The following is a 288,358-nucleotide window of genomic DNA, read 5'->3' as shown; positions in this document are numbered from 1 at the left end:
AGATTGCAGAGAGACATTGATAGGATGCAGAAGTGGGCTGAGAAGTGGCAGATGGAGTTCAACCCGGAGAAGTGTGAGGTGGTACACTTTGGAAGGACAAACTCTAAGGCAGAGTACAAAGTAAATGTCAGGATACTTGGTAGTGTGGAGGAGCAGAGGGATCTGGGGGTACGTGTCCACAGATCCCTGAAAGTTGCCTCACAGGTGGATAGGGTAGTTAAGAAAGCTTATGGGGTGTTAGGATTCATAAGTCGAGGGATAGAGTTTAAGAGTCGAGATGTAATGATGCAGCTCTTTAAACTCTGGTTAGGCCACACTTGGAGTACTGTGTCCAGTTCTGGTCGCCTCACTACAGGAAGGATGTGGAAGCATTGGAAGGGGTACAGAGGAGATTTACCAGGTTTAGAGAGTATGCATTATGATCAGAGATTAAGGGAGCTAGGGCTTTACTCTTTGGAGAGAAGGAGGATGAGAGGAGACATGACAGAGGTGTACAAGATAATAAGAGGAATAGATAGAGTGGATAGCCAGCACCTCTTCCTCAGGGCACCACTGCTCAATACAAGAAGACATGGCTTTAAGGTAAGGGGTGGAAAGTTCAAGGGGGATATTAGAGGAAGGTTTTTTACTCAGAGAGTGGTTGGTACGTGGAATGCACTGCCTGAGTCAGTGGTGGAGGCAGACACACTAGTGAAGTTTAAGAGACTACTAGACAGGGATATGTAGGAATTTAAGGTGGAGGCTTATATGGGAGGCAGGGTTTGAGGATCGGCACAATGTTGTGGGCCGAAGGGCCTGTACTGTGCTGTACTATTCTATGTTCTATGTTCTATGATGTTTAATATTTGTTTAAAGGGGGCTGAGAAAAGTCCATATTTTTCAAGTACTGTCAGGCAGATTGCTACTTGTGAAACATCTTCCAGAGCAATGATTTGACATGAAGCTGCAACACTGTCTTAAATACATTGGTGGGGGGGGGGTGGCATTTACTGGGATATAGAACAGTGAGAAAGTTTGGACAAATTATTGAGTAATGGGCAATGTAGGAAATAACTTAAGGACTTCAGAACTTTGCCAATGTTCCTGCACAAAATCCTGAAGTTTCAAATATGCCAAATGTGTGGATAAATCTTTCTAGATACTGTACGTTCTCATCAATTCCTTCAATTTACATCAAATCCACTTTGTAGTAACAATTATAACTGCTTCTTTTTCACCGTCCGGTTGCGAGCAAGGCAAACAATTTTTCCCATCTCTAGTTACTATTGAGAATGTGATGCTGAGGGAAATTCTTAATCTACTGCATTCCCTTTAGTGAAGGTAGTCCAAATGTATTTTAATTATGTCACTCCAGGATTCTAACCCTGGGACTCTGAAGAAGCAATGATTTACCTGCAAGTCTGAATGATGGGAAGCATGGAGGGGTAATTGAAGATGGTGGTGTTTCCATGGCCTTGTCAACTTTGTCCTTCCACTCTTTAGAAGCCGTCGGTTTGGGAAGTATTGCTGAAGAGGACCTGGCAGGTTGCTCCTGTACACCTTGAGGATGGTACACACAGTGGCCTCTGTGTACCTGAGGCAAAATTCCAAATGGTCTTTAAGTCCCATGTGGTGTCAGTCAGAGAGGCCGTTTCATCCTGGAAAAGAGTCAAGGAGCGATACAACATGGATACAGGCCTTTTGGCCCAATGGATCTAGCCGACCATAGTGCCCATCTAGCTAGATCCAATTTCCTCCATTCGGCCCATATTTTACTAATCCCTGCGCTTCCATGTGTCTATCCAAGTGCTTCTTAAATGCTATGATTGTACCTGCCTCAATCATTTTCTCTGGCAGCTCAGTCCATATACTCTCCACCCTCTGCAAAGTTACCCCTCAGGTCCCTTTTAAATCTTTCTACATCTATACTCCCTAGTTTTGGTCTCCCCTCCCTGGGGAAAGACTGTTAACATCCACCTTGTCTATGCCCCTGGTTATTTTAAATCTCCCTATAATCAATAATAACCTACTTCACTGTCAGCAACAACTCCAAATCACGTGACATCCACAAGCTCACTAATCAACCTTTGTACACTCACATCCATATCACTTATATAAATAAAGAATAACAAGGGTCCTAGCACCGACTCCTGCAACACAACACTAGTCACGGGCCTTCATTCCAAGAAACAACCTTCAATCACCACTTTTTGCTTCCTACCTCTGAGCCAATTTTGGATCTGCTTAATTAGATTAGATTAGATTCAACTTTATTGTCATTGTGCTGAGTACTGATACAAAGCCTATGAAATGCAGTTAGCATCTAACCAGAAATGCAAAGATTAGTGTTATTTACAAAATAACTGCGAATAAAAAGTAAGTGCTACAGCACGCAAATATAAAAGTACTGAGACAGTACAATATGGGTGCAATACTGCTTAGCGCTGTGATGTGAGGTTCAGCAGGGTCACAGCCTCAGGGAAGAAGCTCTCCTTGTGCCTGCTCGTGCAGGAGCGGAGGCTCCTGTAGCGTCTACCGGATGGGAGGAGAGTAAAAAGTCCATGGTTAGGGTGAGATGCATCCTTGATAATGCTTTTCGCCCTGCCCAGGCAGCATTTATGGTAGACATTCTCAATGGTGGGCAATTGGGTGCTAATAATCCGCTGGGCAGTTTTCACCACATGCTGGAGTACTCCATTTAATGGTAGCGTGGATGAAAATGTTCATGCTGGCAGATATTAATATGACCCCAAGCACAATGTGCAAGATCAAGATTTGTATCAAATTTTTAAAAGGGACCTTTCTAGCATCTTGTCTAGGCATTTTTTGCATGGTTCAGAGTGATCCAAATATTAATGATCCTACATTTTTTGATAAAGTAGATGGCAATGTGTGGATAAAATAACATGAAAATATTCCTGATGCTTATTTAGAAGATTTCTTTCTGAAACTAGAACATTTTAAAAAGCTTTGTAATAATTGATGAGGCAAAGAAATCAAATAACTAAATATTAGAGCAAACAGCTTCATAAATGTGTACTGTACAGGCTATAATAGCAATTGTTATTTATTTTCTGCTCTACTGCATGTTATTTTATGACGACAATTTCTTGAAAGCTGATTAGTTTTGACTGGATCGTATGTTAACTGCCGAAGAAAGACAAATATGTTTTGGAAGTGCATAATGCTTCCATACATATTAGAAGAAAAATGTGCTGATTTTAAAAAGGAAAAGATTAGAGAATGCTTTCAGGACTTAGTTTACTTTCATCTGTTGTAATTACGTGCAGGATCTAACATTATTTTAATTAAAATATTGTTTGTGGTGTCAAAATCTTGTTTGCTTTTACAAGCAACCTGTAAACTTTGTTTCAATTAAATATTTTTCTATAAAGCCAGACTTAATCTGATTGCTAAACCTACTGTAAACGAAAAAAATTGAGTGTTTCTGATTTAAAAGACTTTTATATTCAAGTATCACAGCGTTTAGATTTCCCTTCATAAATTAAATCTATAATATTAATTTCATCTTTTTAGTTAATGCTACAGCCAGATTGCTCAGTTCTAGTGTAAACAGTTTTTAGTTTACAAGGAATGACGTAGGATATACAGTGCGTATTTGATGGGTGGATCAATATGAATGTAGACCTCAATCTGCATTCCTGATCTGATTTACTATTCAGATATTTGGAATTTTAAATCTCCCCTCCACCTAGAAACCATGAAAATCTACAGGGATTCTGCTTACACTCCACCAAAGCTTCACTAGGAGAAAGATGGACCTCTTGGAAACAATGAGGATGCTGATTCCACACCATCTGCTGTAATTTGATGTGGTCCCTTAAAAGGGGATTAGTCCTTGACCATGCTTCAAAGACAATTAAAATCTGTAGCATAGACAAGGATGAGGCTCACAAAGTGAGGACCTACAATTCTCTGGGCTTGATGTGATGATGGTTGGTTCATCTAATGAGTGGAAGCCATGAGTCAGTTTTAAATTTCTGACTGCCCACCCCTGGATTGATAGGATCAGCATTAGAAGGCTTGAGAGAGAACACTTCGTAGATATATTAATGCTGAGAACAGCATGGATTGTTGGTGCCCAACAACCCTAAGTGACACTTCTACTAATGGACATGTATTATCGAGGTGCCTCCCCACTGCCAGTTAAAAGAAGATAAAGTTTTGAACAGGGTTAGAAAGAAAATGTGAGCTGAGAAACTCAATCTGGTATGCACTTTCCCATGTATTGCACAATTAAATTAAGCAAGAATCTTTTTTTTTCTAATATGATCAACACTCTCTCATGCACAGAACATAAAATGATATTTAAGGAAACATAAAAACGGACTGTAAAAGCTTTTATAGATATGTAAAAAGGAAAAGACTGGTAAAGACAAATGTAGGTCCCCTGCAGACAGAAACAGGTGAATTGATTATGGGGAGCAAGGACATGGCAGACCAATTGAATAATTACTTTGGTTCTGTCTTCACTAAGGAGGACATAAATAATCTTCCAGAAATAGTAGGGGACAGAGGGTCCAGTGAGATGGAGGAACTGAGTGAAATACATGTTAGTAGGGAAGTGGTGTTAGGTAAATTGAAGGGATTGAAGGCAGATAAATCCCCAGGGCCAGATGGTCTGCATCCCAGGGTGCTTAAGGAAGTAGCCCAAGAAATAGTGGATGCATTAGTGATAATTTTTCAAAACTCGTTAGATTCTGGACTAGTTCCTGAGGATTGGAGGGTGGCTAATGTAACTCCACTTTTTAAAAAAGGAGGGAGAGAGAAACCGGGGAATTATAGACCGGTTAGCCTAACGTCGGTGGTGGGGAAACTGCTGGAGTCAGTTATCAAGGATGTGATAACAGCACATTTGGAAAGCGGTGAAATGATCGGACAAAGTCAGCATGGATTTGTGAAAGGAAAATCATGTCTGACGAATCTCATAGAATTTTTTGAGGATGTAACTAGTAGAGTGGATAGGGGAGAACCAGTGGATGTGGTATATTTGGATTTTCAGAAGGCTTTTGACAAGGTCCCACACAGGAGATTAGTGTGCAAACTTAAAGCACATGGTATTGGGGGTAAGGTATCGGTGTGGGTGGAGAGTTGGTTAGCAGACAGGAAGCAAAGAGTGGGAATAAACGGGACCTTTTCAGAATGGCAGGCGGTGACTAGTGGGGTACCGCAAGGCTCAGTGCTGGGACCCCAGTTGTTTACAATATATATTAATGACTTGGATGAGGGAATTAAATGCAGCATCTCCAAGTTTGCGGATGACACGAAGCTGGGTGGCAGTGTTAGCTGTGAGGAGGATGCTAAGAGGATGCAGGGTGACTTGGATAGGTTGGGTGAGTGGGCAAATTCATGGCAGATGCAATTTAATGTGGATAAATGTGAAGTTATCCACTTTGGTGGCAAAAATAGGAAAACAGATTATTATCTGAATGGTGGCCGATTAGGAAAAGGGGAGGTGCAACGAGACCTGGGTGTCATTATACACCAGTCATTGAAAGTGGGCATGCAGGTACAGCAGGCGGTGAAAAAGGCGAATGGTATGCTGGCATTTATAGCGAGAGGATTTGAGTACAGGAGCAGGGAGGTACTACTGCAGTTGTACAAGGCCTTGGTGAGACCACACCTGTAGTATTGTGTGCAGTTTTGGTCCCCTAATCTGAGGAAAGACATCCTTGCCATAGAGGGAGTACAGAGAAGGTTCACCAGATTGGTTCCTGGGATGGCAGGACTTTCATATGAAGAAAGACTGGATGAACTGGGCTTGTACTTGTTGGAATTTAGAAGATTGAGGGGGGATCTGATTGAAACGTATAAGATCCTAAAGGGATTGGACAGACTAGATGCAGGGAGATTGTTCCCGATGTTGGGGAAGTCCAGAACAAGGGGTCACAGTTTGAGGATAGAGGGGAAGCCTTTTAGGACTGAGATTAGGAAAAACTTCTTCACACAGAGAGTGGTGAATCTGTGGAATTCTCTGCCACAGGAAACAGTTGAGGCCAGTTCATTGGCTATATTTAAGAGGGAGTTAGATATGGCCCTTGTGGCTACGGGGGTCAGGGGGTATGGAGGGAAGGCTGGGGCGGTGTTCTGAGTTGGATGATCAGCCATGATCATAATAAATGGCGGTGCAGGCTCGAAGGGCCGAATGGCCTACTCCTGCACCTATTTTTCTATATTAGATCAGATTAGATTATAAGGACACGTAGTCCTCTTTTATTGTCATTTAGTAATGCATGCGTTAAGAAATGATACAATATTCCTCTGGTGTGATATCACAAAAACATAGGACAGACCCCAAGACTGAAAAACTAACAAAACCACATAATTATAACATATAGTTACAACAGTGCAACAATACCATAACTTGATGAAGAACAGTCCATGGCACAGTAAAAAAGTTCAAAGTTTCTCAAAAGTCCCACATCTCACGCAGACGGGAGAAGGAAGAAAACTCTCCCTGCCATGCCCGACCACAGTCTGACTCTGAGTCGTCCGAAAACTTTGAGCTCCGATCAGCCCTCCAACACCGAGTACCAAGCGCCATCTCTGCCGAACGGTTCGACCTCAGCCTCGGTCACCAGCAGCAGGCAAAGCCGGGGAGTTTGGGGCCTACCCTCTGGAGATTCTCGATTGCGCAGTAACAACAGCAGCGAACCAGGCATTTCAGAAATTTCTCCAGATGTTCCTCTGTGCTTTCACGTCTGTCTCCATCAAATCAGGATTGTCCACGGCCCCTATTTAACAGAAATGATATCATTTCACCGGAGAGCTGCGCGCGCTGCGTCACGCTGCCATCTTCTCCTCCCGCCTATAATCAGAATATTGCAGAATTCACCATGTAGTCTGAGAGGGAGAAGATGAAATTGGATGTATTGGTATTACAGTCGAGTAAAAGTAACTACAGAGGCATGAGAGAGGCCAAAGTTAATTGGAAGGGGATACAAGCGGGGATGACGGTAGAGCAGCAACAACTGGAATTTCTGGGAGTGATTTGGAAGATGAAGGATAGATACATCTCAAAGAAGCAGCAGCATTCTAAAGGGAGGATGTGGCCAACAAGGGAAATCAAGGACAGCATAAAATGAAAAAAAAAGGCATACAATATAGTAAAAGTTATTGGGAAGGTAGAGGATTGGGAAGCTTTGAAAAATGAACAGAAGGCAACCAGAAAAACAATAAGAAGAGAAAAGAAATATGGAGGGAAGCTAGCCAATAATCTGAAAAAGAAGATATCAAAAGTTTGTTGAGATATATGAAAAGTAAAGGAGAAGCAAGAGTGGACATTGGACCATTGTAAGATGATGCCAGAGAGGTAGTAATGGGGAACAAGGAAATCACAGATGAACTGAATAAGTATTTTGCTTTAGTCTTCACTGTGGAAGATACCAGCAGTATGCCTGAAATTCAAGAATCAGGAAACAGAAGTGAGTACAGTTGCTATTACTAAGGAGAAGGTGCTTGGAAAGCGAAAAGGTCTGAAGGTAGATAAATCACCTGGACAAGATGGACTACACCCACTCTTTAAAAAAGAAAGGAATTATAGGCTTGTTAGCATGACTTCAATGGCCAGTAAGAAGTTAGAATCTTTAAAAAGGATGAGATTTCAGGGTATTTGGAAACACATGATAAGATAAGCCGAAGTCCACATGGTTTCATTAAGTAAAAATCCTCCATAAAAACTCTATTCAAGTTCTTTGAGGAAGTAACAGGCAAGGGAGACAAAGGAGAATCAGTGGATGTTGTTTACTTGGATTTTCAGAAGTCCTTTGCCAAGGTGCTGCATATGAGGCGGCTGAACAAGATAACAGCCCATGGTATTACAGGGAAGATACTGGTATGGTTAGAAGATTGGTTGACTAACAGGAGGCCAGAGTGGGAATAATAGAAGCGTTTTATTGGTGGCTGCCAGTCACTATGGTGTTCTGCAGGGGTCGGTGTTGGGGCTATTACTTTTCAGTTTATATGTTAATGATCTGGACAACAAAATTTATGACTTTGTGTTCAAGTTTGTAAATGATACAAAGGAGGGGGCAAGCAGTGTTGAGAAAGCAGGGAGTCTACAAAGGGAATTGGACAGACTAGGAGATTGGGCAAATAAGAGGCTGCTGGAATACAGAGTAGGGAAGTGTATGGTCATCATGGAACAAAGGCATAGACTTTTTTCTAAACTGGGAGTGAATTCAGAAATTGGAAATGAAAAAGGGCTTGGGTGTCCTTATATAGGATTTACTAAAGGTTAACTTGTAGGTTCAGCTGGTCAGAAGGAAGGCAAATGCAATGTTAGCATCCATTTCGAGAGAGCTAGAAAATAAAAGCAAGGATGTGATGGTGAGGCTTTATAGGGCATTGGTCAGATCGCACTTGGAGTATTGTGAGCAGCTTTGAATCCCATATCTAAAGAAGGATGTGCTGCCATCTGAGAAGATCCAGAAAAGGTGTAAAAGAATGATCCTGGAAATGAAAGGGTTAATATATGAGGCCTATTTGGTGGTTCTAGTCCCGTACTCCCTGGAGTTATGAAAAATGATACAGAATTCTCATCAAAACCTTTTGAATACTGGAAGGACTGGATAGAGGGGACATGGAGAAGATGTTTTCAGAAGTATGAAAGTCTAGGACCGAGGGTACAGCCTTGGAATAGAAGGATATCTCTTTAGAACAGAGATGAGGGGGAATTTCTTTAGCTAGAGGGTGGTGAATCTATGGAATTCATTGTCAAAAACGGCTGTAGAGGTTCAGTTATTGGGTATATTTAAAGCATATGCTTCTTGATTAGTAAGGGTGCCAAAGATTATGGGGAGAAGGCGGGAGAATGAGTTGAGAGAGGAAATAAATCAGGCATGATTGAACAGTCGAGCAGACATGATGGGCTGAATGGCCTTGTTATGCTCCTGTATCTTATTGTCTTGGGGTCAAAAAGGGAATATTGTGCTCTTGACACACCTACACGGGAGGCACTTAATGGTGGCATCAATTGTCATGCAACATGCAGCATTGCTGCATTAAAGTGCCAATGCTGCCTGGAGAGCAAGCAATCAGGAAAGGAAAAAGACACTTTCAAGCAAGGAAACAACCTGAAATGTCAATAATTCTTCACTCCCACAGATGCTACTTAACCTGCTGAGTTCTTCCACCAGTTTGTTTGTTGCTCCTGACAGCATCTGCGGTCTCGTGTATCCCTATGCCCACTTTGAGACGTTGATGGCCAATTTACAATGGAAGGAAATACCAAATCCTTTTCTGATGGCCTCTATTGAAAGTAGAGGGCCTCAGCTAGAAAACAGTGAGACATTTCTCAGCTTTTGCAGGTGATGCTTACTACTTTCTTTAGAGTGCGGAGAGGCCCTGTCCTCTTGAATCTTTATTTTACGTGCCCATCTTTGGTGCCATCAAATTCGACTTTAGCTTCAGAGGACGTAGGTCAGTCCCAATAGTTCACGGTGAGAATGAGTGCTGTGTGCTCTCCTATTGCAGTGGGGCATATTAATAGACAATAGACAATAGGTGCAGGAGTAGGCCATTCAGTCCATCGAGCCAGCACCACCATTCACTGTGATCATGGCTGATCATCCACAATCAGTACCCTTTTCCTGCCTTCTCCCCATATCCCTTCACTCCGCTATCTTTAAGAGTTCTATCTAACTCTTTTTTGAAAGAATCCAGAGAATTGGCCTTCACTGCCTTCTGAGGCAGAGCATTCCACAGAACCACAACCCTCTGTGTGAAAAAGTTTTTCCTCAACTCCGTTCTAAATTGTCTACCCCTTATTCTTAAACTGTGGCCTCTGGTTCTGGACTCCCCCAACATTGGGAACATATTTCCTGCCTCTAGCGTGTCCAATCCCTTAATAATCCTAGATGTTTCAATCAGATCCCCTCTCATCCTTCTAAATTCCAGTGTATACAACCCCAGTTGCTCCAATCTTTCAACATATGGCAGACCTGCCATCCCGGGAATTAACCTTGTGAACCCCCGCTGCACTCCCTCCATAGCTAGAATGTCCTTCCTCAAATTTGGAGACCAAAACTGTACACAATATTCCAGGTGTGGTCTCACCAGGGCCCTGTGCAACTGTAGAAGGACCTCTTTGCTCCTATACTCAATTCCCCTTGTTATGATGGCCAGCATGCCATTAGCTTTCTTCACTACCTGCTGTACCTGCATGCTTACTTTCAGCGACTGATGAATAAGAACACCTAGATCTCGTTGTGCTTCCCCTTTTCCTAACTTGACACCAATTAGCATGTGTGATAGAATTTACAGCTCTCTCTTGTCCTTACGTTTCTGTTTTTCTTTCCTTTCGTTCCTCCCTCTGCAAAACTCTTACCTTCCCTCCTTTGGTGTAGGAGATAGTCATCACTGTGGTGAGGTTTGAGAAAAAGAACTAAAATCCTAAGCTACATTAAGAATGTGGGGAAAATATGTTTCAGAAATGCTCTCCTTCCATCCTTCCCATAGTCACTTCTATTTCTTCCACTCGTGGAATGCCAATTACTCCCCTTTCCTTCTGTTTCATTGTCAAGTAAAGCCAATCCTTTTCCCTCAGAACTACCCGCTTAGAACTTGTATCCTTCCTGTCCAGCAGCTATAATTAACCCCAACAATTTTTTGCTGAGTGCGTCAGAGGGAAGATTGAGAGAAGCGGAGACCACTGATATTTTTTCAGCCCTCTCTTAACCGTAAATGATGCTCGATAAGGGGTGTCACAGTGGCACCCTCCTCTCTCCTTTCAACGCTCTAACAGGTACATGGATAAAAAAGGGCTCAGGGGAGAATACTGGCCAAATGCAACAAGCAGGTCTAGCTCATATAAGCATACCGGATGGCATAAATGAGTTGGGTCTAAGGGTTTGTCTCCATGCTGTATCACTCTATGACTCTGATGGACGCTTCCTGCAGTTGTGCTTTCATTCTGTCTTCGGCCATCACCAATGCCTTCTCTTTTCCATATGCTACCTTTCCATGCATCTGCAGAAGGTGCAGCCTCCGAGCTTTTGCATGCCCCTTTCTCAACAATCAGTACTTCAACCATCCTCCAAGGTGACTTGTATCAGTAAGTGTCTCGTACTTTCAATACCGTTGGCTGCTGATGATCCTGCCTCCTCTGTACACAGAGGCTTAATACAGCTTTATGGATCTTCTCTATTCAGTCAACATGTGGGACCCAGAGGTCAGAGTCAGCTGCCAATTATAATCCTTCGCCATTTCTACCCTCAGCCTTCCATGCTCACGGATCAGCTTAGTATTTTTCATGTGTACCGCTGTGGTGGATTCAAAGGATTCACAATTGGAGGCCATAATATAAGTAACATCAGATATGCTGATGACATCGTACTAATAGCTGACTCAGAAACAAAACTTCAAGAACTACTCACTATAGTGGCAGCAGAAAATAATCACAGAGGCCTCTCAATCAACACCAAGAAGACAGAAAGCATGGTCATCTCCAGAAAGACAAACATCCCACAATATGTGATCAAGATCAGAAATACAAACATCAAACAAGTCAACAAGTTCAAATATCTTGGCAGCCTAATAACCAGTAATGGTAGATGCAACACAGATATCAAATACAGAATAGCAATGGCGAAAGAAGCTTTCCAAAAAATGAAGACCATATTAACAGACAGAAAAATGAGCACGTACACTAAAAACAGAATACGTACTGCAGTGCTACATTTATTCTGTCCTGACTTATGGAAGTGAATGTTGGACCATTTCTCCAGCAATGGAAAAGAGACTGGAAGCAGCTGAATTATGGTTCTACAGGAGAATGTTAAAAATATCATGGACCACTCACACATCAAATGAAGAAGTTCTCAGAAGAGCCCAAGCAGTTCAATCAATCATACCAACAATAAGAGAAAGACAACTCAGATTCCTAGGACACATCATGTGGAAAGATGAACTAGAAAAACTCATACTCTCTGGAAAGATTGAGGGGAGTAAACCTAGAGGAAGACCTCAGCTTATGTACATCAAAAGCATAGCCAGGTGGCTACACATCGAGGAAATGGAAGTCATCCAAAAAATGAAGGATAGATCTATATGGAAAACCATGGTCACCAAAGTCCATATCAGATATGGTACCTAGACAGACAGACAGACCACTGTGGTTGCAGGACTGGATTATAAAATTTCATGTGATAACTCTGCTATTCCCATGTATGCATCCATTAAGCCAATCTTTTGCCTCTTTGTTGAAATCGACAACTCCATTTGTCTTGTGCCATTATCTTCATTGCAATTTTTTCCCTATTTTCACCATGTTTTTGTTTGTTTGTAAACCCCCCCCCCCCCAAAAAAGACTTTTTATGAATTTTAGAATGAGTCTCAGTGTTTCAATTTCTGATGAGAGGTCTTCAAAGTAAAATGTTGACTCTGTTTCTTTCTACTTTGGTGCTGCAGTTTCGGCATCTTCTGTCCTCTTTTTCAGATTTCTAGCATCCACAGCATTTTGCTTTTGGAGTATTTAAGAGCAAAATGGTTCAGGAATAGTCCATTGAACCCACAATGTCAATAAAAAGATCACGGCTGGCCTTTGTCCACAGCACTGCTCTCCTGCCCAGTTACCCCACCTTGATCTCAGTTTGAAATGAATTCAAAGACTGGGCCTCCACAGTCTTCTTGGGTTGTGATACACCACCCTCTGAGTGAAAGCATACCCTTTATTTCTTTGAAACTGTGACTTTTCAGCAATCAGAAACATCATACCTACTTTAGAAAAGCATTTAATTGGAGTAAGGGGAACTATGAGGCTATCAGGCAGGAAATTGGAGGCTTAAATTGGAAACAGATGTTCTCAGGGAAAAGTATGGAAGTAATGTGGCAAATGTTCAGGGGATATTTGTGTGGAGTTCTGTATAGGTACGTTCCAATGAGACGGAGAAGTTATGGGAGGGTACAGGAACTGTGGTGTACAAAGGCTGTAATAAATCTAGTCAAGAAGAAAAGAAAAGCTCACAAAAGATTCAGAGAGCTAGGTAATGTTAGAGATCTAGAAGAGTATAGGGCTAATAGGAAGGAGCTTAAGAAGGAAATTAGGAGAGCCAGAAGGGGCCATGAGAAGGCCTTGGCGGGCAGGATTAAGGAAAACCCCAAGACATTCTACAAGTATGTGAAGAGCAAGAGGATAAGACGTGAAAGAATACGAGCTATCAAGTGTGACAGTGGGAGAGTATGGAATCTGAGGAAATAGCAGAGGTACTTAATGAATACTTTACATCAGTATTCACTATGGAAAAGGATCTTGGTGATTGTAGTGATGACTTTCAGCAGATTTAAAAGCTTGAGCATGTAGATATTAAGAAAGAGGATGTGCTGGAGCTTTTGGAAAGCATCAAGTTGGATAAGTCGCCAGGACCGGATGAGATGTACCCCAGGCTACTGTGGGAGGCGAGGGAAGAGATTGCTGAGCCTCTGGCGATGATCTTTGCATCATTAATGAGGAAGCAAGAGGTTCCGGAGGATTGGAGGGTTGCGAATGTTGTTCCTTTATTCAAGAAAGGGAGTAGAGATAGCCCAGGAAATTATAGACCAGTGAGTCTTACCTCAGTGGTTGGTAAGTTGATGGAGAGGATCCTGAGAGGCAGGATTTATGAACATTTGGAGAGGTATAATATAATCAGGAGTAGTCAGCATGGCTTTGTCAAGGGCATATTGTGCCTTACGAGCCTGAGTGAATTTTTTGAGGATGTGACTAAACACATTGATGAAGGTAGAGCAGTAGATGTAATGTATATGGATTTCAGCAAGGCATTTGATAAGGTACCCCATGCAAGGCTTATTGAGAAAGTAAAGAGGCATGGGATCCAAGGGGACATTGCTTTGTGGATCCAGAAGTGGCTTGCCCACAGAAGGCAAAGAGTGGTTGTAGACGGGTCATATTCTCCATGGAGGTTGGTGACCAGTGGTGTGCCTCAGGGATCTGTTCGGGAACCCCTTCTCTTCTTGATTTTTATAAATGACCTGGATGAGGAAGTGGAGGGATGGGTTAGTAAGTTTGCTGATGACACAAAGGTTGGAGGTGTCGTGGATAGTGTGAAGGGCTGTCAGAGGTTACAGTGGGACATTGATAGGATGCAAAACTGGGCTGAGAAGTGGCAGATGGAGTTCAACCCAGATAAGTGTAAAGTGGTTCATTTTGGTAGGTCAAATATGATGTCAGAATATAGTATTAATGTTAAGACTCTTGGCGGTGTGGAGGATCAGAGGGATCTTGGGGTCCGAGTCCATTGGACGCTCAAAACAGCTACGCAGTTTTTGACTCTGTGGTTAAGAAGGCGTTTGGTGTATTGGCCTTCATCAATCATGGAATTGAATTTAGGAGCTGAGAGGTAATGTTGCAGCTATATAGGACCCTGGTCAGACAACACCTGGAGTACTGTGCTCAGTTCTGGTCACCTCAGGAAGGACGTGGAAGCCATAGAACGGGTGCAGAAAAGATTTAGAAGGATGTAGCCTGGAATGGGGAGCATGCATTATGAGAATAGGTTGAGTGAACTCAGTCTTTTCTCCCTGGAGTGACGGAGGATGAGAGGTGACCTGATAGAGGTGTATAAGATGATGAGAGGCATTGATTGTGTAGATAGTCAGAGGCCTTTTCCCCAGGGCTGAAATGGTTGCCACAAGAGGACACAGGTTTAAGGTGCTGGGGAGTAGGTAGAGAGGAGATGTCAGGGGTAAATTTTTTACTCAGTGAGTGGTGAGTGCTTGGAATGGGCTTCTGGCAATGGTGGTGGAGGCAGATACGATAGGGTCTTTAAGAAATATTACATAGGTACATGGAGCTTAGTAAAATAGAGGGCTATAGGTAAGCCTAATAATTTCTAAGGTAAGGACATGTTCGGCACAACTTTGTGGGTCGAAGGGCCTGTATCGTGCTGTAGGTTTTCTATGTTTCTATCTACCCACTCAGCAATTTAAATCTTTCAATTATGTCACCTCTCATTATCTAAATTTTAAATCCTGGTCTACTCCATCATCATCATCATGATGTGCTGTGTGTTGTATGACATAGGAGATCATGGTCTCACGACCATGATTGTTCTTGGCCAATTTTTCTACAGAAGTAGATTGGCATTGTCTTCTTCTGGGCAGTGTCTTTACAAGATGGGTGACCCTATCCATTATCGATACTCTTCAGACGTCTGCCTGGCGTCAGTGGTCGCGTAATCCGGACTTGTGATATACACCAGCTGTTCATACGACCATTCACCACCTGGTCCCGTGGCCTCACATGACCCCAGTTGGGGGGCTAAGCAAGTATTACACCTTGTCCAAAGGTGAGCTGTGGGCTGGTGAATGGAAGGAGCACCTTACACCTCCTTTGGTAGAGACATATCTCCACCCCACCACCCTAAGCCTACTCCATTACCTCTCATATAATTGATCTACCATCTCAGGAACCAGAAATATGAATCTTTGCTGCAATCACACTTAGTGCTATCTAGCTGGGGTTCTTAGTGATTTTACTCTTATTCCCAAGGCCATAATACAACGCATCTTCCTGCTGCGACTGTACATTAGCTTTCAGTGATTCAATGATTTGAGCAGAGATGCTTGATCCCTTTAAATGTTAACAATTCCCATTTCTTACAATTTAAAACTAATTGGGATACTGATTTTTTTCCCACCTTGTACTCTATCGAGCATGATGTTGCCCCACTCCATATTAAGTCTCTTTGCTTCCTCATTCGCACTCATGCTTGCAGACAGCTTCATGCCATCAGCAAAGGAGAAAATGTTCCTTTTTCTCCCCTCAGTCATATCTTTGATGCAGTTTGTGAATAATCACTGTGAGTGACAGCCTGAGTAGGATCTACTTATTTCATAGAGTATTTTCTGTCTGTTGTTCAACTCCATTCCAGGCTCCAATTCCTGTGTGGTTTCTTATACAAAGCATCATGAAGATCTAGAAACACCAAATCCACCACACTCATCTACACCCTCAAGGTTCCAGCATTTTCTGCTTTTATTTCAAATTTATAATGGGATAAAAATAAACATTGCATCCATTTAATTGACCACCAGATGGCAGAGTATAAATTTTTCACCGCAACCTGTTGTAAATACATTCAACACAGTTTTCTTTCGAAATCTTATTACTCATTAATAATAAGTGATTCTGAAAATAATTAACTGCTGTCTTTGAACTTTATTCAGAATCTTCAATAAAGTACTTCTGTGAAAACATCAACTGTTTCAAGTAGTAATGGTAATTTTGATATAACACTGGAAAGGGCGGATGACCTGAATGAGTATGAGTGTTTACTGTGGAAGACACTAGCAGTACACTGGAAGCTTGAGGGTGACAGGGGTCAGAAGTGTGTGAAGTTGCCATTACTAGGGAGAAGATTCTCGGGAAACTGAAGCTAGGTAGGTCACCTGGGGCAGATGGTGTACACCCCAAGAATCTGAAAGAGGTAGTGGAAGAGATTGTGGAGGCATTGGTAAGGATTTTTCAGGAATCACTAGATTCTGCCATGGTTCCAGAAGACCAGAAAATTGCAAATGTCACTCTATTCTTTAAGAAGGGAGAGAGACAGAAGAAAGGAAATTATAAGCAGTTAGTTGGACGTCTGCATTTGGGAAGATGTTAGAGTTGATTGTTATGGGTGTGCTTTTGAGGTACTTGGAGGCACATGATAAAATAGGCTATTGTTAGCGTGGTTTCCTCAAGGGAAAATATTGCCTGACAAATCTGTTGGAATTCTTTGAAGAAATAATAAGTAGGATAGACAATGGAGAATCAGTGGATGTTGTGTACTTGGATTTTCAGAAGGCCTTTGACAAGGTGCCACACATGAGGCTGCTTGACAAGTTAAGAGCCGATGGTATTACAGGAAAGGTTCTAGCATGGATGAAGCAGTGGCTGATTGGCAGGAGGCAAAGGGTGGGATTAAAGGGAGCCTTGCAGATGATATGAAGAGAGGTGGAGGGGCAAGTAGTCTTGAGGAAGTAGCGAGGCTATCGAAGGACAGACAGATGAGGAGAATGGACAAGGAAGTGGCAGACAGAATACAGTATTGGGAAGTTTATGGGCATGAATTTTGATAGAAGAAATAAAAGGGTAGACTATGGTCTAAATGGAAAGAAAATTCAAAAATCTGAGGTGCAAAAGGATTTGGGAGGCCTTCTGCAGGATTCCCTGAAGGTTAATTTGCAGGTAAAGTCATTGGTGAGGAAGGCAAATGTGATGTTAGCATTCATTTCAAGAGGACTAGAATAGAAAAGCAAGGATGTAATGTTGAGGCTTTATAAAGAACTGGTAAGGCCTCGCTTGGAATATTGTGAGCAGGTTTGAGCTCCTTATCTTAGAAAGGATGTGCTGAAACTGGAGAGGGGTAAAAGGAGGTTCACGAAAATGATTCCAGGATTGAATGGCTTGTCGTATGAAGGGCATTTGATGGCTCTGGGCCTGTATTCACTGGAATTCAGAAGAATAAGGGGCGACCTAATTGAAACCTATTGAATGTTGGAAGGCCTCAACAGAGTGGATGTGGAGAGGATGTTTCCTATGGTGGGAGAGTCTAAGACCACAGGACACAGCCTCAGAATAGAGGGGCATCCCTTTAGAACAGAGATGAAGAGGAATTTCTTTAGTCAAAGAGTGGTTGGAGCTATGGAACCAAGATCTTTACACATATTTAAGACAGAGGTTAATAGATTCTTGATTGATCAGGGCATGAAGGGATACAGGGAGTAGGCAGGAGGCTGGGGCTGAGATGGAAAGTGGATCAGTTGTGATGAAATGGCAGAGCATATTGAATGCGCTCCTATATCTTATGGTCTTAAGGCAACAGCTATGCCCCCCATAGGCTTTTACACTTTGTAACACACTGCTGCCACCCAGCACACATGTACACTCTATCTGAAAGCCCTGCCACCACCCCACACCCTCCCCCCAATTCCCCAAATCACAGACACCCTCTCATCCTGCACAGGTCACATTTCAGCCTTTAGTACTGTTGTTTCACATACTTATATCACTGTTTGCTCTATGCAATAGTGTCAGTAACATTATACTGTCTTACATAAACATGCATCTCACACTGTATATCAACCTTTCAATCTCTCGGTCATGCCTCTGAGGCACCTGACTGACATGGTCTAAAGATCGAAAGGCTGATATAAAGCTGCCCATTTACCTCCATTCAGGGCCCCAGAAAGTCCTTCCATTTGATGCAGCACTTCACTTGCGAATCACTGGAGTTGTCTATTGTGTCCGGTGCTCCCGATGTGGCCTCCTCTACATTCGTGAGGCCCTTCCTACATTGGGGACCACTTCATTGCCAAATCTGGAACTTCCCAGTGGCCAAACATTTCAAATCCCCTTCCCATTCCCATTCCGACATGTCAGTCCATGGGCTCTTCTAGTTTCACGATGAGCCCACCCTCAGGATGGACAAGCAACACCCTAAATTCCGTTTGGGTAGCCTGTAACCTGATGGCAGGAATATCAATTTCTCCTTTCAGTGAAAAAGATTTCCCTCCCCTCCCCTCTTCCTCTATTTCCCACTCTGGCCTCTTACCTCTTCTCACCTACCTACCATCTCCTCCTGGTGTCCCTCCTCCTTCCCTTTCTCCTCTCCTCTCCTATCAGATTCCTTCCTCTCCAGCCCTTTACCTTTCACCTATCACCTTCTGGCTATCCTCCTTCTCCACATCCCACCTTTTTATTCTAGCATCTTCCCCCTTCTCTTCTAGTCCTGAAAAAGTGCTTCAGCCTGAAACATCAACTGTTTATTCATTTCCATAGGTGCTGCCTGGCCTGCTGAGTTCCTCAAGCATTTTGTGCTTGTGCTTTGGATTTCCATCATCTGCAGAATTTCTCGTGAATATTATTTTGTGACAGTATGTGGTGGATTGTAACTATATGTGCTGTGTGTGAGTATCTGTACTGTGTTTTGCATCTTGGCCCCAGAGGAACCCGAATCAGAATCAGAATCAGGTTTATTATCACCAGCATGTGATGTGAAATTTCTTAACTTAGCAGCAGCAGTTCAATGCAATACATAATCTAGCAGACAGAGAAAAAAAATAATAATAATAAATAAAGTAAAACATAATACTAAATAAACAAGTAAATCAATTACATATACTGAATAGATTATTAAAAAATTTGCAAAAACAGAAATACTGTATATTAAAAAAAGTGAGGTAGTGTCCATAGCTTCAAAGTCCATTCAGGAATCGGATGACAGAGAGGAAGAAGCTGTTCCTGAATCACTGAGTGTGTGCCTTCAGGCTTCTATATCTCCTAACTGATGGTAACAGTGAGAAAAGGGTGCTGGAGGCCTTCAGTTATGGATGATGCCTTTCTAAGATATCGCTCCCTAAAGAGGTCTTGGGTACTTTGTAGGCTAGTGCCCAAGATGGAGTTGATTAGCTTTACAACCTTCTGCAGCTTCTTTCTGTCCTGTGCAGTAGCCCCTCCATACCAGATAGTGATGCAGTCTGTCAGAATGCTCTCCAGGGTACAACTACAGAAGTTTTTGAGTGTATTTGTTGACATGTCAAATCACTTCAAACTCCTAATAAAGTATAGCTGCTGTCTTGCCTTCTTTATGACTACATTGATAAGTTGGGATCAGGTTAGGTCCTCAGAGATCTTGACACCCAGGAACTTGGAACTGCTCACTCTCTCCAGTTCTGATCCCTCTATGAGGATTGGTATGTGTTCCTTCATCTTACCCTTCCTGAAGTCCACAATCAGCTCTTTTGTCTTACTGATGTTGAGTGCCAGGTTGTTGCTGTGGCACCACTTCACTAGTTGGCATATCTCACTCCTGTATACCTTCTCGTCACCACCTGAGATTCTACCAACAATGGTTGTATTGTCAGCAAATTTGTAGATGGTATTTGAGCTATGCCCAGCCACACAGTTTCATTTAACTGTATACATGTGCATGGTTGACTGACGATAAACTTAACCTTGAGCCTGAGCACTGGGCACAATTTTCATCCCCCTACGAAAGGCTACTGCCTGAAAGACATTTGTTACATTAAATCTTGGGAAGAGAGCATTGTCACATGCAGCTAAAGAAATTACATCTGCTCTCTTTAGCACTTTGAGGAATGGTGGGTTATCTTACTGAAGACCCTCAGGAGGCACGTCAAAATGTTTCCACTAATGGGAGAATCTGGTATGAGGGAGATTGTTTTAATGTTAGGAGGCAGTCATTTAAAACTGAGGTACATGGGAATTTCTTCCTGCAAAGGATGGTAGCCTCTTGATTCTTTCCTCCAGAGGATGTGGAGGCTAGATCAGTAAGAATTGTTAAAGAGGGAGCAGATAAATATTTGAAGATCATAGACTGGTACAGATGCGGAGATGAGGCTTGGGGCAGGTTGATCATGATCATATTGAATAGTGAGGCAGGCTGCAGGAGCTGAGTGACTCATTTTGCTCTTATCTTCTTCCATTTTAATGTTCTCTCTGAACTATAAGGGTAAAGTCTCCACCCCAGGCAAAAACTAAAGATCAGATTGATAAGCAAGAAGAAAATTAAGAAGAAATAGAGAGGGAAAATAAGAGAGACATCAAAGCAAGTTCGACTTTTCGCACATACAAATAACTCCTGAAAGAAAGTTTATTTGTGAATGTCTTACCACTGGGTGGTGCTATTTTATCACTTCCCCACCAATGCTTCCGTAAGACTTTTTCCCCATCAGTCTGCTCATTAACCAAATTTCTAATGTTAAAATGAGATGAGTCTAAACATTTATAAAATTTAGTAACTGATAATGGTATGAGTAGACTTATCAAACAAGCAGTGGATTTAAAGGCAAATAAATATGAATCTGTTGCAGCCTCATAGAGATAATTATCTGCAAAAAATGTCCAAAACTTAAGCCCATTTTTCAATATTCCTCAGCTCATTCTATATATCTATCACCCTGTGTGTGAAAAACATGCCTCTCATGTTTACATTAAATCATTCCCCTTTCTCAAACCTATGCCAACTTGCTTTACTTCCCCTTACCATGTAAAAAAGATTTCTGCCTCCTTTGCTCCAGGAAAAACTGTCCAATCTCTCCTTATGACTCTCCTTATAACCAGCAACATCCTTGTGAATCTTCTCTATATCCTCTCTCGCTTAATCACATCCTTCTGTATGCTCTGGCGACAGAACTGCACACAATATTCTTGGTGCCGCTTGTACAGCTGTAAAATGATGGCCAGTTCTTGTCTCAAAGTCCCATCCAATGGGGCCAAGCTTGCATCAGCCTTCTTCACCATTTTATATCCCCTTTCCTACATTTTCTTGGTCACAAGTACAGGCAGGATAGTTCGATGAAAGTGGGTGCACAAGTAGCGAATGTGTCACCACTTTCAGGGGACTATGTACCTGTGAATGTAGGAAGGAAATATTTGGAATTTTCAGCAGATGAAGGAGAAATTGGAAGTGAAGAAGAGGTGGCGGAAGCCAGTGAATAGTTATCACCAGAATAAAAATAATTTTGGATTACTATGGGAAGAAACAGTCTGCATAATTTAACATCCCACAGAATCTTCATGTTAACTCCCAAGTTTCCACTATATAACACTACTCGCCACCTCCACCTATTCCCCACGGATATTACTTTCCAACCCTCAGAAGAGCCTGATAACAGTGAGCAAATATTCCTTGCTCCTTCTGTAGATGGAAAGAATTCACATCGTCCAGAGTTTGTTGAGAACAAACTTTCTCTAAATTACAAGCTCTCGTCAACAGTGGAGTCACTTATCCTGGAATGAATACTGTACTCCCGATCCAAGTCTTCATTACTTTCATACTATTGCTTATCCACTTTCTCCCACCAACTCTACCCAGCAGGAATTGTTTATACATGGAGTGAGGTAAGCCTTTTGCAGTGTCAAACTTCAATGCCTATGTGCTAGGTAAGCTGGAAACAGTTCTGCTTTTATCTTCTATGTACAATGGCCAGCTTCCATCCTGGTGTTTATGGAGCTAATGTTAAGTTAGTATCCCAGCATGAGTTTACTATAGTTTACTTTAGTTTGTGGTTTGCGGTTCAGGGTGGTTGAGCAAGTTGAGGACTTTCACTGCCTAGCACCAGCCCTGCAGGTTCCTCCTTTTTCACCCTATAAGTCTGCTGCGCCAGAGAGCCAAGAATTCATCATTCCCTACCACCTGCCTACCGTGCCCTTCTACACTCCCATTGATCTAATGCCTTACCAAGGATTGAAGAGTGCTGAGGGAGCCACTGTAATTGTCCAAATGAGGGAACAACAGAGCTCCTGGATGTGCATGGAATTTCCTCATGATGTCTCAATGATCAGTCACTTTATTTACATTGGGAGACAGAGAGAGAAATTTAGATCAAGTTTATGAATTTCATCAAAGAGAATCTTTTACACTTTTTAAATTCCATAATGATGCAACACAAAATTATGAGGGGTGTAGATAGGGTAAATGCAGGCAGGCTTTTCCTACTGAGGTTGGGTGGGACTACAACCAGAAGTCATAGCTTAAGTGTGGAAGGTGAGAAGTTCGAGGGGAAAATGAGGGGAAACTTCTTCACTCAGAGGGTCATGAGACTGTGGAATGAGCTGCCAGCACAAGTGGTCCATACGAGCTCGATTTCAACATCTAAGAGAAGTTTGGAGAGGTACATGGATAGTAGGGATATGGAGGACTACGGTCTCGATGCAAGTCGTTGGAAGTAGGCACTTTAACTGGTTTTCGGCATAGGCTAGATGGGCTGAAGGGCCTGTTTCTGTGCTGTACTTCTCTATGACTCTGTTGCAACTTCGTTTTCTTGTTTCGAATGGTGTGACGAAGCAGTTTGGGTGAATGGAATTAGACACCTCATTAAACTGGGAGTAAGTGCTGTCTGCTGTTCAGTTTGCACTAATATTTATTTTCAAGGTAAATTTAATTTATTATAACAACCTTATGAATAAAATAATCAATATTTTTCAATTTTAGTCATAGTTCATTCTGATAACATAATGATTAGTCTCCCTTGTCTTGTCCTTTTGGGAACTAATTCCTGGTTATAAAGGAGTTTAAATGGGGAGGGATAGATAGGAAGAATTTATGTATGTTCTTACATTTCTTAGATCCTAAAGACTGTTTTGTAAATAAATGTAGTGTTGTGATGTTTCCCATATGAAGTAAATCTGGAGGTCTTGTAATTTGCGACCATAGGTACATCTGGAAATGTTTTGCTGTTCACTCAGAATTGTGCTGCAAGCAATCTGGTCTCCGGAAAGCTGCTGTCTACAAGGTTAATTACAGGATCAACTTCATAGAAAAGGACTAACAGGGAATGGAAGCTAATAAATGTAGGGCAACATTTGTGACAATATTATATTACAAAATTATTCTCTTTTACAGAACCCATTTTTATTTAAGTAAGATTTTATGAACAAAGTACAATAATTTTACAAAAATATTCAAATTTTTTTCAAAGACATGGAAGACTTTTGTTCTTTCTCACAGCAAAAGCTGTGCAAGTATTTCATTTACTGCATTTCAGTGTAACAAATTCATAATACATGGTGCTAAAGGAAAAGTATATCATAAGTTAGTCAGATGGTCATTAAGAAACCCTTTTCACTGAAGTCTCTGATCCTCCAGGAATCCAAGAACCAGAGATCTGTGCCAAGTCGTGTGTGTGTGTTTTTTGTGTTTGTATGTGTGTGTGTGTTTGGGTGAGTTTGTGTGTATGTTTGTATGTGTGTGTGTGTTTGTGAATGTGTAAGTGTGTGTATTTGTGTGTGTGAGCGTATGTATGCTTGTGTGAGTGTGTTTGCATGTGTGTTTGTGTGAGTGTGTGTGTTTGTGAAATCAGAGCCTTTCATTCATTTACTAATTGAAGTATAAATTAAAGACCATTTCCAAAATTAAAATAAATACTTACTAACTTTGGATTTTTTTATGATAACAAGAAAGCAATTATAGCGAGCTCTGCTCTTTAATTGCACCTTTATTTGGCATCCAAGATTTCCCTTAGCGCATTACTCTGAACATTTAAAATATTTAACATTTGGTCATTCTTTTAAGCTAGCAAAACAAATTTCGGTAAGTCAAGTTAAACTAGAGTTAATATCAAGATTATTACACATTACTATAAATGGTTATGTCTGAACAAAATAACTCAGTTTCTTTCACAAATTTACATGCAGAACAGCAGCACTGTATCTGAAAAGTTTTCTTCCTATAATTTCTACCTTCTGATACAAGGTAGCTGGGGGTAATCAGCTGGTAGGTCTTTTGTGGAAATGTCATAATTGGGAATTGGGGGAGGGAAGGTGCGAGTATGTAGGCAGGGTGGCCTATATTCTCTCTGTGTGGCCCATAGAATTATTTCTCCTCCTTCCTCTTAGCCCCAAAGGAACTTTAAAAAAAAACTTTGCTTTGTGGGTCTCCTTTGGCCATGATCCTTTCCAATGCTACTTCCAATGGAGGGGAGCCACTGTAACTTCCAGCTCAAAAGTTTACTTCAACAGGATTCTTAAGGTCATTCCCAGGACAGGATCTTCTGATGTTCATTTATGGATAGCCATGGGGGAAAATGGGGCAGGGGCATGTAATGTTGCATCCTATGCACAAGAAGGGCCTTGCTTCGTTGTAAGTGATCATAGCAGCCACACACGCCTGAACATGAGGGCTGGCTGTGTTAAAATTGCAATGAATAGAATTTCAACTTCTTTTCCTCTTCGTGCAAACAGCAAAAATTTTAAAAATGTCCTTGTTATTAGGTATCAGACAGAAGTAATGTAATGGGTTACCGATATGAATCACTGTTCTGATAGACTGAACCTTGATAATGATCAAGATAATGATGAGGAATGTAATGAGACCAGGTTCATCAGCTATTAAAAGATACATTCACATGAATACAGTGCACGTTCTGGCTGCCTTTGAATCCAACTTGAAACAGGTATGATAGGGATATAGAGTGTTGGATGGTTGTGGGCCTGTACCTGCTGGAGTTTGGAAGAATGAGGTGGGGTCTCATTGAAACCGATTGAATATTGAAAGGTCTCGATGAGGGGTTCTCAACCTTTTTTATGCCATGGACCAATGCCATTAAGCAAGGGGTCTGTGGACTCCAGGTTGGGAACCCTTGGTCTAGACAGAGTGGACATGAAGAGGATGTTTCCGGTAGTGAGCGAGTCGAGGACCAGAGGGCACAGCCTCAGAATAGAAGAACGTCATTTTAGCACGGAGATGAGGAAATTCTTTAGCCAGAGGGTGGTGAATCTGTGGAATTGATTGCCACATCTTTCCACTTTGAGGAAATAACAGGCAGGATAGACAAAGGAGTCAGTGGATGTTGTTTACTTGGATTTTCAGAAGGTCTTTGACAAGGTGCCACACGTGAGACTAGTTAACAAGATAAGAACCCATGGTATTAACTGGAGAAAATGGTAGGAGGCAAAGAGTGGCAATAAAGAGGACCTATTCTGATTGGCTGCCGGTGACAAGTGGTGATCCACAGAGGTCTGTGTTGGGACCAATTCTTTTCATGTTATATGTCAATGATTTGGATGACAGAATTGATGGCTTTGTGGCCAAGTCTGTGGATAATACGAGGATTGGTAGAAGGGTGGGTAGTGTTGAGGATGCAGGGATTCTGCAGAAGGTCTTAAGCAGATTGGGAGAATGGGCAAAGAAGTGGCAGATGGAATATAATGTATGGTCATTCTCTTTGATAGAAAGAATAAAGGTATGGTCTATTTTCTAAACAGGGAGAAAACTCAAAAATCAGAAGTGCAGAGAGACTTGGAAGTTTTCGTGCAGGATTCCCTGAAGATTAAATTGCAGGTTGAGGCGGTGGTAAGGAAAGCAAATGTAATGCTTGCATTCAGTTCGAGAGGATGAGAATATAAGAGCAAGGATGTAATACTCAGGTTTTATAAGGCATTGGTCAGACCACACGGAGTATTGTGAGCAGTTTCTGGCCTCTTATCTAAGAAACTATGTGTGGCGAGGAAAAGAATATCCAGAGGAGATTGACGAGAATAATTCTGGGAATGAAATGGTTAACATATGAGGAGCATTTGATGGCTCTGGGCCTGTACTCTCGCCGGAGTTCAGAAGAATGAGTGGGGGGGGGGGGGAGGATTTCATTGAAACCTACTGAATATTGAAAGCCCAAATAGAGTGGATATGGAGAGGATGTTTCCTATAGTAGGTGAGTCTAGGACCAGAGGGTACAGCCTCAGAATAGGGGGATGTCCATTTATTTATTTGTTTACTTAGTGATACAGCCCTTCTGGCTCTTCAAGCCGTGCTACCTCAACAACCCCTGACAAACCTGATTAACCCTAACCTAATCACGTGACAATTTACAGTAACCAATTAACCTGCCCAACTGTCTTTGAACTGTGGGAGGAAATGCTTGGAAGGTATCAGTGGTAGATAAGTTGATGGAGAAGATCCTGAGGGGAAGGATTTATGAACATTTGGAGGGGTGTAATATGATTAGGAATAGTCAGCATGGCTTTGTCAAAGGCAGGTCATGCCTTGTGAGCCTGATTGAAATTTTTGAGGATGTGACTAAACACATTCATGAAGGAAGAGCAGTAGATGTAGTGTATATGGATTTCAGCAAGGCATTTGATTAGGTATTCCATGCAAGGCTAATTGAGAAAGTAAGGAGGCACGGGATCCAAGGGGAACTTACTTTGTGGATCTAGAATTGGCTTGCACACAAAAGGCAAAGAGTGGTTGTAGACGGGTCATATTCTGCACGAAGGTTGGTAACCAGTGGTGTGCCTCAGGGATCTGTTCTGGAACCCCTTCTCTTTGTGATTTTTATAAATGACCTGGATGAGGAAGTGGAGGAATGAGTTAGTAAATTTGCTGATGACACAAAAGTTAGGGGTGTTGTGGATAGTGTGAAGGACTGTGAGAGGTTACAGTGGGACATCAAAAGGATGCTAAACTGGGCTGAGAAGTGGCAGATGGAGTTCAACCCTGATAACTGTGAGGTAGTTCATTCTGGTAGATCAAAAATGATGGCAGAATATAGTATTAATGGTAAGACTCTTGGCAGTGTGGAGGATCAGAGGGATATTTCGGTCTGAGTCCATAGGACACTCAAAGCTACTGCACAGGTTGGCTCTGTGGTTAAGAAGGCATACAGTGCATTGGCATTCATCAACCACGGGATTGAGTTCAAGAGCCAAGAGATAATGTTACAGCTATATAGGACCCTGGTCAGACACAACTTGGAATACTATGCTCAGTTCTGGTCACCTCACTACAGGAAGGATGTGGAAACTATAGAAAGGGTGCAGATGAGATTTAAAAGGATGTTGCCTGGATTGGGGAGCATGCCTTATGGGAATAGGTTGAGTGTACTTGGTCTTTTCTCCTTGGAGCGACGGAGGATGAGAGGTGACCTGATAGAGGTGTATAAGATGATGAGAGGTATTGATCATGTGGATAGTCAGAGGCCTTTCCCTAGGGCTGAATTGGCTAGCACGAGAGGGCATAGTTTTAAGGTGCTTGGAAGTAGGTACAGAGATGTCGGGGTAAGTTTTTTACTCAGAGGGGTGAGTGCGTGGAATGGGCTGCCAGCAACGGTGGTGGAGGTGGATACAATAGAGTCTTTTAAGAGGCTCCGTTAAGGGGTGCATGGAGCTCAGAAAAACAGAGAGCTGTGGGTAACCCGAGGTAATTTCTAAAGTAAGTACATGCTCAGCACAACATCGTGCTGTAGGTTTTCTATGTTTCTATGGTTTCATGGTATCCTCCATTAGAGTCACAGAGTTGGACAGCAATTCATCCCACTAGATCCATTCTGATTATCAACTTCCCACCTACACAAATCCCCTTTCACTTCTTTAATTTCCCATGAATTCTTTGACATGTGCCTCCCAATTTTCCTGCTGCCCACCTACATTGGGGCAACCTAGAGCAGCCAATTCACCTACCAGCACCATGCCTCTAACAGATGGAAACCAGATCACCCAGCTATCATAGGGAGAACTTTCAAACACCACATAGACAGCTCTCCTGGTCAGAATTGAAATGATGACTGGACTGTGAGGTTGCACAACTAACTGCCGTGCCTCTGTGCTGCCCTTTATGACATTACAGAAAGGAAGAACTTCATCTGCAATTAAAAATATTCAGAATGAAATCTCCCTAAAATGACAATCTATTCTTTGACCTCCTGCTAGTTAACTTTTTTTTAAATGGCTGATACGCTAACTCTATTTCTGAATACCATTATGCAAAATATGACTCTGATATACAAGTGCCCTCAAATTCAGATTGCCCAGTTAATACCAAGTAATGAGCAGTGTTGTCCCAGGGAAATGGCAAACAAGAGAAAATCTGCAGGTGCTGGAAATCCGAGCAACACATACACAATGCTGGAGGAACTCATTAGGCCAGGCAGCATCTATGGAAAAAAGTACAGTCGGCGTTTCAGGCCAAAACTTTTTCCATAGATGCTGCCTGGCCTGCTGAGTTCCTCCAGCACTTTGTGTGTGTTCCTTGGATTTCCAGCATCAGCAGATTTTGGTTGTGTTTCCAGGGAAATGGTTTAAGTTACCACAATTAATTTTATTTGATTTATTTTTCTATTGGAGGTAGAGGAATTTTATTCTTTGCAGAAAACATTAACTGAGGGATGGCATTTCAGTATAAAGCAGACCGGTACCGGGCCGCAAAGCATGTGCTACCAGGCCGCGAGGAAACGATATGATTTGACGATATGAGTCAGCTGCACTTTTCCTCATTCCCTGTCATGCCCACTGTTGAGCTTGAACGCACGCGAGGTCACGACCCACACGTCATCCATGTCAGCGTGGGAAGGAGATCAACTCCTCGAGCTTGCAAATGACGACGGGCTGAAAAGTATGTTTGACAGAACATCTCTGCTGGCATTCTGGATCAAAGTCAAGGCTAAATATCCTGAGATAGCCACGAAAGCACTGAAAACATTGCTTCCATTTCCAACATATGTCTGCAAGGAATGCAATGAAAACTAAATTGCGGAATAGACTGGACATAAGGAACCCCCTTCGAGTATCGATCTCTCCCATAACCCCTCGATGGCACAGTCTCGTTGCAGGGAAACAAGCCCAGGGCTCCCACTGATTCAGCGATATTGGTCTGTTGCAATGATTTTATACATTCATACGGGGAAAATAGGTGCTGTGTGTTTAATATCCAAACGTTACTTAAAATGTTATGATGCTATTGACTTATAAGTGACTTATATAACCATATAACAATTACAGCACGGAAACAGGCCATTTCTGCCCTTCTAGTCCGTGCCGAACGTTACTCTCATCTAGTCCCACTGACCTGCACTCAGCCCATAACCCTCTATTTCTTTTCCTGTCCATATACCTATCCAATTTTTTTAAAATGATAATATCGAACCTGCCTCTACCACTTCTACTGGAAGTTCGTTCAACACTTCAAGCTCCCCTGTCCTCCCCTGATAATTGACTTATCACTATATTCATGCGAGGAAAATATGTGCTGTGTGTTTAATATTAAATTCGTTAGATAAACCCTTTTAGAAATGAAATTGAGCATATTAGCCACTTATCACCTATATTCTGGTCATGATTAACACTCCCCCCCCCCGAACAGAATCGACAAAAACGATTTATAGGAAAAAAATCGGCACGTACACTCATGCGCACTGGTGCCCGCGCAAGGCTTCATGGTCATTGTAGTCTTTCTCGGGGTAAACACAACGCATTTGACTGCTACTCTTGTCCGTTGGCAACCCTACCCCCCCCCCACCCTGGGTCGGCTGGTCCGCAAGAATATTGTCAATAATAAACCGGTTCGCATTGCAAAAAAGGTTGGGGACCCCTGGTATAAAGCAATGATACCTATCCTCATAGTATACTGATAGTGTCAAAATGGTTGTTGTGACATGTCTAGTATGGTAGTGTAGTGGGTAGTGCTTGTTGCTCTCACTTCCAGCTTCCACCACTGGCAAGAAGAAAAGACGAGCCGAGTGTGTAAGTCTCTCCCTACCAGCACATAGCCTCGGCAACAGCAAGCCTCATGTGGTGCCTCCTCACTGGTGACACATGGAAACTGAACTCCTTTTGGACTCAGGCTGAACTACAGAGGATGGGGCGGACGTCTGGCCCCTGCACACGTAGCATGCAGGCCCACCGGCGTGTGGACATGCCCTGGTGCTCATGAACCAGATCTCCAGCTACGGGTAAGTAGCCCCACTGCCTTGTGGACAGCCTTGGGAGAATAAGGCTACAGGAGTAAACCCAGACAGCAAATCTGGAGCGGAGCCCCTAAGGCGGTTGGACGTCATTGGACATCCTTCCAGCAGCTCCAGCAGCCAAGCTGGTGCCAAACATATTGCTTCATAAGTTTTCCTTTGGACCACACTGGTGAGGCTGAGAGGGGGTTCTTGACAACTGGACATCTCAGGATCTCCATACCTTCTGTCCAGGCTTGTGACAATGATCATCACCCGTTGTCCTTCGAGACAGATGGATGCCAACCAGTATACTGATGTCAGCAAGAGTGATTGTGTATGTAGAACATAAAACACAGAACAGTACAGCATAGTATAGGCCCTTTGCCTACGAGATTGTGCCAACCTCTTAACCTACTTCACAAACAATCTAACCCCTACCTCCTCCGTAGTCTATAACCCTCTATTTTTCTTTCACCAAGTGTGTATCTAAGACTCTCTTAAATGTTCCTATTTGGGGTTTAGGGTTTGATATTCTTGTTGCTGTTTGCATGACTTGGGTTTTTTTTGCACGTGGGGGTGTTTGATGTTCTTGTTACTGTTTGCGCAATTTGATTTTTGTGTGTCAGGATGTTTTTCATTGAATGGCTTCCATGGTTTTCTTTGTTGTGTGGTTGTCTGGAGAAGACGATTCTCAGAGTTGTATCCTGCATACATACTTCGATGATAAATGTACTTTGAACCTCTACCACTAGCCCCAGCAGTGTGTTCGAGGCACTTACCACGCTCCGTTTAAATTAAAAACTCCCTTTTGTCATCTCCCCTAAACTCTATTCCACTCACCTTAGACAGGTAAATTAGTTTAAGCGCACCCAGTCTGGAAAATGGAAAACTAATTCTGCGGCCTGTTTCTGCTCCAGTAACCTTTGTGGAAGCTCAGTGTATGTGTTGTTGCACCTGTACATGCATTTGTATACACTGTATAATGTTTCTGTGTGAACAATGAGTATTCCTGAATTATGTGTGATTCATAACTGTTTACTTCCTTAAAAAAGATTTTCTTTATTGTGGAATACAATGAACGTACACAATTTTTCTTCAAATATGTGAAAGCTGGAGAAGTAGCCAGTGAAGTAGCCTTACAGTTTTGGAAGGTAAGGAGTTGCAGGATTTAAGCCCAAATTAGTGTGTAATACAAAGACCAGCCATTAGGACTCATGTTCAGCTGGAGAAATGGAATGCCAGATGCCTAACTTCATTCACATCATCTGCAAGGAATTATCACTACAATTATGTTCTGTGGCTGTGCACTGGATTTGCACCAGCACCTCTCAAGAACTTGGGAGAAAAATCATGCGTCTTCACTGTATTCCACTATAAAGAAGAATGTACCTGTTTAAAGAGCAGCTACAAACCCTGCATTGTGCAACCATGTTCATAGTCAGGGTAGGAACATCGCCTGTGCTTCCCTGTTGACTGAAAAGGTAGGTGAAGAGAGCTATTGTGCTGAAAGCCATTGAAACTGTATAATTCAGAATTCAGTCAGCTCTGAAAGGGTTAAAGGAAAAATTGTCACTTCACGTTCAATTTGAATCAACATCAATTTCCAGAAATATCCTGCTGCTGACAACTCCCAGATGCTCACCAGCTCAGGGCTTCTTTCATTTCAGTCAATCTTCTCATCAGTTTCTTGGGCAGAATAATTGAATTAGTAATGTATTTTGCATCTGACTGGTATGTGATTTAATCAAAATAGGCTGTTCAGAGATTCTACGATCCTGATATTTTCCACTGGGTTAACTGATAAAGCAACAAACGATTCAAACATAAAAATAGATAAACAAACGAGCTGGGGTGCGGACAGAGCCCGACATAATGAGCAGTGGTTTTAATGCTGGGATTGCAACGTGCTAGTATTGTCTGTTATTCTGTAAATAATGAATTTAATATATTTTGAAAGAAAAATGATATTGAAGCCTTTCAGAATATACATTAATGTCCTACCAAAACAACTCAGCTGTTTGTCTATTTTTCAATTGCTGCAGAAGTTGGCATTTGATCAATTCACAATACTTTAATATGAGAATTGATACAACATGCAGCAAAAGTCATGAAGTAAATTATAATATATAGCTACAATTGCTCAATTTATGAATGCCATTAATTTATGAAAAATAATATAATTGCCTGGATGTATATTAAATGTCTGTGATCTTGAGGTTCTTGCATAAGTATATCACAAATACGATGGTTTTGGTGTTTGTTTAGCAGATGTTCCTTTCAAACCAAACACGGTATGTAAGGGTCTGGCAATTCATGGCAGAGCAGCTGCTCGAAAAGATCGTGGAGAAAGACATAGGATTGAAAGGATGGATTCCTGGCTTTTGAAGTTATGATGTGAGGATAATTATGATATTTTGGGCATATTTTTCATCATTTCATGTGCCTTCATCGTTTCAGCTGGGGGAGTGGTGGTGTGAGGGTGGCATTTATTTAATTAAGGTCCCTGCAGTTTTAGCAGCTTGTACAAGTGGACAGGTTTCAAAGTCCTGGTGCTACTGCTGACTGACTAGCAGATGTTAGGGAATTTGAGGTAGCATCAGAACTTTTAGATTCTTGGTTGAAACCAGCCAGATTAAAACTTATACATGAGGAAATCTGCAGATGCTGGAATTTCAAGCAACACACATCAAAGTTGCTGGTGAACGCAGCAGGCCAGGCAGCATCTCTAGGAAGAGGTGCTGCCTGGCCTGCTGCATTCACCAGCAACTTTTATGTGTGTAGATTAAAACTTAACCATAAAGCTGATCATCTTGAATACCTAAATAAATAAATGTTTTGTAAACATTAATTTTGACAGCCATGAATTGTATATCAGTATCTTGTACTCACTTCCAGGTATGGTTAAAGTGCTTCAAAAAAAGTCTTGTAACCAGCCAACCTTTTCCAAAGATCAACTTGATAAATATGAAGGAATCATCTTTTAACATTTTATCAAATGTTGACATTTTAGGTCCTTTGTGTAGTTGAGTACTTACAAATTGATGGCCATTAAATTCATGTAAGTTTTCTAAGACAACGTTATGGCACTCATGATTTTAGGGAACTGTTGTCTGCCCTTATTATTTTTGCTGTGTGCAGTGGCTTCTAGACTTTGTTGCCCCTCCCTTGGTTATCGGCAAACTCTATAACAGTTTGACTGAACCAGTGGCATGGAGTTCAGAGAATTCACATCCACAGGGGGAGAAGTTCTAATCATCTACTGTCCTACTTTCCTAATCTGCCACAACTTTCTCAAATAATTCTTTTGGTCCCAGATATTCTAATTCAGCAATCTTCAATTTGCAGATATCTCATGGGAATTTTTATTCTACTTGTATCTGCTCAAAGGGTGAATGATAAAAGCTAGACTATTATCATTTAGCATTTATTTAGTTGGTTAGATTTTAAACTGGCATACAGATAATTAGAAATGGTGATGTACTTCCTCTACTAATAATTATAGATATTACTTTTTTACAGCTTTGGAAACTAAATTTACTGACTTATAACCCTCAGACAACTAACAAAGATTCCTTCACAGCTAATGAATGATTCAGTGCTTAGACTAGTGTGGTTTCCAAATATTGTCAGAACTTACAAAAAGCTAGAAATGTACTACAACATTCTTTGAGGGCCGAAATAATGTAACCAACTGAAGGGACCAGACTGCTGCTGACTCCTGGTAGAGATGCAAAACCTGAGAGAATATCAAGGCTCATAAGAATAATGTCCACTTAAGTAAGGCATTGAAGAGCAGGACATGTGGTCATGCATTTTTCTCCAAAATGGTGTCAACATCTGCTGAATAGGAAGGTACAAAGCTGGCAATGAAATTAATGTGCCCATAATGTTATGGGATCAAACTTGACAAGAAAGAAACTTAAAAACGCAAACAACAGGAATTCTGCAGATGCTGGAAATTCAAGCAACACACATCAAAGTTGCTGGTGAACGCAACAGGCCAGGCAGCATCTCTAGGAAGAAGTACTAACTCTTCCTTCAGTTAGTCCTGATGAAGGGTCTCGGCCTGAAACGTCGACTGTACCTCTTCCTAGAGATGCTGCCTGGCCTGTTGCGTTCACCAGCAACTTTGATGTGTGTTGCAAGAAAGAAACTTGATCATATACTCTACTCATTGTAGAAAAATATATATAATGATAATATGGTTTTCCCAAATTGTAAATAAGTAAATATATACATAAATACAGTACAAACATGATTTACATTTGAATTGCTTTAATTCATCTAGCATATTTCCATTTCAAATTTTCATTATGAAATTTCTTCCTGTGTTGTAAGAAATATTTTAGTATAGGGTGTACTTTAATACTTATTGATAAATAATTTCTCTTACCAGGAATAAATTTCAAACCATATAATTAAACAGAAGTAGCATACCATTGTGGAAGAATGGGTGATAGTTATGAATTTGATATTAAACTTTATTGCAACATTCTGAAATTATATTTATGAATTGTGTATGATATTGCTTTGCTTAGCTTGCCATTTACTTTATGTAATGCATGCTCCACAATTAATAAGATGTGGAATAATCATCCATGCTGACAAAAGGAAAATTCAACAAAATAGATAGGACATTCTCAATTTTAGGACATTTTAAGATCAAATAAAATGTTTTTTGCTATTTTGATGCAATATTTTGTGTGTGTGTGTGTGTGTGAGAGAGAGAGAGCGAGAGAGAGACAAATGAATATCTCAGAGTTGAGATGCTCAGTAACATGATAAAGATTATGTTTTCGAGCAAAGAAAAAACCTTCAATTTCATTTACTATTGGAACAAAAATGAAAGGCCTCACAGAGAATTTCAATCAATGAGTGAGATGGCAGTCAATCAGCAAGAAGGCTGGGTCACAACCCAGCTTCCACAGCAAACTCCATCACCCCCTAATCACATATGTTCCAAAACAGTGAACAGAAACAAAGGAATTGCTCACTCCGGTCAACCAATGGCACATAAATGATCATTTTAGTAAAGGGTTTTGGTAACTGTGAAAGTGGTGTCTGATGGTTCAGTGTTTGATTTCTTGTTTCACAAGGAAACTTTTCTATAGCCAGGCTAGAGATAGCGTGCACATAGAGTGTACATCTTCCACTGTGCACGGTGGTCCAGAAGAATGTTTGGTTATATATATGTACAGTCGGATGTCAACAAGCTTGAATTTGAACTTATTGTAAGTTTAACTGTCTTGTTTCATCCAAATAGGACAAACACTTAGTTTCTACATCTCTATCTATGCAGGAGTATACATTGGCTGATTATATAATTTTCTGTCATTGCATTTCACAAACTCAATAAGGCAAATTCCCTCTTGCACTTTTTCTCTAAATCTTGTAGAAAAAAATGAGCAGTTGAAATAATTGGATCTCGACATTCAATTTAAGATAGGGTCATGGTATAGTGCGCCACTGACCAATTTGAGTAAGTCAAAGAGAACCTCTGCATTCACTTCTTTAAACAATGTTTTTCAATCATATCATCTCCTACATTTTTATCTTCACTGTTGCCTTGAAAATATGAAGGACAAACAAAAAAGGGCACATCTTGCATAGAGGAATGCGGACATGGGTAATGGACATATTTATCAAATCAATGGATTAACAATGTAACTTTTTTTAAGTAAAAGCTAACAGCACTGAAGGATTCTACTGATCTATGTGGAATTGCTGACATTTCTCAGAAAAATATGCACACTTCTAGTTGATAAAATTCAATTGCAAATCTGTCCCAAATGGCAACACCTTTGATTTGCCAATAGTAATTAATTATTCCTTTAGCCTGATAAATGGAGAAAAATGGAGAATGGAGAAAAATGAAGAAAGGTTTACTGATTGATGTGTCAGAAACAACCAAGTGATCACCAATACTTGGTATAAAAACCATCCACGTAAATTGTGTACTTGGATTAGCCCTGGAGATAGAACAAGGAATCAAATAGATTTCGTTAGCATCAATGAATGCTTTAGAAATAATATCACAAATTCTAAAGCCTATCCAGGAGCAGACTGTGGTTCAGATCACCATCCAGTAATAGCTACCATCAAAACAAAATTAAAGAAACTGAAACGTGGAAAAAAGAGAAAGAAGTATTTGTTGGGAGAATTTAAAAAAGATAACATACTTAAGCAACAATTTAAGACAGCTGTAGAAGAACACCTCAACGAAAACGAAACACCTAAACGAAAACGAAACACCTATTTGGGACAGATTTAGTAATGCTATACAGCAAACAGCAGAGGAGATAATCCCGGTACGAGAAATCCAACACACCAACAAGGGGTGGATAACCCAGGAAATTCTAGATCTGATGGAACAAAGAAGGTTAGTGAAGAATAATGAAGTGCAATACAGAGAGCTAGACAGACAGACCAGACAATTGTGGAATATTGCAAAGGAAGAATGGCTGAATCAAAAATGCAATGAAGTAGAAGGCCATATTAACAACAGCAAAGAAATGCACAAGAAAATTAAGGAAATTACTGGAATTAAGAAAACCTCCTCTACAGGATGCATAAGATCAGCAGACGAATCCATACTAACAGATCCAGATAAAGTATGTGAGAGGTGGATTCAGTATATAGAGCAGCTGTTTGAGAATAATAGAGGGGAACCCCCAGATATTAAACACCCTAATTCTGGCCCGCCTATTACCAAAGAAGAAATAACTAAATTAATGAAAAGCATGAAACATGGTAAAGCCACAGGACCTGATGAAATTTCAGTGGAAATCTTACAAGCCATAGAAGATCTGGGCATAGATATTCTTTTTGAACTGTTTAATGGCATATATGAGTCTGGTGAATTGTCTGACGATCTCTTGAAATCAATATTTATAACTCTGCCCAAAATTCCTGGAACTATTGACTGCGAAAATTATAGAACAATCTTATGACTCACATAATAAAGATTTTGTTGAGAGTTGTTCTGAGTTGAATTAAAAACAAGTTAAGGCCAGAAACTTCTAAACTGCAATATGGGATAATTCAGGATAGAGGAACTACGAACGCAATTTGCATACTACGAATGCTTTCAGAAAGGGCAATTGAATAGCAGAATGATGTCTTTTTATGTTTTATTGATTTCACTAAAGCATTCGACAAAGTTCAACATGAAAAATTATGTCAAATTCTCGCTAAACCAAACATTGACAGAAGGGACCAACAACTGCTTCAAAATTTAAACATGAGGAATTCTGCAGATGCTGGAAATTCAAGCAACACACAAAGTTGCTGGTGAACGCAGCAGTCCAGGCAGCATCTCTAGGAAGAGGAACAGTCGACGTTTTGGGCTGGGACTCTTTGTCAGGACTAACTGAAGGAAGAGTGAGTAAGGGATTTGAAAGTGGGAGGGGGAGGGGGAGATCCAAAATGATAGGAGAAGACAGGAGGGGGAGGGATGGAGCCAAGAGCTGGACAGGTGATTGGCAAAAGGGATATGACAACACCTTATATCTTTAACAACACCTTATATTCTGTCTGGGTAGCCTCCAACCTGATGTCATGAATATTGACTTCTCAAACTTCCGCTAATGCCCCACCTCCCCCTCGTACCCCATCTGTTATTTATTTATATACACACATTCTTTCTCTCTCTCTCCTTTTTCTCCCTCTGTCCCTCTCACTATACCCCTTGCCCATCCTCTGGGTTCCTCCCCCCCCCTTTTCTTTCTCCCTGGGCCTCCTGTCCCATGATCCTCTCATATCCAAGAACCTGACGCCCTACCCGCTGCACCAGCTTCTCAGCCTTGAATTTATCTGTCGTCATCTTGTTTCTACCTTCACTGGTGTGTGGCACAGGTAGCAATCCAGAAATTACTCTCCGGGAGGTCCTGCTTCTCAGCTTTCTGCCTAACTCTCTAAATTCCCTCTTCAAGACCTCTTTGCTTTTCCTTCCAATGTCATTGGTACCAATATGTCCCCCGACATCTGGCTGCTCGCTCTCCTTCCCTCTCCAAAATGCTGTGGATGTGATCTGAGACATCCCGGACCCTGGCACCTGGGAGGCAACATACCATCTGGGTGTCCATTCATGTCCACAGAATCTCCTGTCTGTTCCTCTGATTACTGAGTCTCCTTTCACTACCACTCCCCTCTTCTCCCTCTTTCCCTTCTGCACCGCGGACCAAGCTCGATGCCAGTAACCTGGTCTTCGTGGTATTCCCCTGGGACGTCATCCCCCACAATAGTATCCAAAACGGTATGTTTGTTATTATCGGGAATAGCCACAGGGGTGTTCTGCGCTAACTGCCTATTCACCATCCCACTCCTTTTCCTGAGAGTCACCTAGCCACCCACCTCCTGCAACCTAGTTCAGGAATCTGTACTCCAGATGTTGGAAATAGTTTCTAATAATGTATCCTATCTGAAATTTACATGATTTTAACACATTTATTGAATCTCCTCCTGCCTCAAAGGCTCCATCAATTTATTTCATCCTGTAACCACAATCCATCACTACTGGAACTATTCTAGTAAATCTCTTCAGTATCTTCTCCAAGAGTTCCCATCCTTTCTAATGGGTTACAAAAATAGTAAATACTGCAAACGATTAGCAGAACAAGCAGCAACTATGAAAATAGAAATAGTGTTACCATTTCAGGTTAAATCACCGAAGGGTGCTCCACAGTTGTGGCAGGGCTTGAATACTGTCAACTCTTATAAAGTTAAATCAAGTGACATAGGTGACAATATGACTTCGCTTCGAGATGAGGCGCTCACTTTTGTCCATCAAAACATGGAGAAATCATCATGAACTCCCACAGCCTCTGGCGATCCTGTGATTTCAATCTCTAGGGCCGACGTGCAAGTAACTTCAGGAGGGTGAACACACGGAAAGCATTCGTACCAGACAGGGTACCTGGTCAAGTACTAAAGACCTGTGCTGATCAACAGGCTGGATTGTTCACTGAGTTCTGTAACCTTTTACTTCGGCAGTCCGAGGTACCCACCTGCTTCAAGCAGGCTTCAGATATACCGGTGTCAAGAAGAGCTTGGTGATCTGCCTTAATGACTATCGCCCGGTAGCACTTACATCCACAGAGATGAAGTGTTTTGAGAGGTTGATTCCTGCCTGAGAGGTGACTTGGATCCACTCCAATTTGCCTGTCAGAGCAACAGGTCTACACAAGATGCCACCTCATTAGCTTTTCACTCAACCCTGGAACATCTGGACAGCAAAGATGCATATATCAGGAATCTGTTTATCGACTGCAGCTTGGCATTCAATACCGTCATCAATAAGCTTCGAGACATTGGCCTCAATACCTCCTTGTGTAATTAGATCCTTGATTTCCTCACTTGCAGACCCCAGGCAGTTCGGATTGGCAGCAACATCTCCTCCACGATCTCCATTACCTCAAGACTGTGTGCTTAAACCCTGCTCTTACGCTTACTTTACACTTATGACTGTGTGGCTAAACACAGCTCCAATGTCATATTCAAGTTTGCTGATGACACCATTGTCGTAGGCCGAATCAAAGGTGGTGACAAATCAGCATATAGGAGGGAAATTGAAAATATGCCATAACAACAACTTCTTATTCAATGTCAGCAAAACCAGGGAGTTGATTATAAACTTCAGGAGGAGAAAACCAGAGGTCCATGAGCCAGTCTTCATCAGAGGGTCTGAGGTGGAGCGGGTCAGCAACTTTAAAATCCTGGGTGTAATTATTTCAGAGGACTTGTCCTGGGCCCAGCACGTAAGTGCAATTATGAAGAAAGCACAGCAGCACCTTTACTTACTTAGGAGTTTGTGAAGATTTGGCATGACATCTAAAACTTTGACAAACTTCTATAGATATGTGATGGAAAGTATATTGACTGGCTGCATCACAGCCTGGTATGGAAACACCCATGCCCTTGAATGGAAAATCGTGCAACAAGTAGTGGATGCAGCTCAGCACATCACGGGTAAAGCTCTCCCCACCAATGAGCACATCTACAAGAAGTGCTGTCGCAAGAAAGCAGCATCCATCGTCAGGGGCCCCCATCACACAGGGCATGCTCTCTTCTCGCTGCTGCCATCAGGAAGAAGGTACAGGAGTGTCAGGACTCACAACACTAGATTCAGGAACAGTTATTACCCCTCAGCCATCAGGCTTTTGAACTAACAGGGATAACTTCACTCAACTTCACTTGGCTCCTTCATTGAAATGTTTCCACAAGCTATGGACTCACTTTGAAGGACTCTTCATCTCATCTTCTCAATATTTATTGTTTATTTATTTATTAATAATATTATTTCTTTCTTTTTGTACTTGCAGTGTGCTGTCTTTTGCACACTGGTTGAACACTCAATTTGGTTCAGTCTTTCACTGATCCTATAATGGGTATTATTCTATTATGGATTTATTGAGAAAATGAATCTCAGGATTGTATATGGTGACAGATATGTCCTTCGATAATAAATTTTCTTTGAACTTTGAACTTTAAAGTGATGCTTTTAATTGGATACAGTTTTCAAGCTTTGCTTGAGTTTGCACTATAATGTATTGTGCAAAATCTGCCAAAAATTTAGATTGCCCTTTCTAAATTTACTTGGTACTGCACCCCCACTTTTTATACTAGGTAATTTATCTTCAAATACTTATCGAACAAGATACAGGTAGAGAAAGAGTGAGAGCATCAGCAGAAGGCAAGTTGCTGGCACCTGGTTCCTTGTGTATCGGTGCACAGCCTGGTGTGCATCTTCAGTGGAGAACATCATTGTTGGAATCTTTCAAGCAAATCTCTTAAGCCCTCCCCAAGTATCTACGATTTATATAATAGTTATCATACAAGTACCTTTGATTTCGTGTCTAAGGACAGCTCTAATGCTGTACTTAAGTTTGCTAATGATGACACTGTTTTGGCTGAATCAAAGGTGGTGATGAGTCAGCATATTCGGAGGTTGAAAGGTGCCAGAATAACAGCCTCTCACTCAGTGCCATCAAAACCAAAGAGCTGATTATCGACTATAGGTGGAAGGTGCCAGAGGTCCAAAGCCAATTCTCATTTGGGTTCGGGGCTGGAGAGGGTCAGTAACTTTAAATTCCTGCGGTTATCTATCCGAGAATCTATCCTGGGATCGGCACATAAGTGCCGTGACAAAAAAGGTACACTGGCTCCTCTACTTTCTCAGAGGTTGGCGTAGATTTGGCATGTCACCAAAAACTGATGAACTCCTATAAATGCACAGTGGAGTGCATCCTAACTGATCGCATTCCAGCCTGGGATGGAAACACCAATGCCAGGAACAGAACTGTCTATAGAAAGTGATACATGCAACCATGTCTGTCACAGGGAAAGCCCTACACATTTTTGAGCACATTTACGTGGAGCACTGCCCAGAAGAAGGCAGCATCCATCATCAAGGACTTCCACCATCAAGACCATGCTCTTTTCTCGCTGCTACCATTTGGCAGGAGGGTACAGGTGCCTTAGTTCCCACACCAAAAGGTTTAGGAGCAGTTATATTACAACCATGAGGCTCCTGATCATTCACCACAATCCAATACAACTCGATATATAGACTCACTTTCAAGGACTTTTTATAAATCATGCTCTCAGTATTTTTTTGCACATTGATTGTTTGTCAGTCTTTGTGTATGTATAGCTTTTCATAAATTCTTTTGCATTTCAATATTTTCCTGTAAATTCCTGCAATAAAATAAATCTCAAGATGACTTTGAGCTTGACTTTGACATATCTGTGAATGTTTTGCCTGGTAGCTTGAGAGTGTTATAGCAAGCCTATTGTTTTTGAGGCTAAAATCATTCTGCATCACCAGACAATTTGGAATGAGGTGCAGTTATTTAACAATTTTTGGACTTTCTGTCTTCACCATGTGACCAATTACCTCTTTCAAATCCCATTTTAGCTAGCCCAAACAAGTGTGAGAATCTGGGTGCCCTGTAATTTCAAATTGCCCTCCTCCAAGTGTCATTTCTGATTGAGATAGTAATACTATTCTTCTTCCCGCTGTTCAGATGCTCCCTCTTAACTGCAGCCTTTCAAGTAAATTGAGTGGTAACGATGTCAAGGGGAATACAGCTGGAGCCAGTGATGGATTAGGCTTGAATACTATAAAACATTTATCAGCCTTCAAAGTATTCATACCAAAGCGATTCTTGAGGTTGGAAATCCAGAGTTCAGGGTTTGGTGTCTGAGGAAGACTGAAATTTAGTGACTCTGGAATGGCCATTTAGGAATGGATTTTAATGTGAGATTGAGAAGTGCGCAAGTTCAGGTATTTAATCTCTTCTTCAATTGTCACCAGTAAACCAGTCTTGCAGTCTTGAGGTTGTGTATTTGGAGCTGGAATAGAAAATGCCAACGGAATACAGCATGATTCGGAGGTAACCAGATTGCTACCTTAAAGGTTGAGAAAAAAAAACTGGTGACCACTGGTTGGACAAAGATGATAAGGTAGATAAGGCAGACCCATTGCACCATTTTTTCTTAGCTGTACAGGAATAATGATTATCTAGCCGCTAGATATCATTATCCCTGTACAGTCTAGAAACAAATGATGCAACGGGTCTGCCAATGAGTCTGGCACATTGTTTTGCTTCTAGCTAAAGTTGTAAATATAGCTCAGGAAATTACAACTGTGAAGAGACAAAGACTTACAAAGTGTGATAATAATAGCTATGCTGAAACATTGAATCTCTGACATGAAACTTTGAAACTTTTCTCTTTTCACTGATCCTTGATGTACTATGTCCAGCATTTTCTGCTTTTGATTTATATTTATGTTTTTTTGATTTTCATTTGAGTAAGCTGGGGCTATTTTCATTGGACCAGAGTAGGCTCAGAGTTGATGAAATTGAATTCTCAATAATCTTCGCTGAGTGGATAAGAAGGACCTATATCACTGAGCATTGTATTCGGTCATCAGGGACATAGATCTGAAGTGGATTAAGATGGATTAGACAAGAGATGAGGGAAAGCATTTTCAGTTTGTGAATAACCAGTATTAAATTTCCACTGTACATTACTTCGAGAGCAAAAGTCTGCAATAGCAGTCTAGGATGAGTTCTGGAGTTGGTTGCTTGACTCAATGAGGCCATCTAAGAGATGTCTGTGGCAGACTATTTAATGTTGCCTCCCAGCTGCCAGGATGGCATGTTGCTCCCAAGAGCGAGGGTCAGGGATGTCTCGAGTCGGGTCCACAGCACCCTAAAGGGGGAGGGTGAATAATCAGAAGTCCTGGTACATATGTTTTGGTACCAATGACATAGATAGGAAAAAGGATGAGGTCCTGAAGAGAGATTTTAGGGAGCTAAGTAGAAAGCAAAACCTGAAACAAGAGAAAATCTAAAGATGCAAGAAATCCAAGCAACACACTCAAACTGCTGGAGGAACTCAGCAGGCCAGGCAGCAGCAATGGAAAAGAGCAAACTGTCAATGTTTCAGGCCCAGACCCTTCATCAGGACCTCAAGCAAAACCTCAAGTGTAGTTATATCTGGATTGCTACTTGTGCTGTTCACCAGTGAGGGTAAGAATAGGATGATTTGACAGGTGAATGTGTGGCTGAGGTACTGGTGCAGAGGGCAGAGTTTCAGATTTCTGGATCATTGGAAACTTTATTGGGGAAGGTATGACCTGTAAAAAAAGAATGGTTTACACCCAAAATTGAAGGGTTCCCAATATTCTTCTGGGTAGGATTGTTAGAGCTGTTGGGGAGTGTTCAAGCTAATTTAGCCAGGGGATGGGACCGGAGGAGATAAGGCTGAGGATGAGGTAGTTGTCATAGAAGACAAAGGAGATTGAGTGGATGATGTTTTTTCTTAGATTTTCAGAAGGCCTTAGTCAAGGTGCCATACATGAGGCTGCAAAACAAGGTAAGAACCAATGGTATTTCAGGAAAGATAATAGCATGGATAGAAGATTGGTTGATGGGCAGAAAGCAAAGAATGAGAATAAGGGATTGGCTAGTGGTGACTGGTGGTGTTTAGCAGGGGTTGGTGTTGGGGCTGCTTCTTTTTACCTATACCATAATGATTTGGGTGACAGAATTGATGTTTTTGTTTGGCCATGTTTGTGGATGATATGAAGTTAGGTGGAGGGGCAGGTAGTCTGCAGAAGGATTTAGATAGATTAGGAGAATGGGCAAAGAAGTGGCAGATGGAATACTGTGTAGGAAAGTATATGGCCATGCATTTTGGTAGGAGAAATAAAGGTGTAGACTACTTTCTAAACAGAAAGAAAATTCAGAAATCAGAGGGATAAGGGACTTACAAAGTCATTGTGCACGATTCCCTTAAAGTTAACTTGCAGGTTGAGTTGGTGGTAAGGAAGGAAGATGCAATGTTAGAGTTCATTTCAAGGGTACAAGAATATGAAATCAAGGATGTAATGCTGAGGCTTTCTAAGGCATCTGGCAGATTACACTTGGAGCAATATGAGCAGTTTTGGGCCCCTTACCTAAGAAAGGATATGCTGACTTTGACGAGGGTCCAGAGGAGGTTCACAAGAATGATCCCAGGAATGGAAGGGTTAAGGTATGAGGAGTGTTTAATGGCTCTGGGCCTGTACTTGCTGGAGTTTAGAAGTATGAAAGGGGATGTCATTGAAACCTATCAAATATTGAAAGACCTAGATAGAGCGGACATAGAGAGGCAGTGACTGGGTCTCAGACACTGAGTCTGGTGCTGTGGCTCCGAAGGGAAGGGGGCAAAGAGGGCTACAGTAGTGATAAGGTGATTCCATAGTTAGAGGGGTAGACATGAGATTCTATGGACATGAAGGAGACAACTGTTGCCTCCTGTATGCTAGGGTCAGGGACTTCTCAGATCGGGTCCACAGCATTCTAAGTTGGGAGGGTGAGCAGCCAGAAGTCTTGTTACATATTGACACCATTGACACAGGTAGCAAAAGGGAGGAGATCCCTAACAGAGAATTGAGGGAGTTTTAGATAAAAAGCTGAAAAACAGGACCTTCAGAGTAGTAACCTCTGGATTGCTGCCTGTGCCACATGCCAGCGAGGTTAACAATAGGACAATTTGGCAGATGAATGTGTGGCTGAGGAACATGTGCAGGAAGCAGGGCTTCCAATTCTAGATCATTGGGATCTCTTCTGGGGAAGGTATGACCTCTACAAAAGGGACGGGTTACCCTGAATCTGAGGGGGACTAGCATCCATGCAGGCAGGTTTGCTAGAGCTGTTGGTGAGGGTCTAAAATATTTCCAAAGGAGGATGGGAACAGAAGGAATAGGGCTGAAGATCAGGCAGTTGGTATACAAGTAGATGCAGTGTGCAGTGAGACTGTAAGGAAGGACAGGCAGATGATAGGGCAAAACTGCAGTCAGTGGGATGAGTTGAAGTGTAACATGGGAGCAAAATCGAAAACTGTGATGAAAACAGGACTGAAGGCATCGACTGTACCTCTTCCTAGAGACGCTGCCTGGGCTGCTGCATTCACCAGCAACTTTTATGTGTGTTGCTTGAATTTCCAGCATCTGCAGATTTCCTCGTGTTTGCGTTTTTAAATTCACCACTGCGAAGCCTCTTCCAGTGATGCCTACACTGAAGAAGTCTAAATCTTCTCTTCGACGGGAGTTCAGTGAAACCATCTCTCACTGCTCCCCACCTGTAATTTCTTTGGCTCTTCAACTTTTTGCTTATCCTATCATTTTGGATCTCCCCCTCCCCCTCCCACTTTAAAATCTCTTACTAGCTCTTCTTTCAGTTAGTCCTGACGAAGGGTCTCAGCCCGAAACGTCGACTGTACCTCTTCCTAGAGATGCTGCCTGACCTGCTGCGTTCACCAGCAACTTTTATGTGTGTTGCCTGAAGGTGTTATATGTGAATGCATGCAGTATACGGAATAAGGTAGATGATCTTGTAACTCTGTTAGAGATCAGTAGGTATGATGTTGTGGGCATCACTGAATCGTGGCTGAAAGAAGATCATAGTTGGGAGCTTAACATCCAAGGATATACATTGTGTTGAAAGGACAGGGAGATAGGCAGAGGGGGTGGGGGGCTCTGCTGGTAAAAATGAAATCAAAGCCTTAGAAAGAGATGATATGGGATTGGAAGATGTAGAACCTCATGAATAGAGTTAAGAAACTGAAAGAGTAAAAAGACCCTGATGGGAGTGATTATATCGGCACCCAAACCATAGTCAGGATGTCGGATATAAATTTCAAAGGGAGTTAGAAAAAGCATGTAATAAGAGCAAAGTTACGATAGTCATGGAGGATTCCAATATGCAGGTAGATTGGGAAAATAAGGTTGGTGCTGGATCCCAAGAGAAGGGATTTGTAGAATGCCTACAAGATAGCTTTATAGAGCAGCTTGTGGATGATCCCACTAGGAAAAAGACAATCCTGGAATGGGTGTTGTGTAATGAACTAGATTTGATTGCAGGTCTTAAGCTAAAGGAACGCATAGAAGACAGTGATCATAATATGATAGAATTCACCCTGCAGTTTGAAAGGGAGAAGCTAAAGTCAGATGTATCAGGATTACTATGGAATAAAGGGAATTACAGAGGCTTGACAGGAGCTGGCCAAGGTTAATTGGAAGGTGACACTAGTAGGGATGATGGCAGAACAGCAATGGCTGGAGTTTCTGGGAGCAATTCAGAAGGTCCAGGATAGAATACATCCCAAAGATGAAGTATTCTAAAGGGAGGATGAGGCAACCATGGGTGACAAGAGAAACTAAGGACAGTATAAGAGCAATGGAGAGGGCATATTGCAAAATATTAGTGGGAAGTTAGAGTTTTGGGAAGCTTTTAAAATCAACAGAAAGCAATTAAAAAGCTGTAAGAAGAGAAGGGATGAAATATGAAGGTAAACAGCCAATAATATAAAAGAGGATACAAAACATTGTTTCAGATAATGTAAATCATAAAAAAGAGGCAAGAGTGGATATCTGACTGCTGGAAAGTGATGCTGCTGAGGTACTAATTGGGGACTAAAAATCGGCAGGCAAACTTAATAAGTAATTTGCATCAGTCTTCTCTGTGAAAGACGAGCAGTATACAAGAAATTCAAGAGCATAAGGGGCAGAAGTGAGTGTAGCTGCTATTACTAAGGAGAAGGTGCTTGGGAAACTGTAAGGTCTGAAGGTAGATGAGTCAGCTGGACCAGACAGATTACACCCAAGAGTTTCTGAAAGAGGTGGCTGAAGAGATTATGGGGGCATTAGAAGTGATCTTACAAGAATCACTAGATTCTTGAATGGTTCAGGAGGACTGGAAAATTGCAAATGTCACTCCACTCTTTAAGATGGGACAAGAGGGAAAAAAAAGCATATTAATAGGCCAGTTCACTTAACTTCAGTGGTTGGGAAGATGTTGGAGTCCATTTTTAAGGAAGAGGTTTCAGGGTACTTGGAGGCACATGATAAAATAGGCCAAAGTCAGTATGGTTTCCTCAAGAGTAAATCTTGCCTGACAAATCTGTTGGAATTCTTTGAGGAAATAACAAGCAGGATAGACAAGAAGAGTCAGTAAATGTTGTTTACTTAGATTTTCAGAAGGCTTTTGACAAGGTGCTGCACATGACGCTATTCAACAAGATAAGAGCCTATGTAATTACAGGAAAGAAACCAGGAAGGATAAGAGACTGGCTAACTGGCAGGAGACAAAGAGTTGGAGTAAAGGGGGCCACGTCTGCTTGGCTGTGGTGACTTGTGGAGTTCCACAGCAGCTGGTGTTGCAATTGCTTCTTTTCACAGTATAGTCAATTGTTTGGACGACGGGATTGATGATGCTGTGGCCAAGTTTGTGGACAGTACGAAGATAGGTGAAGGGGCAGGTAGCATTGTGGAAGCATGGAGCCTGTAGAATGGGCCAAGAAGTGGCAGATGGAATATAGTGTAGGGAAGGGTATGCTCATGCACTTTAGTAGAAGGAATAAAAGGATAGACTATTTTCTAAAAGAGAGAAAATTCAAAAATCTGAGATGCAAATGGCCCTGGGAGTCCTTGTGCAGAATTTCCTAAAGGTTAACTTGCAGGTTGAGTCGGTGGTAAGAAATGCAAATGCAATGTTCGCATTAATTTCAAGAGGACTAGAATATAAAAGTAAGGACGTAATGCTGAGGCTTTATAAGGCACTGGTCAGGCCACACTTGAAATATTGTGAGCAGTTTTGGGACCCTTGTCTAAGAAAAGATGTGCAGGCATTGGAGAGAGTCCAGAGGAAGTTCACAAGAATGATGCTAGGAATTAAAGGGTTAGCATACAGCATGAGAAGTGTTTGATATCTCCGGGCCTGCGCTCCCTTGAGCTTAGTAGAATGAGGGGGGAATCTCAGTGAAACCTATCAAATGTTGAAAGGGCTAAATAGAGTGGATGTGGAGAAGATGTCTTCTATGCTGAGTGGCTCTAGGACCAAAGGGTCCAACCTCAGAATAGAGGGACATCCATTTTGAACAGAGATGAGGAGGAACTTCTTTAGCCAGAGGATGGTGAATCTGTGGAACTCATTACACAGATGACTACGGAGACCAAGTTATAGGTATATTTAAAGCGGAGGTTGATAGGTTTTTGATTGTTCGGGGTGTCAAATATTATGGGAAGGTGGAGAATAGGGTTGAGAGAGATAATAAACCAGCCATGACGGAATAACGGAGTAGACACAATGCTCCTATGTCTCGGGGTCTTAAGGTTCAAAGTGTCTGAACGGTGGGTCTTGTGATGAAGACCAGCTAAAGTAAAGGTTCCTGGACCATATGCGACTAACAAAGGTGGCTGTGCCGTTATTTTTAGCAAATGATAAAACTTACAGATGGGAATTTTCCTCGATTACTATCACATTCCTGGCAAACTTACACAGATGAACTGGCATGGATCCAAGGCAACCTCATTCCTATGATTTACTAAAGAAAATTGTGAGGATAATTTGCTCGGGACTTCATATCCTGCCACACATTTCTCTGTTACATATTTCTTTGGCAGAAAGAAGAGCCCTGTATTACTTACTGCCTTACCCCCTTGCATCAGTTCAAGTACTTGGGACTGATGGAAGATGAAATTGAAAGCTGTACCATTCCTTAAGGCTGTTATAGCCAGGGGTGGTAATGGGGACAAGCTCCCACTAACTATTAAATGCTCCCAATGGCCTGCGCCTCAAATAGCCTCTGGCAACCAAGTCCAGCTCCTGGCCTTCACGTGTGGCTTAGCTATTAAGCCTGACGGATCCGTTTCTACTGACAGGAGAAGGGTCAAGGGGGGGTTACTGGCGCCTTAAAACCAGTCGCTTTGGGTAGATGGAGCTCATCAATCGTGGTTGGCAATTCATCCAGGGGAAGGAAAACTTGGATCTCAAACCTCCACTGCTTTGTGGCGCTACTAGGGAAGGCTTTGGGAGTAAACCCCGAGGGAAAATCCAGAGCTGGATTCCCTAAAGCAGTCCTACATTGAGTACAACACTGCTGGTACCAAACTTGCTGTTCCTTTGGGTTTATCAGATGCATGGAGAGGGAGAGCTTGCTGCGTGGGCAACAGCTTCCTCTCCATATCGTACTGCCCAGGGTAGCATATCTAGACAGGTAGGACGCAATATCCACGGTCGACTCTGACTGACGGAGGCCCTCACTCACATCCTCACCTGATAATAACGGAAGCTGCTGACTAAGGGTGGAGTGGAGTACAGTGCAGTGGAGTAAAGGACACCTTATTTACTGCATGCATCTGAGTTCTGGCTATTGACTGTTGTCTGTCAGGGCTTTCAGGGATGAACAGTTTCCAAATGACTAGAATCCTGGTGAGCATTGAGGGCACGTTACAAAGTGGGTTGAGCAGGTCTGAAACTGACTGGATGTTGGGCATCTGCTTATTTAATGAGAGGATTGTGCAAATGGCACATTGCTCATGAGACCATGTTAACAAGATACAAGTTCCAGCTAAATTTGTACTATCTCTCATCTGAGAGAAGGGCCTTGTCAATCATTTCTTTTTCATGCCATCATTATGTTATTCCTGTTTTTAATCATACAGATAAAGTGAATAGTATTATCCGCAGGCTTGATCAATAAACTCAGGCAACCATATTATCTCCTTGTTATATCATTGTTGTGAAAGTAATACCCATGAAGAACCACGGATCACTTACGAACACTTTTTCACTAATATTAACAATGGAAACATTATAAACAATGAGAAACCCCATATCATCATTAAAGTAGTTCAAGAGAGCAGTGTATCATCACCATTTAATTGAGTGGAGTTCCTTTAATTATAGGCTCAGTAACTGCATCCAAATACCATAGTAGCATTGTGTAATCAGTAGTTACTCTTGTTGAAAAATAAAACCCTTCTATTTTTTTAAATAGGCAGCAAAAAAAATACATTTCAAAAGCCATTACTGAGAACACACATGTTTGACTTAACATCTGATTATATCCTAAATTACTATTGGCGTACCCTGAGTATTATATTCATTGTAATATAATCATTTTGGCTCTTGAAAAAATGTCTTAAGATTTGGCAGGATGAATAGAACAGGTTTGCAGTGTAATTTCCTTCTCTTAAGGCATAGTTAAATTCTCCTTCATTCATTACAATTTGAGATGGAATTTCTTGTCAGAGAAGTGAAGAGCAATGGAATAATAAAATACCATATTGGAAATCACAAATGATAATGCAGTACAAGGTAATGTCTATTATTCTCAAATTTAGAGACACATTTTGGATGTACACCATAAAAAAAACAAAACATGCATGCAAGTAGTAACCGGTAAAATTCTTAGTTTAACTACAGGTCTTGGCAATCAGCAGTAATCTTATTGATAAGCAGAGGAGGATTGAGGAGTTGTGCTCCTCATATTTCTTATGTTCTGTTTTGTCTTTCCAGAAAATTACTGGGTCTTCAATGACATTATCAAAAGTTATGGGTCACCCGAACTTGGAACTGTATGTGCACACTGGAACGTTGGCCTTTTAACTAATATTCCCCAAATCTGTGCCTGCATACTTGCAATTGGGGCTGTACATCTGCCAATTATAGCGTTAATGTTCTTAGGATAATCTTAGCCAAAAGGTTTCTATGTGCGATAGTAACACTGATATGCATCCTAAAATAGAACACAGGCCTCATTGTAATTAATCTGGTGATGAATTGCTGCAGTGCTGGCTGCAGATTGGAAAATAATACTGATATGTCCAGCTCCAGTCTGGAAGGAGTCAAAAACAAAGAAACTAAGGACTACCACGAGTTTGACTATTACAGACATAGACCAGGCAAGAGGAGATTAATTGCTCCCACATTCCTTCCAAGAATTCACCAAACAAAACAGAACTTCATACAGATCTTCAAGGGGGTTCACAGCCTAAATCACTAACTTTACTGCAATCATGAGAACATTAGAACAAAGATGCTCAGAAGCTTGCACAATTTCTTGGTGGTTGGGCAGATAATTATGTCCATCAAGATCTAACCATCATGCCAGACAGCAAATGACTTTGGGGAGATGCCTTACTTACATCTGTTTACTAACTCTGTTCAGGGCTGCAAGAAGCAGAGCAAAGCAGTTTTACTTTGAGAGACATGTAGCCATGAGAATATATTGGAGAACACCATAGGCATGGTGAAACAACACATTAGTTGCCTGGGTGAGTCTAGAAGTACATAAGACCATAAGACATAGGAGCAGGATTAAACCACTCAGCCCATCTAATCTGTTCTGCCATCCCATCGTGGCTGATTGATTATCCCTCTCATAGAGTCATAGAAAAGTGCAGCACAGAAGCAGGCCCTTCAGCCCATCTAGAATATGCTGAAGCATTTAAACAGCTTACTCCTATCGACCTGCATCCAACCATAGCCCTCCATATCCCTCCCATCCATGTACCTATCCAAATTTATTTAAACATTGAAATCGAGCTTACATGCTCCACGTGCGCTGGCAGCTCATTCCGCACTCTCACGACCCTCTGAGTGAAGAAGTTTTCCCTCATGTTCCCCTTAATCTTTTCAACTTTCACCCTTAACCATAACCTCTGGCAGTAGTCCGAACCAGCAGTGGAAAAAGCCTACTTACATTTACCCTAACTATACCCTCATAATTTTGTATAGTTTGATAAAATCTGCCCTCAATCTTCTACGTTCCAAGGAATAAAGTCCTAACCTAGTCAAACTTTCCTTACGACTCATGTCCTCCAGACCCGGCAACATCCTTGTAAGTTTTCTCAGTGTTCTTTCAACCTTATTTTTATCTTTCCCATTTCCTGTACTCAATACTTTGATTTATGAAGGCCAATATGCCAAAAACTTTCTTTACGACCCCACCTACTTGTGCTGCAACTTTCAATGATTATGATTACGTGTATGCAAGAGAAAATTTGCAGATACTGGAAATCTGAGCAACACACAAAATGCTGGAGGAACTCAGCAGGTCAGGCAGCATCTATGGAAAAAAGTACAGTCGACTTTTCGGGCTGAGACACGCCGAAGGGTCTCAGCCCGTAACATCGTCTGTACCTTTTTTCATAGATGCTGCCTGGCCTACTGAGTTCCTCCAGCATCTTGTGTGTGTCCCTTTGTTCTTCTGTACTTCTCAGTGCCCTACCATTCACTGTGTAAGACCTACCCTAATTGGTTCTACCAAAATGCAACACCTCATACTTGTCCGCATTAAATTCCACCTGCCATTTTTCCAGCTGGTCTGGATTCCTCTACAAGCTCTGATAGTCCTCCTTGCTATCCACTACACCCCCTAATCTTGGTGCCAACTGTAAATTTGCTGATCCAGTTGATTACATTATCATCCAGATCATTGATATAGATGACAAACAACAATGAACCCAGAACCGATCCTTGCTGATCCCTGCTAAAGGCCTCCAGTGGAGAGGCAACCATCTACTACCACGCGTTAGATTCTCTCACAAAGCCAATGTTGAATCCAATTTGCTACTTCATCCTGAATGCCGAGCGACTGAACCTTCTTGACCAACCTCCCATGCAGGACCTTGTCAAATATCTTACTGAAGTCCACGTAGACAACATCTGCTGCCTTGTCTTTAACAACTTTCCTGGTAACTTCCTCGAGAAGCCCTATAGGATTGGTTAGACACGATCTACCATGCACAAAGCTATTCTGATTACCTCCAGTCGGTCCATGTCTATCCAAATACTTATATATCCAGTCCCTTACAATACCTTCCAATAACTTTCCCACTACTGGCGTCAGGCTCACCAGCCTATAATTTCCTGGTTTAATTTTAGAATCTTAGTTAAGGAGAGGAACAACATTGGCTATCCTCTTGCTAAGAATGATTTAAATTTCTCTGCTAGGGTCCCTGCAATTTCTGCACTTGCCTCCCATGTGGTCAAGGGATCACCTTGTCAGGCCCTGGGGATTTATCCACCCTAATTTTCCTCAAGGCAGCAAACACCTCCTCATCTGTAATCTATATAGGGTCTATGAAGTTGATATCACTTTGCCTCACTTCAATAGACTCTGTGTCTGTCACCTGAGTAAGAGATGCAAAAAATCCATTTAAAATCTCTCCCATCTCTTTCGGTTCATTGCATAGATTACTATACTGATCTCAACCCCATTCTCCTACCTTCTCCCCGTAGCCTTTGATGCCCCAACTAACCAAGGACCTATCAAACTGCTTTAAATATACTCAATGACTTGGCCTCCACAACCATCCATGGCAATGAGTTCCACAGATTCACCAGCCACCAGGAAGAAACTCCTCCTCATCTCTGTTCTAAATGGACGACCCTCTGTCATGAGACTGCACCCTCTGGTCCTATTGGAAACATCCTCTTCACATCCACCGTGTCTAGGCCTTTCAATATTTGATAGGTTTCAATGAGAATCTCCCCTCATTCTCCTAAACTCCAGCCAGTACAGACCCAGAGTCATCAAATGCTCCTAATACATGAACCCTTTCATTCCTGAACCACTCTCGTGAACCTCCTCTGGATCGTCTCCAATGGCAGCACCTCTTTTCTTAGAAAAGGGGCCCAAAACTGCTCACAATACACCAAGTGTGGCTTCACTAGTGCCTTATGAAACCTCAATGTTACATCCTTGATCTTATATTCTAGTCCTCTCAAAACGAATGCAAACATCACATTTGCCTTCCTTACCACTGACTCAACCTGCAAGTTAACATTTAGGAAATCCTGCACAAGGACTCCCAAGTCCCTTTGCACCTCTGATTTTTGAATTTTCTTCCTGTTTAGAAGACATTCTCCTATATTCCGTCTGCCACTTATTTGCCCATTCTTCTAATGTGGTAAACATTTGGAGTTTGCAAGTTCTCCCTGGGAATGTTTTTTTCTGTGTGCTACAACTTCCTCCTACATCCCAAAGATATGCAGGTCAACCTTCCATGCTTAGTTTCACAGTGTGCAGAATCTGGAAGAGTTAATGAGAACATGAAGAGAAGAAAATTGGACTAAGATAAGATTTGTGTAAATGGTTTATTATGATCAGCCTTGACATGGTGGAGCAAATGGTCTGTTTCTATGCTGTATATCTCTATAATTCTGCATACTGGTGGCCACAATATGTCGATAATATGGATATTGTCCATGCAATGACTGCACAGTAAGAAGACATGGGATTCAAGTTTTTGGATCATTGGGACCTCTTTTGGCGCAGGCGTGACCTGTACAAAAAGGAGGGGTTGCTCTTGAATCCTAGGGGGACCAATATCCTGGCAGGGAGATTAGCGGGGGCTGCTGAGGTGACTTTAAACTAGAATGGTTGGGGGGTGGGAATCAAATTAAAGAGGCTAGGCGTGAGGAGGTTAGTTCACTACAGGGGGATGGGAACCAGTGCAGAGAGGCAGAGGGGTGTAAAGTGAGGGTAGAAACAAAAAGTACTATGGAGAAAAGTAAAAGTGGCAGGCCGACAAATCCAGGGCAAGCATTAAAAAGGGCCACTTTTCAGCATAATTGTATAAGGGCTAAGAGAGTTGTAAAAGAGCGCCTGAAGGCTTTGTGTGTCAATGCAAGGAGCATTCGTAATAAGGTGGATGAATTGAAAGTGCAGATTGTTATTAATGATTATGATATAGTTGGGATCACAGAGACATGGCTCCAGGGTGACCAGGGATGGGAGCTCAACGTTCAGGGATATTCAATATTCAGGAGGGATAGACATGAAGGAAGGGGAGGTGGGGTGGCGTTGCTGGTCAAAGAAGAGATTAACACAATAGAAAGGAAGGACATAAGCCAGGAAGATGTGGAATCGATATGGGTAGAGCTGCGTAACACTAAGGGGCAGAAGACGCTGGTGGGAGTTGTGTACAGGCCACCTAACAGTAGTAGTGAGGTCGGAGATGGTATTAAACAGGAAATTAGAAATGTGTGCAATAAAGGAACAGCAGTTATAATGGGTGACTTCAATCTACATGTAGATTGGGTGAACCAAACTGGTAAAGGTGCTGAGGAAGAGGATTTCTTGGAATGTATGCGGGATGGTTTTTTGAACCAACATGTCGAGGAACCGACTGGAGAGCGGGCTATTCTGGACTGGGTTTTGAGCAATGAGGAAGGGTTAATTAGCGATCTTGTCATGAGAGGCCCCTTGGGTAAGAGTGACCATAATATGGTGGAATTCTTCATTAAGATGGAGAGTGACATAGTTAATTCAGAAACAAAGGTTCTGAACTTAAAGAGGGGTAACTTTGAAGGTATGAGACGTGAATTAGCTAAGATAGACTGGCAAATGACACTTAAAGGATTGACGGTGGATATGCAATGGCAAGCATTTAAAGGTTGCATGGATGAACTGCAACAAATGTTCATCCCAGTTTGGCAAAAGAATAAATCAAGGAAGGTAGTGCACCCGTGGCTGACGAGAAATTAGGGATAGTATCAATTCCAAAGAAGAAGCATACAAATTAGCCAGAGAAAGTGGCTCACCTGAGGACTGGGAGAAATTCAGAGTTCAGCAGAGGAGGACAAAGGGCTTAATTAGGAAGGGGAAAAAAGATTATGAGAGAAAACTGGCAGGCAACATAAAAACGGACTGTAAAAGCTTTTATAGATATGTAAAAAGGAAAAGACTGGTAAAAACAAATGTAGGTCCCCTGCAGACAGAAACAGGTGAATTGATTATGGAGAGCAAGGACATGGCAGACCAATTGAATAATTACTTTGGTTCTGTCTTCACTAAGGAGGACATAAATAATCTTCCAGAAATAGTAGGGGACAGAGGGTCCAGTGAGATGGAGGAACTGAGCGAAATACATGTTAGTAGGGAAGTGGTGTTAGGTAAATTGAAGGGATTGAAGGCAGATAAATCCCTAGGGCCAGATGGTCTGCATCCCAGGGTGCTTAAGGAAGTAGCCCAAGAAATAGTGGATGCATTAGTGATAATTTTTCAAAACTCGTTAGATTCTGGACTAGTTCCTGAGGATTGGAGGGTGGCTAATGTAACTCCACTTTTTAAAAAAGGAGGGAGAGAGAAACCGGGGAATTATAGACCGGTTAGCCTAATGTCGGTGGTGGGGAAACTGCTGGAGTCAGTTATCAAGGATGTGATAACAGCACATTTGGAAAGCGGTGAAATGATCGGACAAAGTCAGCATGGATTTGTGAAAGGAAAATCATGTCTGACGAATCTCATAGAATTTTTTGAGGATGTAACTAGTAGAATGGATAGGGGAGAACCAGTGGATGTGGTATATTTGGATTTTCAGAAGGCTTTTGACAAGGTCCCACACAGGAGATTAGTGTGCAAACTTAAAGCACACGGTATTGGGGGTAAGGTATTGGTGTGGGTGGAGAGTTGGTTAGCAGACAGGAAGCAAAGAGTGGGAATAAACGGGACCTTTTCAGAATGGCAGGTGGTGACTAGTGGGGTACCGCAAGGCTCAGTGCTGGGACCCCAGTTGTTTACAATATATATTAATGACTTGGATGAGGGAATTAAATGCAGCATCTCCAAGTTTGCGGATGACACGAAGCTGGGTGGCAGTGTTAGCTGTGAGGAGGATGCTAAGAGGATGCAGGGTGACTTGGATAGGTTGGGTGAGTGGGCAAATTCATGGCAGATGCAATTTAATGTGGATAAATGTGAAGTTATCTACTTTGGTGGCAAAAATAGGAAAACAGATTATTATCTGAATGGTGGCCGATTAGGAAAAGGGGAGGTGCAACAAGACCTGGGTGTCATTATACACCAGTCATTGAAAGTGGGCATGCAGGTACAGCAGGCGGTGAAAAAGGCGAATGGTATGCTGGCATTTATAGCGAGAGGATTTGAGTACAGGAGCAGGGAGGTACTACTGCAGTTGTACAAGGCCTTAGTGAGACCACACCTGGAGTATTGTGTGCAGTTTTGGTCCCCTAATCTGAGGAAAGACATCCTTGCCATAGAGGGAGTACAGAGAAGGTTCACCAGATTGATTCCTGGGATGGCAGGACTTTCATATGAAGAAAGACTGGATGAACTGGGCTTGTACTCGTTGGAATTTAGAAGATTGAGGGGGGATCTGATTGAAACGTATAAGATCCTAAAGGGATTGGACAGGCTAGATGCAGGAAGATTGTTCCTGATGTTGGGGAAGTCCAGAACGAGGGGTCACAGTTTGAGGATAGAGGGGAACCCTTTTAGGACCGAGATTAGGAAAAACTTCTTCACACAGAGAGTGGTGAATCTGTGGAATTCTCTGCCACAGGAAACAGTTGAGGCCAGTTCATTGGCTATATTTAAGAGGGAGTTAGATATGGCCCTTGTGGCTACGGGGGTCAGGGGGTATGGAGGGAAGGCTGGGGCGGTGTTCTGAGTTGGATGATCAGCCATGATCATAATAAATGGCGGTGCAGGCTCGAAGGGCCGAATGGCCTACTCCTGCACCTATTTTCTATGTTTCTATGTTTCTATGAAACAAGATCCCAAGAGACTAAATGGCATCTCCAAAGCTCAGATAATGAGCTTTGATGTAGGATCACAGTCCAAAACATCGACTGTTTGTTCCTTTCTATAGATATTGCCTGACCTGTTGAGTTCCTCCTACATTTTGTGTGTGTTTCTCAGGTAATGAGAAATCCATTGCTGGCTAACAATGTCTAGAAATATTTATTCTCAGCAATGACCTTCCTGAATAAGAGAGTCCAATCCCTTAACATCAAACTCAGTGGCTTTACTGTTACTGAATTCCAATTGTACATACCTTGATGGATTACCATGACAATAAATTTAATTGGACCAAATACAAAATCATGCAGCTAAGCAGGCAGATCTCGGAGTTAGTAACATACAGGAGAGGTCATCGGTATTCAACCCAGAGGATGGTATTCTGTGGGAATGGACTCAACACCGGACTCCACAAAGCCTTTCCACCATTTCATGTAAGGAGTTGAGACCCTCTATTTGCCTCAATGAGTGTAGTGCCGTCAATGCTCAAAAACCTGGACACATCTAAGACAAATCAGGCTCCAAATTCAAAGAGAAGGGACCATTCAGAAGAGAAGGGACAACAAAGGGATGGGAATTTTAAGAGGAGTGGATTTCACTCAGGTGCACTCCCAGAGTAAAAAAGCCAGCAGAGGGTCGCTACAGTGAAATGGAGCTTTGACCAGTGACTAATCAGGACACTGGAAGTTTTGAGAGGAAGAGATTTCAGTCAGGTCGACTGCCCGAGTAGAAAAGCCAGCAGTATGTTGCTACAGTGAAAAAGACCTTTGCCCGGTGACCAATCAGCATTTGGGATTGATTTGCAAGAGCAAATTAAAGGCAGGCAGGGCAAGTGCAGCAGCCATCATCGCAGCGGCAGTCGTCTGAGCGGACAGAGTCAGAGTGGTGATCTCAAGGCTTTAGCTCTTCAAGGTTTTAGTAAGAGGAAGCAAAGGAAAGAAAAGGTCAGGGTTAAGTTTTTTTTTTCTTCCCTTCTTTACATCTGCTCAGTAAGCGTAGTAAAGTTGCCAGGCAGGATAGTTGAATGCTCCTTTTGCTGGATATAGGAAGGCAAGGAGACCTCCAGTGTCCCTGACCACTACATCTGCGAGAAGTGCATCCAGCTGCAGCTACTAGCAGTGCTGGAGCTGGAACTGGATGAACTCTGGGTCATTCGGGAGACTGAGGGGGTGATAGATAGGACATATAGAGAGGTAGTTACACCCCAGCTAGAAGACACAGGAGACTGGGTGACAGTCAGTAAGGGTTAAGGAGCCAGTGCAGAGTAGCTCTGTGGCCATCCCCCTCAACACAGGTACATCACTTTGGTACTGTCGGGGGGATGACCTAACAAAGCAACGTCACAGTGGCCAGGTCACTGGCACTGGGTCTGACTCTGTGACTCGGAAGTAAAGTGGAGAAGAAGGTGCACACTGTGGTGATAGAGGATTCGTTAGTTAGGGGAATGGACAGGAGGTTCTGTGGGCGAGAATGAGATTCCCAGATGGTTTGTTGCCTCCTGGGTGCCAAGGTCCGGGATATCTCAGATCGAGTCCTCAGCATTCTTAAGTGGGAGGGTGAATAAGCCAGAAGTCATGGTCCATGTAGATACCAATGATATGGGTAGGATGAGGTTCTGCATAGGGAATTCATGGAACTTGGTGCCAAGTTAAAGGCCAGGACCTTCAAGATTGTGACCTCAGGATTACTACCCATGCCATGTGCTAGTGAGGCCAGAACTAAGAAGATTATACAGTTTAATTCATGGCTAAGGAGTTGGTGTAGAAGGGAGAGCATAATATTTTTGGATCATTGGGCTCTCCTCACAGAAGGTGCGACCTATACGGACAGAATAGTTTGCACCCTGAACTGGAGGGGGACCATTATCCTTGCAGAAAGATTCTTTAAAGCTGCACGGTGGGGTTTAAACTAGAATTGCAGGGGGATGGGAACCAGAGTGCCAGAACAGTTAGTGGAGAGGTTGTGGAGGCAGATGTTGGTGGTGACTCTGTGGAATTTTTTTACCACAGGCAGCTGTGGAGGCCAGGTCTTTATGTACAGTATATCTACGGCAGAGCTTGATAGAATCTTGATTGGACAGGCCATGAAGGGATATGGGGAGAAGGCAGGAGACTGGGGTTGAGAGGAAAATTGGGTCAGTCATGATGAAATGGTGGAGCAGACTCGATGCGCCAAATGGTCTATTTCTGCTCCTATGTCTAATGGTCTAACAAAGTAGTTTAAAACACATTTCATTTATCTTCAGTGATGCACGTTTAAATCCACACAACACTCTTAAAACATACAGTATTTAAAACTCACAGAGAATTTCTATCTCAAACATTTCCAAATTACAAACCATTTCTATCACACAAAAGACAAAGGACAAAGCACAAGGTATTTCCAAAACATAGGTACAATACCTATAAACTAAAGACATGCCAAAGATGCAGACAAACAAATCGTCCACCTCAGAAACCAAAGTCAGAGGAATGGCCTCTATTTCACCATGTCTTTCTTGATGTTCCTCCACCCCATTCCTAATTAGCCTGAACTGTTGTCTGCATTTATACCCTTTTCTCTTCAAGTTGAATGACTTAACATGTCTGTGATATTTCCTCAGGTAACCTTTTAACACAAACGGTCTAAATAAGTAAATACATCTTGGATACATAGTTCTCAGCCTAATTTTCGTAGTCCACAATTAATGCTGTGCAGTTGACTTCCCTGAGTACATAAACCTTCCCACACTAGTAGATGAGTTATTTGATATACTAAATTTTATAATCCATCTGATCTGCAAGCTTGCTTGAACTAAGCAACTTAGTCAGCTTGCCCTGAATCGAAACAAGCCAAATTAATAACCCATTCTCTTATAATGCAACATTGAGCAGCAGTAGGCCTGGTGCTGTGACTTCATACAGACAGAGCATCTTCTATTTACAGAGCTTGTTTGTAAATCTGTGTTTCTAACTTCGAGCTGATTACTGCTTTCTATTTACATTATAAGAACTGCTGACTCCCATTTATGACCAGAAGTTAAACAAAGCAATATTAGTTGGAAGTTTCTTTACATCTATTTGATCCCACAAGTGGCAGCTGCTGTGTTTAGAAAGCAAGCTTAGCAAACCACCAAGAAAGAAGCCTACTGGCCTGGAAGTGAATATCCATCATACCTTCCTCTTCCTAAGCAAAGATTTCTAACCCAGCTCCTCCCTACCGGACATCAGCTTCAAGACCAAGACTCCTGCCAAGACTCCACTTGAGAACAGACTATCAGTCCTCCAATTGTTTCAGTAGGTTCACTCACAACACACTGGAGATGTGAGTGTTGCTTTGACCCCAGCATCTGCAGATTATTTTGTGTTCCAGTAGGTTACTAGTGCTAGAAAGACCCTGTTTGATCTGATGCTCAAAGCATTCATTGAGTACTTGCCAATGTAGGGGTTTCTGTGTGATTTTTGTCATTAGAATTTTCACTTCTTTATTCTCAGCTGCATACATTTCCCTAATCTTAGAGGATTGTTACCATTATAATTTCCATAAACACATGACAATGATGCATCAATGTCCATATTATAAGTCCTCATCAGTCCATCTTTAATATCTTCTTCCCCACAAACTGTTCTTGCTATTACCTTGATGCAATGATTGACTCTATTGACAATAGTTCATCAGGTTAGATGGCAATGCCTCTCACTAAGCTGAAAATAAGTCATCTCTTTCACAGTGGCATTCATATTGCTTTCGATGTGGTGCACAACTTGACTCAAGTTTCCTGAAAACGATTCTTGTGAAAAAATTACTGATTGTGTATGGCTGTCTTTTTTGCCTAAAGATAAATAATCTCACATTTTAGTTATAGAAAATTAAATCCATCTGTTACATGAATTCACAGTATAATAACATACATAAAAATTACATAAGTAAGGAAGAGTACAGTTCGCCTGTTGAGGATTCTGTTTATACCTTTAATTCTAAGCTCCCAGAAAAAAGTGTCAAAACATAGGGGAGAGTTATGTCCCTCCCATGGGAGTGAACACCCATTGGTATGTTGTAACTTAACATTCTGATACTAATCTATGATGTGCATAAGCTTCTTCCATTTTATTAATTTTGGATTCTGTATTAATCATTCAAGTCTTCCCCCTTTGCTTTGTTGAGAATTGGGCTTAACTGAGAAGAATTGACACAACTTCCTAACTTTTGTGTTTTCCCTGAAAACTTTAACTAAGCAAGGACTACTCGGTCTGTTCTGACAGACCATGGACTTATCAATCAAATATACAAATAGTTCTGGTGACATTGTTAGGCATGGACTAGATGGATCGAAGGGCCTGTTTCTGTGCTGTACTTTTCTATGATTATATATATAATATTGTATAACACAAATAGCAGTATTAATAGGAATTGTAGGAATACCACATCCACAATAAATGCTTATACACAAGTAAGTAAAACACATTCAAATTGTTCTATCTTGTGACAATATAACTCAGAGTCCCTAGGATTACATCTCATTTTCTGAAGAAATCACAACAGAATAGGTAAAAAAGTTATCAGGAGTATAGTGTTCCTCAGGGAAGCTTCCTTTCTCCTCCTGGTAAATCTTTTACCATTGTATAACAGAACACACAAAATATAACAAGATAGATGGTTTGAATATAAAAACCGAAGATGTAAACCATTATAGTATAATGCCATCATTAGCAGTAAACAATACATTTACAAAGTACATTATATTAAATCTTAAGGACCATATATATAAAAAGATACCCATTTCGGAAAGTAAATATGCAATATCCAAATAGGTAAGTAAAAAATAATGTTTGTTCACTCATCTTTCTGTGGGTTTATGTTATTAGACCAATTATTCATGACAGACACATCCCAGACCCTCAAGATGAGGTGAGAAACATGAATACTCATATGCAACATTCGTGATCAGGACTAGGAAAAGAAGAGGAGCAAGGATAACATAACCAGGCCAGTACCTGCTCTTCACTCTTTCAGGATTAAGGACGAACCAGAGGAATAGGTAAAGAGGCGAGTACGATGCAGGGACAGCTAAGCAGTCATATGAGTGTTAACCCATAATAGTACAGATTATGTATGGGAGTTAACAGACTCCTAGGAGAGGAGCCATTATACAAAAAGCAAAAGTAACCAATCTTCCGTTCTTGCAGGCTTTAACATTTCAACAAAAAGTGAAATACAAAGGCAATAATTCCAATGGCTAGGGGAACGGTTCATTGGAAAACTTCAAAAAAACAACCTTAACCCAATTTAGAGTAGTGCCAAACCACCCATAAACTGTATTTACTGCTATGGAAGCAAAATGTACAAATGTGAAACAGCTTGAAAAGTCTTAGCTATAGTTTCAGCTGGAGCGTTAAGCCAGTCAGGGGCTTAGAGAACGAGTCTGCAGAGGAGACCTGTGAAAGGAGGTGCCTCGTCTGTCTGATTATGTCAGTTCAGTTACTCTTGTAGTGTGGAGAGAAATATTCTTTTAATTTGTCTGAGTTTCTTCTAGTCATTGTTGACAAATATCAAGTCTTTCTCGAACATTATTTGTTGTATTTATCATATATCATCCTTAAAACTGGACTTGTGTTTTTGTCTTGTGATGCGCAACATAGATTAAACTATCGAATTACTCCAAGAGTCATTTCCTCTAAAAACCTTAAAAAGTGAGTGATCCCCTGATAACAGTATGTTGGAAAAGCTTTTGTCATCAGAAATTTCTATTTCCTAGTGAAACAAAGGATTACATTAGTGCTATTATGAGAGTGAGCACCATCAAGGCATGGCTGTCAGGCAGTTATATTCTAATATATATATTTTTTTAAATCATGAAAATTGTTTCGAGCCAAATCGATTTTCTCACTGCGCGTTGCTAATAACAACATGCGACTGAATACACAGCAATAATTGAAGGCTTGTCTGTGTGTATAACATTATCTATTTGGGAAGTAATATTCTCTGAGTAAGCCCAAAATTCAGCATTATCAATTGGTCTCTAACTGTAAAATTTGTCATTGTCTTGATTCCCTGTTTTCAACTTGCAATCAAAGTCTATCTGAAATATAATTGAATTCACAAGGACACCAATAATTCTAAAATAATTTTCATTGTAAGGTGCCATTTGCACCACAGCACGACTAGTCACGACTATTTGATTAAAAGCAAATAGACAATCTGGATAGATACAATAATCTATGGGACTAAAATCTATAAAAAGCAATGGATTTATCAGTTTCAGTTGACCAGGGAGGAAACCATTGTTGTTTTATCTTAGCTTCTGCTTCAGTGCATCTTTCCATCTTATCTTCCCATGAAAATATCCAGATCAGGGTCTTTGCTGAACCATTTAGAATGCAACCCAAAATGCAAAAAAAGTTATCATGCTACCGTCATTTAATAACAGTGTGGAATCGTGGCCATAATTGGAGAAAGAGAAACATCTAACATCTTAGTTCTTATACTTGTTGGCCATGAAAGGAAAGTTCAACAAGGTATCTGTATAATGGAGAAATCTTCATTAAAAATTGTTTTTCACAGTGTTCTAGTCTAATGGCTTCAATGTCATATTTCCATGAGTGGGATCATTCAATGGCAGAACAGTGTCTATACTTTTCTTCAGGTATAGAGGGATCCATGTCAAAGGATTACTCTTTTGGTTTACCTTCAGTATTTGGCTGGAATCTTTCAGTTTTGTTAGCATGTTATTAACCATTTCTGCAAGTGATTCTTTGTCTTCCCATCTATCTATGTTCACTTCATCTGCAACGTGGTCAGAGTGAATGTTTAAGCAGACAGGAACAATCACTTCGCTAGAGGCAAGGATTAAGGGTTCCAGTGTATTAGTTCACATATGACCAAGAGGTAAGGGCCATTTAGTGATATTTAAATTAGTATCATAGATCCTCTTAATCTAATATGAGTTGTTAAATTTTAGGGGTGTCCAAGTCAGATGAGACAATTTCCAAAGTAAATGCAAATTCATGTGCGAAAAAGCAAAATGGTTAAGAAAGACAGCATTGAACAATATTATTACAAGGTCAAATATTAAAAGTTAAATACAGCAAAAATTAGCACATTAGTGGCGGACCAATTGATTCAAAGAGAGAGAGATCTTCACACAGATCAGGGAGAAGAGTTTAAAAAAGGAGCGTCTCGCGGGTCTCAGTGCGTTAGAATAGTGGGTATGACTGCGAGGCCATTTTCTGCTCTGCGTGTCTGATGTGGGATGTCCGGGAGACTTCCAGCCTCTCTGATGGCCATATATGTGCCAGGTGCATCGAGCTGCAGCTCCTTAGAGACCAAGTTAGGGAACTGGAGCTGCAGCTCGATGACCTTTATCTTGTTAGGGAGAGTGAGGAGGGGATAGACAGGAGCTACAGGCAGGTAGTCACCCCGGGGCCACAGGAGACAGATAAGTGGGTTATCGTCAGGAGAGGGAAGGGAGGGAGTCAGGTAGTGGAGAGCACCCCTGTGGCTGTCCCCCTTAACAATAACTACTCCATTTTGAGTACCACTGGGGGGGAACAACCTATCTAGGGGAAGCAACAGCAGCTGTGCCTCTGGCCCTGTGGCCCAGAAGGGTAGGGAATGGAAGAGGATGGCAGCATTACGCTAGAGTTAGGGGGACAGATAGGTGTTTAAGTGAACGCAAAAAAGTTTACCTCCCAGGTGCCAGGGTTAGTGATGTTTCTGAGCACATCCACAACATCCTGAAATGGGAGGGTGAGCAGCCAGAGGTTGTGGTACGTATTGGTACCAATGACATAGGTGGAAAAAGGGTGGAGGTCCTGAAAGCAGAATACAGGGAGTTAGGAAGGGAGCTGAGAAGCAGGACCTCAGAGGTGGTAATCCCGGGATTGCTGCCTGTGCCATGTGACAGTGAGTATAGGAATAGAATGAAGTGGAGGATAAATGCGTAGCTGAATGATTGGAGCAGGGGGCAGGGATTCAGATTTTTGGATCCTTGGGACCTCTTCTGAGGCAGGTGTGACCTGTACAAAAAGGACAGTTTGCACTTGAATCCGAGGAGGACCAATATCCTGGTGGGGAGGTTTGCTAATGCCTTTGGGGAGGGTTTAATCTAGATTTGCAGGGGTGTGGGAACTGAAGTGACGAGGCAGAGGATGGGGAGGTTGGAGCACAAGTAGAGACAGCTTGTAGGGAGTTTGTGAGGAAGGATAGACAGATGTTAGAGCAAAGATGCACTCAGCCAGATGGTTTGAGATGTGTCTATCTTATTGCAAGGAGTATCATAAACAAGGCAGGTGAACTTAGAGTGTGGATCAATACTCTGTGATGTTGTGGCCATTACAGAGACTTGCATGTCTCAAGAGCAGGAACGGCTGCTGAGTATGCCAGGTTTTAGATGCTTCAAAAAGAACAGAGAGGGAGGCAAAAGCGGTGAGGTGTGGCATTGCTAATCAGGGATAGTGTCACGGCTGCAGAAAAGGAGGAAGTCGTGGAGGGATGGTCTACTGAGTCAGTGTGGGTGGAAGTCAGAAACAGGAAAGAGGTAATAACTCTATTGGCTGTTTTTTATAGAACCTCCCCCCCCCTCAACAGTAACAGGGATATTAAGGAGCAGATAGGGAGGTAGATTCTGGAACGATGAATTAATAATAGGGTTGTTGTGATGGAAGATTTCAACTTTCCTAATATTGATTGGCATGTCCTTAGCGCAAGGGGTTTAGCTGGGGTGGTTTGTTAGGTGTGTTCAGGAAGGTTTCCTGACGCAATATGTAGATAAGCCAACTAGAGGAGAGGCTATATTTGATCTGGTATTGGGAAATGAACCTGGCTAGGTGTCAGATCTCTCGGTAGGAAGGTATTTTGGAGGTAGTGACCACAACTCTATCTCCTTCACCATAGCGCTGGAGAGGGATAGGAGCAGACAATTTGGGAAAACATTAAATTGGGGTGGAGGAAATATGATGTTATTAGGCAGGAACTTGGGAGCATAAATTGGGAGCAGATGTTTTCAGGGAAATACACGGCAAAAATGCGGCAAATGTTCAGGGAACATTTGCATGGAGTTCTACATAGATATGATACATTGAGGCAGGGAAAGGATAGTAGAGTTAAAGAACCATGGCATATAAAGGATGTAGAAAATCTAGTTAAGAAGAAAAGATACTGTTGACGTCCTGACAAAGGGTCTTGGCCTGAAACATTGACTGTATCTCTTCCTAGAGATGCTGCCTAGCCTGCTGCATTCACCAGAAACTTTTATGCGTGTTGCTTGAAATTCCAGCATCTGCAGATTTCCTCGTGTTTAAGAAGAAAAGAGAAGCTTATGAAAGTTTCAAGAAACTAGATACTGTTAGAGCTCTAGAAAATTACAAGGTTGCTAAGAAGGAGCTTAAAAATGGAATTAGGAGAGCCAGAAGGGGCCATGAGAAGCCCTTGGTGAGCAGGATTAAGGAAAACCCCAAGGCATTCAACAATTATGTGAAGAGCAAGAGAATGAGCTGTGTGAGAATAGGACCAGTCAGGTGCAATTGTGGAAACATGTGCATGGAGTCGGAGGAGGTAGCAGAGGTACTTAATGAATACTTTGCTTCAGTATTCACCAGGGATAAAGAGCTTACATGACTTACACACACTGAAATGCTTGAGCATATAAACATTAAAAAAGAGGATATACTGGAGCTTTTGAAAAGCATTAAGGTAGAAAAGTCACTGGGACCAGATGAGATATATCCCAGGCTACTGTGGGAAGCAAGGGAGGAGATGGCTGAGCCTCTTGCGATGATCTTTGCATCATCAATAGGAATGGGAGAAGTACCGGAGGATTAGAGGGTCGCAAATGTTCAAGAAAGGGAGTAGAGATAATCCAAGAAATTGTAGACCAGTGAGTCAGGCTTCAGTGCTGGGCAAGTTGTTAGAAAAGATCCTCAGAGGCAGGATTTACGAGCATTTGGAGAGGCAGAATCTGATTCGGGATAGTCAGCATGGCTTTGTCAAATGCCTGACGAAGGGTCTCGGCCCGAAACATCGACTGTACCTCTTCCTAGAGATGCTGCCTGGCCTGCTGCATTCACCAGCAACTTTGATGTGTGTTGCTTGAATTTCCAGCATCTGCAGAATTCCTCGTGTTTATGGCTTTGTCAAAGGCAGGTCATGCATTACAAGCCCAACTGAATTCTTTGAGGATGTAACAAAACACATTGATGAAGGTAGAGCAGTGGCTGTAGTGTATATAGATTTCAGTAAGGCATTTGATAGGGTTCCCCATGTAAGGCTCCTTCAGAAAGTAAGGAGGCATGGGATCCACGGAGACTTTGCTTTGTAGATCCAGAATTGGCTTGCCCACAGAAGGCAAAGGATGGTTGTAGGTGGTTTGTATTCTGCGTGGAGGTCGGTGACCAGTGGTGTACCTCAGGGATCTGTTCTGGGACCCCTCCTCTTTGTGATTTTTATAAATGACCTGGATGAGGAAGTAGAAGGGTGGATTAGTAAGTTTGTTGATGACACAAAGGTTGGGGGTGTTGTGAATAGTCTGGAGGGTTGTCAGAGGTTACTGCAGGACATCAATAGGGTGCAGAATTGGGCTGAGAAGTGGCAGATAGACTTCATCCTAGATTAAGTGTGAAGTGGTTCATTTTGGTAGGTGCAATTTGAAGACTGTCACAGAAGGGGGGTGCTGGGAGCAAGGGTGGACCCAAATGCAAGACACAAAAACACTATGCTCGTTACAAGGAGAGCAAAGTAGAAGCAGGAATAGCGTACTGGACAAGGACTCAGGCCTTGGATTAGACTGGGACTAAGGGTCTGGGCTAGGACTCGGAATCGTGGACCGCCGGAGCCAGGAACTCTTCTTATTCACTGGACAGACTCAGACACAGTACATAAAACACGGAGCCGAGAATCCTCCCTAGACACAGGATGGAGTTGGGACTCTTCTTATTCATTGGACAGACTCAGACACAGTACATAAAACACGGAGCCAGGAATCCTCCCTAGACACAGGACGGAGTTGGGACTCTTCTTATTCATTGGACGGACTCAGACACAGTACATAAAACACGGAGCCGGGAATCCTCCCTAGACACAGGACGGAGTCGGGACTCTTCTTATTCATTGGACAGACTTAGACACAGGACATAAAACACGGAGCCGGGAATCCTCCTTAGACACAGGATGGAGTCGGGACTCTTCTTAACACAGGGTCAGGACCCTTCCAGGGTACAGGGCCGGGACCCCTTTTAGACACACGGCATGGATACAGAGACCACAAAACGATGGACAGAACTATAACTGGGCTCAAGTACGCACCAAGCCGCAGCGAGCTCTTGACTCACCCCCAGCGGGTTGACTTTGACTGACCCGTACTGACAAGGGAAGGTGGCTTGCTGGCCCTTGCTTCAGGAGGAGACTAGGCTTGCTCCGGCCAAATGATATTGGCTTGCAGTAGCTACAGTAACTTTGTTAACACTCTCACGCCGAATAGCTGAAAGCCAGAGACTTTAAACTGCTGGTTCAGCCCCGAGTAAATTGCTTCCAATCACCAAGCCTGAGGGACACGAGAAAACAGGGAACCAAAGGGAAACAGGGAGTCAACGGTCCGGATCGTAACATAATCAAAGTAAATTTGAAGGGACCCCAATCCAGACCATGACAAAGACTTTTGGCAGTGTAGAGGATCTGAGAGATCTTGGGGTCCATGTCGATAGGACACTTGAAGCTGCTGCGCAGGTTGGTAGTGTTGTTAAGAAGGTATATAATGTGTTGGCACTCATCAACCGTGGGATTGAGTTGAAGTGCCGTGAGGTAATGATACAGCTATATAAGACCTTGGTCAGACCCCACTTGGAGTACTGTGTTCAGTTCTGGTCACCTCACTACAGGAAGAATGTGGATACTATAGAGAGAGTGCAGAGGAGATTTACAAGGATGTTGCCTGGATTGGAGGGCGTACCTTATGAGAATAGGTTGAGTGTACTTGGCCTTTCTCCTTGGAGCGATGGAGGATGAGAGGTGACCTGAGAGAGGTGTATAAGATGATGAGGGGCATTGATCGTGTGGATAGTCAGAGGCTTTTTCCCAGGGCTGAAATAGCTAACATGAGGGGGCATAGTTTTAAGGTGCGTGGAAATAGGTACCGTGGGGATGTCAGGGATAGGTTTTTCAGACAGGGAGTGGTGGGTGCATTGAAGTGGTGGAAGTGGGTACAATAGGGTCTTTTAAGAGACTCGTTTTCTTTGCTTTTCAGATGTAAACATGTATTTTATCTTTTCAATACATCTCACCCACTTCCCGTCAGGGTGTAGAGGTTCCATGCTGGACCCTTCTACCGGTCTAATATAACGGTTCCACTCAGACCAGGGCAATAAATCTTGCTGGGGCAGGTTTGATGTTCTCTATAGAGACAGCTTTACTTACAGTCTTGTTTCCCCTCCCGGTCTCGATTACCACAGTCCTATCGTTGATAACCTGGGTAATCAGACAAGCAGGTTTCTATGTAGGATGGAAACTAGGGTCAGAATTATTTTTATGGAATTTCTTTTCTTGGACCCAGTTCCCCATTTGTGGTCTCCAACCTGTCTTGTCAGGTTCTTTTACTTTCTCTTGAATTCCCATAAACTTTTAAATATTTCCCTGAGGAGAGTTGCATTGGGTGTGGGCAATGGTTGGCCTGAGTTAGCGATCAGAGGTGTTTTTAGGTAGACATTGTACATTAAGAAATAAGGTGTAGCATTCTTCTGTAACCATATTTTCACAATTAGCAAGTTGTTTACAGACAATTGCACTTCAAGGATTGGTGTGGCCTACTTTGCCTCTAGACTAACCAGTTTTGCCTCCTTGATTCCTTCGCTCCACCATGCCATTTGGTTGCAGCTGGAATAGGGTGCTATACTCAACTTGCAGCTCATCTAGGAGAAGGAACACTCTGATCTCAAACCTCTGCTCCCTTTGCAGCTATGCCCACTCATGGGGAAGGCTTCGGGTGTAAGCCATGAGGGAAAAATCCGGAGCTGGAGCCCCAAAAGCAGTCTAGTTCAACACTGACTGGCAACTCCTGTGACACTTTTGGTACCAAACTTTGTCGGTCTCTGCCATTCCTTTGGGTTCATCAGATGTGTGGAGACGGGGAGCTTGTTACATGGACAACAGCTTGCTCTCCATATTGTACTGTCCTGGCTTGCGTATCCAGATAGCTGGGATGCAACCTCCGCGGTCAACCCTGACCAACGGAGGCCTCCGATTCAACTTCTTTGCCTGTTTGTGCACACGTGGCTTGAAAGCCTTTACCACTGAAGGAAGACCCTTGGTTGGCATGTTACCAGCGTATGGGAATATGGAGTTTAGGAGTGCTGTGACAGTTGGGGTCTCATTACAAGATGTTATGGAGACTAACCTGATACATCCTGTACAGAGATCAATTATCACAAGAATATACCTAATAGGTTTACAATAAGGTGGGTTGCCTTGAGATGCCAGAAATGGGCCTATATAATCAATTTGCCACACCAGCATTGGTGCAACGAACTGCTTACAATCACTCAACATATAAGACCACCAATATAATATGGCTAATTTCACATGAGTGCCTTGTAAGCCACCACGGTTGTGTGCAAATCCTCGGTGGCCTTCTTGAATCAGTGGGCAGGAACTATTTGCTTCTTATATTTTTTGGAGTGGCAGATTTAAACTTTACCTTCATCATCAATTTCATATGTGTACTGTTATGGAAATTGTTTGAAATTAGGTTTTGTAGTATCTAGGAGAATTCTTAAAACATTATCCTGTTTTTTATATATATACACACAGTGTAGTGGCATGCAAACGTTTGGGCACCCCAGTCAAAATTTCTGTTACTGTGAATAGCTAAGTGAGTAAAAGACGACCTGATTTCCAAAAGGCATAAAGTTAAAGATGACACATTTCTTTAATATTTTAAGCAAGATTTCTTTTTTATTTCCGTCTTTTATAGTTTCAAAATAACAAAAAAGGAAAAGGGCCGGAAGCAAAAGTTTGGACACCCTGAATGGTCAGTACTTAGTAACACCCCCCTTGGCAAGCATCACAGTTTGTAACCGCGTTCTGTAGCCAGCTAAGAGTCTTTCAGTTCTTGTTTGGGGGATCTTCTCCCATTCTTCCTTGCAAAAGGCTTCTAGTTCTGTGAGATTCTTGGGCCATCTTGCATGCACTGCTCTTTTGAGGTCTACCCACAGATTCTCGATGATGTTTAGGTCAGGGGACTGTGAGGGCCATGGCAAAACCTTCAGCTTGCGCCTCTTGAGGTGGTCCACTGTGGATTTTGAGGTGTGATTAGGATCATTGTCCTGTTGTAGAAGCCATCCTCTTTTCATCTTCGGCTTTTTTACAGACGGTGTGATGTTTGCTTCCAGAATTTGCTGGTATTTAATTGAATTCATTCTTCCCTCTACTAGTGAAATGTTCCTCACACCACTGGCTGCAAGACAAGCCCAAAGCATGATCGATCCACTCCCATGCTTAACAGTTGGAGAGGTGTTCTTTTCATGAAATTCTGCACCCTTTTTTTCTCCAAACATAACTTTGGCTCATCGTGGCCAAAAAGTTCAATTTTAACTTCATCAGTCCACAGGACTTGCTTCCAAAAAGCATCAGGCTTGTTTAGATGTTCCTTTGCAAACTTCTGATGCTGAATTTTGAATCCCAACATGGGATTCATGGGCCCTTTGCATAATGGTATTGGTCCATGGCATAAAAAATGTTGGTAATCCCTGCTTTGGAGGTAAAGGGGAGGACCTGTGCCAGCATCTTATTGCCCTTGTATAGGATTGAGCAGTAATCCTGCTACCACTGTCACAACCACGGATTTGACAGCGCATCAGATTCAGCAGTTGTGCTCGTGAATATGCACGTCAGCCAATTATTATTTAGTTGTGATAGTATTTAATTCCATTCATTTCATTGCAGTATTTTGTCGAAACTTGGACATAGCCACACTTCATTCTCTGCATTCTGCCTTGCCTGAGAAACTGACTCTGAAGACTAGCGGTATTCGTTGTATTCTCAGTTGTTCCTTTCAGCCGCAGTGTACCGCAGTGTAGGCTTTGTTTTCCATTATGGCCCTGTTTAGCCTAGTGTTTATTGGTTTCTTTTTTTCCTTTAACATTGTTCGCATTAAAGTCTGAAATATTGACCCACTTCAGTGTTTCTGACTCAGCACTTGGACCATGTCCGCACCTGGTGACAGCAAGTCTCGACCCGCACAAAGATGGACCCAGCAGAGAGGGAGCAGCTGACCTTGGCCATGAGATTCATTGTTCCATTGGAGTTCCTATGTATAAACTCTTGTTTCTGTCTCCAGCGTGACACAAGGATCTTGCCAGGTAATGGACCCAGCAAAGTTTGAACAGTGACGTTTTGACATTGGTGGCTTGAGGAGATGGTGCCTTTTATTCTGAGTACATACCCTGACTCTACATTCCGAGAGTTCCGAGTCCACATTCTGAGCCTCTCTAGTCCACATTGAGTTTCTCCTGTATCCATTCTAAGCTTTTCACGTCACAAGAACACAGGTTCCCAGCTTTGTGGTCCCGTGACTCAGGTCTGCGTAGCAAATGAGCACTTCAAGCAAGCTTATCAATTGATTCAACAAATCATCATTCAAGTCAAAAGTGTAAATTCTGGAAGAGCCCTACTCCAAAAGCTGATTACTGGCTGGAGTGTGCAAATATACAAGTAAAGTAACCCTATCAGGAATATTTTTAACCCCTTGATGAAAGTCATGGTACAGACTGGGAAAATTGAACTTTCATGAGCAAATTAAACAGACCTACAAAGAACCACCTAGCTTGGTGATTAAAGAAATCCGTTTATGCTGTCTTGATCTGTAAAACTGAAAGTATATCCAGATTGTCTCTGGAAAAAATTGTGAAAGATGAAACAATATGAACAAGATTTGAAAAGGTTCCTTCTCTAGGTTTCAAGTTTCATGGTTTCAAGTTTTCCCAAGGACTTTCCTTTATGTTCCCAGGGTTTTCTTTTTCTGATCGTTTCCAAGGCTTAATGTGTTTAGGATTTTTCAATGTCCTCCCCATTTTGGACTCCCAAGCCTCCCTCAGTCCCGCCCGAGGTTTCTTGATCTATCTGTTGGGGATCCCAGGCCTCTCAGGGTTCCCTGGTTTCTCGGTCTGTTGGGGTTCCCAAGACCCTCTCTCAAGTTCCCCAGGCCTCTCGAGTTTTTGGGTCTTCCTGGGCCATCAAGTGCCAGCAATAGGGAGGGGGGTCCTGTAGTGACTTCAGGCCTGTGCAGGACATCAGAGACCTTTTGGGCTTTGAGGTTTTTTTAGAGCACCTGAATTGGTTAGTTGTTGCTTAACAGTTATTAACGGTTTTAGAGTTTGTTGTGTTTTTCTCGAGCGACTTGTTCTTCGTAATGTGGTTTCCTGGTGCTTTCGGTTTAAGTTTATTTTGATAAATTCAGATTCTGTGTCAGTCTTATTCTTGAAGCAGATGCTAGATTAGCTCCAATCAGAGGGTCCTCATTTTCAGAATGATTTGTCTCACGGGGTCACTTGGTCGAGCTACCTCTGTCTAAGCTCTTGTTTCTGTCTCAATGTGAAAGTCTTTGGTTCTGATATTGGCAGTGCACACCATGGCACTTATCTACCAGCGTCAGTGAAGGACATCTTGGACTAGTCCCTCCTCTGGGACTTTCAGCGGTACAGTCTCTGATTTGAAGAATAAAATATTCATCATGTTCAATTTGAGGAGCACTTGGGGTATTATCTCATATTTCTGATATATTATTAACACATTCATAATACCTTCCAGCATTTGCCTGCGCAACTGTTGCAAACCAGAATGCTGAGCATTTTATAGTACTAGGTGGGGTGTTGTAGCATTTATCGAGAGATCTCTGAGTTGCACTACTGCTAAATAATAATCCTTTCTAAAATAATACTTCTGGTTAAACATGACCACATCGGGTGCCAACTGTGATGGTACTGGGATTGCTGATATTAAGCCCAACAGAATATAAATAGCCACGAATACTCTCACTAAAGGGAGATTATGCTGTAACTGTCCATTTTTCAAAGACTAATTCACTTCCCTGTTCATTCTCCACAGTGAGTTTAGCTGCCAAAACCCCACTAATTGAGTGGTGGGGCCCCTCTCCAGACCAGGATGAAGATTCTTCCAGCTAACAAAGTAATTTAAAACACAGTTAATTTATTTTCAGTGATACATGTTTCATTCCAAACAACATTCTTAATACACATTTAAAATTACAGAAGATTTCTATTTTAAACATTTCCAAATTACAAACCATTTCTCAAACACAAAGGACAAAGCACAAGGGATTTCCAAAACTCAGGTACAATTCCTATAAACTAAGAAGACTTACCAAAGATGCATACAAACAAATCATCCATTACAAAAACTTAAGCCAGAGGAATGGTCTCTATTTCACTCTGTTTTTCCTATGCTTCTTGATGTTACTTTACCCTATTCCTAATAAGCCTGAACTGCTGTCTACCCTTTTCTCTCCCACTTGGATGACTTCATACGCATATATTTCCTCAGATGGCCTTTTTACACTAACGGCCTAAAGGCATAGTTCTCAGATTAATGTTCATAGTTCACAATTAATGGTGGGAAGCTAACTTCCTTGAGTACATAAAACTTCCAACGTTAATAGATCAGTTATTTGATCATCTAAATGATATTATACTTCTGGTCTGCAAGCTTCCTTGAATTATGTAACTTAGCCAGCTTGTCTGTTTTGAAGCAAGCCAAATTAAATAATCCATCGATATATAATGCACCCTTGAGAAGCGATAAATCAGGCGTTGTGACTTTCTACAGAGAGAGGACCCACTGCAGTAAATACAGAGCTTATTTGCAAAGCTGCATTTATAACTTCAAGCTGATTACTGCTTTTCATTTACATTTTAAGAACAGAAGACTGACTCATTTACAAACAGAAGTTAAACGAAGCAATATCTGTTAGCAGTTTACTTACATCTGGCAAGTGGCAACTGCTGTGTTTAGAAAGCAAGCCTAACAAACAACCAAGAAAGAAGACTATTGACTTAGAAGTGAATATCCATCACACTCTTCAATCCTAACATTATCTTTACTTGGAAGAATATTGCCATTATTTTATCATAAGCAGCTTAGTGAGGAGGAATCTGTCAAGGAATAATAGGAAGAGGGCCAAACAGCACTGAAAAGCTATCTAACCCAGGTGGAATATACATGATTCAACTTCATAGTTTTCTGGTTGGATCAAGAAAACGTAGGCAGCACGAGAAACAGGAACCAGGGTCCCAGGGCAGCTTCTGGAAAAGTAACGTTAATCCTACAACCAAAGACAGGAACCAAAATTTGAACATAGTGGGACTAATGTTCTGAGTTGCATCTATTTCAATGCAAAGTATATTGTAGGCAAGGAAGGTGATCTTGGAACATGAATTAGCATGTGGGATTACGATTATATTGTAGCCATTAGTGAGACTTGGCTACAGGAGGAGTAGTCTAGGCACACATGCTCCAGGATTCTGTTGTTTTTAACATGAGAGAGCAAGAGGGATTAAAGGGGGAGTGGTGGTATTACTAGTCAGTGAAAATGACACAGTAGTGCTGTGACAGGACAGATTGGAGAGCTCGTTTACTGAGGCAATATGGGTAGAAATGAGGAATAAAAAAGGGATCACGTTAATAAGATTATATTATCAACCTCCCTATAGTCAGTGGGATTTAGAGCAGCAAATTTGTTGAGAGATAGGAGACAGTGGCAGGAAAAGCAAGTTCAGGAGAGTAAGTGACTTTATCTTTCCATTTATTGACTGGGTCTCCTATATTGTAAAATGACTGTATGGGACAGAGTTTGACAAACGTGTTCAGGGAAGTCTTCTTAATCACAACTAGAGAAAGTGTGATTCTGGATCTCTTATTAGGGAATGAGACAGGCCAGGTGACAGGAGTGTGTGTAGGGGACACTTTGGCCAGGTGACAGGAGTGTGTGTAGGGGAACTCTTTGGCCAGGTGACAGGAGTGTGTGTAGGGGACATTTGGCCAGGTGACAGGAGTGTGTGTAGGGAACACTTTGGTCAGGTGACAGGAGTGTGTGTAGGGGACATTTGGCCAGGTGACAGGAGTGTGTGTAGGGGACACTTTGGCCAGGTGACAGGAGTGTGTGTAGGGGAACTCTTTGGCCAGGTGACAGGCGTGTGTGTAGGGGACATTTGGCCAGGTGACAGGAGTGTGTGTAGGGGACACTTTGGCCAGGTGACAGGAGTGTGTGTAGGAGACACTTTGGCCAGGTGACAGGAGTGTGTGTAGGGAACACTTTGGCCTGGTGACAGGAGTGTGTGTAGGGGACACTTTGGCCAGGTGATAGGAGTGTGTGTAGGGGACATTTGGCCAGGTGACAGGAGTGTGTGTAGGGGAACTCTTTGGCCAGGTGACAGGAGTGCGTGTAGGGGAACTCTTTGGCCAGGTGACAGGAGTGTGTGTAGGGGACACTTTGGCCAGGTGACAGAAGTGTGTGTAGGGGACACTTTGGCCAGGTGACAGGAGTGTGTGTAGGGAACACTTTGGCCTGGTGACAGGAGTGTGTGTAGGAGACACTTTGGCCGGGTGACAGGAGTGTGTGTAGGGGAACTCTTTGGCCAGGTGACAGGAGTGTGTGTAGGGGACACTTTGGCCAGGTGACAGAAGTGTGTGTAGGGGAACTCTTTGGCCAGGTGACAGGAGTGTGTGTAGGGGACACTTTGGCCAGGTGACAGGAGTGTGTGTAGGAGACACTTTGGCCGGGTGACAGGAGTGTGTGTAGGGGAACTCTTTGGCCAGGTGACAGGAGTGTGTGTAGGGGACACTTTGGCCAGGTGACAGGAGTGTGTGTAGGGGACACTTTGGCCGGGTGACAGGAGTGTGTGTAAGGGAACTCTTTGGCCAGGTGACAGGAGTGTGTGTAGGGGACACTTTGGCCAGGTGACAGGAGTGTGTGTAGGGAACTCTTTGGCCAGGTGACAGGAGTGTGTGTAGGGGACACTTTGGTCAGGTGACAGGAGTGTGTGTAAGGGAACTCTTTGGCCAGGTGACAGGAGTGTGTGTAGGGGACACTTTGGCCAGGTGACAGGAGTGTGTGTAGGGGACACTTTGGCCAGGTGACAGGAGTGTGTGTAGGGGAACTCTTTGGCCAGGTGACAGGAGTGTGTGTAGGGAACACTTTGGCCAGGTGACAGGAGTGTGTGTAGGGGAACTCTTTGGCCAGGTGACAGGAGTGCGTGTAGGGGAACTCTTTGGCCAGGTGACAGGAGTGTGTGTAGGGGAACTCTTTGGCCAGGTGACAGGAGTGCGTGTAGGGGACACTTTGGTCAGGTGACAGGAGTGTGTGTAGGGGACACTTTGGCCTGGTGACAGGAGTGTGTGTAGGGAACTCTTTGGCCAGGTGACAGGAGTGTGTGTAGGAGACACTTTGGCCAGGTGACAGGAGTGTGTGTAGGGGACACTTTGGCCTGGTGACAGGAGTGTGTGTAGGGGAACTCTTTGGCCAGGTGACAGGAGTGTGTGTAGGGGACACTTTGGCCAGGTGACAGGAGTGTGTGTAGGGAACACTTTGGCCAGGTGACAGGAGTGTGTGTAGGGGACACTTTGGCCAGGTGACAGGAGTGTGTGTAGGGAACACTTTGGCCAGGTGACAGGAGTGTGTTTAGGGAACTCTTTGGCCAGGTGACAGGAGTGTGTTTAGGGAACTCTTTGGATCTAGTGATCAGAAATCTATTAGTTTCAAGATAATTATGGAGGAGGATAGGGCGGGTCCTTGGGTTGAGATTCTAAATTAGAGAAAGGCCATTCTGGCAGTTTTGGATTGCAATAGGTTGTTCCTAGCAAAGTGATGCTTAGTAAGTGGGAGGCTTTCAAAAGTGGAACATTGAGAGAGCAGAGTTTGTGTGTTCTTGCTAGAATAAGAGGCAAAGGTGACAGGAGGAGGCAGCAAGGAAAAAATGAGGCACTTGAGGAGTATAAGAAATGCAAGAGAACAATTAAGAGGGAAATCAGAAGGGCTAAATGAAGGTATGAAGTTGCTCTGACAGACAAGAAGAAGGGGAATCGCTAAGGCTTTTACAGATACATTAAGAACAAATGGATAGCAAGGTACAAAATGGGTCCACCTGAAGAGAAGCATGATCATCTGAGCATGGAGCCAAAAAGATGGGGAAGATCTAAAATTGACTTTTTGCATCTGTATTCAAAGTTCACAGTAAATTTATTATCAAAGTACATGCAGTACTCTGTAAAAGTTTTAGGCACATTTTTATAGTTAGGGCACCTAACCATTGTGGGTAGAATTTCAGATGGGGATGAGGGGCTGTACAGGAACAAGATATACCAGCTAGTGTAGTGGTGTCGCAGCAACAATCTTGCACTCAACGTCAGTAAGATGAAAGATCTGACTGTGGACTTCAGGAAGGGTAAGATGAAGGAACACATACCAATCCTCATAGAGGGATCAGAAGTGGAGAGAGTGAGCAGTTTCAGAATTCCTGGGTGTCAAGATCTCTGAGGACCTAACCTGGTCCCAACATAACGATGTAGTTATAAAGAAGGCAAGACAGCGACTATACTTCATTAGGAGTTTGAAAAGATTTATTATGTCAACAAAAACACTCAAAAACCTCTATAGATGTACCCTGGAGAGCATTCTGACAGGCTGCATCACTGTCTGGTGTGGTGGGGGTGGGGCTACTGCACAGGACTGAAAGAAGCGGCAGAGGGTTGTAAATTTAGTCAGCTCCATCTTGGATACTAGCCTACAAAGTACCCAGGACATCTTCAGGGAGCGGTGTCTCAGAAAGGCAGTGTCCTTTATTAAGGACATCCAGCAGCCAGGGCATGCCCTTTTCTCACCGTTACCACAGGTAGGAGGTTCAGAAGCCTAAAGGCACACAATCAGTGATTGAGGAACAGCTTCTTCCCTTCTGCCACCCAATTCCTAAATGGACATCGAACCTGTGAACACTTTTAAAATATATATTATTTATGTTTTTGCACAATTTTTAATCTATTCAATATACATATGCTCTAATTTATTTATTTATTTACTTGTTTTTTTATTATTATTATTTTTTTCTACTTCTATATTATATATTACATTGAGCTGTTGCTGCTCAGTTAACAAATTTCACGACACATGCCAGTGATGATAAATCTGATTCTGATGCTGATGTACGCGAGTGATGATAAACCTGATTCTGATATGGATCGCTGTTGTGGATAGAGACTGGGAAGGAGGCAGGGAGATGGGAGGGAGCAGAAAGCACCAGAGAGCTGTTCTGTAATGATCAATAAACCAATTGTTTAGAATCAAATGACCTTACCTGATGTCTCAGAGCTGGGCGTGTCTGCACCAATGCCACCACCCCCCACTCAGTAAATCCAAGAAACACAATAGAGTCAATGAAAGACTGCACCCAACAGGACAGGCAAACACCCAATGTGCAAAAGACAACTGTGCAAATATAAAATAATAATAATAATAATAATAATTAAATAAGCCATAAGTATTGAGAACATGATATGAAGGATCCTTTAAAGTGATGGACACACCCATCTATAGAACTGAGGCAAAGCAGTAGTGAGATCATTGACTGTATTAGGATTACAGAAGAAAAGATGGCTGCAGCCTTGAGGAAAATGAGGATGTATTATTCCTCAGGACCAGACAAGGTATCAGTTCGGATCTTGTGGAAGGCTAGAGCGGAAATGACAAAGGTCTTGGTAGGGGGATTTAAAATGCCCTTAGCCATGGTTGAGGTGCCGTCGGACTGAAGGATAGTTCATGTTGTTCTGTTGTTCGAGAAAGCCTCTAAGAATAAGCCTAGTGTGGTAAACCATATATATATATATGTTGTAACTGGGTTACCTGTCTGGACACGCCCCTCTGCTGACTGCTCCTGTGGCTTCTCCCACAGACCCCTGAATAAAGGCGATTGTGCCACTGCTCCTTCTCTCAGTCCAGGGCAGATACTCAGCATGGACAAGGTCCCATTTTACTGCTAATAAAAGCCTTTCAGTAATTACTCTACTTCCAGTCTTTTGGAGTAACTGATAGTGCATCACCTGGAAATTATACACCGACCATTCGTAGTGGGTAAATTATTGCAAGTTATTCTAAGGGACAAGATTTTTAATATTTGAAGAGACAGGATTTGATTGAGTATAATCAGCATGACTTCATGCATGGTAGGTTATGTCTAACCAATAAGAGTTTTTCGAGGAGGTTACCAGAAAAGGTGATGAAGGAAAGACACTGGTTGTTGTCTCCATAAATGTTAGCAAGGCCTTTGACAATGTCTCGCTTGGGAGGTTGGCCAAGAAGGTTCATTTGTTCAGCATTCAGCATGAAGTAGTCAACTGGATTCAACATTGGCTAAGTGGGGGAGGCCAGTAGAGAGCTGCTTCACTGAATGGAAGCCTGTGACTAGTGGAGTGCCGCAAGGAGCGGTGCTGAGTCCATTGTTGTCATCGATATTATTGATTTGGATGATAATGTGGTAAACCAGATCAGAAAATTTATGGAAGATTGGGGGTGTGGTGGACAACAAGAAAGTTTATCAAAGCTTGCAGTAGGATCAGGACCAGCAGGAAAAAAGGGCTGAAAAATAGCAGATGGAATATAATGCAGATGCACGTGAAGCGTTGCGTTATAGGGAAACGCTGACTAGATTTGGACTATATTCGCTGGAGCACCGGCGAATGAGGGGAGGTTTGATGGAGGCATACAAAATTAAAAGGGGTATAGATAGGGTCAGACAGACTTTTTTCACTGAGGTTGAGTGAGACCAGAACTAGAGGTCAGAGGTTAGGTATGGTAGGTGAAATATTTAAGGAAACCTCTTCACTCAGAGGATGATGCTCGTGTGGAATGAACTGCCAGCGGAAGTGTTGGATGTGGGTTTGATTACAACATTTGAGGGAAGTTTGGAGAAGTACATGGATGGGGAAGATATTGATGGCTATGGCCCAGGTGCAGGTCAATAGGACTAGGCAGAATTACAGGTCAACCCAGACTAGACGGGCTGAAGGTCTGTTTCTGTGGTGTAGCGCTCTCTGACTCTGACGTATTTCCACTGGTGAGTATATCCAGGAAAAAACAGCAATGTCAGGAATTCCTTCCTCACAGAAAAGAGTACTGGATTTCAGAAACACTCTCCCCCAGAAATTTATTCTAGTTTGGTAGGTTTTTGTTAACTAGTGTATTGCAGGACATAGAACTGAAGTGGGTTAGTGCAGTTAGGGTTGTAATCAGTCACAGATGAGTGGAATTGCAAGAGCACGCTCATACTTACTGTATGTTCCATTCATTATTTGAACTTTCTTTGAAATGGTGAATCTTACAAGCATAAATTGCAAGCTTGTGGCAACCCACTTTCTGGCACACACGAACCAGCTCACAACAGGGCGCGCAGGCAGAGGGCCGGCCCCAAAAAGGGCGCCAGGCCATCTTCACCAGCAGGGGGAAAATCCCGCGCACAGAAAGGGTCTGGGAATATGCATTCCCCACAGCAATCCCGCCCAGGGAGGGCGGGAACAGGAAGGCTTTAAAGCGGGCCACGAAGTTTGAATAAATCTCTTTCATCACAACTCTAACTCACCGACTCCGTGTGGTTATTCTAGCGCTGTGTGTAGCACATCGCTACAAGCTTATTTAAAGAGCCTTCAATATGGAATTTGTTGATGGGATTATTCCTCTCCTCCACCCCCCCCCCCACCACACACACACACACACACACACACATGAACACAGTGTTTTGTGGCAGTTTTTTTTTTGCCTCTCAAAGAGAAAACATAAGAGAAACCCTTACAAATCTAATATATGTGCAGGCTGTCTAGGTAGATAAATGAGGATATAATTGGATCTACTTTTAATAGCAATGTACAGTAAATGGGAATTATGCTTTCATTGCTTCCTGACATTATTGCGTAGTTACCAAAGGCAGTGCTCCATGATGTGTGCATAATGAAATGCACACGCAGGATATTACTCACTAGCTTCCTGCTGCCAGTGAGGTTTTAATGATTAAAAACAGCTGACAAGATAATAACCGCTCTTCAGTCATGAAGATGTGAATTTTGGATTTGGTTCAGTGGTATAACTCTTATCAGGAGCATGAGCCCCATTAAAACCAGGGGACAAAATCCAGACTCTCACTTCAGTAGGGTAATGTAAACTGAAGTATTGCTGGAGGTCCTATCATCTGGATTTGGCATTCACATAAACAAATCATTACAAATGATAGGATACGTTGAAAAAATGACTTTTTAAAAAAAGCATTTGGGTTTCTGTTTTATAAATAGTTGCATTGGACTTAATTATAGTAGCCAAAAAATTACTCCAAGAATCATGTTAAAATTCTTCAAACATTGGAATGTAATTCTAAACCACCTACTTAAGTAATTAATGAAGACTGTTGGGGATTTAAATATTGTAATGAAGCCAGAAGTGAATAATTTAAACAGTTTTACTCATTTTATGGTGGGTTTTCAGTTTTGCCTGGACAGGAGTTAGGGAGCAAGAGTGCTTTGGGAGGGAGGCAAGCTTCCTTCTGGCACTACTTAATACGAAGGAAGAGCTGACTCTCCCCAACTTCGAACTGCTACCAGCAGAATTTCTTCCCATCCCTCTCTGTTGTCCAATTTAAGAAAGCCAAAGATTTAGCCATTGGGGATGGATGACCAGACACCGTGAGGATCAGATTTCACTGATGTTCACTATCTTGGCTGAATGAAAGCAGACTGACTGTTGAAAAGTGGAACTGGATCCTCAATTTCCTCACTGGCAGATCCCAATTAGTACGGATTGGAAACATCTCCTCCACATTTACCATCAGCATAGGTGCATCACAGGGCTATGTGTTTAGCCACTTGCTCGACTCACTTCATACCTACGATTTGGTGGCTAAGGACAACAGAACTGTTATGGACCAAATTGAAGGAGGTGACAAATTGGCATATTGGAGGGAAACTGAAAATCTGGCTGAGTATTGCTATAACAACCTCTCATTCAACATCAGCAAAGCCAAAGAGCTGATTGTTGATTACAGGAGGAAGAAGCTAGTGGTCCTTTCACCCTTAACTTCTGCCCTCTTGTTCTAGTCTCACCCAGCCTCAGTGGAAAAAGCCTACTTGCATTTACCCTACCTATACCTCTCATAATTGTGTATACCTCTATCAAATCTCCCCTCATTCTCCTACACTCCAGGGAATAAAGTCTTAGCCTATTCAATCTTTCCCAAGAGTTCAGGTCCTCAAGTCCCAGCAACATCCTTGTAAATTTTCTCTGTACTATTTCAATCTCTTTGATATCTTTCCTGTCGGTAGGTGGCCATAACTGCGCACAATAGTCCAGATTTGACCTCACCAATGTCTTATACAACTTTGGCGTAACATTCCAGCTCCTATACTCAAGACTTTAATTTATGTAGGTCAATGTGCCAAAAGCTCTCTTTATGACCTTGTCTACCTGTGACTCTACTTTCAAAGAATTATGAATCTGTACTCCCAGATACCTCTGTTCTACCACACTCTTCAGTGCTTTAACATTCACTGTGTAAGACCTACCCTGGTTGGTCCTCTCACACTGCAACACCTCACACTTCTCTGCATTAAATTCCATATGCCATTTTTCAGCCATTAAGGATGAGGTAGTAAATTGGATTTGATATTGGCTTCTCTGACTAGTGGTGCGCCACAGGAATGTTTATCATTCATGTCAACAATTTGGATTATGATGTGGTAAACTGCATCAGCAAGTAAGTGATGACACCAAAACTGGGGGTGTAGTGGACAGCGAGAAAGGCATTTAAGATGGTGCTGAAAAGTGGTAACACTTTGCATGCAGCTCCGATGGAAATGATTAAATATTCCCACCTAGGAGTATTACAGCTGAAATCCACAGTCACAGCCATGGGTACTCCCGTAAGCAGCATCGTTTTAAGATGTTTAAAAAATCTATAGATACTAAAATTCAGTGGACCACAAATGGCAGACTTGGGTTGTGAGTGCAGTCCCCTTTACGAAAACAGAAGTGGGGCTGATGTGCTGGTCTACGGGTACGATTGAAATGCCGCGGCTTCCGACCCCCACTCCGAAATTCTCCTGCTGGCAAATATTCAGTCTCTGGAAGTAAAATGGAAATCTGGCTGCAGTATGACTGCAGTACCAGGGGACATCAGAGACTGCTGTGTACTTTGCTTCCTGAAAACACGACTCAAAGGTGCCATTTCCTGCGCAGAACTGCAGCCCGATGACTTCACCATTCTGAGTCTTTTAAAGGTAGGGGAGGTGGAGTATGCTTTATGATTAACTCAACGTGAACATACTGGACTTACCCAAACCAAAAGCTGTGGATAAACCAGGAGATTCAAAGTCTGCTGAGGGCTGGAGGTCTTCTGAGGTTCCTCATGATTGTCTCAGCCATGGTAGACAGTGAGGATAAGATCCCACTACCAATTAAATGCTCCAATGGTGTGTGTCTCAAATAGACTCTGATAACCAAGTCTAGCTCTTGGCCTTCACGTGTGGTTTAACTAGTAAGGCAAGCAGAACCGTTTCTACTGACAACAGAAGGGTCAAAGGCGAGTTACTCGCACTTCAAAACCAGTTCCTTTGGGCTTCACCAGCTGAGGCTGACAGCTCATCTAGGAGAAGGACCACTCTGATCTCAAATCTTTGCTGCTTTGCAGCTATACTAACTCATGGGGAAGGCTTCAGGAATAAACCCCAATGAAAAATCCTAAGGCAGTCCTATGTTGAGTTTGACTCTGACTGGCAACTCCTGCGATGCCACTGGTGCCAAACTGTATGGGTCTCTGCCATTCCTTTGGATTCATCAGCTGCTTTAAAAGTACAATAATAATACCAGTGCCCAAGAAGTTCAGGGTGAGCTGCCTCAATGAATACCGCATTCACATCCATTGGGATGAAATGCTTTCAGAGGTTGGTCATGGCTGGAATCAACTCTTGCTTAAGCAATAACCTGGACTTACTGCCTCTTGCCACAATAAATCTGCAGCGAATGCAATCACGCTGGTTCTCCAATCAGCCTTGGATTATCTGGACAATTCTATTATCTACATTAGGCTGCGGACTAATGACTACAACTCATCATTCAACATCATCACATCCTCAGTTCTAATCAACAAGCACCAAAACCTGGGTTTATGTACCTCCCTCTGTAACTGGATCCTTGACTTCAGAGTGGATTGGAATTAACATCTCCTTCTGACTGACAATCAACACTGGCATGCCTCAAAGATGCATGCTTAGCTTACTGCTCTATTCTCTCTACACCCATGAATATGTGGCTAGGCAGAGCTCAAACGGCATCTACAAATTTGTCAGTGCCACAACTATTGATGGCAGAATTTCAGATGGTGACGAGGAGGCATACAGGAGCGTGATAGATCAGCTAGTTGAGTGATGTCACAGCAACAACTTTCTACCTAATGTTAGTAAGACCAAGGGATTACTTCAGCAAGGGAAAGTCAAGAGAACACATAAAAGTCCTAATGAAGGCATCAGCTGTGGAAAGGGTAGCAGTTTCAAGTTTCTAGGTTTCAACATCTCTGAAGATCTATCCTGGGCCAAAATATTGATGCAATTACCAAGAAGGCACAACAGCAGCTATATTTCATTAGGAGTTTGTGGAGACTTGTAATGCCATCAAAGACTCTAGCAAAGTTCTAAAGGTGTACCATGGACGTTATTTTAACTGATTGCGCCACTGCACAGGATTGACAAAAGCTGCAGAAAGTTGCAAACTCAGCCAGTTCCATCGTGGACACTAGTCTCTCTAGCATCGAAGATGCCTTCTAAAGGCAATTCCTCAAAAAGGCAACATCCATCATTAAGAACCCCCATCACCCAGGACATGCCCTCTTCGTATTGCTACCATCAAGGGGGTGGTACAGGAGCCTGATGACACACAGTCAATGTTTCAGGAACAGATTCTTCTCCTCCACCATCAGATTTCTGAATCCATTCGCACTGCCTCACTATTTTTCCTCTCTTTTTGCACTATTAATTTAATTTAATTTTTAATATATACTTGTTATTGTAATTTACAGCTTTTATTATTATGTATTGCAATATACTGCTGCTGCAAAACAAAAACTTCATAATATATGTCAGTGATACTAAACCCGATTGTGATTCTAACAAAGCTCGCTGCATTATCTAGACCAGCTGGAAAATTAGACCTTAAAATAGTGGAGCTGAGATTTGATTTGGGTGATTTGTCATCACAGTCATTTGGCTTAGTTGACTGAAAAACCCAGAAGAATAATATTATCCTGTTGTTGGGTTAAAAGACTCTGACGAGGACACTGTGAAAAATTCTGCATCTGCTGACAGCCATCTCATGTTTTCTTCTTTCTACAGATTTGACTGTCATTTAAAATGAATAAATCATCAACTGAAATCTCCCCATTCTTGGCACGCATTTTAAAAGGTTAGAAATAATAAATTCTAAATAACCACAATCGAGGTAATTGGGAAAGACTCAGAACAGAAGTGGGATTGATAATGGTTTATTAGTATCATATGTACCACGATATAATGAAAAGTCTGTCTTGCATACAGATCAAATCATTATATAGTGCATTGAGCTAGAGTAAGGTAAAACAATAACAATGCAGAATGAAATGTATACATTACCCAAAACACGCAGTGCAAGTTCATAATGAAATAGATTGTGAGGCCAAGAGTCAATCTTATTGTACAAGAGTTCAAAGCTCTGATAACAGTGGGTAGAAGCTGCCCTTTAGTCTAGCGGTAATTGCTTTCAGGCTTTTGTATGTTCTGGCTGATGGGAGAGGGAAGAAGAGAGAGGTCTTTGACTATGCTGGATGCTTTATTGAGGCAGTGAAAAGTATAGACAGAGTCCATAGAGAGTGGGCTGATTCCCATGATGTGCTGAACAGTGTCCATAACTCTGCAGTTTCTTGTGGTCACGTCCAGAGCAGTTGCTACACAAAGCCATTATACATCCAGACAAAGTGCTTTCTTTGGTGCATTTATAAAAATTGGTAAGGATCAATGGGTACATTAGTTCAATAGTTCCATTTATTATCAGAGAAATGGAATCAATATACATCCTGGAATTCTTTTTCTTTGCAGACATCCACAAAAACAGAAGAATGCTCCAAAGAATGAATGACAGTAAAAACATTGGAACCCCAAAGCTCCCCTACTCCCCCTCACACACACAAGCAGTAGCAAAGCAACAACCCTCCCCCAGGCACACCCACTTCCACAATAAAGCATCAGCAGCCTCCACCCACCAAGCATGCAATAGCAAAGCCTCCAGTAAAGACCATGATCTGCAGTACAACAAAAACTCATCGTTTAGCCGACAATTCAACATGCCACAGGCTTTCTTTCTTTCCCTCTCTCTCCCTAACAAAGGGAAAAAGAAGTGTCCCCTTTCATAGTGAGAGGAGGAGACAAAACAAAACAACTCCCTGATTTATGGTGTTAAAAGTCTGTACACCATTTTTTCCCCGAGTTCTGTGATCGGAAAATCGGCAACAATCTGCTCCCCACCACCGAGAGAGAGAAAGAGTACACAGCCTTCAACAGCTGATCCACTGTTCCCGATGTTCCGTTCTGGTTCTGTCCTGCGAAGCTTCTGTCGGTGGCACCGGCTTAGAATCAGCCCGTTCACAGGGCAGTGAAACCTCGAAACCCCGAAGCCACACTCAGCTTCTGCTGTGTCCCGAGGATATTGAAAAATGGCCAGTCATGAGCCCCTGAGAGCAGGCTCCAGCACTACAAAGAACCAAAGTCTGAATGTAACTCCAGCTGAGGATCTTTAACAGAACCCCATCCACCCTGAAAGCGAAAAGGAGGGACATCAACAGTAGAAATTCAGCTGTTTTCATAAATGAACACGAAAGAATCTTAATTTAGCGCCATCGCCTACATGCCAAATTTCTTTAACCTCCTGATGAAGTGGAGGCCTTGCTGAACGTTCTTGGCTGTGGCATCAACATGGTTGGACCAGGATAGGCTGTTGCTGATGTTCACACCGAGGAACTTGAAGCCCTTAACCCTCTCGACTGCAACACCATTGATGTGGACAGGAACATGTGCATGCTCCCCCACTCCAGTCCCTTTATGAAGTCAATAACTAGCTCTGTTGTTTTGTTAACATTGCGGGAAAGGTTGTCACCATAACACCATGTCACTATGCACTCCATCTCCTTCCTGTACTCTGACACATCGTTATTTGAGATGTGGCACACTATGGTGTTGACACCTGCAAACTGGCCATGCCATCAGGAGTACACAGGGAGTAGAGTCGGAGGGCTGATGATGCAACCTTTGGGAGCACCAGTGTTTAGAATAATTGTGGCAGAGGTGTTGCTGCCTGTCCTGACTGATTGCGGTCTGTTGGTCAGGAAGTCAAGAATCCAGTTGCAGGGGGAGGCATTGACTCCAAAAATCTGGAGTTTTCTGATGAGTTTGCTTGTAATAGCATTATTGAAGGCAGGACTGTGGTCAATAAACAATAGTCTGTCATGGGTGTCTTTACTGTCCAGATGCTCCAAGGATGAGTGTAGGGCCAAGGAGACTCAACAACAGGTCATCTCAAAACACGACATTCAGTAGCCTCTATGGATACACCATAATGGGTAATACCATGGCTTGATGTATCCCTTAAACTACATTACTATTGTGACAGAAGATCAATTTTAACTCAGTGCAAAAGAGCACACCAGGAGCCAGGCCAGGCACTTAAATGCTTCAGCTTTGTGAAGCTGCAACAGATGACCACGTGTGCTTAATATCAAAACAGCATGCAATAGTGAATGACCTCACAACTAGCAGATCAGATTGTGGCTCTGCAGTCCTACATCTGGTTATGAATGGTGGTAGCTAGTTAAACAACTAATAGAAGAAGGCCTCACAAATTCCCCCCCCCCCCCCAGGATAGAAAGGCCAGCGCTCCAGCACTAGAGACAAGGCTGTTTGATGAGATGTGCCAAGTAGATGACCAATCACAGACTTCTTCCTGAGATCCCCACCACAGAAGCCATTCTTCAATCAATCTGACACAATCCATTTATAAGACTAGCTGACCGGTGGTGTAGAGGCATGTGCACTAGACTTCGAGGTGAGTGGTCCCGGGTTCGAATCTAGCTGGTTCCTTTCACGCTTTCCATCTGTGCTGGGGTGAGCATCGAGTTGCTGCCCGATGCGCCACAGGGCATGGAGAGGAGCAACAAACATTAATAGAGAGCATTGGAGAGTAGTGGATACAAAAAAGTATATGGGTAAAATTCTAGTTGTCGTACTAGAGAATGTGGAAAATTCACAGAAAGCATAAGTCTAATCTGACTAACTATCATCCAATCAATCTAGTCCCAATTATCAGCAAAGTCAATACCAGTGCTAGATGGTGTTCGCTCAACAATAACTTTGATCAATAATCAGATGCCCTGTCTAGATTTCCTCATAAATAAGAGCTAAATCCAGAAGTGAGGTGAAACTGACATTAAAGGAGCACTGGATGTAGTGTGGCATTAAGGAGTGTTGGTAGAACTGAAATCAAAGAGCGTTAAGCAGAAAACACTATCATGGTTGGGTTCACACATTTCACAAAGGAGTGCTATGGTTATTGAAGGGGCATCATCGCACTCTGTAGGAGTTCCTTAGGACGGTATCCCAGGCTCAGCAATTGTTAATCCATTATATGGTCAGAAGCAGTGTTTATGCTGACAGTGGCTCCATGTTCAACTCTACTAAAACGTGAAGCGAATTAAGCAATCCACATATGTATACAAGAATGGGGTGATAAATTGTGTTACATTGGCATCATAATCTTGCCAGATGATTTCAATGAGATAGTCTAACCACATACCGTAGATATTCATTGACACCGATCGAGATCGTAACTGAACCAGCCACATAAATATTCTCAGAGACTGGGTGAATAATTCACGTCCTGACACCCCAAAATCCTTCCACCATCTGAGAGTCAGGACAGTGATGGGAAACACTTCTGTGAATGAATGCAGTTCCGATCATTCTCCAGAATCTTGATGTTATCTTGGACAAAGCATCTCACCCAAATGGCACCCCATCAACGTACAACTCCTTCCAGTCCTGCTACAAAATGTCTCCTGCATGTACGATCTACAAAGTGCGCTTCAATTATATGTCAAGACTATTCTGACTACGTCCATAAAATCCTGCAAATTCTACCATCAACATGGGCTGCAGGAATCCAGGAACATCGTTACTATTCTAATACAGAAATAGATTGCTACATCTTCATTGCATTGGAGTTGAAGTTCCAGATTGCTACATCTTCATTGCCATGGAGTCGAAGTTCTAGAACTTGTGCCCAAGTGTATTTTGTAGAAGTGCCTTCACCGGTAGGACAGTAACAGGTCAATTTAGCAGTTCGCCACAATCTTCCTAAGGCCCATTGAGGACAGCACCATCTATAACCTGGAAAGTGAATCAGTAAAAGCTAAAGTAAATATCAGATAAGTACACACAAAATGTTGGAGTAACTTAGCATGTCAAGCAGCATCTATGGAAATGAATAAACAGTTGACATTTCAGGCCAAGATCCTTCATTAGTACTGGAAAGGGAGGGGAAGATGACGGAATAAAGTAGGGGGAGGGAATGAGGACAAGCTAGAAGGTGATAGCTGAAGCCAAGTGAGATGAAGTAAGAAGCATGAAGTAAGAGATGATAGTGGAGAAGGCAAAGGGCGGGAGAAGAAGGAGAGTGGGCCTTGGAAGAAAAGGAAGAAGGAAGGACACCAGGGGGAGGTGACAGGCAGGTGAGGAGAAGAGGTAAGAGACCAGAGTGGAGAAATGAAGAAGGAAGAGGTAGTGGAAAAATACTGAAAATTGTAGAAATTGGTGTTCAAGCAATCAGGTTGGAGGCTACCAAGGCAGAATATTAAGTGCAACACACACACAATGCTGGAGGAACTCGGCAGACCACGTAGCATATTTGGAAAAAGAGTAAACAGTCGACGTTCCAAGCCAAGAGCCTTCACCAAGACTGAAAGGGAAGGGGGAAGGAGTCTGACTAAGCAGGTGGGAGGACAAGAGGGAGAAGTACAAAGTGACAGTTGCTAGGTGGAACTGGGAGAGGAGGAGAGCGTGAACAAAAGAGATGGGAAGCTGATAGGTGAAAGAGTTAAAGGGCTGGAGAAGGGGGAATCTGATAGGAGGAGACAGAAGACCATGGAGGAAAAAAAATGGGAATAACACCGGATGATGGGCAGGTAATGAGATAGAAGAGAGAGGGAAACAGTAATGGGGAATGGTGAAGGGGGTGGGGGGCATAATCAAAAGTTCGAGAAATTGATGTCTATGCCATCAATTGGAGGCTACCAGATGGAACATAAGATGTTACCCCTCCAAGCTGAGTGTGGCCTCATCGCGGCAGTAGAGGAGGCCGTGCTCTGACATGTCGGAATGGGAAGTGGAATTGAGAAATCCCGCTTTTCCTACTTCGTGAAGCGGTCTCCCAATCAAAGCCGACTCTCGCCGATGTACAGGAACCACACCAGAAGCACCAGACACAATATATGACCCCAACACACTTAGAAGTGTCGCCTCACCCGAAGGATTGTTTGGGACCCTGAATGGTAGTGAGGTGGAGGTGTAGAAGCAGGTATGGCAATTGTTCCGCTTGCCAGGAGGGAGGTCGGTGGGATGGGACAAGTGGACAAGGGAGTTGTGTAAGGAGCAACACGCACAACACGCTGGAGGAACTCAGCAGGTTGGGCAGCATCCGTGAAAACGATGAGTTGACGTTTCGGGCCGGAACCCTTCGTCAAGACTGTAGAGGGAAGGGGCAGAGGCCCTATAAAGAAGGTGGGGGGAGGATGGGAAGGAGAAGGCTGGTAGGTTCCAGGTGAAAAGCCAGTAAGGGGAAAGATAAAGGGGTGGGGGAGGGGAAGCAGGGAGGTGATAGGCAGGAAAGGTGAAGAAGGAATAGGGGAAAACACAATGGGTAGTAGAAGGAGGTGGAACCATGAGGGAAATGATAGGCAGCTGGGGGAGGGGGCAGAGTGAGATAGGGATAGAGGAAGGGAGGGGGAGGGAGTTACCGGAAGTTGACCTTCTTCACCTTTCCTGCTTATCACCTCCCTGCTTCCCCTCCCCCACCCCTTTATCTTTCCCCTTACTGGTTTTTCACCTGGAACCTACCAGCCTTCTCCTTCCCACCCTCCCCCCATCTTCTCTATAGGGTCTCTGCCCCTTCCCTCTACAGTCCTGATGAAGGGTTCCGACCCGAAACGTCGACTGATCGTTTCCACGGATGCTGCCTGACCTGCTGAGTTCCTCCAGCGTGTTGTGCGTGTTGCTTTGACCCCAGCACCTGCAGATTATTTTGTGTTTACATGTGAGGAGCAATCCCTGCAGAAAGCAGAAAGTGGAGAGCGAGAAATGTGTTTGGTGGCGGGATCCCATTGGAGATGGCAGAAATTACGGAGAATTATGTGCTGGACGTGAAGGTTGGTGGAGTGGTAAGTGAGGACAAGAGGAACTCTATTCCTGGTGTGGTGTCGGAAGGATGGGGTGACGGCCGATATGCGTGAAATGGAAGAGAGGCGGGCGAGGGCAGCGTTGATGGTGGAGGAAGGGACGCCCCTTTCTTTGTAGAAAGAGGATATCTCAGTTGCTCTGGAATGAAACAGCCCCATCCTGAGAGCAGATGTGGTGGAGACAGAGGAACTGAGACATTTTTGCAATTGACAGGGTGGGAAAGAAATGTTGTCCATATAGCTGTGATAGTCAGTGGGTTTATAAAAAGATATCAGTAGACAGAGAGTCTCCAAAGATGAAGACAGAGATCGAGAAAGGGGAGAGAAGTGTCGGAAATGGACCGAGTAAATCTGAAGGCAGGATGAAAGTTGGAGGCAAAGTTGAAATCGATGAACTCAGCATGGGTGCAGGAAGCAGCACCAATGCAGTCGTCGATGCAGCACAGGAAGAGTGGAGGAGCGATGCCGGCGTAGTCTTGGAACAGCAATTCCATGTAGCTGACGAAAAGGCAGGCTAGAGTCCGGTGGGAGTGCCCTTTGGTTTCAAGGAAGAGGGGTGAGGGAGGGAGGCGAAAGAGAAGTTGCTGAGGGTGAAAACCAGTTCTGCCAGACGGAGTGGTGGTGGAGGGGAACTAGTTGGGTCTGTAGTCCAGAAAGAAGAGGAGAGCTTTCAGGCCCTCCTGGTGGGGGATGAAAGTGTACAGGGACTGGGCATCCATAGTGAAAATGAGACAATCAGGACCAGGGAACACAAAATCATTGAAAAGAAGTGTCACGGGTGTAGATAGGAAAGGACTATTAGGTGTTGCTCCTTCAACTTGAGAATGGCCTCATCATATTTCATTACAGATGTGTTTCTGAAAATATTGGATAGTTTTGTTTATACTTTATTGTCGCCAAACAATTGGTACTAGAACGTACAATCATCACAGCGATATTTGATTTTGCGCTTCCCGCTCCCTGGATTACAAATTGATAGTAAATATTAAAAATTTAAATTATAAATCATAAATAGAAAATAGAAAAATAGAAAGTAAGGTAGTACAAAAAAACCGAGGGGCAGGTCCGTATACAGCCCAGATCCAGGTCAGGATCCGTTCAGCAGTCTTATCACAGTTGGAAAGAAGCCGTTCCCAAATCTGGCCACATGAGTCTTCAAGCTCCTGAGCCTTCTCCTGGATGGAAGAGGGCTGAAAGGTGTGTTGGCTGGGTGGGTTGTGTCCTTGATTATCCTGGCAGCACTGCTCCGACAGCGTGCGGTGTAAAGTGAGTCCAAGGACGGAAGATTGGTTTGTGTGATGTGCTGCGCCGTGTTCATGATCTTCTGCAGTTTCTTTCGGTCTTGGACAGGACAACTTCCATACCAGGTTGTGATGCACCCTAGAAGAATGCTTTCTACAGTGCATCTATAAAAATTAGTGAGGGTTTTAGGGGACAGGCCAAATTTCTTTAGCTTTCTCAGGAAGTAAAGGCGCTGGTGGGCCTTCTTGGCAGTGGACTCTGCTTGGTTGGACCAAGTCAGGTCATTTGTGATATTGACCCCGAGGAACTTAAAGCTTTTGACCTGTTCCACTAGCGCACCATCGGTGTAAATGGGGTCGTGCGGTCCGCTACTCCTTCTGAAGTCAACAACCAATTCCTTCATCTTGCTGACATTGAGGGATAGGTTATTGTCTTCGCACCATGCCACCAGGTTCTTAATTTCCTCTCTGCACTCAAACTCATCATATCCTGTGAGCATTCTATAATTTGTACCTTCAGATAGCTATCTATGTAAATCTTAATTTGTTTGGAATATCTTCCGTGATTTAGCTTTGAACGACCTCTCTCGGCTGAGCTGCCGGCCCTGCGCAGACGCAGACACGCGGTCAGCTGGGCGGAAGTTGCGCGCGGCTCCAGCTTACGTCAGTCAGAGCGGTGACTGGAGGGCGTCGGGGCTCACAGGTCAGTCAGGCACCGATGATCAGTTCAGGTTAAAGCCGCTGGTCGGTATCGCTTCCTCTCCCCAACCGGCCTTGAGCTATTCTGTGGGCCAGCGCGGGCCGTGTGCGCGGGAGCGCGCGCGACGCTGGACCGGGGCCGCCGCCGTGCCGCCGACAGGCCGGGGTGTGGCGAGCAGGGCGTCGGTTCCTGGCACAATAATCCTGGTTTCCTTGGGGAAACTAATGCTTACTGCAGGGTCTTGTGTATGTCATTGCAACCACCTTCCTTTGCCTGTTAGATACCCGATTTGTTTATTCCATTTCGCAGAACTGTTCGGTAGTTATTCTGATATAAGAACGCCTTCTGTTAATCCGCACCAGGCTGCGTTGGCCTTTACGCTGTTGCAGATCATCAGTCGGTTCCGTTCTATTCCCTAGAACCCTAGGGCTTGAAGGATTTCTTGTAGCAGTTTGAGGGGAATGGTGGGGGGGGGGGTCAAAACCTTGAGGACATAGGTAAAAGGAAAGAGGGGAAAGATTTAAAAGGGACACGAAAAACAACTTTTCAGGCAGAGTGCTGGAAAGATGGAGCTGCCAGAAGAAGTGGGTGCAATTGCAACATGCAAAAGATAATTGGGCAGATACTCGGATAGGAATGATTTAGAGAAGAATCAGGTAAATGGGACTAGTTCAGGTAGGCACCGTGGTTGCATGGATGAATTGAGCTGTAGGGTCGGTTTCCATGATCTGATGAAGGAAATTCAAAAGTCACTTCACAATGTACAAATAAAATGTCATTTTATCTAAAAACACCCCCATTTGGCATAAAGAATTCCCCATGATTAGGAAGTAGTTGTACTTTACACTTAATAAGAATGAATTTGCCCCTTTTGTTAGAGAATGAAAATTAATAAAAGAATATGGACGTTAATGGAATGCATCTATTTTAGAAAAGTTGTGTGGGGGGGAGAGAATGATAATGATGTGGATCACTCTGCTAATCATCTAAGGACAAAATACTGCTGTCTACATTTAAGCTGTTGGTTCTGTGGGATGCAGCTGTAGATGCATCACGAGGCTAATGAGTGGAGGAATGGTTTGCTTATCCATCAGATTCCATACAAAACCTCATTATTAGAATCAGGTTTATTAGAGTCAAAGAATGCTACTGTACAAAAACTGCCCTTCAGCCCATCTAGTCTGTGCTAAACTGCCTAGTCCCATTGACCTGGACCATAGCCCTCCATATTCCTCTCAGCCATGTACCTATCCAGATTTCTCTTAAACGTTGATATCAAAAACACATTTACCACTTTAAACTGATTGCTCGTTCCTCACTCTCTCCACCCTCTGAGTGGAAAAAAATGAATTCACTTTTCACCCTTAACTGATGATCTCTAGCTCTAGTTTCACCCAACTTCAGTAGAAAGGCTTGCTCACATTTAGCCTGTCTATTGCCCCCTGAATTTTGTACACCTCTATCAAATCTCTCCTCATTCTTCTACACGCCAGGGAATAAAGTCCAAACCTATTCAAACTTCCCTTTTAATTAGGTCTTCAATTCATGACAATATCTTTATAAATTTTCTCTGCACTCTTTCCATCATATTGGCATCTTAAAGCTGCACACAATACTCCCAAATTAGGCCTCACCAATGTCTTACACAATTTCAGCATGACATTCCAACTCTTGTACTCATTACTTAGAGTTATGAAGGCCAATGTGCCAGAAGCTACCTCTATTATCACAGACAGATGTTGCGAAACTTATTTTGTGTCAGCATACACTGGAAGCATAAAAATTACTGAAAATTGCAACATAAATAGTGCAAAAGATGAAAAATAAGGTACTGTTCAGAAATCTGATGGCAGAAAGGAAGACGTTCTTGAAATAATGAGTATGGGTTTTCATGCTCCTGTACCTTGTTCCAGATGGTAGTAATGCAAAGAGAGCAAGTCCTGGATGGTGAGGGTCTTTAATGATCAATGCTGCCTTCTTAAGAATGTCCTCAGTGGTGGGGAGGTTTGTGCTGTAATGGAACTGGCTAAGTCTGTGATCCTGTGCATTGAAGACTTTATACTAGGCTGTGATGCAACCAGTCAGAATGCTGTGCACTATACATCTGTGCAAATTCGCAGGTGTTGGTGACATACCAAATCTCCTCAACCTGAAGTAGAGCTGCCTGCATGCTCCTGGCATCCTCGGCAAGTTATCAGCTTATACTCCTACTATGTATAGTGAATAACCAAAACAAACGTTTCTTTTGCACTACCCAGAGCATAGTTATCTTGGTATATAAGACCACAGTATTTGCATGTAAATAATGAAATAGGATTTTTAAAAATTTTTATTTGTCTTTCAGGTGTTTGTTTCTTGTACTTTTTTAGGCATTGTTGTATTTATTAGTTTGCAAATCAGGATTTGAAGAAATCTTCATACATCCAGACACTTTTTCCTTCTGTTGTGCTGATTTTCCCTTGCTAAGCTTTCAGTTTGTGTCACTGCTGGGAATGATCAATCTTTAAGACTGTAAAGTATGCTGTCTGATCCCCAATTACTAACTTGCTTTCGAGGTGTTCACTTCTCAAGCTTATCCTCATTCTTCCCATCTCACTGTATCTCATCCCTGCTCTTCCAATTCTCAATGCTTTTGATTTATTTTCTCTTGCTCTCAACACTGTTTTACAGTGCTAGTAATCTTGACATTTCCATTCATGTTGTCAAGCTCCTAAACTTGATGTAATTCCATGGACTTGTTTATATAGCATTTATATTGCTTTCTTTCAACCTTTTACACTAATAACTGTGCTTTCCTGTGCTTTTATCTACCCCCATATTTGTTTATCTAGGTTCCCTTGAGTCCATCTGTACACCTTACACCAAATGCTCCCTGTTCTATATTGAGTTCTACTCTGGTTCTAAAGTAAATATTTTTTATTCAGTTCATTATTTATTAATGGTTAGCTTGTAATGATGATCTCTTGTTCTAATCTTAACTGCAAAAAATAGAAGCATGATTAGGGCAACCAGACCTTTTAACCTGCTCTGCCATTCATTAAGATCACCTCAATGCCAGTTTATAGAATTATCCCCATAACCTTTGATTCCCTTAACGTTCAGAAATCTATGTTTTGAATGAACGAATGACTTCACCTTTCACAGTCCAACTGGTTTACCACTGCCCTCTGAGTGGGATAAAATACTATCCTCAGTCTTAAATGGCCTACCCCAATCTTAAACTGTGCCTCCTCAGCCGCAAGAAACATCTTCCCTACCTCTAGCCAGTCAGGGTGTTGGAAGTATTTTGTATGTTTCAATGAGATTTCACTGCATTCCCTCTATGGGAAGTACATATCTTTTTACATAAGGACCAAAACTACTCAGTACCCTGGGCATATTCCCACCAAGGCCCAGTATGATTGCAGTTGGACTTCCTTATTCCTGTATGGAAATCTTTTCATAATAGAAGCTAACATACAATTTACCAAGTGTAACCATCAAATTCTTTCAGAATTTTAAGTTCTATAAAATAATTTCTCAGTCTTTTCTAGAGAAAGCTATCATTTTGTAGAACTTATTCCTGCTTGGTTGCATAAATAAACTTGGAAATTAGATCCATAAATAACATGAAAAATTCAGTACAGAAAAATAAGAAGTGTTTCATTTCAAGATTAAAGGAATTCAAGATTAGTTAACTGTTTTATGGAAATAAATTAATATACATGGAAAACGAGAAAACTGAAAGTCAAAAGTAGTACTAAACTGAAACAATTACACTTCCTTTTACAGTAAATGAAACAAAACAGGTGTTGGGGTGTGTTAAAGGAATCAGAATCAGGTTTATTATCACTGGCATATGACATGAAGTTTGTTTTTGGCAGCTGTACAGTGTAATACTTAATACAAAAACTATTAATGACAAGATATATACACACACAATCACAGCACTGCAAAATAATGAGGCACATTTATAGCTAGGGTTCCTAAGACTTTTGCACAGTATTGCATTTGTCAATGTGGAGCAGAGAGTGAGTTTATAAATCTGGCGGGAGCAGCGGATGTTGGGAATGGCAAGGGTGGAGCACCACGAGTGGGATGTGGAACAGGCAACAGAGAAGTAGTGCCAGTGTAGGGGCTGGCGTGGATGCAGACGGACCCAGCTGTGAGAAACCAGGCAAGGTAATTTGAAAGTTGCTGGTGAACGCAGCAGGCCAGGCAGCATCTCTAGGAAGAGGTACAGTCGACGTTTCAGGCCGGGACCCTTCATCAGGACTGACTGAAGGAAGAGCTAGTAAGAGATTTCAAAGTGGGAGGGGGAAATCTGAAATGATAGGAGAGGACAGGAGGGGGAGGGATGGAGCCAAGAGCTGGACAGTTGATTGGCAAAAGGGATATGAGAAGATCATGGTTCTCCTTTTTTTCCCTCTGTCCCTCTCACTATACCCTTTGCCCATCCTCTAGGCTTTCCCCCCCTCCCCCTTTTCTTTCTCCTTAGGCCTCCTGTCCCATGATCCTCTCATATCCCTTTTGCCAATCAACTGTCCAGCTCTTGGCTCCATCCCTCCCCCTCCTGTCCTCTCCTATCATTTCAGATCTCCCCCTCCCACTTTCAAATCTCTTACTAGCTCTTCTTTCAGTTAGTCCTGACGAAGGGTCCTAGCCCGAAACGTCGACTGTACCTCTTCCTAGAGATGCTGCCTGGCCTGCTGGATTCACCAGCAACTTTTATGTGTGTTGCTTGAAATTCCAGCATCTGCAGATTTCCTCGTGTTAAGGTAATTTGACTTCAAACAATTTGTTTGATCATTACAGAATGTCTCTCTGATGCAGCCTGCTCTCTCCCCTCTCCCTTCCCCTTTACCCAACCACAATTCCCTTCTCCCTGCCCCCTTCCCACTCTCAGCCCACAAAAGACCCATATCAGAATCAGGTTTATCAAAACGTCAAATGTGATGGAACTTGTGTTTTTTTGTATGGCAGCATGGGTTCATTGTCTATTCAGAAATCTGATCGTGGAGGGGGAAGAATCCTAAAACATTGAGGTTTAGGAACCTGTACCTTCAGGTTTCTGTATCTCCTCCTTAATTGTAGCAATGAGAAGATGGCATGTCCTGGGTGATGGGTGTCCTTAATGACGGATGCTGCCTTTTTGAGGCATCACCTTTGGAAGATGTCCTCGATGTTAGGAGGCTGGTGCCCATGATGGAGATGGCTGAGTTTGCAACTTTCTGCAGTCTTTTCCAATCCTGTGCAGTGGCCTTCCATACCAGACGGTGATGCAGCCAGATAGAATGCTCTCCATGGTACATCTGCAGAAATTTTGCACGAGCATTTGGAGCCATACCAAATCTCCACAAACTCCTATTGAAATATTACCACTGTTGTGTCTTCTTTGTAATTGCATCAATATGTTGGGCCTAGTATTGATGTCCACTGTTGACACATTGAAACTTGAAATTGCTCACCCTTTTCACTGTGGATCCCTAGATGAAGACTGCTGTTTGTTCCCTTGACTTCTCCTTTCTGAAGTCCACAATCAATTCCTTAGTCTTACTGAGGAAAATTGAGTGTAAGGTTGTTTTGACACCGCTCAAGCAGCTGATCCTTCTCACTACTGTATGCCTCCTCGTCACCTCCTGAAATTCTGCCAGTGATCGTTGTGTCATCACAAATTTGCAGTTGGCATTTGAGCTGTTCCTAGCCACACAGTTGTGTGTAGAGTGAGTAGAGCAGAGGGTGTTCATGAGGTCACCAGTGTTGACAGAGAGATGTTATTTCTGATCCGCGCTAACTGTTGTTCTGTTGACGAGGAAGTCAAGGATCCAGTTGCAGAGGGAGGTACAGATGCCCAGGATTTGGAGCTAGTTGATTAGTACTGAAGGTATGATGGTGTTGAACACTGAGCTGTTATCAATAACAGCAGCCTGATGTAAGTACACCCTATCCTCGTTATATGCGGGGGATATGTTCCTCGCAGTTGACGCATAATGTGAAATCGCATAATGTGAATAATTATTTAAATGGAGAAAATAGGGTGTGTTCCAGAAGGCTTCCTAAATACGTTTTATCTGTAATTTATTCACATTTTCATACCAATACGACACAAAAGCAGTACCACAAGACAACATTTGTATTATATTTCATCAATTTAAGGTAATATTCAATGTAATAAATCATAGAAAGTTAACATCCTAGAGTGTACAGTACTCACCAACAGTGGCAGGTGTGTTCGCTCCGGGAGATGAGTGGTTGTTGTGGTGTTGGGCAACTTTACACGGATAAGGTGGATGGTTGTGGTCATCAGGATCATATCAAGCACAGCAAGGGGTGAAGGAAGACTCACAGAACTCTTAGAACTGCCAGCAGCAGGAGATGACACCGATTTGAAGAAAGTGGTGAGGGTTGTTTGCTTGGCAGCATTTTGTTTTTCAGCATAAATTTGCTTGTAGGGAAGAAGGGTTGACTGCAGGGAACGACTGAAATGCTGACTCCGTTCTAAGTTTGGGTCCGTGTCCATCGCCATTTGTGCCAAGTGTTCTGACTGCCACCATTTTCTCACTGTTGGTAAACTCCCGGGATTTTCAAAATCGTCTGTTGCTTGCAGCATCTGAGAGATAGTTTGCCATAAAAAAAAATACGTACGTCTTGAATGTGGATCACACCTTGGTCAAGTGGTTGAATCAGCGATGTTGTGTTAGGCGGCAGGAAACACACTGTTATGTTAGGATGAATGCTGTCCAAATGTTTAGGATGGGCTGGCACATTGTCAAGCAACAAAAGAACTTTAAAGGCAAGATTCTGTTCCCGGCAGTAGCGCCCCAGAGCTGTGTTACCTTCAGCTGATGCCGCACTGTTTATAATTTCCAACTTTTCCAAGTGTTAAAGCAGTTCTCTGCTGCTCGGTGGCCCAGGACATGACATCGGACACTTAGGAGGCATAATTAAATATTTCAAGCACAAAATCACTGCACTGTAGGTAAAACCAACAAAAGTTTAAGAGCGCAAGCTCGCACATCCGCACCTTGCCAAAACCAATGCGAGAGTGGCGGGAGAGAGATTGTGAGGCGTGTGCACCTGACTTGTATTGGTGGGAAAGCAGTGCTCCTCGCATAACTCTGAGATTTGGACGCATATAAGGAGACGGTAGAAATAGGTTCCTCGCATAACTGTGAATCCACCTTGTCTGAAGACGCATATTACGAGGATAGGGTGTATTGCTATTGGCCATGGGGTCCAAAGCTGAGCTTAGAGCCAGTGAGCATAGGTACCAATGACCTAGATAGGAAAAGGGAAGAGGTCCTGAAAGGAGAACATAGGGAGTTAGGAAGAGTGTTGAGAAGAAGGACTGCAAAGGTAGTAATCTCGGGATTACTGCCTGTGCCACGCGACAATGAGAGTAGGAATGGAATGAGGTGGAGGATAAATGCGTGGTTGAGGGATTGGAGCAGGGGGCAGGGATTCAAGTTTCTGGATCATTGGGACCTCTTTTGGGGCAGGTGTGACCTGTACAAAAAGGACAGGTTGCACTTGAATCCCAGGGGCACCAATATCCTGGCGGGGAGATTTGCGAAGGCTACTGGGGAGACTTTAAACTAGAATGGTTGGGGGCGGGTGGGAATCAAATTGAAGAGATTAGGAGAGAAGAGGTTAGTTCACAAATGGAGAAAGCTAGTAGACAGTGTGTGAGGGAGGTTAGGCAAGTGACAGAGAAGGGGAGCGCTCAGACCAAAGATGTAGGGGAGAAGGAAGAAAAAGATAATAAAGTTGTTTGGACCATTAGGGATAAACAGAGAGTAAGAGGTGGAGAATTTCTTAAATGCGTCTATTTTAATGCTAGGAGCATTGTAAGAAAGGTGGATGATCTTAGAGCAATGGTCCCCAACCTTTTTTGCACCATGGACCGGTTTAATATTGACAATATTCTTGCCGACCGGGGGGTGGGGGTCTTGAAGTAGGGTTAAACTCACCTCAACATGTCTTCTACAGTTAGGGTTGCCAACTTTCTCACTCCCAAATAAGGGACAAAAGTAGCAGTCAAATCCTGACGAAGGGTCCCAGCCCGAAACGTTGACGATACCGCTTCCTATCGATGCTGCTGCGTTCACCAGCATTTTTTGTGTGTGTTGATGAGACACCTGTGTTTACCCTGCAAAAGACTACCATGACCATGAAGCCTTGTGCGGGTACCTGTGTGCGCATATGTGATGTGCGTATGTGTGTACGTGCCGATTTTTTCCCCCACAAATCGGTTTTGGCTTAATTTTCCGGACTACACTGTACATACATTATTTTATACTTTATATAGGCTGTGTATTTATCATATCATTCCTGCTTTTACTATATGTTAGAGTTATTTTAGGCTTTATGTGTTATTTGGTATGATTTGGTAGGTTATTTTTTGGGTCTGGGAACGCTCTAAAAATTTTCCCATATAAATTAATGGTAATTGTTTCTTCGCTTTACGCCATTTTGGCACATAAGGTTTCATAGGAACTCTGTACCTTAGCGGGGGAAATACGGGACAAGGGCAGTCCTGTATGGGACAAACCAGTTTAGCCCAATATATGGGATGTCCCGGCAAATATGGGACGGTTGGCAACCCTATCTTCAAATTCAACAGTGCGTGACAGGGAATGAGGAAATGTGCAGCTGACTCATATTGTTTCCTCGCGGCCCGGTAGCACATGCTTTGCAGCTTGGTACCGGTCCGAGGCCTGGTGTTTGGGGACCGCTGGCTTAGAGCATGGATTGATACCTGGAAATATGATGTTGTAGCTATTAGTGAAATATGGTTGCAGGAGTGGTGTGATTGGCAACTAAATATTCCTGGATTTCATTGCTTCAAGTGTGATAGAATCGGGGCGGGGGGGGCACGGGCAAGAGGGGGAGGTGTTGCATTGCTTGTCAGAGAAAATATTACAGCGGTGCTTTGGCAGGATAGATTAGAGGGCTCGTCTAGGGAGGCTATTTGGGTGAATTGAGGAATGGGAAAGGTGTAGTAACACTTATAGGGGTGTATTATAGACCACCTAATGGGGAGCAAGAACTGGAGGAGCAAGTTTGTAAGGAGATAACAGATATTTTAGTAAGCACAAGGTTGTGATTGTGGGAGATATTAATTTTCTACACATAGACTGGGAAGCCCATTTTGTAAAAGGGCTGGATGGTTTGGAGTTAGTAAAATGTGTGCAGGATATTTTTTTGCAGCAATACATAGAGGTACCAACTAGATAAGGGGCAGTGTTGGATCTTCTGTTAGGGAATGAGATAGGTCAGGTGACGGACGTATGTGTTGGGGAGCACTTCGGTTCCAGTGATCACAATGCCATTAGTTTCAATATAATTATGGAGAAGGATAGGACTGGACCCAGGGTTGAGAATTTTGATTGGAGAAAGGCTAACTTTGAGGAGATACGAAAGGATTTAGAAGGAGTGGATTGGGACAATTTGTTTTTGGGAACGATGTAATGGAGAAATGGAGGTTATTTAAAGGTGAAATTTTGATGGTACAGAATCTTAATGTTCCTGTTAGGTTGAAAGGAAAGGTTAAAAGTTTGAGAGAGCCATGGTTTTCAAGGGATATTGGAAACTTGGTTTGGAAAAAGCTAGAGATCTACAATAAATATAGGAAGCATGGAGTAAATGAGGTGCTCGAGGAATATAAAGAATGTAAAAAGAATCTTAAGAAAGCGATTAGAAAAGCTAAAAGAAGATATGAGGTTGCGTTGGCAAGTAAGGTGAAAATAAATCCAAAGGGATTCTACAGTTATATTAATAGCAAAAGGATAGTGAGGGATAAAATTGGTCCCTTAGAGAATCAGAGTGAACCGCTTTGTACGGAGCCAAAAGAGATGGGGGAGATTTTGAACAATTTCTTTTCTTCAGTATTCACTAAGGAGAAGGATATTGAATTGTGTAAGGTAAGGGAAACAAGTAGGGTAGTTATGGAAACTATGATAATTAAAGAAGTAGTACTGGCCCTTTTAAGGAATATAAAAGTGGCTAAGTCTCTGGGTCCTGACAGGATATTCCCTAGGTCCTTAAGGGAAGATAGTGTGGAAATAGCGGGGGCTCTGACAGAAATATTTCAAATGTCATTAGAAATGAGGATGGTGCCGGAGGATTGGCGTATTGCTCATGTGGTTCCATTGTTTAAAAAGGGGTTCTAAGAGTAAACCTAGCAGTTACCGGCCTGTAAGTTTGACGTCAGTGGTGGGTGCATTAATGGAAAGTATTCTTAGAGATGGTATATATAATTATCTGGATAGACAGGGTCCGATTAGGAACAGTCAACATAGATTTGTACGTGGAAGGTCATGTTTGACAGATCTTACTGAATTTTTTGAAGAGGTTACTAGGAAAATTGACGAGGGTAAAGCGGTGGATGTTGTCTATATGGACTTCAGTAAGGCCTTTGACAAGGTTCCACACGGAAGGTTGGTTAGGAAGGTTCAATCGTTAGGTATTAATATAGAAGTAGTAAAATGGATTCAACAGTGGCTGGATGGGAGATGCCAGAGAGTAGTGGTGGATAACTGTTTGTCTGGTTGGAGGCCGGTGAGTAGTGGTGTGCCTCAGGGATCTGTACTGGGTCCAGTGTTGTTTGTCATATACATTAATGATCTGGATGATGGGGTGGTAAATTGGATTAGTAAGTATGCAGATGATACTAAGATAGGTGGCATTGTGGATCATGAAGTAGGTTTTCAAAACTTGCAGAGAGATTTGGGCCAGTTAGAAGAGTGGGCTGAAAGATGGCAGATGGAGTTTAATGCTGATAAGTGTGAGGTGCTGCATTTTGGTAGGACTAGTCAAAATAGGACAGACATGATTAATGGTAGGGCATTGAGGAATGCAGTAGAACAGAGGGATCTAGGAATAATGGTGCATAGTTCCCTGAAGGTGAAATCTCATGTGGATAGGGTGGTGAAGAAAGCTTTTGGTATGCTGGCCTTTATAAATCAGAGCATTGAGTATAGGAGTTGGATGTAATGTTAAAATTGTACAAGGCATTGATGAGGCCAAATTTGGAGTATTGTGTACTGTTCTGGTCACCGAATTATAGGAAAGATGTCAACAAAATAGAGAGAGTACAGAGGAGATTTACTAGAATGTTACCTGGGTTTCAGCACCTAAGTTATAGAGGAAGGTTGAACAAGTTAGGTCTTTATTCTTTGGAGCGTAGAAGGTTGATAGAGCTATTTAAAATTATGAGGGGGATAGATAGAGTTGACGTGGATAGGCTTTTTCCATTGAGAGTAGGGGAGATTCAAACAAGAGGACATGAGTTGAGAGTTAAGGGGCAAAAGTTTAGGGGTAACATAAAGGGGAGCTTCTTTACTCAGAAAGTGGTAGCTGTGTGGAACGAGCTTCCAGGAGAAGTGGGAGAGGCAGGTTCGATTTTGGCATTAAAAAAAATTGGATAGGTATATGGACAGGAAAGGAAAGGAGGGTTATGGACTGAGTGCAGGTAGATGGGACTAGGTGTGAGTAAGCTTTCGGCACGGACTAGAAGGGCCGAGATGGCCTGTTTCCCTGCTGTAATTATTATATGGTTATATGAGATTGTATCGCTGTAGACCAATTGTGGCGGTAGGCAAATTGCAGTGGGTCCAGGTCCTTGCTCCGGGAGGAGTGGATTCTGGCCATGAGCAACCTCTGATTGCACTTTGTCACTATAGATGTGAGTGAAACTGGGTGATAGTTGTTGATCAATATGGACCAAAAATAATGTAGTAATTTTGATGTTTTATATATTATTGATGCAAACCACATTTAAACTAAATAAGTTAGTGCTGTATGAAAAGATAGCAACTTTGAAGAGGTGCAGATAGGGAGAATGATTGAATTTTAAGAACCAGTTTGTACATTATAGAAAGGTGAGAGGTGATGTGACAGCTGTTTTCTTTCAGATTGTAAAGGGACAAAATGAAATAAGTTGTATCACTGCTTCTATGATGGTGGAGTAGGAGAATGCTGCTTAGGATGATGGAGAAATTAATGACGTTAAAATAATATTTCAGCAGATGGTCAGCTTATGAACCAGTTCCCCAAGGATGATTGTGATGCAGTTAAAATGGATTAATTTAAATAGAAATTAGGTGGTTCTCTTGTTAAAAAAAAAGTAAAATGAGTGGCAGTATCATGTGGCATACTCATGAAAAATGGATAACTTAGACCTTAAGTCTCAAGATCCACAAGCAGATCTCAATATTTTTTTCACGCAGTATGTCTAGATTGTTAGAGATTTACGAAAGAGTTGATCATTGCAATTATTCAATAGTTCTGTTATTGTGTGACTGCCAGGATGGTTTTACATGAATAAGCTAGACTCTGATCAGTTTTTATCCAGTTCTTTTGTAACACTTTGATTGGCACTGGTGAAAAGTGCATAACTGCCATTGACAGATGAACTGCTTTCACATATTGAAAATAAATTGAATTTCATAAATATAAACTATATTAGAAATCCCTCCTGGAACTTTACACGAGGGGTTTTCTTCTGTATGGGCACAAATTTCTTCATACCAGCTTTTGAAATATTGACAATATACAGAACTAACCAACAATGTCAATCCTCAGATTAGAAGCAAAATTAATTTTGATATATCATTTGAATTCACGCATCTGAATACCTTGGTCACAGAACACCAAAAGTGAACTAACACTGCAAAAAAAAATGACATCTTGTTACTTTTGGTAGTAACTGGGTACTGAAGTAACAGTAAATGTGAACTATCCATTACTGTACACTTTGAGAGGGTTACTCCAACCAGTTGCCTGCCTTCCTTCACCTGCAGCCTTTGTGGAAGACTGCCCCTCCAGAGTGGGACTCCTCAACCACTCTAGGAAGTACACCACCACGAGCTGACTTTTCTTGTTTGCTACCCCACTGACTTTCGAGACAGAAGGATGCCAACAGCTTCCAACTACACTTTGAATGATAGAATGACAAGGAATCATTTGTAATTTTTCATAAAGAACGATTGTATTTTGTTAACCTTGTTGACATCACCCTTGTATTCCATTATTCTGGGCCAAACATTTTTCTTCTATACAGGTTTCCCCCACCATCCGAAGGTAGAGCGTTCCTATGACATGGTTCGTAAGCCGAGATGTCGTAAAGTGAAGAAGCAATTACATTTATTCATATGGGAAAAATTTGTGACTGTTCGCAGACCCAAAATAACCTACCAAATCATGCCAAATAACACATAAAGCCTAAAATAACGGTAACATATAGTAAAAGCAGGAATGATATGATGAATACACAGCCTATATAAAGTAGAAATACTTTTCCACAATCATTACTGCACTGTTCTCCGTAGCGAAAATCTCGCGCAAGCGCCGTCGGCAGAAAATCTCACTCAAGCGCTGTTGACAAAAACACGGCGCAAGCGGTCTCCAGTAACCTTTAAGCTATGAAGCTGCCAAATCATACCAAATAACACGTAAAAATACACAGCCTATATAAAGTAAAAATAACGTATGTACAGTGTAATGTCACTTAACGGAATTGGTTCAGCGCTGAGCACACTGATGATGGTGTGTTAGACTGAATCATCACAGGTTGGGTGGTGCAGTGGCCCCCACCCTCCAGGCCGCCGACAGATACCGAACCGCAAAGCATGCAGGGGTGCAGTGGTAGCCGGGAGGCATCCAGCACATCTTTAAGAAAAAAGCCGAAATAAACATGCTAATTAATTACGTGTCGGGTGGCACCTAATTAATTAGCATGTTTATTTCAGCTTTTTTCTTAAAGATGTGCTATGTGCCTCGCGGCTACCGCTGCATTCTCCGTGAATTGCGGGGTGGTGGGACACTGGGGTGTCATCTCGTTGTCTGTTTCCATTAGAGCAGGCAGCTCATCTTCTCCTATGACTGCCTGCCTCGATGTAGAAGGTTGAGGTTCGTCGTCTGCTGTGGCTGATGTGGAAGGCTTGCTTGACTGCTGAGCCTCGCGCATTTTTCTGTCATACAACTCTTTGTAAGGACTCAAACTATCCTGCAAATATCCCCTAAACCTACGTACCCTTTCAAAATTAAAGTGGTACTTTATCGTTGCAGCGAAAATCTCACGCAGTTGCTTCACGTTCAGTTCCTGGATGACTTCACTTTCGGTCCGTTCGCTACTGCATTCGGTTTCAATTGTTATCCTTTCCTCTTCCAATTGCATCAGCTCTTCATCTATCAGTTCTTGGTCATGGGATGCCAAAACCTCTTCAACATCATGTTCGTCAGCTTCTTCAAGCCAAACTCACTTTGTTCTTACTTCATTCACCACGATCGAAATGCTTAAATATGTCTAGTTTTACGCTAAGTGTAACACCCTTATGAGCTCTTTTAGGCGTTTCCGATACCATAGAACTCATCTTGCAATTCGACTGCTCACAGGCACGTGTTTAAGCAATGCCGGCGAGAATGCAGTTCCGAATCCGGGGGAGAGCGGCTGCTCGGGGCGCGCGCTGCTTTTTTTTCGTAACAGTGAGGTTTCGTAAAGCGAACATTCGAAAAGCGGGGGACACCTGTATACCGATTGCCTTTTCTGGTGATTTGCATGAAATGATACTTTTGTTCTTGAAAATGTTTGAAACATTGAAGGCAAAACATAGTGAAGCCAATGAAATGAGTAGGTGAATGAATGATATTTAACACAGGTAGGAATCAGTTGGTTTTGATAAGATGAATTAAAGGCAATCTAAATAGTGCTATTTTAAATGGTATGCAAGAATAGAAGCATCTAAAGTCTTGAGGATTAGTCATTTTGAGGAAACTATAACGGCGCCTGGGGTTTCTGAGTAGGAAGGTAAGAGGAGAGAAGCAAAGGACTTGTACTGAAGGCTCAGCTGGACTTTTGTGGTCAATTCTGGGCATCAAATTTTAGATGCACAAGGTCTTGGAATGCTGGGATTTTCTAGAATGCACACAATTCCACAATTCCTCAGATATGTGGGGCGACTAGACAAATGGTTTTCTTCTGTCTGGGATAGAGAGGCTAAGAAGAGATTTGATAGAGGTATTCAAAGGTTTTGCTAAAGTAAATAAAGATTTCATTCCTAGAAAAATCAACAACTGTAGACATAGATTTAAATTAGATAGCAAAAGAAAAGATGAAACACTCATGTTAACATAAGTCATCAATAGCTTGGAATGGCATTGGAAGTTGACTTAGTCATAACTGAAAGGAAATTTCATAGATACCTAAAAAGGAGAAATTGGAGTACTGCAGGGACAAAGTAGAGAAGTAAGTCCATTTAGAAGGCTCTTTCACATACTAGGCATGTGCACAGAGGGCAAGATGGCAGCTGCTTGTGCTCTGCCCTTTATATTTTATGTGTCTCTTTGATGACTATGTAAATATATACCAGACTTTTACCTGTTTTCTTCCCCTTAAAGCCATTTGTATTATAAATTGCTGAAATAAAACTGATTCATGTGTGCCAAGGGTAAGAGGATATCTGGAAATTTGTGAATTATGAACCAACAAAATGCCTTCTTTACCAAATGTGATTTAAGGATTAGGAGGTGAACATTAGAAGGACTAGAGAGGAAGAGTCAAAGTTAGTGAATTACTTGAGCCCGATCACCTGACCCAGTGATTGGCAGTTAGTCTTTCTAAGCACAGTAATTAATAAATTTACATTTAGTTTTTGTTTAATTAATAATCCTTTTTAAGCTTCTACAGTCCATTTTTGCCTTTATTATTGTGTGACCTCTTAAAATCCGGCAAAAATGTTAATATAGCAGGGCTCAGAAACCAAGGATGCCAGAAATTCAGTGGTCAACCTGTAGTTTATAACTATTGCAGCATTTTTCTTACTGTATAGTTAAATGTGCTTTGGTAGCAACTGGTTTTCTCTTGTAAACTACTAAATAATTAACAAGTACTGTATGCAGATCAGCATTTTAAAGTTTTTTCTTAATTTAGGCTATGAAGTATGAGGTATGTTAATAGAAATATATTGTATTTTTGGATATGAAATACAAATACAAAAGTGCTATTTATAATATTCTGCTGATCTCTTCTTCCGTTTATAAACAGAGCTGCAGTCATGTCAGACAAAGATAAAAGTGAGCTTAAAGCAGAATTAGAGCGTAAAAAACAGCGGTTGGCTCAAATCAGAGAGGAAAAGAAAAGGAAAGAAGAGGAGAGAAAGAAAAAGGAAGTAAGTCATAAATTTAACCTGTACATTTTTATTTCCTCTATTGATGTATTCTCTATGTACATCCATGATATGAATTATTTTTGTATTATCTATTTCCTGTGCTACAATCCAATTTATTTTTGTGTAACCTTATGGAGAATACCCATTTGCCTGTTTTTTAAGAATATCTTATGTATTCCAAAACAAAGGAGTTAAACAGAACATATAGCCCCAGAAAACAAGAACTGGAGAAGGCCATTCTTCTCTTTGAGACTGCACTGACATCCTGATCTGTCGTCTAATTTCAGAACCCTGTTCCAGCCTTTTCTGTGCAGTCAACAAACAATCTGTTAGAGCAGTGGTTTCCAAAGTCCGTGGTGGGAGTTTGTAAGGGGGATGATAAAGATAAAGGGGATGGTGGGGGGCACTCGGTGGCAAGGGGAGCAGCTGAGGAATTACAGCCTTAATTTAAGAAATGAATTACTTATTGTAAGTATTTGATCCTCAGTGTCTCATAATAATTACAATGATCATGTAATCACCTCATCTCTTGCGAACTCACTGTTCTCTTAGACTTTGCTCAAAATGTATTATAGTTGGAAATCAATGTTACACTTCTGAATATGGCATATCATGAGAAATCTAGACTGAAGAAATTGTGTAATATCCGCACCCAACCATTTGATACGGTAGTACAGTGTTAGTGCGAGTCACATAATCTAATCACCCAATGACGCAATTCCTGAGAATTAGGATACAGTGTTCAGTGGGGTAAAGTTCGGAATCTTCCCTTTCAAATGGACTTGACCACATTTAAGGTATAGGGAACAAAGAACATGGGAAGCTGTTAGGAATATAGGAAGTGTAGGAAGGTGCTTAAAAAGTAAATTAGAAAGGAATGGAGGGGTCATAAGTTGTTGACAGACAGGATTAAGATAAATCTGAAGACATTTTATGTATTTTAAGGGTATAAGAATAACCGAGGAAATGTAGGGCTCATTAGGGACAACAGAGGCAATCTGTGTGTAGAGCCAGGAGGTATAGATATAAAATGAATATTTTTCCACAATATTCCCAAAGGAGACTACGGTTGGAAAATTCATTGAAGGGGTAGTTGCAAGTATAAATCCCCAGGACCAAATGGAATTTAGCCTAGAGATTGCTTGTACTCTGGCTAAGATTTTTCGATCTTCAGTGGCCGCAAGTGAGGTACCAGGTGACTGGAAGCAGCAAACATGGTCCTCCTTTTCAAGAAAGGTTACAGGAAAAGCAAGATAACTATAGACATGTGAGCTTAACTTGTGGTAGGAAGAGGACCAATGATCACTTGGAAAGGCAAGGATGAATTAGAGATTGCCAACATGGCTTTGTTAGGAGCTGATCCTATCTGAGCAGTTTGTTTAAAATTCTATGAAGAGGTAGCACCAGTGATCATCAATCAAGGTTTGATTTCTGTTGCTGTCTGTAAGGAATTTGTAGATTCTCCGTGTGACCATGTGGGTTTCCTCCAGGTACTCCAGCTTCCTTCCACAGTCCAAGGACGTATAATTAAGGCTAGTGAGTTGTGGGCATGCTTCATTGGCACTGTAAGCACAGCAACGCTTGTGGGCTGCCCCCAGAACAATCTTTGGAGTGTGTTGGTTGTTGACATAAAGCAATACATTTTACTGTATGTTTCAACATACATGTGAAAAATAAAGCTACTCTTTTCACAAGTAGATGTAATTTACATGGACTTCAGTAATTCTTGTACCTGTCACACATGGGGAACTGGTTTAAAAGGTTAGGGCCCATTGAATCCGTGGACAAACTGGCAAACTTTACAGAAGTCAGAGCAATGTCAAGTATCCCATCATGCTTTGGAAGGATGCTGTCCTGGCCAGGAAGAGATGTCGGGAACCACAGAACAAAAAAGCACAGTGAAGGAAGGTCATGTAATTGACACGTGGTCGGTATCAATTGACAGCATAGCTGAGGTAGGTTTACTGCCCTGTGAACTATCTCATTGTGAACTATGCCGGTGCAAGCTATCAGGAGGACAGACCAAGCAAATGGGAATGTTTTAGGAAAAGACAATGTGATAAATTACAAGAAGCTCAAACAAACACTCTGATAATAATGTGCACCAGCAGAAACTTTAACAAGTTAAAGAAACACATACACATATGGATGAGGATTGGAATTGCAGCTATATCAGTGCTGGAAAGTATATAAAAAGGTTGATCAGCAGCAGTAACTTGAGAGACTATACACTGACAATAAAGACCCTAGGTCAGGGACTCGGAGAAAAGCTCACCAAAATCGAATCCCAACTGAGTCCACCAAGAGCAGGTGACACCAAAGTGTAAGTCATGAGTATTGGAAGTTGCAAGAGTTGTGAACAGTTAATGAGACTTGTTTGAAGCTAAATAGTGAATCTTTGAGCCATTTGAATTAATTGGATTAAGAAAGAAGTGTAGCTGTTAGGCAGAGTTATTACTTGATTTGTTTTTTTGTGTACTGCATTTAATTGGCAAAAAAGTAGATCCAAAATTGGCTTGGCAATAGGAGATTGGAGGTGATGGTAGCGTTTTTGCAACTGGATGTCTATGACTAATGGTATTCCATTTGGATTGGGGGAGGAATTCTTTTGTTTGATATATTTGTATATGACTTGAATGTTACTGTGGAAATCAAGATCTGTAAGTTTGTGATGGACATGAAGATTGGTAGAGTTGTTGATTGTATGGAAAGTTCCTTTTTAGACTGCAAAGAGATGTTGATGCTGATAAATTGGGAGTGAAACATGGTAGGTGGGGTTTAGTCCCACCAAATTAGTATTTTGGGAGCACGAATGAGGTTAGGACATGCATCATGAATGATTTGCTGGGTTCCTCCAGCACCTTGTTTGAATCTGGTGTCTGTTGTGTCTGTACATCTCCTCTCTTTTTCTCCGTGCTGACCATCAATCACCATTTTCAGTACTCCTACACTAATTACATTGTATTCTCTCTACATTCCCATCGATTCCTCTTAGACTCTACCACTCACCTTCACTCTGGGGGCAATTTGCAGCAGTCAGTTGGCCTGCCAACCTGCATGTTTTAGGATGTTGGAGAGACCTTGGGGAATGTTCACAGGGAGGATGTGCAAGCTCCACACAGACAATATCACTTTTGGGATCTGTGAGTCATCAGCAATTTCAGGTTCAAGTTCATGTTTGTTGTTGCCATAGGCATACATAACCAGTGTGTGGATGCAATGGGGGGTTGGCTTTTTGCAGCTTAAACTTAAACTTTAATATACATTGGCTATCTAATATATATGCTATCTTTTGAGAGGGTAGTGGAGTGTCACCTTTTGGAACTGTTCTAGTGCTGCTGGTGAAGAAGCTTTCACAGTGCTGTTGTTGAAGGAATTCCATTTTTTAAATCCAGCGAAAGTGAAAGACCTGTGTTTACATTTCCAAGTATGTGACTCAGGAGGATTTGAAGTTGGTGGTGTTCTGATGTGCTGGTTGTCATTGTTGTAGGTGTAGAGATGTTGTCCTGTTTGACTATGAATGTTGTACATGATATGCACTACAACTACTGCCTGCTAGTGGTGGAGGTGGTGCCTAAAGTAGGTGGTTTCCATTATAAAGGACATCTGGGACATGTCCTCTTCTTGTTACTACCATCAGAGATGATAGGAGCCTGAAGATCCACGCTCGGTAATTCAAAGCAGCTTATTCTTGTCCATCACAACCACCTCCTTATTCCCTTCTTTGCACTATTTATTGATTAGGTAATTTATAAGCTTATGTCTTTGCACTGCACTGTACTACTGGTGAAAAACGATGAATTTCATGTCCTATAAGAAAGTGACAATAAACCTGATTCTGAATCTGACTTTTGTGTACTGCATGAGGAGTTGCGAATAGAATTAATTATCTCCACTAATGATATTTGGAAGGAAGGTTATTGATGAAGCAGTTGAAAAATGGTTGGGACTAAGGCACCTCCCCAAGGAACTGCCCTGAGGAATAAGGAAAGATGTGATGGGCCAGAGGAGGTTCATAAAAATAGTCCTGGGAATGAAAGGTGTAATGAATGAATTGGAATCGGAATCAGGTTTAATATCACCACATATGTTATAAAATTATGGCAGTAGTACATTACAATGTTTAATAATTAAGGAAACATCTATAAATTACAGCAAGAAATGTATTAAAAATTAAGAAAGTAGTACAAAATAAGAGCAAAAATAAATACTGAGAAAGTGTTTGTGGTTCATTGTCCATTCAGAAGTCTGATGGCCGAGGGGAAGAAGCTGTTCCTGAAGCATTGAATGTATATCTTCAGGCTCCTGTATCTCCTCTTTGATGTTAGCAATGAGAGAAAGTGCAAGTACTGAGTGATGGAGTCCTTAATGATGGTGCTGCCATTTTGAGGGATTGCCTCTTGCAGGTGTCCTTGATGCTGGGGAGGCTAGTGTCCATGATGGAGCTGGCTGAGTTTGCAACTTCCTGCAGCTATTTCTAGTCCTGTGCCGTGGCCCCTCCAAACCAGAAGGTGATGCAATCAGTTAGAATGCTCTGCATGGTACACCTGCAGGTACTTGCGAGTCTTTGGTGACATACCAAGTGTCCTCAAACTCCTAATAAAAAATTGCCGCTGTCATGCCTTCTTTGTAATTGCATCAATATGTTCAACCCAGGATAGATCTTCATAGATGTTGACACCCAGGAACTTGAAACTGCTCACCTTTTCCAGTTCGGATCCCTCGATGAGGGCTGGTATGTGTTCCCTCAACATCCTCTTCCTGAAGTCTATAATCAATCCCTTGGTCTTACTGATGTTGAGTGCAAGATTGTGGTTGTAACAAGACTCAACCATCTTGCTCCTGTATGCCTCCTTGTCACCATCTGAAATTCTGCCAACAGTAGTTGTGTCACCGGCATATTTATGGATAGCGTTTGAGCTGTGCCTAGTCACACAGACATTAGTGTAGAGAGAGTACAGCTGTTGCCTAAGCACGCATTCTTGATGGGCACCAGTGTTGTCAGTGATGTTGGATCTCTGTTTATTTTGTTAACCTTGGGGTTCTTCCGGGAGTCACGAATGACGAGCAGTCTTAATTCCAAAATTTCACTTTATTTTAGAGTACAAACAAACATACAGATACTAACCAAACTAAATAAACAGCTGAGAAACAATGCTAAGACGTAGAATGAATGCAAAGACAAAAGATAGAAAAGAAGATGCCTCCTCTAAAAAATCCATCACTTTTATTAATAAGATAAGGAAAATTCCTTAGATAGAGAATAAACTAGTTCATAGGCTACATAATTAAAACAATTACATCTCATGAGTTATCTGCTAATACTTAGCCAATGAAAAAATGAAAGAAAATAAAATATTAGTTTAACTGCTATACTGTTTTCTGCCAATAGTGGGGATGAATCACCACATAGTCTGAAAATTATATGTGTTTATTGAAATGTACAAATCTAATAAAAAGTATTATTTAAAAAAATAGTGGTGTCCAACATTGAAGAGGATATTATATTTCTGATCTGCACTGACTGTAGTCTCCCATTGTGGAATTCAAGAATCCACTTGCAGAGGAAGGTACGGAGGCGCAGGTTTTGGAGCTTGATTAGAACTGAGAGTATGGTTGTGTTGAACGCTGAACTGTAATCAATGATTACTGCAATTATGCAGGGGAGCCAAGGTCAAGTGTTGAGCTAGTGAGATTGCATCTGCTGTAGACCTATTAGGGCGATAGGCAAATTGCAGTGGGTCCAGGTCCTTCCTTAGGCAGCATTTGATTCTGGTCATGATGAAAACTTGAATTGGTTAGACATAGAGGACTGTGGACCAAATGCTGGGCGCTGGGTTTAATACAAAAAGATGGTCACTGGTACAGGTTGATGAGTTGGACTGAGTGGCCTGTTTCCATGACGTACATTTTTATTATATTATGTCACTCTATCTTGTGATCTGAACCTGTTATCGCTCAGGGTTTTAATGCTGAACACTGAGACCATCCTGGGAAGTGACATTAGCCTTCCAAAAAATACAAAATATTGGAAATACTCAACAGGTTAGGCAGCATCTGTGGAAAGAATAACATTTCAGTAGTGAAATCCTTCGTAGCAATAGAACAGAAAAAGAAACCATTGAGGGTAAACAAGTCAAAAGAGACAGAAATACCACCAAAGAGCTCAGAACCTGAACCTTGGAGAACTTCAAGGTTGGTATTCCTGGAAAGGAAATAATAGTGAATGAGAATCAAAAGAACTACAGATGGTAAGAATCTGAAGTAAGTATACAGAATGCTGGAGACGCTCAGTAAGTCAGACAGCATCTGCAGGAAGGGAAAAGGGTCTTGAAACATCAACTCTTTGTACCTCTTGAGTAGAAAACAACATGAAGTGATGCATTTTGGTAGGAAGGATGAAGAGTATAAAATATACTGAATGAATATTGAATAAAGTTCTAAAGAACGGCTGGAAGAAGAAATAACTAGGGGCATGAGTGCATAAATCATTCAACGTGGCAGGGCAGGTTGAGGAAACAGTTAATAAGCCAACTGCTTCCTCAACCTGCCTTTTCTGGGTATTAATAATAAAGGCATGGAGATTATGCTGAGCCTTTTTTAAGAAAAAAAGCTTGTTCAGTTTTAGTAGTCACATTACAGGAAGGGTTGTGAAGGCATTTCTGAAGGTCCAGAAAAGATTTACAAGAATGGCTCGTGAAATCAAGGATTGATTAGAAAAGCCGGGACTGTTTTCTTTGAAGTAGAGAAGCTGAAGGAAAGATTTGATATTTGTGTATAAAATGATGTAGGGCCTAGACACTGGTAGTGGAACGCTCATAAACATGAGAAAGTCTGCAGATGCTGGAAATCCAAATCAACACACACCAAGTGCTGGAGGAACTCAGCAGGTCAGGCAGTATCTATGGAAATGAATAAACAGTCAACGTTTCAGGCTGAGACCCTTCCACAGGATAATGATAGGCTCTTCTCTTTGGTAGAAATATCAAGGACTGGAGGTCATAGATATAAAAGGGAAGAAAGTGAAGAGTAACATGAGGAAACAGTGTTATTTGCATAGTGTTATTGGAATCTGCAGTGCATTGCCTGCAAATCTGGAGACTTACCCAATGCCCCCTTGAATTTCACAATGGAAACAATTTGAAAGGGACAGTGGTGGAACTAGAGACTTGTGCTGGTAGGGAGAGGTCATTGACATGGTGGTCTATTACAATTCTGTGATTTCTGTGTGAGAGCTGTTCATGACAAATGCATGATGTTGGCTGAGTTTTAAATCCATCACTGTCTGATCTGCCAGGCAAATTCCATTGTCCTGCTACATTCTTATGAGCATTACAGCTCAGTACAGGCCCTTTGGCCCATGATGTCCGATCTTTAAGCCATCTCTTAAGATCAGTCTAACCCTTTCCTCCTACATAGAGTAGCTCGTCATTTTTCTATCATCCATTTACCTGTCTAAGAGTGTCTTAAATGTGCCACTATCACCCCTGGCAGGGTGTTCCATGCACACACAACTCCCCAGGTAAAAAAAAGTTTCCCTCTGACATCCCCCTATGCTTTTCTCCAATTATCTTAAAATTATGCCCCATTGCATTAGCCTTTTCCGCTCTGGGAAAAAGTCTCTGGCTATCCACGTAATGTATGCCTCTTATCATCATGTACATCTCAATAAGGTCATTTCTCATCCCCCTTTGCTCCAAAGAGAAACGCCTTGGTGCATTCAAGCTCTAAGACATACTCTCTAGTCCAGGAGCATCATGGTAAATTAGCTCTGCAGTCTCTTTAAAGCAGGGTTCTCCAATTAGTTTTCCACAAGGGCCAAATTATGTTAAGCATGCCAAGCCAAGGACAAAACATCCAGGGTTTTTTTTTCATTGCGCCAGTAAGTTGTTTTATGGGCAGATGTTGTTGTTGCTGCTTTTACCATTATTATTAGTAGTAGTAGTAGTAATAATTTAGGCCTGGGATTTTCAAAGCCTGTGTTGTGGGTCACACAAGAAAAAAATTGCACTCTTGAAACAAAATAAGTCCAAAACCAACCATTTAATTATGACTCTATCTATCACAACTGTCAGCTGTCACATTGAGAACTCATCTGGGACTTACACACACACACACACACACACACACACACACACACACACACACACACACACACACACACACACACACACACACACACACACACACACAAACATGGTAGTCTTCACCACTTCTCTTCCACACAAAGAGTTTTGGTAGTACTGCCTTTTCCACTGTTTCTGTTCTCTCATTTAATCTGTTTGTTCTTTTTACTTAAAGCTGTGTAACATTTGAAGTATGAAGTGTAGCTATAAATGAAATTATCAGTATTATTGTTATTGTAATATTATTATACCACAATAAGATTGACAAATGAACAAAAATAAATTGATTCACTCACCAATCAGTGAGAGAAGTGACAGCGACGGGATGAGGCAATCCTTCTGATGTCGGGCCTGTATTCTGTTGTGGCAATCCTGAGGCACTGGCCAAGATGTGCATTGGAGAGTCTGTTTCTGTCCTGGTTCTTGATAGAGTTCATTGAAGAAAACGATGACTACGTGGAGGGGAACAGTGTGAGTAGGAGCATTGCAATAGCTCTCGTGTTTTTGAATTGAGCTTGGGGAACCACGTTGATCCAAAAGTCATTCACCCCAACGTCCTTGTGTTGTGCTTTGAGCAAATCAGATGTTCCCATTTCCAAGACCTCCACCTGAAGAATTGCCTGGAGGTTAGTAGGCCTGTCCTCATTAGGGGAGAGGAGGTGGAGAGGGTCAGTGGCTTTAAATTTGTTGGTATTATCATATCAGAGGATCTGTCTTGGGACCGGTACATAAATGCCATCTCAAGGAAGGCACCACAGTGACTCTACTTTCTTAGAAGTTTGCACAGAATTGGCATATCATCCAAAATATTGATAAACTTTTGTAGATACACAATGGATAATATCCTGACTAGTTGCATCATGGCCTGGTATGGAAACACTAATGCCCAGGAACAGAAAAGCTTATAAAAAATAGTGAATGCAGCCTAGTCCATTGCAGGCAAAGCCTTCTTTAGCACTGAACATATCTATAAGGAGCACTGTCACAGAAAAGCAGCTTCCATCATCCATAGCCCTGACCATCCAAGCCATGCTCTCTTCTTGCTGCTGCCATCATGCAGGAAGTACAGGAGCCTTAGGTCCCACAGCATCAGGTTCAAGAACAGTTTGACCATCAAGCTCCTGAACCAGTGTGGGTAACTTCAAAGTTCAAAATAAATTTTGTTATCAAAGTACACAGCTAGATAGATAGTTTATTGATCCCAAAGGAAATTAGTGGCACAGTAGCATTACAAGTGCATAGATATTAATATTAGAAGAGAAATAGAAAAAATAAGTTACCTCAAACGGACTAACAGGAGGGGGTGGGTTATCACTTCCCTGGTTATCATTATAGAGCCTAATGACCGAGGGTAAGAATGACCTCATATAGCGCTCTTTGGAACAGTGCAGCTGTCTTAGTCTATTACTAAAAGTGTCCCTCTGTTTAGCCAAGGTAGCATGCAGAGCGTGAGAAATATTGTTCAGAATTACCAGGATTTTCCGTGGGGGCCTTCGTTCTGCCACAGCCTCCGGTGTGTCCGGTGTAACTCCTATAACAGAGCTGGTCTTTCTAATCAGATTGTTGAGTCTGCTGGCATTACCTGTGTTGATTGCAATGCCCCAGCACACCACCACATAGAAGGTTGTACTGACGACAGCAGACTGGAAGAACGTGTGAAGGAGAGGCCTGCATACTCCAAAGGACCTCTGTTCTCCTCAGGAAGTAGAGGCAACTCTAGCCCTTCTAGTATACACAGCCTCTGTGTTGCTGCTTCACTCAAGTCTGTCATGTAGGTGCCCCAGCAATGAGGGCTGTATGGTATTGAAGGCACTTGAGAAATCAAAACACATGATCCTCACAGTCCTGCCCTGCTTATTCAAGTAGGAGTAGGCTGTTTCACAGGTAGATGACAGCATCATCGACTCCAGTGTGCTTCTGGTAGGCAAGCTACAGGGGATTGAGAGCTGATCTGACCAGGGGTTGGAGGTGAGCCAGGACTGGCCTCGCTAGGGTCTTCATGATGTGTGAGTTCATGACCTCTGGACAGTAGTCATTTTAAGACTTTCAGCTGGCCCTTCTTGGGTACTGGGACCATACATGATGTTTTCCACACAGACGGGACCCTTTTTCAGGCTGAGACTCCGCTTGAAAATGCGCTGAAGAACATACAACTACTCAGCACACTCCTTGAGGACCTTGGGGTTCACACCATTTGGTCCCAATCCTTTGCCATGTCTGAGTTTCCCCAGAGCCTTCCTCACCTGCACAGTAGTGAAAGTCAATCCATGATGACTGGAGAGTTGGTGGAATGTGGGGGCTGATGGAGGTGAATATTGAGATGATAGCAGTTGGAATGTGGAGGTGCGGATGGTAGGTGCCAGGCAAATAAGGGATGTTGACAGTGGTAGCCTATGTTGTTCATCCACGTGTAGAATTGAGGAGGGAGGAGAGGAGGCGTTGGTGCTGAGGGAGCTTTGGCTGCTCTCATATTCAGTGTCACCATATCCAACCCTTGAGATTCATTTTTTGTGGGCATACTCAATAAACTATAGAATAATAACCATAGCAGAATCAATGAAAGACCACACAACTAGGGCATTCAACAAGAGTGCAGAAGACAATAAACTGCAAATACAAAAAGAAGAAATTATAATAGTAAATAACTAAGTAATAAATATCAAGAACATGAGACGAAGAGTCCTTCAAAGTGAGTCCATTGATTGTGGGGACATTTCAGTGATGGGGCAAGTGAAGTTGAATGACATGATCCTCTTTGGTTCAATGGTTGAGGGGTAATAACTTTTCCTGACCCTGGTGGTGTGCGTTCTAAGTCTCCTGTACCACCATCCTTTTAGTCATGCACTTCAACTGTGAATTGATTCTATAACTCACTTTCAAGGGCTGTACAACCCATGTGGTCAGTTTGGTTTGTTTATTTATTACACATTTCGGTTCTTTTTTTTCCACATTGGTTAGTTGTCAGTCTTTGTACATAGTGTTTTGTTGTTTTACTGTGAATGCCTACAAGAATATGAATCTCAGGTAATATATGGTGACACATACATACTTTGAAAATAAATTTACAATACTTTGAACTTTTATTACATTTGTACAGTCTTATGAGTCACATAATAAAGATTTTGTTGAGAATTGTTCTGAGTCGAATTAAAAACAAGTTAAGACCAGAAACTTCTAAACTGCAATGTGGGTTTATTGAGGATAGAGGAACTATGAACGCAATTTTCATACTACGAATGCTTTCTGAAAGGGCAATTGAATATCAAAGTGATGTCTTTTTATGTTATTGATTTCACTAAAGCATACGACAAAGAGCAACATGAAAAATTATTTCAAATACTCACTAAACTGAACATTGATGGAACGGACCAACAACTGCTTCAAAATTTATCTTGGAATCAAATGGCGGCGGTAAAAATTGATGATTATATAAACAGTTGGGCTAAAATTCAAAGAGGAGTTAGACAGGGATCTGTTGCCTCACCGGAATTATTTAATATCTATAGTGAAATGATTCTCAGAAAAATAGAAGACTCAGATGGGATAAAAATTGGAGATGTTAAGACCATAAGAGAAAGGAGCAGAAGAAGCAGGTGAGGGCAATGTAAACCTTAGTAATATAATTTTATGAAGTTCTTCTGACTTGGGTACTATTCTTCTATAAGATGATCTGTTCATGTCTGTACTCTAATTAAGAAAAGTAGTGGGATGTACGAAGTGGGTGATGTCCAGGGAATTGTAGAGGAGTCAGTTTAACATCTGTGAGGGAATTTACAACTCTAGAATCTACAGTTAAGGTGGAATGACATGAATTGTTTTCAGCTGGACTGAGAGCCAGGGTAAATTTGTGATGGTATGTTAAGACAGAATTTTCTTGAGGTGAGATAGCAAAATGCCAATTAAAGAACTTTCAGAAAGCTATAATGAAGTTTCTTATGCAGGACTGTTTGCTTAAGTTGAATCTCATTGAGCTGAGGTTGAATTATTGACTTATGTAGGGAAGGGAATAGGAATATTTGGGCAGAGGCACACTTAAATTGTCAGGATGCATTATGTTGTGCTTCAAGTATCTGTACTGTGTTTAAAAAAACACTTTTAAACCTACTGATGAAATGAAGTGGCATTGGTATAACAGTCAAGCAAAAAGACAAAAACAGGCAAATGGAAAGTTTTAGACCTAAACATGAATGAACAATGCACTTTTAAAATGATGAAAAGCTGAAGCTAATGAAGGTTGAAAGAAATTTGGGGATTTGAGTAACTATTATTAAAATAATAGTTACTGAAAATAGTTTTAAAAACTACAGGAAGCTAGCCTTTCTTTCTAAAAACTGACTATGAAGAGGTTATAAACAAAGCCAGCCAGACTGCTGTTTGACAGATCTATGTCCAACATTTGAATATTGGCTTCTGAGGGAGTTAGTGCAGATTTACCAATATAACACTGAGGCTCAAAGAATAAATTACAAAGAGAGGTTAAAGAAACTTGGGTCGTATTTCCTGAAATTTGATTTGATTGAAGCTGTTAAGATGAAAATTAGAATTGATAAAATAGATAAGCTATTTCCATTTATTGGCAAGTCTTGGAATTGGGGTGGATTGGAGCCAAGCTTCTCAGGGGTGGTTAGTCTGGTAGATATTTGGAACTCTCTTCCACAAATAACAAAGAAGATTAATCTGTTGTTGATTTCGTAGTTAAATTGTGAGCAACTACCATCCAAGAATGTATGGAGTCAACCGAATTATATTCGATCCTTCTTTAAGAAAGACACAAAAAAAATTAGTTAAAAGCAGTAATATTGATAACATGACTTCTAATACAGAATACAGTAATTATAGAACAAAAATAATGTAATCATGTAATCTTATTTTGTGTTTGTTTTTTTTTCTAATGTTATATTTTGTTTTAGGCTGATCAGAAGAAGGAATTGCCACAGAATGAAGAAACTGATATTGAGAAGAAACGAAGGGAAGCTGAAGCCTTGCTTCAGAGCATGGGCATTACATCTGAACCCTCTGTTGGTATGTATGTGGATTTATTTTGCAAGGTATGTTTCTGTTAAAAGTATAATTTCTGAGTCACTGCAGTTTTGTTTTATTTCATTGAGGCTATACTGAGAGACATGCTGTTTGCTGATGATGCAGCAGTTGCAACCCATTCTGCACAACACCTCCAGAGTTTGGTGGATTGCTTCTACCAGGCCTACAAGGAATTTGGTTGAACTGTCAGCCTGAAACACACAAATGTTTTGGGACAAGATGTGGAGGCACCACCAGTTGTTACCATTGATAACTACAAACTGGATGTTTTTCATCCGTTCACATATCTGGGGTCCATCACCAGTGAAACCTTTCCTTGAGCACAGAAGTCGACAAGCACATCAGGAAGGCTGCACCAGCTCTTCCCTGCCTCACCACACAAGCTCTCAGTCAAAACAAAAATGGCGGTGTACAATGCTTGTGTCATCAGCACACTGTTGTACAGCAGCAAGACCTGGACAACATGTGCTAAGCAGGAGAAAAGGCTCAACACTTCCCATTTAAGTGATTTTGTTGCATCTTGGGTATCTTCTGAAAAACCAGAGTACCCAGTGCTGAGGTTCTCTTTCGTGCCGATCTCCCTAGTGTGTACACCCTGCTCCAGCAGCGTAGCCATGTCGGGCCTTGTCTGCCACCTGCGGAATAGCCTCGTACCAAAATACATCCTCTACAGTGAGTTGGCTTCAGGCAAGAGAACCACTGGCTGCCTGCAACTGCACTACAAGGATGTCTGCAAGCAGGACATGAAACTGCAGGACATAAACATTGAGTTCTGGAAGGAACTTGCAGCCGACTGCACCAGGTGTAGAAGCACCCTGAAACAACACCTTAAGTCAGGCAAGGAAAAATTCCTGAAAGCAACAGAAGACAAATGGACCCACAGAAGGAAACGCTGCATCTTGCAACAGAGACTGCCACTCTCATATTGGTCTCATCAGCCACACCGACAACATAACTGCACCAACAAAATAGATAGCTGGATGCAACATCCATGGTTGATCTCGACCAACTGAGGGCCACATTGAGGCCAATTCAAAATGCAAGTTGAATTTGGATTGTAATGGGGAGGAAACTGTTATTTAAGATACACCAAGAGTATAGCAAGATTTGTTGCAATTCACTGATTCTACACTTAGGATATGCTTCTTTGCCTTGAATTGTTGAAAGAATAACAGAACAGAAGTTATGTTTTAGATCAGCACAGTGTTCCAAAGATGAATTTTCTCTGTCAGGTTTCTTTGATGTAACTAGCTAACCATGTGAAGTGTTTATTGAAGTGAACATTTTTCTTTTTCCTTATTTTCCCTTTTTATTTTATTCCTTTCTTAAAATTTGCAAATTTTTCAGGCTTTAAAATTTCAAAACCATTTATTTTCTAATAATTCTGGGGTATCAGTAGAGGGCAGTAAAGCATCATTATGTTTATCTGTTCTCAGTATAGAATTAGTTGTTGGGAAATAAGCGCTTTTGTGAAGTCCAGCTGGAGAACTTGTTGTAGCAACAATAGAAAACATTATCTTGTCATATTTCATTTAACTTTATCATGTAGCAATTTATTGTGAGTTAAACCACAAACTCAGCAATTGTTTGAATTGATTGTGTTAATTGGGTTTGATAGTGATATAGATTTATTTTTGTATTGGTTGCTACAAAGGCATGAAGTGATACACGCTTGTTGCTCATGGTGAGTCAGATTTCATGCTATTTTTAAAGAAAGGTTGTGAACAGTTTGACAGCAAAATATTATGTTTACAATATAGATTTCCAGTGGTCTTAAGGAAGTAGTAATATGTGTTTAAGTGGATCCCTTGTACTGTTTCATCTTTGGCAGATAGTGCACACCTTTTTCAGATTAGTTCTACTTCCATCACCTGCAGTCTGTTGTTGCCTCCATCAATCACCTTCCAGCATCTGTCACTATTTCTACTCTTCTCTCTTCCATCTACTTATCACCCCTCCTCGCCTGGATCTTGCTCACCCCCTTCCCCTCATTTATTTATACTGGCTATTTCCGCTCTATCTTTCAGTTCAATTGAAGAGTGCTCCTGAAACGTTGCTGTTCATTTAACCATCCACCCCCCCCACCCCTGATCTGAGTTACTGAGTTCCTTCAGCAGTTTGTTTTTTTTTTTTGCTCTTTTTCCACTTGCTTTTCAATTTCAGAAGAGTGATTGGACTCTTGATCATGGATAAGAAGGAAATCAGATTCAAACTGCAAAATTTGCAGGCTGTAGCCAACTGTGGTTTTCTTCTTGTTCTTATGTCACAACTTCCTTTAATACAATAATCCATTCATTCATTTCTTAGCAGTCTCTTTTCTTTATATTGATACCTTTATCAAATATTATTTTAATTTTTGAATCTTGCCCATATTGTCTACACTCCACTGTGTTTCTGTATCAACTCACCTTTCCAGTTATACTCTTCTGCTTCTCAATTACCCTTATTGGCAATTCTGTCCTAAAAATTGCCCCCAACCTCTTTCTCAACTTTTCCATCACTTGTTAACTCTCCATTCACTTATTATTCCATTCATTAGACTTCTCACTTAACTCACTGTTCTTTTCTCTGCTTCGCCCATGCTTTTAACAGGATATGTTATTGCTTGAACAAAGCCATCTCATCTGTGTCCTCTACATGTACAGTTCCCTGTTGTCATCCTCTGTGTTCTTTGCTCCTCACACTTGCATTCCTTATTATTTTTAAACTTGCCCCAGCACACTCCATATTCTCTGCAGCATACTTTACTCTGGTCATTCCAATTGATAACATGCTGCACCTTCATTGAAAAGTAATGTGTAGGTGAGATTAGTCAGTATGTTAGTCTTCATAACAAGAGTATTTGAGTGCAATAGTAAATACTTCTTTGTCCAATTATTTAGGTCACTAGTAATACCCAGAATTTGTTCAAGATTGGTCTTAAGGAGGAAGGGAGTATAACGAAAATTCAGTCGATTAATTCCTGGTAAGAGGAGAGATTAAACAGACTAAGTATATACTCTAGAAAAATGTCAATTATATTTGCAAGATTCTTATGGAATGATGACATTTTAGAAACATAGAAAGCCTACAGTGCAATACAGGCCCTTCAGCCCACAGTGCTGTGCTGAACATGTACTTACTTTAGAAATTACTTAGGGTTACCCATAGCCCTCCATTTTAGATAGAGGTATATTTTTTCCTTCCTTTAATATGCCTAGAATTTGGAGTTCATAACCTTAAGACAAGAGATCAGTCATTCACGATTGAGTTGTAAAGAAATTTCTTCACCAGAGGGTAGTGAGTCTTTGGTTTTCTCGATCCTGGAAGGCTTTGGAGGTTCAGTCACCAAATAAATTCAAGACAGTGATTTGATCATTTTTTTTACATATTAAGGGGTTATGGGGTTAACCATATTACAGTTCAGTAGTTGTGCAAACATGAGGGGCTGGACGACTTGCATTTGCTTCCATTTCTTATTTTCATATGACCTTGTGTTCTTTCTCAGCATGAGAGATTTTATGACTCCTATCAAAATACCCTTTCTCCTTGTCAAGCTCTGCTACAGTGCCATGAACAAAGCTAACTAACCAGGAGTAAGCTGGAAATCATTAAATGGTGCACATATTGCTAGAGTGGCATATAGCAGTTTAACAGGTTGCTTGTTCCTTGCTTTATCTTTGGGAAGATTTGAAGGAAATTAGCAGACACTTTTGAGGAAGTTAAACACAGTGACCTTAAGACTTAAAAGAAAGTAAAATTAGCAGGTCAAGGGAGCTAAAATGGAGCAGGAGCAGCACAATATGAGACGATTGATTGATGATAGTGGAACAAAAAGCTACTTTTATGAAGTAACTTTAATGTAAGAAAATGTCCTAGGGTATTTTACAAAATTGACACCGAGCCAGAGAAACATATTAGAGTGGATGGTCAAAATTATAATCAGAGACAAGGAGGTTAAAAGAAGGAAAAATTTGTAAAGGCACAGTGAGGTTACAAGAGGGAATTTTAGTGCATGGTGTCTATACTGCTGAAAGCACGATTGTGAGCTGAAGGGAATATTGAGGTTGCAGGACTGAAGGCAGGGGAAAAGTAAGCTGAGGCCTTGAGAAGGTTTGAATGAGTGAATGAAAATTAAAAATGTAAGATGTTGGTGAACTTGGAGCTAGTTTGGGCCAGTGGGCATGAATGTATTTATGAGATGGAAACAGTGCAGGTTAGAAGTGTGGACAGTAAAATTTTTATCTGAAACTTAGAGATTGGAAGATGGAAGTATAAATAGGAGAGCATTGGCATAACTGATACTGGAGATCACAAAATCATGGACAGGTTTCAGCAGTGGTTATGTACTCCTAATAGCAAAACTATATGGTTATAAGCTCTGCTGATGGTCATAGAGGACTTTGAAATTGCAAGTAGTTTTAAGAGAGTGACATAGAAAGAGAACAGAATATGCAAGTGAAGAGTGTGTGAGATTTAGGCTGAAGTATGTGTTTTAGCTCACCTTTCATTTAATTGGAGGAACGTGTGGTTTTATCCAAAAGTGAATGTGAAATAAATGTGTTAATAGCTCACGGTGGAAGGATTAAGAGCTGGTAATGAGATAGATCATGATACCTTCTTGTTAACATCTGTATTCTTATTATATGTGTATCTATGAGGTTGTTGAACAGCAGTGTGCAGATAAAAGGAGAAAGGTCAGTTTAAGGGTAACCAAAGATGATAATACATTCAAAAACTTTGAAAAGGAAAGGGAGGTAGGAGATGGAATGATGGGTGGAGCAGATAAAGGAGTCACGAGTATGTCTTTTGACAAATAAGTGAAAAAAAATGCCATTGAAGAGGTTTAAGATGGCGCTGGGTGAAACAGAGAAGTACCTTACTGGCAGCAAATAAAACTGCTAACTACTCTATTAATTACACTTTTCTGGACGAAGATCACTGCAATCAATAGCCTGTAACTTCCCTTTTGGAGTTGAGCTTTTGAACTGCCTGTACCACCTGACATTTTTGTGGTGTGAAGTGAAATCTTGAAGGTACAGGAAGGTTGCAGCATGTTGTGTACAGGCTTAACTTAGGCGACAGGGCCAGTGCCCAAGAGTGAGGAACAAGCTACTGTTTGGCCTTTGCCGGAGCAGACTGGGAGCCAATTTGAAGTGGTGGATCTGAATTGAGGCAGCGGGTCCCAGTCATGAGTGTGTGGAACGAGCTGACTTTTGGCCGAAATAACACAGGTCAGATTGAAAAGGTTAGGTTGTTGGTGCCAGAGGTGAGGGAGGGACCAACGTTAAGCTCACTGCTTGGTGACATTTATTCCCTGTACTGAACTGAGGCTGTAGGCTGCAACTAATAGGCTCCTGGACTGGCTGCAGTGATGACTAGCTTCGTGGCTGTGAATTCACTTATGCTAACTTTAGTTCTGAATGTTATTTGCTTACTTTTTATTGTTTGCACAATTTGTTTTTTTTTGCACACTAGGTGTTTGACAGTCCTTTTGGGTTCCTTTGTTTTGTGGCTGCCTGCAAGGAGATGAATCTCAAAGTTGTATATAGTATACATACTTTGATAATAAATGTACTTTGAACTTTGAATTAGCTGGAGAATGATATTGTTAATATGGTTAGTAAGATTGCAGCTAACATCAAAATTGGTAGTGTACTGGAAAGTGAAGAAGTTTATCTAAGATTACAGCAAGATCTTGATGAACTGGGGCAGTGCTAAGTAATAACAGTTGGAATTTAACTTTGGACAAGTTCGAGGGTTTGCATTTTGGTAAGTTAAACCGGACAGGATGTATGCAGCAGATGTTGTAGAACAGAAAGACTTAGGGTACAGGTACATAGTTCCCTGAAAGTGGTGATGCAGGATGGTGAAGGCATTTGGCACACTGCCTTCAGTGGTCACTTCAGCAGAAAGGGCACTGAGCACAGGAATTTGGCATATCATGTTATAATTATTTAAGTCACTGGTGATTCCACACTTGGAGGATTGCGCATGGTTCTGGACAGCCAGATAATGGAATGGTGTTGTTAGGCAAGGAAAGGGTGCAGAAAAGATTAATGAGGATGATATTATGACTGGTTGCTTGAATTATAAAAATGAGGCTCCTTACCTGGGGTATATGAGTCTGAGGGGTGATCTTATAGAGGCATATAAAAATCATGAGGAGAATAGATGTGGTAGGCAATCACAGTCCTTTTCCCAGCGTAGTTTCCTTTTTTGACTCGGGCTGTTGGCTTATATAGAATTGCTTCTCTCCTTTGGTGAACTTTCTCCTCCTTCAGCCTGCCACCATCACTTTTTTGTCAAAAGACATACTCTTGATTCCTTTATCTTACAAGCTATTGATTGCAGTGATCTTTGTCCAGAAAAGTGTAATTAATAGAGTAGTTAGCAGTTTTATTTGCTGCCAGTAAGGTACTGCTCTTTCAGCAGCGCCATCTTAAACCTCTTCATTGGCATTATTTTTCACTTATTTGTCAAAAGACATACTCATGACTCCTTTATCTGCTCCACCCATCATTCCATCTCCTACCTCCCTTTCCTCTTTTTTTGAATGTAGTATCATCTTTGGTTACCCTTAAACTGACCTTTCTCTTCTTATCTGCACACTGCTGTTCAACAACTTCATAGGTACATATGTAATAAGATCACAGATGTTAACAAAAAGGTATCATGATCCATCTCATTATCAGCCCTTAATCCTTCTACCGTGAGTTATTAACACATTTATTTCATATTCACTTTTTGATAAACGGGCACAATCTTGTCAGTGTCCAAGAAAAGCGAGGTGAGTTGCCTCAACGACTGTTGCCAGTGGCACTCACGTCTACTGTGACGAAGTGCTTTGTCATGTGGACCAACTGCAATTTGCCTATTGCCACAATAGGTCTGGAGCGGGTGCAATCTCACTGTCCTCCATTTGGCCTTGGTTCACCTGGACAACAGTAATACCTACGTCAGACAGCTGTTTATTGACTACAGCTCAGCATTCAACACCTTCATATCCTCAGTTCTAATCAACAAGCTCCAAAACTTGGGCCTGTATCTCCTTCTGCAACTGGATCCTTGACTTCCTCACTAGGAGATCAGTCTGTGCAGATCAGAAATAATATCTCCTCCTTACTGACAAGCAACACTGGCACACCTCAGCAATGTGTGCTTAGTCCACTGCTCTACTCTACACCCATGTTTGTGTAGCTAGGCACTGCTCAAATGCCATCTATAAATTTGTTGAGGACACACTATTTTTAGCAGAATTTCATTTGGTGATGAGGAGGCATACAGGAGCAAGCTAAATAGTTGTAAGCTCAGCCAGCTCCATCATGGGCACTAGCCTCCCCAGTATGGAGTGTACCTTCAAAACGCTATGCCTCAAAAAGATTAGTTTTTTTAAGGACCGTTACAAAATTGATATCTATTTGACCATGTGGAAACCTGCCGTTACACCCTATTAAGTAAACACAAGACAAATCCAATTTAGCCAACAACTGCCCAATCAGGTATCTATATCAGGAAAATGATGGAAAATGTCCATATAAATGTCCAAGTGCACAGTCTTGGTTAGCCTAATCACCATTTCTGAATTTGGGATTTATCTCCAGAATCTGAATTCCAAGGAGGGACAGTGATTGCCCTTGACATCAAAGTAGCATTTTACTGAGTATAGCTCAGTGAACCATGAAACCATTAGACACGGAAGCAAATTTAAGTCATTGGGACCATTGAGTCTGCACTGTCATTCAATCATGACTTTTTTTTTATCCTCATTCTTCAGCCTTCTCACTGTAACCCTTAACCCCCTTACCAATCAGGAACTCATCAATATCTGTCTTAAAAGCACTCAGTGCTACCTGGCCTCCAAAGCCCTCTGTACCTATGAATTCCACAGATTCACCATTCTCTAACTGAAGAAATTCAGCCTCATTTGAGTTTAAAAAGGACGTCCCTTTATTATGAGGCTGTGCCTTTGGATCTGTGACAACTGTACTATTGGAAACATCCTCCCAGCATCTATTCTATCCAGACCTTTCAATATATAGTAGATTTCAATGAAATCTTTCTGAACTCAATCCTGTATAAGCCAAAGCCACCTATTGCTCCTTGTGCGTTAAGCCCTGGTAAAACTAAAGTAAATGTATGTCAAAGGGAAATCACTCCAACAGTTGGAATTGAATCTTGCACAGAAGGAAGATGGATGTTTAAAAAAGAACAGAAAGTGCTAGAAACACTCATTAGGTCAGGCAACATCCGTGAGAGGATGGGAGAGCGAGCGAAAGGATTCAAATTGCTAAGAGTGTTGTGGCTCATGTGGAAGTCAGTTATTTCAGCCCTAGGACATTTAGTGCAGTGTTTGAATTTGAATTATTTCTTGTTGCTTCATTAATAACCTTCGTCATAACATTTGAATTGGAATGTCCACTAATGATTGCAGAATGTTCAGTTCTATTACCATCTCCTCAGCAAATGAAGTATTCCACACCTGCATGCAACAAGGTGTAGATGACATTCAGGCACAGGCTGATAAGTGGCAATTAACATTTGGTAAGCAGAAGTGACCGTTTCCAATTGAATTGTGTTTAGCCACTTTCCCACCTTTGACATTTCATGGCATTATCACTGATGAAACCGTCACTATTAACATGCTGGGTGTCATCTTGGCTAAAAATTCAACTAGATCAATCACAGAAACACTGTCACCAAAGATGCAGGTTGAAGACTATGCCAGTAACTCACCTGCTAATACTCTGGTGTCATTTCACCATTTACAAAGGATATCAGAACTGTTTTGGAATAGTTTAAACTTGTTGGGATGAGTGTAGATTCAGCAATACTCAGTGATAAACTTGATATTGTTTAGGATAAAGCAGCCTGTTTTGCACCCCTCCACCATCCTAAATATTTATTCCCATTGCTGGCATACCTTGCCTGTAATACATAACATCATTTCAGCTTCACTTTCCAAGTCCACAATTTCTATTACCAAGAAAGAATACCACTACCTGCAGGTTCCCTTCTAAATTACACATCCTACTAACTTGCAAGTACAGTATATCATGATTTTTTTAATATACTACTGTGCTGAAATTCTGCAATGCCTATAGGAATACCTTCAGCAGAAAAAACTGTTCAAGAAGATGGCTCACCACCAATTTGCCAAGTTCAAATAAGAATAGGTAACAAATTTGCCATCTGCCTTACCATTTGCATCCATGACACACAAGTTAAATGACTAAACAAAAAAAAAAGATCCCCATAACTTCCTTTACTGTTGGACTTGCTTCTCTTTTCATCCAGTTTGCCATGAGCAAAGACATGAGACCTAATTATATCAGAGTCATAGTAAAGTAATTTGTCTGGAGTGTATCAGTTTTTAGCTGGAAGTTCTGTGGAGAATTATCAGCTAACAGCCAGGGATACGTCAGCTTGTCTGTAATCTGCGCATGTGTCGTGGAAGTTGGGTGAATTGGAAATCAGACCATATTTCATCTGGTTTCCCATTCTGCTGGTAGACACACAAGTTCCTCACCTGAGGGACAGATGCATTTAGTTTTTTATTTTATAGTGTTTTAATGTATTTCAAAATAAATTTATTTTTAATATCTTTCTTATAAAACATTTCAATCTATAACAAGTGTTTTGAGTGTGACACACAATTCAAGCACATGAGTTCATTGGTGTAACCCTACCTAAAATATTCATTTGGCAAGAAAATATAATGAAAAAGTTAAATTCTTGTATGATCTGGAAGCCTACTAATTGCATGTAATTTGTATATAATATTTGTATATGTCATCACTTTCTATATGAATATGTTATTCATGATGATGAAGATAAGATTTTCTGTGAGTTGTTCTATTTTACACATTTTACATTTATTCACCAATCTGTAAGCAAAACCTTTTGTCACCTTTGTAATACCTGTTTTTGAATTCACCTGATTGGCAAAAGCATGTTAACAGAACAAGCTAAACTTTATCCCTTTTCTCTGACCTGCATTTGGTTTTTAAAAGGAAATATTGCATACTTCATAAAGATATTCATATGTAATGCACAATATTTAATTCCATGAATTGGCAAATTAATACGATATCTAGTCTGAACACTTTTTTCTTATAAAGTAAAATGTTTAAGAATATGGTAGTAATAGTTTTTAATCTGTGCACAGCTGTATGTCAGCAAAAGGGATACTGCTTTTATTAGGCCTTTCAAATGACCAGTGGCAATACACCTTTCCTATATTCAATAAAAGCATGACTAAAGTACAGAATTCAGGTTGCTCATCCACCAACTGAATGCTTACATTGTACTGTGCATGGAAGTTCAGCATGGAATTTAACTATGGCTTTTCCTTTCTCTCTTTTAAATTTCATTTCATTCATGTATTTTTCTTTAATGCCATCACTTTTTTGTTCAATACTTCATGTAAATTAATTTTGAAACATCATTACCAGTGCATCCACTACGGGTAGTAACAGCGGATACCTGTCTGTTTCACTATTTAGTCCCTCCTACGTCTCCTCCCTCAAAATCGGTGAGTACACCAAGTGAGGCTGGAAGCCAGGATTCTGCTGATTGCACTCTTGGACCAAGGTATGTCAGCATACTGTATACTTACCATTTGTATTCTTAAGTACTAGTAAAATGCCTGATTCATACTGTTTGCATTTTCCATTATTGTTCCATTCTCCTGATGTGAATGCTGCTGTTTGATATACAGCAAGCCTCCTGAAATTTGTATGTTCCCATAGTTTTACTCCAAGTGCAATTCTCAGAGGTCTCTTGTGATTTATAAGTGATTATGAATGCCTTTCTTCACACTGCTGCTAGATGATACGGAATGTGAGTCTGATGGTAACTTTCTTGTTTACATTTATTTTCCTTTTTGTTTGAGAGGTACCCTTCTGCAGTACTAGGAAGGTTGGAACTTAAAGCAACTAAGTTTGCGAATAATCCTTCATATTTATTTTAATTTAGGGTCCTTTGGTAACATATTTCCCATTAATATGTTTGCATTTTCGATAGCTATTCTTCACATATAAATGCAGGGGACCAAAATAAGATAATTTGTTGTTCTGTTATATGCATATTTTTTTTTGACTTCTTCCTTTCTTCTGATGGTTAGAAATGAAATCATGGGTAATTAGTGAACTAGATTTACCTCCTTTCATGTTAAATTAAAGCAGAAATAAACATTGAGATCAATTTTGGTTTGTAAAATCACATCATTGCTTTCAACTTGTGACATAACTATGATGGGGCTGTTACACTGAGGGTATAATCCAGATAGATGTCATGTCAACTGGTGCATTAGATATTTGGAACAGGGAATAGTAGATTTGTATTATCATAGCTTAGCACGATAATGAATGCTCCCTCTATCAGACTAGAGTCTAATTACTCCAGTAAGGTGACCATATTGTACAGATAGTGTCTATTCTATCAACATTTCCTGCAGTAGAAAATACAACAGACAGTTCAAGAAATATGAATTGGTGGATCCTAGAGGCAAAATGTTCACCTCTCTGAAAAACTTGATCCTTCTGCCTTTCATCAAGATTTTAAAAAGAGGCATGTATGTATTTAGTGTCACCATTTTTCATGATCTCTCAAGTCAACTAAGAGGTGCAAATAAAGAAAAGCTAAAACTATTAGCAGGATGCCTTGCTGATTTTGTAAGCTGTGGTTCTCTTAACATTCAATGAGCACAAGATCCTACTTCTATTTATGATAAAAGGAGGATCATGTGTTATAGCTGAATGTTCTGCTTGAACCAGAACATTTTAGTTGAGAGGCTGGTAATTGAAATGCAATGACTTAGGGTGAAATGTCACTTTGTAAAGTGCGTGTATTTCTGTAAAGTGCTTTGCATTAAGTGCAATGTAATTTTCGGAAGTCAGAACACATCTAGCAATTTATTTCTTGTGATACAAAGACACAAGACAATTGATGACAAAGCAGCTTCAACCTGGATGGTTAGATCCTTTCTGCAATGCTACTATATTGCAGGGAACCTGCGCCAAGTCTAGTTCTTGAGAATCTTGATCAACTTTTCAATTATAGTGTTAGAAAGCCTATTACCATGCTGTTTTGAAACAGAGGAAGACTGAAATTGGTGGACCACCCAGTATTGACCTTGTTAGCAAATTCAGATGAGCAAACTGTCTCCCAGATTATTTGACTTTGCAAAGCTCTCATCACAAAATATTTGGGCCTTTTGTCTAAATTGGAAGGAACATCCCATGTATTAGTCAGGCAGCAGCCTGACATAGTTATCCTCACACAAATTAAGAAATGGAGAAAAGCAATATAATTGAGAATTATGTCTGCATGGCACATTGCCCTAGGAAAGCAGGATCTATCATCAAGGATCCCCATCTTCCAGGCCATGCTCCCTTCTCACTGCTGCCATCAGGAAGAAGTGCAGGAGCCTCAGGACCCACACCACCAGTTAAAGAATAGTTATTACCCAACATTCATCAGGTCTTCAACCAGAGTGGATAATGTCAAGCAATTCACTCGCCTCATCACTGAACTGCTCGTTCAACCTATGGCATCACTTTCAAAGACTCTACAACTCATTTTCGTGATATTTATTTATTACTGTTATTTTGTTTTGTTTCCTCATTGTGTATTTGCAGTTTGTTATCTTTTGCATTTTGGTTGTTGTCTGTCGTATTGGAGGCAGTCTTTCATTGATTCTATTGTGTTTCTTATATTTACTGTGAATGCCCATAAGAAAATGAATGTCAGGGTTGTATGTGGTAACATGTATGTACTTTGATAATAAATTTACTTTGGTCGTTGAACTTTGAATCTAATTTATCATGTAAAGGAAATGGCTTCATTTTAGATAACTTATTTTTTGGTCCATCAGATTTTGAAATGTACACTGAAGGTTTGTATTAAAACACTTTCTTCAGACCTGAATATTTACATTACAGTACTTAACAAGAAGTTTTTTTTATAAATACTGGATAATTTTGTAGTAAGTATTAAAATATAGTGAATAACATTGCTTCATTTAAAAATAAACATAATTGAACTTCATTGGCATAATATGAATTTGATGTAAGTGTTAAGACTTTTAAGTACTAATTTGTGTCAGAAGTTCTTAAATATTTTTGAAAGTAACATTTTGGTTGATACTCTACCATCCGTATAAGTTCTATACCACTGATGGAAATTCAGTAATCATTATAAATTTCTCAGTTTTTGGTCTGCCAAGAAAATTAAAGAAGACATAATCGTAAAGGCAAAATATTTAAATTTGCCAATCAGGACTAAAACTATTGGAAGAGTATTATTGACTTGCATCCTGGATGCATATCTTTTAATTATTTAGATAACTTTCATTGAAAAACCTAGATTCTACTGAGTACTTCAACATTTAGAAGGGAACCTTGGCAAGAGTGCAAAAGCAGAGACATTTCTGCTAATGCCTGGGGCTATAGTTAACCTATAATTACACCGGTGTCACGACTTGGCAACTGTTAACATATTTTCAAAAGCCAGTAGAGTCTCAGAGATGCTCTTTACCTGTGGGGTTACTTGTTAACCCAGTTCCTGTACAAATGTTACAATTTCCTGTATGCATTTTTAAAAATGGAAACAATCTGTTAATTCAGAAGAAGATAGAATGCATTTTTCGCTGGGACTGAGAAGTTAGTTTAGATATAGGTCCATTTTAAATGCACACTTTTTAAAGCTTAAGTATAAAGTATTCAGAAAAGAGTTTTAATCAGTTTTAGCAACTTTAAATAAATACAGCAGTCAATTGTGGCTGACCATTTTAATGAAAACCATATGTTAATTCTATGAATATTTCAGCATACTTGGATGGAGAAATTCAGCATTGTGTTTTAAAATTTGAAACAAAGCAACATATCTACCAAATTATAAAATAGCGATAATGTCCAGAGAGTATATAGAAGTATTTTCTGGAGTTAGCAGACTGTGTATACATTTAAGATTCTTATAGGGGTTTATTTTTCTGAATCTTCATCTAAGTTCATGTGGTGGCACAGTGAATGTTGGAGAAAGTGCCTGCCTGATTTTTCTTTCAATTAAAATTGAAGGAAAATGTAGTGGGTTTATGCTGCAACCCATTTAATTTTCTGATATTCATTGTGCTACACGTGTCAAAGATGCTACTTGCTTAACCTCTTGTTCACTCATTGGCATGGCAAAATAACTGTTACAAATGTCACATATTCATTTGCAAATTATTGGCATTCAGTGTCATATTTACTGATTGATATTATAGTACAATGCTTATTTGTTGTTCCTTTCTGCGCCTTGTGGCGTATTGGGCAGCGACCTTGCTGTTTCGTTAGTACTATTGTCTGATTTTTACAAGGGCGAGTTGCTAGTTCGATTTTCACCCCAATACGGATGGAAATGTGCAAGCAACTGGCCTAATTCAAAGCTGGGACCACTTGCCTTGATGTCCAGTGCTGATGCCAATACAATACCAGCCGCACACAATGCTTCTAGATGTCTAACAGATGAGCTATGAAGTTTCCAAACAAGTTTGAACGGTCAATTCAGTTAGGATGCTGTAGTACTTTCATTCTAAGTCAACAACAGAGAAGCATGAATCACTAGACTGGACTAAAATACACTGTGAGATTCAAGATGATACAGCGATGAGCTCACCGAAAGCAGTTCCTACTATGGTGAAAATTAGAGACAGGGCAGTATAATTGTTGCACAGATTGCTGAACAAATTGTAACAGTAACTATCATACATTACTTCAGTATCAGCTTTTAATCTAGCCCAATGTATTGCTACCACAACTTGCAAGTTTAATGGTAATTTTCACCTAATGAAATAGCCAAAATGTCTTAGCAAAATATAATTAGAAATGAATAATAGTGGGTAAGAAGATAGCAGATATTTACTAAAGAATAGATTAGAGGAATTTTTGAGGATAATATTGAAGTTGAGAGAAGGCAGTTTTATAGCGAAAATGCAGCTCTGGTGCATGCTGATTGTATGAATAAGCCATCAATTGGAGATGAATACACAAGGGAGACTATGCTGGATAGATGAAAGGCAGATACTTGAATAAATGCCAGTGCTAGATTTCTGGATAGGTTTAAACTTGTGCAGAATTTATCTGAAATTTGTGTCAAATGTCTGTCAGTAAAGAACTAGGGCAGCAGTAAGTTGTCATCAAAACCTTACTGGCTCCACACCACACAAAATTATTTAATCTCCCAAAAGGCATTTTTGTTTAATGATTCAGCACTTGGTATGTTAGTGAGATTAGAATATTGTTACGACACTTTTGCTAACCTGAAATATAGTATGGGTGAATTGCTAAGAACTCTCTGGTTACATAAGTGCTTTATTTTAAAAAATAGCTGGTTTGGTAACACATACTTTTAGCTTATTTGGGTTTGATTCTGCTTTGGGTGGAGATTGCATGCACTCCCTGTGGCTGTGTGGATTTCTTCTGATTCTTTATTTCCTAATATATCTTAAAGATATACTTTTGGGCTAATTGGTTACTGTGAGTACCCTTAGTGTAAGTAGGAGTGAAATTGGGGGGGGGTCTTTGATGGGCACATTACAAAGAATAGATTACAGGGAGATATGTGGAGAGATAGGAACGCTCTGGTAACTGGCATGTATTTGGTAGGTGTCATGGCAGCCTCCTTTGCTATGAGGAAATAAGATATACAGGCAGTCCCCGGGTTATGAACGAGATCCGTTCCTAAGTCTGTCTTTAAGTCGAATTTGTAGGTAAGTTGGAACAGGTGCATATGGTTCTTATTTAGCGTCAGTCAAATGTTTGTCTTAGTATATAGTATATATTTTACCTTTCTATGCAGAGCTTTTCTTTTTTTTGTCATAAATGGCCTTGTAGCAGCTGAGGCCCTCAGTAACTATACGGTAAACTTAGATGAACCTCTCTGTATTAGGATTTTGCGTCTCTAACTTTACCATCCCGGCTTCAGTGAGACGAAAGGCTTCAGCTAACTCTTTTGTCAAAAACTTTTTCGGTTCTGGAGTTTTTAGGTCCCAGTCTTCTTCCTCAATCTTATTATTGGATTAATAGAGGGAGAGAGTCAATGAATTTCAAACCTAGTGCCCCAGTTGAAATGTCGCAGTGGGAAATTTTATTTGTATATGAGTATCTCTTTCCATATGTGCCAGAGCTGATCATTCACGATTAAAGGACACACAATCCAAAACCTTTTAAATTTTTCTTCAGTTCACTGCATGCCATATTGGATAGCCCTTTATTGAGGCGTATTTTAATCTATCATTGAATATTTCTATACCCACTTGACCTAATCATTTTCTTTTAGTCAATTTTATCTTAATTTTTGATAAATTCCTTAGATTATTATTTCTTCCTGTATAGCTTGAAAGTTTTAACATTATTGATTGCCGTAACATGTAATTGTGTGAATGTACTTTAGCAAATATAATACTCAATTTATAATAATTGTCTGTAATATGTTCATCAATACTAACATCATTAATTTAAACTCTTTTTGATAATGCTGCATGGTTGACTTGTCAATCAATTAGGACCTTTCATTGGGATACCGATCCTTCAGTTCTACAGCTTCAAGCTGAATCTGATCTTGGGTATTGCTTACTTATTCTATTTTTTTCTACTTTTTAAGAATTAATTAACAAATATTTCTGACCTCATTTGTGCTACTTTATGAAAAACTTGAATGTAACAGCTACAAATTGTACTTTTTAATTATTTACCAGCTTATATTTTTCATCTGCACTCTTACTGATTTTAAGTGAGAATACCACAATGTTTTGTTAAATCCTTAGAAGTGCTCACATGATTATTTTCTAACATAAATTTCATTTCCTATCCTGAACATTTGTTGACAGGCGTGGAACAATCAAATTGGAGATGGCAAAGATCACACAGGTAGATTTTCTTCCACGAGAGATTGTTACTTATACTAAGGGAACACAAACTCCAGTTATTACACAGAAAGCTGAAGGTATGTTGATATTTAAAATAAAAATACTAATTTTAGATGTTACTGAAAAACTATAAAATAAAAAATACTTCTCTATTAAAAAAATTGTTTTTCAGTAATGTGGCAGATAAGTATTTGTTGTAATATTTTTCAAAATCATATTCTTGCATTGCTTTTTACAAATGATATATGCTCATACAAAACAGGAGTGTGTGTGGGCCATGGCAGTCAAAGCTCAAACTGGGCATGGCACCTGATGATGATGATGATATGCTCATAAAAAGTAAAATATTCCAGACTATGTTATTACTGTACTGAAGTGCAATTTACAGCAAAATCCACAGAGGTTAGATTAGTTTAATATAATAAAACGTAGTGGCTGCACTGTGGAGCTGCAGGTATTGCAGCTGTCTCACAGCTTTGGTGATTTGAATATATTTCATTTATCTCAATAATAGTCCTCACATCACATTGCCACTAATGGTGAATTTGGTAATAGCCATGACTTTTTATACATATTCCTTTCTGTATTTTGTAGTTTGCCACACACAGTTGCACTTTATTTGAATAGGTGAACTATATTTCATATGTAATGTAAACTAGTTGATGCCTCATGTCCTGTTTGTTGAATTGTCTATAACTAGATGTGGCAAGACTATAGAGCTTCAGTTTAATATGATTCATTGGTTGTGTTTCTGTTTATTCCTTGTTACTTCTGCTGTTTAGTAAGTATTCTGTATTGCACTTTCACCAAGTTGGCAGACCTTTTTTGTTTAAGTATGTCAGATGCTGCTCCAGTAAACCCTTTTGCACTCTTCACTAAACCTTTCTACCGCAGATTATTCAAACTGCAGATGGATGCTTGCTTTTGAGCTGCTAGATCTACTTTGAATCTATTCCACTTAGCACAATTGTATCGCCTTACAACAGGTGTGACGAGCTCCACAATGTTTTTGCAGCGGACACTTCCATTAATGCTGTCATGGACGTGTGCACCTACAACAGGTAGATCTGTAAGGATGAAGCCAAGTTGATTTGTCCCTCATGTTGAACAAAGACTGTCTGTTTTGGAGGAAAAGGAATTGTCAGGTCACATCTTGCATCAGGGTTGAAAGTGACCGGGAGATGGCCAGTATAAAGAGGAGTGGGGGAATGGAGACACAAGAGCTCAAAGTAATTGATGAACTGGGAAGGGGCGAGGGATCAAAGGCAGGAAAGGCCAGCTAGAGGATGGGAAGGATGGAGTTGATGAGGGCAGAGGAAAAGAAAGGAGTGGCAGATGGAACAAGGTGGAGGGGAGAAGGGGATGGTGAAGTTGGAGATAACTGCTAGAGGGAGATAAACAGGAATGCAGAGGCTACTAATGTTGGAATCTGATAAGATTCCAACAGATCCAGATGGGAGCTTATGGTGGATCCTGTGGGTGAACTGTGTACTAAATAGATGGAGCCAGAAAGAGTTCGGAGGTTAACAATGGGTACATGGGCCGGGGGTGGCTTGAGGTGGGAAGGAATAAAAATGGGAGGATGGACAAGGATTGGAAGGAGAGGGATGTGGAGGAGCAAGAGGAAGAAAGGTGCTTAGTCAGCCAGCTACGGCAATGATAGTGCTACTAAACTATTCCTGGTGATGGGCATTTAAGTCCTCCATATATTAGTATCCAGGTTTTCCTTTCTGGATCTACAGTTTTCCTCTAAAGTTGCAAAAGATCTTCTTTGGGCATGCATACTTTTTCATGTTTATGATGTCCTCAGTAATGTCATTTGACAGCACTGTGTTCGACTTCTTACTACCTGTTTTGACTCTTCCATTGTCTGCAAATTATAAGACCACAAACTTGAATTCCCATCATCATCAATTCTAGATCATAGCATATATGTGCTAAAGGGAAGGCTGAGACAACATTGATTGTTCAACGAGAACGATGAACGTATGGTCCATCTTGACTTACTCCTGAACTCATTTGCTCTTTGTAAAAATGAAGAAATCTTATCTGATTTAGTTTTTCGATGTCCTAACAATCTCACCAAAATAAAATATCTTCTTTCTTTTGATATATTTATATCATCTACTAGCTCATTCACCATCTGTTGAATTTTTAAAATATTTTATCATGGAAATTCTTTGTAATTCTGAACACTCTATCAAATCTTGCATTGAATTTCTCTGCTATATAAAAGTATCCAGTGCCTCCAGTGTTGTCTTAAAACCAAAACCTTAACCAGATGATCATCTTGGTTAACATTGTTTGGGCTTCTATCATCTAATGAGAATAAGTTGCCCAAAACTGTATGAAGATTTTCCTAACCACCTAATAGTGAATTGGTCTATCATTGGCTTTATTTTTGTACATAGTACTCTTATTCAAAAGAATGTAGAACTCCCACACTTTTGGCAAACAACTTCATAAACTTGGCCTTCAAATTTTATGTGTTTTTGAATTATAAATTAATGCACTTTTGCTTGGGGCTACATTTTCTCTCGTTAGCATGTATTTGCATTGCTTATTCTTCCTCTCAGAATGTTTCTTCTTTTCTCTGTATTAAATGCTAATTGACATTAATCTTTTCAAGTTCCTAGATGATTTGTAACCATACATTCCTCATCTGAATATTTAATAGATTACAAAATCAAATCCTAAAATTGAGATGTATTTGTTAACTGTTGTAATTAGGGGGATTTATCTACAGAAGAAGAAACCAAATTAGCTCATAATGGAGACTCTTCAATGTTGCAGTGTTGATTAATGCTTTGAACCTCGTGTGCTCTCACTTTTTAATCCACCTACTGTACTTCAGCTCTGCCCAAAAGCAGTTGCTCTCCATGTTTGTGCTAACTAGATCTGTTGGCTTTGGAAACCTGCTTCAATTACTAAACTGTCATATAGTTCCCAAAAGTAAAGAACACCTCCAGTCATTGAACTCACCACAAATCTGAAAGACCAGGCCTAGCTTTGATATTTATAAAGCTCCATGACTGTGAGCTAAAGGCACGTTATGGTGATCACTCATCTTCATGACAGTATTCTGGATCAATGTTGATAAAAATGGAATTGTCAAAATAATTGTGGCTTACCTTCCTCCTCCGGCTTCCTACAACTGGAGTTCTTTGTAGATACTTGAGAAGACACCAGAATCAGGTTTAATATCTCTGACATATGTTGTGAAATTTGGTGTCTTGCAGCAGCATTACGGTGCAATACATTTAAAAAACTACAAATTACAATAAGGTATTATGAGGAATAGAATTTGTTCCTAAAATGTTGAGTATGTGTCTTCAGGCAGCAGGTCCTGATGAATTAGTACTAGAACAAATTATCGCCCTTGAAGATTATGGAATTGAAAAACTTACTGATTTAATCAGTGACATTTATGAGACTGGAATAATACCAGAAGAGATGAAAAAATCAGTATTTATCACTCTTCCTAAGAAACCTGGAGCAATAGAATGTGAATTACATAGGACTGTAAGTTTAATGAGTCATATCACCAAGATACTTATAAGAATTTTGATGACAAGATCTAAAAGTAAGATAGAAGCTGAAATAGGTGAAGAACAAAGTGGTTTTGTGAAAGACAAAGATACAAGAAACACAATATTGATGTTAAAGATACTACCAGAATGAGCTATTCAAGTGCAAAAAGATTTGTTTGTTTGTTTTATCGATGACACAAAAGCATTTGATAAAGTGAAGCACAATAAGTTATTTGAAATATTACAGAAAGCTCTAGATCTAGATTCAAAAGACCTCCACCTAATCAGAAATCTGTACTGTGAACAAACTGCCGCTGTAAGAATAGATGGAGAAGTGAGTCAGTTTACGAAAATCAAGAGAGGCGTTAGACAAGGATGTGTTTTCTCCCCTGATTTATTTAATGTGTACAGTGCAACAATATTACAAAAAATAAGAGACATCTTGGGAATCAAAGTTGGTGGTGAAAACATCAATAATTTCAGATATGCATATGACACTATGTTAATTGCAAGTACGGAGGAAGAACTACAAAACTTAATTGATATAGTTGTTGAAGAAAGTGCAAAAATGGGTCGGTCTATCAATTGCAAAAAGACAGAATGCGTGGTGATATCCAAAAAGAAGGAGAATCCTATCTGAAGACTGAGAATAAACGGGGAAGACATAAAACAAGTACAGAACTTTTGCTACTTAGGAAGCTGGGTGAGATCAGATGGCAGGTGCGACATGGACATCAACAGAAGAATAGGGATGGCAAAAGACACCTTTATGAGAATGAAGAGCATACTGACCAATTCTAAACTAGGCATGACAACCCGCCTCAGAGTACTGAAATGTTACATTTATCCAGTTATGTTATATGGCTCAGAATGTTGGACAATATCTAGTAACATGAGGAAACGAATTGAAGCAGCAGAGATGTGGTTTTTGAGGAGGATACAAAGAATATCATGGACGAAACAAATATCTAACGAGGATGTCATGAACAGAGCAAACATAAAAAGAGAAATAATGTAGGAGATCATGAAAAGGCAACGTAACTTCATTGGACATGTGATTAGGAAAGAGGAGTTAGAATGCACGGTAATTATGGGAAAGATTGAAGGGAAGAAAGCAAGAGGAAGACAAAGACAAATGATGATGGAGACAGCAGCCAGAGAACTGGAAATGAATACCAATGAATGAATTGATCCACTTGACATGAAACAGGAGTGTGTGGGCCATAGCAGTCAAAACTCAAACTGGGCATGGGACCTGATGATGATGATGACCTCTTCCCTTATGGTGGTAATAAGAAGAGAGCACATCATGTGTTGTGGGAATCCTTAATGATGAATGCTGCCTTTTTGAGACATTGCATTTTGAAGATGTCCTGATTGCTTGGGAGGCCAGTGTCCATGGTGGAGCTTGGAAATGTGAGGTGATTAAAGCTGCATTTTATCAGAACTGGTTTTTGTAGTTTAGGATGTGACTGTGAATCATGCTGTAAGATTTCCAATGATCACTTGAACTTGTAAGCAGACAAGTAGGCCCTCAATTTAAAGCTCACCTGAAATAATGAAGGTTAAATGTAAATTACATAAAGTCTTGGAACTATAACCCACAGTTTCCTAAGTGAAGCATTATAAACATTACAAGTTTACACACTTAAACTGAAAGATGCTCTTTCCAATAATAAGTCTTAATTTATGATTTTGAACTGCATTTATAATTAATTTCTCAGCTAAAATCATTCAGTGCTGCATGTATGTTTGATTGTGTTGTGATTATAGGAAATAAATTGAGTCAAATGCCTTATTCCTAGAAGGACACAAGGACTTCTGAGTTAACAAAGCACAACTATTTCACAGATGATTTAACTTTGATTAACCCACTCCATAGAAGCTCATCATCTAGACAGCTGTAACTTCAACTCCTGGTTATTGTTAGGTGCACCCTAATTTACAGCCATACTTTTCTTTCCACCTAAATGCAATACATCACAATTTTGATGTTAAGACAGAGTTAAAACTCAGTGGTTCATTAACCCTGTGTTCAGTGTTCATTGACGACAGTCGATCACTTTGGTAGTAACTGCTATTTCAGTGCAGAATCTTTATTGTAAAGTCTGCTGGAGATAAATCTGTTGATGAAAGCTGGACTGCAGTAAATCTAAAAGCAAGTGGCATTTTATTTTAGAATTGACAATATGGCACAAAACTGCTTTGATGGTAGCTGCCCTCTTGTACTCTAAATTTGTTAGGTATGTTATTATTTCAGAAAAGGAAATATTTTCTTTAACTCCTGCAATATGGTGTTTTCATGTACTTCTCTGTACAAAAGACTGAAATTGCAAATATTCAGCAGCAACCAATATTAATGTTGAACTGATTATCATAGCTAATTATTGAAAGCTCTCTAAACAGAATTTGAATATTTACAATTTTGTCATAAATATTTTAATTTGAAAGTTAGTGTACCAAATGGAAGTTTTAAAAATGGCTGTCTGCATGGTTCTGAAATTAAACACCTGTTCTGTGATTAGAAACTAGAAAATAGAATTTGTTAAGGGATTAAATAACAAAACCAAAAGAGTGGAATTAGATTTTTTAAAAAGTAAAATAAAATTATTTCAATACTTGGCACAGTATTTGCATATGAATAGTGACTATAGAAATACCGTCAAAAATATACCTAAATACATTTAATTTTCTTTTAACACCAGTAAAACTATTGACAATATATCTCATTATATTATCAATAGCTTTTGTTTTGCTTTTGCTTGGAATTATGGCTTCCCATTTGCTGTGGTTGATGGAGCCCGCTCTCGCATCATCTTTGTTTTTCATACTTCTCTCACCACGCCTCTTCCCAGACAGAATAGAGATATATCCCTCATCCTTACCTTTCACCCTATGAACCAGGATATCATCCTTCACTTCTATTAACTGCAAAGAGACCCACATCACCAGCTACGTCATCTTCTCCCAACCCCTTCCTGCCTTCTGCAGAAACCAATTTCCAGGACTCTGGTTCACTCACGCTCATCCCTCACTGAGCCATGTCATCTTCCCTTGCCATTGCTGTAAGTCTAACACTTGTCCTCCCTCTCCACCTTCCAGGTTACCCAAAGAGCCCTTCCAGGTGAGACAGAGGTTCATATGCACCTCCTCCAACCTCAACTACTCCATTCAGTGCTCCAATGGCCTCCTCCACATCTTTGAGATCAAGTGCAAACTGGGCATCAGTTTCGCAGAGCACTTACATTTGGAATCGCACTGCCCACCTTGAGCTCCATTGCATGCCATTTAAATTCCCTTTCCCAGTCCCTCATTGCTGTGACCATCCTTGGCCTTCTTTACTGCCAGGATGTGGTCCAAGCTGGAGGAACAGCACCTCATGTTCCACCTGAGTAGTCTACACCCCAACTGCATGAATATTGAAGTTTTTTTTCATTTCTAGGTAACTTTCTCCTCTGGTGTGTTTTTTTTTTACTTATCTCCCTCCACTGTCTCCCCACCCTTTGATCCTCCTGATGTCCTCCCGTCTTTTGTCTTTTCCTCATAACTCACCAACCCCACTTCATCCATCATTGTCCTTTCCCCTTCCTGTTTCCATCTATCCACTACATACGTACTGCTCACCTACAGTTAACCCACCCTTTCAACTGGTTCCATCTGCCATTCATATCTCTCAGAATGGTTTCCATTCTCAGCACCTTATCAGAGTTCAGCACTTGTAGCCCTTTGTGTCACTGTTTATTTCAGCTGCTTCCGGTCTCACATTCCATTCCCCCCATCTTGCTCTATCTGTTTTTCTTTTTCCACATTCCTCTGTTTATCTGCCTCAAAATTGTTATTCACCTGCAGCTATTTTCCAACTCCACCTCTGCTCCCCTCCCCTAACTGACACAACCTGCCTGTTATCAAACACCGCTTTTCAATCCACCACTCATCTCACATACCTTTTCCTCCTTATACTGTTTATATCGCCTCTCAGCTCTCTCTCGATGCTGGGTTTTGACTCAAAGTGTTAATGCTTCCTTTCTTCCTGCAGATAATCTTTGACCTGCTGAGTTCCTCCAGTAGATTTTTGACTGATGATAAAGCCTGAAAGTTTAAAATTTCTTGAGCCTCTTACCATTTTCACTATTATTTTGACCCCTTGCAATCTGCTTCCCTATTTGGATTAAAGTCATAGTGTCTATTGCACTACGGTCTACGGTCCACCTTTTCCATAACCCCCGAAAACTCTCTTCTCCAGGTACTTGTCTAGGTATCTTTTAACTGTTGCAGTTGTTCACCTCAACTACTATTTCATTCCAAATATGCACCACCTTTTGCTTGAAGAAACTGCTCCTGATTTTCCTTTTAAGTCTATCGCCTCTGATCTTAAAACCATGTCCTCTCGTTTATTGCACCCCATCCCTGGGGAAGACACTGTGGGCTTTCACCCTCAAAATCTTCTGTACCTCTGTCAGGTTACCCCTTCCCTCCAATCGCAAATTAAAGGGAATAAAGTCCTAGTCTACGCAACCTCTTCTTGTAACTCAGGCCCCCAAGGCACCATCCTGGTAAATCTTCTCAACACTCTTTCTAGTTTAATAACACCTTTCCTACGAGAAGGCAACTTAAACTGTACACAATACTCCAATACTTCACTAGCATCCCATTTAAATGCAACATAAGTTCCCAATTCCTGTACTCAAGTCCCTGATTGATGAAGGCCAGCATTCCAATTGCCTTCTTCACCACCCTATCTGCCTGCGATGCTACTTTCAGCCATCTATGCACTTGGACTCCTCGTTCCCTCTGTTCTAAAGCACTCCTGGGGCCCTACCATTCTGGTTTGTTTTCCCAAATTGCAAGTACCTCACATTTGTCTGGTTTGGAATCTATTTGCCAATCCTCAGTCCACATACTAGGCTGTTTAAGATCCCCCTGTAATTTTTTCATACATTGTACACTGTCTGCAACACCAGCTATTGTATTATCATTTGCAAACTTACTAACCACATCCAAATCATTTATATAAATACCAACAATGAAGGTCCCACCACTGATCACTGTGGCATAGGACTGGACACCAGTGTGAATAACCTTTGTCCATTGCCTGCTGCTGTTTCATATCTCTATTTCTTTAACCAAAACTCAGGATTACAAATGTCACCTTTTCCAATATTAGGATTTCAAAGTTTGTTCAGATAATTGGTCAGCAGGAAATCTGATCTTTCAACCCAGTGAACCACAGGAATTTCACAGCAAAACTGACCCATTTGACCTGATTTTTCTGTGCTGGTACTAAAAGAGGAAATTCCTTCCTACAGCTTGTGATCTATTGCACTGCAGATCACATCCAGTAGTATCAAAATGTGAGTGGTGTTTCTACCTCTACCACCACTTCAGATCATGACCTCCAAAGCTCTCCAATTTTTGGAGTCAAAAAATTCTTTTCCTCATTTCAGTCTACACAATCTATACCACCACCTATTTTAGTATTCATAGACTTAGTAACTATGTCTTGTATATTCACATCCAAATAGCAAAGTTCTCAGCACCAGCTTCATGGCACAGCACTATACACAGGCCTCTAATTCAAGAACAACCATCACCCCCTGGGCCAGTTATGAATCCAATTTGTTATGTCCCCCTAGATCCCATGCAATCTGACCTTCCAGACTAGTCTGCCATGACTGAGCTTGTCAAAGGCCTTGCTAAAGTGTTCTCTGAAAGTGGCCTAATGTGCTTTAGAATTCCCTGTGCTGTAGTCATTAGTGTTTCATGTGTCAAGTTAGCACAGAAAAGCAAACTTGCAATAAAAACGGAAAATGCTGGAAACCCCCAACAGGTGTCTCTGACCTGAAATGATATCTCTGTTCTTTCCACAGATGTTGTTCAGGCATGCTGAGTTTTTCCAACATTTTCTTTTTTTATTCTGGATTTACAGCATTTTTAGTTTTTTTAGATTTTTGTTCAGTAACTTTACTGTGTACAACGTGCACTACTGAAAATAATATTTTTGGTTGTTTGTTCAACAAATCATTCACAGTTATGTGTTCTTCCATTTTACGATTGTTGTCCTTTCAGATCTCTTATAATATTTAAATAACTTTCTCTTTCAGATTAACTTCAGTATTAAATTGGCTTTGTCTTATGTAATTTCAAATATGTAATCTATTACTAGAAACAGATACTTTATGGTGATGTGTACAGAAAGTTTGAAGTGTCACTGGTCAGTTTCAACAGAGATACCACTATTACAGGGTAATATTGACTTAAGGTAATCATTCTGTCTCTGTGTATATATTATTTTTCAATAAATGTATCTGTATTTCCACTTTAAGATGATTCCATGTGATGTAAAATACAGTTATTATAGTATAGAGTTTCTGGTCTTGAGAAAATGTTCATTTTAAAATTATGTAATGTTAAGGTTTTGGCTTTGATTTTATGTAAAGCTGTCAACAAAGTGACATGGGGTGGCAAGCACACCTGCAGAGATTATTTTAATCTTTGGTGTCACGTTTCTAGTTTTGTGCTTGAACAGCTTTGGACCCCTACTATGATAGACTGCTTTCAGATTAATAGATTGTTCAGTGTATAAGTAATTTCTGTGAAAGGATGTGCGTCTTCTGTGTCTCAGTGTGATTATTTTTGAAAAAAAAAGCTTTCATTTTTAAGTAGCACAAAAGCTATAATTGGTACACTTTGTACGGAAGTGTCAGTGTATGAGAGATCGGAATCACTATGAATTCTTTTTAAGCATTTCTTCCCCTCTGCACCACCGCCTCCTCAGTGGGGTCATGCAGATCACTAGCTTCTCCTGAAATGGCCATTTTCTCTGGCAGGTGTATTATACCCTGTGTTTTCAGATTGTTTTTTCTTTCTGAATGGATGGCAGGTTGATTGCTCTGGCTACATTCTCAGAGAAAGGGCTGACAAATGCAGCAGTGCTTGCTCAAAAGGCAGTGATTACTGTTTTCCTTTGCAGCTGATTGAAGCCCTTGAAAGGAAAAATTTTAACTTTCCAATTTGGTTGCAAGTATGAGCATATCTGCAGGATATTGAAATTGTTCATGTTATCAACCCATTTCTATAAACTTGTCAGAATGGTAGGCAAATTCAATTCATATTTACTGTTAAATTTACACATACGATTATCATTTTTATAAAGCAAAAGTTAATACCGTAGTGTGCATTTCACCACTATTTTTCTAAACTCTGGGGGTGGCTTAATTACATTTATTGTCTGCATAAATGTGTTTGTTGTAAGGACTCGAAAATCCTTATAACAAACACATTTGTGTTAGTGTGGCTTGGCAGCTGTTGTAGCCTTCATGATGTATTTTATTCAGTCTTCAGCCTGAATAGTTGCCTTTAACTCCCCTGGTGGGCCAGTAATTACAGTCTTGCTGTTGGAGAAAATGTGATTGGAGGCAGTCAGGCAGAAAATTTTGTGCCATCCCAGTGCCACTTTGTACTGGAGAACATAATCTCAGTAGTACCATCTGTTCTTTGTTGTCTAGTCATCTGGACTAGCTGCTGAGACCTGATTTGGGCAGCTGGTTCCCATTCTTTGACCAGCTCATTTCATGTAGCCCTCAGTAAATAAACTGACTTGTCAAACCAATAGCTTCCAAAGATCTTTGTATTCAGTTTCTCTAGGTATGGGAAACCTTCTCGGAGGTAGGAGCGGTGAGAAACACGTAATGAACTAGTGTGGAATTTGACATTTAAACCACATGAATCAAGGCAACAGGAGGATGGCAAAAGTAGAACTAAATTTTAATAATAATTAAATTTGGTCATGTAGATTTGGGCAACTTTTTCTCCTAATCAGTACAATATTATATGTTTTTCAAGATTGTCCAATAGAGACTCATCTTCTGCTTGCTTATTGCTTACTTAACAATGCAATCAATTCCATAATTCCTGCGATCAAGGAAAATAAAAGCAGCAAATGGAAAACTTTTGCTTCCAGATTGTATACCTTCCAAATTGTGCTTATGAAATTATAGCTTCATTTTGGCTTGTTGCAAATTCTAGAATTCTTTATCAGTGTTGTGAGAATATTATCAACACAAGAATTGCAGCACTTAATAAAAGGTTATATATTCCCAGTGTCACTAAGAATGTTTTGCATTACACACATTTGCAAGGAATTACTAAGGCAATATTAGTAGAGGGATTCATTCGTTTTGGTTCAGATTTAATTCATTCAAATAAACCAAGCGATCATAGTAAATTTGAGGAGTTGCATGCTTTAACAGGCCCTGAGGCATTTTGTAATCACATTGAAGGAAGTTCGACATGGATGCTGTGTTCTGTGGATTTCCAGTGAAGTGCCAGTATTCCTGGAACACCAAGGCAGGAACTGCACTAAAAGAGACTTTGGACTCGAGAATTAGAAGCAGGCTTTGACTGAAGGCCTATGATAAGACCAAGATCTCGAGAGAATTGAATAATGTGACAGGATACATCTGTGGCAGTGGTCAAAGAAATGGCAGCATTAGTACAAACTTTCACTCCTTTCCCCATTGGATGATTGGATACTTTTATTTTCATTTTTAAAATTTTTTTTATTGATTATTATTAAAGATCAACAAAAAATACATTAAGGTAATCAAGTCAGTATGTCAATATGTACAATGAAGAATTAAATTAGCAAATAACTGATTAACAAAGCCAAGCAATATGTCAATAATAATAAGAAAAAATAAAGCGTTAAGAATGTTTTTTTGAATGAAAAAGAAAGAACCCCTACTAAGAGAAAAAAAAAACCCTACTAACTTAAAAAAAAAAGGGAAAAAAACCCATTAGGAGCACAACCCTGGACCCATACGTTATATGTGTTTTTGGTTATATTGGGCTGATAAAAATGAACGACAACCTTGGGCTGATTTGGAATTGAAAGCTGTGAAACAGTTTCACTTAACCTCGTTATTAGGAGCTTCTCTACCTGTACAACTGGCCAAAGTTGCTAATTTAAATTTATATCCTGTGATTAAGCAGTCATTACGAATTTGGTTCTAGTTTTGTAATTTTTTTAATCTCAAAAAATTTAAACTTTTTAGTTTAATTTATCAAATTATTTATTTGAATCTTCATTAAGTGATCCTACCTTTCTTCTTTGGAGGAATAAAGGAGTTTATTCCTTCATGGATCTGTTCCAAGATGGCCGATGAATGTCTTTTGAGAAATTAGTAACTAAATACTCCCTCATATTCACATTTCCTGCAATATCTTCAGGTCAGACACTTCTTACAAGAATATTTAAGTAATTTTCCATATATACAGGATTCTGACCTGTTAGATATTATTTTAGAAATGAACCCTTTAGTGAAAGGTTTTATTGGGAGAATTTATAATTTATTGTTACAACAGCACAATTACCCTTCACTTAAGATTAAGCAAGATTGGGAGAGAGAGCTTAACGTGGCCTTGATAACAGAGGATTGGATGCGGATTTTGAAGTTGGTTAACTCTTCTTCGATCTGTGCCAGTCACTCTTTAATTCAATTTAAAATTGTACATCGCTACTATTTGACAAAGGAGAGACTATCTGAAATGTTTCCTAATGTTGATAGTCAGTGTGAGAGACAGCTACATTGACATATATGTTTTGGTCGTGTTCTGTATTGAAATGTTTTTGGAAATCTGTTTTCTCTACAATTTCCAAAGTTTTAAAAATTAATCTACAACCTAATAAATTGACAGTTTTGTTTTGTATAATCCCTCAACATATTCATGGTATTTCTCTATCAGACCAACATGTAATTGCATTCGTTACATTATTGGCCAGAAGGGCTATTTTGTTGAAATAGAAAGATGCTTCTGCTCCTACTTTAATACAATGGTTCTCTCAGGTGATGCTGTGCCTTAGTTTGGAGAAAATCAGAAGTCGAACTTTTGATCCTCGATTTGATTTCGAGAAAAGGTGGGGTTCTTTTGCCCACTACTATCATCTGATTTGAGTTAATTAATATGGTTTCCTTCCGATTTTTGTTTAAATGGATTTGAGTTGGCGGATTGATGTTTTTCTTTTATGGAAGCTTGTACTTTTATTTCATTCTATGGAGTTTGCTTGAGAAAACCGTGTGGAAATTTGAGATGGAAAGCAGATTGCTTTAATTATGGATAGCCGATGCAAATTTTTGCCTTGTATTGTTTGACAATGGTTTCTTCTTCAATTTTTGCAATTCTAAAATGACCTAGTTATTTCCTTTTCTAATAAACTAGAATTTGTTTTATCAACCAAATTTCTTTGCAGTCAATTAACTGAGTTCTTTTTAGAACATTAGCTCCAGAAAACAATTAAGTAGAATGTGCCGTTCAGAAGGAAAACCCTACTTGAAAGTCTCTTTATTAGTGATAAAATTAATTAAAATAAATTTGTAAGTTGAATCCTGGAACACCATTTTATAAAGAGTAAAAGCTACCCCTGATGTTCTACAACATTCAAGAGTCCATGATCTGCTTTCATTTGGTTAGTATAAATCAGAACTAGGTCACGAGGCTTATCACGAGGCTGTTGTTTAAAGCATTAAATATTATCATGTGCTTATACCTTATTTTATAATAAAATGTTTTGAGAGGTAATGTTTGACTGTCTTTAACTGAGAGCTGAAGCTTCTTCTGCTTGTTGATTTTGATATAAAAGGTTTTAAGATATCTAATAAAGCAGAATATAAGAACAGAGGAATATTGAGGTTCTGAAAGATACCGTACATCTGGAAATCTTTGCTCAGTCAGTCAACCCCAGTATTGAGTTGGCTGGGGGTGGGGCTGATGGCTAGGTGCTATATTCATAGGGAAAGGTACTTTTCATTACTTTCCTCAATATGAATCTGTGTCATTTGCACGTGTCGAGAAATGTAAATTGATAATACATAAAATTTGTGTTTAAAAATTCCTCAAAGCTGAATTTTACTCTGTCAAATTTTTGGGTAGGATTTGTAAATTCTATAAGGTAGAATTTCTGTTACCCAGACAGCCATATGCAAAACTTTTGAAGAGTTTTCTTTATTTGTTGGCTTGTTGAATATTGTTAAATAAAACATTACCGATGCAGCTCCATTACAAGTGCAACCCTCCACACCATCGAGCCCATCTTCAAGAGGCGATCCCTCAACAAGGTGGCATCCATGGCAAGGGTCACTTCTTGGCCTCTTCTGGTTATTAACATGGGGGAAGAGGTACAAGAGCCTGAAGCCCCATACTTAATGATTCAATAACAGCGGCTGCCATCATATTTCTGAATCATCCATGAACACTACCTTGTTAGTTTTATATATTTTTTAAATTTTAAGTTTTTGTTGCTACTGCAAAAAAAACCACGCTATTTATATCAGTAATAATAAAACTGATTCAGATCCTGGAAGGATAAAGATTGTCAATGTGCATGTTGTTTTCTCTTTCCGCTTATCTGTATTTCTTTCTTATTTTATTTGTTTATGATGCTGCAATGATAACTCATGTCTATAGAATGATAAAATGATAGAAGTTCAAAAGCCATATTTGAAATTCTGAAGTATTTAACTTACGGTACCATCAAAAAAATAGAACATATTCAGATAGGCTTCTTTGGTGTTTTTTACATATCTCAAATGGAGTCCAAGTGTATGGTGAAACATACTTTTTCCCAGTTTTCAAATCTATTTGATTTACAGCTAATAAGCTGTGAACAAGATAAAAAGCTGCTAAGTGTCAGTACATCTGACAATAGAAACGTCAAATGAAGTGATTGTCATGCCATTTTCAAGATAGAATGAAGCTATTAGATAGTTCATTGCCTTGACATTGATGGCCTGAAGATTATGAGTAATAATATAGCTCTTCAGACAGTTGCAATTTATCTTTCTCCATTTTTAATAATGATCTTAGAAATATTTCTTGAGATAATCAAAATTTACATGATATTAACTTCAGAAAAGGCACATTTAATATGAAAACTTCAGGACAATATCAAAACAATGTAATGGGAGATGAGGTGTTTCAGAATGTCTGAAGGACTACAGTATTGAATTTCATGATTGTTATGTTTCAGCAGAAGAGGAGGAGGAGGAAATTGTACCCAAGCAAGTAGTTGAACCAGAACCAGTACAAATACAGAAAGAAGAAGATAAAGAAGGTATTTTGGGGTGAAAATTGATTTGAAAAGTTCTTTAAAATTGAAATTTGTTTTAAATGCTTTGGGTGCTTAGTCCACAAATACAGATTTCTTTGTATTTGCTATTGTGTCCCAGAGCATTTTGTTTATTTATGTCAGCAGAAAATTCCTTTACAGATCAGGCAAACAAAAATTTTGCAAATAATGAGTATTTATTAGCTGAGTTTGAGGTTCTTAAATTCATCCTGGGGAAGACAGATTTTGAAATTTTGCAAAACAATGTCAGGAGTTAAGGAACAGCCATTTTTCTGATTGAACCTTATCCATGTAGTATTCTCCTATGAGAGTGGGTTTAAGTTACCCCAGTATATTTGCAAAGCATCTTATAATTTCCCAAGAGATCATATATTCCCTGATTTGTTGTTGAAAATTTATTTGATACTGATTTCCTTTTAGAGTTTGTATTTCCTTGGTCTACTTAATTTGACTTTTTTTAGTTGAGATCATATTTGTTGTTCTTATGACTTTTTAATGCAGATATATTTCAGTAAAACTATTTTAACTGTCTCAGCAAAAAATCCATAGATTTCCAGTTGAATGCAATATTGCATTAACAAGGCTGCATTAAACATTTTGTGCTCTTATTGAAATTAAGCAAGTTTATCTTTTGAGTTTTAACATTCCCTGTTCCTCCTTTTAATTTCCATCAATATTTTGTGATATGGTGTGCCTTCGTTGTTGCCAGTTGTTGCATTATGCAGTAGCGTAGTGGTTACCACAGTGCTTTACAATACAGGAGACCTGGGTTCAATTCCCACTGCTACCTGAGTCCTCTGGGTGCACTGGTTTCCTCCCACACTCCAAAGACGTACCAGTTGACAGACTCAATAACTAAATAAATTAGTCTAAGTAGCAATTCAAAGCTTGGAAAGGACATGAAGAATGACTTGGGAATATAGACTAGATTAGAGGTTGGATGAAAATTCTAATTGAATCTAATCTTATCTTTTCTTGATATTCACAAGATTAATTACTAAGGCTTTGTAAGGCTTTGGTCAGACTGCATTTAGAGTATTATGAACAATTTTGGGGCCCTTATCTGAGAAAGGATGTGCTGTCATTGGAGAGGGTCCAGAGTAGGTTCACAAGAATAACCCCGGGAATGAAAGAATTAATATATGAGGAGTGTTTGATGGCTGTGGGCCTGTACTCATTGGAGTTTAGAAGAATGACAGGAAATCTTGTTGATACCTATCAAATACTGAAAAACCTAGATTGAGTGGATGTGGAGAGAATGTTCTCAATAGTGGGGGAAGTCTAGAATCAGGGGCACAGCCTCAGAATATAAAGGATGTCCCTATAGAACAGAGATAAGAAGGAATTTCTTTAGCCAGAGGGTGGTAAATCTGTCGAAGTCATTGTCACAGATGGCTGCAACGGCCAAGTTATTGGGTATATTTAAATGGAGGTTGATAGATTCTTGATTAATTAAAGCATCAATGATTATGTGGAGAAGGCAGGAGAGTGGGGTTGAGAGGGAAAGTAAATCAGTCATGATGGAATAGTGGGCTGAATGGCCAAAATCTGCTGCTATGTCTTATGGTCTAATTTTTAGGGCTGTCAATAAATTTTAAAATAGCTTTAATTCTGTACTTCCTTGGTAACTACTTAAAGTTCCACAGCCTTGAGATGCACACACCATCCCACACCTTAAACACTTTTCTTTCCCTCCTGCCACTGGCTTGGGACCATGTCACCCATCATCAGATAGGTTTTTTCATTCACTACTGTTTTGTCATAAATCAATATTGCAAAAGGAGAGAAGCAAGGATGTTGCAGAGGGGTGTCAGGATTTGAAAAAGAGGCAAGCTTGTCCATGCTTGAGAGTTAATGAGATCATGTTGGATGAGGTGTAAAGAAAGAGAGAGAAAATGAGGAAGGCAGAGTGAGGGTGGGAGAGAGCCTACTTTCTTCCATCTCTTCACCCACTGTGTTTGTCTGCCCTCCTTTCCCTTCTTTCTCACTTCCCCTGCCCATCAGTATCGAACTATGTATTTCCACTATATTGCAGGTTCTAAAGATTCATCCTTGTTTTGCACCATCACACGGAGACACTTATGTAAGGACACTTTTGGCTAATTAGTATGGAATAGCACAACAATTAAGTTCCTGGGTCCATCTCTCAGTGACCCAGGTTAACAAACAAGACTTGAATTTAAAATCCGCGGTTGCGGCTATGGCTTTCAACCTGGCAATTAATCTGAATTTTTATTAAATGCAGTTTGCCTTATAGTTAATTAACACAAAGCTACTAGATCATCATAAAAAATCCATGTGGTTCAGTAATGTAATTCAGGTGGGGAGAACTGTCTTCTGGTTTTTAAGATTTATTCCTGACTATTAAAATGGAGACTTCTGTTAAAGAAAATACAGAAGTTAACACAAGATCTGTGGTCAGAATGCCTAACTGCCTCTGCAATTAATTTGATATATCTTAAAGATGAAATAGAATTTTAATTTTGGTAAGGTTAAGATGCTAAATAGATTTAATATTTATAGAATGAAAACAGTTATGAGATTCTGAAGGAGGAAAAAAGCTTTGTTTACCTCATTTTATAGGTGTACCTCATGAACTTACAGAAGAAGAAAAGCAACAGATAATTCATTCTGATGAATTCCTCACATTCTTTGATCACAGCACTAGAATAATTGAACGAGCTCTTGCAGAGCATAAAGACTTGTTTTTTGACTACAGTGGCAAGGATTTAGAAGAAAAAGAAGGGTAATATTTAAATCCTTTACTGCATTTCTAGTGATTGCACTATTTCTGGTAAACAAATCAATGGTTTTGACTGCATTTTTTTTTCCTAATAGAGAACTCCAAGGTGGAGCTAAACTTTCTTTAAATAGAGAGTTTTCTGATGAACGCTGGTCAAAACATCGTGTTGTTACATGCATGGACTGGTCACCTCAGGTAAATTGAAGACTTTTTCATGCATTTGAATTGTACAAAATATCTATTAAAAGTGGGCCATTTTGAAAAGTCTGATTTTTATTGTTGATCCAGAGAAGTTTTAATATTTATCATTCATACTTTATACTTTATTGTCACCAAACAATTGATACTATAGCATACAATCATCACAGCGATATTTGATTCTGCGCTTCACGCTGCCTGGAGTACAAATCGATAGTAAATATTAAAAGTTTAAATTATAAATCACAAATAGAAAATAGAAAAAGGAAAGTAAGAACATAGAATAGTACAGCACAGTATAGGCCCTTTGGCCCACAATGTTGTGCTGACCCTCAAACCCTGCCTCCCATATAACCCCCACCTTAAATTCCTCCATATACCTGTCTAGTAGTCTCTTAAACTTAACTAGTGTATCTGCCTCCACCACTGACTCAGGCAGTGCATTCCACATACCAACCACCCTCTGAGTAAAAAACCTTCCTCTAATATCCCCCTTGAAGCCATGTCCTCTTGTATTGAGCAGTGGTGCCCTGGGGAAGAGTCGCTGGCTATCCACTCTATCTATTCCTCTTATTATCTTGTACACCTCTATCATGTCTTCTCTCATCCTCCTTCTCTCCAAAGAGTAAAGCCCTAGCTCCCTTAATCTCTGATCATAATCTATACTCTCTAAACCAGGTAGCATCCTGGTAAATCTCCTCTGTACCCTTCCCAATGCTTCCACATCCTTCCTATAGTGAGGTGACCAGAACTGGACACAGTACTCCAAGTGTGGCCTAACCAGAGTTTTATAGAGCTGCATCATTACATTGCGACTCTTAAACTGTATCCCTCGATTTATGAAAGCTAACACCCCATAAGCTTTCTTAACTACCCTATCCACCTGTGAGACAACTTTCAGGGATCTGTGGACATGTACCCCGAGATCCCTCTGCTCCTCCACACTACCAAGTATCCTGCCATTTACTTTGTACTCTGCCTTGGAGTTTGTCCTTCCAAAGTGTACCACCTCACACTTCTCCGGGTTGAACTCCATCTGCCACTTCTCAGCCCACTTCTGCATCCTATCAATGTCTCTCTGCAATCTTTGACAATCCTCTACACTATCTACAACACCACCAACCTTTGTGTCGTCTGCAAACTTGCCAACCCACCCTTCTACCCCCACATCCAGGTCGTTAATAAAAATCACGAAAAGTAGAGGTCCCGGAACAGATCCTTGTGGGACACCGCTAGTCACAATCCTCCAATCTGAATGTACTCCCTCCACCACCACCCTCTGCCTTCTGCAGGCAAGCCAATTCTGAATTCACCTGGCCAAACTTCCCTGGATCCCATGCCTTCTAACTTTCTGAATAAGTCTACCGTGTGGAACCTTGTCAAATGCCTTACTAAAATCCATATAGATCACATCCACTGCACTACCCTCATCTATATGCCTGGTCACCTCCTCAAAGAACTCTATCAGGCTTGTTAGACATGATCTGCCCTTCACAAAGCCATGCTGACTGTCCCTGATCAGACCATGATTCTCTAAATGCCCATAGATCCTATCTCTAAGAACCTGTTCCAACAGCTTTCCCACCACTGACTGGTCTATAATTACCCGGACTATCCCTACTACCTTTTTTGAACAAGGGGACAACATTCGCCTCCCTCCAATCCTCTGGTACCATTCCCGTGGACAACGAGGACGTAAAGATCCTAGCCAGAGGCTCAGCAATCTCTTCTCTTGCCTCATGGAGCAGCCTGGGGAATATTCTGTCAGGTCCCGGGGACTTCTGTCCTAATGTATTTTAACAACTCCAACACCTCCTCTCCCTTAATATCAATATGCTCCAGAACATCAACCTCACTCATATTGTCCTCACCATCATCAAGTTCCCTCTCATTGGTGAATACCGAAGAGAAGTATTCATTGAGGACCTCGCTCACTTCCACAGCCTCCAGGCACATCTTCCCACCTTTATCTTTAATCGGTCCTACCTTCACTCCTGTCATCCTTTTTTTCTTCACATAATTGAAGAATGCCTTGGGGTTTTCCTTTACCCTACTGGCCAAGGCCTTCTCATGCCCCCTTCTTGCTCTTCTCAGCCCCTTCTTAAGCTCCTTTCTTGCTTCCTCAATAGACCCATCTGATCCTTACTTCCTAAACTTCATGTATGCTGCCTTCTTCCACCTGACTAGATTTTCCACCTCACTTGTCACCCATGATTCCTTCACCCTACCATTCTTTGTCTTCCTCACCAGGACAAATTTATCCCTAACATCCCTAAACATCGACCACATGTCCATAGTACATTTCCCTGTAAAAACATCATCCCAATTCACACCCGCAAGTTCTAGCCGTATAGCCTCATAATTTGCCCTTACCCAATTAAAAACTTCCCTGTCCTCTTTGATTCTGTCCTTTTCCATGATAATGCTAAAGGCCGGGGAGCGGTGGTCACTGTCCCCCAGATGCTCACCCACTGAGAGATCTGTGACCTGACCCGGTTCATTACCTAGTACTAGATCTAGTATGGCATTCCCCCGGTCGTGCAAAAAAAAAAAAAAACGAGAGGCAGGTCCAGATATTTGGAGGGTACGGCCCAGATCCGAGTCAGGATCCATTCAGCAGTCTTATCACAGTTGGAAAGAAGCTGTTCCCAAATCTGGCCGTACGAGTCTTCAAGCTCCTGAGCCTTCTCCCGGAGGGAAGAGGGACAAAAAGTGTGTTGGCTGGGTGGGTCGTGTCCTTGATTATCCCGGCAGCACTGCTCCAACAGCGTGCGGTGATTAAAATGTCAAGATAACTGGTGTCCAGTCCCCAGAAAACTTATAAATTGACACTACTTCACATTGCTTAAGTAATCCAACATGATCCTAAATTTAAAAAATGTATGAAACCAACTTTTTGTATTACACCTGTCCAGGATCCTGTTTTATGTTTTTCTTATTGTTAAAAATTAACCATTGTTGGGAACTCTGATTGTTTAACTGAAGTTAAACAAGAACCAGCAATTAATCAATCTAGAGACCCTTTTTTGCAGGTACTAGTTCAAGTCTAATTGATCAATTATCATCAAAAGTAATATTCCGTCTGGTTTTGATTCTGTTGTTAATTTGCCATAAAGCACAGAATTAAATAAAATAACACAATTATTTCTGTTTTAATATAGCTTAAATCCATGTTCAATGGAAGAATTTTAGAGCTTGTATGTCAAAGTGGGATTTCCACTTTCTGGTATAGAAATTAGTGATTATAGAAACTCAGTTTTGCACATTTGTTGCCATCATATCAATTAAGAGCTCTACAGGTTTCCCCCGCCATCCGACGGTAGAGCGTTTCCATGAAACAGTTCGTAAGTCGGAATGTCGTAAAGTGAAGAAGCAATTATCATTTATTTATATGGGAAGAATTTGTGAGTGTTCTCAGACCCACAAGATAACCTACCAAATCATGCCAAATAACATATAAAACCTAAAATAACAGTTACATATAGTAAAAGCAGGAACGATATGATAAATACACAGCCTATATAAAGTAGAAGTTCTTTTCTACAATCATTGCTGCACTGTTCTCAGCCGTGAAAATTTCACGCAAGCGCTCTCGGCAGAAACACTCTCTCCAGTAACCCTCAAGCTATGAAGCTGCCAAATCATACCAAATAACACATAAAAATACACTATATAAAGTAGAAATAATGTATGTACAGTGTAGTATCACTTACCGGAATTGGTTCAGCGCCGAGCACACTGATGATGATGTGTTAGGCTGAGTCGTCGGAGTTTGGGGTGGTGCAGTGGTCCCTAACCTCCAGGCAGCGAACCGATACCGATCTGCGGAGAATGCAGCGGTAGCCGGGACGCACCCAGCACATCTTTAAGAAAAAGCCGAAATAAACAAGCTAATTAATTACGTGCTGGGCAGCACCTAATTAATTAGTTTGTTTATTTCGGCTTTTTCTTAAAGATGTGTTGGGTGCGCCCTGGCTACTGCTGCATTCTTCGCGGCAATGTATCGGTCCGCGGCCCCGGGGGTTAGGGTGGTGGGACACTGGGGTGTCATCTCATCGTCGTCTGTTTCCATCAGGGCAGGCAGGTCATCTTCTATCTCTGCCTGCCTCGATGTCGAAGGTCGAGGTTCGTCATCTGCAGTGGCTGATGTGGAAGGCTTGAAAAACGACAGTATGCTTGACTGCTTAGCCTCGCACATTTTTCTATCATACAGTTCTTTGTAAGCACTCAAACCATCTTGCAAATATACCCTAAACCGACATACCCTTTCAAAATTAAAGTCGTACTTTTCTGCAATCACCGCAGCGAAAATCTCACGCAGTTGCTTCATGTTCAGTTCCTGGACGACTTCATTTTCGGTCTGTTCACTACTGCATTCAGTTTTGATTGTTATCCTTTCCTCTTCCAATTGCATCAGCTCTTCATCTATCAGTTCTTGGTCATGGGATGCCAAAACCTCTTCAACATCATCTTCGTCATCTTCCACAAGCCAAGCTCACTTTGTCCTTACTTCGTTCACCATGATTGAAATGCTTAATTATGTCTAGTTTTACGCTAAGTGTAACACCCTTACGAGCTCTTTTAGGCTTTTCCAATACCTTAGAACTCATCTTGCTAATGGCTGCTCACAGGCACATGTTTAAGCAGTACGGGCTAGAATGCAGTTCCGGGGGAGGAGCTTGGCTGCTCGGGGTGCGCGCTGCATTTTATCGCGTGCTGCCTTTTTTCGTAACAGTGAAAACACCTTCTGTTAGCGAAAACAGGTAACTAATGTAGGTCTTTCGTAATAGCGAGGTTTCGTAAAGCGAACGTTTGAAAAGCAGGGCATACCTGTATAATCTAGATAAAATTAAGTTTAACCTTTCATAGACTGTGGGATTGACTTGTCTGAACAAAAAGAATAAACATTAATGAACTGTGTAGACTTTGTGCAACTGAAAAATAATTTTTGTGTTTTAGATCGGTTTCATAGACAGAGAACATTACAGTATAGAAACAGGCCCTTCAGCTCACGAGGCTGTGCTGAACTAATTAAACTAATGATACCTAATTTCACTAATCCCTTCTGCCTGCACGTGGTCGGTATCCCTCCATTCTCTGCATATTTATATATCCATCTAAGTGCCTCTTAAATACCTCTATCATATCCGCTTCTACCACCACCCCTGGCAGCGTATTCCAGACTCCTACGTGGATTCTGTTTCAATATTACTCATTTGTTCAAGAAAAAAATGAAGAATTTCGAAGTCCTGGTTGGTTAGGGGTTGACAGTGCTCATTTGTAGGGGCAAAAAAATGCATCAAATACAAATATCTGAGAAAATAACAGAAATATGAAATAAATTTATTGTACTAATGTCATTTATATGGATTTTCCAATAACATTTTTAAACCACAATGATACTTGTGCATTAGTGGTGAATTTGTAAAAGGTGAAACACAGTTTGATGATTAACAATACCATTTGAATGAGAGGCTTGCAAGCAGTTTTGTTTCAAGGGTTAGTGTTAACCATCTTGAATACAGAACAGTGCAGCACAGGAAAAGGCCCTTCAGTCCACAATGTCTGTACAGAATGATGCCACATTGAGCCAACTCTCTTCTGGCTGTATGTGATCCTTCATTTCCTCTATATTCATGTGTCTTATCTACAAACCCCATTTCCAGAAAAGTTGGGATATTTTCCAAAATGCAATAAAAACAAAAATCTGTGATATGTTAATTCACGTGAACCGTTATTTAACTGACAAAAGTACAAAGAAAAGATATTCAATAGTTTTACTGACCAACTTAATTGTATTTTGTAAACATACACAAATTTAGAATTTGATGGCTGCAACACACTCAACAAAAGTTGGGACAGAGTTAAAATAAGATTGAAAAGTGCACAGAATATTCAAGTAACACCGGTTTGGAAGACTCCACGTTAGGCAGGCTAATTGGTAGCAGGTGAGGTATCATGACTGGGTATAAAAGTAGCGTCCATCAAAGGCTCAGTCTTTGCAAGCAAGGATGGGTCGTGGCTCACCCCTTTGTGCCAAAATTCGTGAGAGAATTGTTAGTCAGTTCAAAAGGAACATTTCTCAACGCAAGATTGCAGAGAATTTAGGTCTTTCAACATCTACAGTACATAATATTGTGAAAAGATTCAGAGAATTCAGAGACATCTCAGTGCGTAAAGGGCAAGGTCGGAAACCACTGTTGAATACGCGTGATCTTCAAGCCCTCAGGCGGCACTGCCTAAGAAACCGTCATGCTACTGTGACAATTATAGCCACCTGGGCTTGGAAAACCATTGTCACTCAACACAGTCTGTCGCCGCATCCAGAAATGCAACTTGAAACTGTATTACGCAAGGAGGAAGCCATACATCAACTCTATGCAGAAACGCCGGTGAGTTCTCTGGGCCCGAGCTCATCTCAGATGGACTGAAAGACTGTGGAACCGTGTGCTGTGGTCAGATGAGTCCACATTTCAGCTAGTTTTCAGAAAAAACGGGCGTCAAGTTCTCCGTGCCAAAGATGAAAACGACCATCCAGATTGTTATCAGTGAAAGGTGCAAAGGCCAGCATCTGTGATGGTATGGGGGTGCATCAATGCCCACGGCTTGGGTGAGTTGCATGTATGTGAAAGTACCATTGACTCTGAGGCGTATATTAGGATTTTAGAGAGACATATGTTGCCATCACGGCGACGTCTCTTCCCAGGACGTCCATACTTATTTCAGCAGGACAATGCCAGACCACATTCTGCACGGGCTACAACAGTGTGGCTTTGTAGACACAGAGTGCGTGTGCTTGACTAGCCTGCTGCCAGTCCAGGTCTATCTCCTATTGAAAATGTATGACGCATCATGAAGAGGAGAATCAGACAACAGAGATCACGGACTGTTGAGCAGCTGAAGTCTTATATCAAGCAAGAATGGACAAAATTTCCAATTGCAAATCTACTACAATTAGTATCCTCAGTTCCAAAATAATTAAAAAGTGTTATTAAAAGGAAAGGTGATGTTACACAATGGTAAACATGCCCATGTCCCAACTTTTGTTGAGTGTGTTGCAGTCATCAAATTCTAAATTTGTGTATGTTTACAAAATACAATTAAGTTGGTCAGTAAAACTATTGAAAATCTTTTCTTTGTACTTTTGTCAGTTAAGTAAAGGTTCACGTGAATTAACATATCACAGATTTTTGTTTTTATTGCATTTTGGAAAATATCCCAACTTTTCTGGAAATGGGGTTTGTAACAGTCTCTTAAATATGACTATTCTATCTGTTTCCATTACCACTCCAGCAGCCTGTCCAGACACCTACATCATCTTGGCAAAATGAGAGCTTGCTCCATGAATCTCCTTTAGCATTTCTCCCCTCACCTTAAATACATATCCTTTAGTACATGATATTTCTACCTTGGGAAGCAGATTCTGATTCTCTGCCTCTGCCTCTCATGAATTTATAAACTTCTGTCAGTTCTGTCCTCAGCCTTTGCCACTCCAGCAAAAACAACTGAAGTTTGCCCAAACTCCCCTTATAGCTCATACCCTGAAATCCAGGTAGCATCCTGGTAAATCTCTTCCCCTTTCTGAAGCATCCTCGTCCTCCCTGTAACAGGGCTACTGAGAATTACATGCAATACTCCAAGCATGGTCCAACTAAAGCTTTATATAGCTACCACACAAGTTCCTGGCTTTTAAACTCAGTGCTTCAATTAATGAAGGTAAGTATACCATATACTTTCTTTACCACCGTATCTGTTTACATGACCACTTTCAGTGAGCTATTGACCTGAATCCAAAGACCCATCTGTACATTAGTGCAGCTAAGTGACTACTTTCCCCTTACATTAGATCTCCTAAAGTGCACACCTCCCACACTTGTTCAGATTAAACTCCAACAACCACTTGTCTGCCTATACATTCTGCTGTAACCTTGCTGCTTTGAATGTTTATAGAAACATAGAAAGCCTACAGCACAATACAGGCCCTTTGGCCCACAAAGCTGTGCCGAACATGTCCTTACCGTAGAAATTACCGAGGGTTACCCATAGCCCTCTATTGATGAAGGCCAATGCACCGTATGCCTTATTAAGCACACAGTCAACCTGCGCAATAGTTTTGAGTGTCCTATGGACTCAGACCCCAAGATCCCTCTGATCCTCCACACTGCCAAGAGTCTTACCATTAAAACTATATTCTGCCATCATATTTGACCTACCAAAATGAACCACTTCACACTTATCTGTATTGAACTCCATCTGCCACTTCTCAGCCCAGTTTAGCATCCAATCAATGTCCTGCTGTAACCTCTGACAGCCTTCCACACTATCCACAACACCCCCAACCTTTGTGTCATCAAACAGTTTACTAACCCATTCCTCCACTTCCTCATCCAGGTCATTTATAAAAATCACGAAGAGTAGGGGTTACGGAACGGATTCCTGCGGCTCACCACTGGTCACTGACCTCCATGCAGAATATTTAATATGTGAAGCAAATTATATTATAAATGATATTTTTTTAAAAAGATAAATGAGATTGAGATTAGGTAAGAGGATGTAAAGACACTTCAAGGAGATACACACAAGATGAGCAAGAACACGGCAGATACAATTTGCTGTGTCATTTCCAATTGTAATTCCTATTGGGAATCCAGATGGCTTGGCATCAGAAATATCGGGCAATATTTGCTGCACTCCCTTGACACTATAGGATCAGCTTCCTGTGCTCCCCTTAAATTTGCCAGGACCCTATTTCCTTGTTCTCTTTCAACAGTGGATTCATTTGAAAATGTATTATAATGCTGCACAAATTAAAGATGTGTTGGGTTAGGGTTAATCCAGGCTATTGGATATTATTCCTGTCGGAGGGCTTCATCTGATGGAGTTGCTTTCATGGTCTAGCAGACATCAGACAGCATATTCTGAGGCGCCATCCCTGGAACACTGATTACTCTAGTGGCTTATTAGCAGACAAAAGATTCTGATAGAGGCATTTTGAAACTATTCTCATATATTTAATCATGAAAAATTTGATTTCATAAACATCCAACATCCTCTGGCATTATCTTTGCAAAAAGGATAGGCTATATACAGTAAATGGTGGCCTTGTACTGATAGCCACATCATGGATGACTTTAAAAAAAATGTCCCTGTTATGATGAACACTCAATATAGGCCTAGATTCAGATTTTAATAACTTCTAAAGGGCTTTGTTCTTTATTGGTGAAAGCAATAACAAAACCTAAACCATAGTGTAAACTGCAGTTGTAATTCTAGCAACTAAAGATCACATGCTAAATTTTCAGCTTTAATGTTTATGAATTTTATAATTATCTTTAGTTAATAAACAATTATTTTATATTTCTTATGACTCAACAGGAATTCTTTGAATTCCTCAAATGTTTTCTTGTGCTCATTTTAATATTTGCAGCAGACTTCAGCTACGTCTGTTTGAAAGTGATGCACATCAAAGTTTTAACTACCATTCAGAGTACTCTCTCTGACTGAAGCAGTTTAGCTTTCTGGACATCCATGCTTACCCCATCTTCCCATTGCCTTAACAGGGAAAGAGTGCCTTTTGGCCTCACCGACCACTCCATGAACCTCTGCATCCAACACATCATTCTCTGCAACCTCCACTATCTTTAATGGGACCCTACCCTACCACTAGAGACATCTTTGCCTCACCACCACTCTCTGCGTTCTACAGGGATCACTTCCTCCATGATTCCCTTGTCCGCTTGTCCCGCCTCACTAATCTCCCTCTTGTAACAGAAATGCTACACCTGCCCATTCACCTCCTCTCTCACTTTCATTCAGGGCCCCAAACATCCCATCCAGATGAGGCAACAGTTCACCTGCGAATCTGTTGGAGTTGTCTATTGTATCCGCTCCTGATGTAGCCTCCTCTGCATAAGACAGAAGAGCAGAATTAAGCCATTCAGTTCAGAGTGTGCTCTGCTATTCCATTTTAACTGATTTATCACCCTCAACTCCATTCTCTTGACTTCTTCCTGTAACCTTTGACACCCTGACTAATCGAGAACCTATCAATCTCTGCTTTAAATATACTGAATCACTTGGCCTCCACAGCCACTTGTGGCAATGAATTTTCCAGACTAACTGCCCTCTGGCTGAAGAAATTCCTTTTCATCTCTGTTCTAAATGGATGTCCCTCTATAGTCTGAAGCTGTGCCTTTTGATGCTAGACTCACCCACAAGAGGAAACATCCTCCCTACATCTACTGTATACAGACCTTTCAATATTTAAAAGGTTTCAAGGAGATTCCTCCCCCCTGCCCATTGTTCTAAATTCCAGTGGATACAGGCTCACATTCATCAAAGGCTTATCGTACATTAACCCTTTCGTTCCTGGAATCATGCTCGTGAATCTCCTTTGAACCCTCTTCAGTGCCAGCACATCTTAACTGCTCACAATAGCCAAGTGCAGACTGACCAGTGCCATATAAAGCCTCAGCATTACATCCCTGCTCTTATATTCTAGTCCTTTCAAAATGGATGCTAACATTGTATTTGCCTTCCTTACCACTGATTCAACCTGCAAATTAATCTTTACGGAATCCTGCACAAGGACTCCCAAGTCCTTTTGCACTTCTGATCTTTGAATTTTCTTCCCATTTAGAAAACAAGTCTACACCTTTATTCGTTTACCAAAGTGCATGACCATACACTTACCTACACCATATTCTATCTCCCATTTCTTTGCCATTCTCCCGATCTGTCTAAGTCCTTCTGCAGCCTCCCTGCCTTCTCCCCTTCCACATATCTTTGTATCGTCTGCAAACTTGCCCACAAAGGTATCAATTACATCATACAAATCATTCACATACAGGTGTCCCCCGCTTTTCGAACGTTCGCTTTACGAAACCTCACTGTTACGAAAGACCTACATTAGTTACCTGTTTTCGCTAACTGAAGGTGTTTTCACTGTTATGAAAAAAAGCAGCGCGCGAGGAACAGCAGTGCGTGCCCCAAGCAGCCATTCCTCCCCCGGATTCGGAACTGTATTCTAGCCGGCATTGCTTAAACACGTGCCTGTGAGCAGCCATTAGTGAGATGAGTTCTAAGGTACAGTATCGGAAAAGCCTAAAAGAGCTCGTAAAGGTGTTACACTTGCGTAAAACTAGACATAATTAAGTGTTTCGATCATGGTGAACGAAGCAAGGACAAAGTGAGTTTGGCTTGTGGAAGTTGACAAAGATGATGTTGAGGTTTTGGCATCCCATGACCAAGAACTGATAGATGAAGAGCTGATGCAATTGGAAGAGGAAAGGATAACAATCGAAACTGAATGCAGTAGCGAACGGACCGAAAGTGAAGTCGTCCAGGAACTGAATGTGAAGCAACTGTGTGAGATTTTCGCTGCAACGATAAAGTACGACTTTAATTTTGAAAAGGTACATAGGTTTAGGGCATATTTGCAAGATGGTTTGAGTGCTTACAAAGAACTGTATGATAGAAAAATGTGCGAGGCTACGCAGTCAAGCATACTGTTGTTTTTCAAGCCTTCCATATCAGCCACAGCAGACGACAAACCTCCACCTTTGACATCGAGGCAGGCAGGCATAGAGGAAGATGACCTGCCTGCCCTGATGGAAACCAATGATGATGAGAAGACACCCCGGTGTCACACCACCCCAACCTCCAGGCCGCGGACCGATACATTGCTGCGAAGAATGCAGCAGTAGCCAGGACGCACCCAGCACATCTTTAAGAAAAAGCTGAAATAAACAAGCTAATTAATTAGGTGCCGCCCAGCATGTAAATGTCGGGCTGCACCTAATTAATTAGCTTGTTTATTTCGGCTTCTTTCTTAAAGATGTGTTGGGTGCATCCCGGCCACCGCTGCATTTTCTGTGGATTAGTATCGGTCTGCGGCCCGGAGGTTGGGGACCACTGCATCGCCCCAAACTCCGACAACTCAGCCTAATACACCATCATCAGTGTGCTCGGCGCTGTCTTCCCAATTCCGGTAAGTGATACTACACTGTACATACATTATTCCCACTTTATATCGGCTGTGTATTTTTATGTGTTATTTGGTATGATTTGGCAGCTTCATAGCTTAAAGGTTACTGGAGAGAGTGTTTCTACCGAGAGGGCTTGCATGAGATTTTCTGCCGAGAGCGCTTGCATGAGATCTTCGCTACCGAGAACAGTGCGGCAATGATTGTAGAGAAGTATTTCTATTTTATATAGGCTGTGTATTTATCATATCATTCCTGCTTTTACTATATGTTACTGTTATTTTAGGTTTTATGTGTTATTTGGCATGATTTGGTAGGTTATTTTTGGGTCTGCAAACGCTCACAAATTTTTCCCTTATAAATAAATGGTAATTGCTTCTTCGCTTTACAACATTCTGGCTTACGAACCATTTCATAGGAACGCTCTACCTTCAGATGGTGGGGGGAAACCTGTATAAAGTGAAAAGAAGCAGTCGCAACATTAACCCCTGCGGAAAACCTCGAGATACCAGCAGCCAACCAGATAAGGCCTAATTTATTCTCACCCTTTGCCTCCTATCAGTCAGCCAATCTTCTACCCATGCTAGTATCTTTCCTATAATACCATAGGCTCTTGTTAAGTAGACTCGCAAGCAATACCTTGTCAAAGGCATTCTGAAAACCCAAGTAAACAAGATCCACTGATTCTCTTGTATCTATCATGCCTGTTATGTCCTGAAAGAGGAAATATGAATTCCACAGATTCACCTCCCTCTGGCTAAAGAAATTCCACCTCATCTAAAATGATGTTCTTCTATTCTGAGGTTGTGTCCTCTAATCCTATTTTGCTTATTATTTCCTCAAAGAATTCCAACAGATTTGTCAGACAAGATTTCCCCTTAAGGAAACCATGCTGACTTTGGCCTATCTTATCATGCACCTCCAAGTACCCTGAAACCTCCTCCTTAATAATACTCCAACATCTTCTCAACCAGTTAGGCTAACTGGCCTGTAATTTCCTTCTTCTGCCTCCCTCTCTTTGTCAAGAGTGGAGAACTATTCCAGAATCTTGTGGTTCTTGAAGATGATTACTCATGTCTCCACAATCTCTTTAGCTACCTCTTTCAGAACCCTGGGGTGAAGTCCATCTCTATCTGGCAATTCAGAACTTTCATCTTCCCAAGCACTTTCTCCTTAAGAGCATCAGCATATATGGGGACGCCCCCCCCCCCCCCCCCGCCCCGGCACTCTCGAATTCCTGGTGCGCTGCATATTATAATCTCTGCTTCCTAAGGGTTGCTCTACCTTAAGCTCCCTAATCAATTTGATTCATTACACAACACCCAGTCCAAAATAATTTTTTCCCTAGTGGGCTCAACCAGATATTGCTCTAAAAAGCCATCTCGTAGGCATTCTACAAATTCCCTCTTTTGTAATCCAGCACCAACCTGATTTTCCCAACCTACCTTCATATTGAAATCCACCATGACTATCATTCATTGCTCTTTTTACATTTCTTTTCTGTCTCCCATTGTAATTTATATCCCACATCCTGCTTAGTATTTGGAGACTTATATACAACTCCCACCAGGATCTTTTTACCCTTGCAGTTTCCTACATTGGTGAGACCCAGCGTGAATTGGGGGATCTCCGTGCTTTGTTGAGCACCTCTGCTTCATCTTTAAAGAATAGAATTTCCTGGTGGCCAATTTTTAAATTCCTATTCACATTCCCGTTCCAAAATGTAGGTTCGTGATCTCCTCTTTTGCCACGATGAGGCCACTTCAGGGTGGAGGAGTAACACTGCATATTCCATCTAGGTAGCTTCCAACCTGATGGCATGAACATCGATTTCTCCTTCTGGTATTTCTTCTTTTCCCTTCCCCCTTCCCTCTTCTTCCATTCCCCACTCTTACCTCTTCTCCGCACCTGTCTATCAACTCAGCCTCATACCCTCCTTCTTCCCTTTCTCCCATAGTCCACCTTCCTCTCCTGTCAGATTCCTTCCACTCCAGTCCTTTACCTTTCCCACCCAGATGGCTTCACCTGTTAACTTCTAGCTTGTCCTCCTTCCCCTCCTCCACCTGTTTATTCTGGCACAGAGCTTCCCCCTTTCTCTCCGGTCTTGATGAAGGGTCTGGGTTTGGGTCTCAGTCAACTGTTTATTCATTTCCATAGATGCTGCCTAACCTGCTGAGTTTTGCCAGCATTTTGTGTGGATTTCCAACAGCTGCAGGATCTCGTGTTTAGCATTTATGTTAATTTTCCTTTCCTTTCTTGGTTTCACTATCAACAGTACCCAGAACTCCTTGTTGCTTCGTACAACAATAATGAGGATGCTCCCCATGAACCAGATGGTGTAGCTCTTGTATGGAACATGAAATTTAAGAAAACAACTCCAGAGTATGTCTTCCACTGCCAGGTATAGTATGTCTTGTTTGGATATGGTGTCCTTTGAAGAAAAGCTGGAATTTTGCCAAATAGCTTTTAAAGAAGATTGGACTGTTGCAAGAGATTCTTGAGTGATTGTCAATGTCATTTCATCAGTCTAGCATGGTAATTTTTAACACTTACACATCTTAGTATATCTGTGAGGAATGTTTATCAACATGTAAGATATTATATTAGACTTTAATAGCAATGAAAATAGATCAGATTGATGGACATACAGATAATATTAGACATTCTAATGTTAATGACATTATCAGAACGAAGCATGCAGATTATAGTGTCACTTTTCCATTGTTGCTTCGTGGTGAATGTAGAAAGACTACTCAATGACAGCAGTTTAGATCTTAGGCTTGCATTATAAATTTACTGGTCTTAGTCGAGAACTGCTCAATGTTGTTACCTGTTTCCAACCACCAACAGAGTATAATTGTAGCCTTAAAGATCCATTAGCTGACTAAAAATCTAAAGACTAAATGGTAATTTGATGATATTCATAAAAAGATAAAGCAAATAATGTTTTATGCATAGTATGTATTAGTATTTTCTACGGATGAATAGGTAGAAACAAAATTAAATACTTTGTTGTTCATAAAAAGACATTTTTTAAATGATTTGATTTAAAAATAGGAAGTCCAAGCGAGATGATGTTTGGCCAAAGGGCAATTACTTCAATTTTCGGTGTCAGTGTTTTAAACTTGGTAAGATTTTTAAACTGTAGAAATCTGAATTTTCCCTTGTGTTATTTTACTCACATCCCTAATTTTCTTTCTGAGGAATAGGTAAATGTTGCCTTTAAGGTATTGGGACTCTATCAATTTGGCATGATTGCTTTTTAATAGAATTCACAGGTTACACAGATAAGTTTTGCAATGTAGCCAGTAGAGTTTCCAGAATATGAATATCTATTTTACTAAAATTAGAAATATCTAATTGCAATCGAAGAATACTTTCAATTCCCAGCTGGCAAGGAATGAATATGAAAAATGAACGTTTCTTTTTTTTCCTTCCATTCTGCTATTCTCATTAAATGGCTCCTGAAAGTTGTTTATACCACAAAAAATGGATCACATTGACCAAAACATCACCTTTATGGCCTTCAGAAAAACTATAAGTTTGAAGTATATTCAGTTCTTAAAAATGGTAATATTTTTACAATCTTACATAGAAGACCCAAATGCAGGAGGTGGAATGTGGAAGATTAGTGTGGACAAGTTGAGCTGAATGGCTGATTCTATGATTCAAAGAGCAAGTTACTGGAATATGTTTTATAAAGGGAATGAATGTTGGTGGAACAAAATGTAACCTAATAAATTTTAACAAACTGTTTTTGATTATGCATTAGATGGGACATTGAATGAGTTGTAAGGAAAACAACAGGTTCTGATTATTGTATCTACCAATCACATGATGTTGAAAAATACTGTTGTTGATATCAAAACTAATTTTGCTTTTCAACAGTCATCTGTAATGTCAGCTTGTTTTGCACGATTTCATCCAAATCTGGTCGTTGGAGGAACATACTCTGGTCAGATTGTGCTATGGGATAATCGCAGTAACAAAAGGACACCAGTCCAGAGAACACCACTCTCTGCTGCTGCTCATACGGTACTGTTTAGAACATTCAAGCATTGAAACTGCTCTTTACATTCTGAAGTATTTTAAAAGTCACAGATTAAAATGTATTTTGGAAAAACTGATGAAGAAAATCTTCTGATGCTTTACTTTGTAAAATAAATCAATAATGAAATAAAGTGGTGGAACTTGGAAGTCAGGCAGCATCTGTTCAGGAAGAAATGGAGTTAACATTTCAGGTGATAATGTTTTGTTGGAAAATGAACGTAACTTAAAATGCAGCGAAGGGAATTGAAGAACAAAGTGAATGTCTCAGTGTGAAGAACAAGAGTATTCAAATGTGTTGTTGGTGTTATCTGAAAGGTGAAAGTGAAAGTTGATAAATCTTATCCAATCTACCTGGGAATGTTGTAAATAGAAGGAAATAATGAGAAAGTAAGAGAAGAAAATATTTGCTGGAATTCTCAGCTGTAGCATATGTCCGTTGTTGGAAATCTAAAATAAAACAGAACATAGGAAACACTCAGTTGGACAGGTAAAAAACTGAGAAACACATGCAAAAATGCTAAAGGAACTCGGCAAGTTAGGCAGCACCTGTGGTAGGGAATAAACAGTTGATGCTTCAGACTAAATTCATTAGGCTTTTGGAAATCTTTTTCAAAGTGGGATGGAAGCAGAGGCTTGGAATACTTATAAAGGCAGAGTTAGCTAGATTCTTGATGTGCAATAGAGTAAAAGGGTTACTATGAGTAGCCTGAAATGTGGAGTTAAGGTCACAGTCTTATCAGTCATGATCTTAATAAGTGAAGGAGCAGCTTGAGAGACTGAGTGGCTTACTGCTGCTCCTAATGCATATATACATAACTTTTGGGAACTGCAATGGATGCAGTTAAGGACCCTGTCTGCTGTGGTAGAGAGGAAACCACTTATAAAGAAAAAGATAGTCCAGAAGTAGTGGAGTGGAAAATGTCATCAGCTGATGAGACTTGATGGAACAGGGGGTATTGGGCAAACAGAACAGAAATCTTTGTAGGTAGCAAGTTAGTTGAGATAGCTCCAAGATTTTGTTGGCTTGTAATGGTTATTAATATCTAGTCCACCCTTTGAAATGAAGGTCAGTGAGTTAAAAGGAATGGAAAGTCAAATGAGTACCATGTAAAAGTGAGATTAGAGCAGAAAGCAAGCTATCATCTTGTTAAACACACGACAGCTCTTGAGGACTCAACATTGAATTCAGCAGTTTCAGATAACCTGTTTTTGTTAGAACTGGCCAGTTCAGATACCAGGCCATCAATGTGTAAATTCACTTAATTTGCCTTTCTCTGCAGAGTTATCTGAGCTGCTGAGCTTCTCCAGAATTTTATCTCTCAATATCCTTGTTCATCACCACCTAAGTACACTTGCTCCAGAATGATCAGCTATAATTAAACATCTTTCATATCTTCTTTCAGATAACCAACAATGTCTATATCACTAAGATTCTTGTGACCATTCAGAGATAAATTTCTTTGTTCTCTCCATCCCTCTTCTCTTCAGCTTAAGCATGCCTATTTTCTCACTTTTCTCAGCTCTGAAAGGTAATCAATCTGAAATGTTTTCTCCACAAATGTTGCGTGCCTTCTGTTATACTTAAGGATTTTCAGCATCAGCTTTTTTTTGAATCATTGAAAGATTTTGCACTAATCATATTTTAAAACTTATTAAACTTAATAATAATCTTCTGCAGCATCCTGTCTACTGTGTGAATGTGGTTGGTTCTCAAAATGCCCATAACCTGATTAGTGTTTCCACTGATGGGAAGATTTGTTCTTGGAGTCTGGATATGCTTTCACAACCACAGGTAATGTAAATAAATGAATCAAAAGCAGATGGTGTTAACTTTTAGTCGGTTTATTTATTTCTGTATATAATCCTTTATTACACACACTCCTAAGCATTTTTAGGATTAAGAAAAATATCTGGAAAACCACTAAAGCTAAGAAGGCTGAAATGGTTCACCAAAGTTAATTTTGTATATAGTAATTAATATTAAAACAGTAATGTGTGTATTTTTCTGCCAATTTGTTTTGGTTATAAAAAAAAGAGACAGGTCTCTTCCTGAGGCACACATCTGTTATTTGACAGCTTTTGCTGATGGAAGGGTTGCGATCATAAATTCTCAGGGTGAGATCTATAGATGTGATGCTGTGTTCTGTTTGCTTCTGATAAAATGCACTGGAACACTAATTTATTGTGCCTTTATGCTGAGAAAATATTTCCCTTTGTGCTAATTTGTAGAACTAGGGGGCACTGTTGTTTCAGAATAACAAATTACCCATTTGAAATGGAGATTAAGAGACGAATTCATACTTCTGGTCATGATACTTTGGAATTGTGTACTAGACAACTGTGGAGGTAGTTATTAAAAATATTTAAGGAGGAGAGTGATTTTTGAACTACAAGGGAATCAAGGAATATGGGAAGAGAGTGGGAAAATAATATTAAGGCAAAGATTGGATCAGCCATGATCTTATTAAATGGTGTGGCAAGCTGAAAGGATTTGTGTTACTTTTGCTTTTTTTTTCTTGTTTATGCTGCTTTCAGTTATTCAATACTAAATGAAAATTGTTCCTTTTTAGCAGATGACTGAAATTTAAATTCAAGATCAATTTTCCAATGTCCTAAGTGGCTTCAGAGAACTGCAATTTTCATTAGTATTTAGGTGATAGTTTATTGTGGAAATTGTAGACCATTGGACTCAGTGTACATTATGCTGATTACAAGGCAAACCACTTAACCCACTTTTCAGCTTCTAAATCTGTAGACATTCTATCGGCAAGTCACCCTACTTTTTCCTCTGGAATTTTGCAATCTACATTCCTGCGTCATCACATCTATTGCTGAAACTGTCTTGGCATTATATCAATAATTTCAGTTCTGTTAGATGACTTCCATAAATTCAAGCTTACTTAAAACTGCAGTTCATACCCTAATCAGAATCAGGTTTATTATCACCGGCACGTGACATGAAATTTGTTAACTTAGCAGCAGCAGTTCAATGCAATACATAATCTAGCAGAAAAAAATAATAATAATTTTTTTAAAATAATAAATAAATCAATTACAGTATACGTATATTGAATAGACTTTTTAAAACGTGCAAAAACAGAAATACCGTATATTCAAAAAAAGTGAGGTAGTGTCCAAAGCTTCAATGCCCATTTAGGAATTGGATGGCAGAGGGGAAGAAGCTGTTCCTGAATCACTGAGTGTGTGCCTTCAGGCTTCTGTACCTCCTACCTGATGGCAACAGTGAGAAAAGGGCATGCAATGGGTGTTGGAGATCATTAATAATGGACACTGTCTTTCTGAGACACCGCTTCCTGAAGGTGTCCTCTGTACTTTGTAGGCTAGTGCCCAAGATGGAGCTGACTAGATTTACAAACTTCTGCAGCTTCTTTCAGTCCTGTGCAGTACACCCTCCATACCAGATAGTGATGCAGCCTGTCAGAATGCTGTCCATAGTGCAACTATATAAGTTTTTGAGTGTATTTGTTGACATGCCAATTCTCTTCAAACTCCTAATAAAGTATAGCCACTGTCTTGCCTTTTTTTATTACTACATCTATAACTTGCATTAGATTCTAGTCATTCATCAACCATATATGTACTTGCTGATTGGTGTTGGATCCTGAACTGATCTTACCATCATTTCTAAATTTTCATCTTTCAAACTCTTCCTAACCATCAACCAATACCTCCGTCACCCTATGATATCCTAATCTCTGAATTTCCATACATAACTGGTATTACTATTGGGCAGTATTGCAGGCTTTGCCAGCAAACAACTTATTCTATAAATGAAAACATTTTCTAACCCTTTCTGATTGATTGACGTGAGGAATGAAATGTTTCCCTCTATGTTTGAGTTTAACTAGCTTACAAGAACCTTCTGTTTTGTTTGACACTTTTCAAAGAGACAGATATCAACATTTGTATGTATTGCTCACTCTATATAGTCCAGTAAAATCAAGAATGATCAAATGGGGTTGGACCCTTTTTGCTTTCCGAAGGCTACGGGAGGGTGAGGATGGGCATATCAGAAGACCAGTGATGTGGGCCTGGGAGGTGGACTGATGGAGATCATGCAATCCTGGATGCTGGTTCCTCCTGGAGTTGGTTAATTACTCAAAATGTGATCCTGGCACAATCAGTCATGATGGAATGGCAGAGTAGATTCAATGGACAGAATGACTTAATTCTGCTCCTATGTCTTGCGGTCTGATAGAATGCATTGAAATAGCTAGTATGGTCACGTATTCTAATAATGAAACAACTTGGTATTGGCTCCAAAGAAAGTTATGATCCAGTTTACCTAACTTATATAAATATAAATTCTCTTTTGTGATTAATCAACTCCATATTGTCCCTTGTAACAAAATTCATGAGAAGTACAAAGACGACATTTGAAAACGTTGGACAGAAATGTGAATGAAATAGTTGAGAATCAGGAATCGCATAATTGAATCAGATTATGTCTGTAAGGGAACACTAAGCTTTGGTACCTCTGGATTTTATATATACTTAAGTTGTGCTTCTTTCCTCTCACTTTTCTGATTCCTCACCACCTCCCCCACCTCCCCCACACATTTTGTCTCAACAGCTTGGAATTCAGTAAAAAAAAAACTTTTATTTCATTTGAATTCATGATTCTGGAACAATATATGAATCAAAATGTTGAATCTACAAACTCTTGTGTTTTTGCAGGATAGCATGGAATTGATGCATAAGCAGTCAAAGGCGGTAGCTGCTACTTGTATGTCCTTCCCATTGGGTGACGTCAACAATTTTGTAGTTGGTAGTGAGGAAGGCTCTATATACACTGCATGCCGTCATGGAAGGTAAGGTGCAAAATGGTATTTAAAAAAAACTTTAAATATTTCTCATATTTCCTCACAATGGCTATTTGGCTGACTCCCAGAGCATCCCCATCAGTCTCACATCCACAGCCCTTTCCTGTAGTCTGTTCTCTCTGATGTCTGTCATCTCTGTTTCTCCTGCCATCTGTCTTTACTAGGAGCAATCAGCAATAGCTGTTTAATCTGTCTGTGTTTGGAATGTGGGAGGATGCCAGAGCAAAGGGGTAAACCCAAGGCACACAAAATGTGTATATTCCACACAGACGGTACTTCAGTTCAGAATTGAGCTGGGTCACTGGTGTCGTGACAGCAATACTAATGCCTGTGCCAATATGTTGCCTTTATTTTTCCATACTATTTCATAATAAAATGGTGTGCAGATTAGGGTTGACCTCATTATGATGTAAAATAAGTTTCAGACAGACATACTACAAATACCAGATATTGTACCAAAATTTTGATTTTTAAAATTTGAATCATAAAATTATATGAACAAAAACTGTCATTAAATAATTGTTTAATTTTTAATTTCCTCAATGCTTCCCCACCCTCCTCTTTCCAAATAATTTTCTACAAATCTCTGCGTTGATTGTATTGCCTAAATTTGCTGGTATGTTCATTCAATACAGGAATAACAGCACTTCACAAAGGGCACCATTTGTGGTTACACACTTTGGAACATTACAGGGTCAAGAAAATTTCTATATAAATGCTGTTATGATTTGATAGTCATTACAAAAGCACAACTGCAGAATGAGGAGGTTTGGGACCTGAATATTCAAGGATGCATGACAGTGAGGAAGCATAGGAAGCTAGGAAAAGGTGGAGGCGTGTCTTTGTTAATTAATGATCTTAGTGCAAAAGAAAGATGAAACTTAGTTCAGGAAACCAACATAGTGTATATACGTAGTTGAGTTGAAATGAGAAATACAGACAAGAGGTCACTTGTGCAAGTAGTTTGGGGTTCCCAGACTCTGGAACAGGCAAGAAGTGATGGGAGCTTGTGGAAAGAATACAGTGATAATCGTGGGAGATCATAATCAACACGAGGTTCGGAAAAGTTAGATATGCAAAAATAGCATAGATGACAAATTAATTGAATATTCTCAGGTTAGTTGAGACCAAAGAGCATGTTATATGAGACTCGGTATTGTCAATGAGATCCAATTAAAAGGCGATCTTGTATAGGTTGCAATGGCTATAAAGCGTTGAAGTTTACTTTGCGGGATTAGCCAAAAATTATTAAATGAAAGCAGAGCTAGCTAAAATGTGATGATAGCTTCTTTAATGAACCTTTCCTTCCTAACCCACAATCTGATTTGCTATTGAAATTGATGAAGTCTTGGATCCTGCATATGTAGTCTGAGCTGAAAGATGTACTAAATCTGTCAGTGAGTCTGGCAGATTTACAAATATACAAAAATTCTCAATTTCTTTCTTTTGCATCTTTGAGTAAGGATTGCAAAATCTTTGCTTTCCATGACAAGACTAACAAGTACATTATTTAGTTGATAATCTTTTTAAATACAAGAGCAACACAAGTTGTTTACCATTACACTGGCTATATTATTACATTAATTTAATAGTACTGTATTTACTTTTTACAACTTTTATGGATCAGAGACCTTAAGTCCACAAATGTGATCAATTCATTAATTATCTCCCTCCTTTTATCTTGATTCTTTTCTTAATCACTGCTGTCATACCCATGTTAATTTCCCTGGTAAATAATTATAATTATGCATATTTTATCATATCACTGCTATAGCGAAGTCACCTTGTCTCTTTAGTAGCCATGTCATTTGTTTTCAGAATACATTTTTTTATATTCAATAATATAATTTTGTTCTATCAGCTTTTCTGTTATTTTTACTTGTTTCTAACCTCGCTGCACTTCCTAATGCTACTGTGTCCATAGCTATGTACTTGGGTCTATTGCTCTTCCTTTAAAATTATTCTGCCTGTACCTGGATAAGGAAGGATGTTATTTGTAATTTTAATAATAGTGATTTCAGACAGATATGACTTGACAGGTCCTCTAGGAGAAAGATCCCTCTGGACTCAAATGTCCGCTGCCTTGCACTCTACCCACTCATAGGGAAGGCTTTGGAGTAAACCCGAATGAAAACTCCTGAGCTGGAGTCCCTCAGGCAGTCCTACATTGAGCTCAATGCTGGCTGGCAACTCCTGTGACGCTGCTGGTATCAAACTGTATTGGTCTCTGCTGTTCTTTTGGATTCATCAGCTGCATGGAGAGGGAGATCTTGCTGCATGGTCAGCAGCTTGATTCCATATCATAGTGGCTTGTGTATTGACTGATCGCAGACGGCTAGTGCACAACATCCATAGTTGACCAGACCAACGGAGGTTTCTCTATACAGTGATCTTTTAAACAACAAAATTAATTAGTTGGATTACACATCATTGCAAGAGCCTGCTCAGTACAATCATAGCACTTTACAGTGCAGAAAGAGGCCAGCTATTCACCCTTTACAACAGCTATCCAATTCATTTCCAGTCCTAGAATTTTTCCACCCTTGTCTTGCAGATTTCAAGTCTTTCAGGTTTATATCCAGTTTTTCTTATAATTCATTTGGAATCATTTTCAATCATTTTTTTCTAGTTTAATTTCTTAATGGCTCCCAGGATAACCATATTCACAAACTGTAAATTTATATTCTCTGGTTGACTAAGGAATGTTTTACTCTACTTAATACAGAAAGCCATTTATAATTTTGTATATGTAGATGTATCTATACATGCCTTCTGATGTAATGAGAAAGATGCAATTGTTTTCCGACTTCCCTGCGTGAGGGAGCTTCCATTTCAGTGGATCATCGCAGTAATGACCTCTGTATCTGCACATATTGACATTTTTCTTCAAAGTGGGTGTCAATTATACCAACTATTTCAACCGAGGTCTTGCCAGATTTGTAAAAGCACGTTTTCTGTTTTTCATATTAATCTGTCGTATTTACACGAAGTATCATATCCTATTTTATTGACTTGTTCCTCTGCTGCTTGAGATTCGTAAAAATACATCCTGAGTCAGTTCCTGTAGCAACCTTGAAATAGTTCCATTTTTCACATGTTCCCTCACACTTCTCCCATATTCAAAACCTCATGTCCTTGTGAAGTGTGCTCATATGATTTGGTGTCAGTTTGATTTACATAATTGACTTTCTACTTTTTGCAGCAAAGCTGGAATTAGTGAGATTTTTGATGGTCATCAAGGACCAATCACAGGTATTCATTATCACACTGCTGCTGGTCCAGCTGACTTCTCTCATCTTTTTGTAACCTCTTCCTTTGATTGGACAGTCAAATTATGGACAACCAAGGTAGGTGTCTATTGCTGTTCATATTACTAAATTGAATGAGAACCTGGCTAATGAGAATCTTGGGCTCAGTTCATTAAAAATATTTGCCTTTGGTTTGGGCTAGTACTTTATCCAGGTTGGTTTAACACATGGTGCAATCATGGATTAGAGTGTAGAATTGTTATTTTTCTTGTAATCTAACTTTCCTATGTTTGCTTATAGTTTTTAATATAATCATCTGTATGTGTATAGTTGTGCAGTGAATTTTCATTAATTGTAGCATAGCTGACTATGTACTTTTTTAGAAGTTTCTCTGCACCCTGTGTCACACCACTGAATCTATTTCATTGGTTATTTATCACTGGAGTTTCTTGTTATCTCCCTAGTCTGGACTAGTTTTCAGCATAAGGTGACCACAACCATTTTGTATTTTCTCTTTCACTTCTTTCTCCCTTACAGTAGAGTAAATTGATTACCATAGAGCACCAACAAAGCTTTTGGCCCATATAATCTTCACCAGCCTGGTCTTTATCTACCTGCACCCAGACCATAAACCATCATATGCTTGTCATCCAATACTTCTGTTAGCAGCTCTTTCCACACTTGCGCTACCCTCTGAGTGAAAATGTTCTTCCTCAAATTCCCCTTAAATATTTTTCCATTGAGCCTAAGCCTAATTTCTGGGTCTAGGCTCACCCAACCCAAGGGGGTGGGGTCCCTGCAAGCATTCGCCCTATCTATAACCCCTATTGATTTTGTATACCTCTATAAGATCTCCCCACATTCTCTTGCACTCCAGTGAATAAAGTCCTTACCTATTCAATGTTTCCCTATAACTTAGGTCCTCAAGTACCAGGAACATCCCTGTAAACTTTCACTGCATTCTTTCAAGCTTATTGATATCTTTCCTGCAAGTAGGTGATCAGAACTGCACACAGCACTCCAAATTTGGGCTCACCAACATCTTATGCAACTTCAACATAACATCCCAACTTCCCTACCCAATGTCCTGATTTATGAAGACAATGTGCCAAACAACTATCTGTGATGCCACTTTCAAGGAGCTATGGATTTGTATTGCCATATCCCTACAATCCATTTTGTAAGTCTAACAGTGGTTTGTCCTCCCAAAGTGCAACACCTCACACTTGTTTGCATTAAAATCCATCTGCCATTTACCAACTGGTCCAAGATTAGATTAAATGTGACCTATTTTGACCTCACAAAACCCTTTGACTCCATCAGTCAAGAGGGGGTGTGGAATATGATTTTAAATGTGATTGTTCTCTGATATAATTGCCACAAAACTTGGTTCCATTTTACAGCTGCAGCAGAATGACAATATGGGCCATAATCTTAATCACTGTGAAGCAGTGTCAAGCACGCCCTATAGTTTTCTTAATCGTTCCCCTTATATTGATGCAGTTAGTCTACAAATTTCTGCTGGTATCAACCTTGAAGATGTTTTCCATGTAGGCTTGAAGTGCCTTTTTCATCTCAAGAAGGGAATAATGTGACTCTAGCATGGGCTGAAGTTAGATTTTAATTTTGTGTCCAGGAAGGCTTTGGTTGTACAATAATATTCTATGGTTATATTTTATATGCACTATTTCACATTAACATCAGGTGGTGCGAGGAACACAAGCTAAAACAGTATAAATTGCATGTAGGTAGACAAAAGTTTGCAGTGTACCTTTATTTTGAACTTTTTTTTTTGTTTTTAAGATAACAATATAATTTTGTTTCTAAAACTGATGCCAAAACTTTTTCAGAATAACAAACCTCTGTACTCCTTTGAAGACAATGCCGATTATGTTTATGATGTTATGTGGTCTCCCACCCATCCTGCCATGTTTGCATGTGTTGATGGAATGGGAAGACTTGATTTATGGAATCTAAATAATGATACAGAGGTGAGTAAAATCTATTAGTTCATACCACCAAAACTGTTTTTAGACTTGTATGAATGTAATTTTAGATATAGTACTGCAAAGACTAAACAAAATCAGCGTGAAAATTTCAACATACTTTTCCTGGTACGTTTTGTGAAACCTTATTATATTTCCAGCATACATTTCTAATCTACTTCTCCAGGTACCAACAGCAAGTATAACAGTGGACAAAAATCCTGCACTGAACCGAGTGAAATGGACTCAAACTGGAAGGGAAATTGCTGTGGGTAACTCAGAAGGGCAAATACTAATTTATGATGTAGGAGAGGTGAGTAGCTCATTCTTGCTATTAGATTGTATATATAACACATCAATGCAGAATAGGTTGGATTTGGTCGGTAAAGGTAGACACATTACATACGTGAGATTCTGCAAAAAGAGTAGGTGGGAAATTGTTATTAATGATATTATCAACTGCTTTTGCACCTTGAACTCTCTTCATTCTGGGGTGAGAAACTAAATCATCTGTTTATAAAAGGCAGTCCTTTATTTTGAGAGACTGTGACCATTGATTTTTCAGTTAAATGAAAAATTATCTTTAATGCTTCTTAAGAATTTTGCACAATTCAACAAAGTTACATCTCATTCTTTTAAATTTGAGAATATTAGTGCTAACTAATAGAACAAACCTATCATAGCAGAAATCAAGCAAATCTTTACTGCACTATCTCTTACAAGTATGTCCTTCCTCAGGTAGGGTATCAAGACTTGTACATTATATTTTGGATGCAGCCTCACTAGGTTCCTTGATAACTGGAGTAAAATTTGTCTACTATTGTACTCAATCCTCATGCAGTAAAAGCTGTTATAGTTGGGCTGCCTTCCTAACTGTTGCTCTCCATGTTAACTTGTGATTTCTATACAGTTACTCTTAGGTTATTCTTACTCTTTCAAATTCTCTTCATTTAAAGAAGTTCTTTTCCTCCTGGTATTGCAGCTGCCCATTCATTTATTCTGTTTATATCTTCCTGAAGCCTCTTTCTACCCTTCTGTCTGCCTCACTGCAACATGCTTCCAATACAAAGAAGATCCTTTAGTTCCTACTCATTTTTTCTGTCCATTAATAAAACCCTCATTCAATGTCAGGACATCACTCATCATACCAAGGCTGTACATCTGTTCAGTAATCTCAAAAACTTCTTTTGCAAGTCCAAATACATCACATCATCTGTATTGCTTCATTTTCTAGTTACTTCAATTAAAAAAAATTGAACAATTTGTAAGACATTTTCTTTTAATAAATCCATGGTGATTCTGCCCAGTACTATTATTTGTTTATATAATTCCCTGTGTTCTCTCACCCTTCTTTATTTAACAATGAGTTTACATTTGCTACCTTACAATCTGTGCAAAAAACTTGGTCATCGATGGAATTTTGAAAAAATGACAACCTTATGCATCCATTGTTTCCTTACCTGCCACCTTCTTCAAAGTCCACAATGCAGGTTATCATGACATGGGGATTTATTATTACTCAATCTCATTGATTTCTTTGATTTCCATTCCCACAAAACTGATAGATCTATTATTTCTGAGAGGCTTTTTGTGAAGATATACATGTTTGGCTAATTTCTCTACTGATTACTCCAATATAATTTCTTTAGTCTACATGAAATATTAATGTTAGCAAATCTTTTCATTTTTACATATTCACAGACTTTTTTGTTTCTCACTAGACTACCCTTGTTTTCTGCTTGGTCTTTTGGTGAATTCTGAAATGCTCCTAGTCCTCACACTTCCTTCTTTTTTTGGCAGCAGAGTAAGCTGTCCTTTTTAATTCAATACCACCTTTGAATTTAGGTAGTTACAGTTGGAGCATGATCCATGTTGCAATCTGGCAGTATGACCTCCTTCATTCTCTTAAAATTACTAATTTTTATCTCTTCAGAACCATTTCTTCCCCTCCCCCAACTTTCTCATTCCCCACTAATCAATTTAAAGTTTTATTGAAAACTTGGAGCTATTTAATTCAAATGCAGTCCTTCCTGATGGAACAGACTGCTCATCAGTGGAATTGCCAATATCTTATGAATTGAAATCCATTTCTTTTACACATATTAAATTCTCACATCATCATTAATCTGTATCAATTTCAACCCCTTACTGCTCATGTCCTTTCAGTAAAAGTCCTTTGCTATTCATGCTATTGGTTCCCCACAATCATTACAGCTGGATTATACTTCAATTGTCCAGCCTAAAGACACTCCTAACCCTGACACAAGACATTTGCACTTACCACTGGAGAGAACAGTATCTGTTCTCTCAGAAGTGCAGCATTATCATTATTCCTTTTTAGTCTTTCAACTTGAATTACGCCCTGTACAAATGATTTGTTTAAATTGGCTCATAAGTTTACTAAGACAGGCTATATTTGGGATCCCTTTACCTGCCTCATTTTTAATTACACTTTCTGTCTCTCTTGGAAGACCAGTTCCATTGTACTTAATCTAACAAGAATGACTGCCTCCTGAGCAAAGAACTGATACACATTACCCTTGGCTGTCTTAAAATACTTACTGTATTTATTTAAGTCTGTCTCTTCCACCTGACTTCATTTATCCAGTTCCAGCTGATTTGCCATTTGCTTAGGAGATGTAAGGCTACATTTTTACCACTATATATCAGTGGACTTTAAAATTACATGGTTTAAATCACTTGACTGTAAACTTAAAAGGACCGGTGAACCTTCATTGGCTCCTTGTTCATTCACCAGGAGTGCATTATTTTCACAATTAAACAGGTCAATGAGTTCAGAACTTTGCTACCATACATCTCTTTTGAGTAGGAATGCTAATGGGCAATTAATCTGATATGTAGTAAAGGATGACGTATCTATGGTGGGCTAACTGTTCACTTGAGTTCAGAAAGCCCATCATAATGAGATTTCATTTGAACGACAGAGTATGGGAAATCATTCAGCCAATTGTGCCTCAAGCTTTATTACCAAAGGCATCATAAAATTGTAATTCACTCAAGTAACTGGATATATTTCAAATTATACCATGAGAATTTAACATTTCTAGACACTTCCTTTGTTGGAAGATGACTGTCGGTTCTGTCATTTTAAATTGTCCACATACCCATCTAACTGAAGGATGTGAGAATTTAAAACTTTTCTTTCTTTCTGAACAGCAAATAGCAGTTCCTCGAAGTGATGAGTGGACACGCTTTGCTCGAACTTTGGCAGAAATAAATGCCAACAGAGCTGATGCAGAGGAAGAAATTGCAGCATGAATAGCAGATCAGAATTCAAGCCAAGACCTGTATTTAGAGTAGGAAACAGCAATTCAATTAAGTGTCCAATTAAATTTAGTATCTTGGTTGGTAACAATGAAATGGCACAGGAACTCATGTGCAACAAATTTCTTAATTTCATTCTCCCCATATTTCAGTGAAATAACTAGTCCCATCACAAATTAGTCAATTAAATATTTAAAGTGTCACCAATATGTGCAATGGCAGGTGATAGGAGCAGTTTTATAAACATTCATACTTCGGGAACTAATTATAGCTGTTGTATTTTTGACAGCTAGAATTATAAAAAATTGTACTTTCCTGTATTAGATTTGTAATTTTTAAGACCATAGGAGCAGAATTAGGCCATTTAGGCCCATCAAGTCTGCTTCACTTCATCATAGCTGATCCATTTTCCATCTCAACCGCGTTCTCCTCATAATCTTTCAAGCTCTGACTAATCAAGAACTTATCAACCTCTGCCTTAAATGCATCCAATGACCTGGCCTCCACGGCCACCTGTGGCAATGAATTCCACAGATTTATTATCCTCTGGTTAAAGAAATTTCTCCTTGTCTCCATGTGAAGTGGAGATCCCTCTATTTTGAGACTGCTGTTTGGTCTGAAAATCCCCCACTATAGGGATCATTCTCTCCACATCCACTCTAACTATTCTTTCGAAAGTCAGTTTCCATTGTATAGTGTTGCTGATACCACAGTCTCCATCTGTACACCAAATTTATCCCTTATCCCATTGCAGGTATACTGCAGGAGTCGACCACAAAAGCAAGTGTCAGTGTGGGAAGTTTGTTCTCCTGTAGTTCTGATATAGTTGGAATATGAATAGTTCCATATTAGTCTTGAAATTAATGTCATTTTAAAAATTATTTTGATTTAATGTGAAGTTTTAACAACAGTTACAACTGGTTGGTTGTTAGCAGATGCAGAATATCTAAAATAATACAAAATATTGGAATTCACAGATAGGCTGTCTCTACTATGAAACAGAAACATTCTCTCCCCCCCCCCCCCCCCCCAGTGATGCTGTGGGACCTGTTAAGTATGTCTCACGTTTAACAGCTAAGGCATAAAATAAGAAAAGCAAACACACATTTCTTTTAACATTAATTTAGTGGAACTACTTTAAGTATATTTGAAGTTCTCAATTTACAGAAACAGTAATAAAAGTTCGTAAAATAGTTGTCAAATATTAACTGCTGTGACTATTTCACAAAATAAAACCCAAATTATTACACAGTTTAAATTCTGTTAGCCAGCTTCACTATTCATATTCTACCTCTGTCTCTGGGAAAAGTCTGAACCTACAACATTATTAAGTTCTTGTATGTATTACTTCCAGGGCATAAATCTTAAAACAGGGACACAGCTGACATGATTGTTCTTCTGCAAAAACTTGTAAAACACATGATTATTATTTAATCCCAAAAGAAGAATGTTTGAAGTAATCAATTTGTTCTTAAGTTTTTACAAAAGTTATGTAAAATTGTTACAAATAATAAATATACAGGAAAGTAAATATCTGATGTGATGTTTTATATTGAATTGCACACGTATTTACACACACATACTGTCCTTTTCATGGTGTAACTTGATCAGTTACCCCTCCGGGTTTGTTATCAGATGAGAGTATAAGTGCTCATTTTTGTAAAATAGTTTATGGCTCTCCTTGTTGGCATGAGTTTTTTATACTATTACATGGTACCTTTAAATGGAATTTAGAGTACAATGAACAATATTTTTCAACAGGCAATATCAAATTTACTGTTAATATATTTGAGTTTACTACAGAAACATCAAAAATGCGACTGGTTTTATCCGCCATATATACAGTTTAATTGTAGAAATGTCACATTAGGTGTATTCCTTCTCACACAGGTAAACTGCTGGTGGTTAATGTACATACTTGAATAGTGCCCAAGGAAACAATCTGTACATAGTTCAAATGTAACTTCGTATCATCGAGAAACTCCCAATTACAAAATTAAAGAATTTTTTCAGCAAATATGCTGAAGTATACATAATAATAAAAAGCAAATTTTCGGGCTTTGCTGATGTCCTAAAATTAGCTTAGTCAGATCGAGTTTTCCTTGCAATTCAGACACCAAATATAGCACATTTTCATAAAACAAATCAATGCAGTAAAAATAATTCTTTAAAACAGTGATATGGTAACAGTTTATAGTTTAAATGCCATGATTTAACAAAACAAATCTGTACAATATTTTTCAGCAACCCTTTAACTCAAGCATATTGCCCCAGCGTCAGGTAATCTATTCTGTCTTCTATGATGTGTCTGTACAGATGTACAATATGTACAGGTTTATTAAGTGCAAGCTGTGCAAAGCAAAGTCTAAAGTAACACCGCAGATATTTTAAATTAAAGATCATACATAGATAATAATTTTATTTAAAATCAGCTATAAAGATAAACACAATTAAAGAATAATAGACTTGAAATGACCAACTTTTCTACTATGCATGGGTATGCTTTTCCACCAAAGACAATACCCTTGATGAATGCCAGAAGTCACAATATCTTGAACCTAGATCATTCTGCCTTCCTCTTAGAGTAACAAATCAATATTATTACTATTACCTCTGCCTCAATTGGAACCCTCCTTAAACCTAGCATGAAGATCATGCTTTCACCGTATGTCAAACGTGCAGATTTTGTGCAAAATCTTGGAAGTAGGCAACTCTATTACACAGGATAAGGTGAAGAGCGTAAAAAAGTTAATGGAAAAATATTTTGCTGCAATTATTCTTTGCGAAATGCTATAACTCATTGCCAATAATTAGAGAGTGTTCTTTAATTATGATCCATAACTGAGCTGGAATCTTGATATCTAAAACAACATAACCAACCTGCCACATTCACAGTTTACTGTTCTTAGGCACAGTTTCAAGAAAGCAGGTTGATTTCAATTTTGTAGGTACAGTATTTTTCTTAGATCCAGTCATATTACTGTGAAACTATTTTTATAACCTTGTATACCATAATTTTAATAAACAAAATAAGCCATTGAGACAACAAAATAAGATGTGCATTAGACTTTGTAACATTAGATATTTTTTCATGAATAGCAAGTTTAATATAGTACTGTTCTCAACAAGTACTGTTTTGAACTATTTCTGATGCATCAATAAGCAACAGAGGAAAATGACTGACCAAGGAAAAGCACATCAATAAACTTTTGTTTAAAGTGATCATGAGTTAGCATAACAGAAATATTAACTCTTCAAACCAGAATCACCAACTGAATACACTGCTTTCTGAAACAATCATTACTTAATTGGTTTTAAGTATTTCTAGCTGCATTAACTTCCCTTGTTTTTGTCTTTTATGATTTCTAAAATTATACAAATAATGTCTGATGACAATTTTCTGCAATGCAAACAATTCAGACATATTAATACAAAAATTTAATTAGGAAATACATGATTTCAATCAAATTTGAACTGACCTCCACCAATATGCAGCTATTATTTTCAACACTGCTCCATGTTACTTGATGCACCTCATAAAAGAGATCTCCTAAGACTTCGGAGGGACAGCCAATACCTGTGGATGGTCTGAAGATCTAAATTTAGGCAGGTAAAGCCCAAACTTGTTTTCAATACCAGCAAAAGTAGCAGCAGCTAGTTTGTATCCTCCAATATGATTAGGAGAGACTGGAGGAAGGTCAGAAATCCTAGATTTTGGTGTAGGCTCAGAACCAACTGGTTTGCTGTTAAGTAAATATGTAACAGATTTTAGTAAGTAGCCTTTAGCAAAACAAGTCCATTCAAAAGATTGATCTAATTAACAATTTTTTTTTGCAAAGAGAATGGCATCAGACTCATCTATTCAAATTAACATTTGCAGGGAAAATGCTACAGTGAAACAGAATACTGAACCTCTTCCCCATACTACCCTCCAAGATCAACAGCACTCCATTCTTCTCCATAATGAAACAAAGTAGAGTACATTGGTACATTATCTCTTCATAGAAACATAGAAAATAGGTGCAGGAGCATCAAAGCATTAAACAGTAAATATTTTAGTCATACCTTTCATAATTGCATTTCTTCCACTGCTGGTCATATACAAAATTGCAGTTATATTGTTCAGCTGATCAGTTTCCCCAGAGAGGGGAACTACCAGCTGAGATAATAGTTAAAATGTATTGATTAACGCAAACTACAATACTTCTTGAGAAAAACCAATGTATTCATTAGCAATGATGTACTTTCAGGTTTGGGATTTGAGCTTTGGAGACAATGGAATTCTTATAAAACTGTCAACTGATGGTCCTTAACATTAAAATAAGTGATATGACATAGGCCAAACTATACATGAAAATACATCAATTTAACCTGTTTTTCATAATTTTCGCCTCTAGTGAATTTGTACTACACCTTTTTCCTTAGTTTTTTATATAATTCAAGATTAAACCAAAATAACAAATAAGATTTTATTTCGAATTAATTGAAAACCTGCGGAAAACAATTTCTAGCTTTAATAAAAATTCAGTTTCACCATTTGTGGCCTTAGTTACTTGTGTGCTCCTGTATAAATGTATTGCAAAGTATGATGTTTTGTTTATAGATGGTGCTGAGTTAGGATCAAACACAGCTATTTTAATGAACTTTCATGTCTATGTACCTTCTGGTTTAAACTTCCAAAACATTATTGTCAGAGAGCACTGAACTGGAATTGTAATTTTATTGTCACATGTTCTGATACAGTGAAAAGCTTGTTTTAAATACTATTCATAGAAATCAAATCAATACACACTGCAAAGAGATATCACAAGGTAAAAATATTAATGTGGAATAAAGTGTAACAGCTGCAGAGGAATTGCAGTACAGAGCATTTCAACTCCTCGGACCCCCAGCGCATGTGGCATGGCATACAGGTCATCACAGACTTCAAACCACCTAGTACTGTGCCCCCTTCCAGCTCTGCTTCCCTCCCTGATGAGCTCAATCACTTCTACGCTGGCTTTGACCGAGAGAACAAGGAGGTCACCCTCAAAGCGGATCTCCCACCTGGTGAACTGCCTCTCTCACTTTCCACCTCCGATGTTTGCGCCACCCTGAGCAGGGTGAATGTACGGAAGTCAGCCGGTCCGGATGGAATACCTGGCCGTGTGCTCAGAGTCTCTGCAGGGCAGTTGGCCGGGGTCTTCACGGACATTTTTAATCTGTCCCTGGCCCAGGCGGTTGTCCCCTCAAGCTTCAAGATCGCCACCATCGTGCCAGTGCCAAAGCATTCCACTGCCACGAGCCTGAATGACTGCCCAGTTGCACTCGCACCCATCATTGCAATCTGCTTTCAGAGACTGGTTCTATCACATCTGAAATCCTGTCTGCCCACTACCCTCGACCCCCATCAATTTGCCTATCGCACTAACAGGTCAATAGAGGACGCCATCTCCACAGCATTTCACTCTGCCCTGATCCACCTGGACAGCCCCAACTCTTACATCAGAATGCTGTTCATTGACTTTAGTTCGGCATTCAATACTGTGATCCCCTCCAAGCTGATTACCAAACTTCGCTAGCTTGGTATCAGCTCATCCCTCTGCAATTGGACCTTGCACTTTCTGACTAACAGATCCCAATCAGTTAAGTTAGACAACCTCTCCTCCTCCACTCTCAAGGCTATGTGCTGAGCCCTCTTCTGTACTCCCTTTTCACCTATGACTGCGTTCCTGTGCATGGTTCTAACTCCATAATCAAGTTCTCAGATGACACCACAGTCGGCCTGATCAGAGGGGTTGACAAGATGGCCTACAGGGCCGAGGTTCAGCACCTGGCCACATGGTGTGCCAACAACAACCTGGCCTTTAACACCCAGAAGACCAAGGAGATCATTGTGGACTTCAGGCATGGTAGGAGCCACACTCACGTCCCCATCTACATCAACAGAGCTGTAGTGGAGTGTGTATCAAGCTTCAAATTCCTTAGTGTCCATATTTCTGAGGATCTCACCTGGTCCCTGAACTCCTCCATCCTGATCAAGAAGGCACAACAGCGCCTTTATTTCCTGTGGAGCATAAAGAAAGCTCACCTCTGTCCCAGGATACCGACAGATCTTTACCACTGTACCACTGAGAGCATACTCACCAACTGCATCTCAGTGTGGTACGGCAATTGTCCCGTATCAGACTGCGAAGCACTCCAGCGTGTGGTGAAAACTGCCCAGCAGATTATCGGCACCCAATTGCCCACCATTGAGAATATCTACCATAAACGCTGCCTGGGCAGGGCGAAAAGCATTATCAGGGATGCATCTCACCCTAACCATGGACTTTTTACTCTCCTCCCATCCGATAGGTGCTACAGGAGTCTCCGCTCCCGCACTAGCAGGCACAGGAACGGCTTCTTCCTTGAGGCTGTGACCCTGCTGAACCTCACATCACACCGCTGTGCAGTACTGCATCTGTATTGTACTGTCTCAGTACTTTTTATATTTGTGTGCTGTAGCACTTTTTATTCGCAGTTACTTGGTAAATAACACTATTCTTTGCATTTCTGGTTAGATGCTAACTGCATTTCATTGGCTTTGTATCTCTACTCAGCACAACGACAATAAAGTTGAATCTAATCTAATCTAATCTACAGGCAAACAATAAGGTACAATGTCAACAAGGTAGATTGTGAAGTCGAGAGTCTATTTTATTGTACTAGGGAACTAGTTAATAGTCTCAACAGTGGGATAAATGGTATTCTTGAGCCTGGTGGTATATGTTTCAAGGCTTTCCTATCTTCTGCCTGATGGATCAGGGAAGGGCAGAGAATGCCTGGGGTGGGTGGGAACTTTGATGCTGGCTGCTTTACTGATGCAGCGAGAAGTATAGACCACGGAGGGGAGGCTGATTTCCATGAAGTGCTGAGCTGTGTTCACAACTCTGCAGTTTCTTGTGGCCACATATTGAAGAGGGAAGTGGTTAAAAATGTCTGCCAATACTGCTATGCCAGGTGATCTGTGAAGGATCTCTAAGGACACGTTCAGAGACATCTGAACTAGATGCTTTTCATATGTTCACTCTATGGAATGACTAGTTAAACTCAAAGCCCCTACACAGTAATTTACTCATTTAGTAAATCAGTTACATCTCACAGGCCCTCAGGATCAAGGCTGTCTTGCTGTCATTCACATTCTGGGTTGTTTGAGTATTGAGGTTTAGACATATCAGAAATCAGAATCAGATTTAATATCACCAGCATATGTCGTGAAATTTGTTAACCTTATGGCAGCAGTATGAAGAAATACATGACAAATAGAGAGGAAAAAATAGAGTTACGTTAAGTATAGATGTCTATTAAATAGTAAAGTTAAAGTAAGTCGTGCAAACTAACAGAAGTAAAAAGTAGTGAGGTGGTATTCATGGGTTCAATGCCCATTTCGAAATCAGACGGCAGTGGGGAAGCTGTTCCTGAATTGCTGAGTGTGCGCCTTCAGGCTTCTCTACCTCCTTCCTGATTGGAACAGTGTTGAAAACGGCAAGTTCTGGCTGGTGGGGATCCTTAATGATGGACGCCGCCTGCTTAAGATACCACCCCTTGAAGATGTCTTTGATACTACAGAGGCTAGTACACAAGATAGAGCTATTACAAGTTTCTGCAACTTATTTCGATTTTGTGCAATAGCCCTCCCCATACCAGACAGTGATGCAGGCAGTCAGAATGCTCTCCATGGTACATTTGTCGAAGTTTTAAAGTGTTTTAGTTGACAAACAAAATCTCCTCAAACTTCTAATGAAACATAGCCACTGTCCTGCCTTCTTTATAGCTGCATCAATATGTTATGTCCAGGTTAGGTTCTCAGAGATATTCTGGGTTGAGTGGCCCAGTTGGCATTTTGGAGCTGGTCCATTCCATCTGCCATTTATGTTAAATTTCTAGGTGTTCTCCCCCCTCAAAAAAATCAAGGTTCTAAATGCCATCCTGAGCCCTACATTTTTCAGTAAACACAGCCTAGAATTCTCATAAATAATGTAGTAATTACATTTTCACAAAAGAGCCTTTGAGGATACCCCTGAATCATTTTGTACAGCTGGAGATCTCTTGCTGGTGCTGGACATGTAAACAATATGCCTTGTCCACTGGAGTCGACTCAATTAAGACTTCAGTGCTGAAGTGTTGTTGCAGTTTAAGGACATTGTGGAGACAGTATTGGTGGTAGCCAGTGCTTAGATGCACCTGTTCTAGGTAGACAATAACTCTGTAACATATAAGATTTAGAAGAGATCACCTCTGCTCAATAGACCTAAATAAAGGTGACAATAGAAATGTTGCTGTATGGAATGCAAAGTTAATGGTCTCAACATTCCAGAATAGCTCTTCTCAGATGGCAGCTAACAGACAACATTATGACCTCAACCAACTGGACACATCCTATCTCCATGAGGTCTGGGCTGTCCCAACGTTTGCCATCTTGCTTCGCTACCAGAAAACACAAATTATCTGATGAGATGAAGTGAGCCAAGTGCCCATGGAAGAATATTTTAAGGGTGAAAAACAATTCCAGTTGAAGTTAGAGACAGAGCTGGGTGCACTTAAGCTCAGACAGGGTTTGCAGGCCATTATCCCTACAAGCAATACCCGACTTCATGAATAGCTGTGATGTTTCACTCCCAGGTGAGCTTAATGTCTTTTACGCGCATTTTGAAAGGGAGAATAAAACTACACCTGTGTGAATCCTAGCAGCATCTGATGACTCTGTGAGCTTTGTCCTGGAGGCTGGCATCAGAACATCTTTCAAGTTGATGAACCCTTGCAAGGAGTCAGGCCCTGATGGTGTTCCTGGTATGATTCTGAAAACCTGAGCCAATCAACTGGCAGGAGTGTTCAAAGACATCTTCAATCTCTCACTGTTGCAGTCGGAGGTTCCCACCTGCTTCAAAAGCGGGACGATCATACCAGTGTTTAAGAGCAGGGTGAGCTGCCTCAATGACTATTGCCCAGTAGCATTCACATCTTCTGTGATAAGTGCTTTGAGAGGTTAGAATCAACTCCTGCCTAGACAAGGACCCGGACCGCTGCAATTTGACTATCGCCACAATAGGTCTACAGCAGATGCGATCTCACTTGGCCTTGGATCACCTGAATAAGAGTAATACCCAGACTTATTCAGAAAGTCAGAAGGCATGGGATCCAGGGAAGTTTGGCCAGGTGGATTCAGAATTGGCTTGCCTGCAGAAGGCAGACAGTCGTGGTGGAGGTACATTCAGATTGGAGGATTGTGACTAGTGGTGTCCCACAAGGATCTGTTCTGGGACCTCTACTTTTCGTGATTTTTATTAATGACCTGGATGTGGGGGTAGAAGGGTGGGTTGGCAAGTTTGCAGACAACACAAAGGTTGGTGGTGTTGTAGATAGTGTAGTGGATTGTCAAAGATTGCAGAGAGACATTGATAGGATGCAGAAGTGGGCTGAGAAGTGGCAGATGGAGTTCAACCCGGAGAAGTGTGAGGTGGTACACTTTGGAAGGACAAACTCCAAGGCAGAGTACAAAGTTAATGGCAGGATACTTGGTAGTGTGGAGGAGCAGAGGGATCTGGGGGTACATGTCCACAGATCTCTGAAAGTTGCCTCACAGATGGATAGGGTAGTTAAGAAAGCTTATGGGGTGTTAACATTCATAAGTCGAGGGATAGAGTTTAAGTGTCGAAATGTAATGATGCAGCTCTTTAAACTCTGGTTAGGCCACACTTGGAGTACTGTGTCCAGTTCTGGTCGCCTCACTATAGGAAGGATGTGGAAGCATTGGAAGGGGTACAGAGGAGATTTACCAGGTTTAGAGAGTATGCATTATGATCAGAGATTAAGGGAGCTAGGGCTTTACTCTTTGGAGAGAAGGAGGATGAGAGAAGACATGATAGAGGTGTACAAGATAATAAGAGGAATAGATCGAGTGGATAGCCAGCGGCTTTTCTCCAGGGCACCACTGCTCAATACAAGAGAATATGGCTTTAAGGTAAGGGGTGGGAAGTTCAAGGGGGATATTAGAGGAAGGTTTTTTACTCAGAGAGTGGTTGGTGCATGGAATGCACTGCCTGAGTCAGTGGTGGAGGCAGATACACTAGTGAAGTTTAAGAGACTACTAGACGGGAATTTAAGGTGGGGGCTTATATGGGAGGCAGGGTTTGAGGGTCGGCACAACATTGTGGGCCGAAGGGCCTGTACTATTCTATGTTCTATGTTAGGGTGCGATTAATTGACCATCGCTTAGCATTCAACACAATCATACTCTCAGTTCTAATCAACAAGCTCCAAAATACCTCCCTCTGCAACTGGGTACTTGACTTCCTCACCAGGAGATCACAGTGTGCAGATTGGAAATATCATCTCCTCGCTGACATTCAACACTGGTGGACCTCAAGGATGCGTGCTTAGCCCACTGCCCTACTCTCTCTACACCCATGATTTTGTGAATATGCACAGCTCAAACGCATTCTATATAATTGCTGATGACACAACTATTGTTAGCAGAATTTCAGCTGGTGACAAAGAGGTGTAAAGGAGCAAGACTGGCTGATTGGTGTCACAACACCATTAACAGTTTGCGGAAAATTGGTATGTCACCAAAGACATATACATTTCTAAAGATGTACCATAGAGAGCATTCTAACTGGTTGCATTACTGACTGGTATGGAGAGGCCACAGCAAAGGATTGGAAAAAGCTGCAAAATGTTGTAAACTCAGCCAGCTTCATCGTGGGCACTAGCCTTTCCTGTGTCCAGGACATCTTCTCATTCCTACCGTCATATTCTAAATTTGCTTCCTCCATTTCCAAGCCTTTTTTTAAGATTGGAAAATGCACAATGCTTCAAGATGGACAAACAAGCTTCAAAGGGACCTAAAGGCACAGGTATAACAGATTACCTGTGACTAAAATAATAGATTGTGTTCATTCTCTGTCCTGGAGGTCCAGCAACTTGTTAATAGCCATGACCCCATACATCTTAAGGTTATTGCTCCCAACAGATCATTATCCTGAGGGAGAGAGACACCTTCTTCAAAGAATTCCTCAACCTTGAATTCATTTATAACAGCTCAGTAAACTATTTTGACAAAGTGCAACCAATCCTAACTACCACCAAATATAAATCCTCAGGAGCAATTGTTACCCCTGCTGAAGTTACAACTTCTTGGCAGAGAAGAACTTCAAACATTAAGAAACATTGAAAACATTTTACAATTCTATTTTATGTACGGCAAGTACATTTTATCCAGAAATTTTTTATTTTAAAGATTAGAACTTAAGAAGTGGCAAGAAATACTGTATTTTGTGAAGACGTTTCAAAGCATACTTACATTCCCCCAAAGTCAATATTAAGCCACCTTTGCAAAAGTTCATACGTCACCAGAGTTACACCAAACTGAGGAGAAGACCGACAGACTCGGGCTATAGAAAAAATGAAAAAGCAATTATAGTTGGCCGTTTGACTAATATATAGTTAAATGTTTACTATTTCAAGACTTGCTTAATTATTTTGATAGTGTATGTATACCTCCTGCTCCCTTCCAAAATGCTCTAGGACCTTCCTCTCTAAAGATCTTTCTGAAACAGTCAATAACACCACTGTAGGTAGTTTGCCCAGCACGAGCTGCTACTTGAAGTCTTGTTTTGATGACATCTGCAGGAGTTACTAATGAAGCAGCTGGAATACCTAAAATATAATGGAATAACCATGTTATACATACATAGAAACATAGAAAACCTAGAGCACAATATAGGCCCTTCGGCCCACAATGCTGTGCTGAACATGTACTTTAGAAATTACCTTGGGTTACTCGTAGCCCTCTATTTTTCTAAGCTCCATGTACCTATCCAAGAGTCTCTCAGAAGACCCTATTGTATCCATTTAAAGACCCTGTTGTATTCTATTGTTGTAGTGTGTATATAAACTATGCTCAGTCTCCTATTCTCTTTTCTGATACTAAAACATAATTATAAAATGAAGACAAAACAAATCCTTAAGCTGACATTATTCAGGTTGACCAAGTAAGAGGTGAATGCCTTGTGGGACTAACGCCACTGATAACTATATAAATGAAAATGTTTTGAATGTTTCCCCATTTACAAATGAAAGAACCAGCATTTCCAAAGGACATCATTTGGTATGAAAAGCACCAAAGTACTTCAATAATGTGCTGACACTACTGGAATTTTTTACATGGCAGGGGTACCATCAGATAAATGACCTGGCAACATATTTTAATGATGTTGACAAGAAAAACTGTTGGCTAGGCTAAGGAGGACTAATAAGGGACAGACTCAAGTAGCCTGGAATCAAAAATTGTTAAGCAAATACTGACAAATTTTCATTTATTAGCAATACTAATCTTGAGTTATCATATTCACTATAAAAAGTCTGAAACACATAGTACATTCTCAAGTTACTAAACTAAAATTAAAGCTTAAGTACCTGATACTAACAAGTACAACGCAATTCTGATACAGAATACAGAAATGTAATATTAACTCCCAACCTAATTTGAGGTTTGTAGTAGTCTGACATTCTTACCTGCAATAGCACCAGCTGCAAGGAGTTGCAATGGGCCCAACCTACCCTGCTCATCTGCAAAGGATAGCTTAGTGTGAGCATAAACAGGAAAGTAGATTGCAGAGAATGGGATATCACGAAGGAAACACGCTTTAGCACCCTATCATAAGCAAACAAAAAAAAAATCAAGATTTAGGCACAAGCTGCAACTTCTTAGCAAACAAATAATTGTCAACTAACCATGTTCAAATGAAAATGTTAACCCAATATTAAATGTCAACTTAAATTTCTGGTCTTTAAACCCATGATGACCCGAATTCACAATTAAACAACATATTTGCGTGGTTACAACAGACCATTTAGCCTGCCACGCCCAAACTGACTATCAACCAGGGAAACCCTAGTTACAGTGGCATGCAAAGGTTTAAGCATCCCTGGTCAAAATTTCTGTTACTGTGAATAGTTAAGTGAGTAGAAGATGAACTGATCTCCAAAAGTCATAAAGATAAAGATGACACATTTCTTTAATATTTTAAGCAAGATTACTTTTTTATTTCCATCTTTTATAATTTCAAAATAACAAAAAAGGAAAAGGGCCCGAAACAAAAATTTGGGCACCCTGCATGGGAATTTTACCCAATCTTCCTTGCAAAAGGCTTCTAGTTCTGTGAGATTCTTGGGCCATCTTGCATGCAATGCTCTTTTGAGGTCTATCCACAGATTTCTGATGATGTTTAGGTTGAGGGACTGTGAGGGTCAAGGCAAAACCTTCAACTCGCGCTTCTTGAGGTAGTCCATTGTGGATTTTGAGGTGTGTTTAGGATCATTATCCTGTTGTAAAATCCATCTTCTTTTCATTTTCAGTTTTTTTTACAGATGGTGTGATGTTTGCTTCCAGAATTTGCTGGTATTTAATTGAATTCATTCTTCCCTCTACCAGCGAAATGTTCCCCGTGCCACTGGCTGCAACACAAGCCCAAAGCATGATCGATCCACCCCCGTGCTTAACAGTTGGAGAGGTGTTCTTTTCATGAAATTCTGCACCCTTTTTTCTCCAAGCATACCTTTGCTCATTGTGGCCAAAAAGTTCCATTTTAACTTCATCAGTCCACAGGACTTGTTTCCAAAATGCATCAGGCTTGTTTAGATGTTCCTTTGCAAACTTCTGACGCTGAATTTTGTGGTGAGGACACGGGAAAGGTTTTCTTCTGATGACTCTTCCATGAAGGTCATATTTGTGCAGGTGTCACTGCACAGTAGAACAGTTCACCACCACTCCAGAGCCTGCTAAATCTTCCTGAAGGTACTTTGCACTCAAACAGGAGTTTTGATTTGCCTTTCTAGCAATCCTACTAGCAGCTCTCTCGGAAAGTTTTCTTGGTCTTCCAGACCTCAACTTGACCCCCACCATTCCTATTAACTGCCATTTCTTAATTACATAACGAACTGAGGAAACGGCTACCTAAAAACGCTTTGCTATCTTCTTATAGCCTTCTCCTGCTTTGTGGGCATCATTTATTTTAATTTTCAGAGTGCTAGGCAGCTGCTTAGAGGAGCCCATGGCTGCTGATTGTTGGGACAAGGTTTCAGGAGTCAGGGTACTTATAAAGCTTTGAAATTTGCATCACCTGGCCTTTCCTAACAATGACTGTGAACAAGCCATAGCCCTAACAAGCTAATTAAAGTCTGAGACACTGGTAAAAGTTATCTGAGAGCTCAAAATCTCTTGGGGTACCCAAACTTTTGCATGGTGCTCCTTTCCTTTTTTCCACTCTAAAATTGTACAAAACAAAAATAATACACTAATCTTGCTTAAAATGTTGAAAAGAATGTTTCATCTTTAACTTAATGCCTTTTGGAGATCAGTTCATCTTCTACTCACTTAACTATTCACAGTAACAGAAATTCTGACCAGGGATGCCCAAACTTTTGCATGCCACTGTACACTCACTGGCCCCTTGCATTCATAGGCTTGAATTTTTTTTTCACCATTATTTATCCAATTACCTCTTAAAATAGTGGTCGCCAACCTTTTTAAGCCCAAGATCCCCTCCCTCGGCTTTAGTGAAAGGCAAGATCGACCTACAAAATCGTTTAGTCACACACATGCGCACTAGGCAGAAAAGACCGGAAGTAAAACCCCGCAACCCAGAAACAACCTCTCTTTACAAACGGCTTTCTGTAGCGGGAGTATTGCTAATTACCATTATCCTAATTAGTATTACTTATTTTTACAATGCTCACATTACAACGGTATTTGCGTATTTATTTATTTTTCATTTTTTTCGGGATCTACTGGGAGTCTCAAAGATCGACCGGTTGGCGACCACTATCTGAAAACTACAATGGAACATCTGCAGGCAGTGCATTCCTGATTCTAACCTTATACTGTGCCTTAGATTTTCCTCATGTCACTCTTAATTCTCCATTCCATAAACTTAAACAGAACTTAATTTTATCAGAACACTTAAAGAGGTTCTTACTTCCATATAGGATCACAGTTCCAGAATGGGTGAAGATTGCATCAACAGCACAAATTTTAAATATTGGAGAATAAAATGACAAACTTAGGAGGACATGATTAAGAAGTAATTTAAACATTAATAAATGAGAGCTTAATACTTTTGGAATGAACAAACAAAAAATGAGAGCATGGAAAAGTAGCAAGTAGAGAAATGTGTGTATCCAAATATTGCAGGTAGATGAAGCTGGTATATGCTTATTAAAAGGCTAACATGGGTTTTATATTTCTTCACTCAAGGAGACCTAATGAACATTGGTAAGGACAATGCCCTTTGGGAAACTTTGAATTAAAAAAAAGCCACTGAAAACAACAATAATGTACGAATTGACTGATTAAGCTGAAAAACTTGAAATCGAGAGATTAATTCCACCAGACCAGAAATCCTAGTGGAGAATTAATGAAAACTTTATTTGCCAGAAAGTCTGTGTCACCAACTGAAACATATCAAAAAATGATTTTTAAAAATCCATTACTTAAAAGACATACGAGTGATACTGATGTGGTTTAGTGCACTGACCTATACCTTGCAAAGACTAGATGGCAGCTCTCGACATTTCCTCACACCTTGTCCTGGAGCATGACGGACACCAGGCCATCTCCTGGACCATTACAGATCTTATCAAATCAAGAGATCTACCCTAACCAGCTTCCAATCTGACAGTGCCCCAATCCTGCACTGTACATTTCCATGTCTTATTCAAGATCCACAATGATATTGCCCTGGTAGACCCATTGTTCCTGCCTGCCCCTCTCAACTCTTCATAGCTAGTCCCTCTCCTGTCTCCCCTTGTCCAATCCCATCCGACCCATATCTAGGACACCTTTTAGGCTCTCCACCATTTTGAGAACTTGCAAAATATTGAATTTGTCAATTTCAGGTAACCCACTCCCCATTGTTCCTTTAGCACCCCCACCAATCCTCCAAGGTCTCTGTCATCTTTTCCATCCCCCCACCTTGTTGCTGAGACAGATCACTACCCAATATACCTACTTACCTGGTTTTCTTCATCCTCATTCACCTTTCCATCCCCTCATCTATCTAGTTTCATCTGTTCATCATCACTCCCTTATGGATTCCACTCACGCACCAGCTGTTGACTCAACACACTCTTCCCACAGCAGGCTCCATCTACCCATCATCACCATCACGTCCCTCTCATCTGGTTCTACCTATCACCTACCAGTCTCTATCTCACACCTTCCTCTCACCCACCTCTTTATGCTAGTTACCTTCCCTTTAACCCTTTACATTGATGTGGCATATTGACACAAAGTTGGCCACCCCTTTACCTTCAGAGATGCTACTTGACCCAGAGTTCTTACGGCAATATACAAAAAATGTGGCAGAAACTCAGCGAGTCAGGCTGCATCTATGGAGACAAATAAACAGCCAACATTTTGGACTGAGAAGGAGCTGTGCCAGCAGATGATAGACAAATCCAGGTAAGAGGGTGAAGGTAGGTAGATGGGGAGGGAGGGGAAGAGAGTGGAAATGGTATGAGAAGCTAGGAAGAGGTAAAGGGTTGAAATAGAAAGGATCTGATATGAGAGGACAGTAAATCCCAGAATAAAGGGAAAGAAGAAGTGAGGGAGGATCTCCCCCTCCCCCTCCCACTTTCAAATCTCTTACTAGCTCTTCCTTCAGTTAGTCCTGACGAAGGATCTCGGCCTGAAACGTCGACTGTACCTCTTCCTAGAGATGCTGCCTGGCCTGCTGCGTTCACCAGCAACTTTGATGTGTGTTGAGGGAGGAAGGTATAGTTGATGGGCAGGTTTTGAGGTTAGGGAGGGGAAAAAGAAGAGATGAAGAGGCCAGAGGGATTAAGGAAAATCCTTGCAGACTACCAAGGCAGAATACGGTGGTGTTCCTCCAATTTGTATCTAGCTTCAACTCAGAAGATGAGGCTGCGGACAGACATGCAAATGTAAGAATGGGAAGTGGAATTAAAATACCAGGAGACCTTGGCTGTTATGGCAGTAGAGAGAAGGTGCTCAATAAAGTAATCCCTCAATTTGCATCAGATATCACCAATGTGAAGGAGGCCATACGGGGAATAGCAGATACCATAAATGAAAGATGGATTCACCTGTGAGCGCTGCCTCACCTGGAAGGACTGTTTGGGGCCCTGAATGGGGTGAGGGAGGTGGTGTAGGGACAGGTGTTAACACTCAGTGGAGTTGCAGGGATAAGTGTCAAGACAGGTACTGTTTGGGATGGACAAGCAGATACGGGAGTAGTAGAGATCGTGACTTCTACGGAATGGGTAAGGGGGGGTGGGGGGAAGATGTACCTGAAGATGACAAAAGTTGCAAAGAGTAATTACATAGGTTTAAAACCAACAAAAATGTATTCCTGCCACCACCGCACTCTAAACCAGCACCAGATCCATCTATGGGACTTATTTTCTGTACACACAATGCCTTGGGGTCTAGCCCCTTCCACTATTTTGATGTTGAAACTCTATGGTTTTTACCTAGCATATTGCTAGCCACGTAGAGGCTGGCAAGTTTCTAGCTTTGCAAGCCTTTCCATCTGGATTGCAGTTTCCCCACACTGGTACCATGTGTAAAATCAGCAGCTCACTATTCTGTGGACTTTAATTATTCAAAATTTAAGTTACCAAAAATCTGAGAAGGGCACAGCGAACATACATATGCAATTTATCCTCTGGATTTCACAGAAACATTAAATGAAGCTCACAATGAAAGGAATGCAACATTAATTACCAAAAATATCTCCGTTGGAAAATAAAAGAAATACTTTGGTGACCAAAGATAGAAAGAACCAGAAATTTTAAAATGAAATAAAAGCAAACTGAAGAGTAATTCAAATATGAGCAGATGAATTCCAAAATAATCTAATACTTCAGAGCAGATAGTTTTCTGGTTTACTGACAATAGCAGGAAAATGGCTGGAAGTATCAAAGAAGGCAACAGTTTGAACATCTTGGGGGTGAGGGGAGACTGGATGTAAAGATGCAAAAAAAGTGTATAGCAATCAATTAGAAATGCAAATGGTGTACTGTATTTTACAAAGGTCTTGGAATTCAAAAGGTAAGAAAATCTGGATGCAATTATGCAATTACCATGAATAGTGCATATAGTTTTGATCACACAAATTAGGCTGCAGCATCAATTCATTAGAATTATGGGATGAAGAGTTTATGCTATTGGAAAAACATACTGTACATCTGCAGTCTCTTCCAGACAGACTTCAGTAGGATAGGACTATAATCAGTGAACTTCATAAGATTCAGAAACCCTTAAGATTCTGAGAGGGACTGGCAGGACGGATGTTAAAAGAGTATTTCCAATGGCTTCTGAGCCTAGAATAAGATCAGAGACTCCAAATAAGGAAAAATGTGGATCTTTGAAATTCTCTTTTCAGAGAAATGTGAATGCTTAGTTTATTCAAGCTGAACTTCAGCACACTTAGAGCTATTTAGAGAATTAAGAGAGATGGGAATTGGCTAAAAAGCCAACAAGATAGAAGATCAGCACTGATGAAACTAAGCAGCAGAACCTATCTGAAGAGCAATTTAAAAGGATTTTAAATGTGTGTTGATTGAATGCTGTGTGCTGGTGAGATATCATCCAATAAATATATGATAATGAATAAATTCACAAGTGATAAAAACTTCAGCTATTTTTCTCCAAGTAACTAATAAATTTCAATGTTCATCTACTTGCATGAGGATAGCTATGTTATCATGAAGAACCACCAACCTTGTATAAACCCAGAAATCCAAGGTCACGCATTACAGTAAGCGCACTGACTCTGGGACCAGTGGTAATCTCCCCTGCAACTTGCAATCGAATTTTCACTATTTCCAATGGATTTGTAAAGATTACTTGAGAACCTCCAGCCTGAGAGAATTAGAAAAAGAATTAGATGTTAAAGCTTGCATTTTAATTTGATTCATTCCAGTCTCCCCATGTTTTATCTTATCAATATACAATTTTACTTAATATTAGATTAGATTCAACTTTATTGTCATTGTGCCGAGTACAGATACAAAGCCAATGAAATGCAGTTAGCATCTAACCAGAAATGCAAAGAATAGTGTTATTTACAAAGTAACTGTGAATAAAAAGTAAGTGCTACAGCACACAAATATAAAAGTACTGAGACAGTACAATATGGGTGCAATACTGCATAACGCTGTGATGTGAGGTTCAGCAGTGTCACAGCCTCAGGGAAGAAGCTCTTCCTGTGCCTGCTGGTGCGGGAGCGGAGGCTCCTGTAGCACCAACCAGATGGGAGGAGAGCAAAAAGCCCATGGTTAGGGTGAGATGCATCCTTGATACTGCTTTTCGCCCTGCCCAGGCAGCATTTATGGTAGATGTTCTCAATGGTGGGCAATTGGGTGCTGATAATCCGCTGGGCAGTTTTCACCACATGCTGGAGTGCTTTGCAGTCCAATACGGGACAATTGCCATACCACACTGAGATGCAGTTGGGGAGATGCTGTCGATGGTACAGCGGTAAAAGTCCGTCAGTATCCTGGGACAGAGGTGAGCTTTCTTGATGCTCCACAGGAAATAAACGCGCTGTTGTGCCTTTTTGATCAGGATGGAGGAGTTCAGGGACCAGGTGAGATCCTCGGAAATGTGGACACCAAGGAATTTGATGCTTGATACACGCTTCAATACAGCTCCGTTGATGTAGATGGGGACATGAGTGTGGCTCCTAGCATGCCTGAAGTCCACAATGATCTCCTTGATCTTCTGGGTGTTAAGGGCCAGGTTGTTGTCGGCACACCACGTGGCCAGGTGCTGGACCTCGTCCCTGTAGGCCTTCTCGTCATCCCCTCTGATCAGGCCAACCACCGTGGTGTCATCTGCAAACTTGATTATGGAGTTAGAACCATGTATAGGAATGCAGTCATAGGTGAAAAGGGAGTACAGAAGAGGGCTCAGCACACAGCCTTGAGGCACGCCAGTGTTCAGGGTGAGAGTGGAGGAGGAGAAGTTGTCTAACTTAACTGATTGGGGTCTGTTAGTCAGAAAGTTCCAAGGTCCAATTGCAGAGGGATGAGCTGACACCAAGCTGGCGAAGTTTGGCGATCAGCTTGGAGGGAATCACAGTATTGAATGCCGAACTAAAGTCAATGAACAGCATTCTGACGTAAGAGTTGGGGCTGTCCAGGTGGGTCAGGGCAGAGTGAAGTGCCGTGGAGATGGCATCCTCTGTTGACCTGTTGGTACGATAGGCAAATTGGTGAGGGTCTAGGGTAGTAGGCAGACAGGATTTCAAATGTGATAGAACCAGTCTCTCAAAGCACTTTGCAATGATGGGAAAAAAATCTTCAAACACATCCATTTGAAATGAATCATACCAAAAACAATGAGGACAGTAAGGTAAACATATTCCAACCAAAGAAGACACTAGGAGTTGCTGACATCCATTGTTACATCTGAAACAAGTCTTTCAACAGTAATTCAAAGCAAATCTGCGACAATGAAATAACACAATCTTAACAGGAAGAATCTAATAGATCAGGCAACAGTAGCTGAGCAGAAATTTTCATAACGCAGCTAATAAATATTATGATAAGGACAGCAGAGGACAACAAAGATTAGTAAGTTGCTTTGCAATCATCACCAACAGTAGCTCTAATACTGGACCAAGCATAATCCAAGAAATCAAAGAGATACTATATAACATAATCAAGGGAGATTAGAGGTACACTAGACTAGTAAAAAAGAGGCGTATTAATTCACAGTATATATACATGATGAATTTCTACATCAACACATTGAGCAACCAAATGGGAAACGGCTATTTCAGATTTCAAATTGTGTAATAAGAAAGTTTCATAAAATCAGCACAAAACTAAGGTCATAATCTAAACACAAACAGAATTATGAAAGTATGACTAGAGAATTGAGTGTGGTTGAATAAGTAAAATGTTTGACAGTTGACCAAAAATGGCCAACATTTAAATAAATATTTTGTAAAATAAAACATATTCCTCAAAAGAACAGAATTCAAAGCAGAAAAGTGGCTCATGGCAACAGAACTTAAAGATAGTATTCAAAGTTAGAGCCATATAGAATTGCCAGAAAAATCAGTAATCTAGAGGATTGACAGTGTTTTAGAACTCAGCTAAAGGCAACTAAGTAATTAACTTAAAAACAAATGGCAAAAAAAAAGTGAAAATAAACTGGCAATTTAAAAAAAAGACTAAGAGCTTCCCTAGGTACGTAAAAGGAAGTCTGTTGAGGGTAAATGCGGCTCCCTTACACAGGCAAATTTAGCATGATAAATAAGGAAACTACACAGGAATTAGCAAACACTTTGTTTCTGTTTTTGTGGAAAGCACAAACCTGCCAGAAATATAGTAGAAACAAGAGTCTATCAAGGTTCAAGATCTGAAGGAATACATAGTTAAAAAGACTAAACCATGTAACAATTACAGCACGGAAACAAGTCATCTCGGCCCTTTTAGAAGAATGTGATAAACTGCAGCCTAGAGCTTTGGAAGGGGTACTAAACATTCTGGTTATAATCCTCCAAAGTTTGATAAATTCTGGAAATATTCCAGCAGACTGGAGAGTAGATACTTATCCCATTTCAGAGAGAGAAACCTTAATGTCAGTGGTGGGAAAGTGCTGGAATAGAAAATAAAGGATGTAATAACAGAACACCTTGCGAAGAATAATAATAATAGAACACAGAATCATACAGCACAGTACAAGCCCTTCGGCCCACGATGTTGTGCCACCCTTTTAACCTCCTCCAAGATCAACCTAACACTCCCCTCCCACATTGCTCACCATTTTTCATCCGTATGCCGAAGAGTCTCTTAAATGTCCCTAATGTATCTGCCCCTGAGGAGCTTTCCATACATTCACCACTTTATGTAAACAAAAAGCAACCTCTGAAATTCCCCCTATACTTTCCTCTAATCACCATAAAATTATACCCTCTTGTATTATTCGCCTTTTCTGCCCTAGGGAAAAGGTGTTGGTCAGCCATTTTATCAAAGCCTCTTATCATATACACCTCTATCAAGTCCCCTTTCCTCCAAAGAGAAAAAAACTCTAGCTTGCTCAAGCTTTTCTCATATTACATCTGCTCTAATCCAGGCAGTATCCTGGTAAAATTACTTTGCATCCTCTCTGAAGATTCCAGCTTTTCTATAATGAGGTAACCAGAACTAAACACGATACTCACGAAGTGTGGTATATCCAGAGTTTTATAGAGCTGCATCATTACCTCATGGCATTTGAACTCAATCCCCTGACTAATGAAGGTCAACACACCATATACCTTTTCAACCACTCTATCAACTTGTGCGGCAACTTTAAGGGACATGGACCCAAAGATCCCTCTGTTCCTCCACACTGCTAAGAATCCTGCCATTAACTCTGTACTCTGTCTTCCAAAGTGTAGCTCTTCTGTTTTCCATAAGACACAGGAGCAGAACTAGATCATTCACCCATCAAGCTAATTGCACCATACTATCATGGATGACCTATCCCTCTCGACCCCCTTCTCCTGCATTCTCCCTGTAACCTTTGACACCCTGACTAATCAAGAACCTATCAACCTCTACTTTAACTATAACCAATGACTTGGCCTACACAATGGGTAGTGGAATGGAGTCCACAGATTCACTCACTTCTGGCTAAAGAAATTCATCCTCATGTCTGTTCTAAGTGGACAGCCCTCTATTCTGAGCTCAACCCTTAGGTCCTAGACTCCCCCACCATTGGAAACATCTGCTCAACATCCACCTTATCTAGGCCATTCAATATTCGACAGGTTTATCTTCGTGTCATCCGCAAACTTGGCCACAAAGCCATCAATTGCAGATTGAACGCCATCTGTCAATTTTCTGCCCAGTTCTGAATCCCAATGTCCCACTGTAACCTACAATGATCTCTAAACTATCCATAACATCAAAAACCTTGTGTCATTTATAATCTTACCTTTCCACTTCCTCATTCAAGTCATTTATAAAACTCACAAAGAGCAGAGGTCTCTGAACAGATTCAGCAGAGTCAACATGGATTTATTAAGCAAAAATTATTGGACTTATCTACTGCAATTCTTTTTTGGGGGGAAGGGGGGCGAGGGGGGGTCAAAGGGGGGGTACATAAAGAATATGTAGGCATGCTGGAAGGTTGGCCTTACGTATGTCATGTGAAATTTGAGTAAATGCAGTGTTATATTTGGTGTAGGAAAATAATAACTGGATATATCAAACAACTAGTAATTTATATGACTACTGCACATCAAGCCTGGAGGTAACAATTGCTGCTGAAGACATTTTTTCCATCAAATTGTTTTTTCAAGTCTATTCAGGAAGTAATATTTTGAACACTCAGGTGTATCTTCTCGGCACAGATGATATAGTTCTCAAACTATCTACCCTTTTATTATTTAGAGCAGCAATTCTCTCAATCAGTAAGAGTTTAAATTCATCTCTAATGAAAGTGTTTGACTTTTCTTCACAGCTGCCTTTTATATGTGTGAGGAAATGTTTTCCTGAGTACTTCCTTTAAGATCAAGCAAAATAGAAGATTGGATGGCAGAATTTATTTGTGTAGCCCTGGGACAGTGAAATTCACCAGTAAAAAGGTCACAGTTTGCGCACTGACCACTCTGTGGATTTGTGCTCAAGGAAGATCTTGATTATTAAGCATTACTGATAATTTCATTGAGATAATGGAGATAAATGAAGCAAAATACACTCAGTGGCCACTTTATTAGGTACCTCCTAAAAGTAGCAACAAAACTAGACAGGCTGATGAAGAAAGGCATATGGTGTGTTTGCCTCCATCAGCCGAGGCTTTAAATACAAGAACTGGAACATCATGTTATACAAAATATCATATGACTGTGAACAGTTTGGTTGCCACACTACAGGAATGATGAGATTTAGTTAGAGAGAATGCAGAAGATATTCATATAGACGTTGCTTGGAATAGAGGGCTTTAAGTTACAAGAAGAGATTGGATAAGATGCGAGAAGACATAATAGGTACATCAAATTATGAGAGGCAATGATTGGGTTAATAGAGTGTGTTCCTGATGGTAGCATTGCCAAAAACTAGAAGGTTTAAGGTGAGAGGGAGAAGGTTTAAAGGGAATCTAAGCTGCTGGAGGCAACAATATTGGTATCTGGACACATATTTGAATGAGCGAAGATATGACATTAATGTAGGTAAGTGACATTGGTGCAGATAGATATGATGGTGAGCAAAGATACAGTGAACTGTGAAATGCAAAAGTAAATTACAGGATTATGCAGGCTGTCACCAGGTAAAACAAATTGTTCCACTTTTACATGTTTATAAGTTGATTTTGTGTGTTAGTCAGAAAACAATTAAAAATTACTCGATGTGGTAACCACACCTCCACCGTATTGTCATGAATGCCATCAAAAGCACATAAAAGCTCATAAGAACAATTACGATAAGTGTAGAGAGGACACTATATCTTCCATTTGTAGGTAAGAATATATGTATGAACAACACTTCTGAACTTAATTTTTTTTTACTTGTAGGGTTTCAAACATTGGCCTTCATAACCTGTGACACTTTCTGCTGCTTGATAGCATGTTATCTATAGCAAATTTGACTGACCCAAGAGGAAAATATTTTACTCTGAATCAATTTTGAAAAGATAGATGCACTCAGAAAGAGCAAAACTGAATAACTGAAGAGTCATATGCAATTAAACAGTCTGGAAAACACTGAAAAATAATTTTGCGACAATGGGGCAGGAGAAAGTAAATTTATTTTCTAGCATGAAAATTGCTTGGTATTTAGTTTCCCACAGGTGGCTTGTTGGAAGAAAGCAAGATGTGCAGCTGGGATGACGAGAATGTATTCCTTTCAGCTGGTTATTTTCAGCTGTGGAGCTACGGAAATTGCTGCTGAGTGTCAGGGTGGAGCCATTCATGTACACCACTTTCACATGAGGAAGCTTATTACTAATCCTAAGGTTTGTTGTTTAAAGCAGCATCAGGGATGGGAGACTTGACTAGAAATAGAGCCCAGATAACTGCCTTGTAAATCACATATGAGGACTCTAAATGAGAGGCAGACCAGCCGCGGGATTGGAACCAACTTCAGGGTGTATCATGTTGGCATGGATGCACACACAACATCAATAAAGCCCTTAAATATCAAGAACAGGGATAACACACATTGGCAGTACGCTCAGAATAAAATCACCAGGAAGCATAATCTGATTCTGCTCTGATCAGGGGAAACTTACTGGAGGAAAAAGATAAATAAAAAGAAAAGTAAAAAGAGAGGGAAATTTGCTGTACATATAGATGTAGGTGTGTCAGATAAAGCAATGTGAATTGGTTTGTTGAATTATTTACATCCAAATTAAAACTCCAGTTTATGTTGACTCATGTATTTAAAAATGTTTCTATCCTCAATTTTAATAATTTAAGAGCTAATATGCTTATTATAAGCCCATTGTAATTTTTTTGCTAGCCTTTCTATAGCAGTTTATAAGCAGAAACATTCAACTTTAGTCAACATTATTAAAAAGATACATCACTAATTTCCCAATTCATCAGAATAACTTCTGTTCCAAAATTATAATATTCTAAATACACATTACAGAAATGTAAAATAGTCATATACAATACTTACACAGCCACCAGCCAAGATTTCTGCAAGTACAGGAATTGAGCCATCTCTTTGCGTGAACTTGTCTCTCACAAAATCATTTACCTGTTTAAGGGGAAAATGGGCAATAAGAAAAATTGTTTATTGGACAATGCATTCATGCAAGGTGGCAAACTTTTAATTAAAGAATAAGTTCCCTGTCTGTCTCCTCCTTTACCAAGCCTCCCAGCACCACAACCTGCACTGAACCCACTTATAAAATATGAGAATGCACTAAAATTTCCCTCATATTACCTTCTTCCAAAAAACAGTGAGACGAAAGGTTGCTACTCATGGGCTGTGTTTCTATTAACACAAAGGCCCATTGCTTTGCATGGATTAAATTCCAAACTGGTGCAATGAAATAATTTTTCTTTTCAAGTTGTTTATTTCACAAATTGAAAAGTGGATAAATAGCCATATCAAAAAGATAAATAACTAAACTGAGCATTTTTATAACCTTTCAGGAAACTTGCAACTTGCAAACCGGAACACCCAAAGCAACTGACATTACAGGCACAAAATCAAGGAATTGCATGGTACAGAAGCCATTTAGCCCAAAGGGGCCAAAAAAAACTCAAGCAAGAAGGATTTCTCTCTGTTTTGTATGTGGCTTTTAAAACGAATTGGATTGTGCAAGTGATGAAAATACAGGTTACACTATTCTCTGGGTTATATGCTAGTCTTTTTTTAAAAAACCATTTAAGTATTTACATTGATACAATGGAATTTGCCTCTTTCTGGATGAAGGAGCTTACAGAATAAATGCATCATAATTTAAAGTTTTAAATTCAATTCCCCAACTATAATAATAATGAATTTAAGATGAACTTTAGTATCAGAAAACCAGGTTCAATCGTAACCTTGGGTGTGCCGCCTTTGTGAAAATTGCACATTCTTACCGTGACCCTGTGTTTCCCCGAGTAGTTAATCGGAGTGTGGTGAGAATAAACTTAAGAGTATAAATGTGGAATTAGTGTAAGTGATAGCTGGCACGGACCTGGTGACCTGAAGGGCCTGTTTCTGTGCTTTATCTCCCACGATAACTTTAAAACACCAAGCTCTCCAACAGTTCCACAACCATCTGAACAGTATACATCCAAACATTCAATTTACGATGGAGAAGAATGGTTGCCTCCCTTTGCTGGACATTCTAATAGGTCAGAAACTAGACGGTAGCCTTGGACATGGCACCTATTGGAAACTCTCTCTCACGGCTTTTACCTCAACAATAACAGCCCCCATCATGCCTCCTAGTGCGAAGTCTATTTCAGACCCAGAGAGTCTCCCCAAGGACGATTTCATACGACGTTTCTACAGAATGGCTACAAGGTGTGGGAAATCAATTGGGCCCTTAAAAGGGCTGACCAAGGAAACCAGGAAACTTAATCACTACTACCTGTCTTCCCTGTATTTCCACGGCTTCTGGAAGGATCTCCAGGATCCTGAAGAAATATCTGATTAACACCATCCACAAACCTGTAAGGAAGTTTAAGTCACAGCTTATGCAGGTCAAAGGTGACCTGGGACTTAAGTCAGCTGGTGTTTACAGGATTCCCTGTGAAGGCAGAGTAGCATATATTGGCCAGATGGGGCACACGGAGGAAACGCACATCAAGGAGCACAGGAGGTGTATCTGTCTGTGTTACCTGGAGAAATCAGTGGTAGCAGAACATTGCATTCACAATGGTCATAAGATTGACTTCAATGGCACAAAACTAATGTGCTGCGCCAATGGCTTTTCAGACTGCCTGGTAAAAGAAGCCATTGAAATAAAACTAGAGGAAAAGAACTTCGTCATTGAAAAGTCAATTATAATCGATATTTGTACTTGGCTGGAAGCCAGAGAAGATTTTATTCAGCATATATGCTGGGAAAGCACTGGATCCTTTATTTCTAAAGTTGTTCAAAAATTAACATTGTGCAAGCAATTATAAGCAGCCAAAGACATTTAAGAGTCCCATTCTTTAAAATGAGGTTCTGTGCAGCTGTCCTATATTAGGCTAAAGGTTGGGTAGGATTTCAACAATCTGAAGTGAGAGGTGAGGTTGCTGAAGGGAAGGTGACATGAGGAGAGGGCAAAGTTGTAACTTGTAAAACATGAGCAAACCACAGAAGTCACAAAAAGGGAACACTTGGAGACATCCTGCCAGGAACTGATAACTCTATTATGATTTTTGAGGAAAGAGCTCTTTATTTTGAAACATTTCTTATAATCTAATTCAAACATTACAATCTGGAACACATGTTCATAAAATCCTAGCTGAGGTTTCAAAATTTCTGCAGCTACAAAGATACCTAATTAGTGATTTAAAAACAAATGCACAATATAAAATTGGATAGTAAAATTGGATAGCTACATGGACAGGAAAGGAATGGAGGGTTATGGGCTGAGTGCAAGTCGCTGGGACTGGGTGAGAGTAAGCATTCGGCATGGACTAGAAGGACCGAGATGGCCTGTTTCTGTGCTGTAATTGTTATATGGTAATACTTGAATAAGTCCCATAAGTTAAGAAGTGTTACAAAAAAATTATCATATCATCTCTTTACAGATTCAATGGGAATAAAGTGGATATGGGCAATGGAAGAAAGAAGTTTAGCATGCACTTGGTGATAATCAACAATCATGCTCTTTGGCTGTTTTCACTAGGAACATTTTATGAGCTATCTTCATAAGGATAATACAGAAAACATAATTAGTTTTGCTTTTGAAAAGTCAAATGCAAGCAGCACTATATGTTCCTATGTACAAGCAAGACCTACATAACAATGAAGAAAAACTCAATTACCTCACAGGATCTAATAAAGTTGTAGAATTCCTAGTTATTGTATTATAATGCAAGCAACAAATAAAAATACAACAAAACAAGGAATTAAATACAAAATAAACACTTACAGTAAGTTTAATGGCTTTTTCCGGAGCAACACCCAACAACTGTGGTAAAAGACCTAAAGGTAGAGACATTCATCATAAAACCAATTGATAATAATGGAGAATGAACAGTATTTGTAAAAGTCTTAATTTTAAGATTGGAGTTGCCTCAGACTATTGTTGTAATTGCACAAGTTATACAAATCAAATCATTTTTTTATTTTCCTTACTGCAAGGCTTTATACAAATCTGATGATTCTATTATTGAAAACTCAGATCAAAAAGCAAATTTGAGTTAATTTAACTGTGCTATGGATAAACAATTATCAAGTCTCGTATTATCCCTGATGTCTACCACAATTCAGTTGACTACAGAAAACATCAATAAATTTAGTTAACAAGTATAGCTATATGACAAGTGAAAGGATAGCAAGGGAAAAAATTTGTTCTCTTAAATATCAGTGTGGTCATCTATGCTTGGAGCCAAAAGAGATGGGGAGTTCAAATGATTTTTTTTACCTTTTGTATTTACTCAGGCAATACACACAGACTACTGAACTGTGTCATGGAGGTCATGGATTGTTTCTAATTATGGAAGAGGAGGTGCATCCCATCTTGAGGTAAATATACGCAAGGTGCATAAATCCCCAGGGCCTGATGAGGTGTCCATAAGACATAAGAGCAGAATTAGGCCATTCAGCTCACTGAGTCTGCTCTGCCATTCTATCATGGCTGATTTATTATCCCTCTCAACATCCTTGTCCTGCCTTCTTCCTGTAACTTTTGACACCCTGACTTAATCAAGAATCTATCAGTCTCCACTTGACTATACCAAATGACTTGGTCTCCAGTCTGTGGCAATGAATTCCACAGATTCACTACCCTCTGGCGAAAGAAACTCCTCCTGTGAAAGACTAGTGCAGGAATTGCAAGGGTTCTGGCAGAAATATTTAAAACATCCTTAGCCACAGAGGAAGTGCTAGATTAAATAAAATTAGCTTTATTTGTCATACATATATTGAAACATACAGTGAAGTGTGTAGTTTGCATCAAGTCAAATCAAATCAGGACTGTGCTAGGGACAGCCCACAATTGTCACCACACTCCCAGCACCAATATAGCAAGCCCACAACTCACTTAGCCTAACTGTACATCTATGGAATGTGTGGGGAAATCAGAGCACCCAAGAGGAAACCCACTCAGTCACACACAGAACGTACAGACTCTTTAGAGATAGCAGCAGGAGTCGAACCCTGATCAATGATCGCAGGTGCTGTAATGTGAATGTGATAATTGCTACACTATCGTGCCGCCCTATTGAAAACTTCTAGATGTCAGTTAGCAAATTTCTTTCATAAACAATGTCAACAACTGCTCTTAGCTGAGAATCAAATGCAAGATATACATGGAACCTTGCTCCAACAAGTTACGGCTCTTCCATCAAGCTCAATGGCAAATCCAAAAGGTAATGCAGCTTTGATTAATTTCTGCTATCAAGGGTTGGCTGGTGGCGCAATGACATCAGCGCCGGACTCTGGAACGGAGGTTCCCGAGTTCGAACCCAGCCGGGTCCACTCCCGAGTACGCTTTCCATCCGTGCCAGGTTGAATGTCAAGATCGTAACTCAACCTCGTAAAATAAAGGGAAAAATGCTGCGAAATGTCTGTGTGACGAGTGGCGCGCCACACAGTTTCTCTCTCTCTCGCTCCGCGCCTTGTAAAAGGCCTGAAAGACACCGTCCCGCCAACATCGCACACGTACGCACGTGGCAAAAAAAAAATTTCTGCTATCAAAGGGATGTGCTATGAAAAGAGGTTGAACAAAATGGCCTGTATTTCTTGAAGTTTAAAAAAAAAAGAGGCAAAATTATGGAAACATGAATTTCTTAATAGGCTTTGAACTGCTAGTTGAAGAGGTGATGATGGAAGTTGGCCACTTAGGACTGTGATTGGTGGTTGTTTGGAAATCTCTGCTTCAAAGGGCTATGTAAATTTAGATGAGGACAGTCAGTGAAATCACTTTAGAATTCTGGAGACAGGATAGTAGAAAACTGTAGAATTTTAATCGCCATCTTGTTATAATCAGGCACTATTCGGCCCATCTCTATCATCACAAAATTAGAGCACGTGGTATTGGGGGTAGGGTACTGACATGGATAGAAAATTGGTTGGCAGACAGGAAACAAAGAGTAGGGATTAACGGGTCCTTTTCAGGATGGCAGGCAGTGACTAGTGGGGTACCGCAAGGCTCGGTGCTGGGACCGCAGCTATTTACAATATACATTAATGATTTAGATGAAGGGATTAAAAGTAACATTAGCAAATTTGCAGATGTCACAATGCTGGGTGGCAGTGTGAAATGTGCGGAGGATGTTGAGATAGTGCAGGATGACTTGGACAGGTTGGGTGAGTGGGCAGATGCAGTTCAATGTGGATAAATGTGAGGTTATCCACTTTGGTGGCAAGAACAGGAAAGCAGATTACTATTTGAATGGTGTCAAGTTAGGAAAAGGGGAAGCACAACGAGATCCTGGTGTCCTTGTTCATCAGTCACTGAAAGTAAGCATGCAGGTACAGTAGGCAGTGAAAAAACCTAATGGCATGTTGGCCTTCATAACAAGGGGAATTGAGCAAAGAGGTCCTTCTGCAGCTGTACAGGGCCCTGGTGAGACCACACCTGGAGTATTATGTACAGTTTTGGTCTCCAAATTTGAGGAAGGACATTCTTGCTATTGAGGGAGTGCAGCGGAGGTTCACGAGGTTAATTCCTGGGATGGCGGGACTGTCATATGTTGAAAGATTGGAGTGACTGGGCTTGTATACACTGGAATTTAGAAGGATGAGAGGGGATCTGATTGAAACTTATAAGATTATTAAGGGATTGGACACACTAGAGGCAGGAAACATGTTCCTGATGTTGGGGGAGTCCAAAACCAGAGGCCACAGTTTGAGAATAAGGGGTAGGCCATTTAGAACGGAGTTGACGAAAAACTTTTTCACCCAGAGAGTTGTGGATCTGTGGAGTGCTCTGCCTCAGGCGGTGGAGGCCAATTCTGGGATGCTTTCAAGAAAGAGTTAGATAGAGCTCTTAATGATAGCAGAGTCAAGGGATATGGGGAGAAGGCAGGAATGGGGTACTGATTGTGGATGGTCAGCCATGATCACAGTGAATGGCGGTGCTGGCTCGAAGGGCCGAATGGCCTACTCCTGCACCTATTGTCTATTGTCTATTATCACTCCTTACTGCTATCCAAGGAAGGTTCCTGGGGTATTTAAGGCTGAAGAGTGGGTTTATCTGTAGCAGACTCGGGCACTCAAAAAGTTCAAGCATTTATGTAGACCTGCCACAAATCCAGTGATAACTCTTTTTTTTCCTGAACAACTTATACACAAAGAACAAATGACAGCAATCCAATTTGGTGGCTTTTGGATGAAACTTACTGCAATCAAACCAATTGTCCTTGGAATAGCATAAATAAAATTGTTGCACTGCTACTGCTAAATAAGCAAGCAGCTTGCCAATAGAGATGTTGGCAAGTCACTTTTTGTTTAGCAGTAGCAATGCAACAGTTTTATTTTGAATTGAGGGCCTGAACTCCATTAGATCCTGCTGAACAGACCCGTGCTTTGCCTATTATAGTGAAAATAAAAACTACCTCCTATGTCCTTTGTTCTTCATGAAGACACAATTATACACATTAATCATATTCAAGAAAATGTTTTTCAATTCAGTCAGCATAGAGACAGAGAGAAGATAAAAATGCTTAGAACAGCAAGTCTCAAAATACAGCATAGGACGCTGGCCTCGGGCCTACATTGTCTGTGCTGACCCTGATGCCAATTTAAACTAACCACATTTGCTCACATATGCTCTGTACCCCTCCATCCCCTACCTGTTCATGTGACTATTTAAATGCCTCAAACATGCCTCTCATAAATGCCTCCATCATAACCCCTGCAGTATTTTCCAGGCACTTACCGCTGTGTGAAAAAAAATTTGCCTCGCAAACCTTTAAACTTTCCCTCTCTCACATCAAATCTATGCTCTTTGGCATTTGAAGTTGCCAAAGTTCTGATATTAGCTGCCTCAGTAAGTGAACATGAAATTATTTTTAAAGTTACGAAGTCATGAAGAAACAAATTCATCACCTTAAAACAAAAAAAATTACACCAATATTTTACAACAGCGAGCTCTGACACAACATCTCCTGGTGACGAATATGATGGTTTTCTACCTTTATGAAGCACCAATTCTGTTTAGCATTTGTATTTTTACACTTATGTGATAAGATTAAGAAAGGAACAAGGAGGACTCAAGTAAAGTCACATTAACCAAATTAACATTTTTTGGGACAGCTGATCTTAACGTGGTCAAGAACAAATAAAATACCGAAATTCAACTTTACAGTAAAATTTAATGAATTGCTGCTGTATTTCTCCATGCAGCAAGCCTGCTTATTTATATGTAAATAGACACTTTGGCTACTGTATCTGTCCCTTTTGCTCATTTACTCTAACCCTATAAAACTGTATTCTTCTGCGCCGCCTTCTTCTATTTACACGTCTGTCTAAGCACCTCTGCAATATGGTATATGTAATCAATTCCGCTAAGACGTTCTAGGTATTAACCATTCTCAGTATAAGAAAAACTTATCCCTCAGATCCCCTTTAAAACTCCTTCTTTGCATCTTAAACTTATGATCTCTTGATTTTGACACCTCTCCCATGGGAAAATGCTTTTGACTTTCTACCCTATCTATGCCTCTCATACACCTATCAGGTCACCCCTCAATCTACTTCACTCCCAGGAAAACAAGACAAGCCCATCTAATCCCTTCCCATAACTAAAGTCCTCCAATCCAGGAAACACCTTGGTGAATCTCTGCCTTCTTTCAAATGCAATCATATCCTTCCCTATAGTGTGAAAACCAGAAATGAACATAATACTTCAAGTGTGACCTAACCAGTGTTTTGGTCTTTACTTGTTTAATGACGTCTGCCAGTGAACCTGATCTGCTTTTGAAAACAAAACGGTCAAGTGATTTTTGCTGCTACTCCGCCAATGCAGAATACCTGTGGCCGCCAGTCAAAGGTTCTCAGTTATAGCTTTTCTTTTCTTTTTCAATCTTTTTATTAGTTTCATAAAATAAAAACATAACATAGCAATAATACAAATAGTAGGAGATACATTGTTGTACTTAAAATGAGTAATTATAAGACCAAATAGTATAAATTGACAAAACTCCCAATCGTGTAGGATAACAATGAATAATACAGGACAAAAAAAAACTGAAGAAAAATCATGAAAAAGGAAAAAAAAATAGAAAAAAAAAACCCCCATCCCAAAAAAAACTAAACAGAATTAGTCAACTAAACTAAAAGACTTGGGCAATTCTAACAACTTAAAAATGGAAAAGAAGAAAACCTTAGTGTCGACAACTCCATTCCTCTCAACCAACAGTACAGAGAAATAAGTTTGGAAATGGTCAAGTTACATCATATGAAAATGCTGAATGAACGGCCTCCAAGTTTCTTCAAATATAATGGAAGGGTCATAAACCGCACTTCTAATTTTTTCCAAATTCAAACACACTGTAGTTTATGAAAACCAATGAAATACAGTAGGAGGGTTAATCTCTTTCCAATTCAGCAAAATGGATCTTCTGGCCATTAAAGTAAGAAATGCAATCATCCAGCATGCTGAAGAGGTTAAATAATTTGAGTCTATCATTGGTAATCCAAAGATAGCAGTAATTGGATGAGGTTGTAAGTCTATATTCAAAACCGTTGAAATAATATCAAAAATATCTTTCCAATATTTTTCCAATAAAGGACATGACCAAAACATGTGAGTTAAAGAAACTATCTCGAAATGACATCTATCACATATAGGATTAATATAAGAATAATAACGAGATAGTTTATCTTTGGACATATGAGCCCTGTGCACTATAAACTGTATCAACACATGTTTAGCACATATAGAGGATAAATTAACCAATTGAAGAATTTTTTCCCATTTTTCAATCAGTATAATAATCTTAAGTTCTCTTTCCCAATCAGCTTTAATTTTATTGGAAACATCAGGACATAAATTCATAATTATATTATATATAATTGCTACAATACTTTTCTGAGAGAGATTTAGATCTAAAATTTTTTCCAAAGTGTCCACTGGATATGAGTGTGGAAAATTAGGAGAAACTGTAATTAAAAAGTTTCTAATCTGTAGATATCTAAAAATGTGAGATCTGGGTAAGTTATATTTATTAGAAAGTTGATCAAAAGACATGAAACAATTATCCAAAAATAAATCATGGAAACGTTCAGTTATAGCTGAACATGCTCAGATAACTATCAGTGCAACACTTAATTAAATAACCCATCAGAGGCTGGCAGTCTTTCCTTCATTTGAGCATAGAACTAAGGCCATGCATCCCAATTTATCATGTTGCTGATTTATTTTTCTCCAGATGAAACAACTATGGTCTTGGCAAATTACCTGCTGGTCTACTCAAATGAAGGGACACTTTGACTACAGTATCCTGATTACCTTAATAGTGGCAAATGTCTTTTTAAAAATTTTAACCTCATTAGCACAACTAAGTTATTTTCATGGCCTGATTTGCCAAAAACAAAAGTTATCTGCATTGCTTGGAAGCATCTTGTTAAGGGGCTGACTTGGGACAGAACAGAACCACGCATATTAGACTCAAGTTCCATAAATCTACTTTATAAAGTGAAGATAACTCTGAATCATAATGAAACTGAAAATGCAACTTTTAATATGTGGTAACAATTTGAGTTATATTCTTGCTTATTATGTTACCACTTTTTAAAAGTTGCTTTTTCAGTCTCATTATGATTCAAAGTTATCTTCACTGAATAAAGTAGATTTATGGAACTTGAGTCTAATATGTATGATCTTGTTCTGTCCCATGTCAGTCCCTCACAAGATACTTCTAAGCAATACAGATAACTTTTGTTTTTGGTGAATCAAGCTCTTCCCTGAATTCTAAATTTTAGAATATACCCAACTCTGTTACTGTAGCTAATAAGTAGCTTTTAGAGAGCTACATAAACGTGCAGAGAATAGAGGGATATGGATCAAGTACAGACAGAAGTGATTAGTTTATATCATTGGTTTCTATATGCCCCTTTTTTATTTGCCTGCATTTTCATCAATTGCCTCCTCCAGTCTGCTCCACTGGCTGATTCTCCAACTGTAATATTACACTAGGCATCACTTACAGTGGTCAATTAACTTCCCAACGAGTAAATGTTTCTGAGATATGGAAGGAGGCTGCAGCACCTGGAGGAATCCTAATTAGTAAAAGGGAAAAATGGGCAAACTCCACATAGACAGCACTGGGGGAAAGCATCAAGTGCAGGTTTGCAGAGCTGTGAAGCACAAGCCCTACGTGTTGTACTACTATGCTGCCTGCCTACATAGCATCTGATAGGCACTTATTAGCAATCTCATGCAAGACAGAATAAATGCCAACTTTACTGCATGAAGGTTAAGACACTAAGTCCAAAAAGCATCTAGCACTCGAAGAGAAGCAGGAGTATGAACTTAGGATCAAACATTTCAAATACCTTCCCATTCTGGCAAAGAAATAGTAAAGCTTCATACTCAATAAACCAGATAGTTGCATAATTCTACTACAGACCTACCTCTATAAAGGCCAAAAAACCCCTCATAACGCACAACTTTCTGGAAACAGTCAAAACTATTTTTGTACATCAGTTCTCCAATGAAAGATCCTGTAGAGCGCTGGTTCTGCATTCGTGTCTTCACTAAATCAATAGGATAAACTGCAGTTGCTCCCACCGCTGCAAAAGAGGTAAAGGCCAGGGTAAGTTTAATAATAGTACTAATTGTCAATATTTAAATATTATCCCTACTTACAATGGCCATGTTTACAGCAAGTAACTTTCTACAATAGTTTTCCAGTATTATAGAAACTAATTACAAAGTAACAACCTGGGTATCACTAGCAAGGCTGCCATTTAACACCCATCTCTATCTTCCCTTGAATTGAGTAGCTCAACAGGCGATTTCAAAGGGCCCTTGTGTGAACAAGACTGGTGGCACTGAAGGCACACATAGATGAGTCCATGCAAGAACAGCAGATTTCCTTCCCCAAAAGCCATTAAGGAAACAGAAGGGCATTTACAACAATCTAGTAATTTTATTTTAATTTCAATATCACCAACTAAATTTACATTCAGCAGTTTAGATATGAACCCAGTTTTCTAGATTATTTGTTCAGCCCCCGGATTACTGATCAGCTCATTTAACTGTTGGGCCATGCCCATAACTTTGCAAGATATTAAGTGCAGCAGCTATTTTGAGCAACTCAATAAATTTACTGCACTTTTTAAAGGGATATTTCCTTAGTTACTTACTTTTTACACTCAAATTTATATACACGTCAATTGAAATTGCTGTAAGGCAAACTTTAGCGTTAGTTCTTCATATCCACTGTGAACTAGTTAATTTCAAACCTTCTAAACTACAACAAACAGCTTTGAAACAAGAAATTTTTAGGTACTATGTAATACGACAGCAAGGCACATACTTAATTGCTAGCATTATTTTGTGTAGTTTTCGTAAATGAGTTACATGCTGTTAGCTTTAACCCAACTGGATTTACTTAATAGTTTTCAATTACACACTAAATTCCTTGCAGTGTGTCTTGGGCAATGATGATTTTGTCCAATAGTGGCAATGTGTCCGTTTTAAACTATGCAGGCTGTACAGGCATAAACAAATATACACTGTCTTGAAAAGTTATTCAGCAACCCCCCCCCCAAACCCTTTGATCACATAAATGAGTATTACAACTAGGGATTTTGATCAACTTAACTGAGAATTCTTAGTTGTGAATCCAATGCTCCTATTTTCACAGTGAAGCCAAAAAAAACAGGCAAAGGTGTAAAACTAAAAATTCAAAAACTTAAATGTCAGCCCTTCAAAAGCATTCATCCCCCTTTGCTCAGTACTTAGTTGAACTACCTCTCGCCTCCACCATACTTTACATTAGGGACGGTGTTACTTGACCGATGCACAGTATTAGATTTATAACACGTGCTGCTTTTAAAAAAAGCATATCCTTGCCCATAAAGATATTGATATTACAGTATTAGAAGATACTGTAAAGATGTGGAAGAAGATTTTGTGGTCAGATGAGTCTAAAGTGGAACTCTTTGGCCTCAATACTAAGCAGTACTTGTAGGGTAAATCTAATACTGCTCATCAGCTAGGTAACACCATCTCTATTGTAACACATCATGCTCTGGGGATGCTTTTCAGCAGCTGGGACTGGAAATCTGGTCAAGATTGATGTGAAGATGAACGCTGCTAAATAAAGGGAGATCTTGGATAAAAAACTGATTGCCTCTGCCAGAAAGCTTAATCTGGAGAGGAAGTTCATCTTTTCGCAGGGCAATGACCCAAATCACACTGTAGAAGAGGAAGAAAAATAATAACAGCTATTGCTGCATTCTTTACAAGAATTAACAAAATTGCACAACTAAATCTTGGTAAAGACCAACAGCAGTGCTGCTAAGATCAAAATATGGTCTCCAAACAGGTACTCTTTAGTTCAGTTACTGGAATCAAATTTATCTGTGAATAGCAGTACTGCAACCTGGGCATCAACAAAGAAGCAAACACCAGCTACTTGTACTGTAGCCACCTTTGACCATCCTGTAACTGCTACCGTTTCTTGGCTGTGACACTGACCCTTGCAGGTCTCCTGCCAAAGTTAAAATGCTACACTAATGTCAGTTAAATACCAGACAAACACCTTAATATGCAAATTCTATCTTGCAGGAATGATGACCAGCTTCAATCCAGTAAACATAAAATGCAATCTTGCAGTGACTGGGTGGTAGATAGAACGATGATTTTAAGATCCCACCAGCTAAGCTGTCTGGAGAATTCATGCAATTATGTGAAACACTAAAATACCAACAAAAACCAATATTCTATAAGTGGAAAATTATACATGCAACAAATCAAAATGAGTGGAGAAGTTCTACTAAGTTTCAAAATTTCTTGTTCAAGTTGCAATATGATAAATCTCAATGAAACTCTTTCCTGAATCCAATTAGATTAAACAGCACCTTTAATGAAACAGGCTTATAAAAATTGGTACCAATTCCAGAAGTTTTTCTCAATATAATGTAGACAAGGCACATGCAAAATGCAAGGGAAACATGAAGCCAGAGAGGAATATCTGTGTTCTTTAAAAAAAGACTTCACTTGCATATCATAATACAGATTTTTTTTAAACAGCACACGAATCTAGATTTTATCTTAATCCTTGGATTTTTTTTTAAATTCATCTTGAAACACTTGAGATAATTTTTCCCATTAAGTATAATTAATATGCTTCATAACTTGATCCGGAAGTCTGCTGCAATTATTGAGCTTTTGCCCCAAAGACAGTCTGGAGCCAGAAGTGGAATTGCAGTATTATATCAATCCTCTGATCACAAATACATATAAAAGGAACTTTACAAAGCCTTCCAGATATGTCCCTTTATTTCAATGGCTTGCACCTTAGCTGATTTGGACAGGACTGGATTGATGAAATCCTATTTTATTAGCCAAAGTTTTTGAACAACATTGAGACATATCACTCACCTCCAGCAATTGAGCCCAAAGTGAACCTGTAAACAGATTCAGCAGCCTGGAGCCATATAGGCCTGCGGGTATCACTGAATGATTGCTGGAACAGAAAAGACAAAGGAGTGGAATGTGAGAAAGTTAGCTGTACGAAAAGTTTCTTTTTAAAAATTATTACTGCAAATCTTGTTTGGAATTACACAAGTTACTATAATAGTAAACCAGGCAACTTCAAATTTGGATTAACTTCAATTTATATAAAAACTACTTCTTTAGTAGTTTTTTAGTAGATGAAGACCATCATCCTCGACCTCGACGGATAGCCACGACGACTTTTTTAGAAGGAGAATATATTGCAAAAAGTAGCAATGATCATCATAACAAGTTAGGTTCATTTCACTTTCATAACCAAGTTTTATTTAGACAAATGAAAAGCACAAAGCAACATACAATACTTTTGCCTTGCTGAACACAGCTGTCCTAAGGATAAACCCTATTCTTTTGGAATCTTCTTTCTTTGTGGATTAATTCAAGCAATATGAAAAATATAGTAGTTCATATCTAAAGCATTTAAGTATGCTGAATTTTAGTCTTTTATATTTCTTCAATATAATTTTCAACAGACTTACAAAGCTATCATTACTGTGATCAGTAAAACTGAGTGCAGCAAGTTGGTTGAAGGGATACTGGCTGTATCCAAATTTTCCATAAATAAGGCATATCTTATGTGGAAGTAACTCAAGCTGCAGAAACAATAGTTTTGACTTACAAACCCCATTTCTAGAAAAGTTGGGATATTTTCCAAAATGCAATAAAAACAAAAATCTGTGATATATTAATTCACATGAACCTTTATTTAACTGACAAAAGTACAAAGAAAATATTTTCAATAGTTTTACTGACCAACTTAATTGTATTTTGTAAACATACACAAATTTAGAATTTGATGGCTGTAACACACTCAACAAAAGTTGGGACAGAGGCATGTTTACTATTGTGTTACATCACCTTTCCTTTTAATAACACTTTTTAATCGTTTTGGAACTGAGGATACTAATTGTATTAGATTTGCAATTGGAAATTTTGTTCATTCTTGCTTGATATAAGACTTCAGCTGCTCAACAGTCCGTGGTCTCCGTTGTCTGATTCTCCTCTTCATGATGCGCCATACATTTTCAATAGGAGATAGATCTGGACTGGCAGCAGGCCAGTCAAGCACACGCACTCTGTGTCTACAAAGCCACGCTGTTGTAGCCCGTGCAGAATGTGGTCTGGCATTGTCCTGCTGAAATAAGCATGGATGTCCCGGGAAGAGATGTCGCCTTGATGGCAACAGATGTCTCTCTAAAATCCTAATATACGCCTCAGAGTCAATGGTCCCTTCACATACATGCAACTCACCCATGCCATGGGCACTGATGCACCCCCATACCATCATAGATGCTGGCTTTTGCGCCTTTCACTGATAACAAACTGGATGGTCGTTTTCATCTTTGGCACGGAGAACTCGACGCCCGTTTCTTCCGAAAACTAGCTGAAATGTGGACTCATCTGACCACAGCACACGGTTCCACAGTCTTTCGGTCCATCTGAAATGAGCTCGGGCCCACAGAACTCACCGGCGTTTGATGTGTGGCTTCCTCCTTGCATTTCTGGATGCAGTGACGGACTGTGTTGAGTGACAATGGTTTTCCGAAGTACTCCCAAGCCCAGCTGGCTATAATTGTCACAGTAGCATGATGGTTCCTTAGGCAGTGCCGCCTGAGGGCTCGAAGATCACGCGCATTCAACAGTGGTTTCCGACCTTGCCCTTTACGCACTGAGATGTCTCTGAATTCTCTGGATCTTTTTACAATATTATGTACTGTAGATGTTGAAAGACCTAAATTCTCTGCAATCTTGCGTTAAGAAATGTTCCTTTTGAACTGACTAACAATTCTCTCAGAAATTTTGGCACAAAGGGGTGAGCCACGACCCATCCTTGCTTGCAAAGACTGAGCCTTTGATGGACACTACTTTTATACCCAGTCATGATACCTCACCTGCTACCAATTAGCCTGCTTAATGTGGAGTCTTCCAAACTGGTGTTACTTGAATATCCTGTGCACTTTTCAATCTTATTTTAACTCTGTCCCAACTTTCGTTGAGTGTGTTGCAGCCATCAAATTCTAAATTTGTGTATATTTACGAAATACAATTAAGTTGGTCAGTAAAACTATTGAATATCTTTTCTTTGTACTTTTGTCAGTTAAATAAAGGTTCACGTGAATTAACATATCACAGATTTTTGTTTTTATTGCATTTTGGAAAATATCCCAACTTTTCTGGAAATGGGGTTTGTATTTACACCCCAGCCCCACACTAACACTTGTAGAAATTCTGCGACAGTGATTTGGTATCTCAAATTTTTGGATAGCAATTTGTCAGCTCTGTAAGGGTGAAATCCATAACCTGAACAGCTGTAACACAGGGATGGGGGGAATATCTATATGCAGCTTGAGTGAATTTGTGGCATTACAGATTCTCAGGGCTGCCCACTTGTTTGTCCATGTCAAACCTTTCTAATCTCTCATCTCTGAATGATGGAAGTAAGCAAAGTGAGTTAAGTTTTCACCTTTTTCATCAAATTGATGTTCCATAAAACAGGCACAATATCAGTAATCCACAGTGAAAAATTTTTTTAAAAAGCAGGATAAAATAAACTTGAGCAGGATGAATAAAATGAATATAAAGCAGGGTAAAACAGTCCTAAATGATATCCTTATACCCATCATACCCTTAGTTCTAATCAACAAGCTCCAAAAGCTGGACCTCCATACCTCACCTCTGCAACCAGATCCCTGACTTCCTCACCCGAAGACCACAGAATGTGCAGGTCAAAAATAACATCTCCTCCTTGCTGACAGTCAATACTGGGACAGCTCACCCACTGCTCTACTCACTCTACACCCACGATTATGAAGCTAGGCACAGTTCAAACGCCATCTATAAATTTGCCAGTGTTACAACAATTGTTAGCAGAATTTCAGATGGTGATGAGGTGGTGTATAGGAGTGAGGCAGATCAGATGGTTGAGTGGTGTTGCAGAAACAACCTTGCATTCATGCCAGCAGAACCAAGGAATTGATTGTGCACTTCAGGAAGGGGAAGTCAGTGGGATCAGAAGTGGAAAGGGTGTGCATTCAGGTTTCTGGGTGTCAACTTCTCTGAGGATCTATAGTGGGCCAAACAAATTGATGCAATTACAAAGAAGGCACAACAGCTGCTATATTTCATGAGGAGTTTGAGGTGAATTGATATGTCACCAAAGACGGTCACAAATTTCCAAAAATGTACTGTGGAGAGCATTCTTAACTGACTGCATTACTGTCTGGTATGGAGGGGCCATTGCACAGGATTAGAAAAAGCTACAGAAAGTTGTAAAACCTGCCAGCTCTATTATAAGACCATAAGATGCAGGAGCAGAAGTAGGTCATTCAGCCCATCGAGTCTGCTCCACCATTCAATCATGGCTGATCCAATTCTTCCAGTCATCCTAACTTCCCTGCCTTCTCCCCATACCCTTTGATGCCCTGGCTAATCAAGAACCTATCTATCTCTGCCTTAAATGCACCCAATGATTTGGCCTCCACAGCTGCTCGAGGCAACAAATTCCACGGATTTACCACCCTCTGATTAAAGTAATTTCTCCGCATCTCTGTTCTAAATGGACGTCCTTCAATCCTGAAGTTGTGCCCTCTTGTCCCAGAATCCCCTACCATGGGAAATAACTTTACCATATCTAATCTGTTCAGGCCTTTTAACATTCAGAATGTTTCTATGAGCTCCCCTCTCATTCTCCTGAACTCCAGGGAATACAGCTGCCAGACGTTCCTCATACGGTAACCCTTTCATTCCTGGAAACATTCTTGTGAATCTTCTCTGAACCCTCTCCAATGTCAGTATATCCCTTCTAAAATAAGGAGCCCAAAATTGCACACACAATACTCCATGTGGTCTCACAGGTGCCTTATAAAGCCTCAACGTCACATCTCTGTTCTTATATTCTACACCTCTAGAAATGAATGCCAACATTGCAATCGCCTTCTTCACCACCAACTCAACCTGGAGGTTAACCTTTAGGGTATCCTGCACAAGGACTCCCAAGTCCCTTTGCATCTCTGCACTTGGAATTCTCTCCCCATCTAAATAATAGTCTGCCCGTTTATTTCTTCCACCAAAGTGCATGACCGTACACTTTCCAACATTGTATTTCATTTGCCACTTCTAACTTCCCGAGCATCAAGGACACCTTCAAAAGGTGATGCCTCAAAAAGACAGCAACCGCCATTAAGGAACCCCATCACCCAGCACATGTCCACTTCTCATTACTACCCCAAGGTGGAGGTGAAGGAGCCTGAAGACACACACTCAATGCTTCAGGGACAGCTTCAGAATTCTGAATGGACAACGAATCCATTAACATTACCTCAGTATTTTTACCCTCTCTTTTTGCCCTAATATTTAATTTAATTTTCTTTTTTTATACATACTCATCATTGTAATTTATAGTTTTTATGTATTACAATGTACTTCTGCCACAGAACAACAAATTTCACAACATACGCCAGTGATATTAAACTTGATTCTGATTCTAAAGGGTCTGCATGAGTGCAACCAAATAAAAGTTGACACAGAATGATACAGAATGATAGAATAACCATAGATGATCAAATGTTGGTTTTAAGTAGCATCCTAGAGAAGTAGATAAACTTTTGGAAGGGGATTATCAAGCTTAAGGATTTGACAACTCTCAGTATAGGTGCAAGAGCTGCAGCAGTTAATACAGGGCCTGCTTTAGAGGATGGATTTGAAGAGAGACGAAAATCTAAAAGGGATGGGAGATTTGCAATGAAGATGAAAATACACACACACAACACAAAAAAATCACAGCTTAACCAGAAGTTACATTGCTCTGCAGCATGGAAATGGTTAAAATAGGCAGCAAACGGCAGCTGTACAGGACAGTTGCCAGGACAATAAACTTCCATGTGAACAGCTATGAAGTAGCAAGGACACACTCCGCAGACCAACATGAGATACGGATGCAAATGAAGAATTGCAAGACACACACTAACTAATGGACATTAACGTATAGTTTCTTTTGGTTATTAACACTTGAAGAATGTATTGTGATTGTTACATTTTTTTTTTGTGTGCCATACTCTGCCAGAGCCTCGGCGACCACTTTTCAAGTGGTTGTCTTGGGGGAAAGATTCTGTGGGTGGTCCCCCACGTCCTTCTCACAGCACAGTTTTTTTTTTTACGAGGCCGAGTTGCGAGCTCAACACTCAAGCCGGCACGGATGGAAAGCGTGCCCGGGAGTGGCCCAACTGGATTTGAACTTGGGAACCTTCGCTCCAAAGTCTGGCGCTGATGTCACTGTGCCACCAGCCGGCCTGCTACATATTAACAAATAAATAATTAGAAAGTGCACAAAGTTTTCAATTAGGTCAAACATTGACCATTCTGAGCAGTTTCAGAACAGTTTGATGACAAGGGCTGGACTGTTCTCCCTGTGCACAAATAAAGCATGATTGAGAAATGAGAGCGAGTTGTCAAAGTCCAGTTAATCGCTAACAACAGCAGCTCTAAATACATGTGCAAAATGTGCAGCAATTAACATGGGGGCTCTTTCTGAGGTTGGAATTGGAGAGTGGCAAACACGTAGAGGTATGGAGGAATTACAATGATGAAACTACACACAAAAATGACAGCAGTGCTCTGAATTAGGACCTCAGCAACAGAATCTGAGAGGACCTTAAGTTTATGAAGCATTGAACTGGGAAGCTGGCTAATCAGGCATTGGCAGTGCCAGTTTTAGAAGAAAGGAGGGCACGATGGTGCTTAGCAGCTGTGCGAAAATAGACACAAAGTCCAGTGATGCTATGGAGATGGAAATAACCAGTCTTAGTGCTGGAGCACATCCATAAAAAAAAAAGCTCATCTTGGATGCAATGCTGTGTCATATTTGAGCAGGTAAGTTCAGCTTCAGGCAGATACCATGGAGAAGGATAGAGGAATAAGAATAATGGCCAATAACAGCGAGGTAGAAATGGGTATTCTCATATACAAATGGAAAATTATGCATTTTCAGATGTGGTCACCAAGAGTAGCATGCAGATGATAAACAGAATGAAGCAAGGTAGATCCGAGGGAGATAGCAAAGGTAGCTGTAGGAATTTAGAAACAGAATCCATTATAGCTGATCCTCTTGCTGCAAGCAAACAGGTAAGGATGCCTTCAAGTGTAAGCAGACTCAACTGACTGACAAATGAAAGGCTATGGAGTGGGATGATAAGATAATCTGGATCAAAATATATTTTTAAGATCAATAAAGTCAAGGAACAATAATTTACATAGGATGCAAGCTATGAATCTGAATTGATGGATTTCTGGAGTGGCTCAGTGAGGGACAATGATAGCAAATCTAATTTCAAAGCCAGCAGGTTCATCTTAAAAGATGTAACAGGCTATAAGGAGTTTTATTGGACTAAAGTAGTTTGTAATATCTTGACTATTAAGGTCACTACTATTAACACTATATAATCAAATAAAGAGATCTCCTGACTGACTAATAATAATATTACTCTTAACTAATACTTCTATCAGATTAAAGTAGTAAAATAATATCCCAGGACACAAGTCTAAATACACAAAAAAATTCTCTGTTGAGTTATTTGCTTACATCTCAACCTGTTAATATAGTGAGAACAATAAACTTTAAACTGTTTTCACTCTATTTCTCTCTCTTTTTGATCCTTTTCTCTCTCTTTTTGATCCTTTTCTCTCTCCTTTTGATCACTGGAAGATCAGAATGGAAATCTATGCACGGAGCCGAAAGAAATGGGATAGATCTTCAATGGATTTTTGCAACTTTATTTACTCGGGGGATGGACACACAGTTCATAGAAGTGCAGCAAAGCAGCAGCAAAGTCATAGACCCTATACAGATTACAGAGGAGGAGGAGGTGTTGGCAAATCAGGGTGGATAAATCCCCAGGACCTGACAAGGTGTTCCTCTGACCACATGGAAGGCAAGTGCAGAAATTGCAGGGGCCCTAGCTGAGATATTTAAATTATTCTTAGCAACAAGTGAGGTGCCGGAGGATTGGAAAATAGCTAATGTCGTTCTGCTGTTTAAGAAAGGCTCTAAAAATAAAACAGGAAATTATAGGTTGGTGAGCCTGACATCAATAGTGGGAAGGTTATTGGAAGGCATTCTAAGGGAGCACATATATGAATATTTGGATAGACAGGGACTGATTAGGGATAGTCAGCATTGCTTTGCGCATGGTAGGTCAGGTCTAGCCAATCTTAGAGTTTTTCAAGGAAGTTACTAGGAAAGTTGATGAAGGCAAGGCAGTGTGTTGTCTGCATGGATTTTAGCGAGGCATTTGACAAGGTCCTGCGTGGAAAGTTGGTCAAACCAAGATAAGGTAGTAAATTGGATTAGACATTGGCTTTGTGGAAGAAGCCAGAGAGGTAGTAGATGGATGCCTCTCTGACTGGAGGCCTGTGACTACTGGTGTGCCACAGGCATTGGTGCTGAGTCCGTTGTCGTTTGTCATCTGTATCAATCATCTGGATGATAATGTGGTTAACTGAATCAGTAAATTTGTGGATGACACCAAGACTGGGGGTGTAGTAGTCAGCAGAGAAGACTATTAGAGCTTGCAGCGGTAACTGGAGCAGCTGGAAAAAAGGGTTGATAAATGGCAGATGGAATTTAATGCAGACAAGTGCGAATTGTTGAACTTTAGTAGGACCGTCCACGATAAGTCTCGCACAGCAAACGTAGAGCACTGAGGAGTGTGGTAGAACAAAGGGATCAGGGAGTACAGGTCCACAATTTCTTTGAAAGTGGCAGCACAGGTGAGTAGGAATAGGGTCCTAAAGAATGCTTCTGACACACTGGACTTCATAAATCAAAGTAGTGAGTACAGGAGATGGGATGTTATGTCAAAGTTGTATAAGATGTTGGTGAGGCCTAATTTGGAGTACTGCGTGCAGTTTTGGTCATCTACCTCCAATAAGGTTGAAAGAGTACAGAGAAAATTTACAAAGATGTCGCAAGAACTGGAAGCCTGAGTTATACGGAAAGATTGAATAGGTTAGGACTTTATTCCTTGGAATGCAGAAAATTGAGGGGAGATTTGAAAGAGGTATAGAAAATTGTGAAGGGTATGGCAAGCAGGCTTTTTCCACTGAGGTTGGGTGGGACTACAATTAGAGGTCACGGGTCAAGGATGAAATGTGAAAAGTTTCAGGGGAACATGAAGGGAAACTTCTCCACTCAAGAGTGTGGAACAAGCTGCCAGCGCAAGTGGTGCATGGATAGCAGGGGTATGAAGGACTTTGGTCTGGGTGCAGGTCGATGGGACTAGGCAGTTTAAATGGATCAGCATGGACTAAGTGGGCCAAAGGGCCTGTTTCTGTCCTGTACTTTTCTATGACTCTATAACTTTCCTCAGTTACCTTGTTCTAAAAGTGCACTTCCCTGCAGCTGAAAATTGTAAAGAAACTGCAGAAACATAGATCCAAAAGAAAAAAAAACGAGAGTATCTGCATTTCTCCATAAATGCTTACAGCATCCACTGAATTTAAACCAATAAGGCACTGAAAACTGCAAAATTGAAAAGAACATGCAAAATAACGTGCTAACACCAGGGCCTATGGGAATACATACAAGCTAGTTAATATCTAATGTTTCCAAACTTCATTCCAAAAGTAACACATAATTATCTTTCATTGCCAGAGGAAGTTATGTCAAAATGTGGAGATGCAACAATGAAATTCTCAATTTGCTGCAAGTCTGAATGGTTAAATTGACTGAACATGTTAGAACACTTACTTTGAATCATAACTCATTTTGCTGTTATTACAGCAATTCTGCTCATTTGCTCATGTGGACTCAGTTACTGTTTTTATTTCATCTGATAACTGGGACTAACAACCAGACTTAAACCTTTTATGGTTGGCTCATTACTCTCCTCAAAAGAGGCTGCATTCTTCTCTAATGTTTATCCGGGTTTCAGAATAACCTTAATTCCTTGATAAATACACAACCGATACAGGACTATGTTCAGCTAAACCCTCTACTGACAACATACAATTTTATGAAGGAAAAATTCCATGGCTAGTACAAACTTGTTACACTCACAGACACTCAACCCAAAGTTTCTCCCTCACTTTGCTTTCTCCCAGCCAGGTTTTGCCTGCATTTCCTGCCTGCCACCAGTCATCTGCTTTCCCCGCTCTCTAATCTTCACTCTTCTCCAGCAAACTTAGACTCCCTTGATTCAACGCCATTTCTTGCTCTCCTTTCTCATCCATCTACTCTTCTGTCCAATCTTCCCTTTCCCAACATCCAAAAACGTTTTGTTTAAATTCTTATTCTAAATCATCCTGTTATTTTCCCTAATAAGTCTTTGCATGGATTGCATATTAGCTTTTAATGCATGCCATTATTTGAATGAAACCATTCAAATGCTGATGCAAGCTTCAAAACAAAATGACCAAGGATTTCAGAATATTCACAGTCATTTACTCAGAGCAAATTAAGAAATGCAATTCCAAGGCTTTATAAAATACCAGCAGTATAAATTCATAATTTTGCTGTCCTTTTAATATTCTCCATCAATATTGTTAAGCAACTGTATTCATCTCAATTTGCCTCTTACCTGCCTCTGGATTTCAGCCAGGTTATAGGGTAGGGCTCCTTCCTCCAATGGTGCTATTCTTTCAATATCTGCCAGAGAGACTCGTCTGAAGACAAAACCCAGGTATTAAAAGTGTAACACACACTGAGCTCAATATGTCTTATCTTTGTTTTGCTGCAATAATTATAACACAGAACAAATTTGATCAGAGAAAGATTTTTTTTGCTACTTAAGAGTTAAGATTTTAATTGTAATTGATATCTAAATACAACTTATTTTGTTATCATCCACCAAGGTTACCATACATTCAAGTGAAACAAATGAATATCAAACTAAAAAATTAAAAAATATCCTTCCATTTAAAAAATACATTACCCGGTTGGACTGTACAGAGCCACAAGCTGGAAAAGGATATCAACTTCCAGGGGTGTAATCTGCCCAAATTTATTAGCAGCATGAGAAAACTCCTCTAAATTTCAAAAGAAAATAAAGATTATATAGGTCATTTCCAATGACAAACATAGCACATAGTACAGATAAAAGTAATTAGCATTTGGGATAAAACTCTTCCTGAAACCAAGAAAGCACAGCCCTCCGTGGTATGAAATGAAATTAAAGAAGCAATGGTACATTTTCAAGTTTGCAAGAAGTTGGGAAACCTGCAATTGGGTACAGAGCCATGAACCTACTCCTTTTCAGAAGGTGCTATCAAAGTAACTTGGATGAGTAATTGCAATACATTTTGTGGATAATATACAGTGGATAATCAAAGCTTAGGGTGATTTATGGGATGCTAAACAATCAGGTTACTTTGTCCCAGATAGCATCAATGTCTTTTATAACGGTGGCACTGCTCCTGATTTGTGCCTTGTGGATGATGGAAAAGCATGGTGGTGTTTGGAGGTGAGTCATTTGCTGCATCAACTTCTGATCTTCCCTTGTAGCCATGATATTTACGTGGCTACACGATTTGACTCTCTAGTGAAAGAGGACACTCAGGATAGTGAGGGAGATACACCAGTTTATCTGTCTAGTGCTACAATGACAACAATTCTAAAACAAATGCTATAAAAATAGCCAAAACCCAATTTTCCAAAGTCATCGACTTCAAAGTTCTTCTATAATATATTTTGCAAGTAAATTAGACTTAAATTTAATTTAGCATGAGTACCTGTGCTGGGACCAGATTGTTCAAGTTCATACTGAGAACAACTGCAGGTTCATGAATGATCTAAAGTTGTGAAGTAACAATGATATTTTGGCATATTATCAAGTAGGACCCATGTCATTGTATAGGGTTTATTTAGTAAAACTGCACAGGACAAAATCATTTAGTTTCTCCTGCAGTTTTAAGATTCTTTTAGGTTTATGTTTTCTTTCTCCAGCTGCTCTTATTCGAAGTATTTAAGTTCTTTATTGACATTCTTTCTCTCTTACTGCCCTTATTAACCTATCAACTGGATGTCTTCATATTTAACATGTCCCCTGATTTTTCCCATCCTTTCCATTGTAAATTTACTGCATTTTCACTTGTCTGGAGGAGGGAAATCAAAGAATGTTTTTACCTTTAGTAACCTCCACATCTTTTCTTGTGCCTGCCAAAGTGCTGTATATCTTCCTAATCAGTTCCATATTATTCAACAAAGAGTTGAAAGCATTGAAATAAGAAAAGCTGACATTATGAGAACTAGTTCCACCTGCTACCTGTTGAATAAAAAGAATAGTCTTGTTTTAAATAGCTGCAAAAAAATAACTTTGAGAAATCACTATTAATGCTGCTCAACTAAAAGTGATAAAAATTCTAAATTATCAGAGTATTATACCATATAATATAGACCCATTATATTAGCAAATCCTTTTAAATGTCTCAGGCAATTCAGTTTAATTACTGCTTGGATTTCAGATTAGGATATGCAGCTCATATTCATGATGGATTTTAATATAAAAGTGTTAATACTGAGAATGTATTGTGTCACATACATTATCAGTAAATCAGTTGTTGCCATAATAATTTTTCTCATCTCAAATGGCACAGTTAATTTGTATTCGTGTTGAATAATTGTGGATAGAGCTAAAGAACGGCAAGGGTAAAAAGACACTGATGGAAGTTGCAAAAAAAAAGCTCCTAACAGTAATAAGGATGTGGTCTACAAATTACAAAGGGAGATAGAAAATGCATGCCAAAGTTATAATAGGCATGGAGGACTTCAATATGCAGGTAGTTTGGGAAAATCACGCTGGTGCTGGATTACAGGAGAGGGATTTTCTAGAGTGCTGACGAGATGGCTTTTTAGAGCAGCTTGTGGTTCAGCCCACTAAAGGACCCACTATTCTGGACTGGATATTGTGCAATGAACCAGAATTGATTAGAGCGCTGAAGGTAAGAGAACCCTTAGGGAAAAGTGATCATAAGTTAAAGTCAGATGTATCAGTGTTACAGTGGAGTAAAGGGAATTACAGAGACATGAGCGAGGAGCTGGCCAGAACTGAATGGAAAAGAACACTGGCAGGGATGGCATGAGGGCAACAATGGCTGGAATTTCCGGAAGCAATTCGAATAGCAGATGATATTTACATCCCAAAGAGGAAAAAGTATTCTCAAGGAAAGTTAACACAACAGTGTTAACAACTGTTAACAACAAGAGAAGTCAAAGCCAACATAAAAGCCAAAGGGAGGGCATATAATAAAGCAAAAATTAGTGGGAAGTTAAGAGGATTGGGAAACTTTCAAAAACCAACAGAAGGCAACTAAAACAGTCACTAAGAGTGCAAAGATGGAATACAAAAGTAAACTAGCCAATAATATTAAAGAGGATACCAAAAGTTTCTTCAGATATATAAAGTGTAAAAGAGAGGCAAGAATGGATATCCGAGTGCTGGAAAACAATGCTGGAGAGGTAGTAATGGGGGAACACCGAAATAGCAGATGAACTGAATAAGTGTTGTGATCAGTGTTCACCGTGGAAGACACTAGCAGTATGGTGGAAGTTCCAGGTGTCAGGGGGCATGAAGTATGTTCAGTTACCATAACTAGAGAGGAGATTCTTGGGAAAATGAAAGGCCTGAAGGTAGATAAATCACCTGGACCAGATTTCTGAAAGAGGTGACTAAAGAGATTGTGGAGGCAATAGTAATGATCTTTCAAGGATCAAAGTTCAAATTTCAAGGTTCTAGAAGACTGGAAAATTGCAAATGTCACTCCACACTTCAAAAAGGGAGAGAGGCAGAAGAAAGGAAACTATAGGCCAGTTAGTCTGACCTCAGTGGTCAAATGTGGAGGTGATTATTAAGGATGAGGTCTCAGGGTACTTGGAGGCACATGATAAAACAGGCCTTGGTTAGCATGATCTCCTCAAAGGAAAATCTTGCCTGACAAATCTGGTGGAATTCTTTGACAAAAGAAGCAGGATAGACAAAGGAGAATCGGTTGATGTTCTGCACTTGGATTTTGACAAGGTGCCACACGTGAGGTTGTTTAACAAGCTACGAGCCCATTGTATTACAGGAAAGATTCTAGCATGGTTAAAGCAATGGCTGATTGGCAGGAGGCAATAAGTGGGTATAAAGGAAGCCTTTTCTGGTTGACTGGCAGTGACTAGTGGTGTTCCACAGGTGTCTGTGTAGGGACCAATTCCTTTTATGTTATATGTCAATGATTTGGATGATGGAATTGATAGCTTTGTTACAAAGTTTTCAGACGATATGACAACAGGTGGAGGGGAAGGTAGCTTTGAAGAAGTAGAGGCTACAGATGAACAGGCATATTAGGCAAAGAAACGGCAAATGGAATAGTGTGTTGGGATGTGTACTGTCATGCACTTTGGTAGAAGAAATGAAACGGCTATTTTCTAAATAGAGAGAAATACAAAAACTGAGGTCTAAAGGGACTTGGGCGTCCTTGTGCAGGATTCCCTAAAGGTTAATTTGCAGGTCGAGTCTGTGGTGAAGAAGGCAAATACAACGTTAGCAGTCATTTCAAGAGGACAAGAATATAAAAGCAAGGATGTAATGTTGAGACTTTATAAGGCACGGTTGAGGCCTGACTTGGAAGATTGTGAGCAGTTTTGGGCCTCTTATCTTAGAAAGGAAGTACTGAATCTAGAGAGGTTTCAAAGGAAGTTCATGAAAATGATTCCAGGATTGAATGGCTTGACATATGAAAAGCAGTTGATAGCTCCGGGCCTGTATTCACTGGAATTCAGAAACATGAGGGGTGAGCTCATTGAAACCCATCAAATAGTGAAAGGCCTTGATGGAGTGGGTGTGGAGAGGATGTTTCCTATGGCAGGAGAGTCTACGATCAGAGAACACAGCCTCAGAATAAAGGGTTGTCCTTTTAGGACAGAGATGAGGAACAACTTCAGCTAGAGAGTGGCGAATCTGTGGAATTCTTTGCCAGAGGCAGCTGTGGAGGCCAAGTCTGTATGTATATTTAAAGCAGAGGTTGAGATTTTTGATGAGCATGAAGGGATACGGGGAGAAGGCAGGAGATAGGGATTGAGAGGAAAAATTGGATCAGCCATGATGAAATGGTAGAGCAGACTCAATGGCCTAATTCGGCTCCTATATTTTATGGTCTTAATTTAATACATTAAACTATGTGACTGTTACAGCATATTGTGCAATTATAGTTCTAGTTTTAAATTAATGCCTTTCTTTTTCCTCAGAAATGCTACCAATGCTGTGAACTGCCAGCATTACTGTCCTTGAGAGAGTTGTATCACCATATTGGACAGAGTGCAGTGAAAGTCAGTTACTGTTGTTCTTTACCATCCATTTTTCTTTTGATAACAGAATTAGCTTTTAAAGGTTTTAAATGTTTGCTAATGTCAGAGTTATCCACATGCATATATTTGGCCAAGGCTTATGCTGGCCCTGCCATGTTGAAGCACACATGGTCAGAAGGTCAGCAGTGTTCTGCCTGTCATTTTACACCTGACTGCTCTGGAAGCTGCTGCCAGAGAATTTGCTCCAGATAAGTGTGGCCCTAGCCAGTAAGCAGAGATGGCTAACTTTGCGAGCACATTTCATGAACGTAGTTACTACCTTAATTGTTATTAAAACTCAAAACACAATTAGAAATGAAGATTTCATTAGCAGGCTTTAGGCAAAAGCAGTTAGTAGCAACTGCGTGCAGAGGATTGTGTGATTTGATAGCATTCAGTGGTGGTGATGTTTGGGAACATGTATTATAGGTTACTGAGATAAATAATAAGTAGAACTGGAGTTAAGAGAGCTAAATAGGTCTACTTTGATTCAAGACTGTCATGATCACCCTCAAGACAATTACTGCTAGTTCCTCTAAGTGACCAAAATATCAAGCATCTACCTTAGTAAGATCTTTCTACAAATTCTTACATCCCAAAAGCACCCATGTCACTCCAGACCAGTGTTCTTTCTTTCCAAAAGTGAAGAAAACTTTAACAACACAGGCATAACCTGACATTAAACGTCCCTGACCTGGATGATTACTCACATTCCCTGAAAACTAGCATCAAGATCCTCAAACTGTGTCAGTTATTACTAAAGAAACATAGAAAACCTACAGCACAATACAGGCCCTTCGGCCCACAAGGTTGTGCCGAACATGTCCCTACCTTAGAAATTACTAGGCTTACCTACAGCCCTCTATTTTTCTAAGCTCCATGTACCTATCCAAAAGTCTCTTAAAAGACCCTATCATATCCGCCTCCACCACCATTGCCAGCAGCCCATTCCACCCACTCACCGCTCTCTGTGTAAAAAAACTTACCCCTGACATCTCCTTTGTATCTACTCCACAGCACCTTAAACTTGTGTCCTCTTGTGGCAACCATTTCAGCCCTGGGAAAAAGCCTCTGACTATCCACACGAACTTCCAATAAGTCTCTAAAGAAGCCAATAGCAGGACTTCTCATACTCCAGATCGGATTTAGCCAGGTTACAGCAAGCGAACATACCAATACATTGGCTGTTTGCACATCGAGTTGCATTTATTAAATTCTGGTTTCAGATGAAATGCAAAGTATTTAATATTGTTTTGCATAACATAATAAACCGGTGCACTACGTATACCAACATATAGAAAACAGCAACAATAAATCACAGGGTGTATTGAAGATAATTTCCCAAAGCATTATGCTCCTAAAGCAATGTGTGAATTTTAAATTTAGCAACACATAATGAGGCAAGTGTAACTTCAGAGTACACGATCACCCAAGGTCATGGTGATCATAGCAGGATAGAACATGTGAGTGAGAAACTTCAACTTCTATCAACTGTGTTAAAAGATAAAAGCAATATATAGATAGAATTAGATAAAGTTGAAAGGGAATATAGATTACCAAGTAACAAGTTAGACAATTAATTGGAAACATTTAAGGAGGCAATTCATAATGTGAAGTTTCTAAATGGAAAGTAATGTGAAAAACATGAGGTTTTTCATTTTGGAAGGAAATATGATAAAACAGATAACACACACAAAATGCTGGGGAAGCTCAGCAGGCCAGGAAGCATCTATGGAAAAAAAAGTACAGTTGACAGTGAGTCCTTTCTTCAGGACTGGAAAGGAACAGGGAAGATGCGAGAATAAAATGGTGGGGGGTGGGGAAGGAGGGTAGCTAGAAACTGTTAGGTGGGTAGGAAAGGTAAAGGGCTGGAGAGGAAGGAATGTGATAGGAGAGGAGAGTGGACCACAGGAAAAAGGGAAGGGGGGGGGACCCAAAGAGAGGTGATAAGCAGGTGAGAAGAGCCCCAGAGTGGAGAATAGAAGAGGGGAGAGGGAAGGGATTTTTATTACCAGAAGGAGAAATCAATATTCATGCCATTAGGTTGGAGGCTATCCAGATGAATTATATAGTATTGCTTCTCCACCCTGAGGGAAACCTCATTGTTGCACAAGAGGAGAGCATGGAGCAACATATGGGAAGTGAATGGGAATCTGAACTAAAATGATTGGCCATCGGGAAGTTCCACTTTTGGTGGATCGAGTGGAGGTACTCGAAGAAGAGGACCCCCAATATACAAGCAACACACATCAAAGTTGCTGGTGAACGCAGCAGGCCAGGCAGCATCTCTAGGAAGAGGTACAGTCGACATTTTGGGCCAAGACCCTTCGTCAGGACTAACTGAAGGAAGAGCTAGTAAGAGATTTGGAAGTGGGAGGGGGAGGGGAGATCTGAAATGATAGGAGAAGGCAAGAGGGGAAGGGATGGAGCCAACAGCTGGACAGTTGATTGGCAAAAGGGATACGAGAGGATCATGGGACAGGAGGCCTAGGGAGAAAGAAAAGGGGGAGGGGGGAAAAAACCCAGAGAATGGGCAAAGGGGTATAGTGAGAGGGACAGAGGGAGAGAGGGAGAAAAGGGAGAGAGGGAGAAAAAGGAGAGAGAGAAAAAGAATGTGTGTATATAATAACAGATGGAGTACAAGGGGGAGGTGGGGCATTAGCGGAAGTTTGAGAAGTCAACGTTCATGCCATCAGGTTGGAGGCTACCCAGACAGAATATAAGGTGTTGTTCCTCCAACCTGAGTGTGGCTTCATCTTTACAGTAGAGGAGGCTGTGGATAGACATATCAGAATGGGAATGGGACGTGGAATTAAGATGTGTGGCCACTGGGAGATCCTGCTTTCTCTGACGGACAGAGCGTAGGTGTTCAGCGAAACGATGTCCCAGTCTGCGTCGGGTCTCTCCAATATACAGAAGGCCACCTCGGGAGCAACGGACGCGGTATATCACCCCAGACGACTCACAGGTGAAGTGTCGCCTCACCTGGAAGGACTGTCTGAGGCTGTGAATGGTGGTAAGGGAGGAAGTGTAACGGCATGTGTAGCACTTGTTCGGCTTACAAGGATAAGTGCCAGGAGGGAGATCGGTGGGGAGGGATTGGGGGGGATGAATGGACAAGGGAGTCGCGTAGGGAGCGATCCCTGCAGAAAGCGGGGGGGGGGGGGGGAGGGGAGGGAAAGATGTGCTTAGTGGTGGGATCCCGTTGGAGGGGAGGAAATTACGGAGAATAATATGTTGGACCCGGAGGCTGGTGGGGTGGTAGGTGAGGACAAGGGGGACCCTATTCCTAGTGGGGTGGCGGGAGAATGGAGTGATGTGTGTTGCTTGAATTTCCAGCATCTGCAGAATTCCTCGTGTTTGCCCTAATATACAATGCGTGTCACCAATGTAGAGGAGGCTGCATTGGGAGTACCAGGCACAACAGATTACCCCAGCAGATTCACAGGTGAAGTGTTGCCGCAGCTAGAAGAACTGCAGCTCGTTGGTTGCTGGCAGGGATAAGTACCGGGAGGGAGATTAGTAGCGAGGAAAGAATGGACAGGGGAAATCACAGAGGGAGCAATTCCTGTGGTAAGCAGAGAGAGGGGAAGAGGTAAAAATATGTTTAATGGTAGGATCCCTTTGGAAATAGCAGAAGCTGCAGAGAATGATGTGTAGCATGCGGAGACTCCTGGGGTGATAGGAAAAGACAAGAGGTATATAGCCCAGTGCATGATTAAACAAAGATAACAAACAGGTGCTAATGATCAATGATAATAAGCTGAATGAACTAAACTGGTTAACTCAAACAGAAAACGGTGTAGAAGGAATCAAATTGGGTGAAGGACAACCAAAACAAAAAGCTGAGGGTGTGGTAGATGTGACAGTTTAACCGAGTATAGATACAAGCATTGTTAGCAAAATGATTTCAAACATACAACCAAGGTCACAAAGAACTATTTTCAGCAAAAAGAACGAAGAGTTCTGCAACAGATGGTTTGGCCTCCACAGAGCATCAGCAAGGTCTCTCCCAAGCAGAAGTTTTGTGGCACACAGGAGTTTCAAGATGCGCTGTCCAAGCTCTTCTGAAGAAGCCCAAAGAAGCAAGCGAGGTTGAGGAAGAGAAAGAGTGGGCATGCAGCTGACTGCAGCAAGCGAGACATACATCAAACTGACATCCCTTTTAAACCATTAGTAGTCCAACAATGTCTACTGGCTTTGAACCCACAGAAACCACTGGAACCCAAATCCAACCCCTCTACAATCTGGAGTAGCACTGAGCATCTCCACTTCATCCGCCAAAAGCGGAACTTCCCAGTGGTCAAACATTTTAATTCTGACTTCTATTTCCGTTCTAACGTATCGGTCCATGGCCTCCTCTTGTGCCAAGATGAGGCCACCCTCAGAGCAGAGGTGCAGCACCTTACATTCCACCTGAATAGCCTCCAAACTGATGGCACGAATATCAGTTTCTCCATCAGGTAAAATAAATTTTTCTCTCCTCCTCCTTTCTTCCTCCATTTTCCACTCTGGCCTTTTACCTCTTCTCACCTGACTATCCTTTTCCCCTAGGTCCCCTCCTCTTTCCCTTTCTCCTATGGTCCACTCTTCCTCCCCTATCAGATTCCTCCTTCTCCAGCCCTTTACCTTTCACACCCAAATGATTTCTCCTATCACCTTCCAGCTAGCCTCCTCCCCCATCCCACCTTTTTATTCCTTTCCAGTCCTGAAGGAGGCTCTCAGCCTGAAATATTGACTGTTTACTCATTTCCATAGCTCCTCCAGCCTTTTGCGTGTGTTGCTTTGAAGTCTTGTCAGAAGTGGTCTTCATGGAAGAGTTGCTACCAAAAAGCCATTCCTCTGAAGTGAAAACAAGGCCAAGAGACTTGCCTATGCACATAAACACAAGAGCAATGACAGCAAGTGCTCCGGACTAATGAGTCGAAATTTGAAATTTTTGGTTCAAGCAGGAGGCAGTTTGTTATGTAGAAGAGCTGAAGAGCTGGAGAGCGCAATGTGAATGAGTGTCTGCAGCCAGCAGTGAAACACAATGGAGGTTCCCTGCAAGTTGGGGGCTGCATTTCTGCAAATGGAGTTGGTGACCTGGTCAGAATTAGCAGAATCCTCAATGCTGAAAAGTACAAGCCAATTCTCATCTATTATACAATGCCATCAGGGAAGTGTCCGATCAGTCCCAACTTCATTTTGCAGCAGGACAATGACCCCAAACACACGGCCAAAGTCACAGACAAGTATTTTAAGCAAAAAGAAGAACAAAGAGTTCTGCAACAGATGGTATGGTCTCAACAGAGCCCTGATGTCAACATCATTGAGGCTGCCTAGAATTATCTAGAGAGACAGAAGCAAGCAAGACAACTAAAGTCTGTAGAAGAACTGTGGCAAGTTCTCCAAGATGCTTGGAACAACCTACCAATTGATTTTCTTACAAAGCTGAATGACAGTGTACCCAAGAAAACTGATGTAGTTTTAAAGGAAAAAGGTGGTCACAACAAATATTGATTTGATTTAGTGCTTTTACCTCTTATTGCTCTTTATAGTAAATTTTTTAGAAAGCTTCTTTACTTCACAAATTTTTTTACATAAGCCTAATACTTCTGCATAGTACTGAATGTGCGTCCTACATTTGAAGCACTATGTACAGATTTTGTCCCGTTTTCAGAAAGATATGTATTCATTGCAGGCACTTCAGAGAAGGTTCACTGCAATGATTTTGGTATGGAGAGATGGTTTTAAGAAAAAAGACTGAACAGGTAGGGTTTGCATTCATCAAGGTTTAGAAGAATGAGAGCTAATTTTACTGAAGTATTCCTGGGGTTTTGACAGATTAAATGCTGTATTAAATACAGAACGAGGGGGCACCTATTTAAGAATGAGACAAGGAGGAATTTTGCTGGAATTCCCCATCCAATTAAAATGTGATGTCTGAACTCTCAAATATATTCAAATCAAGGATCATAAGGATAGGGTAGGAGACAAGATCTTATATCATTTTCACATTATGCTCATGGTGATCCAGTGAAATGCTTGAAGGACTGCTGAAATTTTCCAGCATTTTCTGTTTTAGTTTTAGATTCCATCATCTTCACTTTTTTTAAACTTAAAAACTTTTTCATAGAAATGAGTCCTGCAGTGTGCTCCAACAGAGAGTACAAATAAAAAGAGAAAGTTCTGGAATTACTCATGGGGTAACAGTATTTGTAAAGCAAGAAAAACAGGGTCAATCTTTCAGGTAAATAATCACTGTTCTGAACAAATGGTAACCTGAAACATTATCTCTATTTTCTTTCCACAAGTGTCTGAAATATCTAGTATTTTGTTCCAAATTTCCAGCAGGTTTTTTTTAAAATTTGCATTGAATAACATTAAATAACTAAGTATAATGGAAGATAAACTCGTAAGAGTTGAAAAGCTGTCAAGATTCTCACTAATTGCTGTTCAGAGAGAACCTGTAATGACCTTTCAGCTTTAACACCATTTTAGAAGAGCCTGCCAACGCTCACAAGCTTAAGAAACAGCAGCGATTGCTTGAGTAGGATTGATGCTGGCTGCTGTACAGAGAATATGAAGTACTGTCAGGAGTAGAGGACAAAAGAAAAGGGCAAAAGAACACAAATAATATAACTAAACAAAAGGATGACAGAGAAGAACTTTGACCACTTTCATATCTAACGCGATACATCAAATACCAACCACACAATAAACAGGTATGAAAAGAGTAAATAATAGAAACAATACTATTTATCCTTATGCACCATGAAATGTGACAACTAGGAGTTGAGTAGGAGGCATCCAATTCCACTATATTCAAAGCTGCATAAATACAGCTTTATAAATTCCTGTCAAAAGATGTGACAATCTCAAACTATTTGCAATTAATCAGAAAAATCTCAAGGGAAATAACACGTGTTTTTAATCTCTATACATTAATCTGTCAACATTACCAAATTAACTGAATATTCAAGAAAAGTGGGCATTATTTTGTTACTTTGCTTTCCTGTATTCAAAGCTTCATTAAATGCCAACTAATCCACAAGTTCTGGAAATCTTCATCAGCATTTCCTCAGCAAAGAAAATCCTTTTAGACCAATCATATTGATACTTGTAGTAACCATTAAATTCTAAATCTCAAAAAGCTGAAGCAAGAAGTTTAAAATTACTTCCAATATTTAAACAGTATACCAGTGGTGATGATTATTCATACAGAATATTAACGTGAAACCTATTCTACTCCTGTCTAAAGGTTTGTTATATTTTTGACTAGAGTTGAAGTTGATGATGTTAATTTAGAAAATTGTGATCAATTAAACTATTTCAGTTGTTTAAAATAAATCAACATTTGATGCTACTGGTTATGCAAAATTTCAATCAAGAACCAAGGCTGAAGTTAACCCAACCATATGAAATGAATAGTTACTGCGTGGAATGCAGCTGTTCATCTTGTGAAATGCCAGGGTTGTCCATTATGTTAAATTTCATGTGTCTTTAGAAATTGATCATTGTGACTAACACAAAACAAGAATCTGAATTCTCCACATGCTTGTGTGTATCCCCCAATTCATACAAATGCTGGCAATTCAAAGCATAATCTCTTTGGCAGCAGATTACCATACTGGAAGACCAGAGAATGAAGCAACAAACAATGTAACAATTTATGGCATATTCTTCCTGAATATGACAACTTTTAAAACAAACTAATATTCTATTTCAAGTTGAAAACGGAATAAAAGCTCATACTGAGAAAACAGTGTTAAGTGGGGTTTCATTAATAAAGAACAATCAATCAGTGGATTATTCAGCAGGTTATTTCATCTAGGATTTAACTTCAATTTACAGGTCTTTTCTCAGAGAAGAATTTATTTCACTTACTGAAACTAAATTCTCCTCAACAAAAGGAGTGAGCATATGTGAACGAATTGTAACCATGATATCACTGAAGTCTAATGCTACAATTGTGCCACTCTTGTTTTTGTCCTTGAGTGCAAAAGCTTGCCTTGCATGTTCAAGTTGTAGTTCCTGCAAAAATGAAAATACACAATTATTTTTAAGAAATTGAATTATTTCATTAAAAAAATTTGCTCTATTCATTGGGGTGATACCCATTACTGCCAAGAAAAACAATACAACAAAAAAATTATAACTCTGTCTTCTGCATACATCACATCAATTCTAACAAATGTCACCAAGGAAATGACTATTAAAAGAGAATGGGGGAAATCAACTTCCAAAAGGAAGGTAGCATCCAGACCAAAAATGATCTTTAAGCCAATTTTCTTAAGAAGTTCCTGCTAGCTCCACAGAACTCACCGTTACATAAATGCACTTGTCATTCCTTTTTCTCTTTGGAGAGAGATGTGATGCTCTCATTCAAGTTATATCAAATTTTCATTACCTTCTACAACATGATACAAATTTCCAAAGATATTTCTGTATTTGGTGCCATCATGTATATTTTAACCTTATGTTCCTGGTATCTGAGACATTCACTATTTATTGGAACTGGAAGGTTGTCACATATACCGAGATACAATGAAAAGCATTTGCTTGTGTGCCATACCAACACTTTTCCACACATCAATACATCGAGGTTGTTTAACTTATTCCATTTCATTCATATTCAGCTCTTTTTAATAATGAATGAGAAGAGAGCTCATGAAGAAGAGAAGAATGGGAGGATAAAATACAAAAAAGAAATGAAAGGCAAGAAACTGATACAGGCGAGGAATCATACTGTTAGGGTGGATTTCTTTTTGGGTAGATGATTTGTTAAAACTTAAATGACTTTGGCCACCAGACTTCTATTTTAACTGTTTGACAAAGGACTGTGGATTGAGTCGACCACAATAGGCTTCCTAAAAGGTGTAAATACCAGATGCTTCTGGTGCCTGATGCTGTAGTTTCGAAGACAGTCTTATCTATACATTATAAATATTAATTGTCTTCTATGTTAGCACGTAAAATGCCAAATAAATGTATTGTGGATTGAACTAAAGGCTGTGGATACCAACACAGACATGTTGGCGTCAGAAGGAAAGGATGAAATCCGAAGGTGTGATGTTTGTATGTAACTTCAAAAGGAAGCATTGTCTGTAAATGTTACAGTAGCGATTGTCTTTGTATTTAGCATATAAATATAGAGCCCACATTTTAGCTAGCAGACCTTTCTGCAGAAAGCGTCTCGGTACGTAGATACCTGTTGTACCTTATTGTGTCAAATAAAGAAGCTGCTTTGTATCTACCAGTGACTGCCTCTCTGGTAATTTCATCCACGCTACAACACATACAATAAAAGAGGAACACACAAATAGACAGAAATAAAAACAATTAAAGGGCAAAAGCGTTAAAATAAAATCAATAAAATGGAGCTGGAAGAGGAGAGCCAGAACAGCATAAAGGATAGAGAGCACAAGGTGAGCAGTGCAAGGCATAGGGAGAAAGGCGGGCAGTGAGATCGGGACAGATACATACACATAAGTAAAGGGAGCAAGACAGGAATAGGGGAGAGTGAAGACAGGAGCGGGGGATAATGCTTGTGAAATTACAAATTCATGAAGTATTTCTATCAAATCCATGCATCACAGCCTAATGTACAAGTGATTTTGTTATTTTACAATTAAAGTACAGGATACTTAACGGCCAATTAAACAAAGCCAGGTCCTAGTTAAGTGGAGAGATAAGTTGCTTTTTTCAGCAGTCTTGATCCAAAAATAACACTGGCTAATACTCCTTTAAGCCCCACTTGAGGTTTTCAGCATTTTGAGTGTTTATTTGTGCATGAGGTGAGATAAATGCCGCTGTCCTTGAATGATATGAATGGGAGAACCCCAAGGTTATGTGATAATGGCACTGAACCCAATTCTTTGATTAAGATGTTATTTTAAGCACAAAAGGTTAATATACCAAATTTAAGGTCACCAAAGTAGCTTTATATTTTATGAAAGCAAAATGTAGTTCTGAGGGATTGCTGTGCTTTTGGAGGTAAAGTTGAATGAGACATCAGAAACCTGAAATAAAATAGAGGATACTAGAAATACTCTGCAAATTAAGCAGGAAAAAAAACAAATTAGGCTTGTGGCAGTAAGGAAAATGATTTGTTATAGATTAACATTTAAAACATAGATTACTTTAAATAGCTTGGCTATAGGTTCAAGATGAATTACAAAAATTGTAACTTGCCTGTAAAAACTGTGTAAATTCAGAATAGCTGAGGTGCTTTTTCCTGTCAAATCCAAAATGAAAGCGTATAAACTCACAATCCCAGTTGAAAGGGATATGATGATGAATAATTGTTTGGCTGAAGATCTCTTTGACATTTTCTAAAAATAATATTTAAAAGATAATGTCATAAATTTCACATTAGTTCCAAATAATAATCATGCACGTTATTAATTGTTAAAGCTGTGATTTGTTTAGGCAATGGAAATGCTGAAAGTAAATCTGTCAAATATCTTATCACAAAATTAAGCGTATTTAAAAAAAGTAAGCAAAGAATTGAAATTCCCAAAGTCAGAGCCTATTTTACCAGATTACTGCAGAGTTTAGGAGTGATGATGGCGCCTAACGGCAACTCCTTTGCTTGCATCTTTGGAAACAGCTCTATTTCCACCTTTAATATCTTTATATTTCCCTTTCAGGGTTCTTTTGAAGACCCTGACCTGGAGTTACATGCAGGCTTTGGTTCTTTACGGGAATGGGGCCCATTCTCCGGGTTCCACGACTGGCCACTATTCAACATGCCAAAGGTTTGGACTGAGAATCTCGATTGTGCTCGGAAGCCTAAGATCTCGGGGCTCTGAAGACAGGCGGATCGAGGGTCGGTGTCACGGCACCGTGTGTCGTTGGGGAGGGCAGAAAATCTTTCGCTGTGGGCCCAAAGACCTAAGGTCTTTACGTCTGTGGACACAGAGCTCGAAAAAGTGACGAAACGGACTTTTAAGATTGTAAACCAGCTGGTAAACCAGCTGGTTGCTGTTATGTCTCCCACTTGCTGTGAAAATGGGGGGGACACCTCCCTCTCCCTTCCCAGGGAGAGAGAGAAAACCTGTAATTTGTCAAATCTCAGCTGAAATGCAAAGCCTTTGGGGTAACTTTGGTCTGTGTCTTTGCTGTTGCTTAACACACACTTGGGCTTGGTGATGGTATCGATGCGCTTTTTTTGCTGATGGAGATTGTTGCTTGCTACTGCTTACGTGCAGGAGGGTGGAGCTGGGGGAACTTTGGGGCTCTCACATTTAACTGTCGTTCATTATTTAGGGCACTTCTCTGTTTTAGTGGATGCTTGCGAAGAAAAAGCATTTCAGCATGTATATTGTATACACTTCTCTGACATTAAATTTGAACTTTGAATAATTAGATAGCTACAATAATATTCCTTAACTGTAATTTTTAAAAGATGAACAGGAATATAAAAATTAGAAATGCCTTAGCACAGATAAACAGAAGTGCAACAATTCAAATTGAATTTGTCTTTGAATCATTACACCTGAGCTATAAAATGCGAAGGACGATCACTATTACTTTAAATAGTGCTAGCACTTTGCATGTTTCTAACAATAGGAAGTCAAGATTGAGTCAAGGTTCACATGTAACTTGTGGCGAAGGCTGCATACCATCGCAGACTTCAAAGCCAAACGCTGTGGAGCCACCAACATCGCGGCCTCTCTCCCGGTTGAGCTCAATTGCTTTTATGCTCGGTTCAATGTCGCTAACTCTGAGCCTCCGAGGAAAGATGCAACCTGGTCATCTCCGAGGCTGAGGTACGCAGATGTTTCCAAGGAGTGGACAGTCGCAAGGCTGCAGGACCGGATGACATCTCAGGGCGAGTACTCAGGATGTGTGCAGCACAGCCGGCCGGTGTGTTTACTGACATTTTTAATCTCTCCCTCTCCCAGTGTAGAGTGCCCTCCTGCTTCAAATTATCCACCATTTTCCCTGTACCAAAAAAGACCAAGGTAACATGCCTGAATGACTGGCGTCCTGTCGCACTCACCTCAATAATACGCAAATGCTCTGAGAGGCTGGTCAAGGATTACATCCGCAGCTTGCTACCACCTATACTGGACCCCCTAAAATTCACCTATCGACACAATCGATCGGCAGACAACACAATAGCCTCTGCTCTACATACCATCCTTACACATCTGAAGAAGAAGGATGCTTATGTGAGAATGCTGTTCTTGGACTACAGTTCAGCATTCAACACTACAGTTCTATCCAGGCTCAACAAGAAGCTCAGAGACCTTGGCCTTGACTCTGTCTTGTGCAGCTGGATCCTGGACTTCCTGTCAGATCGCCAGCAGGTGGTAAGAGTGGGCTCCCTCACCACCAACCCTCTGACTCTCAATACAGGAACCCTCAGGGCTGCGTACTGAGTCCCCTCCTTTACTCCCTGTATACCCATGACTGTGTTGCCACCCATAGCTCTAATCTCCTAATTAAATTTGCCGATGACACTATACTGATTGGCCTTATCTCAAACAATAACGAGGTGGCCCACAGGGATGAACTCATCTCTCTGACACAGTGGTGTCAAGAAAATAACCTCTCCCTCAATGTCGCAAAAACAAAGGAGCTGGTTGTGGATTACAGGAGGAACGGAGACAGGCTAACCCCTAGTGACATCAATGGATCTGGGGTTGAGAGTGAAATCAGCTTTAAGTTCCTCAGCATCCATATCACCAAGGTCCTCACAGGGTCTGTACACACCAGCTGTGTGGTGAGAAAGGCACAACAATGCCTCTTTCACCTCAGATGGTTGAGGAAGTTTGGTATGGGCCCCCAGATCCAAAGAACTTTCTACAAGGGCACAATTGAGATCATCCTGACTGGCTGCATCACTGCCTGGTATGAGAACTGTACCTCTGCAGAGAGTGGTGCGGACAGCCCAGCACATCTGTAATTGTGAACTTCCCATGATTCAGGACATTTACAAGGACAGATGTGTAAAAAAGGGCCTGTAGGATCATTGGGGATGCGAGTCACCCCAACCACAATCTATTCCAGCTACTACCATCCAGGAAACAGTACCGCAGCATAAAAGCCAGGACCAACTAGCTCCGGGACAGCTTGATCTGAGTGTACTCTATATTACGTTGACTGTTCTATTTATTATAAGTTATTATAAATTACTATGATTGCACATTGCACATTTAGACAGAGACGTAACAAAGATTTTTACTCCTTGTGTGTGAAGGATGTAAGAAATAAAGTCAATTGTACAAAGTCTGCAGAGAACAGTTATAAAAATACTAAACTGAATCATGAAATGCAAGGGTAGTAGAGAACTGTATGCACAAGACCATAAGACATAGGAGCAGCATCAGGTTATTCAGCCCAATGGGCCTGCTCAGCCATAGCATCATGGCTGATTTTTTATCCCCTTCTGATTTATTGTCCTGCCTTCTCCCCAGAATCTTTGACATTCTTACAAATCAAGAATCTATCAACCACTGCCTTCTATGTACTCAATGATTCAGCAATGAATTCCACAGATTCACCACCTTCTGGCAAAAGAAACTCCCTCTCCTCTGTTCTAAAGGGACGTTCTTCTGTTGAGGCTATGCCCTCTGATTCTAGACTCGCCTACTATAGGAAACAACCCCTCCACATCCACTCTATTTCAATATTTGATCGATTTCAATTATAAGCACAAGCCTAGAGCAATCAAACACTCCTCAGACATCAACCCTTTCAATCCCAGAATGATTATTGTGAACCTCCTCTAGGCCTTCTCCAATGCCAGGAAATAGTTTCTTAGGTAAGGGAGCGTAAACTGCTCACAGTACTACAAGTGTGGTCTGAATGCCTTATAAAGCCTCATGCTTGCTCTTGTATTCCAGTCCTCTTGAATTTAATGCTAACATTGTATTTACCTTCCTTACCACTAATAAACCTGCAAGTTAACCTTCAGGGAGCCCTTGTGTGGGATTCCCAACTCTCTTTGCACCTCTGATTTTTGAATTTTCTCCCCATTTTGAAAATAGTCTACACCTTTATTCCCTCTACCGAAGTGCATGACCATTCACTTCCCTACACTATTTTCTATCTGCCACTTCTTTGCCCATTCAATCTGGATGCAAGGATTTGACCTGAAATATTGAGTTTCTTTCTTCCCACAGCCTTCAGCAGATTGTATTATCAGATCTTTACCATCTGTTATCATCTGTTTAGATTTTTTTGATTCTATTGGAGTAAAACTCAAGTTTGGTTGGTTGGGAATTTTCAGTGACTTATTTTTAATTATTAATTTGTTACTCAATTAATTGTAAGTTTTCCAAAAAATGTTCCTGCTGTTTTAGAGTCACTCAGACGAAATTAGCTTTCAGCATCTCTGAACATGTTCATACTTTTGCCTTTTTTTTTAAAAGGAGGCATAAAACACGACCACATAGAAACAGGCCCCTCGGCCCATCTAGTCCATGCTGAGCTATTTCAGGTCAAATTCTTGCATCCAGATCGAGAGTGGACAGTCAAGATGACCAACAATGAGGAAAGAAGGGGAATAGCAAGAAAGGATTCTGAAGTGATAGGTGGACTGAGGAGAGGTGTGAAATGATGGGCAGGTTGTGCCAGGTTGTGGAGGAGAGCAGGAAAGGGGTTGAAGATTGTGGCAGGGGTTGAAGATGGAGTTAGAGAAAGGAAAAACAATCACAGATAGAGCAAGAGGCAGTGTGGGGGTGGGGGAGAGAGTGTGATGATGGGAGACAGCTGCTGAGAGACAGGAACATAAAGCAGAGCCAGTGCCGCATTCTGATAAAGGTGAGAATAGGAACCATTAGAAGAGGGGAAACAAATGAATGTCAGTTCAAACCAGATTGGAACGTGTATGAAATAGGAGGATGGATCAGGAAGGGAAAGGGGACATGGATAGGTAAGGAAGGGGAAGGACCGGAGGATCAGGAGGTGGCAGGGCAGAGGGAGAAACAGAAGTGATACATGGCTTACAATCTAGAAACAGATTCTGGACAAAAAGCAATTTCCTACTTCAATGCACGCAATTATACTGTTAACATTGATCTTTTTAGAGTAATAACATTGTGTAATCACTTTATTAAAAGTAATATATGAAAAAGTGAGGACAAACAAATACAACCAAAGGTCCCATCGGTCTGCTTCACAATTCATAATTGCTTCTCATACACATTTCTTTTACCTTTGCCAAGACTTCTTGAACCTTGTTGTATTATATTATTATTGGAGTCCAGAACCAGGGGCCACAGTTTAAGAATAAGGGGTAGACCATTTAGAACGGAGTTGAGGAAAAAACTTTTTCACACAGAGGGTTGTGGATCTGTGGAATGCTCTGCCTCAGAAGGCAGTGGAGGCCAATTCTCTGGATTCTTTCAAGAAAGCATTAGATAGAGCTCTTAAAGATAGCGGAGTGAAGGGATATGGGGAGGAGGCAGGAACAGGGTACTGATTGTAGATGATCAGCCATGATCACAGTGAATGGTGGTGCTGGCTTGAAGGGCTAAATGGTCTACTCCTGCACCTATTGTCTATTGTCTATATTTGCCTCCTAATGAATTTGGCCAGCTCCATATCAGATACATCACTCTCAAAGGCAACTTGCATTTTTGACATTTAAATTGATTCTTTTGATCAAAAGTACTCCCTGCATAGATTCAAGACTCTGTGCCCACATTCTAAGAAAAGCCTACTGTACCTTCCCAACCCAGTTGGGGGGGGGAGGCACACATAGGAAATTGAATATTGAAAACTCTCATGCCAATGTCCATGACTTTCCATTCCCACTACTCTTCTTTCTATCAATTCCTCTCTCTTTCCCCTCCAAGTACATGCCCAATAGATCTTGAAAGATCACTGTGGAAGAACCTGTGATCACTCTTATATAACAGTTTCCATCTTAATCCTGTGTACAATAAATTGCTATTCCGCCTCGAGCTCTTTTGCTACTTATTTTAAATGTGACGCCCAGTTATGAACCCACTTATCAAAGAAAGCCATTGATCCTTTCTTTGCTCTATTAAAATCCTGTGTCATTTTGAGAACCGAAAGGAATTCCCCTTGGGCTTTACAACAATTGCAGTTGTTCAAAAATCATATCAGTACCCTCACCCTGATATTGCATACTTTCTGAGCACAATACATAAAAGGCCTCATCAATGATTTGTAATAACCTACCATGATGGCTTTGTTCCTTTCTTCAATATTACTGTTTAATAAGCAAGTATGCCATATACTGTAACCTCTCAGTCACCTTCAAAAAACTTGTGGATATGTACTCATCTTCATAAAATAGGATAATTTATATTACACAGCCTTTTCATTTCAGTTTTCCAATAGTGGATTATTTCACATTTAATAATGCTACGTTTGTCCCTTCCACTTCCCCCATATTTGTTAACAACTTGGTCACTATTTACTACATTGCCTAACTTACTTTAAATTTCTGAACTTTATATTAATTACACTCCACTGGGAGATCCACCACATGTCTCCACCAGCAGAAAACTATCATGTTGTCCACTACCCTTATCCAGCTTTTTGCCTAAGTTACCACACCCCTGCAAAATGTTTCAGAATAATATCCCTATTCATTAACAGGGAATTAACTTCGGAAGTACCTCACAACATTTTCCACCTATAACTTCCCTTTTATCACCCCTACACTCTTCAATATCCCAACCACCTTGGTGTTTAAGCAACAAGAATGAAAAGATAAATTAAATCACACGATTTGCTATTTATATGAAGATAAATTCGTGAACTATTATTGATGGAAAATATGTTCTTAAATGCATTTAGTTGCCAGTTTTCTTTACTTAATGTGTGTACTTATTAATAATAATTATTAAACCAAATAAAAATGTTAGATTATAACTGGAAAAAAATAACCAACATAATACACTCAGTGACCACTTTATTTAGGTACATATATACACCTGTTCATTTATGCAAATGTCTAATCAGCCAATCATGTATCAACAACTCAATGCACAAAAGCATGGCAGTCAAAAGGTTCAGTTGTAGTTCAGATCAAACATAAGCACAGGGAAGAAATGTGATCCAAGTGACTTTGACCATGGAATGATTGTTGGTACCAGACAGGGTGGTTTGAGTATCTCAGAAACTGCTAATCTCTTGGGATTTTTGCACACAAGTTTCTCGAGTTTACAGATAATGAAGCAAGAAACAAAACTCATCCAGTGAGCTCTCGTTCTGTGGGCTAAAATGCCTTGTTAATGAGATCAGGGAGAATGGCCAGTCTGGTTCAAGCTGACATGGAAGGTGACAATAACTCAAATAAATATGGATTACAATAATGGTGTGCAGAAGAACATTTCTGAATGCACAACATATAGAACCTTGAAGTGGATAGGTTACACAAACACAGATTCAATGGCCATTTTATTAGGTACTTCCTATATCACTGAATATATGACTGGTCATATTGTGATCAGAATTCCTTCAATAAATTTTCCCAGCCATGGTCTGTTCTTTGTCTAGTTCTTGACAACTACCAAAAACAAACATGCAAATTACTCAGTGCAATATGTCTTGGTCCCCAGATAGGAATTTGATTGGATTACAGCTCAAAGGTTTATAAAAGACCAAATTTAGCAATATTCTAAACCTTCTTTCATATTCATGCAAAACATCCAGACAAGGAGGAGAAAGAACTTTTTCCATCCAGAAGGTGGTTGGAATAAGGAATGTACTGCTTAAATGGGTGGCAGAGGCAGATGTTATTGTAAGAATCAAAAAGTATCCTGATGAACACTTAAACCACCAAGGTACAGAAGGAGACAGAGGAAGGTGGTATTTTAGGAAGGGACTGATTAGTGTGGACATTGGTGAGCTAAAAGGTGTGTTTCTGGGCAAATTCCATATTCAGGCACAAACACTTCCGATTTGATATTACGTAAAATGACAAGAACTAATAAACCACAAATGTAAAAAAAAAGCACTTATTCTACTCATAAGAATTCAAAGACCCACCAGTGTGTCACATCCCACAGCTATTTGGCTTCGGTATCAATAAACTTTGGCAATGTCCTCCCAAATGATCTAGGTACTCCACCCACTTTTTACTTGTCATTTTCCTCTTCAAAGTGAAATTTATTATCAGAGTACATACATGTCACTACATACAACCCTGGGATTCTTTCTTGGTGGCCATACCCAGCAAATCTATAGAACAGAAACCTTAAACAGGATCAATGGACAAACTGTGCAAATGCAGATATAAATAAATAGCAATAAATAAGGAGCATGAAATAACAAGATAAAAAGTCCTTGAAGTGAGACCATTGGTTATGGGAACACAAATAGAATGAGTGTAGCTATCCCCTTTTGCTCAAGAGCCTGATGGTTGAGGGGTAGTATCTATTCTTGAACTTGGTGGTACAAGTCCTGAGACACCTGATGGCAGCAGCAAGAAAAGAGCATGGCCTGGGTGGTGAGGATCTTTGATAATGGATACTGCTTTTCTACAGCAACATTTCACATAGATGTGCTCAATGGTTGAGAGGGTTTTACCCATGATGTACTGCGCTGAATCCACCACTATTTGTATGATTTTCCACTCAAAGGCATTGGTGTTCCCATACTATACTGCTCTGGAACCTGACAGGCCTGCCACTCCTTAAAATCCTCCTATCCAGTACTGAAACAACATGCATCACCCCCACTCAATTTTCCATCACCTCTCCCATACCCAACTGCAACAAGTCTAGTTCAACCTCATCAACATCTGCAGACCCAGGAATTATCACCTCAAAAAATATTTGAGAATCTACCGTTTAATCACTGTTCAAACATCATTCTAAAGTACACTGCACACGTGCAATCACTTATCATCTTCAACAAATTGCAAGTTAATGTATACCTCTGCTTACAAACTAAAAAGCCACATTTGCAAAAACATGGAAGCAAACACTGCATTTTGAAATCAATAACTTTTATCTTTTGTTCTTTGTTCGACTAAATCCACACACTTTTCTAGCTCTAGGAAAATGTGAGCAAACAATAACTCTACAACAGACTTGCCCCCACAGCGCATGTTTAGGCTCACTGAATCCATCATAATTCTCCAAAAAAAGCCAAATGCTTGAATGCTAAATAAGTGCAAGCACACTAAATCAAGGAAAATTTGCCACATGCATCTTACGTGTATTAGGAATTTGCAACATGCAACAAAAGAATTATATAAAAAATAAACTTAGAGATTGAAAAGTCAAAACAACTTGAAAGAACAGATTATTTTCATTTATTAAGCTACTCAATTTTTGTTGTTGAAAAACATTTAAACAAATACAACTTTTCAGAATTGAGTTATTCTGCCCTATCTTCTCCCAGATTCACATTCCCCTATCTTTTTACATACACCCTGTAAAAATTACAATCATTTTGTTACCAGCAACCATTTTAATTAAACCAAAATAATTAATGAAAAGTAGTTTCAAAAATAAACAGTGACATGTCCAGCAAGAATAAAATGATGAAACAAGTATGCACTCCATTATGGTAAACCTATACAATTCACAATTCTAATGAAATTCCACTAATCTACGTCAACACTGTTCCCTTCACCATACACTGCTTAATCTACTGACCTTTTCAGGCATACTTTTATTGCACAATTCTCCCAGAGTTTCAGTAGCTGTGATCAAAGGTGTCTACAATCATGGAATAAATCACTTTGTAGTAAAAGTTGCCAAATATATACAAGGAAACTATTGAACTATGACTGTGTTCAAAGATAGTTAACTGGTAAAATGGGTTACAGTTGACAGATATAACAATACCCCTTGACTGCTTATTTGCAATTCTTAAACAACAAATTGAATTCTTGCTGCTTTTAATGCATATTTAATCATTTACTCCACAACATTCAGCCCGGGATAACATTTAGTTCAATTAAGGCATTAAGGCATACTGTGTATTGGCCTTCATCGATCGTGGGATTGAATTTAGGAGCCGAGAGGTAATATTGCAGCAATGTAGGACCCTGGTCAGACCACACTTGGAGTATTGTGCTCAGTTCTGGTCGCCTCATTACAGGAAGGATGTGGAAACGATGTGCAGAGGAAATTTACAAGGATGTTGCCTGGATTGGGGAGCATGCCTTATGAAAACAGGTTGAGTGAACTCAGTCTTTTCTCCTTGGAGCGACGGAGGATGGAGAGGGGACCTGATAGAGGTGTATAAGATGATGAGAGGTATTGATCGTGTGGATAGTCAGAGGCTTTTTCCCAGGGCTGAAATGGCTGCCACAAGAGGGAACAGGTTTAAGGTGCTTGGGAGTAGGTACAGAGGAGATGTCAGGGGTAAGTTATTGTTGTGTTTTTTTTTTACTCAGAGTGGTGAGTGCATGGAATAGGCTGCTGGCAACGGCGGTGGAGGCAGATACAATAGGGTCTTTTAAGAGACTTTTGGATAGGTACATGGAGCTTAGAAAAATAGAGGGCTATGGGTAACACTAGTAATTTCTAAGGTAGGGACATGTTCGGCACAACTTTGTGGGCTGAAGGGCCTGAATTGTGCTGTAGGTTTTCTATGTTTTTAGGTTTCTATGTACATGAATATCAAAATGATTAACTTACCAAATGTCACCTCTCCATTGCCATTCTTGTCAAATAATTGAAAAGCCACCATAAACAAGGCATCAGGGGCACAAAGAACAGATTCAAATGCCAGGAATTCTTGAAAGGAGATCAACCTATAATTTCAATATTAATAGTTATTAAAGAAAACTCAACAAAAATGCTGATGCCTCAAGGATTTTTTTTGTTTATAAAGCAAAACAAAGAATCTAACTCTCATCTGCACATATCTTTTTAACTTCAAAGACACATAAAATATGGCACTGGGAGAATTAAATTAGTCGTCCGATGAAGCGTTAAATTACAGGAAATGACATCTATGAGTAGTACTCAAACTTCAGACAAGAAATGCTATTTTGCAGTGAGTAAGCTAATTACAGTGCCCAACTGCAGTCTGATCACCAAGATGTGATGTAGTTAGCTGGCTAAACTGATCAATTTAAGTAATCAAAGCTGAGTTAAAGTAGGTTGAACTAATTAGACGCAACACACATAAAAGTTGCTGGTGAACGCAGCAGGCCAGGCAGCATCTCTAGGAAGAGACACAGTCGATGTTTCAGTCCCCCTCCCCCTCCCACTTTCAAATCTCTTACTAGCTCTTCTTTCAGTTAGTCCTGACGAAGGGTCTCGGCCCGAAACGTTGACTGTACCTCTTCCTAGAGATGCTGCCTGGCCTGCTGCGTTCATCAGCAATTTTTATGTGTGTTGCTTGAAATTCCAGCATCTGCAGTTTTCCTCGTGTTTGCGTGAACTAATTAGATAATGTGTTCATTAGTTTTTTTAAAAAACCTTCACAAAGAATAAGAATGCATTAAAATATAAAATTTGAGGTGTCATAAAGATTATATTTGTCTTGATTGTTCTCAGTTAGTGCTCAACATAGAGTCATAAAATAATACTGTAGGGAAAATAGGTCCTTCAGTCCAACTGGTCCATGCCAAGCACAGTGTCCTCCTTGTGAATCCAAGTTGCATGCGTTTGGCCCATAACCCTCCAAGACCCTTCCCTCTATGTATCTCTCCAAAAACATCTTAAATGTTACTACTACACCTGCCTTGACCACTTCATCTGGCAGCTCATTCCAGGTACTCACTCCCCTGTGCGTAAAGAAGTTATCCCTCAGGTCTCTTTAAAAGCTCTGTGTTCTCTAGTTTTGCACTCCACAACATTATCCACTTTATTCATGTCCCTCATGATTTTATTAACTTCTAAGAGGTTACCTCTCATTCTCCTACGCTCTAGGGAATAAAGATCTAATGTGTGTAATGATCAATGAGTAAATGCCACTTTACCACAATGTATGCAAACCTTCTATCAGTATGCCGATGACAAAGTATGCAACCAATAGTGTCCACTAGCCTCATTCCTGTGTCCAATTATACATGCACAGTCACTGTTTTGCTGAAATTTCACCCCTTAATCATGACTAATATTTTGATCATTCTATATTTATATTAAACTTATCAAGAATCATTCTTCAATTAAGAAATCAAGATAACGGAAGGTTATTCAGCAACTAACTGAGAAGAGTATTTTCAATATTGAAAAGACATAAAACATCAAAAATAAATTAATGCAACAACAGAATAAAAGCAATCTTTCTAATTTGTCGAATGCACTACTGATCTTGAATGCGGGCTGATGATTTGTTCTTAGCATTACCACCTCAACCAAGATGTGGCAATTTTCATCATGTAGTACTTGAACCATCAGGGTTCAATTTCAATAAAATCTGGTCTCTTCATTCCAAGTTAGTGAGAGCACAACAAATAAGGCAGCTTGGTCAATTTTGTTAAGCTCTTAAATAAGACAGTTAAAAATATATCCCTCTGAAATGATGTGAACATTAAAAGTAATAATGGTAAAGACTCCATTAAGGTATCAACCCAACTCTCCTGCAGAACGAAATTCAAAAATTATACTTCAGGTACCAAGTGAAATGATAAATAACTTCTTTGGAAATTTATCTGAAAACTTTCTTGCAAAAGAAATCACATTTTCTTTATTCTGATAATTATCAGAATATTTAAGTAAAATAGACAAAATGAGAGAACATATCAAATTCTACACACTTTGCTACAATTTCAATAGTTTAATTAGACTCTTGCTTCTCGTATGTTTGTGCCAACAACTATAGGTTTTGCTTTTACTGTAATAGTAAAATCACAAATTTAACTGACTCAATGCTTCCAAATTCCCCAAAGGTCCAGTGTTGTTTACACGGTATACCACAACCACAACAAACGTTTTTCAAAAAATATCTTAGTCCTTTTCTAAAATTAGCTATTAATTTAGCATCTTACCCATCTTTAGTTTGATCCGCGACCCCAGCTAGAAGCTGTACAGTCTTTGGGTTATACAGTGGAGCTGTGTGTAAGCCCAAATATCTCTGTACAAAGTCTGCCGGAGTCATGTACTGCTCCCCATCCTTGGTCACACTGCAAAACTAAGAGAGAAATAATAAAGTTGCGATAGCAAATAATTGATAATGGAAGGATTCTGTAGTGGAGTAATGTTCAATACATATGTATGCCGCAAATAGTACTTTGTTAGGAGGTAGTACAGTAATTAATTCAGGAACCATGAACTAACCTCCCAATGACATCAAACAGATGTTCATGCTAACTGTCTTATAATACAGTATCTTCCAGAGCAAAATGATTGTTTACATATATTTTAGTATTTAACTCTAAGAATTCTAACATGAAAATACATATGTAGTATTTGCTTTCAAGTATTGTGGGTTTCTTCATAATGAATGCAAATATCCTTTGTTGTAAAAAAAATCCAATTATCCCTAAAAAAACATAGTTTGACTACTACGCTGTTATCAACTAGGTATCAACCTATACAGTATAGGAATGGAATCTGCACTTTACCATATAAATGGCAGGACACTGATAAGTTTATTTATAGATGACTTTGAAAAAGCCCAGCTAATTGTGAGGGAACGGATAAACTAGAACATGGCAAGTCAGGAAGTACAGGAATCAAGACTGGCCAGATGGAGGAATCAGCAGAAAACATTACCTGATCAGATGCCATTTCCAGATGACATATTAAGAAGTTATAATGTTTTCCAAATTGGTCACAATAAACAATTTTTGCATTTATCTGTTCAAAGGATGGAGATGACACTGGTAAGGCTAGCATTTATGGTCACCATAAGCTTTCCCAAACTTTAGAGTATTGTTCAAAGTTGAGTGCCAGAGTTATTCAGCAATAAAAATTGAAGGTTACCATCTTGAACACAGTGGGTTTTGGAGAGAGTTGGCAATGTTGGTAGAGGTTTCACATTTAGGGAATCTGGAAGTGCCATTTTTTCTCAAAATTATATTTTTTTAAAAAAGATTTTCTTTTCTGCACTAGCTGGAATGATAAGTTAGCTGACTTTTGGGTAGGGAAATGTTTCAAAACAAAATGCCTACAGCCTAAGATGCTTTGGACTTGGTGGAAAGATATCATGAAAGGGCATAAATCATGAAGCTTTAAGTGGCACTCAGGGAAGATTACGCAGAGGGTGTCTGTGATCCCACTGCAACACCGATTGAGCCTGGATACTCGGATGAAGGATAACTTTGAGCCCAAGAGGAAGTGGGAGAGGTGTTAGATTTCACCATAGTAATGAGGAAGTGGGGCACTGTAGGAGGTGCATCATTTGTGAGTCTTTAAAATGAGACCCTAGCAACCCTAGCAACACCATCATGAGTACTTAAAAGTGATACTATTTTGAAGATCAATGGTGGGAATTAGTCCTCAATCAACATTATGAAGAGGGATTATCTGGTTAATATCAGATCACTTTTTGTGGATGTCCAAGACGCTGTACTTCACTTAGCACCTATGACATAGTCCCAGTACAATGGAGTCAATGTTAAGAGCCATTATAGCATTATACAGTGACAGCCACATACTGCTGTGTCACAAATCTGGGTACTGGAGTACCTGGTATAAATCCCTACACAGATTGCAAGTTCTTTCTTTCCTTCATATTGCTATTGATGTTGTCATCATTTTGAGAATCATCTGCTGCTAGCAACTACATCATTTGGAAATGAATAGAGCCTGATCTGGTTATCTATGCAGTGCACAGCAGATCTACAAATCATTAACCAAGACAAATCAAATACAACACAAAACTGCTTTTCCCAATGATTTCAAGGCCATAAACATAGGGAATGAAAGAGCAAACCTAAACATATAATTAACAGCTAAATCAGCATTAATCTAAAAGATCCCAAAGAATTCATTCAATCATTGTTGCTTCAAATGCAAGCCATAATCTCAAACAGCATAATTTACATATACTGATTATCATCATTATTTTATGCAGTCTCTCAATACAGGATGACCTACTTCTACTCCACATTCGGTGATTCAGCCGTTAGTGGGGCAGGAGGTTAGAAATGGGGAGGGCAGGGTGTGTAGTTTGGGAGGTACTGTGCTATTTAGGCCATTTTTGCTGGGCTTCTATGTTCCCTAACTCCAAAAAGACTAGAAGTTCTTAATACCATCCCAAATGTTCTTTCTCCATTTGAGTAATCATACGCCAGGAATTCTCACAAGCCAGTGATGATGTTATACTCAAAACCATTGAGCAATAAAGCACAGATACAAGCCATTTGGTCAACGAGTACATGCAACCACAGTACCCAGAAAGCTAATCCCAATTTTCACTGTTTTGTAAGATTTTTTGTTTTGAATTTTCTCATTGAAATATCCCTCTCAATTAACAAGTCACATTTTGCCAGCTAGGAAAAGTTATTTTCATACAGTGATTAAGGCTACACTTGTTTAAATTGCAAGATAGGAAATTATGGTGTTTTTGAATTATACACTCACAATGCACAAGAGTATTATTCTGCTAAAATAGAGGTGTTCCCTAAAACAATATTGTTAATATATACTAACAATTCTCAGGAAAGAGAATAAAGAGACGTATGGGAGATTGAGAAATGGAAGTGCGAAGAAGCACAGCTATAGGCTGAAACCATTAGCACTGGTTTTACATCATTCCCCAAATTCAAAACTATCCAGAAAGAGCAAAGTGAGCAGAGAGAAAAGACACTAGCATGGTGGAGAAGGCCAAGGTTATGCTATAACTTAAAAATAAAGGTGGAGAACATCAATTTAAAGTCCATGATAAAGAAATTAGATTACACTCGAAATTGTACAAAGAATTTTACAGGAGTGCAATTTCATGAGATGGATGCTTACTCATGCTCACTGAAACCTGACTTAAAGAAGCAATATTTGTTGCCTTCAAATATTATTTCAAGTCCTCAGTAAGATAGTTACAAAGCCATACTGGAACGCACGTTTGAACAAGTGCCCAAATTTCATCATGCTGCTCTGACATCTCAATATATGAGATAGAAGAAAGTTTCTATAAGCTTGAATCTCCAGGTTGCTATCATTAAGTACCAATGAGTGGAAATGGTGAGTGAAGTTAAAATCTGGATCTGGATGCAGTGTGCAAAAGATTAATAATCTCACAGGAAAATACTAAAAAATCTCATCTCCCAGTTACTGCTCCATTGACCAGGCTTACGCAAACTTTTGATCCAGTCTCGTCAAAACGCACTAATCGAAGACATGGTTGCTCTACTCTAATGTTCACAATTTAACATGCATTCCTTGATAATCAGCCATGGCTGGAACATCATTCACATACACTGCAACATGAGCATGCTCATGAGAAGTAGTAGCTCAAAATCTCTTACAAGAATTGACTCTCAGTGAACAACCTGTCCCAACAGTTCATTGACAGAAAAGCATATTGGTCATTATTGAGAAGATCACCGATCCCACAATCTATTTTAATTTATAACATAGAAATTGCGTCAGCATGCGTCGCTTTTTTCCCCCTCCATTTCTGCTTCTCTCTTCAGAGCTTGTGGCCTTTCCTTTCCAGCATGAAAGCGCTACCCGCTCCAGTAAAGCTTGTAAACTCAAATCAATGAAGTATTTGACAGCTGATATTTCAATGTCCCAGCTGAAGCCCTCTAATCGTAGAGAGACAGGGGAGAACTGCATTACGGCACTGTGGTCCTCACAAGGGGAGAACTGCATTAGGGAACTGTGGTCCTCACAAGCTGAGATAGGGAATAATAATTGGAATACAAAAGCATAGAAACAGCAAGCAAATATTTTGTATATCTTCCTAGCAAAATGCAAAAGCTACTAAAGACATGGATGAACCAGGATATTTGCAGCTTGGTCTATAGTATTCAAGACCAGTTATTGAGAAATATACAAGTAGTCCAGGTATAACCTAAGATAGGCTCATTTAAAACAAAATAACAATTCCAATGGAAATTCAGAGACAGAATCAGATGCACACCAGCTCTGGCAGGATTTTTAGGCCATTACTTCCTACAAGGCGAAACCTAACATCATGAATAGCTGTGATGCTTGAATCCCAAATAAGCTTAATGCCTTTATGCATATTTTGAAAAGTATAATAAAATGATACCCTGCAGCATCTGGTGACCCTGTGATCTTTGACTCAGGTGCCAACGTCAGAACATCTTTCAAAACGGTGAATCCTCGCAAAGTGTCAGGCCCTGATGGTGTACTTAGTAGGGCACTGAAAACCAGGAACATTCAACGGCATCTTCAATCTCTCACTGCTGCAGTTGGAGGTTCCCACCTGCTTCAAGAGGGTGACAATCATACCAGGGCTCAGGATGAGCAGGGTGAACTTCTACTACCCAGTTGCACTCACATCTACAGCGATGAAGTGCTTTGGGAGGTTAGTCATGGCCAGAATCAAACCTTACCTAACCCTCTACTATTTACATACCACCTCAATAGTTCTACAGCAGATGCAATCTCACTGACTCTCCACTCGGCCTTGGACCACCTAGACAACAGCAATACCAACATCAGGTGTCTACTTTTTAATTAGAGCTCAGCATTCAACACCATCATACCGTCAGTATTAACCAACGAGCTTCAAAACCTGGACCTCAGTCCCTCCTTCTACAACGGGATTCTTGACCGATCACAGTCAGTGTAGATCAGAAGTAATATCTCCTCCTCACTCACAATTAACACTGGCGTACCTCAAGGATGTATGCTTACCCACTGGTCTACCCTCTCCACACCCATGACTGTGTGGCTAAGCACATCTCAAAAGCCATCCATAAATTTGCCAATGACACAACTGTTGTTGGCAGAATCTCAAATGGTGATGCGGAGGAATACTAGAGCGAGATAGATCAGCTGATTGAATGGTATTGCAACAACCACCTTGCAGTCACCATCAGGAATTGATTGTTCACTTCAGCACAGGAAAATTGAAGAGACACACACCAGTCCTCATTGAGGATCAGTAGTAGAAAGGGTGAGCAGTTTCAAGTTCCTGGGTGTCAACATCTCTGAAGATCTATCCTGGCCCCAACATATTTATGTAGTTGTAACTAAGTCACCAAAGATTCTTTCAAATTTCTGCAGATGTACCATGGAAAACACTGTAGTTTCATCACCAGCTGGTATGGAGGGGCCACTGCAAAGGATTGGAAAAGCTGCAGAAAGTCACAAGCTTAGCCAGCTCCATCATGGGCACTAGCCTCCCCAGCATCGAGGACATTTTCAAAAGACAATGCCTCAAAAAGGTGGCATCACATCACTAAGGACCTCCATCACTCAGAACAGGCACTCTTTGCTAACATCAGGGACTGATGGGAAAGACACTAAAAATGACTCATTCAATATTCCAGCATACTTTCTGAATCAAAGGGTAGACCAGCATGAAGACACACATTTAATGTTTTAGGGACAATTTCTTCCCCTCCCCCATTCAGATTTCTTAACAGGAAATGAGCTGACCCACGAACATTACGTATTTTTTGCACCACTCATTTACAGTATCTCTACTGTAATTTATATAGTTTTTTTTAACGTATTGTATTGTACTGCTGCCGTAAAACAACACAAAATTCACATCATGTGTCAGTGGTATTAAATCCAGTTCTGAGAAACACATCCTCTGGACTTGAAGCCCTACATTGCATCTTTTTTTTTAAATGGCTGAAGAAATTGTGGAACCATTCATTGCCTTCTTCTAAAATTCTGCTGCAGGTGTCCCCCGCTTTTCGAACATTCGCTTTACGAAACCTCACTGTTATGGAAGACCTACATTAGTTATGTTTTCGCTAACAGAAGATGTTTTCACTGTTATGAAAAAAGGCAGCGCGCGAAAAAAGCAGTGCGTGATAAAAGGCAGCGCGTGCCCCGAGCAGCCAAGCTCCTCCCTCGGAACTGCATTCTAGCCGGCATTGCTTAAACACGTGCCTGTGAGCAGCCGTTAGCAAGGTGAGTTCTAAGGTATCGGAAAAGCCTAAGAGAGCTCGTAAGGGTGTTACACTTAGCGTAAAATTAGACATAATTAAGCGTTTCGATCGTGGTGAACGAATTAAGGACAAAGTGGTTATATGGTTTGGCTTGTGGAAGTTGATGAAGATGATATTGAAGAGGTTTTGGCATCCCATGACCAAGAACTGATAGATGAAGAGCTGATGCAACTGGAAGAGGATAGGATAACAATCGAAACCGAATGTAATAGCAAACGGACCGAAAGCGAAGTCGTCCAGAAACTGAACGTGAAGCAACTACGTGAGTTTTCGCTGCAATGATTGCAGAAAAGTACGACTTTAATTTTGAAAGGGTACGTTGATTTAGGGCATATTTGCAAGATGGTTTGAGTGCTTACAAAGCACTGTATGACAGAAAAATGCACGAGGCTAAGCAGTCAAGCATAGTGTCGTTTTTCAAGTCTTCCCTATCAGCCACAGCAGACGACGAACCTCAACCTTCGACATCAAGGCAGGCAGACATAGAGGAAGATGACCTGCCTGGCCTGATGGAAACAGACAACGATGAGATGATACCCCAGTGTCCCATCACCCCAACCTCCGGGCCGCGGACCGATACATTGCTGCGGAGAATGCGCGGTAGCCAGGACGCACCCAGCACATCTTGAAGAAAAAAGCTGAAATAATTAATTAGCTTGTTTATTTCGGCTTTTTTCTTAAAGATGTGCTGGGTGCATCCCAGCAACCGCTGCATTCTCCGCGGATTGGTATCGGTTCACTGCCCGGAGGTTGGGGACCACTGCACCAGCCCAACCTCCGATGACTCAGCCTAACACACCATCATCAGTGTGCTCGGCGCTGTCTTCCCAATTCTGGTAAGTGATACTACACTGTACATGCATTATTTCTACTTTATATAGGCTGTATATTTTTATATGTTATTTGGTATGATTTGGCAGCTTCATAGCTTAAGGATTACTGGAGAGAGTGTTTCTGCCGAGAGCGCTTGCGCCGAGTGTTTTGCTGAGAGCACTCATGTGAGATTTTCGCTACGGAGAATAGTGCAGCAATGATCGTAGAAAAGCATTTCTATTTTATATAGGCTGCGTATTTATCATAGCATTCCTGCTTTTACTATATGTTACTGTTATTTTAGGTTTTATGTGTTATTTGGCATGATTTGGTAGGTTATTTTTTGGGTCTGCCAACGCTCACAAATTTTTCCCCATATAAATAAATGGTATTTGCTTCTTCACTTTACGACATTCTGGCTTACGAACCGTTTCATAGGAACGCTCTACCTTCGGATGGTGGGAAAAACCTGTATTACAGAAACGGGAAAGCATAAACTGGTCACCACCATCCAAGACTGGTGGAAAAGAGAAAACACCTCTTCACCCCCTCCACTCCTTGTTTCATCCACTCCTGACACACACGTTTCCTTATAAATCCCTCCCCCATCTGGTCTGGTCCTAAATGCAATTCACCTTGCCCCTAATAGTTCCCATTCTCAGTTCCTCTACTTAATTGAATCAGCACTGGTAGCCCTTTATGTCCCTGCTTATCTGCCTACAGCAGTTGTCTCCAATCTTTACACTCATCTTCCCCCACCTTTTTTCCTTTTCTCCCCCCTCTCGCTTGCCTCCAACTAATGTTCGCTTGCCACTGTCCTAACTCCATCCATGCATCCCTCCACTAAGTGGCACAATCTGCCTGTCTCAGGCCTGTATATGGTGATGTACATGTACCTTGATAATAAAATCTACTTTGAATTTACACTCCTCCTAAATCCATTAATCACCTCAGACTCCTGTTTCACCACTCCCCACGTACTGACCATCTCTCTGTCCCAATACAATTGTTGAGCCGAATGTCAGCAATTCTTTTCCTCCCACAAATGTTGTTCAATCCACTGTTCTCAACAGATTGTTGGTAAAGAATAAAACCAATCTGGTGCAAGATAGAAAGCAAAAAAAGGAAGAAAGTTAAAGGAACCAGGCCCAGAGCATGAGGAAAAAGTAAAAGTGATGAATAGAAGACAGATACAACTGAATAAGTCTAATGTGAAAACAAGAAAAATCAAACACTAAATATCCAACCTAAAGACAGAAAATGCTGGAAGTACTCAGCATCTGTGGAAAGAGAAAATCAGAATAAACATTTTAGGTCAATGATCTTTCATTAGAATTCAAATGGTTAGAAATATCAACTATTCTTCTCTCTCCACTCATGTTGCCTGACCTGCTGGAAAAGTCTCTATAGGTATGAAAATCTCTAAATTGGTTTTATGAGGCAAGTTGATTAAAGACTGGTCTATCCTTTGATACAGAAAGTATGGCTGGAATATTGAGTCATTTTTAAAATCAGTCTTTCCCAGGGAAGGAGATGTCCCTGGGACATCAAAACATTAATACAGACTCAGTAATAGAGTGAAAGGATGGCATATTAGAAAGGCCGGCTATCCTTAAAATGTACTGGGATGCATCCTAGGTGTTTGAAAGAGGTTACTAGACGTAGAGGCTAATGAAAGTCTTGTCATAATTTTCAATTCTTCCTAGACAAGAGATGTGCCACAATACTGGAAAATGACAAAAATAAAACCTATATTCAAACAGAGTGCAAGGACATGGGCAGACAAAGGCATGCTATGCAATTTTACTTCTATTCTAGGAAAGCTTTTGTGAAGAGTAATAAAGGGAAATATTAAAAGGCACTTGAAGTGTGAATTGGCGAAGGAAAGGCAGCCCAATATGTTAAATGACAAATAGTGTTTCAGAAAACATGATAGAATTTTTTTGTTGAGGCAGCAGAAATGGAAAAGAGAAAGTATCAGGTGTTATCTACATGGATTATCAGGCTTTTAATAAAGTCCCACAGAAAAGGCTGGTTGGCTCAGGAATGTTGTTCTTTGCAGACACCACCTACCCAACTGCAAATGTACATTGTCCACCAGCCAGGATAAGGTACTCGTAGACAGGCACAAAGAACATGTGCAACAGCCATGATTTGACATATTTTTTCTCCATGTTTCAATGTTTAATGATTATCTGCTTTGGTCTTGTATTCATCAACTGCAGATAAGATGACGCTGCCAGGGTCAGCAACAGAAGGAAAATAAATTGAGAACCATTTAATAATGACAAAGTTTACTTTCTTCAACTATATACACTCAAAATTAATTATCTATTAATTTACCGATTTGAATAACAGCATTTTATTTTAAATATTGAAGTTTAAATATCACTGAAACTTGCCGATGTTATCTCTGTCAATGTGCTTTCGATGGAGGAACAGTATTATGACACAAACTTACAGATTTCCTTGTTAAATATTCATACATGGGAGCCACACAACATTACTACTGCAAGCTCAGGGCCATTGCCTGTTTATTACTTATTTCAGCAGAATACCTTTATTGTTATATTTTAATGTAATCAAATAATTCTTGTGAGAAAAAGATGAATATATTTGGCAGCCTTGGGATCGTGTGAGCTGTTGCTTGTGACAAGTGTGTGTCAGCGGAACCATTTGGGATATTCAATAGGCTTGAAATCATTGGGTAATTAGGCACTTGGCGATGACCAATACAAAGAAGTTGGGTTTGGGCGGAGCAGCCAGGGTTAGAATAGGGAGCTTGTTTGGGAAGATGCTGGAGTCCATTATTTAAGATGAGATTTCGGACACTTGGAGACACGTGATAAAATAGGCCAAAGTCAACATGGTTTCCTTGACAGGAAATATTGCCTGACAAATCTGTTGAAATTCTTTGAGAAAATTACAGGCAGAACAGGACTGTCTGTTAAAGGACAGGACCTCCAGGATCCTGTGCCACATGCTAGTGAGGCCAGAAATAAGATGATAATACAATTTAACACATGGTTAAGAAGATGGTGCAGGAAGGAGAGCAACAGATTTTTGGGTCATTAGGCTTTCTTCTAGGGAAGGTTGTACAGATGTGACGATTTATACCTGAACTGGAGGGTAACCAATGTGCTTGCGGGAAGGTTTGCTCATGCTGCTCCGAGGGGTTTAAGCTAGAGTAACAGGTGATGAGAACCAGAGTTCCAGGGCAGATAGTGGAGTCATTGTGTGAAAAGATTATATTAAGTCTACATACAAAGACAGGAATTGATAGGTTGAGCATAGTGGGAATTATGTCCTGAGTTGCATCTATCTCAATGCACGGAATATTGTAGGCAAGGTAGATGATCAGCATGTGGAATTATGACATTGTAGCCTTTAGTGAGACTTGGTTGCAGGAGGGGGAGGACTGGCAGCTCACTGGTCTTTGGTTTCATTATTTTTTATATGATTGAGGGAGAGGTATTAAAGAGGGAGGTGTGGCGTTATCACTCTGGAAAAATATCACAGAGGTGCTCAGACAGTTGGCAGTACTCCAAGTGCAGCCTGACTATTCTTAAAGAGCCTCAGCATTATCACCTTGCTTTTATATTCGATTCCCCTTGAAATAAGTGCCAACATTGCTTTTGCCTACTTTAAAACAGACTCAATCTGTAAATTAACCTTCTGGGAGTCTTGCACGAGGACTCCTAAATCCCTCTGCAACTCTGATGTTTGAACCTTCTCTCCATTTATATAATAGTCCGCACTTCTGTTCCTTTTACCAAAATGCATTATCATACATTTCTCAACACTGCATTCCATCTGTCACTTTTTTGCCCATCCTTCCAATTTGTCCAAGTCCTGCTGCAATCGCATTCCTTCCTCAGCACTCCCTACCCCTCCACCTATCTTCGTATCATCCACAGACTTTGCCACAAACCCATTAATTCCATTATCCAAATCACTGACAATGGGAAAAGTAGCAATCCCAATACTGACCCCTGAGGAACACCACTAGACATAGGCAACCAGAAAAGGCCCTCCTTCATTCCCACTCGTAGTTTCCTGCCTGTCAGCAATTCCTCTATCCAGACCAGCATCTTTCCTGTAACGCCACAGGATTTTATCTTGTTAATCAGCCTCAAGTGTGGCACCTTGTCAAAAGCCTTCTGAAATCCAAGTAAATGACATTCACTGCCTCTCCTTTGTCCACCCTGCTTGTTACTTCATCGAAGAAGTCAGGCAAGACTTCCCTTTACAGAAACCATACTGACTTTGATTTATTTTCTCATTTGTCTCCAAGTACCCCAAACCTCATCCTTACTCATAGACTCCAACACTTTCCCAACCACTGAGAAGCCAAATGGCCTATAATTTCCTTTCTTTTGCTTCTTCCCTTCTTAGAGAGTAGAGTGACATTTGTAATCTTCTATTCCTCCAGAACCATGCCTCCATTGCACTCAGAGAACTCTGGCACACTGCTAGTGTCTTCCACAGTGAAGACAGATGCAAAGTACCCATTAAGTTCATCTGCCATTTCTTTGTCCCCTTGAAAATGCCATCACAAGTAGGTACGGCTTTTGGCACATTAGACTTTCATAAATCAAAGTATTGAGTACAGGAGCTGGGACGTTAAGTTGAAGCTGTACAAGGCATTGGTGAGGCTAAATTTGGAGTATCACGTGCTGTTCTAGTCACCTACCTATAGAAATCAATAAAATTGAAAGAATACACAGAACATTTTAAGGATATTGCTGGGACTTAACGATCTGAATTATAGGGAAAGGTTGACTAAGTTAGGATTTTTTTCTCCCTGTACCAGAGAAGATGAGGGGAGGTTTGGTAGAGGTACACAAAATTATGAAGTGTATAGAAAGGGTAACTACAAGCAGGCTTTTCCCACTGAGGTTGTGTAAGACTATGACTGGAGGTCACAGGTTAAGGGTGAAAGGTAAAATATTTAAGGGGAACTTGAGTGGGAACTTCACTCAGAAGGTAGTGAGAACGTGAAACGAGCTGCCAGTGGAAGTGGAGGATATGGGGTTGATAGCAAGACAAGAAAAGTTTGGGTAAGTACATGGGTGGGAAGGGTATGGAGGGCTGTGATCCAGGTGCAGATTGATGGGACTAGGCAGAACAATAGTTCAGCATGGGCTAGCTGGGCCGAAGAGCCTGTTTCTACGCTATAATGTTCTGGACTAACAAGAAGAAAGGGACTTAGACTCCAATAGCACAGAAAACTTCATAAGTTCCCAAGTCACCATTGGTACAGAAGGTCAATGACAGAAATCCAGCTGCCTGTTCAGAAATAATCTGAGGACAGAAAATAGAAATTGGCTTTTCGCCAGCTTTGATATGTATATAGCCACTAAATAAAGTTGTTAACCTTTCCTTCACATCTTGGTAACCTTTAAGTAATAATCCCACTCCACAATAACTGTTTTGAATGCCACTCTAAGAATAACACCCATCTTTTACAACCCCCTAAAATTACAAAAATTTTATCTCTAGTACGCTTAACACTTAGCTTTCTTTGCTTTGCTTGTTGTCAAGCATTTTTAGTAAATCTCATGCATTATTCTCCTTGTAACTAATATATTAATACATTAATATATATAGGCATCCGATAAGTCTCGTGAGACCATGGATTTGCGCCTTGGAAGGTTTCCAGGAAGACCGGCAGTTGCCCATGCTGCAAGTCTCCCCTCTCTACGCCACCGATGTTGTCCAAGGGAAGGGCACTAGGACCAATACAGCTTGGCACCGGTGTCGTCGCAGAGCAATGTGTAGTTAAGTGCCTTGCTCAAGGACACAACACGTTGCCTCAGCTGAGGCTCGGACTAGCGACCTTCAGATCACTAGACCAACGGCTTAACCACTTGGCCACGCGCAACTACAATTACAAGTACAAGAAAAAAAGACTACTGCCTTGGTATAATTGTTAAGTTGTAGAATGTGGCTTATGGTTGGGACCTGGAATGCAATGTGCAGAAATAGTGAAGGCAGTTTCACAGTGCCCTTCAAAGCAGGAATTGCATAAAATATTTAAAACTTTAAACATCTGCAAGGTGAAAGGTCAGGAGATGAATGTAGTGAGTTGCTCCAAAAGGCAGGACACATGAAAATAATGGACCAAGTGATCACCTTTTCAGTTGTGAACTTTCCATGAATTTAAGCATGCTAATTTAAGTACTGGAAAATTTCCTCTCTGGTCTTTCCTCTAGCAGTACAGTTACTTCTACTGTGCCTGATGATACTACAGATAACTGCTACACAAAAATCAATAACTATTGCCACAAAATGAATGTGAAAGACTTTATCAATATGCCTAATAGAAATATATGACACTCTTCAATATGCAATTTGTGCTAGCTTTGATGGTTAAAAGGTTATAAATACAATTAATTTGGACTGTTAAGTTTCATATTTTCAGATTTTAACCGGTGAAAACTTCATAAACACATTTTACTTCTCCATTGTCTTCTTTTATCCAGAGCCATTTTAATGTTGATCCGTCTTTTCCTAACTTGTTCTTTATACAATCTGGCACTGAGTTCACTTGTTCTAATTGACACTTCCTTATCAATCTATTGCTTAAGGAGATAGTTTACTGCTTAACCCTTTTGCTCATGTCCCAGATCCGTGCATTTCCCTGCGACATTTTCAACTCTCACTTTCAGCTGTTTGTCCTGGAAAAGATGTAAAAAGCTATGCATGCAAGGGAAATTCTAATTATTTTTTTATTAGATTACTTCCAGCAACAAATGGTAGATCATTACAATGAATTGTGAATGACTTTAAAATTTCTCTATTTACATTCAAGTGCCACGCAATTAAAAGTGATGTCAAATTTACAGAGCTATGACAAAAGAGCATAAAAATGGGATGAACAAGATAGCTCTTCTTCAGTCAACACCACTATTATAAGCCAAATATTTTTATGATATTCAAAGCTGTTATTCCACAATAACCACTGATCATCACCGTTAAATGTATGGGTTGCACTTCAAAAAAATGCCTAACAAATCTACATAAGCATTTTAGAAACTCATTTTTAATTAGTATTTACCTTTTAACTACAGAAGTTACTAATTTGGACTGATAAGTAATACCAGTAACCCACCATTCATTCACATCATTTAAATCAATAAAACCAAGGATTAAATTTGTAAGTCTCACGAGTTACTTTACGACGTACTAATTCCATAAAGATACATTAAACAATGTTTACAACCATTAAACTTCTAAGATCCTCTTTCCTCCCAAACTTCTCCAAAAGCAATGGTTGCTGAAAACCAACGGTCACAGATGTCATCAACCCTCTCGCCAACTGACTGCAATTTAATGACAGGTCACAGTGCAGCTGGTCCATATTTTCACTTCCCCCATAATCAACCATCTTACTTTGATATGGCATCCGATTCAGTAGCCAGTCAAGTGTGAATGGCATACACCCAGCTCAGCAGGCTTGTTGGCATTTACATCCGAAATAACCATATTCAAATAACCCTGCCACCAGGCTGTTTTAAAAGTATAGTTTTAATGAAAGCATTTCAAATAAATTTTTGTTGATATTTCATTTTTTTCTCCCAATCAATATTTTGAACAGTTTTGCACTTCCCCCAGTGACAATTAAGATTCAAAAGTTAGGCTATTCTATATTTTTACTGCATACTAAACTGACTCCAGGAACAAAGAGTCAGGATAAAAAAAGATGAGAGAAGAAGAGACAGAGGAGGAGAGGCATGCACGTCTCCAGGATCAGAGACAAATAACAGAAGAGATGAAGAGACGGGGGATGAAAGGGCTGCACGTCTCCAGAATGACAAAAACAGACACAGGAGGAGAGAGGAAGAGACAAAGGAGCTGAGAAATGCACGTCTCCAGGATCAGAAACAAACAACAAACAGAAGAGATGAAGAGACGGGGGATGAAAGGGCTGTATATCTCCAGAATGACAACGAGAGGCACAAGGATGGCAGATAAACCAGAAATGATGCCATCAAAAGTGTCCTTCGTTAAATGAGGAGCAGCTATATTTGCTTTGCTACGTGTCATTCTTCTTTAATAAACTGAGGTTTTCTGCTTCAGTTTCCAAAGCAAAGCGATACCAACAGCATTCAGGAAAACTTAATGTTCATTCTGGTCACATAAGACTGCACTACCCTTCTCTGCAATGGTGCCCCAATGGATCACCCCATTGTCTAGTTAAGATTCAAAAGATAGGCTATTCTAGATTTTTACTACATACTAAACTGGCTTCAGCAACTTCTGTACAATGCTAAACTCAGACCAAGCAAGCATGTCCTTCTAATAAGCAATATACTTAGCCTTATGATCGAGGGTTCCCAACTTGGGGTCCATGGACCCCTTGCTTAATGGTTTCGATCCACTGCATTAAAAGAAAGGTTGCAAACCCCTGCCCTAGATCAAAGTACAGCCAGCCAGCTGAGGTTATAAGGAAAAGGCAGGAGTTGGGACGTTATGTTGCAGTTGTACAAGACTTGGCAAGGCCAAATTTGAAGTGTTGTGTGCAGTTCTAGTAAACTATCTACAAGAAAGATATCAATAATAGTGAAAGAGTGCAGAGAACATTTAGAAGGACGTTGCCAGGACTTGAGGATCTGAGTCATACAGAAAGAATGAATAGGTTAGGACTTTATTCTTGGAGTGTACGAGAATAAGGGGAGACCTAATAGAAGTATAGAAAATTATGAAGGATATAGATAGAAGAAATGCAAGCAGGCATTTCTTCTGAGGTTGGGTGACATTATAAATCATAGGTTAAGGGCAAAAGGTGAAATATTTAAAGGGAACCTCAGGGGTAACTTCTTCTTTCAGAAGGTTGTGATTGTGTGGAACAAGGGGCCAGAGGAAGTGATGGATCCAGGTTCGATTTCAACACTTAAGAGAAATGTGGACAAATTTGGATGGGTGGGATATGGAGGGTTATGGTACATACTAAATGGGCCAAAGGGCCTATTTCTGTGCTGTCGTGGTCTGACTCAATAATAGTCTTTAATCAATTTTGACAATATGCAAATAGCTAAATATAGTTGAGATGATAATTGCTTTCATACAATTTAAAATGGTATCAAACATGCCTGCTGACAAAAGAGAAAAATAACAGTGATACATCTACCAAAGCCACTGCCTCAGTGCTAGAGATCTGGCTTTAGCCTTGATCCGAGTGCTGCCTGTGGAGTTTGCAGATTCTCCTCATGCTTCATTTTCATCCCACATCCAAAAGATATAGATTAGTTGATTAATCAGTCCCTGTAAACTACTTCTAGTGTGTAAAGGATCTGGGGAAAGTTGATGAAAATGTGGGGAATTAAAAAAAGACAATATGATTAATGTAGGATTACCGTTAAGGGTTGATGTGGACTCAGTGGATCAAAGATCTTGTTTTCAAGTTGTAACTCTCTATGATTCTAAGACTAATCAAGACCATCTCACTAGAATTTCCGAGAATATATCAATTGCTGATTTCAATAAGTTAATAATTTCCAACTATCAAAGTTTAACAGAAAATACAATTCACTGCAAACGCTCACAAAAAATGACACTTTAAATAATTACTATTTCCTGTGCTGAAATAAAGTCCTAAATGTTTCATCTGTAATTATAGCACTGCAGCGTAGCAGTGAGTATGACTTTAATACAGCTTGGGTGGGTGGGGGGGGGGGGTCAGAATTCAGAGTTCAATCCTGGTATCCTCTACAAGGATGACCTGTACATGGAATGTGTGGGTTTTCTCTGGTTTCCTCCCACAGTCCAGACATACCAGCTGGGTTAATTGGTCATTGTAAATTGTCCCATGGTTCGGTTAGGATTAACTTGTGGTTGCTAAGTGGTGCTGGTTGAAGGCCGTATACCGCTCTCCATCTCTGAATGAACCATGAAGGACTTGCTGCATTGATTTTAACCTCCAGCAAATGTCCCTCTCGCTGGTTTCACTTTATCTAAGTTATACTACCTCAATTAGGTTGGTCTTTTACAAATCCACATTGCCTAAATATGTGTCTGACAAATAACTATCACAAACCTGGACTCTCCAGCAAAGTTTACTAGTCTAAAGTCATCCATATTATTCTTTCCATCTTGTGGAACATTTCCCAAAATTAATTTTGGAAAATTGTGAGCAGTGGCAGTAACTTACTAATCCTCTTTGGTCTTGCAACAATGATTCATTTACTAATTTGAATTTCAATGAACAATTTTAGCCTAGTCTTTTTAATCCTCTCCTCCCCTTTGTAAATATATCTGTTGAGCACTGTCAATATTTTCTTACTACAAAATAAAATTTTTCCTGCCCTCAGTGTTCCCATTCTTTTTTATAATCATGTTTCACATGTGCTGTGAAGAAATACCGGAAACACTGATGTACTTATAAAATAAACGGAGGCATGGAAATAGGATCTCATTCTTATTTGAAGTTTTGTCCATTTTTAATTTAGCTATAAAATCAAGTAGAATACAAAGAAATTGCACACTGAAAACTTAAGATTTTGGTCAGAAAGAGACTGTTTTGGTCAGATTTTGAGCAGAAAGACGCTATCTCCATGGCTCTTCACATGACTTTAGACCACCTGGACAATACAAACACCTACGTCAGGATCACACATAAAAGTTGCTGGTGAACGCAGCAGGTGCAGATGCTGGAAATTCAAGCAACACACATAAAAGTTGCTTCACCAGCAACTTTTATGTGTGTTGTTTCTCCAGCAACTTTTATGTGTGTTGCTTGAATTTCCAGCATCTGCAGAATTCCTGTTACCTACGTCAGGATGCTGTGTTCATCGACGATAGCTCAGCACTTAATACCATCATTCCCACAATCCTGATTGAGAAGTTGCAGAACCTGGGCCTCAGTACCTCCCTCTGTAATTGGATCCTCGACTTCCTAACTGGAAGACCACAGTCTGTGTGGATTGGTGATAACATATCCTCTTCGGTGATGATCAACACTGGCGCACCTCAGGGGTGTGTGCTTAGCCCACTGCTCTACTATCTATATACCCATGACTGTGTGGCTAGCATAGCTCAAATACCATCCACAAATTTACTTATGATACAACCGTTATTGGTAGAATCTCAGGTGGTGACAAGAGGGCATACAGGAGTGAGTTATGCCAACTAGTAGAATGGTGCCACAGCAACAACCTGGCGCTCAACATCAGTAAGACAAAAGAGCTGATTGTGGACTTCCAGAAGGGTAAGACGAAGGAACACATACCAATCCTCACAGAGGCATCAGAACTGGAGAGAGTGAGCAGCTTCAAGTTCCTGGGTGTCAAGATCTCTGAGGATCTAACCTGGTCCCAACACATTCATGTAGTCATAAAGAAGGCAAGACAGCAGCTATACATTATAAGGAGTTTGAAGAGATTTGGCATATCAACAAATACACTCAAAAACTTCTATAGTTGTACCATGAAGAGCATTCTGACAGGCTGCATCACTGTCTGGTATGGAGGGGCTATTGCACAGGACCGAAAGAAGCTGCAGAAGGTTGTAAATCTAGTCAGCTCCATCTTGGGCACTAGCCAACAAAGTACACAGTGCATCTTTAGGGAGCGATGTCTCAGAAAGGCAGCGTCGATTATTAATGACCTCCATCACGCAGGGCATGCCCTTTTCTCACTGTTACCATCAGACAGGAGATACAGAAGCCTGGAGGAACACACTCAGCGATTCAGGAACAGCTTCTTCCCCTCTGCCATCTGATTCCTGAATGCACTTTGAGCTTTGGGCACGACCTCACTTTTTTAATATACAGTATTTCTGTTTTTGCACATTTTTAATGATCTTTTCAATATGCGTAATTTACTTGTTTATTTATTAGGTTTTATTTTATTTATTATTACCTTTTTTTCTGTCTCTGCTACATTATGTATTGCATTGAACTGCTGCTGCTAAGTTAACAAATTTCACGTCACGTGCTGGTGATAATAAACCTGATTCTGATTCTGTTCACACCAAGACTCTTAAAGACCCCAGACAAGTTTTCTGAAGTACAGCTAAACAAAATGTTAAACATCATGCTTCCTTGGGTGTGAAGGTTACAAAACAAAATGACCTTTCTTCCAACAGATAAGCCAGCTGTCTGTTTCGTAATCTAATCATCTAAGATCAGAAGAAACTATTTTTATATTTCCAGGTAGGAATAGAAGAAAAAGAAAACTACCAAAATTACCTTCCTACATATTAACTTTAGAAAGGATTGGTTCTGTGCAACATTGTATTAGAGGTAAAAATTGTTACAAATAAAATAATCCCTTTGCTAGAAACCAACCTCTATCGCAAACTGAATTTAAATCTCAAACATTGTATTCAAATACTGTATTCTGATGTGCATTATAAAAATATCTCTCTACTTTTACCATTACAAACATTATGTAAAAAGTGAAATCATAATACCAAATTACTCAGTGTCAAAGTGTAACACCATAAAACACAGGCGCAGAATTAGGGCATTCCACCCATCAAATAGGCTCTGCTATCTGAATGATTTTTCCCTCTCAAGCCCATTTTCCTTGACTTCTCCTCATAGTATTTGACACTCTCACTAACACTGTACCTCAGTACGTGACAATAATAAATTCATTTACCAATTTGACATTAGCTACAATGACCTAAAGACAGTTAAACTCATCCACCTAACCTAATTCACAATCTAGATTACAGAACTAAAAATACGAAAAAACTAAAGCACTATAACACAATTTAAAAGTATGTTACTTCAGAATGATGTATGATTTCCATTGTTTTCCTCATGGGAAAGCAAAATTACACATTAGCAGCAAAAAACTACAGTTTATTAAACAAACACCATAAATATGTACCTTCAAAAATACTGCCTTTAATTCGCTGACCTCTGCCCTTTTTGTTGACTGCACCTGAGGAAAAAAATATTCTTGTCATCATCAATACAAATGAACATAGTGATAAAAATGTTCATTTCATTGGAATACTCTATTTCTCAATATTCAGTTGTAGTGTCTCGCCATTCATATACAACAGATTATCTTATGTATGTGAACAGTGAGGTCATCTGTTGCCCATAATTTACAACTAATAACTCAAGCTTGAAATATATTTTCCCTTAAGATAAAAAGATTCACGAATGATCTTTCGTCAAGCCTAGCCGTTTTAAAATTACACAAGTACTACCAAATATGACAAGTATTCTATTCTTATTTGCAAAACTGGGGTTTGAATTTCTCCCCGACAATCGAAAGACAGTTCATACTATCGTCTCGGAACCATAAAGAACTGCACAGAAACAGTTCGTTGCTGGGAGAAGATAGCGAATTGTCAAAACAAAACTTGCAATATCGTGACTTTACAGTCAGACGTTAAAGTCAATTAACGATTTCCTTTACTTAGAATTATTTTAAAGCTAATTCAAGGCCGGACTAGCGCGAGGCCTGTAAACGATAAACACCAACTAGCTTAAAAAAGATTAGCATTCACTTTTCAATTAAAATCTTATATAAGGCTTGACAATACAACCAGCTTCATTAGCTTAGCAAATCAACCTACAAATTATTCAGTTCCAACTATTCTAAAACCTAATATCAGTTATTCTCAGTTGTGTCACCTTGACCGCCATGCTGCAGCTCTGATGTCACAAGAAGCTGTGACGTAAGCGCGCGAGCGTCGGGGTGTCAGGGGTCGAGGTGTCACCGGAGAAGCAGCTCGAGCGGTGCGGGGGGCCGAGGCCTTCGGAGTCGGGCGAGTCGCTGTTCCTGGGGCTTGGCAGCCTTTCGCCGGCTGTGCTTCGGGAAATTCCGCCTGTCGGTATGACATGAGAATTGCGGGAAACTGAAAAAGGAGTTTTCCGGTCGAGGAGAATTCTACCTCCATATCGTTTAAGGAAACTCCCTCCTTAGCCTGCATCTTGCACATTCGCGTAAATTTCTTATTTGTAATCTGTTTAGATCCACTGTAGTTGTAGGATTTCATTTTGAGATTAAAAGCGTACCGCAATTCCGCAAATAATATATATGGTATAATTTATATGTAGGTTACATCTTGGTTAAAGCTTACTTAAATATCTATCTAGTAAAGATATTTAAAACGCCCTTTAGCCACGGGTAAGGTGCCAGAGAATTGGAGGATAGCGAATGTTGTTCCGTTATTTAGATAGGCTTCAAGAATAAACCAGGAAATTATAGCCCGGTGAGCCTGACATCAGTAGTGGGAAAGTTATTGGAAGGTATTCTAAGAGACCGGATATGTAAGTACAGTATTTGCAAAGACGGGAACTAATTTAGGGGTCGTCATCGAGGCTTTGAGCGGGGTAGGTCGTGTCTAACTGATCTTACAATTTTTCGAAGGCGTTACCAGGAAAGTTGATGAAGGTAAGGCATGGATATTGTCTACGTGGACTTTAGCAAATCCATTGACAAGGTCCAAATGGGAGGTTGGTCAAGAAGGTTCAGTCACTTGGCATTCAGATGAGGTAGTAAATTGGATTAGACTTTGGCTTCCCGGAAGAAGCAAGAGACTGGTAGGTAGTAGATGGTTGGCTCACTGATTAGAGGCCAGTGACTGGTGGTGTGCAGCAGGGTTTGATGGTGGGTACATTGTTGTTTGTCATCTGTATCAAGGATCTGGATGATAACGTGGATGACACCAAGATGGGGTTTAGTGGACAGCAAGTAACTTGCAGTGATATCTGAAATAGAAGGGAAAGTAAACTGAAAAATGGCAGATGGAATTTAATACAGACAAGTGTGAGATGAGGACAAACCAGTGTAGGACATTGAGGAGTATGGTAGAACAAAGTGAACTGGGAATACAGCTCCATATTTCCTTGAAAGGGCATCACAGCTAGATAGGGTCATAAAGAAAGCTTTTGGCACACTGGCCTTCATAAATCAAATTATTGAGTACAGGAGTTGGGATGTTATGTTGAAATTGTATAAGACATTGGTGGGGCCTATTTGGAGTATTTTGTGCCATTTTTGTCACCTACCTGCAGGAACAATGTCAGTTAGATTGAAAGAGCGTAAAGAAAATTTACAGAGATGTTGCCAGGACTTGAGGAAAGGTTGAAAAGGTTAGGAATTTAAACCCTAGAGTGTAGGAGAATGAAGGGAGAATTGATAGTAGCATACAAAATTATGAGGGGAATAGACAGGGTAAATATAAGCAGGTTTTCCCCTGAGGTTGGGTGAGACTAGAACTAAAGGATATGGGTTAAGAGTGAAAGATGAAATGTTTAGGGGAATCTTATTCACTCGGAGAGTGTTGAAC

At 40.3% G+C, this 288,358-nt stretch overlaps 2 protein-coding genes across 4 annotated transcripts; one reads left to right on the top strand and one right to left on the bottom strand.

The window, feature by feature from the left end:
* Nucleotides 1-95,434: 95,434 nt before the first annotated feature.
* LOC140199578 (cytoplasmic dynein 1 intermediate chain 2-like) lies at nucleotides 95,435-191,237 on the top strand. Of its 2 annotated transcripts, none has more exons than XM_072261882.1 (16): nucleotides 95,435-95,516; nucleotides 111,538-111,661; nucleotides 124,698-124,809; nucleotides 135,312-135,399; nucleotides 141,677-141,792; nucleotides 157,274-157,354; nucleotides 159,953-160,115; nucleotides 160,208-160,307; nucleotides 174,570-174,695; nucleotides 176,183-176,329; nucleotides 178,023-178,136; nucleotides 181,043-181,176; nucleotides 184,391-184,535; nucleotides 186,287-186,427; nucleotides 186,609-186,734; nucleotides 189,599-191,237. In XM_072261882.1, the coding sequence occupies exons 2-16, from the start codon at nucleotides 111,548-111,550 to the stop codon at nucleotides 189,698-189,700; spliced, it is 1,809 nt and encodes a 602-aa protein (XP_072117983.1). In that variant the 5' UTR covers nucleotides 95,435-95,516; nucleotides 111,538-111,547; the 3' UTR covers nucleotides 189,701-191,237. The 2 variants fall into 2 exon arrangements, with proteins under 2 accessions (XP_072117983.1, XP_072117982.1); XM_072261881.1 differs by having other exon boundaries at nucleotides 157,271-157,354.
* slc25a12 (solute carrier family 25 member 12) lies at nucleotides 190,779-286,751 on the bottom strand. 2 transcript variants are annotated; one of them, XM_072261879.1, is made up of 18 exons: nucleotides 286,698-286,751; nucleotides 285,940-285,993; nucleotides 266,234-266,376; nucleotides 263,931-264,046; nucleotides 253,540-253,679; nucleotides 251,233-251,379; nucleotides 240,163-240,301; nucleotides 238,973-239,066; nucleotides 238,619-238,703; nucleotides 228,915-228,999; nucleotides 225,935-226,093; nucleotides 218,283-218,335; nucleotides 215,372-215,452; nucleotides 208,473-208,613; nucleotides 202,244-202,382; nucleotides 201,227-201,385; nucleotides 201,030-201,120; nucleotides 190,779-193,449 (listed from the first exon to the last, which is right to left on the bottom strand). In XM_072261879.1, exons 1-18 carry the CDS (start codon nucleotides 286,707-286,709, stop codon nucleotides 193,257-193,259), a joined length of 2,031 nt encoding a protein of 676 aa, XP_072117980.1. In that variant the 5' UTR covers nucleotides 286,710-286,751; the 3' UTR covers nucleotides 190,779-193,256. The 2 variants fall into 2 exon arrangements, with proteins under 2 accessions (XP_072117980.1, XP_072117981.1); XM_072261880.1 differs by lacking the exon at nucleotides 286,698-286,751 and adding an exon at nucleotides 286,640-286,696 and having other exon boundaries at nucleotides 190,780-193,449.
* Nucleotides 286,752-288,358: the final 1,607 nt, after the last annotated feature.

The sequence above is a fragment of the Mobula birostris genome, chromosome 6 (genome assembly GCF_030028105.1).
Source record: "Mobula birostris isolate sMobBir1 chromosome 6, sMobBir1.hap1, whole genome shotgun sequence".
In the NCBI taxonomy this organism is placed as follows: domain Eukaryota; kingdom Metazoa; phylum Chordata; class Chondrichthyes; order Myliobatiformes; family Myliobatidae; genus Mobula; species Mobula birostris.
The sequence above is the reverse complement of the archived record's forward strand: the minus strand, read 5'-3'. Positions and strand labels throughout refer to the sequence as shown.

Coding starts and splice junctions, on each gene's coding strand:
- LOC140199578 (XM_072261881.1), top strand. CDS start 111,548: ATGTCAGACAAAGATAAAAGTGAGCTTAAAGCAGAATTAGAGCGTAAA. Junction 124,810..135,311: donor TACATCTGAACCCTCTGTTG/GTATGTATGTGG, acceptor TTCACTATTTAG/TCCCTCCTACGTCTCCTCCC. Junction 160,116..160,207: donor GATTTAGAAGAAAAAGAAGG/GTAATATTTAAA, acceptor TTTTCCTAATAG/AGAACTCCAAGGTGGAGCTA.
- slc25a12 (XM_072261879.1), bottom strand. Junction 251,380..253,539: donor AATTTACACAGTTTTTACAG/GCAAGTTACAAT, acceptor TCATTTTTGCAG/GAACTACAACTTGAACATGC. Junction 201,386..202,243: donor TGCAGCTGGTGCTATTGCAG/GTAAGAATGTCA, acceptor ATTATATTTTAG/GTATTCCAGCTGCTTCATTA.